This window comes from Mesoplodon densirostris, chromosome 15 (assembly GCF_025265405.1).
Source record: "Mesoplodon densirostris isolate mMesDen1 chromosome 15, mMesDen1 primary haplotype, whole genome shotgun sequence".
Lineage (NCBI taxonomy): Eukaryota > Metazoa > Chordata > Mammalia > Artiodactyla > Ziphiidae > Mesoplodon > Mesoplodon densirostris.
The window spans coordinates 35,870,214-36,158,571 of NC_082675.1; the positions used below are offsets into that span (position 1 = coordinate 35,870,214).

The following is a 288,358-nucleotide window of genomic DNA, read 5'->3' on the forward strand; positions in this document are numbered from 1 at the left end:
AGAGAAGAAGAGTACCCTGGATGCCCTGCTAGGGAACGGGCTTTTTCCTCTAGGCAGTGGATTGCCAATAACTGGTGCCATGGTCAGATCTGCAATTCAGGGTGGAGGGTGCTTAGAACAGCTCAGGAACTGAGAGCAGAGAGACCAACTTGAATATGCCCCCAGTGGATCCTCAGAGATGTGGTGAGGGTGGGCCTGATGGCTAGAGGATGAGGCCTCATGCTGTGCAGCTGTGGATGCCCTTGAAGGCGGCCAACACGGTAGCTCTGCAGAGGGCTTTGGAGAGTAGAAATGACAAGACGTGGTGGACATGGAAGGGGAGAGGAAGGAAATGAGACTCCTTCCTAGGTTTCTGGCAAAGATGACTACATGGATGATGGTGCAATTAGCCAAGATAGGAGATTCAGGAGGAGCAATTTTGAAGAAACAAACACAATGGACCTGAATTTGGCGTCGACACGGGCCATGCTGGTGGAGGTGTCTAAAGCCTCTGAACACAGGCATGGGGCCCTCTGGGTTCTGGCTGATGCGAGGAGGAGGGAGTTTCCAGAAGGAAATCGTGGTCAATAGCATCTTATTCTAGAGAATGTGAGGGAGGGCCTGAAAGGGTCCACTGCATTTGGCAACCAGAAGTTTGTTGGTGACTCTGGCCTGAGGAACGTCAGGAGTGGAGGAGAAATGAAGGCTGTGAAGAAATGAAAAAGGGGGGCCTCCTCTTTCCAGGGAGCTTGGATGGGGAGCGAAGCTGGCAGAAAAGTTGATGGCCTGGGGACAAGAAAGTCTGCTACTTCTTCTCCTGCTTCTCCTCCACCCCGTGCCCCTCGGTGCTCCCTGGTGGGAGACGCCTGCGCCTGCTAACGCTGAGGGTTGAGCCCACAGTTGGGGGAAGGGACAACTGGCGGGTGAGGTTCCTCCCACGGAGCGGAAGGGGGTGGGGTCACTACAGGTGAAGCACGAGCTTCCTTCCTCCTACATTCCAGTGGACTCAGTGGGAATCCGGGGCTCCCCACACACTTCTTAGGTGTCAGGGGAAGGAAGTGAAGACCTATCTTGCAACAGGTATTTCATGAGTCTCTGTTTTGCTTAGGGGGTGGTGTAAAGCAGGTAGACACCAGAGAATGAGGAAATCGTAGACACCTGAACCAATCATTCAGATGAGGGATCAAATCTCAGGTGGGTTTGGAGGAAGGGAGGATGTCTAAGGCTTCCTGAATGATGAAAGGAAGGAAGGAAGCCTGCCAGAATAGTTCCTTCCCAAGGCAGGAGGTAGTGAAAATAGCCTGAAAGAAACAGGAAAAATCCAAGTGGGAAAAATGGAAAGAAAGAAAGAAAAAAAGAGCAAACAGCAACAGCACGCTCCGGGGCCCAGACGCTAAGCTAAATTAGGCACTTTACATGTAATGGTGTGCAGGCCTCAAGACAATCCCATGGGAAAGTCATTACTGTTTCCATTCTATTGACATAGAAACTGAGGATCCAGCAATTTTTCTTGCTTTAATTCCACTTCTCCAGAGCAGAGTGATACGCTCTGAATTATGAAGGGGAAAGTCCAGTCCTTGTCTTGGAGAATTTTTTTCTGCTCGTGAAGCCAGGTGAAAGGCACCGAAGAGGAAAATTCTACTAGTGACCTTGGGCCGAGGAAACCACCTTCGTTTCCCCTGGGCCTTGGTTAAGGATGGGGCAAAGCTTGGCTGAATGCTTGAGAAAGGCAGAAGGAACTTGGATGAGGAAGTGGTTGCCCGGGTTCCTTCTGCAGAACCAGCCCAGGGGCCCCTATGACAAGGCGCTGGTCCCCCGGTCGCAGCACAACCCAGTCACACCACAGCCCATCTCTGGGAAGAGACTGTGCTGCGGCTGGCTCGGCACGCAGGAGCTTTATATAAATGCCTATTTTTCAGTATCCTCAAAGGTATCATCCACAGGACGCGTATTGAGAAATTAAATGGCATTTGGAAGGAACACATGTACTTCCATCCATAACTTTCAATAGCGGCAAAGGCAGCAAAGAGATCAAAACCAGTGCGCAACAATAATATACAGCCCTGGCAATCCATTTCTTTAAATAGTATATTTTTAAAAGGGGATGCGTAGTAGGATTTGGGGTGGGGGTGGGGGGGAAGTAAGCAAAGAAGCAGATGCGCTACTGGTGATCAAAAGTGGATTATAAAACATGCCGTGAACATTTTTTGCACTTTAATATTTATTCTTTTTCGGTAATTGGGCTCTAAGTTCCACGTGACCCGCCGCAGGGTTGCCATGGGGACCAGAAGAAACTTGATTGCGGAAAAGTAACGTTAGGGTTGCCTCAAGCCCGCGAAAGGCCGGAGCCTTCCCGGGAGCGCGGGAGATGGGCAGCGCGGCGGCGCGCAAGGCGGCTGAGCAGGAGGGAGTCCGCCGGGCGGCGCGCGGCCGGGAGCGGGCGGCGGAGCGCGGCGTCACGTGGCGGGGAGGGGCCTACGCACCGCCCGCTGCCGCCGCCGCCGCCGCCGCCGCCGCCGCCGCCGCCGCCGCGCCGCGCCGCGTCCCATTCATGAGGGCCGCCCGGCTCGACTGCAGCCCAGGCGGCTCCCGAGGCAGCGGCGGCGGCGGGCGCCCGGGCCCCGCGCGCGCCCCCGGCCGGCCCCGCCTCCTCGGTCGCCCGCGAGCGCGCCCAGCCGGGTCGGTCCTCATCGTCGCCGTTCGGCAGCCGCTTGCCCTCGGCCGCCGGGCGCCAGCGCGGGGCGGGAGCAGAGTCGCTGCAGGTAAGCGGGGGTGCCGGGCCGGGGTCCTCGGCGGCGGGGTCTCCAGCGCGGCGCGGGCGCCGGGCCGCCAGGCAGAGGCCGGGACCCTCGGGCGCGCGAGGGCCGAGCCCCCTGCCCGTGCCCCGCCGCCGGCGTCATCTAGAAACACGGACTCGCGGGGCGGGCTGGGGGGCCGCGGCGGGCGGGGAGACTCTGAAAAATTTGGTACCCCCGCCGCGCGAGCGGAGGGTCACTTCGGACCCCTTCCTCCTGGCTCTGCGGCGCGGAAGCTGGAGCTGCGGCCCCGGAGACGCTGCGGCCCCGGAGACGCTCGGCCCAGCGGGTCCCGGCGAGAGAAGCGCCGCCGGAGGCCGCCTTTCCATCCAGACCCCGGGCCTGGGGGAGGGGGCGCGGCACGTGATACGCATCGCGGCGGGGGCCCGGGAAGTTGCAGTTATTTCTCTGCGGCCGTTCGTTTGCCCGGCGTCTCCGCCTCAGGGCTGTAGACCGGATCCCCAGTGTGAGTAGTTTTTCTCCTCCCAAACCCCCTTTCCTCCGCACATCTTAATCTGTGTCGAACATGTTAAGGTACAGTTGATGCTGAGGGCTGCTCTCTCAACTTCTAACCCCGCGGGTCATCGTTTCTCCCCCCGGCCAGACAAACTGAGACTGTTCTCATTGAAAACTACGGATGTCGTTTACAAGGCACACTTATGAAAAACAGGACCAGAAAGATCATCCTTCCTTTCAGAAAGTGTTGGAACTCTGAATATTTGGAAATGTTCGCTAGGCTAATTTAAAATGCACGTTTGGGGATTATTTTTCCATACCTTTTTTTTTTTCTTCCTTTTCCCTAACTGAAAAAGTGTCTCTTGCCTTGGTGTCACGCCAGGCCTTGTTGAAGATGATTGGTAAGCGCTACTGGTTATTAAAACTTGGCCTGGCTAGTTTGTAATGCTTTGAACAACACAAAGTCAGTTTTGAAATATATTTTGAACAATTTACAAGTTAGTTAGTGACCCCCTAATGGCTTACATGTTGATGGTTTGATACTGATTGTTCTCAGCTGTTTCAGATTGAAAAGTGCGGCAGGTGTAGCAGAGGTGGGAGCGGCGGGGGAAGGATTCGAGTAATGTAGCCCTCGGCGTCTGGTCCCCTAGTGCAGCATCCTCTTCTCCTGAAGGGCAGTTACCCTCAGGCCATACTCGGCTGCAGTATGAGAAGCAAGCCCAAGGCCACGTGTGGAAGAGCATTGGACGGTGTGGGTGGCTGCTTCCCTCCACTTACGTGTGGTGGTGATGTATCAGATTGCAGTATCTCCAGGCCCACGTGTGGGTGGTGATGGCTGTAGAATGCTAGAAATGAGACGGTAGGTTCTAATGTTTGATGGCATGGTTGAGAACCAACAGAGAAGCTTTGTTTTGGAGGAACAAGAAATGGGAGCATTGGAGAGCCATCCAAAACTATAGTGAAGCCACTGGTAAGCAAATAATAGGGTCAGCTGGGCCTCCGTGTCCTTTATTGTTACATTCTTATAGCCATGAAAGGTACTCATCACCTGGATTGTCATGTTTTGGTTACTTACTGTGTTGTCTCCTGCGCTAGACCGAGTCCTTGAAGGCCAGACTCGTAGCTGCCGGCACCCAGCGCAGAGCCAGCTTTTAGAAGAGACCCCTGCGGAGGTCTGTAGAATGAAGGTAGGAAGCAGCAGGCAGTGTGACCTGAGAGCCAGTTCACTCAGCTGTCCTGAATTGTGAACTTTGGATGAATAATCCTGGCAGTGCCACTCACTAGAGGTGGTAAAAGGTTAAATTAAGCTGACGAGCATTACAGTGAACATTTTGCAATGTTTAGTTTAAATATTAATATCGAGTTTAAATATAGCTTGGTTCTCTGTGTCAACAGCTATTTCTCCTGGGTGTGCGTCTTCATATACGCATTTCATCATATGTGACAGCTCGGGGACACCGGGCTGGAAGCTTTGTCTTGTTAGGAGGTAGAATGAGCTGCCTCCCGTGGGTGCTTAGCAACCTGTCCGGAAGTTTCCCTTTAAGTCTGAGTTAAGTCTGCCCACCTTTAATTTAAATCCTTTCCTTTTTGATGGGACCCCAGCGGCTGTCACTGCGTGTGTGCACATTGAGTTTCTCATCAATCGCTGGGCAGTGGTTTGGGACCTTTATTTTGAAAGCCTGTTTTGATCTGTCTTATTCCCTTCATTTAGAAGTAAGTTTTCTTTCTGGCTGAGCCCCAGAGTTCTCTGACCTCTCATTTGCCTTCTTTATGATGAGACAGCTCACAGGTTGGCAAGCAGAGCCATCAGTTGGCAGAATCCTATATAAATGATGTCTTGCTAAAACTTTGAGGATAGTTCCCACAGGCTGGAGCAGTAAGCTTTATGGCTATATTTTGGTAATATGGTATTTGAATAAGAAGTCGTCTTGGTGACTTTGCTGGCTATTAGCTCTGATTTTTGGAATCCACCTTCCCTGCCTTGGGCTTGATTCTTTCTTTTAGTAACACACTGTTACTACCACTAAACACTTTACATGTGTGGGGTCCTGTAGTCTAGGATAATAATGGAGAAGTTGCTCACCCCCAGGGCCCAGATGAAGTCACTTGGTACCTCTGTGAGTCCGTGGCAGCCTGTGTGGTGTGGCCGCGGCAGCCTCTGCGGTGCTCCTCTCAGCTGCCCTGACTGACAACTGGAAGCTGGGCCCAGGTGGTCTGGCCCTGCTTTGGAACCCTGGGACTGGAGGATTCTGCCCTAAGTTTCCATTCCATCAAGAGGTAAGGAGAAGGAAAAAAGAATCCACTAGGAGATAAACGGTGCTGCGATGCAAGATAAAGCCCTTAGTGTGACTTTGGGATTAGAATGATGATATAGCACACATTTTTTCTTACTTGATTCACTGAGTATAGCTTAGAATCTTTTTCCTCTAAAGGCTTTGAATGCTAAGTTTCGGTGCCGCTGTTTGTCAGTTAGATTGGTGTTAAAATCGCTACAAAGAAATGAGGAAGGAAAGAGCCATAGTTCATTCCCCCTTGTAAAGCGTGGCGCTGCAGTTGCAGCATCAGATCCTTTTCCTGCCTTCATCGCATGTCTGTACAAGGAGGGTGTGGCCAAAAGGCAAGGGGTTTACGTGTTGTTAGGAGTGGGACCTTTTAAAATTATTTTTAGATTATTTAGGTCAAATGTATAATTTGAGAGACTACATAAATGTATGGGGGGGACTAGAAGGTGATCTTTTAAAAAGCCGTTTGGAATGTGCTGCCTGTTTTTGTAATCTCAGAATTTAGAACTTTATTATGCGGTGTTTGTGTCTATCTGCAGTGTCATATATTCTAAACATGAACTATCCAAGTAAGGCTTTCCTACTTCTTTGGAGGAGAAACATTGGCTTACAGAAAAGCACTCCTTGTAGAGTCTGGGTAGCTGGTGGATTGCCTTTATCTGACTTTTTGGCATATTTGGACAGTTTCTTTACTTCTGTAGTTAACTTTATGAACAGTAACTGCGTTTGTTGCCTTTATCTCATTTCATATCCTTATTTACTTTTTGTACCAATTCCCTTCATTTTATTGTTTAGTTATAGGCAAATTTGTCTGAACTGTCTCAACTTATTTTTTTCAACCAGGCAGAGTATAAGTAAAATTCAAAGTGGTTTACAAATTCTAAGTTGTTTTCAACTTCAAGCATCTTTTTCATCTTTCCTGTTCACGAATCTGCAATGGTCTGTTCTCGCCTATTTTAGCAAATCTAAGTTTGTGCTCTCAGTTCAGTTTTTTCCCAACCGTCTCCACCTGTGTATTCAATCCTCAAGACTCACTTCGCTTGATCAGCTGCAGGAGGCAAACCCTTCACAGTGTTGGTATGGTTGCTGTTTTGCTTGTTCTGTGCTACATTGTGTTTGCTCTCAAGTCATCTGTGGCTTTCCTCTAGCCTTAACCAGGATTAGAGGAAATAACGACTGTCTCCTTAATTTTCAGACACTCCCTGCGGCCAGTTTGCCTCCTTCGCTCTGTAAATGTTGAACTGAGGGCGGGAGTAGGAGAGAGAGATAGTGTTGGGTGGAATAAGAAGCCAGCCTTAAAGGTTTGTCAGATTCTAGTAGAGAAAGGACAGCTTGAGGAGGTGGAGGAACATTTAAACATGGGCACTGTTGGGGGACAGTTGTGGGGACTGGATCTGTAGATTTAAAAGTTGCTGTGAAGGGGAAAGAGGGGAAGGGTTGGGCCCTCACAGGTCAATGAGCAGGAGGAATCGAGGGAGCCCGAGCGGCTGTGCAGACCTGGTACTTGCAGGGCATTGGGGGCTTTGAAGTTCTGATATGCTTTCTCCTATTGCTTTGATTTTTTTTTTTTTTTTTTTTTTTTTTTTTGTGGTACGCGGGCTTCTCACTGCTGTGGCCTCTCCTGTTGCGGAGCACAGGCTCCGGATGCGCAGGCTCAGCGGCCATGGTGCACGGACCCAGCCGCTCCGCGGCATGGGATCTTCCCAAACCAGGGCACGAACTCGTGTCCCCTGCATCGGCAGGCAGACTCTCAATCACTGCGCCACCAGGGAAGCCCTTGCTTTGATTTTTAACTTTTTGGTCATTTGTTAGTTTAGTTGTTGTATGTTTTACGTAACATTATAGGGAGTGTAAAGGAACATGGATTTGAAAAGTTTAAGAAACATGATTAAAGTCCCTAATACTTCAAAGAGAAGAGGTACCATTATCTAGGTTTAAAAATTATTTGGTTTTGGTGGTTATAATTAAGTTGTTATAGACAAAGAGGAGAAGCTGAGGATGGGGAAAGCATCCTTCAGAAACTCTAAGGCTGGAACTAGCGACTTTCCTGCAAGAAGGAAGATAGGTGTATGGTACCAAGTCACACCTTCAGTGACTGATTGAATTTCTGCATTTACCTATTTCTGAAATATAATGGAAGGGAGAGTTTATCCCATCTGTTTTTAATTCTATAGTAAGGTGTTTTCTTTTTTATAGAAAAAGTATCATAATTATAAACAAAAAAGTTCATTGGTTAATCTGGCATTGAAATCTACCTAAAAGCCTTTTTTCTACCTCTGAATAAACAAACAGGAGTTGTACAGTGGCCAGGATGGTTCTCCTCTGTTCAGTTCATGATGATGTGACATTTCTGGCTCCCGGCAAGATAGGCGTGTCCTGCTGTACTAGAGACGTGCTGTTTCATCCGTTCTACAAGAGAGGCCCTTGAAAGGTAGGAGCTATTCAATATAAAATCATCTGTTAATTTTAGTGTGGGATTTTGTGTTGTTATCAGCTGTGAGACAACAGAACCATCAGACAGTTCATGTGAATTAAGAAATCGGAGTTGCTGCTCCCTGATGTGATATGGTACTTCCCCCAAAGATTGAGTCGTAGGTCTGTGATCCTTGTAAAGTGATGCGTCTTTTTTCTGAACCAGCGTAAGTCAAGGAATGCTTGGGCTTACAGCAGACCCGTAGGGAATATACTTTTTGTTTCCTTTAAGATTCTGTGTGAATATACTTTTTGCTTCTTTAGGATTCTACGTGTAATTATTTTTTTCTTTGTAAAACATTCCAAAGCATCTGCCTACATATTATATTTCTTTAAAATTTCAACAGTTTTTTGGATGAATTTCGAATAACGTTAATAGTCATAACATCTCTACAGAAACAGAAACAGACCTTATTCAGGGAAGTATCACTTAAGAGAGAAAGCTTTCTGTTTTACAATTTAAAATGTGTATTAAACAAATACCTTTTGAGAAAGGACTCATCTTTTGTTGTAGGGTTTTCTAACTGGCTCAACCAATTAAAAACTCTTGCCTAAGTAATGTTATTTGAAAAGTAAGAATTTGGAATTTGGGGGTCTTTAAAAGATAGCTACTGAGACTCTTCGTCTGTAAAATGGTGCTGATGCCTACTTTTTAGGAACACTAAATTTCTAGGAGGTGTTTAATGTTTGTGAAAGGTTGTCATTACTGTTGCAGTTACATGATTGAACACTTTCTTTGGGTGAGGCCTTGTGGTTTACACAAATTATCTCAAGAGCCACAATGACCCTGCAAGATGGAGATAGTAGTCCCATTTTCTAGGTGATGCTGGTGGGGCTGAAACAGCTTTGCTGAAGGCTCGCAGCTTTGCGGTGGCATTGCCCTGGCTCCATCACCACCAGGCTGCCCAAGGACCGTAAGAATTCTGCGTCTGCTTGACGTCAATTTTAGGGTTTTGTTTTGACTTGATCAGGTAGAACTGGAGAACTTATTCTTAATGTCAGCATCTATAAATTGCCAGAAAGGTAGCACCTGCTGTATAGGAGGCTTGGGTTTCTCTGAATCATTTATATGTGCAAAACCAACTGTGCCAGGGCGAGAAAAGCCAGCGAAGAGAACAGTGGAGGTGATGCCGCCCCCCACCCCGGGCGGCTCTGGAACGAGTTGGATGATGTGAAGCTGATTTCCCTCTGCCCGCTTCCACAGCGTGATCACATCGCTATGATGAGTCAGGACAGAGTGTTTAACACGGGGCCCCTAAACGCTGGCTAATTATTGCTCTCAGCTGAGCCTGAGAGGAAGGTGGTTCTGTTCAGTGTTGAGAAGGAGAACTGGGCTCAGCGACATAGTTTGTCAGAATCCAAACCCACCCCTTCTTTTTTTTATTTTTTATTTTTTATTTTTTTGTGGTACGCGGGCCCCTCACCGCTGTGGCCTCTCCCGTTGCGGAGCACAGGCTCCCGACGCGCAGGCCCAGCGGCCATGGCTCACGGGCCCAGCCGCTCCGCGGCATGTGGGATCCTCCCAGACCGGGTCATGAACCCGCGTCCCCCGCATCGGCAGGCAGACCCCCAACTACTGCGCCACCAGGGAAGCCTCAAACCCACCCCTTCTTGAAGAATCTTCCCAGGTACCTTTTGACTGCTGATTTGAGGAGCATCCTCTGTGACCCCTGGTTACCTGGGACTGGACCACGCGTAGCAGCACCGAGGTCCAACATTCCAGAGTTGGACGGAGCTTCCAGCTTCCTCCTCCATATAGGAGCCTCGTTCCCCCTCCACCCACCCATGGGCGCAGCTGGCTGAAACCCCTAATGTTGTTGAGTACCTGAGTTTGAGTTTTTGTGAACTGGTGCTCTCATCACTGTATCATTTGACTCACTTGCCAACTACATCTGCAGAAAGATTCTAATGGAGGTTTTGTTTTGTTTTGTTTTGTTGGCTGCGGTGGATCGTCATTGCTGCACTTGAGCTTTCTCTAGTTGCAGCAACTGGGGGCTACTCTTCGTTGCGGGCTTCTCTCATTGCAGTGGCTTCTCGTTGCGGAGCATGGGCTCTAGGTGCACAGGCTTCGGTAGCTGTGGCACGCAGGCTTAGTAGTTGTGGCACATGGGCTCTAGAGCGCAGGCTCCGTAGTTGTGGCACACGGGCTTAGTTGCTCTGCAGCGTGTGGGATCTTCCCGGACCAGGGATCGAACCTTTGGCCCCACATTGACAGGCAGATTCTTAACCACTGCGCCACCAGGGAAGTCCTCTCATGGAGCTTTAATGGTGTTTTATTTACTGTGAATAAATTAATGGCTTGGGATTTATCAGTTCTTCAGTGCAGGGGAACTTCCCTTTAAACAGAAATACATTCATAGACCCTTCAGGAATTTCCAAGTCCTTGAACACACTTTTGGTGTTCAGTTTACTCGGTTGTCTCGTGTGTAACGTGGAGACCACAGTACCTTCTGCTGGGCTGATTCTGAGGATTAGAGGAGGTTGTGTGTTAAACCAGAGCCTCAAGCCACCCCGAGGAACAGAGGCAGGGTGGCAGGCTGGGAGCTCTAACTGGACACGGGACCCCAGTGTCTAGAGGCTCAGGGCAAAGGGCAGAAAGGCGAGTAGAACAGCCGCCTTGCCCTGAAGTAGCTTGTATTCTTGTAGGGGTATGCTGTTATCCTTGCCATAGAATGGAAAAGGGCTTTTGTGTTAGGACATTTTGCTGCTCCAAGCTGCGGGGAGGGATTGAGAAAGGAGTACTGTACATGGGGTTTGAAAGGGAGCAAAGGAAGCATCTGGGAGAGAGCTTCTGTGCTTACATTTTTAGCATGAGACTATGATGTTCAGTTGAAAGATGTTTATGTCTCAAAAATATTGCTTTCTGTGCTTGAAATTTCTTCCTTGACCCAGAACGTTTACCTTTATAGTGTCAAAATAGGAAATATATTTTCGTAATTTAGCAGTTTTGTATGCGTCTTAGGCCCTATGTATGTTTACAAATTTAAGCCTTGTGATTTTTGCTGTCATTTTATCTCTGGCTGTATAAGTTTTGTTGTCCAGGCCTGCAGGTAGAGCCTTATTTTTGTAGTATCTAGAAAACAGAGCTGTCTTATATATCTGGTATATATAGTGCAGGTGAATACTTAACTAAAACTTAACTAAAAGAAAAAAAATTCTCTTGCTGACTAGTTTATAACGTTTCTAAGTAGTTGACATTTTTCTGCAAGCTCTAATCATTTTCATAAAAATTTCCTTAGATTATAAAGCCACATAAAATTTTATTCTCTACTAGTTGAAAAATACTAATATACCTGTATTGGTATGGTAGCTGATCTTTTTCTCATCTGCTGAATGTCATCCTTTTAAATGTTGGCTAAATCTTTTGCTGATATCCTTGCCATAGAATGGAAAAGTGCTTTTGTGTTAGGACATTTCCCTGCTCCAAGTGAATCAACTAGATAACTTGATAGGAACTTTGCTGTATTTATTTATTTAATAAATTTATTTGTTATTTATTTATTTATTTTTGGCTGCGCTGGGTCTTCATTGCTGCATGCGGGCTTTCTCTAGTTGGGGCGAGCTGGGGCTCCGCTTGGTTGCGGGGCGCAGGCTTCTCATTGCGGTGGCTTCTCTTGTGGAGCACAGGCTCTAGGCACGTGGGCTTCAGTAGTTGTGGCATATGGGCTCAGTAGTTGTGGCTCGCAGGCTCTAGAGTGCAGGCTCAGTAGTTGTGGTGCATGAGCTTAGTTGCTCCGTGGCATATGGGATCTTCCCGGACCAGGGCTCAAACCCGTGTCCCCTGCCTTGGCAGGTGGATTGTTTACTACTGTGCCACCAGGGAAGTCCGAACTTTGCTATATTTAAATTTCCTGGTTCATTTGTTTTGTCTTGTTAATGAGAGATACCTAAATCTCAAATGGACCACAGGGGCTGACGTTGAGAGTTGGAAAAGAGCTTTTCCTAATTAAAAGCAGAACAAAACAAAGCCCCGCAGTGCTCATATTTGCTTGGTGTTTAATTTTCTTTTCTTTAGTAGTTTTCATTCCTGTGAATAAGATTCATTTTATAAGGCTGCATCACATAATAATTCTTTTCATCTTAAAACATTTTTAAGTTTTTTTTTTTTAACGTATAGTTTAAAAATTCAAATGGGACTTCGAGGTATGCAGTGAAAAGCACCAGAGTCTCTTCCTCAGGGCTGTTGACTGCTTCTTAGAAGCAGCTCCTTCAGCTCTTTTACCTGTTTCTTGTGGGACTTGATTCCATGCTTGTTAGTTGTTGTGTTGGCTTGTGTGTCAGGCCCCCGATTTCCGATTTCCGACAGAGCTCCAGACCCCTCGCCTGGTCTCCATGACCCTCGCCTGCCTTGGGTCCCTGTGTCGGGTCCATTTCCCACTTCTTCTCCCTCGGCCTCCTGGTCCCGCTGGGCGTGGAGGAAGGCTTCACCGGAGGGCGAGTCCATAAGGTTTACGCATCTGGAAATGTGTTCTAGCCTCGTCCTTCATCGGGAGGCTGGCTGTAGAATGCTAGAGCGGAAATACTTCCCCTTTAGAATTTTGAATTGTTACTGTTGAGAAGTCCCAAACTTTTAAATGCCCGTGTCTCCCCCTTCCCGCCCCTCTTCCTGTCCTCTCCCCTCTCCGGGTGCTCTCGCCTGCTCTTTCTCCTCGGAAAGCCTCCAGGGAGCTGCTTGCTTCATGATCCCCAGCCCTGGTGGCGGCCGCGCTGGGCTGGGTGTGATGGGGCCCCGGGGCCCCGCCCTGGTGGCTTGCGAGCGGGTCTGTCCCCTGGTCTCGGTGGGTCAGAGGCCGGGATGACACCCAGGGTAGTGGGCCCCCCTCGGCCTGTGTGGCTTCAGCCCCCGCAGAGCTCCCTGAACCCACGCATCCTCTGCCCGAGCCCCGCGTGGTGTCTCTGAACCTTTCCCTCCGGGACACCGCGGGGCCTTGGACACCGTCCGCGGCTCCTCCCTTTGTGACCACCTTCTGTGGAGCCCAGCAGGGCGGCTGCCGCTTCTCCGCTGTGCTGGGCCCCATGGGAACGTTCAATTTGGAAAATTGTGGCTTTGACTTGGAAATTTTCTTATAGTTGTCATGGTTTTTGACATCTCTCCACCGAGGAGGGCTTTTGAGCACTTCCTGTCTAGTCCTCCTTTTTTTCTCCATCCGTCTTTCATCTTTCAAAAACTTGACCTCTTCCATTTCGTCTAAACTTTCTCCTTGTACTTAACAGTTACTGCTGTTACATTTTTTTCCTGTTGTGTTGGTGAGTGGATTCGTTTGCTAGGGCCACCGTCACAAAGTGCCACAAACGGATGGATTAAATAACAGAAATGTGTTGTCTCAAAGTTCTGGAGGCAGCAAATCTGAGATCGAGGTGTCAGTGGGGGCTGGTTCCTTGAGGGCCGCTCTCGGTTAGCTGGCGACACTGGGCATTCCTTGTAGGTGGCAGCACCTTGAGCACTATCTCTTGTTCTCGCTGCGTTCTCCCCGTGTGTGTGTGTCTGTTTGTCTTTGTCCAGATATCCCCTTTTTATAAGGGAGCCAGTTATTGGTTTAGGGCCCACCCTAATGACCTCAATTTAACTCAGTTACCTCTGTAAGGATCCTATTTCCGAATAAGGTCGCCTGCTGAGGCATTGAGGGTGAGAACGTCACCTTACTCTGGGGGCACAGTTCAGCTCCTACCAGTGAGTTTCAAGAGGGAATGAAGATAAAGTGTGTAACATCCTCTGTGTCAACATAATGTCTAGTTATTATAACATTTTAAAAGATGATTTTAGTCCCATCCGTCTTTACCAAAGATCAGAAAGCAACTCTGAGGAAGCAATTTTTAGATTACAACTGGAGATTTTTGTTCAGACTATGTGACTGCTAAAATTTCCACTGGTTTCCTGAATGTTCTATAACGTAGTATCTGAGTCACCTCATTTTCTAGTCTGGCTTTGTTTCTAAAGTAATTTGCAGGTTGGCAAAATGCCTAAAGAAAGAAGAACACCAGTGTCCTGTGAGAAAGTGAATCCTGAGTCTGTCCCGGCGTAGTTAGGTGAACAATATCAGCCGGGTCCTGATGCTCTGGCTCCCGTGTTAACTGTGCTCTATTTCTTCTTCAGATGTGGCTTTTACTTGAAGTCACCCCTCCTGCCCTTCCTCCCACACACTCTTTGACTTCTTTCATGATAGTTATCCCAGTCTAGAATTGTGTTTTTCACTTGTTGCCTCTCTCTCTCCTTAGCATTAGAATCTAAGTGCTGGGAGGGGAGGTACCTTGTCAGCCAAGTTCATGGCTTGATCCCAGCTCAGAATCGAACAGCGAACAGCACATCAAAGTAGATGCTGCTTTTGAACAGATCGATGTGTGAAACAGGCTTTATTTTCCAACATTACAAATGTTGCCTCACTGACTCGCTGTTGCTCTTGGAAATCCTTCTCTCTCATCTTGCAGGAGCTCGTGTGCAGGCCAGCTCGTGAGCCCCCGCCGGCGCAGCCTCACCTGGTGTCTGTTTGCAGAGCTGTGTGACACTAGGGCACCACGCAGTGATGTGCGTGTCGGGCGGTGCTGGCAGCAGCGGCGCAGCTGCTCCCGCATCCTTTATCCACTCAGGTGTCCACCCAGAGCCCCGAGAGGGGTGTCCCCCTCCTAACACGTCTGAAAACTACCGGGGCCCCGGGAGGCACTGTGCACGGTCCAGCATGAAGTTGGAGCTGTGTGTGTTTTCATTGTCATTGCTGGAAGACTCGCCCAGGTCCACAGCCTCGCCCAGGTCCCCGGGCCCCTCTGCAGCCGCGGTCTGGGATGCCCGGAGCTGGGTGGCCACACGGGAAGGAGTTCACGTCCCTGCGTCCCGGCCTTGTGGTTGCCACGTGCTCTCTAACTGAGACAGGTAGTCCCAGGCAGTTCCAGAAAGAAGAATAGAAAGCGGTGAATTTGTGCTTCCTGATCTAGAAGACTTCCCTCTGAGAAACTGGGGGCTGCATTCCTGAGAGTTAAATGCAAGGGAGCCTAGAGTTTGGCTGTGCAATGCTCCCTTGCACAATTTGGAAATCTGTGTGACAGGAGCTGAGGAATTCTCCTGGTCACTTTTATGACATCAGTTAAGTAAGCTGATGGCTTGGTGCTTGTTTTTTTCTTGTTTGTTTAATTAGTGTGCTGCTAGTAATGAGGGAAGACTCTCCTCTCCACTACTGGAGTCGTTAGAAGGTGACTGATGCAGTGAGAGCGGTTGGTCTAATTGTTTATGTGGCAGAAGTCACCTTTTAACTAGAATTGTGGCACCATGACCCCTGATCCCATTACAGCTCACTAACACCAAGTGAGAGCTGTTCTGGCACAAGGGCTTCGCACTTGCCCTCGGATGGTGTCTAGAAGGCGAGGGCTGAGCTTTGACCTCACTAATACTCCCTTGAATTTGAGTTAGGTTTAGAGAAGTACAAGCCTCCAAAATCGAAGTGTGCTTATTCATAAAGTATTGAATTTGGCATCTCTTACGCAGAGGTTTACAATCAGCCTTGGGGTTCCTGGCAAATGTCGAGAACCTGGTGCCGGTGGCAAGGTCTCTGTAAAACCAAATGGTGGGGAGGGGGGAATGGAGTGTGGTTCTGTTGTTCTGGGGGGGATGCGTGATACTTGCTGAATAGATACATGCATAGGTACAGACTGTCCTGGGATGTGAGCAAATCGTCATTTCTTTCCTGCAGCCTCACGCTGCCTGCTGAGGTGGGAGTGATGGATGGTGATAATTGATGGACATCATTCATGATGAAAAATACTGCTGTTTAAATTACAAGTGCTTATGTTATTAATAAGTCTGAAGTTTACCCCTAAGATCTCATTACCTCAAGTTCTTCAGTTTTGCACTCCATTACAAATGGGTAACAAGGAATCTGTTCATACTCCTATAAAAAAAATGTCTCTCTGAAGGAATATGACTAAAAACGTATGCAATCAAATTGTACTTTGCCCACTTCAGTGGCAATATATGCATTTCAGTGACACTGTTAGGATGAAAAACATTTTGAACACTCCTTCCTTTTTAAATTGCTTCAGTCTTGAAATATATCCTTTTATGCTCAATGGTGGAAGATCTTTACCCTTCGAGGTAGGTTAGGTTTTTGGAAATAGCCAGAAGTCATTCAGAGCAACGTCTGGTGGATCAGGCATGTCAGAGAAATGAGTGCTACTTACTTTTGTAATGTTTAAGAGTTGTGACTGCATAGTAATGATGCTGGTTTTTATCCTGTGTAGCACCTAAATTTAATTTAAAGGTAGTTCTTTCAGAAAAAAAGAAGAGTACTAATAATATGCTGGACGGTGGTACAAAAATGGGATTGGTTTATTGTGTAGCCTCAGCAGTGATTAAAGGACAGCATTCACGTTAAGTAGAGTTAGGTAGCGTGGGGAAGATGCCTTCCTTGTCTCTTAGGGAGAGCAGTCTGCTTTGGACACAGGGTGGGGGAGTAGCTGGATCTAGTAGTTTTTACCTGAAGACCCTTCCCTATACCTCTAGGACTCTTCTCATCCATGTCAGTCCTAATTTGGCACTTTGGGGCTGGAATATGAATTAGACTCATACTATTTGCACAAATAGGCTGAAGGGTAGACCTCAATTGGATGGGCCTTAGGGAACGGGGAAATGGTTTGGGAAGCTAAAACAAAGAGATAAAAAGAGCTGTTGATCGAAGTGGGAATCAGGTCATAAGTCATTTGTTTACTTTCCTGTGTCCCTCACTAAGTAGTGGGCTCCTTGATGGCAGGGATCCTAGTCTGTCACCCGTTAGGCACCTACGTGGCATAGGTCTCAAAGCTTTTCAATACAAATCTTCCTCGGCTTACGATGGGGTTACATCCTGATGAACCCATCCTAATTTGGAAAAATCCTAAATTGAAAATGCATTTAATACACCTCACCTACCAAACATCATAGCTTAGCCTCGCCTACCTTAAACATGCTCAGAACACTTCAGTAGCCTACAGTTGGGCAGGCTCATCTAACAAAGCCTGTTTTATAATGAAGTGTTGACTCTCTCGTGTGACTGATTGAATACTGCACTGAAAGTGGAAAACAGTGGTTGTCTGGGTGCAGAATGGCTGTAAGTGCATCGGTTATTTGCCCTCGGGATCGCGTGGCTGACGGGAGCTGGGGCTGCCTCTGCTCAGCATCACGAGAGGGGATCGTAGGGCAGGCTTATCACTAGCCGGGAAAGGATCAAAATTCAAAATGTGAAGGAGGGTTTCTACTGAATGCGTGTTGCTTTCACACCATTATAAAGTAAAAATTCACAGGCCAAACCACTGTAAGCTGGGGGCCGTCTGTACATTGTTTTCTAATGAAAGAAGGAAGAGATCTAATATCTGTGAAGTACCTAGTAGTTTCCAGGAGCTACTGCTACTGAACCAAACTTGGGTCCACTCGCCCACACGCAGTAAAGCCAGCAGTAAAGCCAGTCTACTGACACTGGGTCGTGGTGAAGGCAAGTGCAGCGTTTATTTCAGGGCGCCAAGCAGGGAGTCCAGGGCAGCTTGTGCTCAAAACACCCGAACTCCCCATAGCTTTCAGCAAAGTATCTTTAAAGGCAAGATGAGGGAGGGGCGTCCCAGCTCGTGCACAAAATTCTCTGATTGGCTGATGTTGAGGTAACTTGGTTGATGGTAAGGTAACAGGGTGGTGTCACATTATCAATCCTTAGGTGCCGGTAGGTCTCATGGTCATCAAGTAGTTAATTTCTTCCATTTGGTGGGGATTTTAGCGTCTGTAAAAACAACTCAGGAAATGTGCATCAGATACCATTCTCTAGGTACTTTGGAGGGGAGCTGCAGTGGAGGACGTGGGGAGGGGTCTGTCCCGGGAAGGCCCCGTAGGGTCCTGCTTGGTTACACCACCTCCTTGAACTGTGGAATCAGTCCTCTCTGGCCACCGCTGTGACCCTGGGGAGGGGTCGGCTCTGGAGGGGTCGTATGAGGCTCAGGTCAGACTGAAGCTTAGGACAGTTACGTGTCAGGGTACCTGGTAAGTGGTGGAACGATAATTTAAAACTCAGTCTGTCTAAATTCGGAGCCCAAGCTGTGTGTGTGCCTGCCTGGCCCACCTCTAACTAGAACCAGTGTATAAATACAGGGCCACACGCTATCTAGATAAACCCGTGGTTCACAGCTGGAAGAATTTTGCTCCCAGGGGACACTCAGAAACAGTGGAGGCATTTTTGATTGTCACAGCTGGGGAAACTGCCACTGACATTGAGTGAGGAGGTAAGGGGTGCTGCACCCTCCACACACTGGAAAGGTTTTTCTACATCCTCAACACTTTTCTATTTGGTTTTTAAAAAAATAGCCATCAGTGAGTATGAAGTGGTACTTCATTGTGGTTTTGATCTGCATTTCTTTGATGGTTAATGATGTAGAGCAATCTTTTCATGTACTTATTGGCCATTTGTGTATTTTCTTCAGAGAGATACTTACTCAAGCCTTTTGCGCATATTTTAATTAGGTTGCCTTTTGTTGTTGAGTTGTAAAAGTTCTTTACATATTCTGGACATGAAACTCTTATTAGATATATGATTTGCAGATCCTTTCTCCCATTCTATAGGTTGTTTTTTCACTTTCTTGATAAGGTCCTTTGATGAAGGGAATAAGTTTTAGGGAGTTCCCTGGTAGCTTAGTGGTTAGGATTCTGGGCTTTTACTGCCGTGGCCTGGGTTCAATCCCTGGTCAGGGAACTGAGATCCTGCAAGCCGCATGGTGTGGCCAAAAAAAAAGGAAAAAAAGTTTTAAATTTTGATGCAATCCAGTTTATCTTTCATTACTCATGTTTTTGATGTTATATCTAAGAATCATTAAGTTTCATGGTTTTCCCTCTTATTTAGGACTTTGATCCATTTTGAGTTAATTATTCTGTATACAGTGTCTTATACACTGGGTCTTTTGTATGTGTGAATTAAACACCAACAGTATGGTTAATTGGAAAGGCTCAGGAGTCAGAGTTGTCTCTGAACCATATGTGGAAGAGACTGTTCTTTCCCCATTGAATGGACTTGGCAGCCTTGTCAAAAAACAACTGGCCATATATATTTGGGTTTATTTCTAGACTCTGGAATCTGTTCCATTGGTGTATATGTCTATCTTTAGTCAGTACCACATTGTTTTGATTACCATAGCTTTATAATAAGTTTTGGAATCAGGAACTTTGTTCTTTTTCAAGGTTGTTTTGGCCCCTTGCAGTTGCATACCAATTTGAGGATTGGGGCTTCCCTGGTGGCGCAGTGGTTGAGAGTCCGCCTGCTGATGCAGGGGACACGGGTTCGTGCCCCGGTCCAGGAAGATCCCACATGCCGTGGAGCGGCTGGGCCCGTGAGCCATGGCCGCTGAGCCTGCACCTCCAGAGCCTGTGCTCCGCAATGGGAGAGGCCACAACAGTGAGAGGCCCGCGTACCACAAAAAAAAAAAAAAAAATTGAGGATTGACTTTCTGTATCTAAAAAAAAAAAATCTGTGGGGATTTTGATAGGGATTGCATCGAATCTGTAGATTGCTTTGGGTAGTATTGACATCTCAACAATATTAAGTCTTTGTATCCATAAACACAAGATATCTCTATTTATTTTAGTCATTTTAAATTTAGCAATGTTTTGTAATTTTAAATATGTAAATGTTCAGCTCTTCGGCTAATTTCATTTCTAGATATTTTATTCTTTTAGATTTATTGTATTTGAGATTTTAAAATTTTTATTTATTTATTTATTTTTGGCTGCGTTGGGTCTTCGTTACTGTGCGCAGACTTGCTCTAGTTGTGGTGAGTGGGGGCTACTCTTTGCTGTGGTGCACGGGCTTCTCGTGGCGGTGGCTTCTCTTGCTGTGGAGCACGGACCCTAGGAGCGTGGGCTTCAGTTGAGGCATGCAGGCTCAGTTGTTGTGGCTCGTGGGCTTAGTTGCTCCACAGCATGTGGGATCTTCCTGGACCAGGGATTGAACCCATGTCCCCTGCATTGGCAGGCGGATTCTTAACCACTGTGCCACCAGGGAAGTCCCTGTATTTGAGACTTTAAAAATATCTAGCACATCAAATTTGAGTTCCAAATTAAGTATTATGTCCTAGAAGTTACTATGGAGACATCTTGAGGTTTGAAACTAAGTGGATTAGAGTTTGAACCTGGATTTAGCACTTTAAAAAATTAGCTGGTGGGGCTTCCCTGGTGGTGCAGTGGTTGGGAATCCTCCTGCCAATTCAGGGGACACAGGTTCAAGCCCTGGTCCTGGATGATCCCATGTGCTGCGGAGCAACTAAGCCCGTGAGCCTCAACTACTGAGCCCACGTGCCACAACTACTGAACCCCGTGTGCCTAGAGCCCATGCTCCACAACAAGAGAAGCCACTACAATGAGAAGCCCGCACACCACAACAGAGTAGCCCCTGCTCGCCTCAACTAGAGAAAGCCTGCGCACAGCAACAAAGACCCAACACAGCCAAAATAAATAAATAGATTTTTTAAAAAACTAAGTTTTAACCAACTTAGTTGGTTACTATTAGTTGGTAACCTGGGATATAGTACATAATTCCTCTGAGCCTCTATTTTTTCATTTGTAAGATATAGGGATAAAGCAAATCTTTCACAGAAGTTGTATAGATCATAGATAATGCGTGCAAAGGACTAACTCTGGAGTGTGACTCAGTTAGACACTAGATAAATAATGCTGGGTTGCCAATATTGTGTTTCCTTGTATGGTTTCAGTGTAAATACTGGTTTACTATACAGTTTCTCATGAACATTTAGCTTTTATTACCTTTGCTTATTTCTTTTCAAGTCCAGAAGTTTTATGATTAAAGTATACATTAAAAACTTGAGTAAAATTAATTTGCTGCGAAGGCTAGTGATTTTTACACAAAGTATATACCCTGTTTCTCAGAGAGCCTTATGAAGTATGTTAAGTCTGGAAGAAAAATATATTGTAATAAAATGTCACATTCATTTTTTGTTTCAGCAGTGCAGCGTACTTAGAAGAGGGGGAACCTTTCTTCTAATGTTGCTGCTTTCAAATGCCTCTGTGCTTTCTTGGATCCTGTGTGTGCCCAGACATTGCAGGGTTTAATGTTAGCCATATTACTAGCATTTAACCTCTCTGTAGCAAAGGTGACTTAAGGCTTTACCTTCAACGAAGGGTGCAACTACTCCTGCCATCTTGGAATTGCATTCTTCTGTACGTGTGTAATATAACTGTATACATCTGGGTGCCAGTACTACAAGTTTTACTTTTTTTTTTTTTTTTTTTTTTTTTTTGCGGTATGCGGGCCTCTCACTGTTGTGGCCTCCCCCGTTGCGGAGCACAGGCTCCGGACGCGCAGGCTCCGGACGCGCAGGCTCAGCGGCCATGGCTCACGGGCCCAGCCGCTCCGCGGCATATGGGATCCTCCCAGACCGGGGCACGAACCCGTATCCCCTGCATCGGCAGGCGGACTCTCAACCACTTGCGCCACCAGGGAGGCCCAAGTTTTACTTTTTAAAATACATCTTAGAGGAGCTTTTGTTGTTGTTGTTGCACTTTGTGGCATGCGGGATCTTAGTTTCCCAGCCAGGGATCAAACCTGCGCCCCCTGCAGTGGAAGCACAGAGTCTTAACTGCTGGACTGGCAGGGAAGTCCAGGGGAACTTTATGTTGAAGTAGGCAGATTCAGCCTCTGAAAGGCAGTAATCTAACAATTCTGATTTTTTGTTTTAATTTAAATTTCACTAGTTAAGTAAAATCTGGTAACACTTAAATGTAGCACTAGAATCTTCCAATTGTAAAAGTAAATTCCTTAAGTTATTCTAGTAGCAACGTGGTTTAGTCATGTTTGCTGTTCATTTCCCAAAGAACACAGTGACCTGTGTACAAGAATTTGAGATGCTGAATATTCTCATGGGGAGGAAAGGGTGATGGGAATGCAGTCAGGTTGAGAAACATGAAAGTTGGAAAAAGAAACAGAAACTGGGAGAGCAGGCTGACCACAGAAACCAAGCAGGGTTTCCAGGCTCCATTTAAGGCTACAGACCATCTGTCCTGTGGGGTGGCTCTTAGCCGCACTCATGATGTTTCTTTATTAAAATGATAGTCCCAACTGCTTGGGTGGTATTTTGTTTAAGCCTGCTAACATGATAGCAAGCAAGTTGTGAATTAAACAACAACATGGTTAAAAGCAGAGGCTCTGGAGTCAAGCAGGCCTTGGTATACATCCTGGCTTCTCCATGTAAGATGTGAACAGGTTCTTGATGTTGCTGGTAGTTTGTCCTTTGTATAGTTGTCTGTTGAAATCCTAGTATACTATTATTATTTGTATGAATTTTATATATGATAGAATTTTTACATTCTCCCCAAGAAACTGCATATCTAAGAGATTATTGCTGAGTTCCTGGCTTCTGAGTACTTACTCAGCATTACCGTAGCAATTTGTTTATCCAGATGGAAGACGGCAGGAAGGAGAGTACCAGCTAATTACCAGTATTTTTAAAATAGAGAAAAGTGCAAGCAATTTTTTGGAGATGAAATCACAGCAGCAAAATAATTAAAACCACCATCACCAGTTTTTCAAATGGTCCAGAAAATCTTCAGTGAAAAATGTGTGCAGAACCAGCTATAGAAGTGGAAATGCCTCTTAAGAGTCGAGGGATGTGAGTGTGACTGAGACGGGTCCCTACAGGATGCTGAGCTCACAATTTGTGACATTTTCTCCTGTTCTTCTCTGGATTGTGTTAATAATCATCTGTCCTTGATTACTTTATTTGTTTGTTGTAATTTCCTTTGGAGAGCTGTGAGCCATCTCCTGTGGACCCAGAGTGGGGAACCCCAGCCCTGTGTCTCCTGACATTACCTGTACTTGGTGTCACTCCTGTTGTGATGCGCTGCGTGCTTCTGCTAGGTGTGAGTTCATAGCAGAGAATTTGTTGCTAAAAGATTAAAGCACCACACTTTTAAAATTATATACTGTTTTTTGAATTTGATAATAAAACGACTTACGTTTCAACAGGATTTCTAGAGTATGAGCAAAATGGGGTGACACAGCCCTCATATGAAAATTGCTTATTTTCTTAGAGTGTTGACCCTGAGTGTCACCCTGGGTACAGGACCATTGCAAACTGCTATTCAGAGGGTGAGATGAGAGAAGAAATAGACAAACATTTAAACGGAAACAGTTGTGATTAACATGACACAGACCCCCCCCCCACCAAGTGAGGCTGCTGCCCTGGGGGTTCTGAGCACGGTAGAGGGTTTCCCACTTGGCTTTATTGTATTGGAAGTGTTGTCCAGAATGTGGGACACAAGTCAAGCCATGACTCTTCTGATCCTTAACTGGGCTGTTTAAGCTTTGCTCTTAATGATCCCACACTTGACTGCTGTGGACAACCCAGTACTGTCTCTCTGGTCTCAAAATATGGGGTGAAAGTTTGACCTAAAATATTAGAGTCAGAGAAATAGAGCTCAGAGATTGTTTCGTCCCAGACTCCTTAAACTGGGATGAGTACACTGAGGATATTTTAGGCCATTTGTACAGTAAACATGGTACATTAACCCTGGAACTTGGTAGAAGAAAACTTTGACCAGTTAGCTTTTTTTTTTTTTGCTTCATATTTTTAAAAAAATGGATGTTTCAAAGTAGAATGCAAAACGTGTTGAATTTTAAAGGTAAAATTAAGTCTTCAAGAAGATTATTGTTGGGAAAGTCATTTTAAGCCAGGCCTTCTGACCTCAGGAGACTCTTCCTGTTTTTTCTCCTCTGTTCCTAGAATGACCTGTTTGTGTTTGATCATTCATTGATTCACAGCTCAAATGAAATTGTCACTAACTATGCTGTTAGAGTTTTGGGGGTTGTATGAGGACATAATGAAATACTGGAACTTGAGTAGATGGGATAGACATTCTCCAATAAGCGGCTAATCTACAGAAGTTTGGAAAACCTCAGAGTGGTATCAAGAAAAATTTCTCTTAGTTTTGAAGAAAGCATATCTGTCCCTTTTGGGTTGTTTTCATGGGCAAACATTAATTACAAGTAATTCCAGATATGGAAAGAAAAATTTTATATGCATTAGTGTAGGCTCTGGTCCTTTTCTGTGTGGGTCTCTGCCTTGAGTGGCCTTGAAAATGCAACAATGCACCTGAGTTAATTCCTTCACTGTAGAATAATTATGGTGGAGATTATGAATTCTTTGTAACTGAGGCTTTAAAAAATATTTTCATCATAATTTTTTACTAAGGAAAACTTCTTAGCTTTCTCACCTCTTCATTGGTAATTCAGTAGAAATATGTTGCTATTCCACATTATGACCACTGGGGGGAGTAGATTATGTATCAATATTTTCATGTTTTGCAGTAAAAACAGTATAACTTGTGGCATAAAGGTATTTCTGTTTAACCAATTAGCCCAATTTCAATTAGCAAATTTCATGTTAGGAAATTATAAATTCTTACATTTTGTTAAGAAGCCCTTTATACCTAGTCTCATACATTTATGGGATTAGTGGTGGAAAAAAATAAAGAAGATAAATGTTTTGCAAGCATCATCAGCTGTGGAATCGGAACAAGATTCTGACTCTCCTTGCCAGCATTTAAGTTTTGTGTCCCTGAGCTAGCTTTCAACAATTTTTTTTTTTTTTTGCGGTTCGCAGGCCTCTCACTGTTGTGGCCTCTCCCATTGCGGAGCACAGGCTCCGGACACGCAGGCTCAGTGGCCATGGCTCATGGGCCTAGCCGCTCCACGGCATGTGGGATCTTCCCGGACTGGGACACGAACGTGTGTCCCCTGCTTCGGCAGGCGGACTCTCAACCACTGTGCCACCAGGGAAGCCCTCAACAAATCTTTTTCTTGAAAGATTTAAGTCTTGGAAAAAAGGCTTCCAACTTCCACCTGCCTTTTTTTTTTTAAGATTATTGAAGATGTTATTCCATTATGAAAATATTGTTATTAAATTCTATAAGTATTTACTGAAATTTACTGTGTGTCAAGTACCATGCGATATGTAATTTATGTTACAGAAAAGAAGCCAGGCATGGGTCCTTCCCTCATGAAGCTTGCACTATACCAGACATTGTCTAGATGCAGCAGTTTTCAATAATAAGCTCTTATTACACATGTTTTTCATTTGGTCTAATTTTTATGTAATTTTCTATGGGTAGAGATTGATGAAAAGGTATGCATTCCATATTTTTAATGTGCACAACTGTTTTATATCTTTGTATAAATAAATCCCTCAAGCTGTATTTATATAAGCAAAATAAAATGGGAAATTGTGGCAGCTCATGGTAAAAAAAAAAGATTATTGAAGATGCTATGCAAAAATAAAAAGTTTTTCTTGATGCACAACCATTTATTCTTAGCCTGTAGAGAAAAAGTCTTGACAATACAGTAGCATTTTTCTTTGAAAAAAAATCATGAGGATGATGAAGAATTGCTGGTTGTGATCTTTAAATTTTATTGACCAAGTCTGAAAAGTGCCACCACCAAGTTAGGGAAGCGGCAGGGCCCAGCCTGGGGGCAGGCGGTGCCCAGACGCAGCAGGAGGTGCGCGCCCTGGTGCAGAATCGCTGTTGGGAGGGTGAGCTCACCCTCTGTCTGGGTCCGTGGTCCATGCTCCTTGCCGTCAGAGCATCTGAGAGTCATGGATCCAAAGCACATGGTGAGACAGCACGCAGGCTCGCCGGAAGCCCAGGTGGCTGGCCTGGAGCCTGCACATTGTGTAAGAGGCGGTGAGGTCAAGGTCGCCCGACAGCCTCTGCCCTCCTGGCTCAGGCCTCGCTCCCTCTCTCCTGTCGGACCCCTTCCCCCAGCACTTCCGCTGGGGGCCTCAACCTGGCAGCATGTGCCCACTGAGCGGGTGGCCTTGGGATAATTGCCTGACCTCTCTGGGCCTCAGTTTCCTCACATTTAAAATGGATCAGGTTTTTCGCATTTTTCTTTTCCCTGTGTCTTCGCTCTCTACCCACCCTCCTACTTAGTTTCCCCTTGCCTGTCGTTCCACTGGCATATTTTCTTGTTTCTTCCAACTTCTATTTCCTCTGCTTTTCCCTCTTCCCCGTCTTCCTTGTAGCTTCTCTGGAACCCCCTTTCTCCATCTCTCCTCACTTCGCCTTCTCCCTGACTTCCCACTTCTCCATTCTTTCCCACGGCCAGCACCCCAGTGTGGGTTTTTATTACCATCTGATGCTGAGGATCTGGGACTGCAGGGGGACATGGAGGAAGGAAGAGGTTTAAAATTTTATACACTGTGTAATAGACCAAAAAAATCACTTCCCTTGTGAAAGGGGGAATTTGTGTACATGACATGTATTGACTTGGATCACAAGCGCCCGTGGGCCCTTCACGTTAATGTGTGGGTAGAAGGCAGTATAATGCTTTGAATGCAGGATACATTTTCCCATTTCTAATTTTGGTGAAATTTGTTTTAAATTTTGCCATTTAACATTTTTATTATGTGTATCTTGGTGGTATATTGCTCTAGTAAACATTACCAACAACCCCTTGGTCAAATATTTGGAAGTTTTGTCTTTTGTGATGTATGGACACAGAGGAAAAGTTTAATAATGTGAACATTATTAAATATCTGAGGATCAGTTAGTATATTGATGAATTTAACTACTTCTGTGGAATGATGAAAACTCCTGTCACCCTCAGCTCTTCATTAATGGAACTCTGGCTGAATGTTCCTTTACGCCCTTGTTCTCAAGATTGTCAGGACTGTAAAGTCGTGCTCCAGTAGAAATATAATGGGAGCCACATTGTCATTAAAAATTTCTAGTAACATTAAAAAAAATTAAAACAGGTAAAATTAATTTTAAGAATATATCATATTTAAATCAGTATATTCAAAGTATTTTCATTTCAACAAGTAACCTTATATATATATATAATTACGAAATTATTTCACGTTCTGCTTTCATTCTGTGTGTTTTATGCTCAGAGCACATTATCATTTGGCACTAGCCACATTGCACACGTAGCCATGTGGATAATGGCTATTTTTAACAGACAGCACAGTCCTAGACATTGGCTTGCAAAAAATAGTGTATTTTAATTTAAAAATTGACGTTTTGGGCTTCCCTGGTGGTGCAGTGGTTGAGAGTCCGCCTGCCGATGCAGGGGACACGGGTTCGTGCCCCGGTCTGGGAAGATCCCACGTGCCGCGGAGCGGCTGGGCCCGTGAGCTATGGCCGCTGAGCCTGCGCGTCCGGAGCCTGTGCTCCGCAACGGGAGAGGCCAGAACAGTGAGAGGCCCGCGTACCGTGGAAAAAAAAAAAAAAAAAAAGAAAAGAAAATTGACGTTTTGTCTCTGTGTTAGTGTGTTTTAGGTTTTTAGAAAAATTCACTTGAAGTTTCTGTATGTTGACTTACTAACAGCTGGAAAGAAAATACCAGGATGTTTGAATTTTAGTGTTGTATTGTCATACTCTTGAAGTTAAATTGTTTGTTATTATATTATGTAATGTTACTGTTACAACATTCATATAACTAATGCTATGTTAGCATACAGTAACAAATTGTTATTATAATTTGTTCATTATTTACAGTGCTGAGCAGGTTAGCTCCCATTCAGAATTGTGAAAATATGTTGGGTCATGGCAATATGACAAAGCAAAACATTTCAGTGATTTGAGTTCTATAAAGCCTATGTCACCTGGCTGTCTTTGGGAAGCTCACTGATGCTTAGAAAGTATATGTAAACTGTGTTCCCTTACATGATTAATTTATTGAAGATTACTTCTTCGTATGTGTAGTTGTTTTGATTTCTAAAAAATGAGGATGTAATTGATTTAGGGAATCATTAACTCAATTCGTGTCCCATGTGATGGAAGCACAGTGAGGCTCCTGTGCTTGGGCAGGACTTGGTACCTATCAGTGTAAACATGCAGCACAGCCCATCCCATGCCCCTGCTTATCTGCTTCAGAGGGACAGGGTTGAGGCTTTCAGCAAATCTTACTGGTAAAGTCATGCATGTATTGCTTTTTTTTTTTTTTTTTAAGAGCCATTTCCTTTCCGTTTTAACCATATTACTGTGTCTGCAAACAGTTTGCCCAGCAGAACAGCTTTCTGTTTTGATAACTTAGAAGTGTGCCTTCATCTCTGAAAAAAAGACATATTGATGAACTAGTTCAGGTTTAAGATGTTTTCCTTGGAAGATGATAGTGAAGATGGGGAGGAGAAGGTTGCTGAAGGTGTTTACGGTGGAAGGGCCCCTGCTGGCATCTTGGTGAGTTACATCCACCAGCTCCCACCTCCCCGCTTTCTCCGCCTGGGATATGCTGTGAGGAGGGGGCGGGAAGACCGCCGGGGAGGTCGGCTGATGCCTTTTCATTGGAAAACGTAGCGTCAGAATGAATTTTATTAACTTTTAAATGTTGTATTCAACAGAAATCTTTGGCTACCTGCTCTCCCTCCTTCACTCTACACCATCTTTCTACCCTTTTCTATTTATTATTTAACAATAACTTTCTGCCTAGAAAAAAAATGAAGTTGCTGCTTTAAACTGAGAATTTTTTTGAAACTAGGTTTCCCAGGAAATGTATCTCGTTTCACATTCTCTTTGCATCTAAGTGTAGTAGTTGAGGAATAAAAACCATTGAAAAGGTTTATGGGTATTTTTTCCCGTCTTTCAGATTTTTTGCCTGCCTTCATCCAGTTCCCCATCCCCCAGCCTGCCTCTGGTGGCCCTAAATCTGATCTCTCTCTCTGAGTTTGTTGGTTTGTTTTATGATTTTTGTTGTCCTAGCCAAATATTTGTGAAAACTAAACTAATATTTTGAAACTGGCATCCTATTCTGATATGTGATGGGAAGAGTAGCAGCAGTCTTTTTTCTCCTGTGGTGGCAAACAGAATTTCTCACCTTGAAATATGTGGGGGAAAATGCAGATTGTCTGAGTTTTTTAATCTAGAGTTTCCTCTCTTACGAGACATAAAATAAAATAGGTCACGTGAAAGTGTACATTTTAGAAGTCTGCATTAAGGAAACAATCAGGTGAATTAAGGACAATATAATTTAACTTTACCTATGGAAGCCTTTTCTGTAAAAATGATTTGAAGCAAATACAATGAGGTGAAGGTAGTTTTCAGAAAATGAGGGGTGTATATTTTTATGAAAACAAGTGTAAAATAAACAAGACAAAAATTATACAGTTTCTAAAATCTGTGGCTCATAATCAGGTTGATTTTAGTTTTAAAGTTGTGCAAATTTTTGTCACCTTTAAAAATGTTACACATCTGTGTGCTTTTTGCTTTTGGACCTGTTGGCAAAAATGTACTCGCTGGGGATCTCGGGAACTGGGAGAACTAGACATCGTTTGACTAGGAATGGAAGTCAGGGGCTATGGAGAGATGTCATTTACTTTTGAAATTTCATTTTAATAGTACAGAGTATATGTATATACGGATTCCTGCACATTTGTTGTAAAGGTCAGAAGGGAGAATGGTGAACACAGCTGGCTATGAAATAGTTTAAAAATTCATTTAGTGAGTAGCACTAGCGCACACAAACCGCTCATCACAGGAAGAAGTTTGCTTCCTGCTGCTGGTGTCTTCTAGAGCGAGGGCAACGGGTGTTTGGGCTGCATTTTATGACATTTCTTTTTGTGTTAACATTAGAACAGTGAAGTTCCATGAGTCGCCTCCCAGCTCCAAGAGAAACTTGGGTTTTCTGAATGGCTGGTGTTCAGGACACGGGATTTGCTATCTGCTTAATGAGCTGTGCTGATTGTGTAGGAGACTTTGTAACCTGGGTGTGGGCGGTGAGGGGGAATCTCAGGGTCCAGGCCCTCAGTGACCTCGACGCTCCTTGCTGGTCGTATGCTGTTTGCGCACACCTCCTGTTGGAACGTGAAAGTCTCCATCATAAAGGAGATGATTTTATGTGTTTGGAATGTAAATGTAAAAATCTCATAATTTAAAAAAACATGAGGAAACTTCTGGGCTTTGTTAGAAATGGGGAATTTTTTTTAAAAATCGTATTTCTATAATTTTTAAACAAAAGAATATAATTCCTTTATTTGGCAAGGAAAAGGCCAAGTTATTTCATATTCAAATAACCTTGAAGTTAGAAAATAATCTGCTGGCCTTATTTTCCCCCACTTATTTTAAATTACTTGGCATTTTTTGAATTAAGGCAGAATGTACTACAGGAGTTCTTAGCCAAAGTTGTAATCCTAAGAAATGCTCCTAGAATCGAGTCTTTCTGTGGGTTAGAGCTGGAAGGGGCCCTGGAGGGCATCTGGCTGTTCTTACTAGAGGTGAGAACCCCTGCACGGGGGTTAGGAGGACCTGTTCAGGCCGTCCTCGCTCCTCTGTGCTGTTTATCAAAGGGCCTGCTCGAGTCTAAAAGGCTCCCCTTTTTCAGAGAGAACTTTGTATGTTTATATTATTTACTGTGAGATACAGTAACATAAACAGAGGTGGAAGACAGCAAGTCACCCTGTAGGCGGGGCAAGTGCCTTATGCTTAGTTGGGTGCAGAAGTGGCTGCCCCCAGCTTGGTGCATCTGATATCACCCCCTGCTTCACGGAATCCTGGAACCACACTGGTGAAGGGGTCTAAAACCGAATGCTTTCCTCTAGGTGGACAGTGGTCACAACACTAATTAAGTATTTAGTTGCACAGAATTTCATTTCCTCACAGAAATGTGGTGATGTTACTAGTCAGGCAGTTTGGGGGAGCATATTCTCCAAGAATCTTCGTTTTTACAACTTGATTGCCTGTTAATACTGATATCTCAGATGAGCTCAGGAATTTGGGGGAGGGTAGCTTAGAGGCTGTGGCCAGAAGTATGTACAGGCTGTTTGAAAGTTAGTTATTATCCATTTTTGTATTTATGCTCCATCTGTTTTTAGGAGAGAGTTAGTGGTGGCCCACAGTTAAAGCACATGCTGCTCTGCACTGCTGTGTGGTGCGTGACTGAACCACCAGCTTAAAACAAAATTCTCTTCGTTCAGCAAATATTTATCGTGCCACACTGAATCCACTAGGTGCTCACAGATCTTTTTTTTTTCTTTTCTTTTAAAATAAATTTATTTATTTCTTTTTGGCTGTGTTGGGTCTTCGTTGCTGTGTGCAGGCTTTCTCTAGCTGCGGCAAGCAGGGGCTACTCTTCCTTGAGCGGGCTTCTCATTGTGGTTGTTTCTCTTGTTGTGGAGCATGGGCTCTAGGCATGCATGCTTCAGTCGTTGTGGCACATGGGCTCAGTAGTTGTGGCTTGCAGGCTCTAGAGCACAGGCTCAGTAGTTCTGGCGCACGGGCTTAGTTGCTTCACGGCGTGTGGGATCTTCCCAGACCAGGGCTTGAACCTGTGTCCCCTGCATTGGCAGGCAGGTTCTTAACCATTGCGCCACCAGGGAAGCTCTCACAGATCTTTTTGTTTGCAGTTACTAATATGTCTGAATTATTTGCTGCTCTGAGTTTGTGAGTAGCACAGCTGGACAGATTTCCACCAGATGGCCCTGTGACGAGCACGTCATTTAGTTTGCGTGGATGCTCGGTCTTGGGAGCCCGGCCGTTGGCCCCGTGGACCTGGGTGAGCCCAGGACTGCAGGTCTGGTCCGGGGCCGCTTTGTGCGTAGGATTGGAATTCCATCCCGTGTCTCTAGCTGTCTCGACCAGGTGTTGGTGCAGTCTAGAAGGATTGGACACAACTCCCTGAAAGGATCTGAATAAAATCGTTAACCTCGGGACTTCTCTGGTGGCGCAGTGGCTAAGAATCCGCCTGCCAATGCAGGGGAGACAGGTTCGAGCCCTCGCCCTAGAAGATCCCACATGCTGAGGAGCAAGTAAGCCCGTGCGCCACAACTACTGAACCTGTGCTCTAGAGCCCGCAAGCCACAACTACTGAACCTGTGCGCCTAGAGCCCGTGCTCCGCAACAAGAGAAGCCACCACAATGAGAAGCCTGAGCACCACAATGAAGAGTAGCCCCTGCTCGCTGCAACTAGAGAAAGCCCGCGCACGGCAGTGAAGACCCAATGCAGCCAAAAATAAAATAAACAAATAAATAAATTTATATATTAAAAAACCCAGTTAACCTCTCTTAGCAAAACTCTTATCGTTATATATAATTTGTGTTTTATATTCATATCTTAGGTGTTAAATATTCAAAACCAACCCAGTTCTTCTGAAGAAAAGATTAGACACCATTTCTAGAATCATTCTTGCATAGGTACTGTACATTGTCTCATTGAAAGTAGGGAAAATGTTTATTTGATACTTTTGCTGTTTTGCTGCTTGTTCTAAAAAATATATGTATCTTTTGTATTTGTCTCTTCTTTGAAGCCTGTTGCATAACCTAGAATCATCTTTGCTTAATTTAAGACATTTAGGAAGGGTATTTTTCAATGGGTGGAAATAACAATATGCTGATCTTATTTTGTTGGATATCGTTTCAACTCTGCGATGAAATCATGTCAGAACTGTGTGTGCCCTTGGTGTAGCATCTTGGCCTCAGCCCGGATCTGTGTGGAAAAGACCTTTGTCAGAAATGTGCCTGAAGCCGGTTCCGGGAAGGCTGGAGGGGAGCTATGTTATCTCTAGAGTGTCAGTCACTTGCTGAGATGCGGCTGAACTCCACTTGACCTGCACGTAGAGAGGCTCCATTCAGTCAGGTCAAGGGGCAGTAGCTGAGATTGTAAAAGCCTTTGGTCATCTTTGTTTTACGTTCTAACAAAGCATGAAGTCATTAACCGTAACCATAATAGACAGACACTGAGTCAGAACATTGCAATTACGTTGGAAACGTCATTCCTTCGAGGGAAGCGGGCAGGACAGGCACACCCCTGGGTTCTGTCCCTCCCTGAACGCTGACCCACTTGCCTGCGGTCCTCAGACACAGCTTGACAAGCTGCCATTTGGGGTCACTTGTCCCTGTCACTTGGGGTGGTCTGGCCATCGGGATTCCTCAGGCCTCCTCGGTGATTCCTGAGTTGGAGGGTCACCAGAACCCCTGCTGAGCTTTAAGTGTAAAATATAGATTTCCCAGACAGACAGAGTCAGAATTGAGGAGGCAGTGGAGCCCGGGAATTGTTTTGTCTTTAAAACTGCAGACTTTGTTCAGATTTTTCCTGCTAAAGGCCTTTTCTGTTTGAGGATCCAGCCTGGATTTGCGTTTAGTTGGTCACGTCTGTCATCTTCCAGTCACTGACCGCCCTCAGTCTTCCCTTTTGTGACATTAACTGCTGAGGTGAGTGCTGGTCAGTTACTCTGTGGAGCTCCCCTCAGCTGGAGTTTGTCTGTGGCGTCTCCTCATCAGATGGAGGTGGTGTGTTTGTGGCAGGAACAGCACAGCGGTGATGTGCTCTTGTCCGTGAATCATGAGGGGTCCCTGGTGTTGGTTCTCTTGTTACTGTGGAGTTTCCCTACTTAGCATTAAGGCGGCATCTGCCAGATTTCTCTCCTGTGAAGTTACTTTTTCCTTTGGTAATGAGTTTATATCTTGGGGAAGATACTTTGAGAATATACAAATACCTTGTTTCTCTTCCAACTTTCATCCTCTGTTTTTAGCATCCTGTGTCTGCCCCAGGTACTGTAGGGTCCTGAGAGTGGTCTTTATCTCCCTCATCCTTTATTCATTGGAATTCATCTTTAAGAGAAATCTGTCCCTTCTCTCTACTTATTTTTTGATTTATAGCAGTGTGGCCTCAAGAATATTCTGTAGGTTATAATCTTTCATTATTTTGTTGCTCAGGTTGTTCTGGACACTCTTTCACATTGGCTTCTGTGTTCCTTTAAAATGCCCCTAATCCTTTGATTTTGAGCACAGGATTCCTACTTTCTGGCACCATGAGATGTTCCAGCCCTGGGACCTTTTACTGGAGGATGGTATTTATTTGTTTATCTTTTAAATTTTTTTGGCCATGCCATGTGGCATGCGAGATCTTAGTTCCCCGACCAGGGACCGAACCCAGGCCCCCTACAGTGAGTGGAAGCACGGAGTCTTAACCACTGGACCGCCAGGGAAGTCCCTGGAGGATAGTATTTAGAAACTAGGATCTGGGCTCTAGGTGTGCATGCTGCTTCTAGTGTCCTTGATTCTCGATCGTGACAGAGGGAGTAGGGATATTAAACACGTGTTCTAGCCCAGGTGTAAGCACGTCTGTACTTGCCCATCCGTCCATGGAGACTTCTGATGCCTGTCCAACACCACGGGGTTCATGTTAGCCTTCCTTCTAGGAAATTGTATTTTTAGAAGCTTCCCAGGTGTTGGGATTACTCAGACTTGGGGATACGTATCTGGACCCAAAGGCTCTTGTGGCTTTGAGTACTCACTACTGATGGACGGTCTCCTTCTCGGTGAGTCATCATTTTCCATTCTGGCTTAGTCGTCACTTCTTCTGACACTGAAAAGATTTATTTATTTGTTTATTTTTAAATTTTTATTTATTTTTATATTTGGCTGTTTTGGGTCTTCGTTGCTGTGCGCAGATTTTCTCTGGTTGCGTCCAGCGGGGGCTACTCTGTTGCGGTGCGCAGGCTTCTCGTTGCGGTGGCTTCTCTTGTTGTGGAGCACAGGCTGTAGGCGCGTGGCTTCAGTAGTTGAAGCACACAGGCTCAGTAGTTGTGGCTCTCGGGCTCTAGAGTGCAGGCTCAGTAGTTGTGGCACATGGGCTTAGTTGCTCCACGGCATGTGGAATCTTCCTGGAACAGGGCTTTTTTTTGCGGTAGGGCCTCTCACTGCTGCGGCCCCTCCCGTTACGGAGCACAGGCTCCAGACGCGCAGGCTCAGCGGCCATGGCTCACGGGCCCAGCCGCTCCGCGGCATGTGGGATCTTCCTGGACCAGGGCACGAACCTGTGTCCGGCAGACTCTCAACCACTGCACCACCAGGGAAGCCCTGGCAGGCAGATTCTTAACCGCTGTGCCACCAGGGAAGTCCTGAAAAGAATTTTTATGTCACTCTTAGCCCTTGTAACTAAGGGGTCTCAGCCTCCTAGGAGTAAAAGTCCCCAGGTCTTTGTAGTGGAGTAGAAACCCATCCGGTTTCATGGCTAGCATTCTAACAAAACTTTTTCAGAGAAACTGAGCACACCTGAGGGAATGTCTAGTGGTTTGAATGCAGAGGAAGGCCGTGTGTATATTAATAAACACACAGTCCATGCAAACAAGTGACACACCAGTTGTCCTCAATTTCACTAAAACCAAATTTATCTTATCCTTGCTTTTCTTTTTGATAAGGCAGTATGCATTTTTTTTTTCTAAAGTGTAGCTTGCTTTCTAAAGCAGGTATTTTCTCTTATCAGACATTAAGAGGATAAACCCTTCAGCCTTGGTTGTTGAGGTTGTTTGGTTTGTGAACTTTAGGCCTCCATGTGCTTGTTAGGTTAGCAGCTGTGGAGTTAAGTTAAAGTAGTTGCAGTGAGTGGCCTTCAGATCCTACTGGATCGTTCATCTGGCTTGTTTCTACCTGAACTTAACCAGGTACCATGTGATGCAAGTGGAGAGCCTTTCAACCCAGGGAATTAGCACATTGGGACAAGTTGAAAATTTGAACTTAATTTATCTGTGATATTAACTAAGGTTCTTTGAGGACATGAGAGGGAGATGGATTAAGTTTAACATGTCTTTCTGTAGACCTGCAAACTCCAAGAATATGTCCGTTTGTTCCCATCTCACAGCTGTAATTTCAATTGCAAAAGAGTCCTGATGTCAATTCCTGACTTCTAGGTCAGTGATTAAATGGAAAGAACGTCAAATAAAGTCATATGTTTCAAAGGAAAGTGTATGCTACCAATGTCTGGACTAAAGTGATAGTTATCACTGAAAATACTACATATGGTTTATATAGAAACTTGCTAAGATTTTGTGCCTTTCATGTGTGAAAGTGAGCCAGTCAGATTTCCTGTTTTATTTTCAGTTGCTTATAGTTATCAGTGATCACCACCAAAATAGGTTAGCCACAAGTTCTTATCCAAGAAAGTTTAGGATGAGAACATGTTCCTTAAAACATACATTTATGACCATAATGTAATCACATCTTGAAGGCTACTCCTAATGAAAAGCTTTAACATTTTTCATGTGTGGTAGCATGCAGCAGAATCGTGGCCTTCTAAAAGCACTTATGAAATTCTTCCTCATTCGTAGCCCTGAAAATTACAAAAACTTGTTATTGGTGTGTTTAGGAGCTTGTGGCCCCAGGATACAGAAAGAGCCTGGGCGTTTGAGGCAGACATATCTGAGCTTTTGTTTGTGCTTGTCACTGTGTAACCGTCTGCCTCCTGGTATGTTGCCTGTTTTCTCTGAGCCCCAGTTTTCTTGCTTGTTCAATGCATCTAAGCTAACATTACCTCACCTAACCGGGAGGATTCAGTGAGATGAGGTGTGTACAATGGCGTTTACCCCATCACTGCCCCACGGAAGAGTACTGAATTGTAGCTTAGGTTACCTGTGGTTTCTCAAGGCTGCACATAGTTTCAAATGTTAGGACGTGAGTAAATGAAGTCTGAATTGTCACCAGTATAAGTGGACCTATTTTAAGAAACTCGTATATATGAAAATCCAAGCTCATAAAACAGTTAAATTATTACCATTTTGTACAGTGATTTAAGGAGGGATTTATCTTAATAGCAAACTCCTCTGAGTGCACTGAAGACATCTTTAAAACAATACTACTAAGTATTTACCCAAATGAAGTGAAATTATGTTCACACCAAAGCCTGTACACAGGTATTTTTAGTAGCTTCATTTGTAGTCTCCCCAAACTGGAAACAACCCAGGTGTCTATCAACTGGTGGATGGATAAACAAACTTTGGGACATCCATACAGTGGGATACTACTTAACAACACCAAGGAACAAATTGCTGATACCTGCAAGGATATTGGTTAATCTCAAATGCATGATGCTAAGTGAAAGAAGCCATATTCCAAAGGGTACGTACTCTGGCTCCATTGATAAGGCATTCTGGAAAAGGCAAGACTATCGGGACAGAGAACAGGTCAGTGGTTGGCTTGGGGTGAGGAAAAAGGATAGACTACAAAAGGGCATAGGGGCATTTGGGGCGGCAGTCTAGTTCTGTGTCTTGATTATCTTGATTATGGTGATTGTTACGTGGTTGCATGGTTAAAACTATGAAAGGGTTAATTTTACTCCATGTAAAATACACCTCATTTTTAAAAATCTGTCTTGAATAGTTCAAGGTACAGCTATTTGAAATCTTAAAATTGCATTTCGTAGCAGAGTTGGCCTGAACATTGAGCTAGTTTTTATGTGCTGATAGGTATAACCATTACACAAAGGTTGACTAATGTCTTTCATGATTAATTATAAACAGGGTCTTAAACTCAGTACAATTTCTTAATGATTTTACTTCCACGTTTCTCTCTAGTCTCTGGTGAGGTTAAACGTTCCCTGTAACATTCTGATCTGTCACCTCAGGTACAGGTAGATTAGAACTGGGCATATTTTACACCATGACAAGAAGAGATAAGAACTAAATTGCCAAAAGCCTCGTTACCCTGCAGTTTGGGAACTGAAGGGAAAAGCAGTGAAGAGTAATGCAGGGATGAGAACCATTGAGTTTCATAGAGCTGACTCCGGGTTTGGAGCAGATTTGGTCATGGGAGTGATGTGAGGGTTGAGGAAAGTCCTTGGGGCCGCCTCCTCGTGTGCTGCTTGCCACACATTTTATTATGTGTAGTGACATCTAAAGGTAGGCGTCAGATTGAGCATTTAGCTCCCCTTGCTCTGTTACAATTCTGTTGAAGAAAATGAATGTCCAGGTACATTGCTGAGCTTTAGGAAAATGAAACTATTGTGACCAGCCATTTACTGTGAAGGCTGTGCCTTGTGGTGTTGGGCGTTTTCCTGTAAGTAGACTGGCTGGTTAGAAAATGATGACCTAAGTGTGTCCTGTGTCATCTGTTTTTCGTGACCGTCTTGCCCCGGCCCCTGACTTCCCCGCAGGCCCCGGCTCATCCACCACAGCCGCTGCGGGCTGCTCGGTGCCCTGCGCAGCAACCTGCACGGATGTCCTTTGTTCTCACAGGGATATTTTTAGATTTACCCATTGGAGGCTGGCGTCATTCTTAACTGTCACCCACGTAGACCAGATTTATGCAGGGGTTTTTTGTGAGATTTTCAGGAGCATCTGGAGAAAAGCATTAAGTTCTGAATATCTGAGCATTGATTTCGGAACGTCGGGTTGGCCTCCACTGTTGGCATTTAAAAAATATATATACGTATGTTACATACATATACATTTAAAAATACATACACACAGTCTCTTCACCTGCCTCTGATTTCCCTCGTTAGGTTACAGTGCAGCACGTAGTGTGTGTTCCTCCTTCTTGCTGTTCTGTTCACCAGACCTCGCGTTCATCGCTCCATCCATTCCTTGATCCAAAAATGCTCCTTAAGGACTTCCTCCTGCAAGGCACCGTGCCAGGCTCTGGGGCGACGGTGAAGCGGCGACACTTCTCCTTCCTTGGTCAGAACCGAGGGTCCGGAGGTGGGATGGACAGAGACCACGTGGGCCATGCTGTGCGGGGAGGGCGGGCGCCCTGGGCCCACCCAGCCCTGCGCCGCCTCCTGCTTTCTTCCTGACCGTCCTTGCCCATCTCTTTCTGACCTTCTTTTCCATTGTGCTCTGGGTGTTCACAGTCTATTGTGGACAGGCTTTATTTGTTCCCATCTCCTTCTCATCCAGGAAGCCTGAAACATCCTTGCTCCTCGAATAAAATATTAGATCGACAGCCAAAGTAGTTGATGGATGGAGAAGAAAACTGGTGTTGGATTTTGAAGGGTTGTCTTGAAAGTTATTGGACGGAGGAGGACTGTGGTGGAGGGTGGGGAATTGATGGTTTTTGAAGATGAAATAGGTGACACTTAGGTTCTTCCTTTAGTTGTATCTGTCGAAAAGCTGGAGCAAATAGTTGATAAAACTTAGGCCTCCCCTCAGGGAGAGGCCTAGAACATACATTGTTGTGGTGGCAAAGTGTCTTCCCTGTGTTGAACATTACTCAGCCCGAGATAATCGTTCATCTGCTTTGTAAATAGTGTGGTGAGCTCATAGAGAAGTGAGCAGATGTCCAGATGCCAGCTCAGGAAGAGTTCCAGAACTTCCGTCTTCCCAGCACCCAAGGCTTTAAGCCTTTGCAGAGTCCTTTTTACAAGAGTGATTTTGGAAGCAGCAAGAATAGGCATGGAATTTTATCAGAGGGGCTCTTTCACATGGAGCTCTGCTTCCCTAATCTGGCTCATCTTCATAATCAATTATTAAACTTTTTTTTCTTTTTTCTTTTTTGCGGTACACAGGCCTCTCACTGTTGTGGCCTCTCCCGTTGCGGAGCACAGGCTCTGGACACGCAGGCCCAGCGGCCATGGCTCACGGGCCCAGCCGCTGCACGGCATGTGGGATCTTCCTGGACCGGGGCACGAACCCACGTCCCCTGCATCGGCAGGCGGACTCTCAACCACTGCGCCACCAGGGAAGCCCTAAACTTTTTTAAAATTCAAGAAAATTTGCGTTTTTAAAAACTCTTCAGGATGATTTTCATGTACGAAAATTTTTGAACCAGTATAGTAAGTAAAATTCTTGAAGTTCCACCTTACTGGGAAGTTCCCCACCACATCTGCCCTTCTTGCTTCCCTAAGTTGATTTCTTCACTCACTTAAACAGTATTTGCTGCATCCCAGCTAGGTGCCAGATGTGTTTCCAGCTCCGCCTAGAACTTGTGGCTTGATCCTGACCGTGCTCCCCCTTCCCTCACATCCGCCCTGGGCCAGTCACAGGTCCCGCTGCCTCAGTCCCCTCTGTGCCTCTTCTGCTCTTGCAGCTGTGCTGTGTCTTGCTGGAATTGGTTGTGAGAGCTTCCGAGGTGGTCTCTGCCTCTAGCCTCCTCTTCCCCAGTTCGTCCTCCCCACCCCCTTGCCGATCGTGCCACTGCCTGCTCCGGGCTGGTTGCCCTGATGCCCTGAGGGTGAGTCCAAGGCCTTGCATCATCTCACCCTTGCCTCAGGCTCCACACACCCTCCCCAGTCCCTGTCCTCCAGGAACCTCCTTTGGCCTGATAAACCCTGCCATTTTCGCCCCTAGAACAAATATAAACATGTTCTGCTTCCTGAAGCCTTTCTTGACTCTCCCATGCAGGTTTTTTTCTCCCTTTGTCTAGTCTTCCTAGGTCACCAAAATAGCGTGATCACAAGGTATTATGTAAATTAAGACAGTATTTATGCCTCTTTCTCTTGTTAGACCCAGGACTTGAGGGAAAGAGGGCAGAGTTTTATATCATAAGGACTTAACTGTGGTGCCTGGCAAGAAGCAGGTACTCAGTTTTGCTTGACTCTTACGCAAATCATCCCAGACACAGCCTGGGATGATGGCTGTTTTGACAGGTGGATTACACATCCTCTGTTGTGTTTTCCTTGAAGGAGTCGCGCAGTCCTGCGTGATTGTTTCTAAATTCAGTCAGCAGTATTCCTTTGAGGGGCCTTTCCTGGATAAGGCTTTCACAGCCCTCCTTTTCCATCCCGACAGGAAGGCCATATGGAGAACTCGGTGTGTGCAGGCAGTTTGCCGGGGGACCCTGGGTGTTGGTCTGTGGACTCGCGCACGGGGCCTTGTGGTCTGGGGATGGCGGAGCCCCCTGCTCTGCGGGGCCCTGACCCCATGCTCTGGACAGGACACTGGGGTCAGTGCATGTGGGTTCACGGCCAGCGGCGTTTCTCATGGACCTGGGGCTCCAGAAGGTCTGAGGGGCTCACGGACCATCTGTTTGTGGGGCCCTGAGCCTGAGGGCCTCTCCTTGTTGGGGGCGAGGGACATTCCTGGTGCTGCTATTTCCTGTTCTGATTTTATAAAGCAAGAATTAAAGGCAGCTACTATAAAATAAGAAAAATTAAACACATTGGCATTCTGCTCTGATGGCCAAAGAGACAAAACAAAACCGAGAGGTGTTGCCTGTCCCCAGGGCGTCTCCTGGGCCGTGGGAGTTGTCTTGACTGAGTTAAGCCCCCGGGGGACAGGCAAGTCCCCTGGGCCCCTGCCCTCCCGGGGTGCAGCCAGGAGAAGCACCTTCCAGGGAAGTGACTGCAGATCTCGCCCCGGGTGGGGGTGTGTGTGGGGGGAGGCAGGCATGTGAAAGGAGACTCCCTTTGAAGGTCAAGTGAGGTATGTTTGAGAAAGTTTTTGAAAGATAAGTGCTACTCAAATGCAGAATGTAAGCTTGGTTGCCTGGAGCATAGGTGAGAGCCAGATGGTGCGAGGTCACGGTGTGCTAGTGTTTGTTTCTTGAAGTTTCTAGAAGGTTCTGTTCCCTCATTCGTCATGTCTGTGAGCAGACAGTTGGAATGTTGAGGGCAAGTTCTTTGATAAAAGCTGTTCTTCTCTGTCCCTCGTGATCTCTCAGGACGTCCACTTGGCGGGGGTCCAGCAGCGGGCTGGTGGCCAACCCTGCAGGGAGGCAGGAGGGTGGGTGTGGCTTTTTTAGACCCTGTAATCACTTCACATTTGTGTGGCCAGGTAGCATTATGTGAAAATAATGATCCTGTTGCTGAAAGCAGCAAGATATCGGGGGACTTCATCAAGGCTTTTATCATCATTGCTTAGAACATTTCTGTCACTTAGAGATGCAGTTAAGGACATAGGCTCCAGTACCAGGCCTGAGTTTGAATATTGGCTTTACCACTAAGTGCAGCGACCTTGGCCAATTCTGAGCCTCCCTTCCCTCCTGTAAATGGGAATTTTTTTTTTTTTTTTTTTGGCGTTACGCGGGCCTCTCACTGTTGTGGCCTCTCCCATTGAGGAGCACAGGCTCCGGATGCGCAGGCTCAGCGGCCATGGCTCACAGGCCCAGCCACTCCGCGGCATGTGGGATCTTCCCGGACCGGGGCATGAACCCGTGTCCCCTGCATCGGCAGGCGGACTCTCAACCACTGCGCCACCAGGGAAGCCCTGTAAATGGGAATATTGATACCAAAGTTCCTGGGTGGTTCTGAAGATTACATGAGATAATGTACAGGTTAACACAGCACTTGACATGTGATGGACGTGTAACAGCTGTAGTTGTGTTTGTTAGTGGTAGTAACTAGTAGTACCCAGCATTAAGAAGGTAAACTTAAAACTTACGAAACAGACTTTGATTATATATAAGCGTGGTTAACAATGTATCCATTTTTGTATTGATAACAATTTAGAAATTTAATATTTTAATACTTAACAATTTAATATTTTAGTAGCTACCTATGTCTCTGTGGTTACTCTTCCCTAATAAAAGTGATTTTTGATTGAACATATCACCTTTAAATAGTTTGGGGGCAGTTTTTATCGGAGCGGGGTTTGTATTTGAACCCACTTACTGATGCATTCCATTTACAAATCTCTACTGCATAACATGATGATTGACTTTAGTTTCTCTGATGCTCAGGAAAAGCTGCTAAGCAAATCTTTAAACCTTTGGTAAATAATTGAATCTTGAAAGCTGCCCATCTATTCCAGATACTAGTGTATGTTTACTTTAAAATGTTTGATAAGAAAAGTCTGATAGTGGGCACCACTGAATTTCATGCATGAACGACTGTTTGGTCTATTGAATTTTGTGTGTGAAGGGCCATTTGGCCTCTATTAAGTATTTTAGTCGGTTACTGTCTACTGATTCTTTCCGTTGTCAGTTTAGTGATCTGTAAGTGCCTCCCTGTCTTGGGAGCTCCCAACATGTTAGCCGGCTCATGTGCATTGTGTTCTCAGCATGTGGCTTACATGCTGATGCCCCAGACACACACTGTGCACTGAGTGGATTGGGCATTGGTCAGGCCTGTCTGTGCCATAGTGTCTAGTTTGGGATCTTCCATTTAAAGGAGGTCAGTTCTCTAGTTTGTCATAAAAGTGAAAGTAAACCCAGTCATTTCAGCTATTTTAAGGACTAAGAACGCTTGGCTCAGAATAGATGACACCCAGTTGGGCTGTACAGTAAACTCTTTGGTGTGTGGTGGTGTCCTTTAGAAGAAGGTGGTGCATATGCAGTGGGATTTCTAGCGGACATAGTAACCAGGGCTGTCTGTCTGGTATTGGGATAAGCCTCCTCATGAAAGGGGTGAGTCCCTGTCTACTGGAAGTACCCCAGAATTGAAAAGCGGTATAGCATATGATGCTTAAGAAGATACTTGTCTTCGGCAGATCAGGCTGCTATAACAAAATACCACAGACTGGGTGGTTTAAACAACAAGGATTTATTTCTCACGGTTTTGGAGGCGGGGAAGACCAAGATCAAGGTACTGGCCAATTCAGTTCCCAGTGAGGGCCCCCTCTCCCTGGCTTGCAGACAGCCGCCTTCTCACTGTGTCCCCACGTGGTGAGGACCATGCTCTTGTCTCCCCCTCTCTTTCTTTTTTTTCTTTTTTTTTTTTTTTTTTTTGGCGGTACGCGGGCCTCTCACTGTTGTGGCCTCTCCCGTTGCAGAGCACAGGCTCCGGATGTGCAGGCTCACCGGCCATGGCTCACGGGCCCAGCCGCTGCACGGCATGTGGGATCCTCCCGGACCGGGGCACGAACCCGTGTCCCCTGCATCGGCAGGCGGACTCTCAACCACTGCGCCACCAGGGAAGCCCCTCCCTCTCTCTTTATTAAGGGCATTGATCTCATCATGCGGCCACACCCTCATAATCTTGTCTAAGCCTAACTACCTCCCAAGCCTCCCACCTCCAAATACTGTCACACTGGCGGTTAGGGCTTCAACATAGGAATTGCGGGGGTGGGGGGTGCACACTCAGTCCATAACAATACTTAACCTTTCCAAGCCTCAGTTTCATTATCTTAAACATATACCTGTAACCACCTATAAAGTGGTCCTGAGATGATAATGCATGTATAAGCTTGAGAATTTGGTACATAGTGAGGTCTCAAAAAATTGTGATGATTCTAACTTTACCGTATTTCAGAGATGTGATAAAAGCGTTTTTGGTATTTGTTGAAAGACAGGACTGGATAAATTTTTCCAGTTCTGAGAATCAGTAAGTGCATTTTAATATGTGCCTTTGTGCCTTTGAGCCTGGGGACAGCGATGCGGCTCTGTGGGCATCCTTCAGGCACATGTCTCTCCTTCTGTGTGTGCATCTTTATGTTAGTTGCTGTCTTTGTCTTGTCTCTGGATTTTCATGTGTCTTCTGTCACTCTGTTCTTGAATTCATTTCCCCCTCTTTTTTTTTTTCCCTCATCATTCACTCATCATAAAACGTGATGAATAGTTTACGATGTATATTATTTTGCTGTATTTTTAAATCTTTATTTCAAAAGCCAGTGTCTTTAGTGGGGGTGTCCCCCACATATGAGTGGGTTACTTCATCCTCTGTCTTTTCTGCCCCTGTTCAGAGTCCCGCTTCCCTAGGTGTTGACGGGGACAGACTGGTGTCAGGGGCCTGACTTTTTTCTCACTGGGCTCTATCGTGGCTCCTGCTGGGCTGGGCGTGTAGAAGTAAAGAGTTAGGTGCAAGATTTGGCTTAAAGAGGAAGCTGTTTACCCAGCTCTTTCCCCAGTCTGGATGGGGTGGCCCTCGTCCCCCCTGTGGAGGCACCAGGCCTCCCTTTACTTTGTTTTCCCAGCCTTCGTGATATGAACAGCGTTGTTTTATATCTGCTGAGAGAAAACCAGTGATTTGACAGCCTGTGTTTTTCTACATTTAGCAACTGGCATTTACACAATAGACTTTCTTGTATACTGGCATATCCTTTGACCATGGTAATTAAAATCATCTCGAATAGATGTAGTTACACTTAATTATGGATTCTGTTCTCTAGTTGATGTAAGCTTATGACACATTTAGTTTATAAGACTGTTGTTTATGGCTGAATGTAGATTCTTAAGTTATCACTTTTCAGTTTCTTTTAAGAAAAGGCCTATATAATTTGTTAGGAATTTTTTTTTAGATTTGTAACAAAACTCATTTTTAAATTGCTGCCATCATCAGTCAAGCATAATACAAAGATTGACTACGTGGGTGCTCTTTGCCATGGCAGGCAAAAAGGGTGTTGTGAACACATGTTACTTACAGAATATGAAAATTCCGATGGACTGTTCTAGGTTGCTGAAAAATACTAAAAGAGAGTAAAAGATGAACTACTTAGCACTAAATTTCATTTCACTTCTGTTTTTGGAGACATTCTTAACATATAAAAATTGTACACCGTGACCCCAAAAATAAGGAACAAAAAGATGTTTATTCCCTTTTCCTCTAAGTTAGTTGTAGTGTTCTTTTATAAAACAAAATTTAATTTTCTGCATCATTAGCCATTAGGTAAATGCAAATTAAAACCAGTATCACTACATACCTGTCATCATGGCTATAATAAAAAATAGTGACAATGCCAAGTGCTGGCAGGGATGCAGAGACACTACATCTCAGACATTGCTGGTCGGAGTGGAGAATGGTACAGCAACTCTGGCGGCAGTGTCTTTAAAAACTAAGCATGTGATTCCCATTCAGCCCAGCAGTCACATTCCTGGGCATTTTACCCTAGTCAACTGAAAACTTATTTTCACACAAAAACCTGTACATGAATGCTTATAGCAGTTTTCTTTGTGATAGCCAAAAAATCTGAAATAGCTCAACTGTTCCTCACAAGTGAATAGTTAAACTATGGTATATCCACACCATGAAATACTAGGCATCAATAAAGGCAAACAAACTGTTGATACATGCACCTGGATGAATCTCCATAGAAATATGAGTGGGAAAAGGCAGTCCCAATAGGTTGGATACTGTGTGATTCCATTTATATAACTTCCTTAAAAATGGCAAAAATCTCAGAAATGAAGAACAGATTAGTGGTTGCCGGGGATTAAGGGGGAAGGGCAGACAGAAGGCAAGTAGGTGTGTGTGACTATAAAAGGCCAATAGGACAGATCTTTGTGACGATGGAAATGTTCTGAATCTTAACTGCATCAGTGTTGATACCCAATTGGGATACTGCACTAGAATTTTACCAGATGTTACCATTGGGGGAAACTGGGTAAAGTATACATGGGATCTCTTCGTATTATTAGTTACAACTACATGTATGTGAATCCACAATGATCACAATACAAGATTAATTTTTAGAATATGAGATGTAATATGAATATTCTGATAAAACACTACCGCACGTTTCTTTTTTATTCTCTTTCGTTGAGGGTTCGTTTGACCATTCATTCCATGAATATTTAAGAAATCATTATTGAGCGCTTGATACGTGCTTAATTTGGCCTTACCATAGAGTTCAAATCAATTATTGTAGACCTGAAATCATACCAACTTGTAACTGTTTTAGAATTTACCTCATAAGGGACGCCTGCCGCTGTATTCTGCTGTTTATTGGTACGTTTTGCAGCTGGTTTACATCCTCAAAGCCAGCTCCTTCTGTAGGTGCATTTTGGAGCCCTGGTAGCCTTAGCTTTAAACTATTCACAGCGTTTTCCAGGGTGAAGTTATTGTGGTTCTGCTCCATGGCATTAAACTGATGGGCCTTGATTACTGTGTACAGGAGCAGGAAATCCGGGCACTGCCCGTGGGTGCTGGCTCTCCTGTGAAGAGCGGTGGGTTTTTCTGCAGCAGGGGTGCTGGCAGGCCCCTGGGTTGTCCCGTGGATGGCGTTCTTCTAGTTCAGCTTTGGACTTACCTGACAGCATAGAATGTACTCTCTGGGGACTTTTCTGAGCATGTAACTTTGAACTCCAGGCAGCCCAAAGACTTTTGATCTGGGTTTAGAAGGGCAGCCGTGCTTATGGTGAATACCCTGCAGAATAGGCTGTCGGGTCTCTGGTTGGGTGGAAGTCGGCTTCCGGATGAGCAGAGCTGTGGGAGGTCTCTGGTTCCATCTGCATCCCTCCTGTCCTCAGGAGAGCCAGTGTCTAATGAGTGAACTGTGGTCGTATGGATAACTGGGAATAAAATTTGACAGCCTTAGGACTAAAGTGTGGCTATTTTTTCCTAACGAATGAAGAGTTGGGGGCACAGCCCCCCATCCTGTGGCCAGATGAAGCGGGTGGTGGCCCTGCGCCCCGGTCGGGTACCCTTGCCGCCTTTTTGACCCTTTCTGGAGGACCCTTTACAGTCTGGTGATCCTGATTTGAATAGTGCATTGTAGTTAAGGTCCAAGATTAAAACCTTTTTCTCTGCTTTGAACTTTGTGGGACATGAATATATGTTCTAGTGAGTTGTGTTGAAGCACTGAAGGGATTTTCCTTCAAAGTACTGTTATAAATTGGTTAGACCCAGCCTAGCTCGCCAGTTTGTTTGTTTAATCTAGCGTGTCTCTGAACCATAGTCGATTAATTCCGTAGAAAACCCAGCTCTCACTTACCTTCCAACAGGAACAGCGTGATTTCAGGTTCCTATTGGGGGTGATCTTCAGTCACTTCTCTGCTGAGCTGCTTGGTCGGAGTGGATGCACTTTCCCCAGGTCCCCAGTTGTCTTGGGCAAGAGGGCCGTGTGGCAGTCGGGGCTCTTTGGGGTCTCTGTGGGTTCTGAACTTTGAGGGGAACGCCTAGTGGCAGCAGGCTCGATCCACGATGCTGGAAGGGGAAAGGGGACTTCTGCATGCCCTGCTGGGCTGCCCGTCAGCAGCAAGGCGGACGGACGTTGTGGGCCTGCCCACGCGTGGAAGTGTGTAGCGGCCGCATTAGCCTGGGTCGCGGGGCAGCGTCTGCAGGGCTAACCATAGTCTAGAGTACGTACGAGCCGTGTAGTTCTAGGCCCTGCGGTTCTTTCTCTGTCGCTGTCATTAGACCCACAAACTCAGCGTTAACATCTCATCCGCTTTTTTTCTTGTCTTTTATAGTCTCAAACCATGAATTACGTGGGGCAGCTGGCCGGGCAGGTGATTGTCACTGTGAAGGAGCTCTACAAGGGCATTAACCAGGCCACACTGTCCGGCTGCATCGATGTCGTGGTGGTGCGGCAGCAGGACGGCTCCTACCAGTGCTCGCCCTTCCACGTGCGCTTCGGGAAGCTGGGCGTCCTGCGGTCCAAAGAGAAAGTGGTGAGTGTGGGCGCGTCCTGTCCTCCAGGAGGAGGAGACGCTGGGGGGCAGAGTAAATGAGCTCTTGGGACCTCTGTGTGTTTCTGTTTTGAAAACCTATATGCTTTTGAAGACAGCGGTATGGGAAGTCCCTCTTTTGTACTGTTTTTGAAGTTGCTTCTAAATTCAAAAGGCCCTACTACAGGAAGTCTAGGGGGAAAAAGAGGTGAACATCATCTTAATAATCCTATGTGTTGCAACTCAGAAAATCAAAACAGAAACTAGAATTATAAATGGGGAAATCAGGTGTATTTAGAAAAAGTTCCTTTACCTTTTACAGCACTTTAAAATATTTAATGTAATACCTTCAGACCAGTTGTGAATGGAATAGATAGGCATGCTCAAGAGTACATGTGTTTAAATGAAATACATTAATGCCAAATTTGTGCATTTATTTTGACAAAGCTGTAAAATCTTACTTGTAATCTAAAGTTTATTGTAAATACCAGGACTTTTCCGCAAATCTGACTGAAATGAAAATCCACAGGCTTTTATTTATTTTAGGGAAGATTCTTTCAGAAAGAAGGTATTTGTGTTGGTTTTCCTTTTTCTTTTTTTTTTTTTACATCCTCTGTCCTCAGGTTATGGAGCACTTGGAAAGTCTGTTAGTATATCTGATCTGATATCAATCATGTTAGAAAAAGCTGAGCTAACAGTAAACGTCACAGGTACATAGAAGTATTTTTCTTTCTACTCCTGTCCCACAGTATCTACTTAAACAGCATAAGGAGATTTTGTCAGGATTTTCCATCCAGCGCAATGAAAGAATCCACACCATTTTGTAGCACAAAAAGTATGTGTTAGAGGACCATTGTCCTAAGTTGAAAACATCTGTTTTCAGATTTCGGCTAATAACATAGCTGATCCTTTTTTTTTTTGGCTGCATTGGGTCTTTGTTGCTGTGCGCGTGCTTTCTCTAGTTGCAGCGAGCGGGGGCTACTCTTTGTTGCACTGTGCAGGCTTCTCACTGCGGTGGCTTCTCTTGTTGCAGAGCACAGGCTCTAGGTGCATGGGCTTCAGTAGTTGTGGCATGCAGGTTTCAGTAGTTGTGGCGCGCAGGCTCTAGAGCGCAGCCTCAGTAGTTCTGGCGCACGGGCTTAGTTGCTCCGCCGCATGTGGGATCTTCCCAGACCAGGGCTCGAACCTGTGTCCCCTGCATTGGCAGGCGGATTCTTAACCACTGGGCCACCAGGGAAGTCCCTGATCTTATTCTTTACAATAGAAATTTCCCTCTATTTTAATTGAACTTATGTTATTTTGAAAGTGACTGGAGAGCCATGTTTCAGGGTGGCAGGGCTTGTGTGGTCTGGCCTCTGTTCAGGTCACTTTGGAAACCAAAAGCAGTGGTGATGTACTGAGTGACTTGGAAACTTTCCATTGCAAAACAGTGTTCAGCCACAGTTTAGCTTCTCCAGAATTTTTTCTTTCTTCTGGTAACACTAACCTGTAGTACTTTAGACTGTATCTGCTTTGGAAGCATCAGCAACAAACTGTTTATGCACTGAAATGTCCCATTAATTGTGCCAGGATCTATTTGTAAAATGGCTTACAAGCCTTCCCCACCCCACCCCCGCCCCTTTCCCATCTATGATCTGGGTTTTTGATCAGCAGATTGGATAAGTCTTCTGGCCTTCAAACTGGAACCCGCAGGCTGATGTATATAAGCATTTGTGCATCTGTAAATGGGACTGGGCAGATAAGAGCTCTCTTTCTGCATGCTGTATGCTTCTAATTAAGAAAGTAGACAGTTTCTGTATGAGGCTCCGCAAATCATTGTGCTCAATATCTTGTCAAACCCTTAACTTTTAGTAGAAGTCTGTCCAGTGAGACCCAGGAAAAGAGAAAAGTTCTTTCCCTTGGTAGCCCAGAGACCCAAAGGATATATTTGGGAGGAAATGTGGCTATTTGAACCAAAGCATAGCATTCCTGTGACAGTAAAACCAAAGCCATGTCTGCCCTGAGACACTCTGGCAATTTGGATGAACTATTTGTGTTATTTTAGGTCATTCTGGATTAGGGAAAGCTATCCATTGATGTTAGTATGCGGGCCTCTCACTGTTGTGGCCTCTACCGTTGTGGAGCACAGGCTCCGGGCGCACAGGCTCAGCGGCCATGGCTCACGGGCTCAGCCGCTCCACGGCATGTGGGATCCTCCCGGACCAGGGCACGAACCCGTGTTCCCTGCGTCGGCAGGGGGACTCTCAACCACTGCGCCACCAGGGAAGCCCCATTGATTTTAAATTAAGAACCCAGTTTTCAAATATGGGGACACCTATGAAGTGGACTTGAAATCATAACCACCTTAAAACCTCTGGTTAGAAAGATGCAATATAATAATTTTCCCACTGCCATTGCTATGTTCTTGTTTGATAGAACACAATACTCCCTGTATATTTCATAACTGAGGAGTTGAATTTCAGAAGGTAAACCTGCACTTGATATTTTTAAATATTAATTTTGTTGATTTAACACAACTGATGATTTAATTATTTATCAAAGTTAAATAACCCAGTGTATTAGGACAGTTTCCATTGTGGATGACGAAAATCCACCTCACACTAGCTTAGGCAAAAAAGGAATTAAATTGGCTTGTGTAAGTAAAGTACGCGAGTATTTGAATGAGTCAGGGCTTTACTTAGAGCCTCTGAAGGTGCTGGCAGGACTGTCTCCCCTCACCTCTCAGCTCTGCTTCCTTTTGTGTCTGTCTGTCTGTCTGTCTCATGCAAGATGGCTGCCAGTATCTTCAGGCTGACTTCCACTGACTTCCCAGAGGGGAGACAGCGTCTCCTGCCTACGCAAGGACCAGTGTTAGCCGCCCTGTCAGCCTGGGGCCGCATGTCTCAGGAACTAGTCACTGTAGGTGGGGGTGGAATATACTGACTGGCCTGGCTTGGGCAGCAGCCCCACTGCCACTGTCTGCAGCTGCACCGGAAATAGATGGTCTGGAATAGAGGAGACTAGATCCCCAAAGGAAACCGAGACATTCTTACCCAAAGGATGGCCTGCCAAGACAAGTGTCTGCTACAGCCGGCATTTCTCAAAATCAGTTCTGTTTCAACATCTGTCACATATGTTGAGCAAAATTAAGGCACAGTGTAGGAAGTATGACAATATGGAAATGAGTGTTTTAGAAACCAGTTTACTAGAAGTAGTAACATCAGAATGAGTGTCCTCTTTACAATAGTCACCTCGGGAAGCATTTATTCCAACTTGGTGCCATCCCAGAATAGTTTTAGTATTTTTCCTTTGTGACCTAAAGAACTCATGGCATACATATTCCTTTAAGTATGCTCCATATTGGCACAATTTGATATTAGGTTTAATTTTTGGAGAGAACCAAACTCCATTTAGAGCAAATCAAGAGACTAAAGTAGTCGTATTAAGAAATGTTGTATTTGATCCCTAAAAATACGGGCTATAACTATAAACCAAAGGGTTAACTTTTCTAAAATAGTTTTAAAACAGACTTTGAATTTGCGTCCTGAAGAAGCATCATTCCGTTTTCCCAGCTACATTAGATAAATGGGTAACCTGCAAAGGTGAAAATTTTGAAGGACGTTATTAATTTGAATCTTATTTTTTATTAAAGATAAAATAACTTTAAATATTTCATTTGTACTGTTTAACTTTAAAATTTTATATAACAGCAAATCAACGAACATGGTTATTTAAAGTATTTTATACGTCTAACTTCTAGTTGAATAAATTGAATTAAGTCATCCTGAGAAACTTGAAATCTGGCATTACAGAGTGAATTTAGTTTTTCCCTATCTTCTTGCCTATAGTCCAGAAAAAAATTTTTTTTCATTACTTTTTCTGTTCTCACATAACTTTTTCAGTTAGAAACATTCTTCCTATGATTGTGGAAGAAGCTGCTATTATTACAGCTGCTTTAGAAACAGATGACGCGAGGTGCTTATGTGACTTCAACTAGTTTATTATGAAGAAAAAACTTAAACACTTATCTGAAAGCATGTTTTTCTTTAGCCCAGGAATTTGTTGCAGTACTTTGTTTTAGAAGAGTTAAAAGTTCATGCCACATGCAACTTTTTTAGCAGTAAATGTTCCCAGTAATAGAAAGCACTAAGAAGGCTGGCTGGGATATGAGTTAGGGTTAGTGTTTGTCCTATGGAAACTGCTTCATGCGGCCCTTTCTTTTAAAAAGTAGAAGAAAAATGAGTTTTTTATAAAATAATCTTTTTATTAATATTTCTGAAATTACATAGGGATTTTTTAGTATAGGATTTAAAACTTATTTTGTATTCAATTCTTAGTTGCCTGTTTTTCTGATTTCCTTTTATAGTGTTATCCTTTTTTTTTACAGCTTTATTTTATAATTAACACACAATAAACTGCACATATTCAAAGGATATATTTGGTAAGTTTAAACATATGTGTGCACCCATGAAACCGTCACCACCATCAAGATACGGAGTGTTTCGTTGTCCTGTCTTCTTAGTCTCCTCCACTCTGTGACAGTTCCTCAGTCTTTGTTTTTTATGATTTTCACATTTTTTTAGCTTATATTAATTTTAGATGTACAGACAAGTTGCACAGGCAGTTTTAAAAGTTTCCATATACCCTTCACCCAGCCTCTTCCCCTAATGTTCACGTTTCACGAAACCATAGTTACAATGATCAGAACCAGGAAGTTAACATCAGTATAAACTATTAGCAAAAGACCTTACTACGATTTCACCAGTTTTTCCACTACTGTCTTCTGTTTCGGGATCCCATGTTGCTCTCACCCTGTGTTCTCTAACATATGACCTTGACTTCTGAAGAGTGCAGAACAGTTACAGTGTAGATTGTCCCTCAGTGTGAATTTGTCTGATGTTTTCTCCCTTTGGTGAGAATAACACCGCGCGGTGGGTGAGCCCTTCCTGGTGCCTCAGCTGAGGAGCCCCGCCCTGCTGCTGTCTCCTTACTGGTGACGTTATTTAACTCTGATCACTTGCCGACTGGTGTCTGCAGGTTTCTTGGCTGTGAGTTTACCTGTGGGAAGAAGCTTTGAGACTGTGCGCATACCCTGTTTCTTGTCGTGCTTCCACCATGAATTTTAGCTTACACGGTGGACTTTGCGGCGGCTATTGCTGTGGTGTTTCCCAAATGGTGACTTTCTATTTCCACTCTTCCTGCTCCATTTATTGATTGTAATTGTACTTTGTCGAAGAGCTTTTCTTCTCTTATTTACTTAATTATTCAGTTATTTAATTAGATCAGTATGAACTCATGGATATTAATTTTACCCTGTGGGTTATAGTCATTATTTCTGTAGTTGCTAAGGTTGTCCCAGATTTGGCTGTTGGACGCTCCTTCAAGTTGAGTCCTTTCGAAACGCTCCCATCATTTTTTGAGCACTTCCTTACTCTCTGGCACCATAAGAGATTCCAGGAGACTCTACTTTCCCTGCCTCGGCCCCAGAATTATTTTTATTTCTCCAAGGAGCCTTGGTTCCTGTTACTGGAGAATAGAATCTGGAAACAAAGACGTGGTCACTGGGTGTGCTCATTAGCCTGGAGTATAATTGCTTGTAGGCCCTCTCAGCCAGCAGAGCTAGAAGGTCCATGCATGTATACACATACATGTGCCCACACCTGCATCTACGTCCGTCTGTGAAAATCGGGAGTTCACAGTGATTCCTCCCTCCCCAGCCGATTGCCACAGGGTTCTTCCTCGTCTCCATATTTGTAGCTTCTTTCTCTGACGGTGAGAAACTTGCTTCTCATTATCCACAGTATATTTACATATTTGTTCAGTACTAGAATACACATGAAGTAGTTTCAGAATTGCTGACCCATGTCTGTGATTAAAAAAAAATTACTAACTACAGTACAATATTTGTTTATAGCTCTTTTTGTCTTCAGACTTAGAATTTTGTAGTCAACATACTGTTTTTCAAAGTTACTTAGTTTTCTTCTTCTTCCCTTCAATGTGGTTATGTTATTCATACGTAGAATTTTTAAAACAAGCATTGACAACATATGTCAACTAATATTTTTTAATATGGTGTTACTTATCCCATCGTTCCGTGGCTCCTGGGAAGATGGAGCTGCCTTCCATGACTGGACGTGAACCAGGGCTCAGTCTCTGGTCAGAAGCGGTCGTTGGTCTTCCTTGGGACACACCCAGCAGACTCTACAGTTGTTCCCACCATGAGGGCCATGCAGAGCTAAGGACACTGAGGTTATGGACTGTTCTACTTCTGTCTATATTATGCCTTTGTGTGTTCATCTTTATATCCCCTGAACAGTCTAAGACCAGAGTTTACAAGTTATCCATAAGAGTTTTGCAAGTTGGTATTTATTTTTGTAAAATATTTAAGAGTATTTATTCACAGCTTACAGATAAGCAATTACATTATTTTTAAGTGATATAGTAGTACCTGATATATGTATGTGTGTGTGTGTATATATATATATATGTATATATGTGTGTGTGTGTATATATATAAAAACAAACATTCCTCACTTTGCATAGTAGTATAGACCATAAAAATGGGCAAGCTGAAACCCTGCAAAAGGAAGCTTAGTCGATGAGGGAAATGAGGATTCTTCCACGACCTCTGTAAGCTTTGGTCAAAACTTTTAAAAACTCCTACTATCAGTTATAAATGTATAAGAAAATGAAAAATAGTAAAATAGTGTTTGGTGCACTGCAATTTAAAACATTAGAAACAATGAGAACTAAATTTCTTTGTAAAAAGCTTGTCAGGAGTAGTTTGAACAGGGCTTACCTTCCTGATGTAACACGCTGTGGAACAGGCATCTTTTCTTTGTCTTGGTAAATTGTCCTACTCCTTTCTAAGTCTACATCAGCTTCTAGCTTTTCATCCTTTGAAATTCCCATGTCATGAAGCATCTCTGGGAGTTGCTTCAACCTGCAGGTTTCTGCCTATGTCCCTTCCTGTGGGTCTTCATCCTTTTGTCTCAGCCATGTTCCTCCTTTCTGGTACAAACTCACCTCCAGGTTCCTCTGGCAGCTCATCCTGAGTCTCCTGTTCGCAAGGTCGGCTCTTTCTTCTATAACTGCTGACGTTCAGTTTGATTTTACTTCCAGCACTAGTACTGTTTGTTTGTTTACTGCTCTCTGATCTTGGCCAGTTGCCTCTTTCAATTATCCATTTTATAAAATGTCAACTGGCTTTATCACTGGGAGACCAGGAGGCAACACAACCCTATGCTTTGCCGCCTGTGCCTGAGCTGAGTAACAGATGTGCTGGGACTAGTCACCAACAGACTTTGAAAAAGTGACGTGATGAGTTACTGATCATGATGGGCATCTGTTACGTACGTGCAGTCGCGTTTCTGTGTCCATGGGTTCTGCATCCAAGGATTCACCCAACCTCGGATCAAAAATATTTGGAAAAATTTTTTTCCAGGAAATTCCCAAAGCAAAACTTGAATTTGCTGCACGCTGGCAAGTATTTACATAACATTTATGTTGTATTAGGTATTGTAAGTAATCTAGAGATGATTTAAAGTACACAGGAGGATGTGTGGAGGTTATACGCAAATGCTACACCCTTTTATATGTAAGGGACTTGGGCATGAGTGGATGTGAGTATCTGAGGAGGGTCCTGGAGCCAACCCCCTGCGGACACCGCAGGACGGCTGTGGTGACCTGTGGATGGAAGAGCTGGTGGTAAAACGTGTGCCTCTCCTGCAGTTATGCAGTCAACATACTGTGGTAACTGAGATTTGTGCTGATCTGAGCCTCGCACAGTGAGGCCTGGCTGTGCTGTAACCTCCAAACGGGCTCAAGTGTGTGTTGACGATGACATTTCCCCTATTTTATGACATGAGAAATTAAATATATTTTTTAAATTTGCCATGAAAGTAGGTGATGAAATGTTTTCTTTCAGTCTGGTGGTGTAAGGGTGGGACGTGGGGCAGGAGGTGGGGGTCTCTCTGGGGCCGTCACCCTGGGAGCCTCAGTACTAAGTTTGGCCTGAGAGCCCAGAATCTAGGCTTAGTGGAGCTTGAATGACAGACTCTTAATGACAAGTCACACTTTGTTTCTCCTCTTAGATTGACATAGAAATCAATGGCGATGCAGTGGATCTTCACATGAAATTGGGTGACAATGGGGAGGCTTTCTTTGTGGAGGAGACCGAAGAGGAATATGTAAGTTCTGGTGGGTCACATCCACTTCACACGTTGTGTTCAGGTCCACGGTGCACATCTCAGAACAGAACGTTTTAGTTTTCATGGTGAGTTGTGTGGACCATTGTTGCTGGTTAGACAAGCTTTAGTTTTAGGTTGAAGAACTCGGCTGTCAGAAAGGAGCTGGAGGGGCAGGAAGTTTCCCCGCACGAGTTCCAGGCTGCAGGGTGTGCTGAAGGCCTTGGCACTTACCCCTCCTGTGAGCTTCCAGTGACTTTATTAGGTGGTATCTGTACAGTTTACACCTTGACCTGAATACACTCAGTTTCACCTGAATAATCACGGCGTATCTCTTCAGGCCATGTCTGCGTGTGTACATGTGTAACCTTTAAATTTGGGAAACATGTTTTGACGTTTTCGTTGGGGACATTACATCCCAAACCTTGAAGAGTCAGGTGCATTAGTTTATTACAGTCTCAAGAGATTTAAATTAATTGGCCTCTGCCCTTTATGAATGATTATTGTACATTTGGCCTCTTTCAGCAAGAGAGCACGATTTGCCCCACTCCCCTCACGTATCCACTGATGTGAATGCTCCTGAGCTGTTCTTGATTGATTTAAAGTGGATCGTTTTAAAACTTCTTACAAGGGGACTTCCCTGGGGGCACAGTGGTTGAGAATCCGCCTGCCAGTGCAGGGGACACGGGTTCGATCCCTGGTCCGGGAAGGTCCCACATGCTGCGGAGCAACTAAGCCCGTGCGCCGCAACTACCAAGCCTGCGCTCTAGAGCCCGCAAGCCACAACTACTGAGCCTGCGTGCCGCAACTACTGAAGCCCGCGTGCCTAGAGCCCGTGCTCCTCAACAAGAGAAGCCGCCGCATTGAGGAGCCTGCGCACCGCAACTAGAGAAACCCCATGTGCAGCAACAAAGACCCAACGCAGCCAAAACTAAATAAATAAAACAAATAAATTTTTTAAAAATAAAAAACAAAAACAAAAACAACTTCTTAGAAGGCATCATTAATCTTCCATCATAAAGAATAAAATCTCAGATAGCAAAATCAATAAGCTTCAAGTTGTTAAGGGCACGGAGCTACTTTTTTGGTTTTGAAGATGAACTGCCAGTTTAATGTCATAAATTCACAAAGAAAAGATAAACAATAGCAGAATGAGATTGTTTACCAGTTTTTACTTTAGCCTGGAAGCCAGCTGCGTCAGAACTGTTCTGTAAACAGCAAAGAAACAGTGTTTATGAAGGGGAACCTACCAGACCAATATTCTTCCTAGTTTCATAATTATTTGTTTTTATATTACATTATTTGCATTTACTTGGCCTAGAGAAAAATTTTCCTCATCAGAGACAGAGGCAAAAGGCAGAATGAAACAGTAAGCGAGTTATCATAAGAATAAAACATTTTTGATGTAACCTGTCACACTGATTAGGCTCTGAATAAATCAGCAGATGCAGTCGGTGAGAGGACTAGGTTCCTGAGAGTCTGTTGCCTGCTTCTCACATCAGTTCTCATGATTCCGTTTAAAACTATGCTTAGCAAGGTCAACCTGGAGAGTGTCAGCTTTCCAGCCTTTTTTTTCCTATTCCATGTATGACCAAATTGACCAGATTTTCTTTAGTATAAGGTGCTTTTCTTTAAAAATTAAAAAATTTAATTCATTCAACAACCCTGGAATTACTGCTCTCTGCTACAGAGTATGAAGAAAAGTCCCTCTCTCCAGGGGCTCACAGTTTAAAGGGGGATAAGCATTACCCAAACCCACCTGACTTCCAGTTACTGACCTTTTGTTTCTCTCACTGTCATCATTTAACTGTATGTCATCAGCATCCCTGCCAAGTCAGAAGCTATAGGTGGAACTTTGTCCTTTTACTAGCTGCACGGTAGTCCCTAGTGTGGATGTACCACAACACCGTTCCTTGAACTGTGCTCGCACTGATGGACATCGAGCTCATCCACCCCTGCAGCAAGTGCATTGGCTGAGCTTCCACGTGCTCCGTGCTGACTCAGCACGTCGATTCCTCCACTGTGTTCAGCGACATGGACCCACATGAGCTGACGCTAAGCCCTGCAGGGGGGTGGAGACCTATCTAGGTAGGGTGGGCAGTGCCTGAGCTCAGTGTGACATTCTTACCTTCGGGAACTAGGTAGGTATTCTTTCTACCACTGAAATTTAGATCCACCAAAAATGGTGGTGGTTTTGATGCACTGTACTGTTTGTCACCGACAACTTTTCTTTCTCCGTTTTCTCTTTAAGGAAGAGTTTCCTGCTTACCTCGCCACCTCACCAATCCCTACTGAAGATCAGTTCTTTACAGATATTGACCCCCCTTTGGTGAAACCAGGTGGAAGTGAAAGACCATCTCAGAGTTCGGACGTCTCCCACGTTCTGGAAACAGAGACAGTTTTCACCCCCAGTTCTGTGAAAAAGAAAAAACGAAGGAGGAAGAAATGCAAACAGGACAGTAAGAAGGAGGAGCAGGCCGCTTCCCCTGCTGCAGAAGACGCCGTGGGTGTGGAGCTGAGCTCAGATGACGACAAGGTGGCCCAGTCGGCAAGGTAGGTTAGGGTGGGGGTGGGGGGTCTCCTTGCACATGTGCCGTAGACAGAGCTCGGCTGCAGCAGGTGCTGGTGCTTCTCCCCTGGGTCTACAGTCTGAGGTTTGGACTTGTTTTTCCCCTGTTGGCAGTTTATCGCGGAATAAGTGGGAGAGGCATTTTCTTTTTTCCTTTCTGCAACTCTACAAAATGTGCTATCAGACACCTTGCTGTGGCACTAAAATATCTCTTGAAGCCGACTGGCAGTGTGTCTCATTTTACCCAGTAAGTTTCCAAAAGCCAAGGAAATCATACGTCACATAGAAGATCTGAACCTAGTGCCTGGCGGGCAGATGGGACACCGGGGGTGTTTCCCTACCCTGCGGTTGGTGCTCTGTGTCTGTCTGTTCCTGAGTTCAAGGTGGTGGTTTTGAGTTTATCATCAACATGCTAGTAAGTTGAGGAGGAAGGAGGGTTTTGTTTTTGTTTTGAAGTGAGAAATCTTGATCACTGCTTATTTACCAGCTCAGTAGAAGAACTCAAAATAGATGCCAGTTTTCAAGTCAGTGCTATCTGGGGTTTAAAAGGTAACAGTTTGGGGTAAACTATGTACTTTTTCATTCAGTACTCGACTTTCATAAGACTCTCTTCCCCCGTCGCGCTGGGTGGCGGCCCCGGCGCCGGATGGACCATGGGTGTGGCAGCAGGGTGGTTCTTTCCCTTGGTGACTGCTGGACAAGTGATCCTGAATGTCCACACCCTGATTGAATTAGGGTGTAGGGAGGGTGGCCTTATGAGGTCGACGCTGTCACTGTATGCTCTCACCTTGGCTGCTGGAAGGAGAGATCGTGCCCCCCTTGCTGGGAAAGTTACTGCTGTTCAGGTTCTCTTCATCATGGAGAAGAGGGGAGGTAACCAAATGTATACCAAGCATAAACTCTACCTTGACGTCTAAGTGTTTTATTTACCAAGCTTTGATTTTAAATAGTCAAGTCAAGAAAAGAGCTTACTAATACATTATTGTTATAATTATGCTGTTAGTGAATAAGGTAGTAGAATAATCCCTTTTTGGCAAAACTGTTAACTTGTTTTCTAAAATTTTTAAATCTGGATTGTAAATCCCAGAACAGATTCCTACATTTAATAATAACCTTTCATACGTGAAATTGTTTCCGAACTCATCAGCTGTCACATGGTGATTCACTCCCCCCGCAAGGAACGTACGAGACCTGGGTTTCCGTTCTGGTCGAAGGCAGAATTCTTGTTAGAACCAGACAACAGAAGGCCATAGTGGGACAGTACTTTAGACTCTGCAGAGCAGTGTAAACCATTTGTACATACAAAACTTTAAAGTCTGCAGTAACAAATTTGTGTGCCTTTTTTTTTTTTCCAGTATCAAAACACTAAGTGGGAAGAGCTTCATTTTAAAAGTTCTGAACTCTACTTTTATATCACTGATTCCCAAAAGAATTTTAAACTAATGAAAAAAAGTTCCACAGTTTCTTATATATGTTTTTTTCTTATTCATTCATTCATTCATTCATTCGTTTATGGCCTCATTGGGTCTTTGTTGCCGCGCTCGGGCTTTCTCCAGTTGCAGCGAGCAGGGGCTACTCTTCGTTGTGGTACGCAAGCTTCTCATTGTGGTGGCTTCTCGTTGCAGAGCACGGTCTGTAGACGCCCGGGCTTCAGTAATTGTGGCTCGCGGGCTCTAGAGCACAGGTTCAGCAGCGTGTGGGCTTAGTTGCTCCACGGCATGTGGGATCCTCACGGACCAGGGCTCGAACCCGTGTGCCCTGCATTGGCTGGCAGATTCTTAACCACTGCGCCACCAGGGAAGTCCCACAATTTCTGAAAAAGACACTCTTCCCATCCTTTTCTTCCTGCTTTCAATTTTTTTTTTTTTTTTTTTTTTTCTGTACGCGGGCCTCTCACTGTTGTGGCCTCCCCCATTGCGGAGCACAGGCTCCGGACGCACAGGCCCAGCGGCCATGGCTCACGGGGCCCAGCCTCTCCGCGGCATGTGGGATCTTCCCAGACCGGGGCACGAACCCGTATCCCCTGCATCGGCAGGCGGACTCTCAACCACTGCGCCACCAGGGAAGCCCCCTGCTTTCAATTTTTTAAGGTTTCTTTCTTCTTTGCTTCCCTAGGAGTACGAACTAAGAGACCCTTTCAGATCTTCCATTCCTTGATTTCAGTGCTATTAAGAAGAGTGTAGGGACTCCCCTGGCAGTCCAGTGGTTAGGACTCCACGCGTCCACTGCAGGGGGCAGGGTTGGGTCCCTGGTTGGGGAACTGACACCCCACATGCTGTGCGGCACAACCCCCCCAAAAGAAAACAGAACAAAACGGTGGAACTACAAGGAGAATGTAAGCAGTTCCTTTAAAAGTTTTGGCTTATTTATAATGTGTAGGTAGGCAGGAAATATGTTCTTTTGAGAAAAACTTGAAATACACGCACCTGGAAATTTTATTTGGGATAGCACTATAATACTCCCTTAAGCACCTTAATTCCTGGAAATATTTTTGCTAACTAAAATTCTTCCAGGATCTACCAGAAAAGACGCTGAAGTAACGTTTTGCCTCTATAAAGGGTTGTTGACACATGTCCTTTGTTATAATAGAGCAATGTTTAGAACTCCTAAACAACCCGCAGCTTCAATTTAGGAAGGTGAAACATTTCTAAAACGTGCAGTCACGTGCTAAATGCACAAGTCATTGTTCTAAAGGAATTTTGTAACTGAATGCACTGCAGGAGTATTAGTGCATGCCTTCCTCTTCCAGATTGTACGAAAGGCTGTATCAACCCAATCTGTAGGAGTGCTGGTCTGGTCGGCAGTGACAAACGCAAGACAAAATGTAATGGTCGTGCAGGTGTCGGCCTGAAATTCACGCTGAGCTGATAAGGGAGAGGACGGGGCCATTACACGTCTGATTGTGGTCACTCTGGCCTTCGTTTCTTAGTCTGTGAAATCCGAGGACTGAACTGCATGGCTTGCCAGGCCCCTTCCCGCTCAGCATCCAGATTCTAAAATCAGAAATTTGGAGGAAGATATTCAGGGTCAAAAGTATTAACAGCATGTTAAATAGCACATTAAAGAATCTGAGAGAAAAAGACTAGGAAATCAACTGCGTTTGCAGTTACGAGATCCACAGATTATGGGGATTTGGGGAACTTGTAGCTTTTAAATACCTTCCCCTCCTCAGCCCCTACCAGGTAGGAAAGAAATTTTGTTTTCAGAGAGGTTACCTAAACTTGGTTTTATTTCTATTTTGATAAGTAGCATTCTACTTAAACTCCTTACTTCTCAAGAATTTCATTGCTAATAGAATTAAGGTTAATTTAGCCTCATTGACGGAGGCAGCAGAAAGATGAACTCACTCTTGGAAGCAGGTTGGTGGTGTGCAGCCAGAGGAAACCGCTTTGTGGGGGCTGGAGAGGTCTGACCCGCACAGGGCTTTGTGGGAGCTGTGCCTGATGAGTCTCCGCTCCTGAATGTGGGCTTTTGGCTTGAGTATAGCGTGGAAGCCTTGTCCGTCATTCCAGAGGATGGATGGATGGATGTACAAGTGTATATGTATTAAACAGTGCACCTAGGCACTTGCAGCCTTTGGGAAGGAGGAGGCTTTCCATGTGGGATGATGCTATATCACAGTCCTGAGTGCAAATATATAAAACACTCAGCTGCTGGAAATGCAGTAACCGCAATGGAGGGTTACAACTATGCCGTCTACTTCTAATCTCTACTTCTAATCCACCAGAGCAGACACACTTACAGAGTTAGATCTGGGGGCTGAGTGGCAGGGGCCTGGGACCACCTGTTCCCCTCCCCATCGTTCTAATCCAGGAGACACGTTGCCCAGCTCTCTTCTGCCCTGTCGTGAGGTATCTTTTGTGGGAAGTGTCCTGTATCCTAAAGCAAACTTGGATCATTAGTCACAGTGAAATTGATTGATCTGGCACGGAGGGTGAGGGTCAGCTCGGTGTTAACGGTGAACTTTGGTCACGGTAGTTAGCAGCCGCTTTATCTCTTACGTACTTGCTGCCAGCTATGTAGACTAAAACTTATCTAGTCCTGATGTAAACCACGTAAATAATTCAGGCTACTGATTTTGACTTTGTCTTGGTTTTTGTCCCTGTTCTTTAAAAACTGAGGTATAACTTACATACAATAATATTCATGGATCTAAGTGTGCAGTTCAGTGAATTTTGGTAGTTGTGTACATCATGTAATTTCTGACTTTTGAATGAGAAAAATAATCGTTTTACAAAATGAAGCTGAGCTTGGAGTCGCGGTGCTGGGGCGTCTGTGAAGGCTGAAGTGCTCTTGACACACTTCCCATGAACTTCAGCTGACCCTCCGCCAACCACCCTGACCCAGCCTTAGACCATCTGCTCGGCCGCGGATCCTCTGCTGTTCACCATTAATGTAGCTGTTTGTCCTGTATTTCAACGTAAATAGAGTCAGTGTTCATACTATTTCACCACGTTCTAATCTATACTCTCCCTTATTACATCCTCATGTCACATACCTCAAGTGACCCTGTCGTGCTTGGCCTTGCTGGCTGCCTGTCCTCAGCCACGTGTGCCGTTTTGAACGTGCTTGGCAGGTTTTCAGTGAATCACAGGACTGAAAGGAACCTCAACATCAGCAACCTTTTCTATCACTCTGATGGGTCTAAGCTAATGGGGTCTATTTTTGTCCGGATCCGCCCAGAGAAGACCATGTCCTGCCTTCCTGGGCTTGTAAATTCTTAAATGGTGCCTGGTCTCTCTCTCTCTCTCTCTTTTCCAATATTTTATTAAATCCAGTTTGCTTTGCTGTATTCTTGTTGGCTTACCTTTTATACTGTGGTGAAATACGTTCCAAAAACAAAATATGTTTAATAAAAAATTTTCTACGGCTACGTTGCTCTTTTCAAACCACTTTCAAATGTATGAATAGTAGTGGGCCAAGCTGTACTGTGCTTTCAGATTTGGCAAATAAGGACTGTTCGTAGCATCCAATTTTCCCTTTTTGCTTCTATACCATTTGAATTTCCTCTTTTAAGATATGGAGTATTTTTACCTGGATTTCAGCCTTTTTCAAGTATATGTGTATCTTTTCCCTTCAATGAGGAGGTATGCCAGAGCTTAATCCTTCTGAGAGAAAGAAGATTAGGGTTAGGTAAACCTTAAATTAGGAAATGCAGCTACTTGGAAAAATAGTTACGTGTCAGAGTTAGTGTTAAATCAGAGCATGTTAAATTAAGGAGTAAAGAGAGAAAAGAGATAATACAAATTAATAAAATGGTTTCTATCCCTATTTTTAGTCTAGCAGATTAAGTGATAGATCGTCTCATCATTTCACATCTAATATCTGTCCTGGCAGAACATTGAATTTTCTGTAAGAAGCTCTTAAATATGTTTTATATAGTGTTTTACACTTTTCAGAGGTTTTTTTCTACTTTTCTGTATACTTTTCAGGGCTTTCACCACGACACACCACATAAATCTCACATCGACTCTTATCAAATAGACAGGACAAGAGAAAAATTTCCAACTTAAAGATGAAAAACTGGGGCCCACAGTGCTTCTGAGGGGTGTTTTCAAGGTTATATGGCAAGTTAATTTTGCAAATTCAAGAAAAACAAAGGGTAAATTAATTAAAACCTTACTAGCATTAGTTAAGTCTCCTACAGTTCCAAGGTCTGTGAATGAATTTTAAAAGCATTTATCATACTTCCGTGTCATCTTCCTCGCATCCCTACATCACGTAGATTCTAAGAGAAAGTTCTCAAGTAATGCTTGGGCCCAACCAAGAAGAAAATAAGTTCTGGGTTTTTAAGAGTTTTTAGGGTATTTTTGAATTTTTGAGCCATAGCTTTTGTCTTCAGTTGTTTGCTTGCTTACATTTTTGTAATATGCAGGAGAGTGTAGTGGAAAAGAACAAGGGCTTGCTTGTTTTTAATCCAACTACTTAGGAGCTTTTTTACTTTGGGCAAATTACTAAACTCCCATAGATCCTTGATTACCTAATACCTAAAATAAGACTTTACTACTTCAGATTTGTAAGAATTGGACACAATATATGTAAAGCCTTAGTTTTCTTCTTGTAGGCTCTGAATCAAATACCCCTAACAGATGTAAAAAGGAGTTTTTAATCCCATCTTCTTTTCTGTTCCTCCTGTTTACCCCATGTTTAAATGGTGATTGCAGTGGTGTCTGGTGTGTAGCAACAGTGAACCCTCTTCTTCATATTTTCCTTTTAAGAGAGCTAGTCATTCATCATTTGACTTTCTTCATTTGTATAATTTAGAACAGTGTGTCAGTTAGAATTGGGGATATTTTAAAGCTGACATAGATATCATTGTTTTGTCTGTCTCTCCCCCCGCCCCACTTCACAGAGGATCTTCAAATGCTTCCTTAAAGGAAGAAGAATATAAGGAGCCTCTGCTTTTCCATTCTGGAGACCACTACCCCTTATCTGATGGAGACTGGTCCCCCGTAGATAAGTAAGTATTTTTGAAATTTCTCCATTTCTTAAAGGAAGGATATACTGATAGCTTTTCTGTTATTCGACTTGATGATATTTCCACGTCTCTCATACAGAAGAGGAACTGAATGTGTGCTTTTAACACAAATATAGACCTTTCCCCTCAATAATTATTTTGTTCCTAAACTTGATCTGACTTATTCTCAGAGTTAGCCAGCGTAGGCCTGTATCATCAGCATAGAATTTGAGCCTCTACAATTCTTTCTCGTGTCAACTACTAACTGTAACTGTGGTTAATAATGTGAAGAAACGTGCAGTCACACTTTGTGTTCAAATCCAGTTTCTCTCTGTATTATGTTAACCCATCTTTCCATGCATTTTCTCTGCTATATATTACCTTTCTCATTGATTTCTTGGAGAATCAAGTGGGATAATGCATATTATTGAGGACCCGGCAAGTCCACGATAAATGCTAGTTGGCATTGTTTTTATTATTATGAAAGAGCTCAAGTGGAAAAGTAGCCTTTATATCTGCGGGTGAAATTGATATATGCAAACTTACATTTCTTTTCATCTGTTGAGCTTGGCAAGAATGAGGTTCCTGACTTATTAGAGTCATCACATTTCTTTGTCCTGTGTTTGCAGCCCCTACTCCCCGGCGGCGTGTCCTAAGAGCGACTCAGAGCTGGAGGTGAAACCTGCTGGGAGCCTGCTCAGATCCGAGTCCCACATGGAGTGGACGTGGGGAGGGTTCCCAGAGTCCACCAAGGTAGAGGGTTCGCCGGCCTGCGGAGTTGAGGACAAGGTCACAGGAATAGAAGTGGTGGTGGTGCCCTCGTGTGGTCACATAGCGAGGCCGAGTTAACATCTCTGATAACGTTTGTGCTATATTTATAGCGGAAGGAATCCAGCATTATTTTGTGTGTTCCTATTTCATAAATAATGTTGATTATTAACATTTTAATCAGGAAAAAATTTTAAGTTCCTAAAGGAAACTAAAATTTCCACTGAAATTTTAAAATAGGAAATTGATTACAAAAGCTTTTTTGCCAGCTCAGGGTGGAAGAAGAAAGAATTGGAAAGATGCATTTCCTGAGAGGAAGAAAAAAAATGTTTAGACCCTCTAGTTTTTTTTAAATACACATTTTGCTTATTTATGTGATCGCATTGAGATTTGACTGCCCACAGTAACAAACTGCCCACAACGTTTGTTACATTGTTAACAAACACCTTTGACAGTGGTTTAATTTCTAAACAATTCACCTGTTTCAGGTCAGCAAAAGAGAGAGATCTAGGACAGCTATGATTACTCCATCAGAAAATACCCATTTTCGGGTAATTCCCAGCGAGGACAACCTCCTAAGTGAAGTTGAGAAGGATGCTTCTATGGGGGAGACGGTCTGTACCATCGTGAAGCCCAAGCCCCGGGCCCCAGGGAAGCAGAGGAGTGGAGCAGCCTTGGCATCAGGGCCTCAGGAGCCCCCCCAGGGGTCCGATGCCCACCAGCCTCCTCCCCCGTCCTTCGCCGAGGCACCCTCAGAAGCTAAACCAGCCGCTAAAGTCGACTCACCCTCAAAGAAAAGAGGTAATTGGTGGTTTGATTTGGCCTCGGCTGCCCTAAATCTAGGTGGTAAATTTCTCCGGGGTTTCTGGTAGTACTCGGGGGCTGCCGTTGTGTCTGTGCTCCTGACTGGGACCTGCCACACTCAGGGGGGTCACGTGCCCCTGGAGGCAACTCTGACCTCCTCCCTCTCCTGGCCGTAGCTGCTCAGGCCCCTGAGAAGCGTTTATTGAAAAACTTATGAAAGCGTTAAAATCAGTTAATGACTAAAGTTAACCCCTTCAATGACTAGGTGTGTCAATGACGTGAAGTAGAATCCTAAACAGTTATGTTTAACAGAAAAAATTAGACTAGAGAAATGCTTACACCTGAAACATCTGGTTAGTTGAGGCCAAACTAAGTACTTTTGTTGCAATAATATGGGCCCTAAATAAGTGCACACCAATTACTAGTGTGTGTTCTCTTCTTTTGATTGTTGATTGGAATCCTCTAACAGTTAGAAGGCAGGGTGCAGCTCCTGGCTCAGCAGCTCTCACTTTTGGAAAGTAGTTGACATCCATCAGAACATTCTTACGGTTGAAAAATATAAAGTTATCCATTGATACTGGATACAGTATATCTGAACACTGGCTTTGGGCCTATTTTTAGGGAAGTAAAACCTTCCTTAAAAATACTCAATTGTCACATAGAGCCAAATACCTACTTCACTTTTCAAAAAATGCCAGCACCATAAGTTAGATGATCACAAACTGACTTAATAGCCACTACAGGTATGGGCCTTCAGGGTCACTCAGAAACAGTTCCTTTAAAATAAAAGAATATGACTGTCAGGGGTGTTTGTGGCCACATGTGCTCACCCGGCTGGTGAGGAACTCGGTACCTGCTTCTTCCTAGCTCAGCCCATCTTCTCAAATCACGTGTGCTACTCTAAGAACTGCTAAGGGGGCATCCTGTGTTCCGGTTTTAGTCCAGGGAATAATGACTCCTGTTCTTGGCACTCAAGGCAGGAACTGACTGGAGATAGAACACTGAGTGGTGTTTCCACCATGGATTTGGCCTCATTCTTTATTCCCTCCAACTTTTTTTTTTTAAAGAGTTTTATTAGCAACTAATCAAGATGCTTTTTTTTTCCCCCCCGGTACGCGGGCCTGTCACTGCTGTGGCCTCTCCCATTGCGGAGCACAGGCCCCGGATGCGCAGGCCCAGCGGCCATGGCTCATGGGCCCAGCTGCTCCGCGGCATGTGGAATCCTCCTGGACCGGCGCACAGACCCGCGTCCCCTGCGTCGGCAGGCGGACTCTCAACCACTGCGCCACCAGGGAAGCCCAGTGTTTGGTTTTTGTGTTTAATCTTTTTTTGTTTAGAACAGCTCGTGTGCTTGTGCGCACACGAGTGCACACACCCGCCACTACCACTCTTTCCCCCTCTGTACCCATGATACTGACCTTTTGAGGAGCCCAGGCTATTGTCTTGTGTACTTACTTTCTCACAGTCTGGATGTATCTGATTGTTTTTTCAAGGTGACATTCCCGTATTTCCTTAAACTGGAACTTAAGTCTTCTAACATTAAAAAAAAAAAAAGTAAAAATAAACAAGTGAAACTAAGTTTACTAATGTATTCTATCTAAAGCAGTAAATTCAAACTACTATAGTTTTAACAACTAATTAATGTAGAAGTTATGGATATATTTTACATTTTTTATAGTAAGCCTTGGAAAGCTGGTGTGTGTTTTTCTTTTTTTTTTTTTAACATCATTGTTCTTTGGATATATACAAATTAAAACCAGAATGACCAAAATAAAAATAGTAGCGCCATCAAATGTTGGTGAGGAAGCAGAGGCATTGGATCATAATTTTGGGAAAATATACCAGACAAGTGAAAATTACGTTCACACAAAAACCTGTACGGTAATTTTAATAGCAGATTTATACTTAATAGTCTCAAACTAGAAACAACCCAGATGTCCTTTGAATGGTGAATGGTTAAGCAACCTGTAATAAGTACTTCATACCATGAAATACTAAGGGAAAAAAAGGAACAAACTAGTGATAATACGCAAGAACTTGGATGAATCTGAGGAAATTATGATGAGTAAAGAAAGCAAGCAAGCCAATGTCAAAAAGTTACATGTTGTATGATGTTATTTATATAACATGCTTGAAGTTACCAAGTTAGAGAAGGGAAGAACAGATTAGCGGCCGCCGGGGGTTAGCAGTGGGGTGGGGGAGGGAACAAGAGAGAAGTGGGTAGAGCTGTAAACGGTCGCAGCAGGATCTGTGTGGTGACAGTATTTTATATTGACTGTGATGGTAGACGCCTGAAGCGCACGTGTTGAAATAGCATAGAACTAAAGATAAACACGCACACACTTCTCATGTTTTACAGACCTCACTCAGATTAGGTCAGGTCACGTGCACAGCAGCCACGTGTGGCAGTGATGAGTGGGCAGCACAGCTCTAGAGGCGTGATTGGATTTGGGTTAAATGTTCTTTATGTTTTGAATTAAAGATGCTCCCTACTGCATCTCATCATGCCCCACTATGAGATGCTAACCGTGATCCTGTGTCGAAGGGCATTGACTGCCAGGTTTGCCCATGGTGAGGGGTCCTGCCCTCCGCAGGCACCGAGCAAGCACCCTGTTCCCCGCAAGCCTCCCCTCATGGCGTTAGAATGATGGCCTCTTTCTCGATGCTGGTGGTCACATCAGGTTCGGGTTCGGTCTCCTTTGTTCGTGCTGTAAATATAATAAACGTTAACCTTCAAGTGTAAACGATTTAGGGCCCAGGATTATTCACGTGAGAGCAGGTGAAAGAATGCGTGACTCAGCGCGTGTTTATTGGGCGGCTGTCAGGAGCGCGACCCTGACGCCCTCTTCCATTCGCATGGATGATGAGAACCCACACAGGGAAAGAGGTTAGTTGACACCTTTAAAAATACAACGTAATTCCAATCATGGTCTGTTTTATTACTTGCAAACCTTTGTTTTCTTGCAGAGTTGTAAATGAAGAATAACCAAGTTCTCATCTCCAATTTTTTTTTCCTTTAAATGAAAACAGGTGTCCACAAGAGAAGCCAACACCAGGGACCTGATGATATTTACCTGGATGACTTAAAGGCACTAGAACCTGAGGTTGCAGCTCTCTATTTCCCCAAAAGGTAGTGGATTTTATATTGAAGAGTGGGCAGCTCTGAAATATTCTCGATGTTTCTAGAGCAAAGCATTCTGTCTGAGAAAAAGGAGCAAGGGGATGGTATCCTTTAGCTAAGTTGGATGATTGCTTCAGATTTTGGAAAATTCAGAAATTGTGCATGTGTTGTTTTGACTATAGTGATTTGAAATTAATAATTTACCTATTTATGAAAAAATTTTCAATACAGTAAGAAGGTAAGGTGCACTAGTGAAGCCTACCTAAGGGCCTAACAGTGGACCTGACTTCAGTTTAGCACCTCCTGTTCATTAGCATTTGTTTCCTTTACTATGTGTTTTAAAGGTAGAATATCTTTGTTTAGAGCTACTTTACAAAGGAGGCCTTCACTCTTCAGTGAGTCTCCGCTTGCAGTCCTGGGTCTGGTGGGGCCCCTTTCCAGGGCCTGTGCACCCCTGGAGCTCAGCTCTCAGCACGCCCTGGCACCCCCTCCCCCTTCTTCTCCATGACTCTCACCTTGGAATAACACTGAGATCTCAGCAGGGATAGACTTGCATTGTTTTCCCAAGGTCACTTCCATTCTTGGGGAAATTCCATGATAATTATCTATGATTATAAAAAACAATTTACTTTTCTCGAGAGAAGTATGGCTTGAATATGCTGAGCCATAGTCACACATAATTAAAGATTTTTAGGTAAATTATTGAAAAGCATGTCTTAAGTTTTTATTTAAAATAGAAAGATGGGATTGAAAAGAGGATACTTAAATTTTTACAGATATTTTTGGAAGGTCCTTAAAACTCCTTCCTAGCTTTCTGCCCTACATTTGTCTCCAAGTATCCACTTCTTTTGAAGTAATAGCTGGGCTTTTAAGGCGAGAGAACTGAAAACTGGTCCTTTTTTTTTTCCAATAAGAAAGTTAAAATGTAAACTGTCTTAAAATTATCTCTTTGTTTCCAATCTCCCAGTCCTTAATCATTTATTTACACTGGGATTCCTAAGGCAGATTTCTTAGTTTCCCTTTTAAAAACTGGGGAAGCGTGACTACTGCAGTGGCCTCCCTGTGCTGTTATAACTTCACCGTCTGGGACTGTTGCCATTCACCAAGCAGGCCTCTTACCTCAGAAGCTGGTTGTTTCTTGAGACATTCATAAACATTTAGAGACAGTGAGATTATTGAAATGCTCGTAAGCATTTGTTGTATCATCGTGACCATTGCCGTCTTGACTGAATAGCCAGTATTTGTAATTAGAGCTCAACTTTACCCTAAATCACATCAGTCTCATGGGTTTGGTGGCCTGTTGAGTCAGGTGGGTCCTCTGTATTTAAGTGGTGGCGTCGGTGAGGGTCACACCAGCTGCTCTGACTGATAAAAACTCAAGACCTTGGTGGCTTGGCCACAGCAGTTTATTTCTTGCTCACGTGATGCTGTTCTAGTGCTGGTGTTTGGTGGGAGGCCTTGCACACGGGCTCAGGAGCGCAAGCTCCTTCCATCCTGAGACTCCACCATGCCCTCCGGGGCCTCAGTGGGGAGAGGAGAGGATCACACGGGGCAGTTTGTTCAGGGGCCCAGCTTGGGGACAACGCAGCACACGCCTTCTGTCCACTTGGACAGCTCAGTCATCTGATCAGGTGGCCACATGTGACTGCAGGGGGACCTAGCCATGTGCCTAGGAGGTTGAAGACAAGGGTGTTTGTGTTTTACCCCAGGGGTCGGCCTGCACTGGGACCCCAGCATAACAGCAGGTTTTGCTGCTTTAAGTGGCTTTGGCTTTTTCACCATTTCCAGTGAGGAACACATTCTGTTGATCCGATTGATCTCAATATTGTGATATGTGTGTACATTGCTCTTAGGAGAGAGAATTCCCAAAAACCTGATATCCCAAAACCTAAGGTTTTCTTCAGAGGCTCCAATACAGAACATGATCGTGTTCGAAACTGCTTTTCTATTTATGACATGTCTGTACGTTGCTGCCACCTACTGTTCAAATTTCAGATTTTTTCCTGACGATCATATAACTTCACTGGACAGCGTACATTCATATACTGGCTATTTTTTAAAAAAAAAAAAGTAAAAGAATTTGAAAATTCTAGAACAGTATTTCAATGTGACATTGAAATAGAGCAGTAAACATTCATGACTAAGAGACTGACGGCGTCATTGCCTTGGGTTTTTTTCTCTCAAACTTATGCTCCATTACAGAAAGTTTCCTTTAGGATCAGCTTCTAAGACCTAGCTTTTGTGCCTTATTTAGAAAAGTGAAAATATTGAATACCCTCGACTTTGGTTCTGGCGCTCACTAGTGTAAGAACAGCTTATTTCTAGTTTCTCAGTACATTTCTTTCTTGAGGTGTGTCTAGGCTCCTGAGAATTTTCACTTGGTTAATTTCTGTGTTGTATTTTGTGAAGTAACATGATTTAGAAAAGCCTTGTTTGTAAAAGTAATACAACCTTGGACTACGGCATTTTCTACAGGATATATATAGCACTGCAGCCTTTCTAGGAAGTTAAGATCAAAAGGTGTTCAAACATCAGATTTTTCTTAATTACTGTCATTTTCATCATACAGATGTAAATAAATGCTTATAACTCTTATGCCCCTTTAAGTCAAAACGTCCATCTTTGAAAAGTTTGCATTATTGTGAATGACGGTAGTGGTGTTTGTGACGTGTTCACTGTATTCAGTTAATTCCTCAGCAGTGCTGTTAGGTTATTTCAGTGTCATCTGTGATAGGATTCTCAACACTCCCTAAGGAAAGCCGCGTCCGATGGCCGGTCAGCCGGCTTCTGTTCACAGCGCCCAGGGAGCCCTGTGGTTGGGAAGCTGGGAACACGGGCAGCTGTGTTAAGGCCATGCTTTCCTCCCGCAGCGAGTCGGAGCCCGGCTCCAGGCAGTGGCCCGAGTCCGACACGCTCTCTGGCTCCCAGTCCCCACAGTCTGTGGGCAGCGCGGCCGCCGACAGCGGCACCGAGTGCCTCTCGGACTCTGCCATGGACTTGCCCGACGTCACCCTGTCCCTCTGCGGGGGCCTCAGTGAGAACGGAGAGATTTCTAAAGGTAGGCCAGCAGCCACTCCTGCCCCGCTGAGAAAGCAGCCTCGAGCCGTTGTGGGAATCCAGCTCGCGGGGTCTTGTGCAGGTAACCAGGGTCCGCCTTTGCTGTCGGACTCTTGGCCCTTCACTTAGGTACCTCGTGTTGGGGTACAGGTAAGTGGGTGGGAGAGGGCACATGTCTGGGGCCAAGGTCTCGGGCGGCCCGCCTGCTGGGCGACCGGGGTCAGCGCAGCTCTGGCCACCTTCTCTTCTGTAAGGTTGTTGGAAGAATAGTTGTGGGACTGGGGCCTGGCTGCCCCGAGCCTGAGACAGGAGAGGAGGGCCTGAGGCTGCCAAAATTGATTGTCTTCTGAGTAGATGGATGTTTCTGGCTAAAGGTAGAAGGGGTTACTTTCTGTCTCATCTTGAGAGTTGGCGCAGGAGAGTAAAGGTGCTCAAGACAAGACAAGGGAGCTGCTTAGCGGGGCCAGTTCAGACGACTCTGCTGTGGCTTGAGCAGCCGTGTGTACGTCTGTCCCAAGTTATTTGGCCTTTCTGGTTTTCCCTCCTTTTGTAAACTGAACTCTTCTTAATGTTTTCTCAGTTTGGCTAGTGGCCCTTGATTGACTTTCCTCTAAGGAAAGATTTTCTTTTTACAACTAACATCACCCTTCATCTTCTGCATGTGGCAGGCCAGGCACTCTGAGCTTCACGTCTGTGCTTCCCTGAATCTTCTTCTTAGCATCACAGGGTGATCACTGTGCCTCTTTTCCGCCTCTTAATTCTATTTGTTTGTTTTACTTTTTGCTAGAAATTAAGAGCGTGTTATTATGGCCAGTGGTTCCTTCTAGGGACAAAGTTAAATAGGTCACATTTTAATTATAATCCTCATAAGCCTTCACTTTAAAAAATATAGGTGGAGGAGGGGATATACAATTTATGTAAACTATAAAATTTATACTTAAAAAGAATATTGTTCACTTAGGTAGAGTTTGTCATTGGGGGAGGCAGAAACGGCAAGTAAAAGTAATAAATACACAGATTGCCAGGAGGAACAACCCCAGGGAGAATTGTCTCTGTTGGCCTGCATTAGAGTGCAGGGTTGCGATCAGCATACAGAAATTCATGCACAGTTCTCGTTTATTCTGCAAGAGCTTGGGATTTATTTCTTGACGAGACCCTACGCCAAATTCTGGTGTGTGTTTGGTTTTTATCCTCCAAGCACTGTAAAATGTTTTGATTGTTTTTTCTAACGTAGCTTGTACTTGTGCACTTAATGCTGTGAGACCCCTACGAGTATTCCCCAGGTATGCAGTCTCTCCTGCTTAGAAGAATGAAGCTCACAGTTTTCACTGGTTATGGAGTGGAGTGTGTGCGCATCTGTGCCTTCGTATCTTCCTCCCTCTCGCCACATCTGTAATCTATTTTCCTAGGAGTCCTGGTTTATCCCTTTCTCCCATTTTTCTTTGTTTGGTTGGTTGGTTTTTGGTTTTGTTTTTTCCCATCTGTGGGAGGAGTGGTAGCAGAGGGGGAGTAGAAAAGAAGTGTTCTTTCTTGTCCTGGGGAAAAAAAAACCTCAAGTGTCTGACATTTGCTTTTGATGCATATAGAAAAAAAAGTTAGTTGGTGGGTTTTTTGTTTGTTTGTTTTAAAGGACTTTTTTTAATCTTATAGTCCCTTCAATGTAGGTAGTATTGTGATAATCTCATATCGGTATTTATTTATGTAATCTCTAACCAAATGGATAATTATTGTTTTACACTGCAGAGAAATTTATGGAGCATATCATTACTTACCATGAATTTGCAGAAAACCCTGGACTTATAGACAATCCCAACCTTGTAATACGGATATATAACCGGTAAGTACTCTTGCTTTTGTAATTATTAAATACTCTTGCAGGTTTTTTTCCCCAAGTGCTGTTTTTAACCATTACAGTCTTTCTCGCTATAAAATATGACATTTCATATAAACGAGCTAATGGGCAGTTGAGTGACTTTGAAGTGAAGGTAAAGCCTCAGCTTTATTTTCAAATGAGGTGTTGAAATGCTACTGTTTTATATTGGGTGGACCAAAAAGTGCCTTCAGTTTTTTAAGTAAAATTAAAGGCACATTTTTCATTTTCACCAAGAACTTTATTGAACAACGTATTCACCCTTTTGTTCCACTACCTTCTGCCATTTTTCAGGCAACTTCGTAATTCCATCTTCCCAAAACTTTTTATCTTTTTTGAGCAAAGAACTCTTCCAGGTGCCTTTTGCAGTCTTCCAGGGAATTGAAATTTTCTTCCATTAAGAGGATTTTGTAAAGACCTAAATAAATGGAAATCAGAAGGTGCAATGTCTTGTGAATATGGCAGATGAATCAGAACTTCCCAGCCAAGCTGTAACAGTTTTTGCCGGTCATCAAAGAAACATGCGGTCTTGTGTTACCCTGATGGAAGATTACACGTTTTCTGTTGACTAATTCTGGTCGCTTTTCGTCAAGTGCCGCTTTCAGTTGGTCTAATTGGGAGACGTACTTGTTGGAATTAATCATTTGGTTTTCCGGAAGGAGCTCATAATAGAGGACTCCCTTCCAACCCCACCACATATACAACATCACCTTCTTTGGATGAAGACTGGCCTTTGGTGTGGTTGGTGGTGGTTCATTTCGCTTGCCCCACGCTCTCTTCCATTCCACATTGTTGTACAGTATCCACTTTTCATCGCCCATCACAATTTGCTTTAAAAACGGAGCGTTTTCATTACATTTCAATAGAGAATCACATGCAGAAATATGGTCAAGAAGGTTTTTTTCCCTTAACTTATGTGGAACCCAAACATCAAAGCGATTCACATAACCAGGCTGGTGCAGATGATTTTCATACTCGTATTTTGAGTATGTCAGCTGTCTCCCATGTGATATAACGTTGATTGTTCTCAATTATGGTTTTGGTTTGATCACTGTCAACTTCAGCTGGTCTACCCTGACTGTGGAGCATCATCCAGTGAAAGTCTCCAGCACGAAACTTCACAAACCACTTTTGAAACGTTCAATCAGTCACAACACCTTCTCCATACACTGCACAAATCTTTTTGTGCATTTCAGTTGCATTTTTACCTTTCTTGAAATCATAAAGCATAGTATGCTGACAACATTGCCTTTTTCTTCCATCTTCAGTGTTAAAATGGCTACACAAAAATTCACCAATTTATGGGCTTCCCTGGTGGCGCAGTGGTTGAGTCCACCTGCCGATGCAGGGGACACGGGTTCGTGCTCCGGTCCGGGAAGATCCCACATGCCACGGAGTGGCTGGGCCCGTGAGCCATGGCCGCTGAGCCTGCGCGTCTGGAGCCTGTGCTCCGCAACGGGAGAGGCCACAGCAGTGAGAGGCCTGCGTACTGCCAAAAAAACCCCACCAATTTTGATGCCTTTCTTTCTTTTAAATTTATTTATTTATTTATTTTTGGTTGCATTGGGTCTTCGTTGCTGCGCGCGGGCTTTCTCTAGTTGCGGCGAGTGGGGGCTACTCTTCGTTGTAGTGTGTGGGCTTCTCATTGCGGTGGCTTCTCATTGCGAAGCATGGGCTCTAGGTGCGCGGGCTTCAGTAGTTGTGGCTCACGAGCTCTAGAGCGCAGGCTCAGTAGTTGTGGCGCATGGACTTAGTTGCTCTGCAGCATGTGGGATCTTCCTGGACCAGGGATCGAACCCGTGTCCCCTGCATTGGCAGGCGGGTGCTTAACCACTGCGCCACCAGGGAAGCCCCATAAGTCTTTTTTTAAATGCATGCTGATGTGACACCTGTCACAATACAATCTAACAAAATTGTTTCAAATGAAGTTAAAGACAACTGAGTGCTACTAGAGCCATCCTGCGGAAAAAACCGAGCAAACCTTTTGGCCTACCCAGTACATTGTGCTGCTTCTCTGCTCAGAGAAGTTTGGCTTGAAGCAAAGATTACTTATGTGGCAAGCAACTGAGCTGATCATCTTTTCATTGAAGAGAATAAGGCATTTTATGTGGTATTTCTCCCTCCCACCCTCTCCTCTCTTGTGTGATGGTCTTGCACGGTTTTACTCTCACAGTTACTACAACTGGGCGTTGGCGGCTCCCATGATCCTCAGCCTGCAGGTCTTCCAGAAGAGCTTACCTAAGGTGAGATCCTCCACTGTTTGTTGCCCCCTCGGAGGTATCTACAGCATGTAGTGCTTCGAAAAATCCGGATGTGCATATTTCTAAACTGGGTACTGTTCAGTTTTATTTAATATTCTAAAATTAATATTGTCACTCAAATTATCTCATACCCCAAAGTGTAGGAAATTAGCTGGGCTGCCATATCTTTGCCATTTTTACTAGATATTTATACCGGTTTCTGATGGTATATGAAGGTTGAGAGGTTTTACTAATTGTTAGTTAAATATAGAAGAAATGAAAACATTTCCTCCCATTAATATGGAAAGAAGCAGCAAGAAGAGGGTATGTGGCCACCAGAAGCGTGGCATCGGTGTGATTCATTCAGCTTGTGGTTAAAAAGTCTGTTATGTAGAACACGAAGCTTTGCTTTGAATCTGTCCACCAAGATGACATCATCAGCCTAGCTCTGGTCCTCATAACTCATGAGAACCACATTTCCCAAGGGTAGAGAAATGAGAGCAGGCTGCCTGCCAGCCCCTAAGAGGGCTGCTCCTACGTAGCCAGACCACCCAATCTCATACCACAGGACTGCCACAAAAGAGGACACTGTCCATCTTTCAGAGGAGTCTGGGAGGTGTGGAAAGCGTTGCTCACCATCCTACACGTTAATGGTTGAAAGGAGTCGAGTGCCTTGTGACTGACAGATGGCTTGACTCACCTGTGTTGATTGTTTTCAGGCCACAGTTGAGTCCTGGGTCAAAGATAAGATGCCAAAGAAATCTGGTCGCTGGTGGTTTTGGCGTAAGAGAGAGAGCATAACCAAACAGGTAACTGAGCTGGAGGTAATCCTTTCCATGGGCTGAAAAGAAGTGAATCTTTGGTTTATTCAAAAAAAACCTTTTTGCCAAGCACAAGTCAAGTTGGGCCACATAATGCTCTTTTAATAATAGTAGTCACTGTGTTTGAACAGTTAACGTGTGCAGGTCTCATGCTAGGTGCTTCACATGCATTACCTCTCACCTTTACTACAGCCCAGCAGTGTAGGTGTTTGGATTCCTGTTTTACATGTGAGGAAGCTGGAGCACAAGGAGGTGATGTAGCTTGACCGAGGGCACGTAACTGGTGAGGGCTGGAGCTGGGCTGTGACCTTAAGTCTGCCCCAAGAGCTGATGCCGTTTCCACCGTGCTGTGTCACCGGGTGGAAGCCAGAGCTTGCCACCTTCCCCCACTGGAGAGAGGGGCATCAGTCCCCTCTGTTCTGCAGGTCCAGCATCCCTGCCGTGGACCTAGTCGTATTATACTGTGTGACTGAGCTGGTGCTCTCTCAACAATTCCTGCCCCTGACTTTGTGGCGGCAGCTCTTTGCACAAACAGCATATGACTTCTCTCTCAGGTTTCTGTCCTTTTGGCTCAAGCTAGAGGAAGTTTGTTTCTTAAGCGTTTTTAAGTTGCGCATTCAGAAAGCGGTTTTGCTCGTTCCTGGAGCGCTGCTGATGGACCTCTGCTGTCCGTAGGGGAGAGCTGCACACTGTCACTGTTATCTTGCCGTTCCAGCTGCCAGAGGCCAAGGAAGGGAAATCGGAGGTGCCGCCGCCCATCGACCAGCCGTCGAGTGCGAAGGAGCCGGCCAGTGGCAGGTGGGGGCCCCCGGTCTCTCCAGACTCCCCCGCCTTGGCCATTGCATTCAAGCTGATGTTGGCCGTTTTGTTTAATTCTTAGTCAGAAATGTCTTTGTCCTGTGGACGTTCGTGACAGTCAGTGGCTTCCTTCTGCAGATGATAACTTCTGCTTTTCTTTTAAAAATATCATCAGCTTCAGGGCTTCCCTGGCGGTCCAGTGTTAGGACTCAGCACTGTCACTGCTGGGGCCCCGGGTTCAGTCCCTGGTCAGGGAACCAAGATCCCGCAAGCCATGACGTGTAGCATGGCTGTGTGTGTGTGTGTGTACACACTGTATCATCAGCTTACAGTAAATATACTCCTCACTGCTTCCTGAATACCTTGCTCCTGTCCTGGAGCCGTGGACTCGGATGCCCTGAAATGCAGGCCTTTGGGAAGCAGATCTTGTGGACTTGTGAGATGTGCTGTCCCTGGTGCCCTGCTGCCTGGCTGTCAGGCACAGCAGGGGAGACGTAACAGGATCTGAGTTGGGCGTGGGTCCCTTTCTTTCTTGGAAGGAGTGGAGCCGCCTTGGACATGTGGATTGGCTGCCCCGAGGGGAGGCGCCACGACATACCCCATTCTTGTTTCTCACACCGTTTCTTGCTCCATCAGGTTCTTTTCTCTTCCCATTCTCTAAACACTTGGGTTTATCTGTCTTCTTGCTCTTTACCTTCTTCTTTTGAAAGGACTGTATAAAATCTTGTTCGTTTCTTAAATCACTAAGAAAGATTCTAAAGATTTGTATCTTTAGAAACATACATATCCTTTTCAACAAGAATCAGCGGGCCTAGTAGCATTCACTGGTTGGAGCAGAAAATGGCCAGTCACAGTGGGAGAGTAACCGCCGGCCAGTTGTAGAGGGAGGAGGAATACGCAGGTGTGGGCCCTGGCTCTGGGGGACGGCTCCTCCTGGAATGGGTTTGGGACCTCCTTCTCTTCTCGATCCTGAATGAAAAGCTGTCGTCTGTAAAACGCTCCGCTGCCTCTTCAGTAACGGGGTTGTGTTGAACAGGCCGGCTGAGGAAGACTCATCGAGTGACGAGGGGTCCCAGGAGCTGGAAGAAGCCATCCAAGTGGACCCCATCCCTGCGGAGCCGCCGAGCCACAGCAGCACCACCTCCTATAAGAAGTCTCTTCGTCTGTCCTCAGACCAGATCGTGAGTTGCATGTGGTCTGGGTGGATCCCGGTCACGTGAGCTCAGTAACTGTCTAACTCGACGGGTCTCCTCTCCTGTCCACCTGGCCCCAAGCCTTACACACGCGGCCCAGCGTGTGGTGGTGGAAATGCTCACCTGCGTCCAGGAGAGCAGCGTCCCTCACACCGGGACCACCTGAGGACCTGCAGCACGCTTCTTCCTCCTCCACCCCCGGGCCTCCCACCTCCGTGTCTGGGAGTGAACCAGGGCATCTGTGTTCTCAGCCTGTTTCCAGGATGAATCTTACACGTCTGGCCCGGCACTAGGCCACACACTGTCTTTTAGGAGCCACACCATAGGGAAATGACATTTTCTTACTTAGATGCAGTTTCCCCCTTCCTGTTTATTTCCCACTCCCTGACTTCCACCCATTTTCAATATGAAATTGTCCTGCTGTGCTCCAGGGCAGTCCCGGGTATAGAGGAGAAAAGGTTGGCGGGGGGGCGGGGCGGGTTGTGATCAGAAAAGTGCCTGGCACCTAACACATGGTTCAGGCAGTGGCTCGTGTGAGCCACGGGCGCAGCCCTGGGCCGTCCTCCCTGAGCTGGGGTCCCAAAACGCTGCTGCTGGTTTGGGGAATGTTCAGATTCTGTTCCAAAACTGTGTTTTCCACTGATTTTCTTTGCTTTTTTTTTTTTTTTTTTAACAGTTACTATGTCTTGTGTATTTCTGTCCATTCTTTCTGTGTTCACACACACACACACACACACACTTACATATTTAAGAGGCTGGGATCCTTTTTCACGTAACGTTTTGTCATAAGCAATTTCTCTGACCACATATTCCTGGAAAGTGTGACTTAATTGTTGCATGTAATTCCATCAAAGTGATGTTCTATTAATTTTCAAATCTCTGATTTTGTTTACTCTTATACTTTTTATAAAAGGCAAAACTGAAGCTCCAAGACGGCCCAAATGATGTCGTGTTTAGCATTACAACCCAGTATCAAGGCACCTGCCGCTGTGCGGGGACCATTTACCTGTGGGACTGGAACGACAAGGTCATCATTTCTGACATCGACGGGACGATAACCAAGTAAGCAGGAGCCTTGGGGTGACAGGGAAGGGCGCCCAGCTCAGTGTGTGGTGGGGGGGTGGGTCCCTCACCTGGGCAACCAGCCACCATCAGGAGAGTTTTTAAACTATACACACTGAGACGTCCTGAGTGCGGTCCCCACAGAGTCGTCTTATGGAGGGAGGAAATAGGTGGGACCATACAGACGTAACGTCAAAAATAACACTTGGGGAATTCCCTGGAGGCCCAGTGGTTATGAGTGCGGTGGCCCAGGTTCAGTCCCTGGTTGGGGAACTGAGATCCCGCAAGCCGTGCAGCGCAGCCAAAAAAAAAAATACTAATGATAACTTCGGGGAGGGTTTAGTTACTTGGTCTCCAAATTCTGGTATGGGGGGAAGAAGAAGCTGTTGAGATTAGGGAGGAGAAAAACAGGATGTGTGGTGGTCCGTTCCCTCATGTCTAATCGCCCTTCTGGAAGCTCCTGGCGGGGTCCGTGTCTCCTGTGCACAGGCCAAGGAAACCGCCTTTGGGGATTGTCCCTCCACCCCTCCCCCATCCAGCAGCTGCTGGCAGCTCGTATTTAACTAAACAGGTGAACACTTGGCTTTACATGCTTGATTCCTGATACCTTTTTCTGTTTCTGCCCTCTTAGGTCTGATGCTTTAGGACAGATCCTTCCACAGCTGGGTAAAGACTGGACTCATCAGGGTATCGCAAAGCTCTACCATGCCATCAATGAGTAGGTATCCCGATCCACGTGTCTGGTGAGCTAGAATTTTGCTTGAACTATAGAAAAAGAGTGTTCATCAGCCAGTCCACAGAAATCTTGTTCATGATCCAGCTATTCCCGCTCTCCTTTCCCACCCCTTCCTAGAGCCTCACGCAGGGGAAAGTGTGAGCCGCCGTCTGTGGGACAGGAGCTCTGTGCCTGGCATGGTATGCATTGTTATGCATGTTAACCTCGTCATCTTGTTTTCACAGGGCTGTGGGCTGTAGGCACTGCCTGTGTCTATAATCATAGCTGTACTTGGGGGTTTTAGCTGTAATTTAACAAGAGAGCCAATTTTCAGTTTTGGTTTTTTGAGTATTTTTAATTGTATTTCTTTAAGTAGGTAATACACGCATGCATGGGGTAATCAGTTTATCATGGGGTCCTCTCTGTCAGAGTACTTTTTTTGTGCTTTTTGTGAGAAAATAGTGCCGTGGCCTTTGTGGGCTCCCAATACCTATGAGTTAAGTTGATCTGCAGAATTACAGTGTCTTAAGCACAAGTTGAAAATGTCACAATATGAAAATTATGAGTATGTCAGTTACCCAGGTAAAGTTTTGCTCCTTGTTTTATAGAATGATTTGCATTCTGGAAATCGCCTATATAAGTAAAATCCTTTGTATCTTTCATCTATAGCAGATTGTTTAAAGATAACCTCAAATTTTTGTCTGTTTTGTAATTTGGCTTCCGTGGACCAGATGCTGAAGCTATATCATTACTTGTAAATTTAGCGTAATCCCTAGTTGCATGTACCTCCATTTTCCCCCCATGGTGTTTTTGATGGAATGGTGAGATCTTTATAATCCTAACAATTTTTCTATTAAATTTAAGAATTTGATTTTCATAGTAAATGAGAGGAACTTTATTTGGACCTTTAAAAAGAAAAACGCATTTTCCCGCCTTTAGGCAAAGCACACGGGCTAAACAGGACGCGTTCTCTTTCAGGAATGGCTACAAGTTCCTATACTGCTCCGCCCGCGCCATCGGCATGGCCGACATGACCCGCGGCTACTTGCACTGGGTCAACGACAAGGGCACAATCCTGCCCCGCGGCCCCCTGATGCTGTCCCCCAGCAGCCTGTTCTCCGCCTTCCACAGGTGCCTCTGTGTGCGTATGCGTGCGTGTGCGTGCACCTGCGCGCACACGGGGGCCTGACGAGACTGTATCTGTTGCAGAGCTTCTGCATCTTGGTTCCGTATTGTTCTAACTCACACATAGCTCACCTGGTCTGTGTTGGACACAGTTGAGAAGTCAGGTTGGCAAAGGAGGAGAAAGATACTGGTTATGAAGGATTAAAAAAATTGGGTGGTTGTGAGCACTATAAAATCTTTTTAGGACCACATACCAAGGAAAACTACCATTTTGGATTTGGTGATTATATTTGTATTTTCTTCTCCTAGGGAAGTAATAGAAAAGAAACCAGAGAAGTTCAAAATTGAGTGTCTAAATGATATCAAGAATCTCTTTGCCCCGTCTAAGCAGCCCTTCTATGCGGCCTTTGGAAACCGTCCAAATGTAAGTGTGTCTTCTGGGCTACACATTCGGATGTGGTGTGTGAAACTCAGAGCAGTGTACTTTTAGGGTATAGCCCTGTGTTAATTCTCAGACCAGTTGTATAGGCACAATGAATGTCTGTTCTGCTGAGTAGGCTTTCACTTTATCTGTTGTAAATTTTCTCCAGCGGTTGGGAAGGGCCTGTCGGTGGAGATGTGCCCCAGAATGTAGGTGTGTGACAAAGGGCACGCCCTCTGTCTCTGTGGCTTCAATTCCATTTCCTCAAGCAGTTCCGACTCGTGTTCTGAGTGATTCTAAGCCGAGTCTTGGATTCGCCCCAGAACCAGGTCTCGAGGGCCCCCCTTGATTACCACTTCCCCTCTCCTGCTCCGGGGCCCGTGGTGTCTCCGAGGCGCCCAAGTTTTCTGGCTTCCCGAGCGCCCTCTGCGGTGGCTCCGCTCTTTGTGTTTGTCTAAAGCTTGGCTCCAGTGGCAAAGCTACGCCACGCCAGCTCCACGTGATTGCCGTACACAGTCTCCTGTCGAGGCGATTTTCTGGTTCACAGGAACCGCAGGACCATCTCCTCATTTCTTCTCTCTGTAATCACCCTGCCCCATGTTTTCTGCTGCAGGATGTCTACGCTTACACACAAGTTGGAGTTCCAGACTGCAGGATCTTCACCGTGAACCCCAAGGGTGAGCTGATACAAGAAAGGACCAAAGGAAACAAGTCATCGTAAGTGCATTCCCACTTCTCAGCCTGGAGCCCTTGCAGCCAGGGGCCAAGAATCAGAACTGCACCTGCCTTTGGAGGCTTTCCCCTCTGCCGGGGTGTCTTCTCCTCTGCCGTAGCTGTTGGGGGGGTTGCTGAGGGGCCTAGACTTTGAAGAGGGCAGCGGTGCCCTGAGAAGGAGGCCTGTCTGGGATCCTTCCCATCTGTGGAATCTGAGTAACTGGCTGCACAACCTAGAGTCTGTGCTCTCAGATCAACTGATGAATAACAGTTGCTGTGCTTTCTCCCCACTTCCTTCTGCCAGGTATCACAGACTGAGCGAGCTCGTGGAACACGTGTTCCCGCTTCTCAACAAGGAACAGAATTCCGCCTTTCCGTGCCCGGAGTTCAGCTCCTTCTGCTACTGGCGAGACCCGATCCCTGAGGTGGACCTGGACGACCTGGCCTGAGGCCGCACCTCCAGCGGGAGGCCCTCCGTCACTCGCCTCGCAGCAAGGGAAGGTGACCAGCCCTTCTGCTGGACAGAGGACATGGGGTCCCCTCCCGGTCACAGGTGTGGGACAAGATGTGCTGACAGTCGGGCACCAGCAGGGATGGGAAAGCTGCTGGGGCTGGAACCGCCTTCCCCCTTCCCCCTCCCGGGCCCTGAGGGGCTGCTGTTTGGTGCCCGGCCGGAGCCCCGAGGGGAGCTCGGGCCTGAGGCCGGAGGGCTGGGCTCCTATCACTGGCCTGTCCTCCCACACGCCCTGTGTTGTATGCTGGGTGCTCCTTTAATTGCTTGATTTAAAAAGAAGAAAAAAGCTAAGAGTGGACCAAAACGTTGCACAAAGTAAAGTGTTCTAATTTCCACTGGGCAGTTGAGAGTGTTTCTCTCTCAAAAGGAGGGCTTTCTTCAGGGGATCAGGGTCCAGTTGGTGATGTTGGTCCAAACTGCCTGTGCACATTTCTTCTGTGGCTCCTCCCTCCCTGCTCCACGGAAACGGGACGCTTGCTTGGGCCCCCAGGGTGACAAACGTGGGCTTCGGGGGAACATAAGGTTCTTCTATCATTGCCTTCTCACCTGTGGCTATTCCACGGTGGGGACCCGAACTGAGGTGTCGTGTCTCGGACTGGCAGGAAGGAGCAGGTCTTGCAAGACGTATGTGATGCCCGTAAGAGCCGTCCTAGCAGCAGGAGTTGGTTAAACAGCAAGGAACAGCTCTGTTCTCAGGGAGGCCTTGGAAATGCAGATGGGCACTTGTGACGGGTCCTGGGAAGGGTCCTTTCTCCGTCCCCCTGCCTGCAGCCCAGTGTCCCAGCCTGGTTGTGATGAGCTGTTGTCGGACCCGAGCAGGCCGTCCCAGGGAAGGGGGGTTCTGTCCACAAGCCTCTGCAGAGCTGTGAGCACGAGCCTGCAGAGGTGAGGCTGGGTGTGGACAGTCCCCTTGGTGGTAAAATCGAGAGAACTGTTAAGACAGGAGCTCTCCTGGGACCAGCAGGGCCCACACACAGCCGTGCGTTGGGTGAGAGAGCAGTGGGCAGGTTCCAGAGCGGAGGGCGGGCGCCTAATGGGAGCGATGCAGAGCAGTGCAGGCATGGCCCCCAGCCCCCACGGTTTCCTTTCCCACCTGTGCTTTCCCTGTGCTGGTCTGGCAGGGGCGCCCTTCCTTGTAGTTTGCTCCACTGAAATAATAGCTGATCTAGAGCTGGGGAAATGGGGGCGGTTATTTTCCAGATTGGAGAGTTGAGAGTCCCTGACTCAGCTGAGCCGCGTTTCCCAGTGCCGCTGGGTGCAGGGACGATGGCGCAGTCCCCGGAACGCAGCTCTCAGTGGCAGAGGCTGGCGGAGCCACACGCTTCCTCCGGTGCAGACCGTCCCACCGTAACTAGCTCGAGGCCTCATCATTTAAAGCATTCATTTGTGTACAGCAGGTCAGGGAAAGTAGGTTGTGCTTGTATGAAGTTCTGCCCAGTTAGTGAAATCAGTTCCTCGTACGGTGGCCCTGCAGTTCTTCATCTCATAGGTGCCATCGGCCATCGGCCTGTCGCCCCACGTTTGCTTTAGGCAGTTACCCTGAGCTTCGTAGGGCTTTGCTGTGTGCGGTACGGAAATCTTGATAACACACCTTCTGTAGTCCTTTGTTGGCTGTCCTTTAAAGAGTTTCTGACTAGACACTTCCTTTTTCTCGATGAGCTCTTCTCTCTGGATACAGGGGCATCTTAGAGGGTCGAACCTGGGAACCCAGGTCTCCCGGCCCTGCACTGAGGGTGGCTGACCCCTCTGCCCGGGGGCCATCGGCACTAGACTTGGACATTTTGTCACCGCAGATTGATCCAGTGAGTACATATGCTAATTAACCTGAGTCATTTTCTTTAAAGGAGTCCCTCTTGCTGAAAGTAGATGATTACTATTACTATAGTGTTAAGAAAGTATTAAGTTTGTGCTGAAAACCCATTGCCATTTGGTACAAATGACATGTGTTCTTTCTGTGAAAGAGAGATGCCCTCGAGTGTGTTTGTACACAGACCCTTCTGATGGGAGCTAATGAAGGAGCAGCAGCCTCTCGCTGCTTTCGGGGACGGGCAACATCACAGCGGGGGTGGGCCGAGGTGGACTGGGCTCTTCTAATCGCTCTCTCCGCTGCTTCACTGGTGAAATGGCTGTGGCCCCTTTCCCTCTTTCCAGTCCAACCTGACTTGAATATCTGCCTTGGTGTCCGCGTGCTGAAGCTTGTATGGCTCTAGTGTTGACATCTGTATCTCTGCAGGGCATACGAAGTGCACGCGTGGGCCCAGAGCATGCAGACTTGGCCCACGTGTCAGTATCGTGTTTGCTGTGCTTTAAAACATCTGCATAGTTTTCAACTGGAAAAAGAAAAAACTTACTAGTGTGATGTCATGAAATGAAAGCTGTTGACAATCTAGGAACAAGAGCCAGCTAACCAGCCGGAAAGTACTCGTGCCTTTGGCCGCACATGGCCCTTCTGGAGTGTGTCCTTGAAGCTGCAGGCAAGACCTGAAGAAATGGGCAGAGAGTAAACTCTCATGTTTTGCAAGTTGGTGAAAACAGACTCCCAGGGAATTTTATCATCTTTTCAAGTATCATCATAGTTACTCTGGGAAGCCTTGTTTTCCTCTGTTTTAGAGAATGCTGGGTTTAATGAAACTGGTTAAAGATTGAGTTTTTGTTTAAAGTAAGTGCTCTTTCCAGGTGAAAACTACTTTTTTGGTTTGTTTTAAAGGTAAGAAAAGGAAGGGAAAACTTTACTCTTTTAATTTAATCATTACGTTCAGCCTGTGATGACATATTTGATTATTAGGCACAGCAGTGCCACTAACAAGTTTTTTAAGTTGTCAGAAATTAATTGTAAACATCAGTTCAGTACTTAGTTTATGGCGAAGACAACTGTCTTAAGATAAATGGCTCATTTTGGTGCAGTGTTTGATGTTCAAAACAAAATGTTAAAACAATAAACAAACGTAAACTGAATGCATCTGACTCTCTCCTTCAGAGGATGTTAAATCCTCTTCTCTAAACTCTTGCCAGAAATTGAGAATTTCCATAAATTAGCATTTTGATCTTTGCTGACACTTAAATTTGTGTATAGAAAGGACTTCGTTTTTGGTGCTTGTTTTTATAAAACCTGACTCCAGAGTGAGGCTACACCCACAGGAACTAACCTCTCTTGCTTTGTAGGTTCTGCCAGGCAGTGATCCATTCATACATATGTGATTTCTAGGGGAGTCTCCCTGGCACCCTCAGGCTGCTTCCCCCACCCCTCAGCCCTTCAGGGGTCCCCTGAGCGCCTTGCATTAAACCCTTCCTCTGGGTGAATACTACTTAGCCGTCCTGATGTTTTCATCAGCTGTTAGGAGAGTCAGTGGTCTTGGATCAAAAACCACATCCCCCATGTTATGTTATTTGAGTATCTTTATCCCCCAGACGGCTCGAGAGTGCGCCTCCGCCTCCACGTGGGGAAGCTGCCACTTTCTGCTTGTTGGCCTCGAGAAGCAACAGAGTGGGCTGGGCGAGAGGTGGGGGGGTGGGGAGGGAGCCGCGGCTCTGTGGGGTGTGCTCTGCGAGAGAAGGGAAGAGCTCAGACAGGGAGGTTGATGATCAGGAACTGGAACTGGCTGCCAGCGCTTGGGCAGGAGCGTGCCGAGAGCCCGTCTCCACCGTGGCCCCGCTGCACCACCGGACTCTACGCTGTCCTTCCCTGATGATGGGATGGGACAGGGACAGCGCGCGTGGATGTTTAGGAAGTGGGTGTGGATGCGTGTAAAGCCACGTTTCACATGTCTCTGATCACGAATACGTCTTTTAAACTGCAAATTGTGAGAAATAACTCAAGGTGATAGGGTCACTGAGAAAGGTTAATGCACTAACACAGCAGTGACGTCAAATGAAGTTTGCACTGATTTGCGGTCTTCACCACTGGTCATCTTTCGTTGTTTTTCACCATTTAGGTGTGAGGCCACTTGCTGATGTTAGATGTGGGGGCAGAATGGCCCAGTCCTGTCTCTGCTGCTCTCGGGGGGGGGGGGGGGGGCGCCCTGACCTTCTTCTCAGCAACCCCTTGTTTCAGAAGTTGTAACCTTGTGCCTGATCGGAGTCCAGGAGCCTGGTCCACACATCTCACTCCCAGGCTCACAGCGCCGGGCCACTGACATCTGGAGGAGCTGCCCGAGCCTCCCAGCCTGAGCCCAGCCCAGCTTGCTTCTCTCTGTACAAGAGGACATCCGTTCCCTTCTACAGACGCTGACTCCTGTGAACCACGGTCCAGCTTTCATCCCATTGAAGTCAACGCAGGACCTGCTACCGTCGTGGATAGAGAGCGGAACTTCTCCGCTGTCAATATATGAGTCAGGATGCACCGGCAGAGGGGGTGTTCCCCTTGCTGCTCTGAGCACCGACCGTGGAGTGGAGGAGGGTTATTCTCTACCTTCTGTCGGCTCCCTGCCTTTCTGGCTATTGAGCGTTTGTCCCCTTTGGCACCAGGTAAGGTCTTTAAAGGGGGTGTGAGGTGGAGAGGGCATGTGCTCACTGGGTTTTCCTGAAAATGCTCCACTGCAGTGGGGTTTTTCCCATGAGTCATTTCTAGGAAGTCACTGCTAGCCAATTCCCCAGCTGTAGAAATGGGGCAGGTGTGCTGGCCCACCCCCATGCCCTGGACAGAGAGGCCCCACCTTCCGTTCTTGGCCCCTTCACCCTAGCTGGTGGAGGGGGTGAGGGAGAAGGCTGGCCTCTCTGTCCACTGGCCGCCCTGGGCTCTCATTTGCAAGCAGTCCTAGAAAAAGCATTCTTACAGCATAAGAGTACCTTGGTGGCTTGATGTCAGCCAAGGAAACCTGTTTCTATTGTCCACATCTTTCCCTGGGGCTCTGGGGGACTTGCCTCCCCCCAGTGGCACTTGGTTGGCCAACAGGTTTTACCAACCTGATTAGCAAAGACCACGCGGAGCTAAGGGTTTGGTGTGGCTGCCGGTAGAGGAGGGAGGGGCCTGGGCTTCCCGGGAACAGAGCGTGCTGTCCACGGGAGGAGGAGTCCTGCTCTCCTCAGATGACCTCGGTGTTCAGCGTGGTCGGTTTTGTGTTGGGCCTCTTGTTGCCTGGGAGCTCAGGAGTCCTTACAGCTGCATCTGCTGTGAGCTGGGCAGCTGCGGGTTCAGTGTGAATGTCCAGCACCCCCTGGAGGAGCCCCCTTTTCAGCTGTCGGGCTCACATGGGGACTCTGACCTCCAAGCACATCTAGTCTGTCTGTCTTTACAAGCCAAGAACCACCCCCAAGTGCACAGCGTGGATGCTGAGGGATAACAGTTGCATGGTTGAGATGAATTTACTCAAGCTTACCTTCTGCAGCCATTAAAGTCATTTACTGTAGTTTGCTTTTCAGCAGCAACTCTCAATCCAGAAGGCACCAGACTGAACTGGAAGTGTTTTACATCTTTATTGACACTCCCTGTCTTTGCACTTAAGTCGTACATGTCATTCAAGGAGCCCAACAAGCCACGTGACAGTCTCTCCTGTGTCCCTCTCAGCCAGGCAAACCCGGGGGCGGGGGGTGGCGAGCCAAACCTGGGACAGCCCACTGTCCACCCTAGGTCTGTGGTGGCACGTGCCACTTCAGTGTTTGAACTCTTCTCCCGCGTGCAGGGTGAGGGAGGACAGAGCAGCTGGCGACGGCTCCCCACGGGCGCCGGTACTGCCTCCCCTCAGCGGCTCGTCCTTCTCCAGCAGCAGAGGGCGTCATCCCACCGGGCAGCACTTGGAGCCTCCGCGGTCAGCACCCTGTAGGCCCAGCACAGGCCCCTCGGAGAGAGCTCAGGCCACGACAGGGCCACAGGTGGGAGCTGGGAGACGCAGGGGGAGGAGCCGGCGGGCAGGCAGGGACGCTTCCGACTCTCAGGCGCCATGGCCACATTAGCCCGTGGTTTACTCGCTGCCTTGGCAGCCAGGCGTGGCCTTTACCTGGGGGAGGTGGTGGGGCGTCTGCAGGGAACTGGACCAGTGCTCCAGTTACACACACACACACGCTGAATACATTAAAGCTGCCGAGTTCTCACAACTCCTTCCCCTTCCCTTGCCCGGCCACCTCAGAGGTGGGACAGGAAAGGATATAAGAAAACCCCACTAAACGTGGAGTACATTTCGTCAAAGTCTGTGTGAGCCAACCTGCCCCCGGTCACCACGATGTTGACGCCGTCCCCTGCCTTCAAGTGCACGATAAGGTGGAACGCCCCCGGGCCCCCACAAGTGTGCACAGCCCCCTGGGGCCGGTGGTATTCCAGGAATTCTCTCTTGTAGCCGGCGGTGTGCAGCTGTGCCACGCTGGCGTTGGCGACCGAAAGGACGGCTTCCACATACGTGTCCCTCTCGGGGGTGAGCGTGGCCGTGATCAGGTAGCGCCCGTCGTACGGAGCTGTGAAGACCCCTGGGAGGAGGAAAGCAGACACCGGTGTTCACGTGACACCATCACAGCCTTTTGCGACAAGCTGACAGTTAACCCGGATGAAGGCAGACCAGCCTCTGCGTTTGCCCTGGGTGGCCTGGGTTTGGGCTCAAAGTCCTGCTCAGCCTCCCCACGGGAGGTAGGCGCACTCAGGGGCGCAGCCCCTCTGCATACTAAATTCACCCAACGACAGTGACAGTCCCCTTGGCTCACTCTGCTCTCGGCACTGACCTGGTCCTCGCTGCAGACCCAGCAGCAGCCTGAGGGAAAACTGGCCCTTTACTGTGCATACTGGCCTGTTCCCCCTCACCCAGGTTTTATCGGTAGGAAACGGCCACGCCGATCCTGGCTGCCTCTGGGGAGTTTTCTCTGTCACTGAAAGCACCTCGAGGCCAACTTAGAATCGACCTTACGGGCACAATATCCACAAAACGCCTTAGCTGCCTTCTGCGGGGGCAGGACCAAAAAATCCCCACAAGGTCGGTCATTAACGCAGGAAGAAGAGAGCCAGGGATGCAGCCACAGCCAGCCTTCCTCCGGTGGAAGAGCCAGGCTCCCTTCTGCACCAGTACCCAGGTGGCATCCACGCGCAGCCAGAAGCGAGCTGGTATTTAGACACACGCTCTGGGGCTGGGGAGGCAGGGGAAGGGCTGGTCGGAGTGGGGGGGATAAGGATCGCAGATGTTGCCCATTTGCAAAGCAGCAGCACATGGGCCCACAGCCAGACCCAGTGCTGGCAGGAGTGGCCACTGCCCAAGGGCTCTGGGGAGGGGGCCAGACATGGGCCACTGGCCACGGGCTGAGAGCTGAGAAGGAATCTAAGGGGCCTGAGTCTTCAACCTGCCCTGAAACGTGCCAGGCCGCCCAGCTCCCTTGCCCAGCTCTCATCAGTAATTTAGAGCCTGGGGACAGACAGGCCCCAGCACTCTGGGCACGTGGCCGGCGTCTGCTCAGAGTCACGCAGAACTCCCTTTACTGAAGACCTGCTGGAGAGAGCATGGTTCTGGGCATCCTGGGAACAGGAGAGAAATGTAGGTCACGGTCCCTGTGTGCTGAGAGCACCTGGCCTGTCGGCGTGGACAAGCTGTCCCCATAGCCAGGGGCTGCGTGGAGTGGGGGCCCCGGGGGAAGCCCGACTTGAGCACAAAGCGAAGCAGCCTTCTCACACCCCCGCCTCCAAGCCCGTTAAAAACAGAGTGTGATGCCGAGCTTCGTGCCCATGGGCCTGGAGGCCAGGAGCCCTGTTTTTCCACGCTCTGCAGTTCATTCACTCTGATGCTGGCTAAAACCCAAGGCCCGTGGTCCTGAGACCCGGGGCCAGGGCGGCAACTCACATCTCTGCCCGCAGAGAGCCGATTCCCTCCCAGGGGCCACGCAGAGCCCTGGCCACAGCGTGCACGCGACACCCCGGTCCGGTGGTGCCCGTGGGTGGGGGGGCAGCGGCAGACCAGGGGGTCCTGGCTGTCCTCCCGCAGGCGAGATGCCCGCGGCCCCGAGGACAGCAGCCCAGGCACCGGGGTGGCCTCCCGTCCCCGCTGTTCTTGGGGGCTGGGGACCACATGGACCGAACCCCCGGCAGGGCGAGCGGTTCTGCCCCAGGGCAGGCGCCCCGCGCTGCTGCTGCTGACCCACTTGGGACTCAGAAACCAGGAATCCTGCAGGCGGCGGCGTGGGCGCACCTGTCGTGGCAGCCAGGAGGGACCTTCCTCACAGCCTCCCGGCTAGGAGACCCCTCCCGAGCGGCCGTGTGTGCGGGAAGACTCACCGGTGCTGGGGTCGTACACGTCCCCGTCGTTCACCAGCACTTTGTTAAAGAGGACGACACCCGCATCGCTGGGGAAAGGCTTCCGGGTGAGCCCCGCGGAGAAGGACACCAGAGACGGCGCCGGGACCCCTGGGCAGAGAGAGGATGCGCCAGCAGTCAGGCCCCGAGCCAAGGCCTGCGCGCCGTCCCGAGGGGCAGCCTGGGCCTTGCATTTCGCCTCAAAGTGGGCACACCCCCTCCTCACACCCTGGGCCCGACAGTGCCGTTGTCAAAGAGGGGCAGGCAGTTGCTGAGAGTGTGCATGCGTGGACTGCGTTGGACGCTGCGTGAGATGGGAGGCTTCGCGCATGTGTGGGCCTTGTGCATGAGGTCTGGGGTGGGGGCACTGAGGCCCCACAAGGTGCTTCTGTGTGAGCGCTCCTGTGATGAGAGCGGTGAGGCTGCGCGTGCACACGTGAGGTGGGGGCTTTGCACATGCGTGATGCTATGCGGCGGGGGCGGGGGTAGGGTGGGGGCAGTGCTTGCACACGCGTTTGTGTTCGTGTGCACGCGAGCAAGTGAGCCGGGGAGAGCTGCACCCGTGCTAATGGCCCAGAAGGCGGAGACAGGACCCGCAGTTGTGGGGGGAACGGGGGCTGCCCAGGACCGCCCGCCTCGGCTTCCCGTCCTGGCTAACGTACCTGGGGAGGCTACAGGCGGTGACTTGGGGTACCCTGAAAAATAAAACGCAGATGCAGTGTCAAAGCCCTAACAGCGCACCTCATTTGCCTGAGTCCCTCCTTTTCTGCCTGTTCCTCACACTGTGTAAGTAGACATTAAGAGCACCCACTCCCAGCTGCCTGCACAGAGAAGACAGCCCTGAGGACGAACTGGCTGGGGGAATAGGAAGAAGATGGACTGGAGCCTTGGGGCCCCAGCCAGCGAGCAGGCTACAGACTGACATGTCCACTCCCACGCTTGCCCTCCAGGAGCAGGGACTGTTCACTAGCTGTTCCCCCAGGTAGACTGGATGCAGTGTTTGTCGTATGGATGCGTGGAAGGAAGGACAGACGTACAAATGCACAAATTGCCCAAAAGAATACGTGGAACTAACAGAAGGAAAACTGTCATCTTAGAAAAGGCACCACACCTGCCTAAGAGAGAGCTGGGGTCACTGGAGCTTGGGGTGGCTGAGAAGGAACGGCAGTGACCCCACCTACCCAGCAGCCACGGTGCTTCATTCAGGCAGGCTGTCCTTGCCCGTGGCTGAGTGCCTCCAACTGTCAGCTTGGTTTAACTCTGAGGCGACTGGTTGGTACTATCCTGTGACAGCTGATGTGACCTACCCCAAGCAGCATCACGTGTTTATATGTCATAGCCCAGAGCCTCAGTTTCCTCATCTATCAGTAGAATATCAACTTCACAGTACTGTAGGGAAAGCTATAGATCCAGCACCTAGTTCAGTCCCTGGCATGCAGTGGGACACCCGTCCCATAAATGCTCGCTCCCTTTTCCTTCTCCCTCTTGCCTTTACCTGACTTCACCTCCTCCACCACCACGGTGCTGACCTTCCAACTCACATGAAGCACTTAACTGGCCAAGCACTGACCTAGGCTTTTCTCCATTCTCACAATAACTCTCTGAAGTCCTATTATTATCCTCCCTTTGCCATTGACAGAGCTAAGCCTTGCAATGACATAGCTAGGGTTGGAGCCAGAACCTTCCAGCCTACCCACTTTGATGTGTGCTCATCTTTGTGGCTACGCAAGCTCCCAGTATCCTCTTGGTTTCTCCGGTACACTTCCTGCTAGGGAGATCAAGGAGCTGCCTGAGTGGTCCAGGTATTACAGCCCATGGCACAAATCTATTTCTAAGTATGATGTACTATCCCCAGGGTGCCACAGAACCTTTGGAGAGCCAAGTTTTGGACCTTGTACCCTAAAGGCTGCACCCATGACCCGCAGAGACCCTGTAGCAGCCCCCTGGGGCTCAGGCTGCCCCCTCTGTGCATCCTCACCTTCTGTAGCTCAGATGGCCCAGCAGCGAGGGACACTTACCTGGTGCTCCCGCGTAGCCTTCGGCCCTGGGGATGGGCCCCTGCCCGGTCTGGCCGTCCACGCCCCGGGGCAGTCCTCGCCCCGACATGCCCATCCTGCCCGGGGGCCCGGCCTCTCCAGTCTCCATGATGACCCCGGTGGAGCCAGGCAAGAAGGGCAGCCCCGTCCAGCCGGGCCGCAGCAGTGGGGGCAGTGGCCGCGGGCGTCTCTTGGGCAGGACAGGCTGCTGTCCAGGGTCCTTGGGCGGCGGGGGAGCACTGGACGATGGCGGAGGGGTCAGCACCGGAGCAGATGGCTTGGTGGGGGCCTCTGCCGGGTGCGGGGCCTTCCCTTGGGGCAGAGGCTGTGGTGCTGCTGAGGGCTCCTCCGCTGAGCATTTGGAAAGTGGAAAGAAATACACAGGGTTCAAAACCTCAGACTTGACTGCTCGACCACAGGCCCCTCTGTGAGACTCCGTGGGCATGGCTCCCTGGAAGGTGTGTGCTTCGGGGGCTGGCCTGTGGCCTCCGCGGGGTCCCTGGGCTGGGCCCACCAGCAAACACAAGAGCAGCCACCACAGAGTGGGGACAGCCTGCCTGGACCCCCTGCCCAGGGGAGGGGGATCTTCACCCTCTTTCTTCATGATGGTCGCACTCTCCAAAACAGCACCCGACACTCCCTGATTTCACTACATGGTGATACCACAGGGGTGTCTGCCTGCCTGCTGCCACCCACAGCCTTGCGTTCTCTCGAACAAGCTAGTCTCACGGTCACAGTGGACAGCCTCACAAGCCGAGGGCCTGCTGGGTGCAGCCATCACGGGACCCAGGCAGGTGTCAGGGAGCTCGGGCTGCCTCTGCAGCAGGCACAGCTCCCAAAGGAGCGGCAGTGCCCCCCACCTCTCACCACAGCCTTAAGATCACCAACTGAGGGAATTTCCACTGCAGAAAAGTCCTGATTCACATTTCCCTGCCCTCTTGGGACGGCGCTATGACACAAGCGGGAAGCTGCCACCCTTTCCTCCTATGAATACATTCCTGGAATTAACCTTCCAGGAAGCCCTTCCTGAAGGCCTGTAAGACATCTAAAAATAACCAAGACTGGTCACAATACCATCCTCAAAAGCCAAACCCCACCTACCTCCTCAATCTGTATTATGTCTGCAATGGCCCAGCTTCCAAGGCTACAAAATTATGACCAAGCAAAATCAGTAACTGCATTGTGCCCCACTGCCTAGTTTTCTTTTAAAACTCACAAAGGTAATTAGGGCAGATCGAACCCATGCTCCCCCTCCACTCACAGGTTGCTAGCCCACCTCCAGCCCCAAAGGGAGACTGTTTCTCAAATAGCCTTTCCCACCCAGTACTCCATGAGAGGGTTAAAAGGAAAATGATTTGAATGAAGTGATCACTTTCTAATTTCCCCCATGGGTGGTACAGAACTAATACCATTCTAGATGCACTGAAGATTAGTTAATTCACACCATACAGCGGCAAGGCATCAGGCCTTAACTCTCTTCAGGACTCGTGGGGAGAGTTGAGCTGGGCATAGAAACTGGGGCAGGGCAATTCCCGACACGGGGACACCACCAGCCACAGTGAAGGACAAGAGCGAGAGAGGAAACCAACGACCAAAAAGGAACTTGCAAGAGAGAATACAAGAAAATAAACACGTAATAAGGCGTGCTCCTCACTAGCGAGGATGCCCACAGGCTTCTCCAAGTGTGTAACTTTAGCTTCTGCCCTAAATAAACTGCTTCATTGCATGCTCTCCCACACGTACTGTGCTTCTAATGAATGCTGTGCCTGCTTTAAACAAAAACAAACAAAAGTAATAATCTCAGAAACAGAAGACACTGCATCCAACGTATAAGAATAGATTGGTATTAAGAGAGGCCTAACCAGAGAATAAAGATGAGTCTTTGCTGATTAAAAATATACTTGCCGAAATAAGAAAATTCAATGAAACAGTTGGTAGATAAAATAAAGGTGCTCTTTCAGAAGGTAGACCAGGAAGAGAAAATAATGGACAGTAGGAGAGAAACCATAGGAAAATTAGACTCTTTCCAACCCAGAAGTCTTTCCCGAAAAGAAAGATCAGAAAAACGGGTGTAGGGATGATGAGGTAGTGAGGAGAAACTCAAATACACAATTTCTCAGAACTAAGAAAGATCCCAGCACAATTATTGAATGAAAGACCCAAACCAAAGCATATTCACAACACTGAGGATAAAGAGAAGACCACACAAACTGTCAGGGGAAAACTAAAAAGTGACCTCAAATCAGAAGGGGATCATCAGGCTTCTCAACAACAGTACTGGAAACCAGAAGACAAAAGAGCACCTTCAAATTTTGAGGGAATATCATTGCTAACCTTGAATTCTATACCCAGCTAAAATATCTGCCAGTTGTGAAACTAGAATAAAGACATTTCCAGGCATGCACTATTTAAAGACAAGCAAACAAGCAAAACTGTCGAGCACCCTTTCTTAGAAAGCTATTGGAAAATGTACTCCACTGAAACAAGGGAGTAAACCATGAAAGAAAGAAATGCAGAGTAAAGAAAAGGGTCTAAGACAGGAGAGAGGTTCAAGAAATTTCTAGGATGGTAGTGAAGTAAGTTTCAGACTGAAAGCCTTAGAGCAAGTCCAGAGAATAAGCAGTCCAGACTGGGTCAGGAAGAGAGAACTCCCGGAGAGAGGTCACTGATGCAAAAAATGGAACTGACTGATGATCTGATAATTTTTATGGTATTGAGAGGGTATCAGAGAGTGAGAAGAATCCAAAAGAGATATGTAAAATCTAGCAAATAATAATGCAGCACTACTACTAATTCAGAGGAAAGCAAAACGAAAAGCAACATGATCATATTTGGCCATTACTGAGCTGTTTAGCTCCTCAAAGCATGAATACCGACTTGATTTTTGTGGCATAACTCCACTGGGAGCTGGGAGGAGGGGAAGCAGGGGGAGACCTGAGAGAGCCTAATCCATAGGCTAATGTCTACAGCTGATAAGTAATATATATAATGTCAAATAATACCCATATAGAGAGATCTAAAGCTAATAAATTGATGGCAAACATCAGGGGGAGAAAACACCTGAAAGAGTGGCACGTGGCCACCTCTGGGGTGAGAAGGGTAACAGGGAAAAGGGGGCAGGAAAGCTGGTTTTCATTATAAACTTCTCAGAACTATTTCATTTTTATAAGACATAATTATGGAAGACACCCAGGGCCTGTCTCTAAACTCTTTTCCCTCCAGCCCAAGCTCAGGTCCTTCCTTGTCTGTCTCCCCTCCCTCCTCACGCTGTTTCCAGGCTCACAAGCTGGCCTCCCTCCCAGGGGTGCAGGCTCCTGCCCTAGCCCCACCTCCCTTCTCTGCTGGAGATGCTCCTCCAGCATCCCTCCTCTCTCCTCCGTCTCTTTCCTTCCACCCCACCAGCTCCTTCCCTTCAGCCCACGTTTATGTGTCTCCACCCAAAATTTAAAAACAAGTACTTTTCCTCAGTCCTACAACCCTCAATGAATTACAGTTGACAAAGCACCTAAAAATAGCCAAGTAAAGCCCCTCAACCGGGTCCTTATTTTTGTACCTATCCCCCCCAAACCCTTCAAAGCAGCCCTTTTTCTCTGAAGCACCCCCCCCCGTCTGTCACTTGCCCCATCACCTAGTCCAGGTGCTCTTGCTTATCACACACACCCCGATCTGGGCTAAGTCCAGCTGATTCTAATTTTGAATCGTCCTTTGGGTCCTTCCTCCACACCTTTCTCAGAATACTCTCAGAACGCATCCTAGTCATCTTCCCGGCTCAGAAATCTCCGGTTGTCCTCCACTGCTCATAAAATCCAACAGAATCTCCTCTGTCGTCCGTGTCCCCAGCCCCTGTCCCATCGCCTCCTGCCACCTTCAGTACCCCCACTGGGGCCCGGCTCTCATCTGAGCATTCCTGCCTTTGTGCTTTGCTGTTCGCACTCCCTAAAATGCCTCTTCAGGTGCCCTCACCGAAACACACCTCTCCCTGCAGTCCCGGTTCAGATACCCCCTCCTCGTGAAGCCGTCATGAATCTGCCCAGTAGGGCCTGAACATCCTGCCTCCGAACCATGAACCATTTTGGCCTCTCAGGGGTCTTTTCGGTTTTTTACATCTCTCCTTTCTTGCTGGATGATGAGCACTTGAAGACACATTTTAATGATCTTTTATCCCCAGGGCCTGGCACGTGACATTGAGACATCTAAGTATTTGGTGACTGAAGGAAGGCTGGAAGTACAGCAGGTACCATGGGCTGCACCCTCACTCCTGCCAACCATTAAATTAGGTGCCCTAATTTTGCCAACGATAATCATTCTGGGGTCCTATAAGGGCAATGCCAGTACCTAGAGTCAGTGATGGTTCTCTTTTACGTTCATCACTCCCTCAACACCCAGGCTTGTCATAGCAAGTGGAAGGTAGAGGGAAACAAATGAACAACCTGCTTGGGCCAAATATCCTCCACCAATCTCCATGGGGAGTCCATCCAGCACGCTGCTCAGGACAGGCGGCTCCAAAACACCACTCACATCACAGCAAAGACGGTCATGAGAAAGCGGCCCTGGCTGGATCCAGACTGCTCCCCAGCCCTGGCCTCCAGCACAGGCTCAGCCCAGTGCATCACGTGGTATTTCTAATGCACACATTTATTACATGGTTGTAACAAAGACAGGACAGCATCTTGCTCATTCTGGGAAGATAACTCTGGCAGTCAACGTCTTTCCAAAGCAAACATGTGTTTCTAATCCAGAGAGTGACCATTTGTACTGAGTTCCTCCTAAGAGCCAAGTGTTGCTGCCCATGTTTCACGTGCGAGGAATGATCAGCCATACGTGTGCTTGCTTTTGTTCCAGAACTTGCCCCAAGGCGTTGGTCCTGACGCCACAGTGTGGCCTTGTGCCACTGTGTGTGGGATGGGCAGGGCCACAGCCTTACCAAGGATGGACCTGACACCGTGTAGGAAAGGCCACTCCCTCTCCATTAAAGTTCTTATTAAAAGCCAATTTCAACTTTGCTAAGACAAAGACCTGCCTAAGGAAATCCGCAAGAATCCACGAGACCGACATGCCTTCCTCCGCTCTCAGGAGCCTGGGTGGTCTGGCTCCTCCTGCAGCCGCCAGAGAACCCTGCAGAGTGGCAGCTAAATCGCCCAAGTTCCAGCCCCGTGGCTGTGCCTGGCAACTTGGTGGTATCTTGTCACAGAGCAGGGATGCGGGGACAGACACGGGCCTTGGATGTCAGAGTCTTGTTGGTGGCGTGGCTGAGGGAAAACCACAAAAACCTCCCGAGTTAAAAGCTCAGCCATCCTTGGGCTAAACTGGCAAAGCCTCCTGACAAGCAGGCGGAATCGGTGCCAATCAGATGAAGTGATGGGTGCAGGGGCGCGTCCCTGACTGTAAAACACTGTGCAAATGTTAAGGGCAATTCCCAGTTGGGGGGAAGCTAAGCTGCCTGGCATCCCAAGGGTGTGTCTGCTGACCAAACCCTGCAACTCCAGGGGACTATTTTAAAGATGTCAATCAAGTCTTCTGACTTCATATTTTCTTTCATTCATTCATTCATTCATTCATTTGCCACGCCGCACAGTTTGCAGGACCTTAGTTCCTCGACCAGGGACTGAACCTGTGCCCTCAGCAGTGACAGTGTGGAGTCCTAACCACTGGACTTCCAGGGAATTCCCAAGACTTCTGACTTTAAAAAAAACCCATCCACATGCTGACATACAGCAGGCTAAGTAGACGGAGGGCCACACTGCCTGGCAAAGCTCAGTTCTTGGGAAGCGCCTGAGAAACGCGAGGCTCAGCAGGAGGTTCTGCGGGACCGGGGTGCTCTCACTGACCGGCACAGGGCGGGCACGAGGCAGGGGCTTCCGAGGAGACGCTTGCTGCTCTCCCTGCAGAAAGGCTGAGGGAAGACAGGCCGTGGAGGCATGTGAAGGACTCTCAGGACTGGGGAGACAACCCACAGAAACCCTGCACTGCTCCCCTGACAGCAGAGGAAGGGAAACCACGCGTTCGCAGGAACGGTCCTACTCTGAGCAAATGGCAGTCGAAATGCTGCTTTGGGCTTTGGTTGGAACGGAGAGGAAAAGCATTCAAGCTCATCCAAGGGGCGCTGTGGTTCCATCACAGAAGGGCCCGGACTGACTCTTCCTCTAGAGGACAGAGCCCACTGGCCCAGCCGAGAAAGGAGTCCAGATGTGATCACACGGAAGCCCGTGGAATAAGCCTCAACAGGGGAAACAGGGGGAAACAGGTCGACATTTCTGAAAAGTACAACCTAGAGAACACTGACACAGAGACGGCTCCGGCCGCTCCTGTTGACACCGGGGGCAGCTCATTTGGGACGGAGAGTCATTCGATGTCACTGAATCCCAGAGAGGCCGACCCAAGCATCAGCATCACTGGGGGATTTTTTTTTTTTTTTTGGTAGAAATTCACAAGCTGATTCTAAGTTGTATATGGAAATGCAGAGAGAGGATCTACCTGATTTTCAGACTCACTATAAAGCGGTAGTAGTCAAGGCCTAAGGAGACACATCAACAGCGAAGAGCGGAGTCCCTCAGTGGACGCGCACGCCACGGTGGAGCCTGCGTGGGTGGCGCTCGGTCAAGTCCGGGATCTCATCCTCTCTCCTCACCGCCCTCCCGCCCCCGCTTCTCTTCTTTCTGGGCACAGCAGCCCCGGTGCCGCCTCTGAGGGGGCCTGCCTTCCACTTCTGGGACCAGAGCTAGGGGGTTCTTTGTTTTAATTACAAATTTAAGTACAAATTCCTGGATCTGACCTCATCCCTGCTGAGCAGGAATCTCCCGAGTGAGCCCGGAGTCCTTATTTTTGTAAAGCTCGCAGAGGATTCTGCACGCAGCTGTGGGAGAGCCCTCCCGGAGCATGGCAGTTCTAAAGTTAAGATGGAGAAAAGCAGCTGCAATTTTCACCAACTAAAGAGCTTTACAACAACCAGATGCTCACAGGGCAAAAGGGCAGGTATCGTCTGGAGTTGGTGTGGTCTGAGTGTGGGCAGTTTGTTTAGCCTTTATGTATGTATAAAACTCTGACTTACTCCATCATAGTATCTTGGACCTACACTGGCCCCAAACTCAGCCAATTTCAAGTTGAGGGCCCAAACTGTCATAACACTGGCATCAGGCCACACTTCCCCTGGCCATGCTTTACGGTTAAATGCTTATTTGAAAAATCTGTGTTTCTTCATTCTTACAGTGCAGCTTAGGCTAAGCAAGTGGATAAAGATGGGATTCTTAAATCTGTAATACCCCTGAATGAAACGTTATTAATATAATTCAAAGCTAAAAATAGAACTACCATATGATCCAGCAATCCCACTCCTGGGCATCTATCTGGAGAAAACCATCATCTGAAAGGATACATGCACCCCAATGTTCACTGCAGCACTATTTACAATAGCCAAGACATGGAAGCAACCTAAATGTTCATCGACAGAGGAATGGATAAAGATGACAATGGAATACTATTCAGCCATAAAAAAGAATGAAATAATGCCATTTGCAATAACATGGATGGACCTAGAGATTATCATACTAAGTGAAGTAAGTCAAAGACAAATATCATATGCTATCACTCATATGTGGAATCAAATTTTGTAAAAATGAAACAAATGAACTTATTTACAAAACAGAATCAGACTTACAGATATCGAAAACAAACTTGTGTTTACCAAAGGGGAAATGTCAGGGGGAGAGGGATAAATCAGGAGCTTGGGATGAACACACACACACTACTAGATACGACAGATAACCAACAAGGACCTACTGTATAGCACAGGGAACTCTACTCAGTATTCTGGGATCACCTATATGAGAAAAGAATCTAAAAAAAAGAATGAATATATGTATGTGTATAACTGAATCACTTTGCTGTACACCTGAAACTAACACAACATTGTAAATCAACTCCACTCCAACAAAACTAAAATTTAAAAGAAGAGAGAAAAAAAGTATTTATGAGAAATCGCCCTAAGACATTTGCAGAAGAGGTGGCAGATTAGAAAGAGGAAGCAGTGCCGCCGTCACTGGAGTGTGCTGAAACAGTGTCGCGCCGGCCGGCAGGCACGGCCCTTCCTGGAGCCGTGGCGCAGGGCTGGAGCCGTGGTGCAGGGGAGGAGCGCTTCCCTGACGCGCGGACTATTCCTCCGCTCCATCTCGGCTCGGGTGGGAGCCCCAGGTTTCTCAGCAACGGGAACTCCCCTTATGTCCCAACTGGGAGGGGAACAGCAGAAACGTCACAGTCTGGTCCCGGGCCCGGCAGAAAGCAGACTCTGGCTTTCAGCCATGCTGGGAGCAGACCCTGGAGCTGCCAGTGACAGAGCGACCCCTACCTGACAATTTCAGTCAACTTGGGGACAAGTTGCAGCTAAAGGAAAGGGACGGTGCTGGGGAGATGGTGTGAAGAACCAACACTGAAAACAGGAGCCAGTGTGACGGGGCATAGAAGGCCAAAGCCCAGGGCCACATCCACAGAAGAACAAAGGATTTCCCCATCTCCTTGCCCTTCAGAAGCTAATTTATTTGAACATGAATCCTGAATGCTAGGAAGGGGAGATTTCTAGGCTTTTTACACTTTCTACCTGACTCCCAGTTTAGAAAAGAAGAAAAGGAAAGGGAAAGAAGGGAAAGAACAAAACCCTCTGGCTTTCTAGAAACATTTGACAGAGCAGCCAGGAGCCCCACACCCAGGGCTCCCATCCCACGTCTGCGGTGTGGACAAGCCTGCTCGCACTCCTCTGTGGCTGCAGGCCCGGGGCCTGGTAGGAAGAGGAAGAGAGAAGTTCACCCAGGAGCAGCATGAACACCCACCATAGGGGACGGAGGGTCGACATCACAGCTGGTATTTAGTGAGGGATTACCAGGTGCCAGGCACTATTTAATACTCCACTAGTTAGGAATATTAATCCTCATACTAACTTTTTGAAGTATTATTATCATGATTCTCTCCAGTTAACAGGTATAGAAAGTGAGACATCAAGTAGATAAATAACTTGCCCAAAGTCACAGAGAGTGTGTAGAGTAGCTGGGATTGCAAACCTGGGAAATAATAATCACTTCCTGGCTCTAAATTCTCCAAGAGTTTCTCATGATACTTAAAATCCAAATCCGTTATCACAGCCTATAAAATCCCACCTCATCTGATTCCTACTCCCTGACCTCACTGCCTATGACTTTCCCCCTTGCTCACAGACCTGATCAAACTGGCATTCTGAGCCCTCAATCAGGACAAACACATTCCTGCCTCAGGGCCTTTGAACATGCTTTTCCCTCTGCCGGGAACACAGATCTCTGCAGGGCTCGCTCCCTCGTCTTATTTATGTCTCTGCTCAAATGTCATCTCCACTGAGCAACCCTCCTCGACCTCTGATCTAAAATACCAACTCCCCCGTCCTCTATCACCTTCTCTGTTGGGTCTTTCCCCACACACTGATCACCAGCTGAAATCAGATCTTCATTTGCTGGGCTGTGCATTACGTGTCTTACGCACTAGAGTGTAAGGTCCTTCAGGGCTGAAACGCCAGCCCTAGGACATGACTCAGTAAGTATCTGTTGAATGAGTGACTATATAAATGAAGGGGTGGGGCATATGGGGCCCAGGAGAGGGGTGTCACACCCACGTCACAGATCAGTTAAGGTGAGACAGTCATGAAAATACAGTGGTTCTTCACCTTTTAGAAGTTAGCCAGTGCTGGGCTTCCCTGGTGGTGCAGTGATTAAGAATCTGCCTGCCAGTGCAGGGGACACGAGTTCGAGCCCTGGTGTGGGAAGATCCCACATGCCACAGAGCAACTAAGCCCGTGTGCCACAACTACTGAGCCTGTGCTCTAGAGTCCGTGAGCCACAACTACTGAGCCCACATGCTGCAACTACTGGCAACTACTGAAGCCTGCGCGCCTAGAGCCCGTGCTCGGCAAACAAGAGAAGCCACCACAATGAGAAGCCCATGCCCCGCAATGAAGAGTAGCCCCTGCTTGCCGCAACTAGAGAAAGCTGCACACAGCAACGAAGAAACAAAGCAGCCAAAACTAAATTAATTAATTAATTAACCAAAAAAAAAAAAAAGGAAGTTAGGCAGTGCTCTGAGTCCTATATGACAGACATGGACCTTCCGTCCAAAAAAGTAACCAAACATTTTTGTTTGGTATATAATCTCAAGAATCAGAGGGATAAATTGGGAGATTGGGATTGACATATACACACTACTCTATATAAAATAAAATAGATAAGTAATAAGAACCTACTGTGTAGCACAGGGAATTCTATTCAATACTCTGTAATGACCTGTATGGAAAAGAATCTAAAAAAGAGTGGATATGTATAACGGATTCACTTTGCTGCACAGCAGTAACTAACACAACATTGTAAATCAACTCGACTCCAATAAAAATCAATTTTAAAAAAATCTCAAGAATCTCTTTTAAACCCCAGGGAAGAACATCTGCACCAACGATGCAGGGAGTGGCAGGTAACAAAGAGGCTCGGATCTATCTGAGCGTCCGCTGAAGCCCATTCTGCTCCCCCAGCTGCCTCGTGGGTAGTTCCGCCCCCTCCGGGTGCTTCTAAAGAAAAGAATGGGGTCTGTGAACAGGGCAGTAGACACAGCAGAGTGTGAGTCCCTGGCCCAGCAATGTGGCTTCTTGTGGCTACATCCTGCTTTCTCAGCTCTGGACCTTGGCTCGCAGTGGGAGAGATGACGACTATCACTAATATTCCCTCTGTCCCGACGTCCACCAGCCGCATCACCTTGCCTTGACCAATGGAATGTGGCAGAAGGGACACCATGCCAGCTCGGGGCCTCGCCTGGAAGAGGCTTCGGCTTTCACCATGTGATAAGTCTGACTATCCGAGACCACCTGCTGTGAGGAGGCCCAAGTCAGCCACACGAAGAGACAGAGGATGGCCGTGTGGAGGGACCCCTGAGGCACCGGACACATGACCCATCTGCCTGGACCTCCCAGCCTAGCCGGGCCCACCAGCCCCCTGACTGCAGCTGAGTGAGTGACTCACGCTGACACCAAATGGAGCAGAACTGCCAAGCCAGTTTCCTGCCCTGCAGAAAAATGGAAAATGATACAGCTTTGTTGCTTTAAGCCACCAAGATTTGGGGTAGGCTGTCACACAGCAGTAAATAACGGGCCCATTCACACAACTCCTCAGCAGGTATGTCCTCCCATCCTGCTTTGCTGAACCCTACCCACCCCTCAGTATGAGCTCCAGTAACGCCTGCTTCCAGAAGCTTCTCTCATCACTCCACCTCACCCTTCACCCCACCAGCCTCTGAACTCTCAACCTCCTCATCCTTGGAGGCTCCCTCCTCCGAGAAGCCCTCCCTGACTCCCACAGTGGCCATGTGCCTGTGCCCGTGACCATCTCTGTCTGCCTGTTTCCCCTAAGAATGTCACTGTCACACACACTGTCACACATCCACATACTCCACAGACATAGCTCATTACTCCCACAAAGTACGGGTTCGGTAGGATCCAATGAACTAAAAGGATAAACCCTGACACCACTCACTGGGCCTTGACACACCACCTCATTCATCCTCTCTGCAGACCGGTGCATGTCGGTACCCCCGTGACTGAAAACGCCTGGAGGGTGAGGGTCATGCTACTCACCTCTGCACCCCTCACAGAGCCCTGCACATAGTAGGTGCTCAATAAATGTACTGTTGACTCTTTCTCCGTTGCAGTGCACGGGCTTCTCATTGCGGTGGCTTCTCTTGTTGCAGAGCATGGGCTCTAGGCGCGCGGGCTTCAGTAGTTGTGGCTCTCAGGCTCTAGAGCACAGGCTCAGTAGTTGTGGCGCAGCATTTGGGATCTTCCCAGACTGGGGCTTGAACCCGTGTCCCCTGCACTGGCAGGCGGATTCTTAACCACTGCGCCACCGGGGAAGCCCCTGTACTGTTGACTCTTAACTGGTCCATGGGACCTGAACTCCAGATTCACCCACAGACCTCTCATGCTCAGGTTCTCCTAGACCTGGATGCACTGCAAGGATGGATAGACTCTGCCTGTTTGTCTCTTTTCAATCAATGAAATTCTCAGAAATCCATGCTTCCTACACTCACAACAATGAGTTCATTCCAAAAGGATCATCTTTTGGAAGCCACATTCTCTTTAAAGGCACTCACCCCCGACCCCTGCTTTCACAGCCAAGCGTGAAGGAGTTAACACAGCTTCCCACGCTGCCTGGGAACTGCAAATCAACTGGAAATATCTGGTTCAATCTGTTGTTATAAAGCACAGTCCAGACAGAACTGTCACCATGAGGGACAATCATTCTATGAATACACACATAGTCCTGTGTGGCCTTTACCCAACATTCCAGAGATAGGGGAGGTGCGTGGGCCTGGGGGGAGGGGAGGGGGAGGGTTATAAATATCCGGACTGCCTGGATACTTCCTTATCTACAAACTCCTTATCTCTGGAAAGGTTCAAAGCACTTCCCACCCACCACCTGGGACCCTCCTGCCTCCTGGGGGCCAGGCCCGGGCTCTCCCCGGCCAGGCCAGGCCTCCTCTTCTTCTCCGGCTCCAGCCTCCCCTTCTCAGGCTATAAGTCTCAGCTGGGACCCGATCCTAAAATTCTACCAGCACACACCAGGCCAGGAACTTGCATCAACAGTTAAGGGCCTTCGTCACCTGGAGCTGAGCAAGGTGGAAAGGTGATAAAGGCCAACAAAGAAGACAGCACTGGTCAGGAAGTGGGGTCCTTTCGGGCACATGGCTGGCCCTCCCCAAGTCCTCCTGGACCCAGTAAGTGTGCGTTCATCTCTGGGAGACATAGGGGAGATGTGTGCAGGCCTGGAGGACAGCGCCGGGGGTCCTCACCCCACCTCCACCACTTCCCAGCTGTGCGACCTTGGAACACATCCCTGAGGGGACTAGGTCAGTGCGGACTCAAATAAAAAGCGCTCAATCAATGTGAGCTCCCCGCTCATCCCTCCCGCATCCATTAGAAAAGGCTGGCTCAGTACTGAGGCTACTGAATCCAGGTACAAGGGATGCTCTATCCTTCAGGAATGATGTGCTGAACCCCCAAATAACAGAAATTAACTTGAATATATCCCTCAATACTATTAAGGGGCCATTCATTCATTCAACTCATTCATTCATTCAACAAACATTTGTCGAGTGTGTCATGTGTAGCCAGCATTGCCCTAAGCGCAACTTATGAGAGTCCTTGTTCTGGACACTACGGGGCTTTAAACAGTTTCTGCCCCTAAAGTGCTTTTGTCCACGGTCCTGTCTCTGTCTTTGGAAAGGAATACAACGCATTCTACCTGCCATCATGTAGGCCCTAGATTTTAGGGAACAAGAGGATGCTCAAAGAGGAAGCTCTGTCATGATAATGACAGAGATTATAATGACACCAGCAAACAAAAGTGACGCTCACACAGAGGTGAATGGACACACACCCGGGAGACTCCCTGAGTAGAAAACAAGACAACGTATCCACTGCCCCAAGCTGTTATGCCACAATCTGACCCCAACTCTAAGCTCACAGACATGATAGTATAGATCAACCTTCTACCACCTACCTGTGGGGAAGGACCAGTTTTCCTTTTGTGTTTTCAATTTGTTGTCAGCTGATAATTTGCAAAATGCACAGATAGTGTGCTTGAATGCTACGGTGATGTCAAATTATGTTAAAAGTTTCTAAATACTTTCTCTCACTGTTGGTATTTGCCTTAATTTTACCCAGCACCAAACGATTCACAAACTGGCCCCCATCTATGAAGCACACTTTGGTTAGCAGTGATGTAGTTAATTCCATAAACCATCCAAAATCTAGCATAATACGTGTTGCAAACAATTACAAGAAATGGAATTGTAAAGGTCCACTTACTTGCCGATGGTTGAAATCTGATCAGATCTTGCAAGTCAGTAGAAATCTGGAAAACATGGCTATAGAACTGCTGGACTGAATTCTTCAGGCCAGAGATGTCTCTGGAATGTGCCTGGAGCGTCCCGTTCATCTGCCTGACACAACTCCAGAGGCTGCTGACATGCTTGTTGAGCCCTTCCTTGATTTTCTGAAGACTTCCTGAGATGGAGTCCAGTTTGCTGCAGGTTTTCTCCATATGAGACACCCTGTCCTCCACCACGGAGACCCCCCTCTGGACCCCGTGTGTCTTCTCCTTGCAAGTGTCCAGCTCGGCGAGGACCTGGCCCTGCAGCCGCTGCCACCTCTCCTCCAGCTGGTTGCAGCAATGCACCGAGGCAGCCGGGGAAGACGGGAGGGGCTCACCCCCCTTAGAAGACCCACGTCCTGCAGCCTTTTTACCTTCTCTACCACTGCTCAGCTCATTATGAAGATGACTCACGTGGTCTTCTGTGTGGTTTAGTTGAGAATAAAGAAAACTAAAATCCTGTTGAAGTCTCTGGATGCTACGCTCGGTTTCTTGAAACCTCCTATGCATTGTGTCATTTAGAGATTTCAAAAGGCTCAAAGTGTCACCTGCTGAAGGGTGGTCTCCGTTTCGCAAAGTATCTTCTCTCCCACGAGGCTCTCCCTGGAAGTTCTGTAGGCACATATCCTCCACCACTTGCACTTTGTCCTTCAGGTGGTTTAACTCCACCATGACCTGTCCGTTCCCAGCCCCCGACCCACCAGGCGGGGCTGACGCTGGGGGAGCAAGTTCTGCCTCCGAGCCATTGGCCATCGCCAGGAGAGCGCCCCCGAGCCGCTCCTCCAGAGACTGTATTTTCTGATCAAGAAGCTGCTTCAAGTCATCTACCTCCCCACTGATGGTCCCCCGGAGGGTTTCTTCAATGTAAAAGCAGTGTTCCTCCGCGTTCTTTTCTGTCACGTTGATCCTTGCATCCAGTTCATTCCATCTGGCATCAAAGTCCACATCTGGCTCTGGAACTATGAGGCGGTCAAACTCATTGTCTAGTCGTCCATTCAGCATTCTGGTCGCTTCAGCAACTCTTTCAATTTTCTGGTCTAACACCTTGATCTGTTGCCCAAAGTCACCATTCTCGGCACCGTCACAGCAATTTGCCCTGGTTGGAAGGTCTTGGACCCGGGCTCGAAGGTCACTGATTTCTTTTCTCAGGTTGGCTTCCTTCTCTCCTATGAGCTCCATCACTCCCAGGTAGCTGCTCCCATAGTCATCACAGTGCTGCTGGAGGCCAATGAGCTTATACTCACACGAGTTCTTCAGATCCGCCAGCTTCCTGTCCATTCCCTCCATGAGCTCCTCTCTCAGGGCATCAATCTGACTGTCGACATACGCTTGGTAGAGCTCGTTGGTCGTCATGGTGACCGTAGGGCCCTGGGCCGCCTCCTGGAGCTGTCTGAGCTGCCCTGCGTAGCCCTTCACCTTCCCATCCAGCTCTTCCAGCTTGCTGCTCTTGGTCTTCAGAGCATCCCTGACTTCAGCCAATTCAGACTTGATGTCCTTCATGCCAGATTCCTTATTGTCGAGGACACCAGGAAGCTGGACTGTTCCTGGTTCTCCATCAACAGCACTGTCAGGCGCCGGCTGGGGGTGCAGGTTACTGAGCCACGATGCCAGCATTTTGCTGGCATCATCCTGAATGGAGTGTTTGAGGTTTTCATTCACTCCAGCAATGGAAGACTGGAGATCAAGAACCGTCCTTGTGAGTCGGAGAACCTTCTCCTCAAGCACCTGGATTTTCTTTTCCTGAAGTTCTAGGGGCCCCTGTTTTGGACCTACGGTCCGATTTAGTTCTGCTGCAGGAGTTGGTGACAAAGTCTTCTCAGGCTCTGAGACTCGGCTTGGTTCATTGTCTGTTACAAAGAAAGAGTTGGACGTGACTTAACATTCTCTACCTTTACCCAGTTTCTGCAAAGACAATAAACCGGGTATTCATGGGATTCACTTACAGCTCCCTTCTCACTGCAGGTAATTATTGTGCTAGAGTAGAAAAGACTATGGGCTTTAAGTAAAATAGACCTCCAGGGGCATTCTGGCTCTGCTGTTTACAGTCTGCCCTCGAGCAGGTTAACTCACTTCTGTGAACTATAATCCCCTCATCTATGAAGCAGAGGTACTATCTTCCCTCTTGGGTTGTTAAGAGGATATTTACATGGCACATAATAGATACTCAATGGCCTCTTTCACCCTGAAGGGAAATATTCTTTATTTGCGTTATCATATGAACACACATCATTCCCACATTAGTAACTGCACCCACACCCCGGGGGTTGACTGCATTCTGTAAAACCACAAGAACCCACTTGAGATCCACCCATTAGCAGTTGGGTGGTATGATATCACACGAGCAACAAGTTATCCTCCAAGCAACCCCTAAATGTTTACTTACTTTTAATAGCATCCCTGCGCTAAAAGACGCTCACGGACATAGTTCAGTGCTGTCATGCAGCTGGGGAAACTAACAGCAAATGAGGGATAAAGCAACAGAGTCTACTGGCATCTCCCAACAACAGAGCTACATGGCCCTAAGCAGTGAGAGTCACTAAGTCAAAGAATACAAACATTGAATTTTTTGGGGGCCAAGCCCGGCGTGGCTTGCTGGATCCTAGTTCTGGGACCAGGGATCCAACCTGTGCCCCGTGCAGTGGAAGCACAGAGCCCTAACCACTGGACCGCCAAGGAATTCCTCAAACATTCAATTTTTGATAATCCTACTTTAAGAAATGTACCCTTCAAGGAAACAGTCCAAAAGAAAAAAATTATTATAAAATAATTGTGATGAGTCATAAAATGAAAATAAACTAACGTACAGAGAGAGAGATAAATTAAACAAAAAGCAGGTTATCAGAATCTGAGGCACTGGACTTCCCTGGTAGTGCAGTGGTTAAGAATCTGTCTGCCAATGCAGGGAACACAGGTTCGAGCCCTGGTCCGGGAAGATCCCACATGCCATGGAGCAACTAAACCCGTGTACCACAACTACTGAGCCTGTGCTCCAGAGCCTGCGAGCCAAAACTGCCGAGCCCGTGTGCCACAACTACTGAATCTCACATGCCTAGAGCCCGTGCTCTGCAACAAGAGAAGCTACCGCAATGAGAAGCCCACACACTGCAACAAAGAGTAGCCCCCGCTCACCACAACTAGAGAAAGCCCGCACGCAGCAACGAAGACCCAACGCAGCCAAAACTAAATAAATAAATTTATTTTTTAAAAAAAATCTGAGGCACTAGGAGAATAAGCAGCAAACCATGCCCTTGAACACAGAATACAAGGAATACTAGAATACCATCGACAAGCCTACAGACGATATCGTGTAAAGTGGAAAAAGTCACACACAACATAGATTACAATGAAATAAAATGTATTAATGTAAACTGACAAACACTGGAAGTAAATTTAGAATGTTGTTGATATTTGAGCTTAATGTTTATTGTTTTTTCCTCCTCTAAACTTTTGCAGATGATCATATCAACAGTTATTATTCATTAAAATCAACATAGTGTTAAAACCAAGACTGGAATTCAGGTGTCTAAATTCCCAAGGAGAAAACTAGAAAGAACACCTTGTTTTCCATACTGAAAAATGTATTCTATCTCAGGACACCAGAAATAAAATTCATTGAATCACGTACAAATGAAATGCTGTTCTGAGCAAAGGAAATTTTTTCAAAGGGCCGGAGAAGCGTGGGAGGATCAGGATGTAAGCAGATGTTTTTTTCATATACTGCTGGTGACTATAAGAATTGCTACAACTTTTTGGAAGGATAATTTGGCAAATGCTTCAAAATACTTAGAATCCTTTTGACTCTGCAATTACACTTCTAGAAATTTATTCTAGTAAATAATAAGGATGAATCAAAAAATTTAACAGGAAAAAATACTCATTCAAATACTATCTATAATAATGAAAAATTGCAGTCTAAGTGACCAACGGTACAGGATTATGTCCAAACAATCACACTCTATGAAGCCATGAGATGATATTGTAGTATATTTAATGACATGGATGTTTTTTCATGAAGTTAAAAAATAAGTTCCAAAAACAGTACGTTCATTATAATGATAGTGGATTGAGGATTAAGCACTTCCTTTCTTTCTCTTCTGAAATCCCACTAAAATGGCAAAAAACAAAACAAGCAAAACAAACCCCAACCAAGTCACATATAAAAAATTGGGAATCAGAATGGTTTGGGGCATTTTCACAGTGCATTGGAAACCAGAAGAAAAAAAATTTTAATTGAAGTACAGTTGATTTACAATGTTGTGTTAGTTTCAGGTGTACAGCAAAGTGATTCAGATATATATATATATATATATATATATATATATATATATATGCACACACACATATATATATACACACATATATATATACATATATATATACACACACACATATATATATACACATATATATATACACACATATATATATATACACACATATATATATATATACACATATATATATATGTGTATATATATTCTTTTTTCAGGTTCTTTTCCCACATAGTTTATTAAAAAATATTGAATATAGTTCCATGTGCTATACAGTAGGTCCTTGTTGTTTTATCTATTTTATATATAGTAGTGTGTATATATGAATCCCAAATTCCCAATTTATCCCTCCACCGCAGTTTTCCTCTTTGGTAACCATAAGTTTGTTTTCTATGTCTGTGAGTCTCTTTCTGTTTTTCAAATAAGTTCATTTGTATCCTTTTTTTTAGATTTCACGTATAAGTGATATCATATGATATTTGTCTCTGTCTGACTTACTTCACTTAGTATGATTATCTATAGATCCATCCATGTTGCTGCAAATGGCATTATTTCATTCTTTTTATGGCTGAGTAATATTCCATTGTATATATACACGCCACATCTTCTTTATCCATTCACCTGTCAATGGACACTTAGGTTGCTTCCATGTCTTGGCTATTGTAAATAGTGCTGCAATGCACATTGGGGTGCATGTATCTTTTCAAATTATAGTTTTATCTGGATATATGCCCAAAAGTGTGACTGCTGGATCATATGGTAGCTCTATTTTTAGTTTTTTAAGGAACCTCCATATTGTTCTCCATAGTGGCCGCACCAATTTACATTCCCACCAACAGTGTAGGAGCGTTCCTTTTTGGAAACTAGAAGAAAATTGAGTGATGCTTTCAAAATTCTAAAGGAAAATTATTTCCAACCTAGAATTCTGAAGCTGGAGTAAAAATGTTTTCAGAATATCAAAAAGTTTACCTCCCATGCAATCCTCTCATGAAACTACTAGAAGATGTGCTCTACCAAAACAAGGGAATAAACTGAGAAAGAGCAAGCAGGGGGTACAGGAAGGAGGGAATGGATGGGAGAGAAGTCAGTTAAGGTCACAGGGTGGCAGCTGTGAACAAGGACAAGCAGATGACCAGTCCAGGTGGGGCAGGTGAGAAGGCTCTAGGAGAGATTTCTTCAAGGGGATGAAACTGATGTGTCTGAACATAACGAGGGGACATGTAGATAACTAGTGGAGAGTCTGGTTTGAAATAGGGATAAAAATATAGAAAACCAAGCAAAGGAAAACATACTTATTAACTCTAGAGAAATCCAAAAACACTGTAGGAAAGGCAGCATATTCATAGTACACTACAGAGCTCAGCTGTAAACATTATATAACTACTACAATGTAACCAATAAATACTGAACAGATAAAAACACAGTAAAACTGAATGGAAAGGATGGCAGTATAGGAGCCCCATGTTAGATGAAAGGGACTTATATCCTCACCTTCCATAATGAGAAGTCAAGGGGTGTGGAGGTAAATTCCAAAAGACCATCTAAAGAGTTTAAAGTAGTGCTCACTTCAGCAGCACATTTACTAAAATTGGAACGATACAAAGAAGATTAGCATGGTCCCTGCACAAGGATGACAGGTAAATTTGTGAAGCATTCCATATTTTTAAGCAACCTAAGTGTCCATCGATAGATGAATGGATAAAGAAGATGTGGTACATATACACAGTGGGATATTGCTCAGCCATAAAAAAGAATGAAACAATGCCATTTGCAACAATATGGGTGGATCTGAAGGGTTTTATGCTTAGAGAAATAAAAGTCAGACAAAGAAAGACAAATACTCTGTGTTATCATTTATATGTGGAATCTAAAAAATAAAACAAATAGATGTATATAACAAAACAGAAACAAACTCACAGATACAGAGAATAAACTGGTAGTTACCAGTGGGGAGAAGGAAGGGGGGAGGGGCAAGACAGAGGGAGAGGATTAAGAGGTACAAACTATGTAAAAAATAAATAAGAAACAAGGACAACACTGGGAAATATAGCCATTATTTTGCAATAACTTTAAATGAAGTATAATCTATAAAAATATTGAATCACTATGTTGTATACCTGTAATTAATATAGTACTGTAAATCTATACTTCAATTTTTTTTAATTTTTAAAGAGTTTAATAATAAAGAGTTTAAAGTAATTACCCCTGAGAAGGGAAAGTGGGAGAGAAAGGGAATCAGTGCTTTTCCTAATAGTCCTTATAAAGCTACTGAAGTCATTAAACTACATGTATGTTTAAACTTTTATAAAATAAAAAGTAAAACTAAACAAAACAAATAAACTGTCCACTATGATCCAACATGCCCCCTCACTACTTGTCTAGTGTCTGCCTTCCATGAAGTCAGGGACTGTGTCTGCCTTGATTTTCTCTTTTCCTAAGAACCTAGTATAGAGCCTACAGATATAGAAGCTCAATAAATATTTGTGGGATGAATGAATGAATTTTTCCTTAACAAAATGTATGCACACAAGTAGAAAAGAGAATAGTGTTCTATAGTAAAATGTTAACAGTATTTGTCATTTGGTGGTGAGATTATGTGTACTTAAATATTTTTCCTATAAACATTCTGTAATAGATATGCAGTACTTTTATAATAAAAATTATTTTAAAATCTGTTTTACGGACAATATTGGGAAACACCACTAGTTTCAAAACCGAAAACACAGGACTCTTCCCTGGTGGCACAGTGGTCAAGAATCCACCTGCCAATGCAGGGGACACAGGCTCAAGCCCTGGTCCGGGAAGATCCCACATGCCGCGAAGCAACTAAGCCCGTGCACCACAGCTATTGAGCCTGCGCTCTAGAGCCCATGAGCCACAACTACTGAGCCTGTGGGCCGCAGCTACTGAAGCCCATGCGCATAGAGCCCATGCTCCACAACAAGAGAAGCTACCACAGTGAGAAGCCCGCGCCCCGCGACGAAGAGTAGCCCCCGCTCGCCACAACTAGAGAAAGCCCATGCACAGCAACGAAGACCCAATGCAGACAAAAAAATACCCCAAAACAAACGGAAAACACCTCATGGGAAAATATAATCATTTAAAGACGACTTAAACATTTAACTTATAAGAAAATCTAGGTTTTTCTCACTGAACTTTAAAAAAGAAGAAAGATAAAGTGATGTAGAATAAAATGTCAACATCTTTTTATCCATAAAAGTCAGTTTCTTAAATGTTACACTTAAAAGCCAAGGTGAAAATTATCATTGCTTTCTAAGCTCTTCATTGAGTTTGTGCTACTTCACTTAAAAAAAAAAAAAATCAGGGCTTCTCTGGTGGCGCAGTGGTTGAGAGTCCGCTTGCCGATGCAGGGGACATGGGTTCGTGCCCCGGTCCGGGAAGATCCCACATGCCGTGGAGCAGCTGGGCCCGTGAGCCATGGCCGCTAAGCCTGCGTGTCCAGAGCCTGTGCTCCGCAACGGGAGAGGCCACAACAGTGAGAGGCCCGCGTACCACAAAAAAAAAAAAAAAAAAAAATCAAAATCAAATTTAAGAACAGCCTCATTGGACACTTCTAACTTGGGGCTTAGCTTTGCAAATATCTCACCCCAAACAGAATAAGAATGATTCTATTTACCCTTTTTTTTTGAAAAAGAAACAATTTTAGTTTCTTCAAATTCAGGTTTATGGGAGCTTGTACATGAAAAGTAAAGTAAAAACAACCCAAGCATCATTACCTTGTTACACTTGACTCTCTTCTGTCTGTGCCTCAGGCGACACAAGCCTGAGACCAGCAGCATCTCCCGCTCTAAGACCTTGGCTTTCACAACCAGTTGGCCCTAACAAAGCAATTTACTTTTTAAAAGTTTGTCTTCCGATCACTACTGCTTCTGCAAATAAATTTGTGTGCCATGTGTCTACTGCAGGCATATATGCGTGTTTTGGGAAGACCTTGGAAAGCTCCACACTGTAACTCATAAATCCTGTAGTTTGAAGGAGCAGTGGCGGCCTGCAAAGCAGAGCCCAAGTCAGAAGTTACCTGTGGCTTTCTTCACACTGTTTCTCGGCCGAGCGGGTGTGGGGCGGGGAGTCTTCACGGGGTCTCTGGGACCTTCTTGGCAGTCTCCTCCCCTGAAGCCAGGGCAGCACCTCCATTCCAACTGTGTCACCGTCTTGTACCTGGTGACATATCTGGGTCTGACATTCACACGATAACTGCCGAAGAAAAAGGTGGCATCTCTCTTTACTGGCCGCTGTTGCAAACACCCCCGGCCCCCCTGGCTGAACCCGAATGAAGACGCTCCAGCTCTCCAGGCTGACCCAGCGGGGATCACTGGTCTCCTCTAGTCCAGCCCTGCCCCCTCCTTCCTCCAGCTCTTGCATCCACCTGCCCCCAGCTCCCCTCCCACTAAAGGCTGGAGAAACAAACTCAGAAAAACTTGGCCCATGAATCTCATTGGATGTGGACATTGTTCACAAACTGGGCTTTTATTTCACCGACAAACTTATACAATTCGCTGCTTTGTGGAGGTTTTTCCAAGGTAAGTCAGGGCCATTTGGCTTGTGTTTTAGAAAAACACCCCGGGTGCCCTCGCCTCCCATGGCCCCCTGTGTATTCATCTCGGCACCCTCTTTCCCAACACCAGCAAAGGGAGCAGCGAGCCTCTGGAGACCCACCTCACGCTATTTGTGTTCAGATCTTTTTAAAAAGATGCCCCGGTCCACACGGCTAATGACAGAAATAAGGAAGCAGAATTGGAACCATTCAAAAATCCCATTTACGGTGCACTTGTGTATCACATAGAGACCCTGGCAACAAGCTGGAAAGTCCTTTAGAGCCAGGGCTGGACCTCAGCCCAGAACAGACAGCGACAATCCAGAGCCCCTGGGCGCTCAGAGGGACCAACCAGGAGCTCACCCCCCACCCCCAGGGGCCCTCCCTGCTCACAGCACAGAGGCAAGCTGGCTCCTGGGTCACCCCGGCTTCTCTTTCTGACTGGGAACGACAGCTCTCTTGAACCTCGTCACTTTCTCTTCATTTCCAACACCAGCACGAGCAGCTAGCCCCCTTTTGGGACCGATTCCCAGAAAGAAACAGGCTTTGCATCACGTCCTCAGGGTTGCTGTGTGCTGCTCAGGGGGGCATCGGGGGGCCTGGTGCCAGCCTAGTGACTCCATCAGGCCCCAGCCTTGTGGCAGGTAGAGTTCAAAGCTACATTCCTGAGAAAATTACAAATGGCTAAATGTAATGGACTTCTGGCATCTTCCCTGAGGGTCCAAACCATGACACCCAAAACCTCACATGCCAGGAACTACCTCACGTGCCAGGACAGGCAAGGCAACCCTTCGGAATTCCAGGAGGGCCTGCCGACAGCACTGCCCCAGCGGGAGTGTCCCAACACTTCACTGACCCGTCTCACCTGGCCTTGTAGGGCAGTGGTTCTCAACCTTGGCCGTGTGTTAGAATTACCAGGGACCTGTGAAAAACTACCCTTGCCTGGGTCCCACCCTCAGAGGCTCTGATTTAATCGGTCTGCAGTGCGGCCTGGGTGTGCGGATTTTGAGACGCTTGGGTGGGAGGCTTTTTAAGGAAAACTGATGAGAAAGCCCAATAAGTAAAACATAAGAGAAGGGCTGCTCAAGGGGTCAGGGGCAAAGCAGGTGCAAGACCTCCCCTCCCAGTTCTTCATTCTCTCATTCCCGCCACGTCCCCCATCAAGGCCCCACTATATACATTATTCCTTTTTCAAAAATGAGAAAACAGAAGCTCGTAGAGGTTAAGTGACTTCTCCCAGTTCCAATGATCAGGAAGGGCCAGGACTGGACTTTAATGCCGTGTGCTCACCTGGACCCCACAGGGCCCTCCAAGCACACAGAAGCAGCCAGTCTCGCTGGCAACTGCCTTCAATTTGAAGCAACCGCACCCACCCAGACATGTTCCAAAAGGGCCCACAAGCTGGGTAAGAAGGCAGCCTGAGCATTTAATTCAGTCCAGGTCCACACTAGCCCTCAGTCCCCGAGCACCCCACCTACCAAAAGCATCCTCTGTGTGGTCCCAGAAACTACAGGAAAAGACAGAAAAATTCCACTTCATTGTTTTGCAGGCTCAAGCACAGCATAATGCTGGAAAAATGTGTAATCTCAGAAAAACTTGGTTCCTCTGAGCATTTAGGATTGAATGTGAAAATGTGTCTGCTCTGGGGTTTTCTCCATGTGCCGGGAGATGACAGCCCTCATTAAACCTTTCTGGCCGTGGCTGAGCCAGGCCGAGGGGCCCAAACCCCGCGCTTCGATGCCGAGGGACATGGAACGACCCCCCACCCCACCCGGGGGACTTAGCCCCTCACTGCCCAGCCAAGCGCAAGAAAGTTCTTGCTTTTCCAACACACTTCATTCTTTTCGCTGAAGGCAGTGATGATTTCGGAGCTAGCGCATAACTTAGGAAAGCTCCCTGGAGCACCCTCCTTCCTCTCCGTCCCACCCCCACCCCTACCCCTCACTCCCACCCCTCACCCCCACCCCTCACCCCCACCTCTCATCCTCCACCCCTCACCCTCCACCCCTACTCTTCACCCCCACCCGTCTCACCCCACCCCTACCCCTCACCCCTACCCCTCAATCCCACCCCTCACCCTCACCTCTCACCCTCCACCCCTCATCCTCCACCCCTACTCCTCACCCCCACCCCTGTCTCACCCCCACCTCTACCCCTCACCCCTACCCTTCACCTCCACCCCTCACCCCTACTGCTCTAGTTTCCGGTTTCAGTGGACTTCAGGTTGACCGCATCTCCAGCCAAGTTTCCAGCCTTGCGTGTGAAAGCAGTGACAGCTGGAAGCCACTGGGGGCCACCTGAGCTCACGGCCACATCTCTGCACAAGAACACGATCCCTGAGGCACCGGCAGGTCCCCAGGACTCATTTCAGGGGGGCTGTGATGGGGGGAGGCAGGGGTGTCCAGCCCCACAGCCCTACTGGGATATCCCGGCAGAAACCGGGCTGCTGCTTCCACGGGGGCAGCCAGGGGGCCCCCCAGAGGATGGGGAGGCACCAGGTAGGACTCCCAGGCCTGCCCCCATGCCCTGGATCCGCAGGACAGTATCCTGGCCAGGGGGCCTTAAAAAAATGCCTAGGCCTTTACCCTCAACATTCTAATTTCATTGGTCTGGGGTGGGGGGACGCAGGTGTCTGTACCTTTCAAAAACTCCCCACGTAATCGCCAAGCGCAGCCAGAGTTGAGAAGTGCGCCCCAGACCCAGGCACCCAGGGGGCCAACAACCAGGCAGCAGCCCAAGTGTCACCCCAGGGCCCCTGGGCAGTGGGTGTTTGGAAGATGCTCCGTGGACATTTACTAAATTAGCCAACTGCACCCAGCTGGGGGCGGCCAAGGAAGGGCCCGCAGCCAACGGGACAGAGTCACTGCCCGGTGGGGCTGGAGCCTGGGGGCTGACTGGGCTACAGCCTTGGTCCCCATCCCAGCCTCGGGTCAGGTCTGTAACAGCATCCTTTCCAGGGGGAGCCCCGATCAGCTGCCTTAGGCACTCCTGGGGGCGGGCAGTGAGCTGCCCCACAGCCCTGTCCACTCTCCCCAACTCTCCCCTCCCCAACTCTCCCCTCAAGCCCTTTTGGGGGGTGAGACAAGGGCTCACCATTTTTACAAGTTCAGTCACCACGTCAAGGCACCAGATGGGCCCAAGAGATGCTAATGAGAAGGAAGTTGGAAGAAAAGGACTGGAAGAGTTGAATCAGAGCTCAGGGACCACATGACGAAGTGTCCCTGTTAAAACAGAATGGGACAAAGTGTGCATCCATTTGACGTCACCCCCACCAAGGCTCCTTCCCACTGGTGGGAGGTGAGACCTCGCCTCACCTGCTTCCATTCACACTTGTATTTGCTCATCCAGAGTTCATCCTCCCCGCCAACCGCGGGGCCCTTGAGGGCACGAACGCCTGTTGGCTCTGTTCTCTACAACACCCCCACATTTCAACACAGTGTCTGTCCTATTGTGCTTAATAAATAACTGAGTATTAATCGTTAATCAGTAACTGATTGATCAAACAATTAATTAATGACACTAGGCCTACTTTTGACAAGGTTTGGGGGAGTCCAGTGTCCATAATAACAACCCCAGAGCGACCCTCAGGTCTAACCCAGCTGAACCCAGGAGGTTCAGTCCTCGCAGAGCCCAGTCGAGCCCCAGGGTCCACAGTCATGTGAACAGGACAAGAATCAAACACCAGAAGGTGAGCCAGCGCTGGGCTTTCCAAGAAGACAGCCATTAACCGGGGGGCGGTTGTTTAAATGTAAACTGATTAAAATTAAATAAAATTGAACATCTACTTCCTCAGTCACACTATCCACATTTCATGAGCTTTATAGCCATAGTGACTACGATATTAAATAAACAAAGTGAATATCTCCAACATCACAGAAAGTTCTGTCGGACAGGACTGGGCAAGAGTGTCACAAGATTGTCAGAGGAACAGCAACGGGCTCACGTCTATCTGTTCATCTGATTTCTCCTCCCATCTCCCCAGCACTGCAAGTAGAACATTGCTCTGAAACAACCACACATCACTGGCACAGGACCATCTAGACAGTGGTTCCACAAGGTAAGGATCTTTCCCCTGCATTTAGTGTTTACCTGTATTTTATTTTAACACTCTGCACAAACTGAAAACCCAGAGGCCCCCTGGGGGCACTCATTTGACTGGGATTTCTCCCGAGAATGGACTTTATAGTAAACTCCTCTCCCTCCTCCAGTCACTGGCTTGCCCCCCAAAACCTGGAGTCAACTCTTGTTGCTTCATTCCGTGTGTGTAGCTCCGCCCAGTATCAATCAGAATGGGACAGAGGATGGAAAAGAGGCGCTTCCCCTCCCTGGTAGGGAGCACCCAGGCCCCGGGAAATAACCACCTCTCCAGGGACAAGGAAAATCCACACGAAAAGGTGAGAAATCATCTCCCAGAGTTTCGAATGCGCACCCAGGGCAGACTTGGGTGTCTGGCATTCAGCTACTGCTCCAAGTTTTCCATAGGGCAGTTCACTCCAGCCACAGCAATTCCATTTTTTAAAAACTGTGGTACAGTAATGTAAGTATGTAAATACACATTACATAAAATGTACCATCTTAACCATTTTTAACAGTGCAGTTCAGTAGCCCTAAGTACATTCACAGTGTTGTGCAAACATCACCACCACCCATCTCCATAACTTTTTCATCACCCCAAACTGAAACTTCGCACCCATATTAAACACTAACTCCCCATTCCCCGTCCCAGCCCCTGGGAACCAGCATTCTACTTCCGTCTCTATGAATTTGACTACTCTAGGGACCTCATACAGGTAGAATCATACAGTATTTGTCCTTTTGTGACTGGCTTATGTCACTTAGCATAATGTCCTTGTAGGCGAGGAAGACACTTTTCCTGTACCCTCTTAGATTTGTTCCTGGAGTCTGTGCATTAAACTGACAAAAGACAGATTAACAGGAGAAAAAGACATACAAACGTTACTGATATGAATATTTTCATGTGCATGGGGGCTTCAGGAAAGAAGTGAAAACTCAAAGCAGCAGTTAGACTCAGAGGCTTATGTACCATTTTAACAAAGGATGATAAAATGTGGAGAAGGAATCAGACAACGGAAAGGGAGTTTGGGCTTCTAGGGGCAATAAGTTGTGGGAATGTGGGTAGGACACTAATGGGTGATAACGGCTATTTTTGTAAGGTTTGTTTACACAGACTCCTCTCTGCGCTGGCTCTCTGTCTCTGGTGATTAGGGTCACTCCCCTCATCCCAGTATAGGAGAGGCAGGAAACTCACACCCTGCTTTTGGGAATAAATGGGAAGGGCAGAAAGGTCTTGTCTCTGAGGTTTCTCAATGGCCTTCAGCTCAAAATAATCACTATGGAAAAGTGGCACGTTTTGAGGTGGTCTGTCCTGACCCCCTTCATCTCAGGCTCATCCATATTATAGCATGCATCAAGACTTCCTTTTTAAGGGGACTTCCCTGGTGGCTCAGTGCTTAAGAATCCGCCTGCCAATGCAGGGGACATGGGTTTGAGTCCTGGTCCAGGAAGATCCCACATGCCGCGGAGCAACTAGGCCCGTGCACCACAACTACTGAGCCTGCGCTCTAGAGCCCATGAGCCACAACTACTGAGCCCACGTGCCACAACTACTGAAGCCTGTGCATCTAGAGCCCATGCTCCACAACAAGAGAAGCCACTGCAATGAGAAGCCCACGCACCACAACGAAGATTAGCCTCTGCTCGCAACAACTAGAGAAAGCCCCCATGCAGCAATGAAGACCCAACACAGCCAAAAATAAATGAATAAATTTATTTTAACAAATTTCCTTTTTTACGCAGAAATTCACTTTTACAAAGTTTGGTCTCAGTGCTCTAATTTAGAAATTGCTAAGACAGTGGACTGACTTTCTAGGAACTGCTTGTGACAAATGGATTTGCTTTCTCTTTTGTTGTCGTTCTACCAATCAATGAATATATAAGTGAACTTTTTATTAAAGTAACACTTTGCCAAAAGTAAATACAGCAGTGGCTATAAAATTTGAAACAGAAGGGATTTCAGAACTACATGAAGGAAAAGTGGTTCTGCACTAGCAGAAGAGACACTTCCATCTGAATCCACTGTGTCTACTGACGATCAAAAAATTGGCCATTTGAGGGGCTTCCCTGGTGGCGCAGTTGTTAAGAATCCACCTGCCAATGCAGGGAACACAGGTTCAAGCCCTGGTCCGGGAAGATCACATGTACCACGGCGCAACTAAGCCCGTGAGCCCCAACTACTGAGCCTGTGCTCTAGAGCCCGCGAGCCACAACTACTGAGCCCATGGGACACAACTACTGAGCCTGCGTACTGCAACTACTGAAGCCCGTGCGCCTAGAGCCTGTGCTCCACAACAAGAGAAGCCACTGCAATGAGAAGCCCGCACACTGCAACGAAGAGTAGCCCCTGCTCGCTGCAACTAGAGAAAGCCCGCGTGCAGCAACGAAGACCCAACGCAGCCAAAAATAAATAAATAAATTTGGAAGAAAGAAATTGGCCATTTGAAACCATGTGCAATACAATCTGAGGAGGTGACTCTGGTCCCCAAGGCTAACTGTCCACATTCTGAAAAAGTCTCCCCCCACAAAAGAGTGAAGAAACCAGATAGCCTTCTTCCAGGTTAAAGCACATCACACACACAAATCACAGTTCTCATCTTATCTTTTTCTGCTACATTGCACATTTTTAATTAGATCCCTGCCTGGAGAAATTAATAATGTGGAAGGAAAGAAATGCTCAATATTTTGCTTGACTCCTTAGGACAAACCATTTAGGTTTTAAAAGTCAGAAGGCTTGGGCAAATATATTTCTGAAATACAAAATGCATCTAATGAATCTCGAAGTCATATTGATGTGCCCTAATTAAAATCAGATTACAATACAGCTTTATTCATTTCTTCTTTTTTTTTTTTTCTTTTGGCTGTGCTGGGTCTTCATTGCTGCGTGCGGGCTTTCTCTAGTTGTGGTGAGTGGAGGCTACTCTTCGTTGTGGAGCACAGGCTCTAGGTACGTGGGCTTCACTAGTTGCAGCACGTGGGCTCAATAGTTGTGGCACACAGACTCAGTAGTTGTGGCTTGCGGGCTCTAGAGCACAGGCTCAGAAGTTGTGGCGCATGGGCTTAATTGCCCCACAGCATGTGGGATCTTCCCGGACCAAGGATCGAACCTATGCCTGACAATGCAGCGGATTCTTTACCACTGGACCACCAGGGAAGTCCCTGCTTTGTACATTTCTTAAATTACAGGCCCTAGACCAAGGCAATGTGCTCAAAATGAAAGTGTATGTATAGCAGATTGTCTGTTTCCCAGTACAAAGGAGATACTTGCTGGAGAAACCACAATTGTAAGCTGTTTCTTTTTCCATTTCTTCTTGAATTAATTTCCTTCCATACTTAGAGTGGCAAGTTAGATTCCAAACCCTAAAATCCTCTTTACTTCTTAGCCATTTTCTCTGATCATACAGCATAATGAGTAGAATAAGTTTTCCCCACGACGGATCACCCTCCTTAACCCTGAGGACAGAAAAAATTCTACAGTCCTGAAAGAAAGGTGATTGAAGGAAAGCCCAGCGGCTCAACTGAGAGGCTGTCCCAGCTCGGCTGCAACAGACAGTGAAGTGTCATTTTCAGATTTACCATAAGAGCGGCCGGTACCTTCCTTCGGAGCAAACTTGCATTGCTAAAAATGACATCATCTCCAAGCGCGGGGCGCGCCCAGCAGCATGAAATACAGTTTACGCGTGTGTGCCATGGAGCCCGCATGCTTAGTTTTAACTTCCTCACTTGGGGAAATACATGACAGAGCTCAAGTCTGCAGTGGGGGAAGGGCGAGCGAGCGCGGAGGCCTCCAGGGCCCGAGCACCACCCCGGCTTTCTGGCGGCTGAATAATCCAACACTAAGGAAGGCCCACGTTCCCCTAACAATTCTTTTGGGGAAGGGCCATCACCGCTGCAGGCTGCTTTCCCCAACTCCATTGTACAGGATTCCATTTCTCGAACTCACATCCCATCTCCTCATTCCCGCAGTCAGGATCACAGAGCACCCTCCGCCCCAGTCGCGCCCGGATGCGCTCATTCCCCATGTTCCCACGGTGTGGCCCGGAAAACAGCTGCGGCCTCAGCCTTTGGCGTGATGCTCACCCCAAGGGTGACTTTCTGTGGTTCGGGAATCCAAATCCTTCGTCTCAGAGCCACTGAATAACTCTTTTGATCATTTCCTCTTTTATTTAAGAGGAAAAATGATTTCCTCAAATTCTCCTACAGAAGTCACAATAATTTCGAAAGCCCTTTTCCTGTGTGTCCCCTGCCTCGGTTTGCAACATTCCTCCCCCATCAGGCTCCAGTCACTCTGTGCTTTCTCTTCTCTCTCAACTTCCATATCCGCCAGCCACCCTTCAGCTTGCAGCTGCCCACCCGGCATTCTCAGTACAAGCGGCCCTCCGGATCGGCAGTTCCGCATCTGCAGGTTCAACCCACAGCAGATTGAAAATATTCATGCAAAAAAAAAAAAAAAAATTCTGGAAAGTTCCAAAAAGCAAAACGAATTTGTCATGCACCCAGCCACTATGTATTTATATAGCATTTACATTTTATTGGGTATTATAAGTTATCCAGAGGTGATTTAAAGTATACAGGAGGATGTGCATAAGTTATATGCAAATATTATGCCATTTTATTTAAGGGACTTGAGCATACGTGGATTTTGGTATCCGTGGGAGGTCCTGGAACCAATCCCCTATGGAGCCCAAGGGACGACTGTACTGCTTTTCCAAACAAAAAGGGATAGGAGTTTCTCTGCAGATATAAGTACAACATTTTCTTCCTTTGGGCCAATTCATTCTCATTAAAAAAAAAAAAAATCTGGGAATTGAAAACACAGGAACACATATTTCTTTTCTAATTTATATCACACTGGGGGAAAAAGGACCAAAATGTTATAACCTAGTTTCATATTTCTCATTGTCCAGGCGAACCCCGTATTACTTTATGTCTTTTAAATCCACACTTAACAAAGTAGAGACATTACATTCGCCTGCTCTCTGCTTAGAGGGAGCATGGTTTTTCTTTGAAAGATGCTACCACAACCCAGCCCACCTCCAGGCCTGAAGGTGTAGACAAGGAGAGGGGGAGGGGCAAGATAAAAAGAAGAATTTTGCTTCTTTGCTTTTGAATAGAAAGGGGTGATGGAGGCCGTGGAGGAGAAAGAAGCGAGGAGGAACTTTTCTCTAAGGAGACTTGGGGTGGCGAACGGATTTTTAAGGTTGGTAACACCTGCCATGTCCGTTAAGCCATTTGTGTTGCTACAGCATTCACTGAGCCCTCGTGCTCATGCTGGTTTGTGGAACTGGATTTTTCTTAAGAACTTGAGGGTGCGGTGTTCCATACCTCGGCCAGACCCATGTGGTTCCGAGAAAACCACCCCCCCCCCCCCCGGAACCCAGGTACTCAGGGACTGCAGAACAATAGAGCGTGGGAAATGTCCCAACCTAGAGGGAAGCTTCCAGCCATCACAGTTCTTGTAAACTGAGGGGGAGTGAGACAAATATACAGACTTGGAGGTGAAGAGGAGCTGTGGCTTGCTTCCCATCTCTTTGAAATCATTTTTTAAAGAAAAATTACATAGATTGCATTATCTTGTTTTGTTTATTTAAATAAAACCACTAAGATCTGTGGTTTGCATAGTAGCTCTCATCCTCCTCATAAGCTGGGGCCTAAGCTGTCCCATTACCCAAAATCTTCACTACAATTTACTTCAATGAGTCTTTGCAAATAAAATATACAAGCAAACGTGGTATTTTCAAAGAAGTCTCAAAAATAATCTTTAAAAGAATTCCCTATATTTTCAGTATTTTACTTTCTCAAAATGCACTTTTTATTGGAGTATAATTGCTTTACAATGGTGTGTTAGTTTCTGCTGTATAACAAAGTGAATCAGCTATACATATACATATATCCCCATATCTCCTCCCTCTTGCGTCTCCCTCCCACCCTTCCCTAACCCACCCCTCTAGGTGGTCACAAAGCACCGAGCTGATCTCCCTGTGCTATGCGGCTGCGTCCCACTAGCTATCTATTTTACATTTGGTAGTGTATATAAGTCCATGCCACTCTCTCACTTCATCCCAGCTTACCCTTCCCCCTTCCCCGTGTCCTCAAGTCCATTCTCTACGTCTGCGTCTTTATTCCTGTCCTGCCCCTAGGTTCTTCAGAACCATGTTTTTTTTTTTTTTTTTTTTTTTTTTTTTTAGATTCCATATATATGTGTTAGCATACGGTATTTGTTTATCTCTTTCTGACTTACTTCACTCTATATGACAGTCTCTAGGTCCATCCATCTCACTATAAATAACTCAATTTTGTTTCTTTTTATGGCTGAGTAATATTCCATTGTATATATGTGCCACATCTTCTTTATCCATTCATCTGTCTATGGACACTTAGGTTGCTTCCATGTCCTGGCTGTTGTAAATAGAGCTGCAACGAACATGGTGGTACATGACTCTTTTTGAATTATGGCTTTCTCAGGGTATATGCCCAGTAGTGGGATTGCTGGGTCGTATGGTAGTTCTATTTTTCAAAATGCACTTCTATCTTTGGTCACTGTATCCTCCCAATTACACCAAGCCATTTCTTAGAGCTGTGTAACATGAACCCTCCCCAAATCAAAGCTATATCATTCTTCACCCAGAGAGTCAATGTACGCTTACACCTTGGTAAAAAAGCTTTCCAAGGTCACAATGAGATGACCAGTTCAGGAATCTAAACGACAATGTACATCATTACTTTGCTTGATTTAACTGGAGTCTATCATATCACAAACCCTCATTTAACTGCAAGCCACTGTATTTTCATTCATCATGAACAACCATTTCAAAGACTATACGTATGTCACAATTTCCATTTTAGAAACACAGCCACGGACAGTTGTTCAAACTTATGGTCTCCAGGTCTGAAACCTGAAAACCAAACTCAGCACATATGAGTCTTAACAATGGGAGGAAAAACAAGCTAAACCTTTCTCTCTCAAGAATGAATGCTAATGCAAACTATGGGCTCTGGGTGATGATGTGTCAGTGTAGGTTCATCAGCTGTAAGAAATGCACTGCACTGGTGGGGATGTCGATGGTGTGGGAAGCTGTGCATGTGTGGGGACAGGGGTTTATGAGAAATCTCTGTACCTTCCCCTTGGTTTGCTGTGAACCTTAAACTACTCCAAAAAATATAGTCTTAATAAAAAAAAATTCACATGCTTTCTCTTTCATCCACTCATTCAGTAAACAACCTTTGGGTGCCCACCAGGACCACACTATGGCTTTCCTTGGGCCACCAGTATCTACTATGGAAGAATCATACTTGGCTGGAGCCCATATACTCCTATTATCCATAACAGTCACTGTTCTAGTGCCAACTCAGCCAAAGACCAGTTACATCAGACAGGACATATATAATTATTTTTATCATAAGGCAAAAATTTGCAATAAGACTAAAACTATGGGCTGCTTCTGTAAGAATAGACCCAGTTGCCCACATGCAGGATTAGAGTTGATTCCTGATCATCAAAGGTGGTGAATAATGAGGCCGTGATCGTTCTGTGGATAAAGGCAATACTGCCATAACCTCCAAACAACAGTCCATGAACGAATTCACCTTCTTTCACAAGGTATGGTCCTTTTTATCCACACTGTTGACAACGGACTAACAGATGCTCAGAGACCCTAAATCTCAGCAGTGTTACTGTGCGTGAAGCACGGTGAAATGGTCACCTGGCCGTTCCAACTCGGTCACTGCTCACCCCTCCATGGCCAGACCCACTTCTCCCACCACATCTGCCTCAGCACTGCCCACCAGGGACCCCGGCCAGGCTCCCAACAGGGCCCCTCCTGCCGTCCCCCAGACCCATCCATCCTCTCCCCTCTCAGACCCATTTTGCACAAATTGCCAGATTAACATTTGGAAGCTCTGCTGGTGTCCCTGATCTAAAACCTTCCATGACTCCCCTTTGCCTAAATGATAAAGCCCAAACTCCCAACCCTGGGTTATGGCTTGAATTCTCTGTCACCCCCAAAATATGTTGGAGTCCGAATCCCAGTACCTGGGAATGTGGCCTTATTTGGAGGTAGGGTCTTATAGGGGTAAGCAAGTTACCATGAGAGCATCTGTGTGGGCCCTAGCCCTCATAAATAAGGGGAATTTGGACAGAGACATACAGGGAGACAATGACCATCTACAAGCCAAGGGGAGAGGCTGGGAACAGATGCCCCTGCACAGCCTTCAGAGGGACCAGCCCTGCGGACACTGAGACTTACTCCTCCCTTCACCCCCTCCTCCAGGCCCTGGCTAACATTCTCTCTTGGCCTCTGCTGGTATCCTCTCCCATATGCATATATTTTCAACTGGAACCTACCTTCAAAGCCCTGCTAGGATGTCACCACCTACAAACAAGTTCTCAGATTCTTCCTGGCTGGAAACAGTTTCCTCCACCTCTGAACATCCTCAGCTGTTTGTGCTTCTCTCATTGAAATTCTCTTGCCTACCTTTTACTTTGTAATTATTTCTGTTTATGTCTCATTTCACCTACTGGACATGAACTTCTGGAGGGCAAGAGAGAGGTCAGGTTCCTTGCTGTGTCCCCATGGGGCCTAGTCCTGGGCCAGACAGAGGCCATGACCAAAAATATTTGTTTAATGAAACCAAGGAACCAAGACTCTTCAAATAATAAGTCTACTTTAACCCTACTGAGCTTTGTGCCAATTCGAAATGGTGTATGCTAATTACGCAGCCTCAATCCAACATTTCCCGGGGCGAAAATGTGCAATGTGTTTTTCTTACTCCATTATGTTTTATCCAGCATTCTACATCTGTTATGTATTTACCATCTCAATGGGTCTTCGGAAAAATCAGAGCAGTAACCTTACTATCAGTATAAATGAGTTTCCACACTGTATTTCACCAGGAGTCCCCAGCTATAAAACAACTGTATACAAATGGTGGTGGACACATACAAAGGAACCCTACTGAACAATACAAAGTAATCAGCTATCGTTCCATAGTACAACATGGATGTACCTTAACATAACCATGCTGAATGAAAAAACCTAACGTGATACTACAGACTGTATGACTCGACATAAATCTCTAGAAAATGCAAACTCATCTGCGGTGACGGAAAACAGATCATCAGTTACCTGAGGAGGGAATGTGTGTGGGCAGCTGGAGGAAAGGATTACAAAGGGGTGTGAGGACAATCTTGGGGGTGATGGAGATGCTCCATATCCTGGTGTGATGTTGGTTTCACAGGTACAGACACATGTTAAATTATACAACTTTAAATATGTACAGTTCATGTAAATTATAACTCCATAAAGCTGTTTTATATATATATATGTACATTTTGTATATAATATACGTATTTAATATATAAACATATATTTTATATATAACATACACCTTATATATATATTTTTATGCATTCAGGTACTTTAAAATCTCATCAGGGACTTCCCTGGTGGCACAGTGGTTAAGAATCCGCCTGCCAACGCAGGAGGCACAGGTTCGAGCCCTGGTCAGGGAAGATCCCACATGCTGCGGAGCAAGTAAGCCCATGAGCCACAGCTACTGAGCCTGCGCTCTAAAGCCCGCGAGCCACAACTACTGAGCCCATGTGCCACAACTACTGAAGCCCACGTACCTAGAGCTTGTGCTCCCAACAAGAGAAGCCACCGCAATGCGAAGCCTGCACACCACAAAGAAGAGTAGCCCCCGCTCGCTGCAACCAGAAGAAAGCCTGCGCGCACAGCAACGAAGACCCAACGCAGCCAAAAATAAAATAAAATAAATTAAAAAAGAAAAAAATCTCATCAGAATTGCAAAAGCAAAGTGCTAGATAGTCTTGACTATCTGATTATATATCTCAGTGAAGCGAAAACCCAAACCAGCATTATTAAGTCTTTTTCAGAGTTTCAAAATGAGGATTTAACTAAAGTTTTGTTGTTTTGGGGTTTTTTTTAATGTATCAGATTACTGTTCAGACACACAACCAATTGTTTTATCTACTGGGAACTCAGGCCTAATATCTATTTTTGTACTTTTGAAGGTATGGACCAATGATTAAGGAAAATAAAACAGAATTTTCCTTTTTATAGCCACCTTCAAATTGCCATTTTGTATAAAATAACACAAAATGTCAAAGATGTAGATGAACATTTTAGACATATGACAAAGAGTGGCTCCTCACCGGGATGGTTATTTCCCACTGTCGATTCTGCTAAGGAGGGCTTAGAGGGCGCCGTGCAAATCGGTTCAGGAAACAAGCCATGAATGGTATTTCTGCCTTCCCTCTCTCCTGCACCGTCAGTGAGCAGGGAATCTGGGTTACATCTTGCTAGTTGTTTTCTGCAGTGATGCAACAGAACGACTCCCAGATACCTTGAGAGTGGCCAGAAGATGATGCAACATGTTGGGATGAGAACAGACACATCGTTTATCATGACGGAGCCAGGGCCCTGACGCTGCACTGTGGTCCTGGAAAGCTGCTGCCCGAGCAGACAGCAGCTGGGGAATCTCCAAGGTGGGCCACCTGATGTATAAACCAGGCCTGAGCACCATCAGGGGCACGGCCGGCCTAGAGATTCTGTAATGTTCAAAATATCCAGACAGGCTCGCGAGGCCTCCCTGCGCAAGGCTGTCATCCCCCCAGCATGTGAGAGCTCTTGGGGTTGAAACCAACAAGAGCCAGAGAATCACTTTATTGGTGAAAAGATCTCTAGTGAAGGGCTGGATTGTGAAACTTGTCCCTGCCCTGAGCTCTGTTGCAATCACCACCACAGCTTTCGGACTCCGCTTTCAAGATACACGGAAAAGCTTCAGTTAGCAGAACACAAGTTGCATTTTCACCACCATGGTTTAGAAAAAAAAAAAAAAAATCTAGGTCCTTCTCTCACGATCCTTTAACAGCATCCGGGCTGGGCACATGCAGGGAAGCAGCTTTCAGCAAGAGGGAAATCTCTAGTACCTCATAGTGGACTGTGAGCAAATCTCAGAAAAGATAATCTAGTAAGCCCACACGTTCGGCAGACCCTAACAATCACAAACATGGAGAAAGATGGGAGAAGTCAGGGAAAAGCTGAGAAGTCTCACGGCAAATTCCCTTTCGTCGGAAGATCAGCTTGAGAAGACTTCATCTAAACTACTTGTCTCAAATTTCTTTGAACCAAATGCTCAGCAAAATACACTGTCCTGAAAGGCTGATGCTGCAAAGAATAATTTTTAGGCGTATTCCTTCATCTTCTAATATTTTTTTAGGTGGAAAAAAAAAAAGGGCAGCTGGGTCCTGACACACCCAGAAAAGTTTGCTTCCACGGCATTTTCAAACCAGGAATTTGGTAAGTTTGAACCCTCCCTACTTTTTTTCAGCACCCATCGCCACTTTAAAACAGGAAGGAAAGAAAAAACTTATTGGTGAGCTTCGTTTTCATCATTTCATTATTTTTTCTTCAGTGTGAACTGCTGTCATACTGAAAACTACTCTGGTCCTCTCTTGATCCTCGCAGGAAAATCGTTCATCAGGCAAAGTCACGCTCATGTCGTTTTATCAAGTGGGTCATTGTTATTTTTAAGTCCAGAAAACTGCTTCATCAAGCACAGAAGCAGTTAATTCTGAGTAGTGAAACAGTCATGTAACCAACAATAAATCAGAACATTTGGGTGACAGTCTGGAAGTAATCTGAACGCTGGCAGGCAGTTTTCGGCTTTAAAAAACAGTATGTAAAACACTGGGTAACTGTCATACACAGTACCTGCCTCATTATTCACATTCAGTAAACATGAATAACATCTTAATGTTCCCAGCACAAGGAAGAGGAGTTTTTCCAAGAGCAAAGAATTAAAACAGCGTGTTCTTGGCTGGATGCAAGATGGCTGGGCCTCAGCAAAGGCATCCTTGAACACCCAGCTGACCTCGCTCTACGGCCCCGCCATGGACACCCAAACACCTGCAGAACCAGGAACCAAGGTTCCCATGGCAACCAGAGCACTTATTTAAATCGACTGTAACCACTTGCGTGCTTTCCCCAAAGAAACTCTACGACTGGCTCTGCTTCCAAAACAACCTCTGAGTTTAACTTCACATTGAAAAGTCGATTTCAATCACTTCCTTTTCTTAATTATTATCTTAGCTCACTGAATGTATTTATTTCATTCTTAAGCACCTCAGCTGTTCTCTAACTTGGCGGGAAAGTCAAAGCCTTCAAAGAGGAGACCACCCGAGAAGCAACAAATGGAAACAGTGAGAACAAGGACTGTTCGTTAGACATGGCTGGTGAGCGTACCTTACAGCTCTGTCGCCTCCCCCGTAATGTAGAGATGAGGAAAACGCACCTCAGAGAGGCTGAGTGACTAACCTGAAGTCACACAGCTCAGCGGTGGTAGAGGTCAGGCCAGAAGCCGCATTTTCTATCTCCTCTTCCAGAACACATTGGCCACACCAGCCAGCCTCGAGGGACTACCTCAGGGGGACACCTGCCCCCTGACCTTCCCCCGCCATCTCCCCTTTTCTCGCTGTCTCAGAACTTTAATTCAGTGACCAAGTGCCAAAGTGGTGGAATCACAGATCGTTGGAGGAAGACCAGTTAATGGGAATAACATGAGGTTTCACAAAAACAAACTCCTTTCCTTAAGGCCATAAGCGTTATGTGAATTCTATTCATTCTTTTCCAAGATAAGAAAGCTAGAAAGTATAGCCCATAAGCATAAAGTTCTCTTTCGAAGACCTCAATCTCTGCCCTATCTAATCTCCTGGCTGAGCTTGTGATGAGAATAAAATAAAATAATGAACATGAAAATGTTCTGGAAACACCAAAGGGCTATACAAACACAGCATCTTATCTACTGGGACCCTAGGAAGAGGAAAAGAGCAAACAAAGCAAAAGAGCAAAGCAACTTGAAAGGAAGGCCTGAGAAGCCCAGGGAAGCAGAAAAGGCTGGTGAGGACAGGGACCCGAAGAGGGGGATGCAGCAGGGCCCTGAGCAGCTCTAGGCACCTCTGTGCAGGTGCTCCTTCCCCAGGGCTTGATCTGGGGTCCCTCGGTACCAAGGAGCAAGGCTCGTCACAGCCAACAAATCGCAAGATGTTGGCTAAAAAACAGAAGGAAGAAACACTCTCTCAAAGCTATACACACAAAAGGCACATTTTGAATGGAAAGGAATTCTATTTCTGGAGACATAAAAAACGTAGAATTGGCTCTAGAAGAGGTAAGCCCTCATTTTCCGCCCCCAGTCTCAAGTGGTTTTCTCTTTTTAAGCTTTTCCTGGCTGAGATTGCTCCCTAATAGAAAACGTTTCTTCCAAATGAATGACCATCTGCTCCCCCTAGAATCTAAGGATTAGAGGAGTTTTGGAAACTCGGCACTCAGAACTCACACCTGCTGCAAATTCACAAATTCTCCCTCTGTGTTATCATAGCAGCACAGGCTCCTCGAGTGGGCCTCACCCAGCTCCCCTGCCTGACTGATGAGTTGTTTTTTTTTTTTTTAAGAGCTATTAGGAAAAATTTCACCAAGATTCTACACACCCAAGAAAGGGGGTGGGGGCCGGGCTGGGTGGATGCCGATACACCCCAGTGAGTTTGCAGTATCAGAGGGAAGTGAATACAGGGGAATAACCCTGCCTTACATTTGGGGTCCTCCGTGTTCTTACCAGCAAGGCAGCTGCTCTGCACACTGGACGCCCCCGAACGCCTCAAATACTAACGGCAGTCAGCTGGACCAAGCTGAGTGGGAGGTTTGGACCTATCTGGAATTACAGCCATGAGGCATGAATGATGCATGAAAGGAACAATGCCTAGTCCAGGAAGGAGAAGAAAGACAGTGCTGTTTTCCACCAGCGGTGCACACAAGCATGGCCAGCCCACGTGGAGGGGGTTCTAAGGGAGCTCAGGCCCTCCCCTCCCCCTCCCATCACACCAGGGCTGTCAGTGCCACAGCATCACACATGGTCACTCGCACACGTGTGTGTGCACACGCACACGCACACACACACACACCCTCGGGCCGCTCCTCACAGGGTGTGGGTTTAGACAGCAAGGGGGTGCAGGGGTGTGGTGTGGGAAGAGCCTAAGGCTTAGAAATAACAGACCTGGATTTGGGTCCAGGCTCTGCTACTTCCTGACTACATGCCCTCCTGTAAAATTGGGATAATGCCCCAGGGTTGCTGTAAAGATGGAAGCTAATGAACATAAAGGGGCTCATCACGTTCCAAGGATGTGCTCTGGGGAGAGATTCTCACCAAGTCAGCCCTGGACACTGTATCAATCCTCCCAAGAACATCAACCTGCCCAATTCCCACCCCACAGAAAGAATTCTAAGTCGCCCACATCCCCATGTCTCCCAAAACATGTCCCTAAAACCAGCCCATGACCAAGACAGACCCTCTCCATGCTCAGGTGCCGCTGCAGAGACCCCAGACTTGGATATGGATCCTCAGGGACCATCCCAAGTGCTACGTGGTGGGTGTGTGTGTGGGGCAGTGTGACAGTGACAGTCTACCAAACGGGTGGAACTGCCAGAGGTTTTTTTTTTTTTTTTTACAATGAATCAGAAAAATTCTTCAATGCAATGAAATTTTGAAAGATTTATGCCTTTCTTAACATGGAAGTGTAAAGTGAAACAATGATCTCAGAGGGAGAAAACATCCTTAGACCCATCTTAAGAATTAGGAGTAAATGGTAAATCATGACCCAACTTTATGCTACTTTAGAGTCTACAGCAGCTGCCCCTCCTCCTCAGCGGATAATTATCACCAGATAATTCCCCTTATCTCCTCTTCAGGTCCAATCAGCCACCCTTAGGAATTAGCTGAGGGAAGACAAAGCGGTGTCTGTTGACACAATCCTGTGCCTTGGGGATCCAGACCGCTCCTCACATCTGGTGCACAAGAGACACAGACCGACAGAGAGAGCCCTAATTTTAAATTCCTAGTGACAGAAAAGTCTTCATAAGAATTAAGAATTCTCTGCACACAAGAATGGTATCACTACCTCACAAGCATCAGGACACGAGCTTTGAATGGTTTTTCCGGAAGCATACTTTTACCTCCATCTCCCGGTGACAAGTTTCAAGGTGGTGGCTCAGCCGGGGGGCACAGGTGTGGCTCCCCCAATGTCTCAAGCTCCACCACTCCAGCCTCCCTAGTAGCATCCTTTAAACGACCAGCCTAACAACCCAAACAAAGAAAGCAAATCGGCCAGTGTTTTCATAACATAAGAAACTGCACAGCATGGTGGACAGTATGAAAAATGATGTGGTCCACTGCATCCTCACAAATGACCCCCGGGAAAGAGAGTAAAGCACACGGGCGTGAACACACGTGCACATGCTTGCACACAGACCAACGATGCTCACTCACTTTTATATGGGAATTGCCTTCCATGAAAGAAGGTGGAAATGTTCCTAGTAGTTGGGTAGTGTGCTAGCGACAGAAGGCACACACTCAAACACACACACATACACCCTCTCTCTCTCTCTCTCTCTGTCTGTCTCTATTGTTACAGGGACAGAGGCCGGTCCACAAAGGCCAGGGTTGGAGGCAGCTCAGCCACTTACCTGTCACGCGACCACAGGAAAGTCAGGGAACTTCTTGCCTTGTTTATTCATTGGTAAAATGGGGACAGTGGTATTCATCTTGAAGGGATGTTGCAAGAATTAAACTAACATATGGAATGAACAGCCCTAACACAGTGCCTGACACACAGAAGGTTCTTTACGGCTTCAGGAAAGTGATTACTCAAAATGTCCACAAATCACACAGAAACTCTCTCTGCTCCCAGTTTCACATGACGACACCCAAATTCACAGTCTGGAATCTAAGTCTCTCCATATATGAAAACGGAGCATCGTCTAAACCTTCTGGGAGCGTACCCGTGCTAGGTCCCCACAGCCCATGGCGGCTGAGCGCCCAGCGCCTCGCCAGGCTCGGAAGTTCTCTCGTCGCAGGACTTCCCCATCGAACCCCTCGTTTCCCTGCCGATTTCCCCTCAGTCTCAGAGCATATTCAGTCTCTCCCTTTGGCTTTTTCACTTGTGTCCTAAAACATGCCGAGTTTTCTAATTCTTCACCTGCTCAACTTCCTTTTTCCACCAAAACCTTTGCAACACATTTGATTCCTGGTAACGGGGTTTCCTCACGACCCCCGTCCTGAATCTCACACAAGTTACAAGGCCTCTACCCCCCGCTGACCTGAAATTGTCTCCTTCTGCTTGAGCAAATCTTCCTGCTGACTAAAAGCCCTGGCCTTTCTGGACCCCTCAGCCTTCTGGGCTTCTCCTCCCGGGGTCTCTAAGATGGCGCTCCCTCCTCTGAAGTCTTGGCTTTGCTCCCTCTCCTCTCCGGGCTTCTCTTCCTCCGTCCCCTCCACCGCCCCTAACAAGTCAGCTCTGCTCCGACTCCGTGAAGTCCTCACGGGCTCCTACCTGCTCCTTCCAGACACTCGACTGTCACCAGCGGCTAAACTTCACTCCTCACTCAAGCATCTTGCCAGCCTCCACGCCTGCACGTCCCACACCCGGAAAGGATCCCTCAGTAACTCCAGGCTGAGTTTCCCAAGAACCTTCACTTCCACAGGTCTCAGGTTCTAAGGATCAAATAATGAAAACCTGACAACACCTGTGAATTGAGAGGAGTTACTCAGGCTCCTGGACTCATCAGAAACACCTGGGAAATTCCGTGTTCAATGCCCCTTCCAACCAGAGACACAGGCAGTGTGATAGCACTGCGCCCTCTGCCAGGTTACACAACTCAATGTGACAGGCAGCAGTTCAATTTCGACCTCATGCTCTGCTTACAGCAAGTGGGGAATCTCTTCTAAGTTTCTGCTTGTTTTGTTGGGAAGGGGGGTTGTTTGTTTGTTTTTGCTTAACAGGAATTATCCCTTCCCCGTTTCAGTTCTCACCCCAGCCCATGTGCAATGATCCAGGGACCACTACCACCTCATAGGCCTGAAGGCTCATCTACTGCCTTCTGGAATAAGGTTTCCTGCAGCACAAGTTCCAGTCTGTCCCTCTGCTTTGCCAAAGACAGATCCGCCTACTGGCTATTCTTTGCTGGAAAGACAACTGTGCTCTAAGACAAACAGTTTATTCTTAGGGGAAAACAATTAATTTCAACCATCACATGCGTTCCCCAACAGCCAGTGATTCACATCAGCTCATCCTCTGATATCTGGCTTACACAAAAACACAAAGACTTGCCAGATGACAACTGAATGAACGTGATGTATGTAACAAAATCTGTACTCTGTTGCTTCGCTTCCTCTTTTTTTTTTTTTTTTTTTTAAGACAGTGAAACCTTTATAAGGAAAAAGATTAATTCTTCCCCTGGTCTTTAAGGACCATTCTCTCCTGACAACCACTTAGCTGAATCCCCCAAATCTAACTTGAAAAAACAACAATCGCACACTTTCAAGCAAGTTGTTCCTGGGGACTTTAGAAATCTACAACACCTACAACTGAAGAGGTCAGTTTTATGGGGACATTTGGACAAAACTCGCCTGGTCTAGAACACTGGCTAGAGCAAACCTTTCAGCTAATCCTACATGTAAGTTTTTAGCAGTATACATTTTGGAATCTTCTCTGTGCCCCAGAACACACAATATGGATCTAATTAGGTCCAGCTGCCTTACGTTACTAATAAAATTGAAAGAAAAAGAGAGAGAGAAGTGGGGGTCGGTGGCTTTGTTTGTCCCCTTCTATGCCTGGCGATCGCCAGGCCAGAGCATCCTCAACGCTGACTCCAGGCAACACACGTTCCTTAAATACCCCAGCGAGCCTGGTACCCTGCTCAGCGCTCAAACTTTTCAGCTGCTGAGTTTTCACCCGCTGGAAGAGATTTACTGAGCGGCTGGAGCCCCGCGCTCTGACCCCACCCCCGCGGCCCCGGCGCGCCCCGCCCGCCCCTCGGCTCCCGGGACTTACACGAGCGCGGACGGACAGGGCATCTGGTTCCAGGCACAGTTGTACTGAGCCTGAATAAAACTCTCACTTCCTTCCAGCACCGAGCAGCTCACGTTCTTGTTCACGATGTAGGCGCACCAGTTCCTGGGGTGGAGAGAGTGGGAGAAGGGCACGGTATAAACCGGGAGAACAATGAGGCTGGGGGAGAGGGGACAAGCCGACCCGGCGGCTGACCGCGCGAGGGTCGGGGAGCCCGTCGTCCCCGCGGAGGCGGGAGCACGACCAGCAGATATTCGGACGGTGCGCGGGTGCGCCTTTGGAGAGAGTGCACTTTTATCCCACAAAAGACAGACGGGAAGAGCCCCCACGGTCCCAGGGGCCCCAGTAATTCCCGGGGGGAGTTTCCTGATCGCCCTGCTCTGCGGGACACTCTCTGCGCCCCACGGCCCCGGAGGCAGCACAGCTGGAGGCGAGGGAAAGGTTGCCCGGGACGCCCCGCGCCGGCCACGGAGCGCGCGGCCACCGCGGAAGAGGCGCCGCCCCGGCGGCCCGAGGGGGAACCCCGGCTGCGGCTCCTCGCCTCGGCAGGGCAGCTTCGGGGCCGGCGGCCGGTCGGGGACGGGCAGGCGGGGGCCCACGGCTGTGGGCCGTCCTGGGGCAAGGAGAGGCCGCGCACTTACTTGTTCCTGGCGCTGGGCCGCGCGGGGTGCCTGGGCTGAGGGCCGGCGTGGCACAGCCCTGCGCCGCCCAGGGCCAGCAGCGCCAGCGCCCAAGGCCAGGGCGCGCGGGGCCGGGGCCGTGTCCGCTGCCACATTCTGTGCGCGGCGGGCGCGACCCGCCGGCCGGATCCGGAGCGCGGGTCGGGCGAGCGCCGGGAGGCTGCGGGCTGCCCGGGCACGGCCGAAGGCAGGAGGCTCGGGCGCTGCGCGGCGCCCCCACCCGCGCTCCGCGGCCGCCCCCTGCGGCTTCTCGCTCCCACTTCTCCTTTTCCGCCCCGTGCGCCCGCGCTTCTCCCCCTCAGTGACGCACAGGTCCCCCCGGGTGCCGCCCTCTTTATTTCACTTCCCTCTCCGGAACGTGACTCTCGCTCCACCACGTCTGTCTCCAGTCCTCTTGCTTCTCGGCAGGGGGTTGGGGGGGTGAAAGGGCTGTAGGGTTTGGGAGAAGGGTCTCTGTTACAGAATTTCCAATTACTCATTCCTTTGGTCTCATCCCAGGAGCGGGGCAACTCCGCCTCCCACCTTCCAGCAGGCGCGCCCGGCCCCTCGGGAAGGGCCGCCGTCAGCGAGTCTGGCGGTCCACACGTCGGGCCTGGGTGCCGGCTTCCCAGGGAGAAGGAGGAACATCTTTATCAGTCCTTTATCAGACTCGGATTTCCTCCTCTGGCAAGACGCGGCCATTCCTCCGCATTTGAACTTAAGAGTTTAGGGGAAATGAACGCGGGTCCCCTTCTCTTTCTTTCCCTTACGCATCCATTAGATAGTTTCTAAGTCAACGTGCGGGGCAGCAGGGGACACTGGAAGCGACAGCCCCACAACTTCCCAGCAGATTCTGAAGCACAGCATCAGGCTCTAGTATACAGATCATCTCTCGCAGCCTCTGCTTCTGATGTCCTATTCTGAACTTTCTTTTTCTATCAATATTAAAGACATTTACTCCACAACAATCGCCTTTGCTTCTAAACAATTCAGACACTGCTAGACATTTGTCTTTTCACTTGCTTGCATATTTTCTGCCTATTTTTTTTTGGGGGGGGCAGTTTTCAATCCTGTTATTTAATATGATTATATAATGAGCCATAATTATAATTTACCATAGATCTTAAATTTTCCTTTAAAAATACTACTTAATGGCTATATAATATTCCATTTTATTTCTGCCTATTTTTGAGTTACACTAATCTCTACCAATTTCTTTTGGGGATGAAGCAACTCTGCAGAAGAATGTTACATAAAATCCCCACCGGAGTTTTGTGTTCTTGGGGTGAGGAGAGAAATATATATTGATATTTGAGTTAAATTATTGCATCTAATGAACCGGAGTGGGGTTATTTGTAGACTGCATAGATTAACTGCAATATCTGTGAGTTGACGGGACACTGTTGGCTGTGAATTGTGATGTGTACCGTAACACTTTGCTATGTTCCCTACTGTAACTAGATGAAATTAGTGGTCCATTTTACTTGATATGCTTTGATGATGTTGTAGGGCCTTTTGATTTGCAAATAGAAGAAAATTCCCTAAGTAGAAACTTCACAAGAGCCAAGCAGAAAAATATACCATGTAAGGACATAGTCTGTCCATGAACTCTCTAAATGGAAGATCATGCAAATAATGGACTGATGTCAACCCTGAGGGGGAAGTAACAGAAAGGGATAAAAAGCTGTCTTGCGTAACCCGATCTCTATCTTTCTGTGTGGCTTCCCTATGCTTCCCATCCTAACACTATTTTTGTCCATGAAGTGTCATAGGGAAGAAGCGGAGCACAGAAATGAAGGAGAGGGACAGAAGGGAAAAAAATGGAGGAAACACACAAGTTGTGTATGTCTACAGCTGACAGCTAACAAACCACAACTGCTCTTAAATACTGGTAATTCTCAGACTTGAGAGTGAGTCAGACTGATCAAATCACATCTAGTTTTCTCATTGACTTAAAGTTACACCGGGAAGCTGTCTTCCAGTCCAAGAGTTGGAGGACAACTTTTTATTGAGATGACCACGACACCAAATTTAATCAGCTATAAATGGCATTTATCAGTAAATAAATGTTATTCTGAGCATCTGTTACATGCGAGGCACCTTGCAAAAATAGTAAGTCATGGGTGAGTGAACACGGATGGGGGCTCTGTGTTTACAGAGCTCCCAGGCCTTCCTGTGCAACGAACCATGTGATGTTTCTGATGTGTAGTCAGATAAGTTAGACAATATTTGTCCCATGCGTCTCTCTAGACACATCTCCACGGGTACCCACTGTGGGGCTGCTCTGGGAAGATGGAAGACTTGAAGCCAAGATCTCAAAAGACCCTTTTCTTTTTCTCTTCTCTAGCCAAAGGAAGGGACCCTTCAGACTCAGGAAACAGAGAGCCTTCCAGAAGAAGCAAAGCAGGAGAGACTTCCTGAGGAGAGAGTGGAAGCACCTCAAGAAACAGTCCAACTGGGCAGATCATCTGGTCCCAGTCATAAGCAATAAAGTGGAAATGATTGGCAGAATGCTGCAAGTGTGAATTCTTTATAAGCCGCCAACTTCCTCAAATAAGCACTTGAAAGCTGTCAGTTTCCTGTAACAATCCAAAGTAATTTCTTCCTCTTTTAAAACAAACGTGCCCCATAGTGATTTATATTCTTGACTGTGTCACCAACTTACTGAACTGAACTTGGGTCTGCTCGCCCAATGAGCAGCAAAGCCAATCTACTGACACCGGGTTGTGGTGAAGGAAAGTACAGCATTTATTGCAAGGCACCAAGCAAGGAAAACAGGCAGCTCATGCTCAAAAGACCCGAACTCTCCTTTGGCTTTCAGGGAAGGGTTTTAAAGGCAACATCTGGGGTGAGGGTCACAGGATGTGTGATCAGCTCGTGGACTTTCTTTTGATTCGTTGGTGGGGAGGTAACAGAGTGATGTGGCAGGAAGCTTAAGCATCAGTCCTCTGGTTCCACGTGCTTATGGTCAGCATCCTCCACCTGGGTTGGGGGATGGGGGTCTTAGTTCCTGCAGAACAACTCAAAAATATGTGTCAGATTGTTGTGTACATCCCTTGAGGAGGAACTAGGACTCTGTTTTATTGCTCAACTATTGTTTAAGCTACCATTACGTTTCTTGCTTGACTGCTGTTCCTTTGTTTCTGAATTCCCTCACTTCTCTAATTAGTAACTGCTTGAGTCTGCTCTTTGGAACACAGGCAAGGCCTGAGAGACTAAAGCCTTTTTCTCTACAAAGAAGAAACAGTGAACACAGAGGGGCTTTTGTACCCAGGGAGGAATCACAGGGTCCTGCTAGGTTTCAATCTCCACTTTTCTTTCTTTTTTTAAAAAAATAAATTTATTTATTTTATTATTTTTGACTGTGTTGGGTCTTCGTTGCTGGGCGTGGGCTTTCTCTAGTTGTGGCGAGTGGGGGCTACTCTCCGTTGCGGTGCACGGGCTTCTCATTGTGGTGGCTTCTCTTGTTGCAGAGCACGGGCTCTAGGCACATGGGCTTCAGTAGTTGTGGCACGCGGGCTCAGTAATTGTGGCTTGTGGGCTCTAGAGCGCAGGCTCAGTAGTTGTGGCACACGGGCTTAGTTGCTCCGCGGCATGTGGGATCTTGCCGGACCAGGGCTCGAACCTGTGTCCCCTGCATTGGCAGGCGGATTCTTAACCACTGTCCCACCAAGGAAGCCCTCCACTTTTCTTGGTATGTCTCAGTCCTGAAGGGAACAGGGACTGGACAAGAAAGGGAATAAGGTTTTGTTTATTTATTTATTTTTGGCTGCAAGTGGGCTTTCTCTAGTTGCGGTGAGCGGGGGCTACTCTTCGTTGTGGTGCGCGGGTTTCTCATTGCAGTGGCTTCTCTTGTTGTGGAGCATGGGCTCTAGGCACGCAGGCTTCAGTAGTTGTGGCACACGGGCTCAGTAGTTTTGGTTCGCAGGCTCTAGAGCGCAGGCTCAGTAGCTGTGGTACACGGGCTTAGTTGCTCCGTGGCATGTGGGATCCTCCCAGACCAGAGCTCGAACCTGTGTCCCCTGCATTGGCAGGTGGATTCCTAACCACTGCACCACCAGGGAAGTCCCAAGAAAGGGAATAAGGTTTTGGACAGAGAGGATAATCATAAACTCAGTAGGGGAACTCGGATTTAGGGGGACTCAGTCCCACTAACTAAAGCAAAAATGCAAAGTAGAACTGTTTCATAAAATCCATTCCTTCACTATTGGTCATGACAAAAGAGCTCATCAGGTTCTGTACTTGGGAGGTACTTCTCGTGAAGCAGTGAGCCTGCTGGACCCCTACCACACCCAGACTCCCTTCAGTTGCCTGGAGGAGGAGAGTGGGTGATCATTACAGAGGCAGCAGGCAGGTTCATTGCCTCCACCCCACCACCAGTCATCTGGGCACAAGACATTTGATCAAGATGAACCGATCTGCATCTAGGATGTGGTCAAGAGTCATACGACTTGGCCTGGGTGTCCCAACCTACTCATTCCTCATCTTTTGTTTTCTAGAACTCAAAAAAATGTCTCCCCTGATTTCTAGCTGTAATTTTAGGCATCTTAACTTCTTTGTGCTGTTTACTAATGATGAAAAATGAAAGTCCTTGAAGATTAGATATCTTGCATAAATTTTGATTGCAAAGCATTTCTAACCTAATACACCCTAAGAAAATGTCTTACACATTCTTAAGTTAGTGATAAGATGTCCTTCATCTTTGTTTGCTTGTTTTTGTTTTTTTAAGTGCGGTTGGGTAGGGAAGGAGAGACAGAAATGTCTCCAAGGAAAATGAACTGGCTGCACCACGTAGCTTGGTCTCTGCTTTGGAATGCCAAGATTTGGTTGATACAATTTTGTGTAGCTCCATTCGCCACAGGCACAGCATTTGACAAGGCACCTTTGGAAGGAAGTCAGTGAGTCCCCAGACTTCAAAATTTACAAACAAGAGCTACTTTCCCATCTTGTCAAAGGCTTTGCTCAAATAGACCCAAACTGAACAAAGAACAGTTGCTCTCTTCATTTTTTCCTAACTGTATATTTGCAAATATCCCATCAGCTAAAGATTCAAAATCTCTTTATCTTCTGAACCCAAGATTGATCTTATTTATCAATTGATTGATTTGATAGCAGTGTGAAGGATTATGGCCATTACGTTAATCATCTTTCTTGAGAGATGCCAGGAGCACACCTCCCTTTATTGGTCAGGGGTGTGTGCCTTAATACATGCTAAACTATCATCTGAGACCTTCAAAACTGTGAAAAGTTGAAATTATGCCTGAAATCACACATGAAAAAAAATGTTTAGGAGCTCATGCAATGGACTTAGCATACTGTTCAAAACTGGGAACCCTCACCTCCTGAGTAGAATGACGAGGACAAATCAAAGCCTCCCAATCCCCCATTTCCTCTTCTGGAAAGGGGATGCCTCATGTAGCTGTTGGGAGGGTGCATTGTGTTACCACATGTACACTGTTTAGCACAGTGCCTGGCACAGGGTAAGTGGAGGATAAATTTTCACAATCGTTATTGTTACCACTTTGGTACTGCAACAAATTTGCAGTCAGGTCCAGGAGCTTTGTCGTCTTTTTGTTGTGTCCACTGATGTGGGAAGCTGACCATCTACTGCAGTTCTTCTTTCCAAATAAGAAATATATATCAAGAGGGCACGTGCACAACTCAATCAGAATGACTCTAAGTGTGATCGTCAGGAACAGAACACTGGGTTCTTGACTTCTAGCTCAGTTTTCTTTCTACTGCTCTCCAAGAGAAAACGTATAGCTCAGCTGATTGTTTAGGAGATTTCACCCTCTACTTTGCAAAGGAATTTATTTTAGGACAATTCAATGAAATCTTTGGATTAATAACTCTAAAAAATAAACTCAGATCATCAGGCAATTTGATAATAAGTTTATTCTTCTTCCTCAAAAAGATGAAATTAGTAACTAATTCCATTTCCTTTAATTTTTTTCAGATGTTGCTTAGATCTAAAAATGCTTCCTATAGCTAACTGTGGGCCATATACTGCATTTGAGAATTCAGTGCTGTCACACTGATGGTGTGGTTTTGAACACATTTCTTTCCTCATAAGAAATATGGCAAAAATAGGCTCTTAGAATTTTGTTTGTTTCCAAGAAAATTATAATAGCTTAGGCAATAATGCTTTCATATATATGAGTCACATCAAACTATGTTGTATAGTTCATCATTTATTTATGGAATGAGAGTCTGGAAACAACAGAGTATTTTAAATAGGCAGAATGTGTTTGATGATTGTAAAATAAATAGTTAAATTTTAGGACAATCTTGGTCCATACTCATTAGAATAGTATTCATGAGCAAATGAACTCTTTCTAGTATTTCAGGTTGTGCAGTTCTAAACCATGTTTCAAGTATTTAAGTATAGTCAGCTCTCATTATTTGGTGTCGGATGTTCTATTAAGTTGCTGCAAACACTGAATTCATGAATACTGAACAATTGCTTGCAGAGGAAATACAGGAGTAAGAAGCCTCTGGTCAAAATGTTTTTGTCAACCAATCAATACATAACCTTCTTTTCTGTGTGTTTCTATTTAAAGACACCTTGTTTGATATTTATTATTGATTCATTGACAGTGAACTCACAGCCAACTGCACTGTAACTTGTGCCTGAACTAAGCTTATCTCAAACACATGTTTTCTTCATAAGGCACATCACAACCTTCGTGTGCTAAGGAACACAAGACAGCGCTTCAGCACTGCGCTTGGGGGTCATTTTAAACAATGAAATCACCAACAAAAAGCACAAAAATGCAAAAAGCATAGAATTCAATTTTCCATGAAAAGGACACTTCTTTACAGTATGAGACCTAAAACAAGAAGGCGGAGCACTGCCTTGCTGGACCTCAGCTGGAAATGTGCACAGTTGGGCAAGTCAACTTTTTTGCCACTCTGCTCAGGTCCACCAATGGCCACGAAAGTGCTGTAAGTATTGCTTTTGTAGTTAAAAATAAATTCCGTGAAGAGGCAACTTCACAAAATATAGAATCTGTGAATAATAAAGATTGACTGTATTTCAACTTAAGTCTGGGAACAGTAAGAAAATATTACATCGGGGGGGAAAAGGCAAAGTTCTTGGAATTTTGTGACCATCAAAAGATTTGTTTCATCAGTAAGCATATTGAGGAAGTTCTGCATATGGAACACTGCCAGGCAATATGTGAGCCAGAGAAAAAAAGATTTAGTTCTTTACCATCTTAATTGGCTGGAAAGCAAAACACACATGTATGAAATGACCTAACACGTACAAAGTTACATTCAGTAAATAAAATATTGCAAAGTAAAAACAGTGTACCTAGGTTATGATAAAGAAACAGAGCTTGAGGAAATCAGAAAAGTTCAGTATTAATTAGGAAAGACCGGGGAGAAATGTGGGTTTGAGTTGAGTATTTCATTTTTTTGTTTTGTTTTGCTCTGCTTTAAATCAGCTACAATATCAAAACCGAATGTGATTTGCAAGAGAGGAAGGAGCAATTAATGTGACCTTGTACACTGTATGTGTTTAGTAAATAAAGACAGGGACCAGGTTGTAGATTAGCTAAGCCAAAGCGTGTGGCCTTAGAAGTAGCCAGGAGGTTGCAGCAACATGAATGGACCTAGAGAGCATCAAACTAAGTGAAGTCAGTCAGACAGAGAAAGACAAATATGATGTCACTTATATGTGGAATGTAAAAAGAAATGATACAAATGAATTTACTTACAAAACAGAAACAGACTCACAGAGATAGAAAACAAACTTATGGTTACCAAAGGGGAAAGGGAGGAGAGGGATAAACTGGGAACTTGAGATTAACAGATACACACTACTATACATAAAATAGATAAACAAGGACCTACTGTAGAGCACAGGGAAGTATATTCAATATCTTATAATAACCTATAATGGAGAAGACTCTGAAAAAGAATATATATTTTTTATTTATATATATGTATAACTAAATCACTTTGCTGTACACTCGAAACATTGTAAATCAACTATATTTCAATTTAAACAATTTAATTAAGTAAAAAAAAAAAAAGTAGCCAGGAGATAGGTGAGGTGGGGAGGCCAGTTGGGATTGAGGGGTAATGAACACGAGGAAAAGGTGAGGACGTGTCACTGTTAAAAAGCACAATATAGGTTGGTGGAAAAAACAAACAAACCTCTAGTTCTTTTTTCCCCTCATCTAAAGAGAGGTAGGGTGACCAGATGTCCCTGATTTGCCCGAGCCAGTCCCAGGTTACTCCTGTCGTGGATCAGTTGACACTGTTAATTATCCTTAGTGTCTCCTTTCATCTTCAAAAGTGCCTGGGTTTGGAAAATAAATTATATGGTCACTCTAAGGACCTAAAATGAACTGAAAATCACAACTCTGTTTAACACCAACATAGTGTTTATAAAAGCTGAATAAAACATTAGTAAATATCAATGCAAATGACAAAATCAGAAAATAGGAATGAATTGGACTGCTGTAAGTCATAACTTTACTCAGGGCAAGTGTTTCTGTTCTGTTATTGCCTCATGCATTTTATTTATTTATTTATTTATTTATTGGCTGCTTTCGGTCTTCGTTGCTGTGCATGGGCTTTCTCTAGTTGCGGTGAGCAGGGGCTACTCTTCCTGGCGGTGTGCGGGCTTCTCATTGTGGTGGCTTCTCTTTGTTGCGAGGCACAGGCTCTAGGCACGCGGGCTTCAGTAGTTGTGGCTCGCGGGCTCTAGAGCACAGGCTCTGTAGTTGTGGCGCACGGGCTTAGTTGCTCCATGGCACGTAGGATCTTCCTGGGCCGGGGCTCAAACCCATGTCCCCTGCATTGGCAGGTGGAATCTTAACCACTGCGCCACCAGGGAAGTCCCTGCCTCATGCATTTTGGTGACGTATTATACTTTAGTTGATTAGGCACTGGAGACTTGGTTTGTTTAGTTGGTTGTTGATGAAGCTGGTTATTATTATTATTATTTTTTGTGGTACGCAGGCCTCTCACTGTTGTGGCCTCTCCCGTTGCGGAGCACAGGCTCCGGACGCGCAGGCTCAGCGGCCATGGCTCACGGGCCCAGCCGCTCCGCGGCATGCGGGATCCTCCCGGACTGGGGCACGAACGCCTGTCCCCTGCATCGGCAGACAGACTCTCAACCACTGCGCCATCAGGGAAGCCCATGAAGCTGGTTATTTGCATGAACTTTCCTTGGCTCTGTCTTCTCAGACGTAATCGCTTTAAAACTCATCCCCAAGAGCTACGGAAGAAGAACACAGTGCTGTGGCTACATTCTGCGTAAATGCTCCGGCCCAGCCACAGCTCCTTTAAATAGTGCAGAGCAGGGAGGACCCTACTCAAGGGCGGCTCACAACTTAAACCCGCTGACATCTTTGAACACTTATTGGTTGAAGAGACTAAAACAACATAAATAATCAGCCATGAGCAGGTAAAATTTGCTAATGTCTTTTGACTAACGGTAACTACAATGTGAGACCAGAGTTTCACATTCAGAGAATGTTGAGGGGTCAAGGAAGAAACTGCCTTTGTTTTTTATTGCATTCTCACATGTTTTTCCCCATCTTTTAAAAATATCAAAACAAAATACGGGACTTCCCTGCTGGTCCAGTGGTTAAGACTCCGCGCTCCCAATACAGGGAGCCTGGGTTTGATCCCTGGTCGGGGAACTAGATCCAGCATGCCGCAAATAAAGATTCCGCACTCTGCAACAAGATCCTGCATGCAGCAACAAAGACGCTGCATGCCACAACTAACAGCCAGCGCAGCCAAACAAACAAACAAATAATAACATCTAATTAAAAAAAAAAACTTTATTCCCTGAGTATTCTGAGGTTATGCTTTCCAAAGTGCTGTTTGGGGGCAAAGTGGTGCCAGGATTCCTGGGAGAAATAGGAAGGACATTAGAAAACAGGCACCAGAATTCAGTTCCTATGTTTTTCAACCCGGAGAGAATCTTCACTTTCCTGCTGGGGATTCCAATTTCATAAAGGTTTTTAAAAAATAAATATTTGTAGATTGTCGTTTTCTAATGTAAATTTTATCAAAGGATAGCATTCTTGCCAACAAGTACATAAAATGTGATAACTGAATTTTTCACAAAGCGAAGGCAGCCACATAAGCAGCACCCAGATCCTGAAGCAAAACATGCCTTCAGGGCCCCTCACAGTCCCTGCAATCATTAACCCTTCCTTCCCCAAAGTCACATCAATTCTGACCTCCAACACCATCACTTAAAGATTTGTTGAAGAAAAACTATTGATTTGTCTTATTCTGTCCATAATAACTGGCACAGTGCCTGGCACATAATACTTGTTTAATAACTTGTTTAATACTTGTTGAATGAATGAAAGAAAGCAAACAGTGTCTAACTTTTATAAGACAGTGGATTAAATTAACATACATAATATACTAGGGGGAAAGGGGCATTACATTGGGTGAGAACTGGGATCTGGGGATGCTAACTTGGACAAAAGTTGAAAACTCAAACTTTGAACAGAAGAGTACATTTTAGTTTTATCTTTTAATAAATGTAAACAATTTGAATAAATCTAATCCTCTGCAATTTTCCTTGGGCTTTAATCAACTCCGCTCACATCACATCCACTGTAACTGGTGAGGCCAACCTCCGGAGATCTTGTTTCTCTTTCTCACTTGTAAATGGACCCACGCAGCCAAGAAATGACTATTTTCAGCCCTTCTCCACCCCACTCTGAGGCCCAGTCAGTCAGAAAACAAAATAACAGTCACCCTCTTCCTCAGCCAAAGCATGTGATCTCTGGCCAGAGCCCTTCCCGCCCTAATGAATGAGGTAATGAGGGGCCAAATAAGGTTTCATATGTATGTCACCTCAGAATTACAGTTTATCTTCACTGTGCTTTTAAAAAGCTGGAATTAAGAACCTAGCGCTGCCAAATCACAGCTTAGAGAGATCTGTCAACTCTAGAGATAACAAATAAAAGGAAAATCCATTTCAAGCTTTGAACTGCTGCTCCTAAATGATTCCCAGGGAAACACAAATAAATTGTCTTCAGAGGACAGATTCATTATGAAAAACCTCATTAAGTTGGGGTTTTAAACATTTCTTTAAGATACTTCCAACCTTTAAAGGAAGCAAGTCTGGAAATGGAAACTATTTTGCTTAGAGGATGAAACCCTCCAATTTACACCACCCCCCCGCCCCTGAAATAAGTCATGCTTTATCATAGATGAACCTTCAAAGGCAAGGTGCAGAGATAAAGGCCAGACTGGAGAAACACACAAATCCACCAAATCCATTTAGTCTACATTAAAACTAGCCTTCAATATCAGGAGTGTTCGATCCAGAAACAAATCTAATTTGCCTGAGGAGGAAGAGCAGGTCTTTTCCCTTTTTTACTTTTTTTCTACTTATTTTGATTGGAGGCCCGTAAGCAAGTATAATCTTTGCATAAACTGTTCTCTGTGTGGAATTTTCTCCACGCCTGGAGAACTTCACCTATGAGACCCTGTCAGTCATTCGTTCTCTGAAGCTTTCCAGGTGCCTCCGAGCCCTCTCACATGTTGCAACATATAACTGATAAAGAATTGATAGAGGAATTGATTTAACAAATGAACAAATCAACAAGAAAAAGAATCCAGGGTCTTCCCTGGTGGTGCAATGGTTGAGAATCCACCTGCAACTGCAGGGGACACAGGTTCGAGCCCTGGTCTGGGAAGATCCCACGTGCCATGGAGCAACTGAGCCCGTGCGCCACAACTACTGAACCTGTGCTCTAGAGTCCACGAGCCACAACTACTGAAGCCCGTGCGCCTAAGAGCCCGAGATTCGCAACAAGAGAAGCCACTGCAATGAGAAGCCCATGCACCACAAGGAAGAGTAGCCCCCGCTCACGGCAACTAGAGAAAGTCCACGGGCAGCAATGAAGACCCCAAAACAAAGACCCAATGCAGCCAAAAATAAATAAATAAATTTAAAAAAATAATAAATAAGTTCCCTCTGAGGAAGTGACATTTAAAAAAAAAGAAAAAGAAAAAGAATCTAATAGAAAAATGGGCAATCTGCCCTTCACAGAAGAGGAAACTCAAACGGCCAATGAAAAATATGTTCAGCCTCATTAATAATCATGGATGTGCAGAGTAATACCTAATTAATTAATTAATATCAAATGCAAATAGATACCACGATGTACTACCAGATTAAAATTTAAAAGGCTGACAATACCAAGTGTTAGCATGAATGCGGAGAGAAACTCTCCCTCACTGCTAATGGGAGTGTAAACTGGTACAACTGCTTTGGAAAACAGTTCTGGTGCTTCCCTTGTAGCGCAGTGGTTAAGAATCCTCCTGCCAATGCAGGGGACATGGGTTCGAGCCCTGGTCTGGGAAGATGCCACATGCTGCGGAGCAACTAAGCCCGTGCACCACAACTACTGAGCCTGCTCTCTACAGCCTGTGAGCCACAACTACTGAAGCCCACATGCCACAGCTACTGAAGCCTGCGCGCCTAGAGGCCGTGCTCCACAACAAGAAAAGCCATCGCAATGAGAAGCCTGAGCACACAATGAAGAGTAGCCCCCACTTGCTGCAACTAGAGAAAGTCCATGTGCAGCAACAAAGACCCAATGCAGCCAAAAATCAATCAACCAATTAAAAAAAAACAGTTATGCCTACTTTTTACATTTGAACAGTCACATACCCTAAAACCCATCAACTGCACCCCTAGATGCATAACCTAGAGATGGATGAAATAATTGGGGCTGCCAAGGGGAGAGCCTCAACGCTATTCTTTTCATCTCAACAAGCCCAGAGTAAGCAGCAAACCCTATGCCATAGTGATGGTTCTATCTCTGTGCACAATTACTATTGTTCTTTTCAATGAATTAAAAGTTTCACAGTGCTGTGATTAGAAATAATGGAATATGTTTAGCACAGTTTCTAGGAATTTGTCTATTTCATCTAGGTTATCCAACTTTTTCACATACAATTGTTCATAGCAGTCTCTTATAACCCCTTTTATTTCTCTAGAATCATTAGTAAAGTCCTTTCATTTCTGATATTAGTAATTTGTGTCTTTCTTTTTTCTGTAGTCCATCTAGCTAAAGATTGTCAATTTTGAACCAATTTTTGATATCATTAATTTTCACTTTTTTTATACTCTATTTTACTTATCTCTACTCTGGTCTTTATCATTTCCTTCCTTCTACTAGCTTTGGGTTTCATTTGTTCTTTTTCTAGATCTTCAAGTTGTAAAGCAAGAGCGTTGATTTCAATCTTCTTGTTTTTTAATATGAGCATTTATAGCTATAAATTTCCCCCCTCAGCAGTGCTTTCATTGTGTTCCATGTTTCGGTATGTTTTCATTTTCATTAGTCTCTAAGTATTTTCTGATTTTCCTTGTGAGTTTTTCCTTGATTCATTGGTTGTTTAAAAAGGTGTTGTTCGGGCTTCCCTGGTGGCGCAGTGATTAAGAGTCCGCCTTGGGCCTCCCTGGTGGCGCAAGTGGTTGAGAGTCCGCCTGCCGATGCTAGGGGATACGGGTTCGTGCCCCGGTCTGGGAGGATCCCATATGCCGCGGAGCGGCTGGGCCCGTGAGCCATGGCCGCTGAGCCTGCGCGTCCGGAGCCTGCGCGTCCGGAGCCTGTGCTCCGCAACGGGGGAGGCCACAACAGTGAGAGGCCCGCATACCGCAAAAAAAAAAAAAAAAAAAAAAGAGTCCGCCTGCCGATGCAGGGGACACGGGTTCGTGCCCCGGTCTGGGAAGATCCCACATGCCGCGGAGCGGCTGGGCCCGTGAGCCGTGGCCGCTGAGCCTGCGCTCCGCAACGGGAGAGGCCACAACAGTGCGAGGCCCGCGTACCGCAAAAAAAAAAAAAAAAAGTGTTGTTCAATTTACACAGATTTATGAATTTTTAGTCTTCTATTTCATTTATTTTTAAAATTGAATTATAATTCACATACTATACAACTGACCCATTTAAAGTTTACAATGCAGTGGGTTTAGTACATTTACAAACTTGCAACCATTACCACAGTCATTTTTGGAAACTTTTTTTTTTTTTTTTTTTTTTTTTTTTTTTGCGGTATGCGGGCCTTTCACTGTTGTGGCCTCTCCCATTGCGGAGCACAGGCTCCGGACGCACAGGCTCAGGGGCCATGGCTCATGGGCCTAGTCGCTCCACGGCATGTGGGATCTTCCCGGACCGGAGCACGAACCCGTGTCCCCTGCATCAGCAGGCGGACTCTCAACCACTGCACCACCAGGGAAGCCCTGGAACCTTTTTATCATCTCATGTAGAAACCCTATATTCCTTAGCTATCACCTCTGGTAGTAGTTTCCTAGGGTTGCCATTATAAAGTACCAAAAACCAGGTGGCTTGAAACAACATAAACTGTCCCAGTTTTGGAGGCTACAAGTCTGAAATAAAGGTTTTGGCAGTGCCGTGCTCTAAGAATCTTCTGTCTTAGTCTCCTTAGGCTGCTATAAGAGAATACCACAGACTGGGGGCTCATAAATGAATTTATTTCTCACAGTTCTGTAAGCTGGGAAGTCCAAGATCAAGGTGCGGGCAGATTTGGCATCTGGTGAGAACCTGCTTCTTGGTTCACAGAAGGCCATCTTTTTGTTATGTCCTCACATGGTAGAAGGGGTAAGGGATCGCTCTGATGTCCCTTTTATAAAGGCACTAATCCCATTCATGAGGGCTCAACCCTCATGACCTAATCACCGTCCAAAAGTCCCACCTCCAAACACCCTCACATTTGTGAATAGGTTTCAACATGTGAATTTGAGAAAGACACAAACATTCAGTCTGTAACACCTTCGTCGTCTCTTCTAGCTTCTAGTTCTTTGGTTTGTAGATGCATCCTTCTCATCACATGGCCATCTTTTGCCCACGTGTCTCCACACGATCTTCTCTGTTAGTGTCTGTGTCCAAAGTTTCCCTTTTCATAAGAACATGTTACACTGGGTTAGAGCCCACCTTAATGATCTCATTTTCACTTGGTTACCTCTGTAAAGACCCTATTTCCAAACAAGACCAAATTCTGAGGTACTAGGGTTTGAACTTCAGGATCTTTGGGGGACATACAATTCAATCCATAAGGTTAACTCTGTATCCTTTGGCTATCAGAACCCTACTCCTAGACACCCCCCACCCCACCACTAAGCAACCACTAATCTTTGTTTCTATAGATTTTCCTAAATTTTCATAGGAGTGGAATCATACAGTGTGTGGTCTTTTGTGACTGGCTTCTTTCATTTAACGTTTTTGTAGTTCATCCACGTTGTAACACGTATAGGTACTTTCTTCATTTTTATGGCCAAATAGTATTTCACTGTGTGGATGTTAAAAATTTTGTTAATTCCTTGATGGACACCTTTTAGTTATTATGAGTAATGCTGTTATAACATTCACGTACAAGTTTCTCTGTGGGCAAATGATTTCATTGCTCTTGGGCATATACCAGGAATGGAATTACTGGGTCATGTGGTAATACTATGACTAATCATATGAGAAACCACCTGATTCAGATTGTTCTCCAAAGTGACTGGATCGTTTTACATTCCCACCAGCAATGCATGAGGCTTCTAATTTCTATACCTTCTTGACAAAATTTGCTGTTATCTGACTTTTTGATTATAGCCATCCTAGTGGATGTGAAGTGGTGTCTCATAGTGGTTTTGATTTCTGTTTCCCTGATGAATAATGAGGTTGCACATCTTTTCATGTGCTTGTTAGGCATTTGTGTATCTTCTTTGGAGAAATGTCTATTCATATCCTTTGCCATTTTTAAATTGGGTCATTTATATTTTTATTATTCAGTTATAAGGGTTCTTTATATATTCTAGGTATGCCCCTTATCAGTTATATGATTTGTAAATATTTTCTCCCATTCTGCTGTGTTGTCATTTCATGTTGATAGTATGCTTTGAAGCAAAATTGTCTAATCTTGATGAAATCCAATTTATCTCATTTCCTTTTGTTGCTTTTGATTTTGGTGTCATATGTAAGAATTCTTTGCCAAATCCAAGGTCATGGAGATTTACCTCTATGTTTTCTTCTAGGAGTTTAAAATTTTTGCTCTTCTGTTTAGGTCTTTGATACTTTTTGAGGTAATTTTTGTACATGGTGTGACGTGGGATCCAACTTAATTTTTGCTTGTGACTGTCCAGTTGTCTCAGCACCATTTGTCAAAAAGACGATTGTTTTCTCTTTGGTTGATTCTTGACACCCTTGCTGAAAATCAGTTGACCATAGAAGCATAGGTTTATTTCTGAACTCTCTTTGGATAACTGTTGTTTTCTAGAAAATTGTGAAACTGAAAAATACATCTGCCTACTTCATTGTTGCACATTTTCTCTTAGCCTCTGCTCATTTTTCTTCATTCTTTTTTTCTCTGTTCAACCTGCATAATCTCTATCAATCTATCTTCAAGTTCACTAATTCTTTCTTCTGCCAGTTTAAATCTACTGTTGAGTCACTCGAGTGAATTGCTTATTTCAGTTATTATACTTTTCAACTTCAGAATTTCCATATAGTTAACATTTTTCTTTTTATTGATATACTTGATAAGACATTGTCATTGCACATTTAATTCCTTAATCAAGTTTTCCTTTAGTTCTGTGGACATATTGATAATGGCTAATTCAAAATATTTTTCTGTTATATCTGACAACTAGTAGCTCTCATAGGCAGTTTCTGCTGCCTTCATTATTTCCAGTGTAGGAGTCATACTTCCCAATTTCTTTGCATCTCCTAATTTTTTTGTTGGAAATGGCACATTTTAGATAACATATTGTAGCAACTTTGGGTACTGGTTCACCATCCTCTAGGGCTTATTTCCTTACTTAGTGACTGGTTGGATTATTTTAGTGAAATCTGTGCTCCACCCCATCCCCCAGTGTTAAGTTGGATGCTCCTCTTCAGTGAGACACAGCTCTAGGTGTGCCCCACAGTCACTCTGGGAGAACAGTGGTGGTGTTAGGGCTCTCTTCTCTTTCCTCGACCCTACAACCAGCTGTCAAACTCCATTAATAGCTGGTTGACTGCTCTATTATTTATATCAATGCCCAGAGCAAAAATTCCTGCACAAACTAATTTAATCAAAGTATGGCTTTTTTGATGGGGATGGAAGTTTCTGAGGTGTTTGATATTTGTTCTAACCCAAGGTGGGCTTCTTCCAGGTGTCTTATTGCTCCGTTCTCTCCTGAAAACTAGCCAGCCTATAGACTATATCTTCATTAGTTCCATGGACCTCTTCCCAATTCCCTATACAACCTCCACTATTTTTGAGAATGCTCTTAGGTTTAGATTTCTCTCTGTTGTGAACGAAGCCAGTTCCTTTGCGAAGTGATTAGGAGCTATTTGTTTGACATGTTTATCTCCCCTCCTCCCTCCCAAACAAAATCTCAGAGCCAGGGCTCTGGCTGGGAATGATGGCAAACTTCTGAGTAACACCTGTGCCCTAGGAGCTAAACGTGGTAGAGGCGGCAGTAGCCCAAGATCCTCTTGGCTTGCTTCTCCTGGGGTGGAACCACCACCTCATGAGCTAGAGGAAGAGCTATCAAGGCTCCACTATTCTCAGCATGCCAGGTCCAAGGCAGAGCCTCCATCCCACAAGTGGGGCCAGGGAGGAAGGAGACAGCCCACACTTCTTGACCACACTGACCTGGGACTTAGCTTTCAGCAAAACGCAGTTGTGGGCATGGTAAGAAACCACTGAAGTCTTGCTCCTCCTGGAAAGAAAGCCCTCTAGCTGGGAGATGGAGGGTCAATGGAGCATAGGGTTCTTGGCTGCAGCAGTCTGGACTGGGGTCTCCGCCTTGCTGAGCTGAGAGGTCGGAGGGGGACAATGAGGTTTGCTTTAAAATGCCACAGATCCTAAACTTTCTTACAGAATTTTCAGAGATTTCCTTGAATAGATATTTCTTCATTTACTGTTTGTCCTTAGGACCATTCCAAGAGGTTTTAAATGGCTGCTTTTAATACTTCTCACCAGCTACTGGGGAGCAGGGTCAGCAGAGCTCCTCAGGCTGTCTTAGCAAAAGTTGATCTCCCTCCACAATTTTTTTAAAACAAACATCATCATGGAATTTATTTTCTTTTTTGACCACACTGTGCAGCATGCAGGATCTTAGTTCCCTGCAGGGATTGAACCCCCGTGCCCCCTGCAGTGGAAGCACCAAGTCCTAACCACTGACTGCCAAGGAATTCCACTTTTTAAAAATTTAATTTTTGGCTGCATTGGGTCTTCATTGCTGCATGCAGGCTTTCTCTAGTTGTGGTGAGTGGGGGCTACTCTTCACTGCGGTGCGTGGGCTTCTCATTGCGGTGGCTTCTCTTGTTGCAGTGAACGAACTCCAGGCTCGAGGGCTCAGTACTTGTGACTTGCAGGGTCTAGAGCGCAGGCTCAGTAGCTGTGGTGCACGGGCTCAGTTGCTCCGCGGCATGTGGGATCTTCCTGGACCAGGGCTCGAACCCGTGTCCCCTGCATTGGCAGGCGGATTCTCAACCACCGGGCGACCAGGGAACCCCTCCCCCCCCGCCCCCCACTTAATTCTTAAAGCATAGCTTTGATTAGGACTGCTGGAAAACTTGTAGTTACTTGTACTGATTCAGTATTTCCTTAAAAGCCCAAAGCTTTAGAGGTCTGCTCCCAAATTAGATCTAATTTTATTTCCCATTGCACTCGAGTCAGACTGAGCTCCTTCCAAAGACATGCTCTTTTGTCTCATTGTCTTCGCTTATAGTGTCCTTTCAGCTCCTCCCTCCTTGCCCAAACTGCAGCATATATAAATCCTACATACCCATCAAGGCCCAGTTTCAGTGTCACATGCTCCGTCATCTCTCTGCAATTCACTTACCTCTAGTCAGATTTAGTGATCATATTGTCTGTCCATGTAATTGCCTAACAAAGGGAAGAAAGTGATATCCATTGGAAACTCACCAAATGCCAGACCCTATACTAATCATTCAACTAACTGTTTCATTTGATTATTAATCAATCTTACAAAATAGGTACAATTATCATTTTAAAGATGAGAAAAACTGAGATACAGACAGGTTAAATAATTTGTCCTAGTCATAAAGCAGGTAAGTGTTAAAGCCTAGATTAGCATAGGCAGAGCTTACACAATGCTTCTTTAGCTTGGGGATCAAACACGTATGAAAAGAATATATATAAATGTTTTACTCGGCATATAGAAGCTATTATCTCCTTTCACAGGTCAGATACACTGGTTTGCAAAAAGCACATATATGTATTTGCTAAATTAATGAATTTATGAATGTTCCAAAAAAAACCATTCTGTATTTCAAACAACTAAGGCCAACTACTTTATAATTTTACATTTTGAAACATCCCAATAATCATACTTATAAATGTCTTATGAAACTGGCACTCCATCCTAACCAATAGGATAATCTATATTCTATTATAAAAACATCAGGCAATCAGCACATGAACATTTAACACAAATGTAGCCAAAGCTCAATATATTATTACTTTTAAACACATATGACTGGTTTTTTAAAAATGATTTTTGACTTTTCATTAACATTTGATACAGGGATCACGGTTGAACTGTCAGCAGTCCTTTTTTTCCTTTTTTTTTTTTGGCTGCACCCCACAGCTTGCAGAATCTCAGTTCCCCGACCAGGGATTAAACCCAGGCCACAGCTGTGAAAGCCCAGAATCCTAACCACTAGGCCACCAGGGAAGTCCCAGCAATTCTTCATACAAGAGATTCACTCTGCAAAACTAATGAAGAAGAGAAGTATGCAATATGCTTAACAAATCAAGACATAATTCTAGTCTATGAAAACATGGAAGTAAATTTTTCCACTAAATTTGGTAGTCATTTATCAATATATCATAGCACTAGTGAAATCAGAAGAAATACAAAGTAAAAGATTTCTCTTTTAAATATCATCCTATAATTTCTAGCCCAACATAACAAATGGTCTTGTATAAAGCATAAAAGTGAATTCCAATTATGTTTAATTATACCTAATAAAAAATTCAATTCTTCACCAGTGGACTATCAAATAAATAGGTCAAGGTACATAATTTTTTATTTCCACTAAAATGAAAACATAGAAAAATGAAATGCTATGTTCCATTTCCACCAAGAATTTAACAAGAGGTTAAGAACAACTGAGGAGAAACACAAGTGGAAAAGATGTAAGCAAATTCTATTAGTAAGATTTAAATATGGTACTACATAAAGATATAAATATTTTCTAGTCCATGTTATTTGTTTTATTGGAGTGTGGTCTAAAGAATCAGAACACTAGGAATTTATATTATCAGACATTATTTTACTTTGAAATTAGGCTTCCTAACATTAAAAAAATATAACTAATGTCTCTTTATTGCTTGTCACTTGGGATAGTGATTCTTTTTTTTTTGCAGTACGCGGGCCTCTCACTGTTGTGGCCCCTCCCGTTGTGGAGCACAGGCTCCAGACGCGCAGGCTCAGCGGCCATGGCTCACGGGCCCAGCCGCTCCGCGGCATGTGGGATCCTCCCGGACCGGGGCACGAACCTGCGTCCCCTGCATCGGCAGGAGGACTCTCAACCACTGTGCCACCAGGGAAGCCCGGGATAGTGATTCTTTAACACTAATTTGATCTCTCTCCAAAATACTTAAATAGTATTTTCAGATACTCAAGTTATTGATGAATTCATAAATGAAATAACTGCTTGCATAAGGTGAGATGTGGAGAAACTTTACCTTATATTTAAGATAATTAATATTTTAAGGCCAAGTGTTCTACCATGAATTTTAATGCTGCTAACATATCCCTAAATATATACCTGCTAAAAAGAAGCAACCTCTTTTTGAAGTCAAAAGAGGTATTATGTGTTCAAAAAAAAATGAGAAATATGAAATTAACATGTATAAAAGTAAATTTATAAATATAATTACATAACCATGAAGAGATGATACCATGAAAATGTTTAGCAGATATAACTGAAAAGACATTATGACAGTAGAAAAATGATAGAAATTAAAAAGTTTTTACTAAAGAGTATTATGTGGAAGTTACATACTAAAAATACTAATCCTACTCATTTCATAATGACTGTAAGAAACCAAGTCATAACCTCAAGAAGTTAAAAACTCAGAAGGTGAAACTTACCTTTCTGTCACTAATATTTAACAGTTAATAAGTAGTAGTTTTACTTACAAGAAATCCAATCTTTCTTTTAGTTAATTCTTATTACTGCCATTTTGTTTCTTTCTTCAACAAAACAGTTAAATGACTTCCAATTATAAAGAGAGGTTAAATATCATAATATTTTACCAAGGTAACTTTTATGGAGCTTTAAATTTTAAAAAAGGAAAACGCACCTATTCAACAGGGAAGAAACAATCTTCTTTATTAACCTCACTGTATAGTCAGAAAGGATTAAAAAACACACAAATTTCCTGGGCCACAAAACTGTACCAAAAGTATTTCCTTATAAAATAACTTCACAATCCAATAGTCCTGGACTGACACAAAGACATATATTGACGTACATTAGCATGAATTAATACACAATTCAAATGTTTTTGCAGCAACTTTCTAGTAGACCCTTATTCCCTTAACGAGGGAGTGTACAACTTCTCTAACCCCTTAAAAATAGTAATAAAAAATTACAAAATAACGTAAACATAGAATTAAGGCTGAGACTATATAATCTAGTATTAATAAAGTCAAACAATACTTATAAAATTGCTGCTGCTGCATATTATATATATATACACATATATATACAGGGTAAGTCTTTAGAAATTTAAAATGCTACTGCTGTCACAAGTCCACCCATCACTTTAATGTTTTTCCATATATCTTAACATTTGAATTCCCAGATACCTGTGCTTGTCTACATTTATTCTGAATTCTTAAAAGTTTCCTTGCATATTTACAATTAAATACCTAACCTCTAGAACTTTCCTTAAACACAACAGACATAACAGTTATGTTAAATAAATTCACACAAAAGTAATAAAAAGGTTTGCTTTCAAGAAATAGTTGTAGCATATTTATGATAAACATACTGAAAAATAGTACATACACTTTTCTTCAGGATTAATAAATGCTATGTGTCAGTTTTGCAGTCACTACCATAGTTGCATATCTCTGACACACCTGCAAGATAATGACAACCAAAGGGCATGATGACTGGAAGAATTCCAGTAAACCCATATTGTTCGGTGAGATTCACAAAACTGAATGGTTGTTTCCAGCGCCATCTGGCTAGACATGGAAATACACGTCTAGATACTTGTTATCATCCCCAGAAGTGTTCGTCTGTAAGTCACCCTCTTGGTCTTCTGAAACAGAGCTGCAGAAGGCAGGGCATTCTTAGTGAGACCATAGGCCCCCTCTTCTGTCACCTCTCACACATCTGTTTTGGTCATAATCCTGATCAAAATGGAAAAAACACAGTAAATTTTATGTACCGAAGTTTTCCTTTCCTGTAACTCCCTCATCAGACCTGGATTGTTAAGTATCCAGTGGAACTATGTTCTACTAATTATAATAATTCTTGGTATAAACAGACAATTAAATCCTTGTATATAACCACTTCTTTCACATGTATGCAACAAACAAATAAAAGCTTAACATAAAAACAGTAGTTAACATATACAGAGGAAGGGGTAAGTAATTTGTAACACAGTTCTCTGGAATGGTTTATCCCAGACCCAAATTCTGCAGATTTTTGCCTATTTTCCCCTTTCCTAAAATGAAATGACCATTTAAAAAATTAACAAGAGTTACAATGCTCATTAGAGAAAAGTCACAAAGACAAGCAAAAGGAAAAACACTTAAAAATACCCACAATTCCATTCACGTAGAGATGAACAGAACGAACATTTTAGTATATATTTATGCAGATATTTCCTTATTCAGATATACTTTATTTTTTATTTTTTTTGCGGTACGCGGCCCTCTCACTGTTGTGGCCTCTCCCGTTGCGGAGCACAGGCTCCGGACGCGCAGGCTCAGCGGCCATGGATCACGGGCCCAGCCACTCCGCGGCATGTGGGATCTTCCCGGACTAGGGCACGAACCAGTGTCCCCTGCATCGGCAGGCGGACTCTCAACCACTGCGCCACCAGGGAAGCCCTATACTTTATTTTTTAATAATAGTTCCCTGAACTGCCATCTCCAAATAGAAGACACACAATTTTGATAAAGAGCTATTTTGTAATCTTTATTAGTAGAAAATCAATTAGAAAACTGAAGCCTCTACTGAAGAAAATGAGTCTATTGCATAGTATATATTGCTAAGTATATTTTGTTGACTCTAAAATACACATTTTTTCCACATTTAATATCTCTGAAATCTACCTTATAATGTCATGAGTTAATTTGCAGTGTTTTAACGTTTCATGAAAAATGGTGTTTCTAATAATTACTGACATCCTACAGTTGATGAAATATGGTATATAATCCCTATAAAAGCTAACAATAAATATATAAATAGGTAATAGCCACATATTAATATAAATAATAACATATAAACACACACACATTATGTTACTATTTCCTACTACTGAATTTGTTTCCAATTGTATGGATGAAATATATCACTATTTCAGTACTGTTAAAGATACTTTAATTTCAAGTGCTCTAACATTTTTGATATGGTGTGATTTATGGAGAACAGGCAGAGACTGGGGCAGAGGCTGGGGATGAGGAAATTACTAATTAAACGGTGACTTAAATTTTAAACTGAAATTTAAAGTGATTTTAAATTTCCCAAAGGTAAGCAGGATGCAAAAGGGAAGCCATAGGCTAGAATACACCAAATTTGCAACTTAAATCTTCTCACCTGCCACCACAAAGCTAGACGTTTGTTTTCTGTGTGCCCAAGGCTGTACTGACAATATGGTCTCTCTCTATGAAAACATTTACACTCCTTCTTTTCTTGATATTCTACAGTTTTGCTATGAATTATCTTGGTATATCTTTTGTCAGTCATTGTGCTGGGCGTTCAATGGACCCTTTCATCCCTGGGAATTCTCTTCCACATGATTTTTCTTCTCCATTTTCTTCTTTCTAGGATTCCTGATAGTCTCAGTTGGTTCTCTACATCTCCTCTCCGTTCTCTTCACATATTTTCCTTATTTTTCTGGGAAGTTTCCTTTACTTTAGTCCTTTGAATTTTTTTCCCCCTCCTCGCCTGGCTTCTTCCACCCATAGTCCTTTGAATTTTTAAATTTCAGCAACAGTATCTGTAATGTGTAATCTTGTCCTGGCTGTTTTCTTCTCCTAATACCCTCTTAGTTTCATGAATATAAATCCTTCTGCAATCTAATCAGGAATTATGTACAGTTTTTTAAAAAGAGTTTGGTTGAATCATCTTCCAGGGTTGGTTTTGCTATTTATCTTGGATTTCCCCTCACATGTTGTTGACTCCCCTCATATGTGTGATGTCTCTTGGTTGTACGATTACATTTAAGAAAGAGGACTGTGCTGCTGGCCTGGATTTCTTCTGCTGTTATAAAAATAGAACTGTTTTCCCATTAAGGCTCCTTTCTGAGTGGGAATTTTATGGGATAGTGGGAGCAGGGGCGTGGACAAACAGGCTTTGCTTTAAGGGTGTGGCTGGAGAGCCAACTAGTAGGTTGCTAGTCCCTAGATGCTGGCAATAGACAAGCCTCTAGGGTGCCACCAAGTACACCAGAAGCCAATATACCAACATTTAACTAACTAATTACCATCGTTATCTAACTTCCTGGTGGGAGCTTTAATACCTGGAACAAGGGAACAAAGCTCTCAAAGTTTGGGGTTGAAAATTTGGCATGTTCTAGGCTAGGTTTCCTCTCCTTTTCCATTCTGCTCCCATCCTTCCTGTTTTGGGCTGGACTTCCCTGACTGAGTCCAGGGTTCCAGCAGGCACTGTGTCCCACTGTCTCTCAACTATTCCCAGTACCTTCTCCTTTACTATATTCCAGCCTTGTTTCTATCCTGTAATTCCCAGAAAACCTCAATCAAATGTGAAGGCAGAAGGAAGACCGTTTCAGACATGCAAGGGCTCCAGTTTCTTTCTACACACTTTTCATAAGGAAGTTATGAGAGAAAGGAAGACAAGGAATCCAAGAAACAAGGAATTCAACCCGAGAGAGCAGCCAAGGAGGACCCAGAAGGCCTACATGGTTACTAGTTACTAAAGCAGGTGGAAGAATACATGATCAAGTTACATACTGAAGGAAAAAAGAAAATTAGAAACTCCACAGAAGTTAACAACATCCAAGAAACAGTCTAAATAAGAACCGGATTAAAATTTAACATGATTTTAAGAACTGATACAATACAGAAGATTTATTTGACTTTCATGCTTGGAACACTGACTGGCGGCCTAAGTAAGTGTCATGACGTTAGAACCTTACAGAGAGGGAAATGTAATCCTAGTACACACTTTGCCTACACTAAATATTTACATAGCCATAATAATACATGTTGTTTATCACCTTCTACCTTTGAAAAAAGCATGGAGGACTGGGTTGATGGTTACAGGAGAGAATATAACTAAATAATCACGAGAAAGGGTAAGTTCTAAAATAATTCAGAACAATTTAGTCCAAAAGTCATGAGGTGGGCCAGGCAAGACAGACCTCCACACCAACGTGTTGGGTGGGCTGTGCTGTCTGAAAGCTGATAAAACAAGACCAACATAATGTATACAAAAAATGGAGGCAACAACAGAATAACCAGAACAGTTAAAACAAAGGTTGCCTCTGGGAAATGGGACAGGGTAAGGATACACAGGAGCAAGATTTCATCATCATAAGCTCTTTCAATACCTGTGCTGTCCAATCTGGTAGCCACTAGCCTCGTGTGGCTCCAGAGCACTTGCAATGTAGCTAGTCCTAATAGAGATTTGCTGTCTTCTGAATTTTGAAGACTTTGTATGAAAAAAAGAATTTTAAATATCTCATTAATAATTTACTATTTGCAGTATGTTGCAATGATAGTATTTTGTACACTGTGTTCAATAAAATATACTATTAAAATTAATCTCGCTGTTTCTTTTAAAATGGCTCCTAGAAAATTTTAAATTACATGTGTGGTTCACATTTTACAGTACAACACTAAATCTATACACCAATTCATTTATATACATGTATTACTTTAATGAAAATGATACTATTACTAACAACTTAAATATAAACTGAAACTAAAAAAGAAACTAGCCCATACCATCTCTGAATTGCTACAAAATCTTCACTAATAAGATCCAAATTAATGACATCATTTGTAGTTCTGTAGAACTGTAAGGTCCTAGGCTAATTCAGTGCTGAGGCTGCAGGGTAGCCTCAAGAATATGTACTTTAAAACTGCCTGACAGGAATTTCCTCACTTGGTCTTTTAAAAAACTGGAAAAATGTTTCCCATCTTCCATAAAACACTTCTTTAAAAATTATGGCAAACCTACAGAAAAGCAGAAGAAATAATATAATAACATTTTGCCCACTCTTATTTTGATATGCTGTCACTTTTTTTTTCATCCTGTAGTGTTTTAGAGTATATCCCAGACATCATGTTATTCAACTGGTAAATACCTCAGTACACATTTCTAACTGTATATTTATCTTATAAACTCTATGATGCTATTATACACAAAATTCACAATTCCTTAATATATCTAATATTCAGATGATTTAAAAATTTCTCCAAATTTTTCCAAAATTGCATTTTAAAGATTCAAATCCATATCCAAACAAGGTCTACAATTTGCATTTGATTGTTATAACTTTCAGTTACTTTTATTCTATAACAAACAGTTCATCCTTCTCCCTATGCTTCTTTTATGTCATTAATTTATTAACAAAACCAGTCATTTGTCCTGTACAATGTTATATTCTTGACATTCTAGATTTGGCTAATTGCTTCCTGATGGCATCATTTAACTTGTTCCTAAATTTCCCTTATTTCCTGTACACTTGGAGTTAAATTGAAGGCCCTTCTCAAATTCGTGAGAGATTTAAGCTTTAATACCTTAAGGTATCTATTGTATGCAATGAATTAACCTCCTTCCTGTGCATCTAGAATGTTAGATGAACTATCCTGGGGAAAAGTCACCCAGTTTTCTGCAGTGCTTATTTCCTGCACAGAACCCCAGCTGAGAAAGGCTGACTGGAAGCTTCATTAGATTCAGGTTATTTCTCTACTGAATCACATAATAGCAAATATCCTGCTTTTTAATCAGTGGGTTCAGGAATGTCCATCTGATCTTTCCATTATTATCATTACTATTATTTTTTTTCAGGCAAGGCTTTATTGGGGCCCCTCCTACAGCAGGGGGGCCATTATTATTAAGTTTCCCCCTCAACTTTTTACCTAATCATTTGGGTATCCATTGATTATTATTTCCTAAATCTATTATTTTATTAGGAGTGGCCAAAATGTGATGTTTTAATTCTATCATGCTTCTTATACTTTATTCTTATATAAAGAACTTTATAAAGAAGACCTTCTATAAAAAACTTTCTCCAATTATTTGGTTACCCTGAAAGTTCACGTAAGAAAGAATGAACATGTCTTTTCTATATGAATATATCAATGAGTTGGTGTCATGATCTCACAATTTTTTTTGCAAGATATTATTTTGGGGAGGGGAATACTATGGCTTCAGTTTACCTCTCCAACCACGTCTTGGGACTTTCTCCCTCTTACCCACTATATTTTAGACTCACAAGCATCTTTTCAGTTCCTCAAATATGCCAGGCTTGTTATTTTCTCAGAGCTTTCATACCTATTCTCCCTCTGACTGAAACCAGTCCCTACATGGATGGATTCTCATCCTTCAGTTCTCTGTTAAAATGCATCCATCCCAGCAACCAACATCGTTTTCCCATTATTCTACATTACTTCATCCTTTGTTCTTTTTTTTTTTTTAATTTATTTTTGGCTGTGTTGGGGTCTTTGTTGCTGTGCGCGGGCTTTCTCTAATTGCGATCAGCAGGGGCTACTCTTCGTTGCGGTGTGCGGGCTTCTCATTGAGGCTGCTTCTCTTGTTGCGGAGCACAGGCTCTAGGCATGTGGGCTTCAGTAGTTGTGGCACGCAGGCTCAGTAGCTGTGGCGCACGGGCCTAGTTGATCCGCTGCATGTGGGATCTTCCCGGACTAGGGCTTGAACCCGTGTCCCCTGCACTGGCAGGTGGATTCTTAACCACTGCACCACCAGGGAAGTCCTATCCTTTGTTCTTTTGTAAAACTTAACATTATTCTATATTTTTATATATAGAAAAAGGATTACTTTTTTGAATTCTTCTTCTGCACAGGATTGCAGACCTCCCATGGGGGCAAGAACCATGTCACTTTTATTTACCTAGCAACATACAGCACAAAATAATCAAATGGTTACTGAATAAATGTAGAATATGTAGATGGACAGGGCATAGAATACCAATTCTAAATACCACGGTCTCAAAGGAACTCCTCAAAGGTCAATACGAGAAACTTATTCAGGCAGAGTCTATATTTGAACCTTTTGAAATAATGTATAATAAATCCCAGTACTATGGTATCTTTCTGTGGGATGGCCTTACTAGCATCTATTCTGAAACAGACAATTTTCTTCACTGAGTTAGGATGCAGATGGCTTTGGTGGCTTCTTGGTGAGCTATATAAATGGTATCTGATTTTCCAAACCACATATCATAAGCAACTTTTATATGAGTAATGTACAAATGATTCTGCATATTCTATATTCTATACTTAAGTTGCTGATCCTATGAAGCAGAATGCAGTGTATTAGAAAGTTTCCAAATTATTTGCAAAAATCATTTAGAAAACTGGAGCATCCTAGGAGAAAATAATGATTACATCTTATCTTCATTATCCATCATCACTCAGTTCAGTTAAAAAGAAACAAAATTAATTCTGGTTCAAGGTGGGTAAAATACCCTCATGCTATATTTAAAGTATAAAGAGCCAAAACCTTGACAAACTAAGCAATCGTAACTTTCGGGTCATAGTAGACTCACCTATTTTGTCTTGTAACTTCTCTTCTCATTCTCTTAGGAGGAACTGGACATTCTGTCATTGGATGACGCAGTGAGTCATTACACTTACGTGTGGGAGTCATACCTGTAAAGACAGAAAATGTAGAAAATTATCCTTTAAAAGATTGGAATTATTATAAGCAATAAAAGTGAATGTCTTAATTTATAGAAGAGTAATTAATAAATAATACTGAGAATGATTCTTACTACTCTTGCTGACCGAACAGCTTACAAACATTTGTCAGTTAACTTGGAGGTCAAGAGTGTCTGTAATTTAAGTTCTGGATCATTCGCATGCTTTTTTCTTGTAGCTGAACTCTCTCTAATCATGAACACTACCTTCATGCAGAGAAAGATGTTAAAAGAAAGTACAATACCTAGTTTTTGCTCTATCAGTTTGAGATTCTTCTCTTGTTCATCAAGTTCCTGTTTTTTCTTCTTCATATCTGGAGTGTGAAGGTATTCCAACTGCCCGTTAAGGTCCTTGTTCACACTGCCCAACCTGCACACAGCAGTGCGGTACTGCTGAAGAAGATCTGCAAAGAAACCAAAGACATTCGATTAAAAGTACTGATATCATATCAAAGCAGTGTTTTAGAAAAGAAGAATCAGTAACACTGAGTGTTGTTATAGTAACATGTGGGAACTACTTTTAACGTTCGGTGTAAACAAATAAAATAAAAAAGCACAGTTTAGACCCCAGCACAAGACTGGTGCTTGCTAAATATTAATTTTCTTCAGCTGCTTGACTTTAATAAATTTCTGTGTCAGGAAAGTTTTCTATATAAAAGCACTCTGAATTAAATCACTCTCTCAGTCAGTGTTTACATCCTGTTTGATACTCAGTTTTCAATCTAACGCCACAGAAATTTGTGAGAAGGGGAAGAATGCACTAAATATAGCATTATTAGAAAATCCCTGCTTCCCAGTACTGATGAACATAGTGGCAGGGCAGGAATAAAGATGCAGACGTAGAGAACGTACTTGAGGGCACGGGGGGGAGGGGAAGCTGGGATGAAGTGAGAGAGTAGCTGACATATATACACTACCAAATGTAAAATGGATGGCTAGTAGGAAGCTGCTACATAGCACAAGGAGATAAACTTGATGCTTTGTGACTATCTAGAGGGATGGGATAGGGAGAGTGGGAGGGAGGCTCAAGAGGGAGAGGATATGGGGATATATGTATACATATAGCTGATTCACTTTGTTGTACAGCAGAAACTAACATTGTAACAACACTGTAAAGCATTTATATTCCAATAAAGATGTGAAAGAAAAAAAAAGAAAATCACTGCTTCCAACAGACATGATCATTACCTTAAACACGGCTTTCAAAAACACTCTTGGATACTTAATTTTCAGAAAGCTTAACTTGCATTACTTTGTTAAAAAACTTATTACATTGGTCAAGTTTGAGACTATTTATTGCCTGTTTGTATGATTTATTAGACACCAAAAATAGAATACATTGACTATACTTTAGTCCAGGGGTCAGCAAACTATGTAGTCTATGGGCCAAGAATGGGTTTATACAGTTTTAAATGATTACATTCTAAATGGTTATATAAATATGTTTATAACACCCTCAATTTTGCCTCCTGGCTCACAGAACCTAAAATATTTACTATCTGACCCTTTGAGACTCTAGTCACACAAAGATTATCAATATTCATGGGAATGGGCATACAAACACCCAAATGTTTAATAAACATATACAGTGGGTTTACATATAAAACTGTGGAAGAAATTATTTGAGTCAGGGTACACGAGATATGAGATATTCTATACTTTAAGGGTCAATAACAGTATTTTTAAAAAACTATCAAGCATTCTGGGAATGAGTGAACAAACACACACCTGTGAACACTTATGAGAATATTCATATATTTAAATATGAATTCCATACGTGTAACTGAGTGATGACAAGTTCCTTATGTTTCTTAACTCTTTATGATTTATTGGGAACTCAAAGGTAACTAAAAATGTCTGGTTTTCTGGTTTGATAGTATTTCTAATTTCATGTTAAAGTTATGTTTTCTATATGCATAAAATTATATTTATTTTGTATGTGAATGAATTACAAAATTATGTGCAGATCCATATGTCAGGGATGCTGCCTAATTCAGAAGATGATACACAAAAATTTCAAGTCGCTAACAGTTGAAATCCTACTTCTTAACATAAGTTAGTTATGAGGTTCTTTTATCTTTTAAATACTCAAGAAAAAGTATGTTCAAAAGCTTTAACAGAACATTAAGTCAACTTTTTATTTATAAACTGAAAGATGGATTATTAAATACTTCCTATTACATGGAGCACTAATATTAAGTTCATATTTTATGCATAAGGTGGACAGAAGCAACTTAATTTAATATGCCTTAGCAATTCCCAATTTTTTGTATATGAAATGTAGTTTCTATTTACCATAGTGTCTATAAAAGTCTTTTCTAAGTCATTTAATAAAATTTTGCCAAAGAGAAAAACTAAAAATTCATATTTAATTCTGTTTATAAATGATTTTAGAACTCTAACATTATATGTTGTCTGAAAATTTGCATTATCTAGGAAAAAAATTAATGATGCTTTACTGTGAAAACAGCAAACTTTAAAATAAAAAATTAGGGACTTCCCTGGTGGTCCAGTGGGTAAGAATCCGCGCTCCCAATACAGGGGGCCGGGGTGCAATCCCTGGTCAGGGAACTAGATCCCACATGCATGCCACAACTACGAGTTCACATGCCACAACAAAGACCCTGTGTGCCGCAACTAAAACACGGCACAACCTAAATAAATACATAAATATTAAAAAAAAAAAGTTAGTGTAGCTTAAAATTAAAATAAAATAAAATTAAAAATTAGTTCATGTAAAGGGACAAAAGCTCAAATTACAGTGTGTTTATTTCTCTATGCTATGTATTAAGAAAGATATATAGATTATTTCAATGTATCCAGGGGTAGACTCTTTGGGAACAAATCAGAGCAGAAGTTCTTGTAAATTTTGTCACTTAATTTTTAGGTGACACATTGTTCACTGAGGCAGATCTGGAAAAATATATAGAAAAGGATAACAGAGAAGTAAATTATCTCAATTATGTAATTCAGGAAAAAACACATTTTTCTTTCTACTCTTTTGTGTCACCGTGTAAATGAACACATACACTGTCCTGAACTTGGCAAAGTTATCCTTTTTTTTTTTTAAAACATCTTTATTGGAGTATAATTGCCTTACATATCTAACATTATGAGGTTGAAATTCCTCATCTGTAACATGAGAACAGCAGTAAATGAAATAATTCAAGTGACAATCTTAACAATGTATGTGGGACATAATAAGCCCTCAAATAGTAACTATTATTATTCTCTTGAAAATTGCTTATTCATGTTATCCACCCATTTTTCTATTAGTCTTTGTCTTCTTTCTTGATTTTTAAAGGTTGCTTTTAATAATAAGACTATAACACCTTTGTCTACCATATATGCAATTTTCCCCAGTTTGTCATTTGCCCTTCCATTTTCTTCAAGGTGCTTTAAAATTTTTATGTAAACTTTAAAAAAATTAACTATAAAATGTTTCCTCACATGTGCCAGTACTTGTCTGTCAAAAAGCCCTTCTCTCCAAGGTGGGTGTTTCTATTTTAGATAGGCTGATCAGGGAAGTCCCTGAAGGTGTGACATTAAAGTATAGAACTGGAAGGAAAAGAATCAAGCCATGAACATATCTGGGGCAAAACCATTGTAGATAAGGGAACATTAAAATAAAAGTGTTCCTTTCAAGATTAAACTTTATTTCTTTTCAACTGTGCTAAGAACTTCCTGAACACAGCTGAAGAATGATGGTACTATAAGTTTTCTTTGCCTGTGCAATTTGGGAAATAGGTTTGTTATTAGTTTCATAAGATGCCCTGAGTGATCTCCATATTTATCTATACTCTGCAACAAATTTTATTTGAAATTCACTTATGAAAAACCTATACGATGGAGTTAACTTTTTGAACACTTCTTCAGGCAATGGTCTGTATAAGTTTTCTTCCTTATTTAAATCAATTTTGTTCATTTGCAATTTTCTAGAATTTAGTCCACTTTATTTGGATATGCTAAATGTATTTATAATTTTATGAAAACCTAAGAAATCTCTATATCTGAATGCATCCTTTGAGTCATTACTCCTATTGTATTTATTTTTGCCCAAAGACTGTCTTTACAAACTATATATTCAATACAAGGGTTTTCTATTTTGCAATCCATTTGGTTGTACTTGTTTCTTTTTCTTTTTCTTTTTTTTTTGGGTAGGAGTTTTTTATTAATTTATTTTTATTTATTATTTTTTTTGCTGTGTTGGGTCTTCGTTTCTGTGCGAGGGCTTTCTCTAGTTGTGGCAAGTGGGGGCCCCTCTTCATCGCGGTGTGCGGGCCTCTCACTATCGCGGCCTCTCTTGTTGCGGAGCACAGGCTCCAGACGCACAGGCTCAGTAGTTGTGGCTCACGGGCCTAGTTGCTCCGCGGCATGTGGGATCCTCCCAGACCAGGGCTCAAACCCGTGTCCCCTGCATTAGCAGGCAGATTCTCAACCACTGCGCCACCAGGGAAGCCCTGTACTTGTTTCTTGAGATGTATTTTTTCCCATTTGAGTTGAATGGTTAATTTGTTTTTCTCATTTAATAAGAAAAGTGTTAAGCCTGTAGGTTTACATCTGATCTCAGCTGTCTTCATGCCTCCTGTGTATAATGTGTAATATTCTCATTCTTTTTAATATTTAAACTTTTTTTTGACAAAATAGTTGTTTCTAAATATCCACTATTTGAGCTTACTTTGGGAGGAAAGAAATAAGTTTTTTAGTTCTGTTACTATCCTAAGTAAATTTTGCTTTTTGTAATTTGTAGTCTCATTGTAGTTGAGTAGCAATTTGATCAACTGAATTTATGGCCTTTTTTTGTGACATATTACCTTCTTACCTAAGAAGGTACTGGTATTACAACTTATTAGGTAGAAAATTCCTTGTTTTTTTACTAACGACCTGTCATGGATTAATGGTTTCTCCTAACAATATTTCTGCCTGTATAATCAACAGTTTTAAGAAATTTGATTATATAATTTATTGCATCAAGTTAATTAACTTTTGGACCTCTAGTATGGAATATATCTGTTATCAAAATGAATCTATCTTTGTCCTTTTAGTGTCATTGCCTTGAAGTTAACTTTGACACTAATACTGTTACTTGTGATTTCGTCTATTCAATGTTTACATTTCATCTTTGTTAATTCTTTAATTTTACACTGTATTGGTGTAGAAGGGTTTCTTATAAAAGATATAAAGCAGTGTCATGGAGAGATTAGCCTTCAGGTACAGCTGGCTCTGGGTTTGAGTTCTGTTCTATGGCTTACGGACCATGTGGCTTCTCATGTCATTTAAATTTCCACACTTCTCTTTACTCACTTTATTTAACTTTACTTCCTGGCACATGTTAAGCACTCAATAAATGGCAGCTATTTTTAATATATCCTAGTACTAGATTTTTAAAATCTGAATGTCTTTAAATGAAAGAACTTCATGTATTTACATGTTATTCAAGGTCTTATTTCTAATCATCTTATTTTACAACATGTAAATACTCATCTTTTTCTTCTGTTTTATGCTCTATATTTATTTGCTCTTACTTCATTATCTCATATCAAATGCTATAATGCAAAACACGGTCTAAGCAAAATTAGAAGACACTTTTTTTTTTTTTTTTTGCGGTATGTGGGCCTCTCACTGTTGTGGCCTCTCTCGTTGCGGAGCACAGGCTCCGGATGCGCAGGCTCAGCGGCCATGGCTCATGGGCCCAGCCGCTCCGCGGCATGTGGGATCTTCCTGGACCGGGGCACGAACCCGTGTCCCCTGCACCGGCAGGCGGACTCTCAACCACTGTGCCACCAGGGAAGCCCGACACTCTGCTTCTAATTGTGCTAGTAAGCAGGCAATTTTTGTGGTGGTAGTCTAGTTCAAAATTGCTTTTTCTCTGCAAACAATCCCATGATACACAAGGAAGAGTTTCCTCAAAGCTCTGTTCTATCTGATCCTTACTATGGCTGGCTGATTCCAGAGGGAACTTCTATCTCCTAGGAGTTGCGGGCTCTGAGTCATGTTAAGAGATGCCCTTCTAGGTGAAGATGCAAGGAGCTCAGGCTGCTGAATGTCCCAGAGCCATCCTTGTTTTTGTCTTGGCTGTTTCCAATCTCCTTTGAATGTGTGATTTCCTCCACTTTCTTTCCAATACATTCCTGTTTCACTTAAAAGTGGTCAGGCCTGGGCTTCCCTGGTGGCACAGTGGTTGAGAGTCCGTCTGGCAATGCAGGGGACACCGGTTCGTGCCCCAGTCTGGGAAGATCCCACATGCTGTGGAGTGGCTGGGCCCATGGCCCATGGCTGCTAAGCCCGTGCATCTGGAGCCTGTGTTCTGCAGCGGGAGAGGCCACAACAGTGAGGGGCCCACATACCACAAAAAAACACAAAAACAAACCAAAAAAAGTACCTTATACATATCCAGTAATCTTAAATTGTCTCATTTGATTTTTCAAACCGTTTGTCTAATATTTGAGTGCTTATTGTTGAATCATTAGTCTGTATGTGGAGTGTATCTTTGAAGATATTTATCAAGAAGAAAAAGTAACTGTTATATTTTTTAAGTCCGTGCATTATCTGTTAACTTTACATGTTTGACAAACCAATAGGGCACAGAAATCTTTAATTATAATCTTTTCATCCCAAAGATCTATAGATAAGGCCTTACTGTTAAACTGACAGTCAGATGCCCAGGTAAACTGGAAATTCTGTCAAAAATACCTGTGCATTTTTGAAGTTCCACAGGTAATTCCTTTTAGTTTGGGATCCACTGCCATAAACTGTAGTGCTGGAGTGGTAAGGGTTGAGGGTTTGTATGCTGATTCACTGCCTCTAACTAAATTGTTTTCTCTTATTTCTTAAAAGTTTGTTTAGATGTTCACTTATTTTCTATAGAGAAGACTTTTTCATGCATTCACTGCCATCATTAACAGAAGTATGAAACTCTGTATTGTTTATAATTTAAACTTTCTGTATATTATGATGTTTTGACATCTTAAAAAGCCTTTCTGGCTGGCAAGAATTGCCTTGCCTGGGACAAGCCAATTCTTAGAGATAGCTAAGGGTCTAGCATACCTTTTATACACAAACTAACCAATCCAGAGCCAAGCTTCCCCTATCTGGCACCTGCACCCCAAGGAGTAACATTCCTCTGCCTTAATCATCTCAGAGCCAGGTACCAGGCAACTAGCTAGAAACCACGCCTAGAGCCCAAAGACCACTGCAATTATTCAAGCAGGTCAACCCTAAACTGTTGACCTTGTCATCCCTTTGCTGCAGAGACCCCAGTAAAGGCTGTGGCTGAAGTACTCTCCTTGTTCCTGTCTTCTGCCTCCTGACCACCCTGGTGTTCTTCCATATGGCCCCTGTATGGCAGGCTGTGCCTCCTGTCCCTAGAACCTGTGAGTATAATAAACTTTGTTTTCCTGAGCCTCTCTTGTGTCTCCTCTTGCAGCTGCACCTGACTATCTCATAAAAGAAAATATGAGATATCCTACCATCTTTCTCAATTACTATTTTAAACATTGCTGGGGGCTGAAGTAATAACGCCAAACTGGATACTACCCAAATTCTTCAACAGCAGAATAATAAAGAAATAAACTGTGGTATATGTACACAGTGGGATACTATCCTGCAATTAAAATGAACTACAACTACATACACAGTGTTGAACAAAGCCAGACACACAAAAAAGCATGGATTGCATAATTCCATCTACATAAAGTACAAAAATGGGAAAAACTAATCTATGATCTTTTAAGTCAAGAAAGTTGTTATCCTTTGGAGAGGGGGTCGGGCTGTGACTCGAAGAGCCCTGAGAAGCCTTTTGTGGGGCTGATAATGTTCTATTTCTTAATACAGAAGCAGTGTTCATTTTGTGAAAAACCTGTATATTTATGAAATGTGCATTTTTCTCTATGTATATTACACTTAAAAAAATTAACAACAAAATGTGGTATATACACACAATAGAATATTATTCAGTCTTAAAAAGAAATTCTGACACATATTACAACACTGAAGCGCCCAGAGGACATTATACTAAGTGACATAAGCCAGTCACAGAAGGGCTAAGACTCTGATTCCACATACATGAGGCGCCTACAGGAGTCAATTCACGGAGACAGAAACCTGGGCAGTTGCCAGGGGCAGGAAAAGACTTCTGAAGATTGGCGGCAGAGGAGTGTGAATGTACTTAACACTAGTGAACTGTACATGTAAAAATAATTAAGATGATAAACTTTGTTATATGTATTTTATTACAATTTACTACATATTTTTAAAGTTAACAACAAACTACTTTTTGCTGGAAAAGTAGATATCCAAGTGTATCAGAAGTATATAAAATTAAGAGCAAACAGGCTCTTAGATGATGGCCTGCAGGGGACCCTCCTGTAAAGTATAAGCACTTCAGAGCACAGACGTACAGACAATTATATTGGTCAACTAGAAACAAGGGGACACAGCCTGCAGAAGGGAAAATGGGGGAGGGAGGTCACATGTCACACACACTAAAAAAGATATATCTAGATAGTTACCAACTTTGATATAAAAAGAAGTATTATGATTTGATGACATACTGGTTTCCTCAACAAGGGAATCTTTTACTTCAAGATAAGAATGAAAATATGAAGGAAAACCTACTTCCTATATACGTATTTCAAAACTATTTGGTGTAAGAAAGCTGAAAGTACTGGACAAAAACATCTTATTCATATCTGTTACTGGTTACCTTTTGATGTTAGAGTCTCGATAAACAAGGTCCAAATAAAGGGTTAAAATCAAATGAGAAATTATTAAGTACTTATTTAACCTACCTATTTGTTCCCCTAAGATCAGGCACTGTTTTGGTACTGGAGCTCCAAAGACCATTCCCCGAAGTTTATCCATTGGAGGAGCTTTATTCTGAAGGCCCCCAAACTTTCCATTACTTCGAATGCGATCTCCATCTCTGGTCAGCAGTGTAGGACAGTGTGTAATTTTAACAACCTATTGTAAGTAAATGGATATTAATTAGCGAGTCTATAAAACTTATTTCAACTGCTCTAAGAGAAATCACTTAAGGGTTCTGAGATAAGAAATGACATGATCATGGCAGTATTTTCACAAAATTAATTACCTAGTGATGTGTAAGATGACTGGGGGAAAAAACAGAGGCAGGGAGATGAATTAGACTACCTCTCAAGTGTTAGCCTAAACTAGAATAGTGACAACACAAATGGAAAAAAGTGAAATTGATGACCTGATTGATGGCTTGATTGATAAGAGGAAGGAAGAGAGAGGGTCAAGCCAGAGACCTGTGTGCTTCTGAAACCCAAGGCAGTACCCAGCCTGTATCACTAGCTCAGTTTCCTTCTGTTAGACATAAGTTTTCCAGATGACCAAAGGCTAGCAAAAAGGATATTATATTAGACCGAAGAGAATACAAACTCAAAAGCAAAGGGACAAATCTTCAGAGGACAATACTATGAGTTCAGTTGCAGGAGGAAAAAGAGCTAGTGTGTTGAGAATTGGGGGAACTAGAATTATATAGTAAAACCTAAGTCATGGAAAGGGAAGTAGAAAGTGTTAGTCAAGAACTAAATTCTTCAGAAAAGTCAGAGAATAAAAGAAAAACACCAGATTTAGTATTTTATTATCTTCAAGAATATTCTTTCAAATAAAGGTCTAGGATATACAAAAATAAAACGTTCAACTTCACTGGTAACCAGAAGTGGAAGTGAAATAACCTGAAGTAGAATTCAAATGAGATATTTTCACTACTCAAAAATGTTAAAATACATACACACACACACCACAGGATGTTGGAGAAAGGGTCTTCTTGTACTAATCTGCTCTGGGACAGTCTTTCTCAAAGCAAATGTGACAAGTGTTTAAAAGCTTAACAGTTAGGGACTTCCCTGGTGGCACAGTGCTTAAGAATCCGCCTGCCAATGCAGGGGACACGGGTTCGTGCCCTGGCCTGGGAAGATCCCACATGCCTTGGAGCAACTAAGTCTGTGCGCCACAACTACTGAGCCTGCACTCTAGAACCCGAGAGCCACAACTACTGAAGCCTGCGCGCCTAGAGCCCGTGCTCCCCAGCAAAGAGAAGCCACATCAATGAGAAGCTCATGCACCACAACAAAGAGCACCCCGTTCGCCACAACTAAAGAAAGCCCACGCACAGCAATGAAGACCCAACGCAGCCAAAAATAAATAAAATAAATATATATATTAAAAAAAAGCTTAACATTTTGCATGACCCAGCAATTCCACTTCTAAGAATATTCTGAAAAAAATCATCACAGATGTGAACAATGTGCACTGAAAACATTGTTTTAATAATGAAAAATATGAAATTTGCACGTTTCAATAAGTTACACAAATAAATTATGGCACATCCACATAATGAAACAGAATGCATACATTAAAAAAATGACTAAAGAAGAATAATTTAATAACATGTAAAAACACCTAATCCAATCTAATACTGTGGATTAAGTAGTTTCTGAATTATAAAAGATTAAATAAAATATAATTTTTAAAAATGAAAAGCAATAGGACATGTAATAGAAAATCATGACTAGTATTTACTCTTTTACTATAATTCCAAGGTAATTTACAGGTATTTTGCCATCAAACTGGATACTTTTATAAAATTTAAATGCAACAGAATGTCTATTTCAAGAAAATCTGTGGTGAATTCTTTGGTGAAATGAATCTTTTAGTAAAACAAACTATCACACCTTACTTTCTTAGTTTTGGTTTGGATTTGTATATTTCCTAAAAGTGAACATTAAAAATACAGACTAAATTAATGTACTATTACCATATTATTATTATTAAATTATATAATATATAGTAAATTAAATTATTCTTATTAAATTATCAAATTTCAGGCAATGTTTTTACAGATTTATTAGTACCATCTTAAATAACAAACACACTCAAATTTCTTGTCTATTTTCTTGTTAACACACTCACTGACAGTATGAGTTACAGGCCTCTGGCAGAAGGGACAGTTTTTCAATTCTCAAATGGCATGGAAGAAAGGGGAAACGACAAGTTGCTATCTAATGGGTACAGAGTTTCAGTTTTACAAAAAGAGAGTTCTGCAGATTGGTTGTACAACAATGTGAATGTAATTAACACTACTGAACGGTACACTTAAAAATGGTTTAGATGGTACATTTTGTTATATGTATTTTACTATAATTTACCATTAAAAGAAACTTCAGTCCTCACTAGGCACTATATTAGGACAAAAAAGATCATGACAGCTTTTACAAATTCAGTGAGTGAACAACAGTGCTACAGTTCTGGGCAATACTTATTCACAACTGCTGTAAGGATTAGCAAGGGATGGAATCAACAAGGGGTTGAAGTAGTATAAATGGCATGAAGAATTTAGGAAGAGAAAATGATAACAAAGACTACTGAAACCTAACAAAATCACCAAGAGATGTCATAACAGCCTTTTCTTAGAAGAGCTTTAAAACAATATTTAATAGGTGGAGTGACCTCATTAAAAACTTTGGAAGCAAAGAAATCAGTATGTGCTGTTCCAGGTGTCCCCAACCCCCAAGCAGCACAGCAGAAGGTGAACAGTGGGCAAGTGAGCGAAGCTTCCTCTGCCGCTCCCCATCACTCGCATTACCGCCTGCACCATCCCCTCCCTCCCAACCCATCCTTGGAAAAACTGTCTTCCACAAAACCGGTCCCTGATGCCAAAAAGGTTGGGGACTGCTGTGCTATACCAATTATGAGGAACAAATGCTGTCTCCGCTTTTGTCACATATGCTGTTACTTAAAAAAATTTTTTTTTGGATGTGGACCATTTTTAAAGTCTTTCTTGAATTTGCTACAGTATTGCTTCTGTTTTTGGTGGGGTTTTTTTGGCCACGAGGCATGTAGGATATTAGCTCCCGGACCAGGGACTGAACCCACACCCCTGCACTGGAAGATGAAATTTTTTTTTTGGCTACATCAGGCAGGTCTTAGTTGTGGCACGTGGGCTTCTCTCTAGCTGTGGTGCACGGGTTTCTCTCTGGTTGTGGCGTGCGGGTTTTCTCACTCTAGTTGTGGCACACAGGGCCCAGAGCGTGTGGGCTCCGTAGTTTGCAGCACGCAGGCTCTCCAGTTGAGGTGTGCGGGCTTAGCTGCCCCGCAGCATGTGGGATCTTAGTTCCCCGACCAGGGATCGAACAAGCTTCCTCTACATTGGAAGGCATATTCTTTACCACTGGACCAGGCAGTCCCTGAAAGGTGAAATCTTAACCAATGGACTGCCAGGGAAGTCCCTCTTACTTTTTTTTGAAGCTATGGATTGGTGTCTTTCATCAGTTCTTAAAAGTTTTCAGCCATTAGTTCTTCAGGTATTACCTGTGATCCTTTTATCCTCCTCTTCTTGGCACTCTGTTTAGACTTTTAAAAAAGATTTTCTCATTCTATCCTTAGTGACTACTCAGCCTCTTTCTCTTACATTCCTTCTCTCTCGGCTGCAGTCTGGATAATTTTTCTGACCTATCTTCCAATTCACTAAATTCTCTATTAAGCTGTTAAGTCTGCCCAGTATTTAATTTTTATTATATTTTTTATTTTTAGATGCTCTATTTGACTTTTTCAAGTCTACTTGCTCTTATCTTCTTTTCAACACTTTCATTTCTTAAAATATATTAATACATATTTCAATAAATATTTAATATTTCTTAAATATTAATATTTATATATTTAAAATATACCTTAAATATTTGCTCTTATGTTCAATATGAAAATTATTTCAGTTTTAAGATAAAGGTGAATTCTTTTAGAATTTGTGTTTGCTCTGATCAGATATCTAAGGACGCTATCAGGCCAGCACCAGATGAAATCAAACTTTTACCTTGAAGTTTTTCAGACCATTCAAGTATTATGAATGCAGGTTGCAAACATACACGACAGCCGATTTGCTTATTAACGCATTCTCTAGGAAAATAGTTCTTTTTCTTTTCCACTTAGTGCTGAAGTTCAAGAAGGGCAATTTTCTTACAGTCTCTAGAAGCACTTGGAGTTGAGATGGAGGGGGCAAGTTTATTTGTTTTGTTCAGTCTTATACTAAGGGGTTTAGCCCTTTGGGGGGGGTTCCAGTTTATTGGGAAAGAGGTCTTTGATCAGATTCCCTACTTTGGTATGTCTTACCCTCTGAGCCTTTCAAGGGAGTGCAAATTGATGCTCAAGTTCCATTAGTTTGACAAATGTTCTTAAAGCAAAATCTGGCTTCACTGTTATGTTTATCTCTCTGGGTTCCCACCTTCACTTAGAATTCTTACTTTCTTGCCAGTTCATACAGTAAGATATGTATCTTAATGATATATAGCCAGAACTAGCTTTTTGAAATGGCCTTTTAGTTTACCTCTGCTAGAATTTCCTTTGGCTACCCTAGCTGTCTAGTCCACCTCTGCATAACCCTCAGTGCCTAGTTAGTGCTGTGCCTAGTGATATGCTGGAGCCAGCATTTACTGGTCATGAGAACCGGGTCTCCTGAACGCCTCATTCAATGACCACACGTAGGCAGCTGGAAGTCAGCTATGATGAGTATTCACACTATGGAGGCTGGCAAAAGCTACAAATCAGGGTCCCACCACCCCACTCTCCAGAGCTAGTTGTTCAACATTTACTAGCACCCCACTGTGTCTCATACACACTAAGTATCCAAATAACGGACTGAACTAACTAGAATCTTCCTATTATTACCCAACTTGTTAATTCTATGCTCACTAGTAAGCTTCTCATCTTCTCCTAATAGATTCCATGTTGTCATAACACTTAATGGGTATGCTTTCTAGCCGATAATTCAGGACATACAAGCATGCTAATCACCACCTGAATACAGCAGCTCCTCCACCCACAACTGTTTTCTGGTATAGTAGAGTAGAGCCATTATTAGGTTCATAAGGAACCATTCGTGAAGATGCCACATACTTTTACACAATTAGTTGTTTAATTTTCAATAATCTCACTAATTTAGCTCTCCTAAATTCAAGACACTTTTTATTTCTTCTTAACTGGGCCCAAAGAAAAACTGTTCTGACTAGTTCTATTTCTGCCATAAATTAGGACTATGACTTGATAGAGAACCATTATTTGTTTTGAACTTAAGGTTTCTCATCTAGAAAGTGAGAGTATATGATTTTTAAGGTATCCATGACTTTAGAATATACTATTTATTGGTACTGGATCATATTTTAAACTGACCTCTGTTTTCTCTTAAGTAACTCACTTTCAGCTATAATAATTTGCAAGCCTATAGTGATAACATACATGTTTATCACCTATTTCCAAGTCCCTAACACCATATTAAATGTAATACTTCTTCTGTATCAAAGAATTCAAAGACCTGGATTTCAGATCCAAAGAGACCATTCCTCTACTGAAATTTTATTCTATTTCTTATTTTCTTATTTTATTCAATCTTTACATCAGCCATTTGAAAGGTGTTTCTTCACAGTAGATTGCCTTTCTTTTCTCATTAAGTAAAACTTAGAATATAGAAGGGATAATCTTTCTTAATATATACAACAGTATACAATATATTCTCCCATCTTGTTTAAATTACATAAGCTTGTTTTTAAAAGGGCATCATCCTATATATTATCATTTGGCAACTTTCCAACAAAACAATATATTTTGTACGTCTTCCTTGTTAGGACATATCAATCTGCTTTATGTCTTTTTAACAGCTACATATTACTCTATTGTATAAATTACTGTAGTAGAGTTGTGCAATCCCAACTGATGGACTTCACACTGCTTCCAAAGTGTCTTAAAAATTCTTAAATATTCTAATGAATATTATTTTTTTAAACATGTTTATTGGAATATAATTGCTTTACATCTAATGAATACTCTTGTACATATCTTTATATACTTGTGGGAGCATGTCTGTAAGATAAATTATTTTAATATGTTGTGATGGTACAAAGATGGCGGCAACTTCTTTGACCCCTCCCATGGAGAGGAAAGAGTCTATTTCAAACTCCCCACTCCCCAATGTGGGTCTGGGCTGGCCAGATTCTGAACCGAATGCACTTCCCGACGTTGGGACTTAAGAGACCTGCAACTTCTGCCATCACTGCTCTAACTTCCCTTCTTAGGTCCCAGATGCCATTTGAAAAAGCCCCAGCAACCACAAGGAGAGGTCTGCATAGAGAGATCTAAGTCTGCCAGCCTACCAAGTGCCTAACCAGTAGCCAGTATCAACTAGCCAGTATAGGTGGGAGATAAACTAAGTAGGAACTAATTCATTTTCAAAAATAATTTCAAGGAAATATTTCCAAGCCAGAACTTGCTAGGTTGGACTGTTTTTCCTCCCCAGCCTGTTCAGCTAACAAAATGTTCTTGAAAAAGAAATGGAAAGCCTCAGGGCTAAGATCAAATCCAGGGTACAGCCAGTAAAATGTAGCCTCAAAGTCAAAAATCAAGTGAAGGATGCCCCTATGTTAAGACCTCAGAAAGATTTAAGGCACTACTTTCCAGATCCTCTTAGCTAGAAAAAGGTTTCTAAAAGCCTTAATGGCATTATCTCACACACCCGTGAGTGGGGGTGAGAACAATGACCCCAGCAGACAGCACCAGCTGAGCCTCTAGCCAACTCCAGCTGAATCCCAGATGGCTACCAGCATCAACTGCCAGCTACGTGAGTGAGGCATTTTGGAGCTTTCACCATCTCAGTGCAACTAGCTAACACTACTGGGAGAAACCCACAGAGAAATGAGTACTATATATGTTGTTACTGTTTAAAGCCACTAACTTCTGAAGTGTTTGTTATGTAGCAATAGATAACGGAAACATTTATATTGCCAAACTGCTCTCCAAAAGTATTACGGGTTGAACTGTGTCCCTCAAAATTCCTATGTTGATGTCCTAACCCCCAGTTCCTCAAAAATGAGACCTTATTTGAAGACAGAGGTAATCAAGTTAAAATGAGGTCATAACAGTGGGCTCAAAACCAATGAGTAGTTTCCTTATACAAAAGGGAAATTTGGATACAGATATGCATAGCTGTGAACAGCCACAGGGAGAAGATGACCATCTACAAACCAAGGAGAAAGGCATGGAACAGACCCTCCCCTCATAAGCCCTGGAAAGAACTGACCCTCTCACACCTTGAATTTCGGTTTTAAGCCTGCAGAACTGTGAGACAATACATTTCTACTGTTAAGCTACCCAGTCTGTGGTGCTTTGTTACAGCAGCCCTAACAACTAATAAACAAGGGCTATGTCAAATTACATTTCCAACAACATTATCTGAGTGTACTCTTTTTCAATACCACCATCAATAACAGCTATTGATTTTGAGTCTTAGGACAATTTCATAAACATCTCATTTTAATTTGCACTTTGGCAAATTCATTCCTATATTTTGCCCAATTTTATGCTGCTTATCAATCTGTAGGATTTAAATTGGTTTTGACAAGGTTACTTAGTCATTTGCACAAGTATCCTAAAATAAAATTATTTCTATACAGAGCTATATATTAAAATTTTAAAGTACACATTAAAATTGGAGCTACAAATTAAAAAAAATTCAAATACATACCTCTTTTCTATAATGATTAGCAGCATCCAAATTATCCAAAATAATGGTGTCTCCTAACAGCATACCAAATACTAAAAAATTCAGTTAACAAATTATTAAAATTATGACATCTTTTTTGGTTATATTAAAATATTAACACACACTTCTGGTGGTGACCATGCTGTTGTGTACTCAGAAATTGAAATATAATGATTGTGCACATGAAACTTACTTTTTAAAAAACTGAGATATTTAAAAAAATCTTAACATAATTACAAACTTTTATTAGAAATAATGCTAATAACATAAGAATTTTATTCAATATTTTCCTCTAACAGGAAAAATGAGAGAAGTAAATATTAATAAAACTATCACATATAAACTAAATAAGAACACAATTTTCCATAGTCAGTAATTTATGTATCTGGATCACAAATGTAACATCTGTATAAAAAAAGCCATCATAATTTCCTTTACCTGTTTCACAATGTTCTACGTTATCTGGAAATGTTAACAAATCTCGGGCAAAGATGGGATCTCCAATGGGTTTAAAATATAATTTTCCATTTCGGTAATGAGGCAGAGGTCTGAATTAAAAAAAAATTTAAACAAAACATGTAACTTTTAATCAAAAAAAATATATATACTATGAAAAACATATGAATATACTGATTATCTTTGTGATCATTTAATCATCTCCCTATGCACAAGCAATAATCCTAAATTATTAACCGTTATGCCTTTAGAAATGAAAACAATATTTACCATATAAAAATATCTTACTGTACTGCTATTGTAAATTAGTTTGTAAAATCAATATAAACTAACCTTTGCTTAGTTTGACAAGGAAAGGAGAGAAGCAGCCTCTCAAGCTGGCCCTAAACAAGGATGCCAATGATATGACTGTCTCATGTGGAGAGTGGCCCTAGAATAGACGGGGGGAAGGGGCAAAGCCCAAGACTGAGCATACGAGAGGGAAACAGCCCAGTACTCTGGCTGCCTGTCCTCTGACACACTGTACAGAATGAGCAACGCAAGTCCAGGGATAACAATGAGATTCAAGAGATGGAGGCGGACTGGGGTGTCAGGGCTTTCCCCTTCCACATACGGTAGCTTTTCCCAAATCTTGTAGGTAGGGGATAGAGGTTGGGGTGGCTTTAAGAGCTAGTTAACTCAATCCCAATAACAGGCACAATACCAGAAAGAGAGAATAACTAGCTTTTAGAACAAGCATTAGCCTTAAATACCAGATTCATGCTTTCCCTAAACCAAGAATTCTTAACTTGGTCCTCAGGGATTATGAAAAAAAAGAGAGGATCTCCTGGAGATAAAATTACTTTTACAAAAATTATTACCCTTATAAACACAGTCATTATGATTTGACAGGATTTCCCATGTTGTTTAAAATGGGTGCTGACTGGTAGCAGAATAGGAGATTTTAGAAGCAGACAGATTTGAGTTCAAATTCCAGCTGTTTCCTGAATCTATTTTTAGATTACAAAGTGAAATAAAATGTTAGTATAATGACACAGTAAGCTCTTAATATTAGTTTCCATTCTCCTTCAAGTACCCATACCTACCCAACTGTACACCTTGCAAACTTTGTTTAAGAATCTGAGAAAATTATTGGTCAATACTCTGTTATACATTTTAATTTTTTCGTTTTGTTACTAGCATTTCTTTTAGTCTTTTAAGGTAGATTTTTAAAAATAGCCAAAAATTAGAGAACACATAAAATATTTTAAATTTTAGATTAAAAATGCCTAATTGGTTTGCACGGTTATTTCCTAAAAACGTATTTTGAAAAGTAAATGGGAAAACACTTAAAGAAACCAGATTTATATTAAAACAAAGATGTAACATCCTTAAAAAAAAAAAAAGTGTAACATTCTAAGTAGATGGTCTCTTATATTTCAACTTTGCTAATAGCAGTTCCAATAGAGAAACCTTCTCTACCTAAATGATGCCTGCTTATTTTCATAGGACATAAATAGGACAAAAGACATGTATCTATACTCTTACTCCAAATAAAGGTGTTCCATATTCTGTTAAGGATAATGACATCTTACCATCCTTCCTGTTGCAAAGGCCAAAAATTCACTTTGGTTTTGTGTGTTTGTGTGCTTGTATGTGTATCTCTCATACATACAAATAATTTAATTGGCAAATTAAACTTGGCCAGCATATATGATCAAATACACTGCAATACTGATCTTAACGAAGATCATATTTGTGATGAAGGCAAAAATAATGCAGATACTTTGAGTCACTTCTCTGTTTTTTAAGCATCTTTTAGAGAAATTTTAAAATTCGGCGATTTGATAAAAAATAGAAAAGAAATTTCTGAAAAAATTCATTACTTTCACTTTTTTCTAACCTTTTCCAATCTGGAAGAGTCTTCTTATAAATAGAATCAAGGGGCAACACCTGCTGACGACCTTGGGTTTCGTCATAGATACGACGTGCAGCATCAGTGGTCAGGGTGACCACACAGTCCATGTCACTTGCCAGATGCCAAGAAATAACCATTGCAGCTCTATCATCTTCAATTTGTGCCAGGTGTGCAATCTATAACCCATTTTAAAAATCAAGTTAAAAAGTTTTAAATATATATAAATTTGACATTAAATATTTTAAAAGCCCAAGTCTAAAGCAAAAACACTTTTTTTGAAACACTCACATAAATTAACAAAAAAAATCTCAAACTGTAAAAGCTTACTGGCTTAAACATATTAAACTGTCTCTTCTGCTATTAAATTTTAAAAAACTCTTCCACAGGGCTTCCCTGGCGGCGCAGTGGTTGAGAGTCCACCTGCCGATGCAGGGGACATGGGTTCGTGCCCTGGTCTGAGAAGATCCCACATGCCATGGAGTGGCTAGGCCCGTGAGCCATGGCCGCTGAGCCTGCGTGTCTGGAGCCTGTGCTCCGCAATGGGAGAGGCCACAACAGTGAGAGGCCCGCGTACCGCAAAACACAAAAACAAAACAAAACAAAACAAACTGTTCCACAGATTAAACTACAGTAAATTTTGCAAATAACCAAATAAAAATATTTGGAATATTATCAGCTAGGTGATGTACTTTTTCCCCCACATTTAATATCTCTACTATTGGGGTGTGTCAACTGATAAAGTAATCATAAAATACACTTAAACCTAAATATAGTTATATACTATACCCTTCTAAGTAGATCTTTTACTCAGATGACTTCTCAGAAAACAAATCTAAACATCACAGATAAGAATCATTTCTTCTGCTTATATAAACACTTTAGAGCTTAGAATTAACAGTCACTCTCCTATTTACAAATACAGTTGACCCTTGAACAACGTGGAGGATAGGGCCACTGACCCTCCAAGCAGTCGAAAATCTGCATATAACTTCACAGTCGGTCCTCCATACCCACAGTTTCACATCCGAGGATTCAACCGTTAGGCAGCACTGTAGTCGGTATTCAGTTAAAAAAAAAAAAAACTGTGTATAAGTGGACCCTCACAGTTCAAACCCATGTTGTTTAAGGGTCAACTGTATAGCAGTCCATCAGTATCCATAGGGGACTGGTTCCAGGAACCCCCTCAGATACTAAAATCTGTGGATAGTTAAACCCTTTATATAAAATGTCATAGTATCTGCATATACCATCTTGTACACTTTAAATAATTTCTAAATTACTTGTAATACCTAATACAATGTAAACGTTATGTAGTTGCCAGCATATGACAAACTCAAGTTTTAGTTTTTGAAACTTTCTGGAGTTTTTCCCCAAATATTTTCCATCTGCAGTTGGTTGAATCTGATGATGCAGAACTTGTGGATACAGAGAACCCACTGTATTTTAGTCACAAGCTTGCTCAAAGTCCAACAAGGTTGAAATGTTGTGGCAGATTTCAAAACCTCATTTATTGCACTGATATGGTCACATCTACCCTTTATTCTTACCTGATCTGGTAGCAAAAGCCTGTCCTAGCAATGAGAACATCACAATGTCTACTCTTGTACAGTAGTCCCCCCTTATCTGTGGTTCCTCTTTCCCCAGTTTCAGTTACCCACAGTCAATGGCAGTCTGAAAATATTAAATGAAAATTTCAGAAATAAGCAATTCATAGGTTTTAAACTGCACACCATCTCAGTAGTGTGATGAAATCCCACTCTGTCCTGCCTGGGATCCCCAAATATCGATATCGTCATAGCTCCATGAGCTAGGATCACCCAAAGCAGATAGAAAACAAGATAATAAAATGTAATGCCTCTTAAAAGGCTTAAACACAAACCTTTCCCAAAACATCTCCACTGCCTTTAGTATAGTTTGGAAGAGTACATGATCTTCTGGGTTTTTTCTTTAGTTCTTCCTGTTCTGATACCTTTTTCTTCAAAAGTGCTTCAATTTGTGGCATCTGTAATTTAAAAAGAAAAATGAGCTGCAAGGCCAATTACAGTTACTCGTGTACCAGGCAGAGAAAAGAGCAGAGAAAAACCAACAATTTAGACAACTCGAGAACATAAAGTTACAACTCAAGAACATAAAAGTTACTAAGTAGCCATTCCTTTCTTATAAGAATATGATCATAGTAATGTAAAGAGTCAACCTCACTGATTCTTTTTCTTCTTAGTTAAGAAATATATAACGTATAATAGGACTTACGAGTTATACACATAAAGAATGTAAGCTTTAAAAAAATCTATTGTTTTTTGTTACTTTCCCTCATTTTCTTTGCCACAACATATACTGATTATCACTTAGGCTTCTTCAATGCAAGTTCTCAAGTTGGTGTATTATTAATTTAATTTACTGGTGTCATTAGATTAGAAACACAAACTGCAATTTCTTTGAAAAGAGCACTCCATCATTGTTAGCCCATTTTAATGTCTAGTAAGTGGCTAGATTATAATCCATATATGGCTTAGTACCCTAAAACAACAGTGTACATAACATTCCTAATAAAATATGAATGGTAAAAAAAAAAAATTATAGGTTAGAATTTAATTAAAAAGAAAAAACTTTCACATATACTTGGAAACTGTACCTGTTGTGTTGTAGGAATGTCAATATTGTGTGTTTTTAGTTCATTTCGCAACTGGGCCTCTTTTAATTTTGCTTCTTCAACTTGGCCTAAAATTAAAAACAAACAAAAACTATCAATTTGTGATAGCCCCCAAAATACAGTTTTTGAAGAACGTTTTCAATCCCTTGTTTTTTTCCTTTTAATGACTGATGCTAAAATGAAAAATGAAGAGTATTATAGAAATTTTAAATTAAAATCTAAAATTAAAGTTCATTTCTAATACACATAAATAAAAAACAAAATTAATGAAGCTAAGGGAGGTATTATGATATGTTGCAAACCACAAGTAATCCTGGAAAAGCTATTTAATTCTAATCCACATGACTATACATAATTTATACATAATTGCATAAGGTTATTTTAAGAAACAAATAGGACTTCTTAAAAACAAATTTTCAGTGCTACCAATTGTGTATTATTTCATTACTCTACTTAGTTCCTATTATCCTCTAAATATCCTTGACCTGTGAAAAAATCCGACAAATAGAGCACAACTCAGCAAATGCCTTGTCTTAAACAGTATACAGTAACATTATTAAAAATTGTAGCAAATATTCCGTGTATTTATTAAAAAATAAATTACATATTTCTCTGATTTTTTTGCTGCAGATATTTTAAAATTGAACTACACACAGTCACATGGCTCAAACTAAAACTTAAATTACATATCACTCTTCAGTGATACTGTCATCCAATGTCTTTTGCCAAATGCTAGAGCTAGATATAAACCTTATTACTGTTATGTCAAAACCTTTAAATTTCTATAGATTCAGATTTCTAGTAAAAGTTTCAAATTTTTGTAGGTAAACAAGATATATATTTATTTAAAATGCAGGAATACTTCATCTTAAGAAGATCGAATGATGAGTAATATAAACCATCACTACCACCTTTCTGCCATGTCCTGCAGTTTACTTCTAAGTTCAGGAAATTAGACAATGTTTGTGTCTCATGGCCTCAACCTTCTACCTCACCATTCCCCAAAGCATCATTTGAACACAAAATGACTTACACTTCATCTCATCAAGAAGCTGTTTGCTGGCATCAAATAAACTTCTATACATTATAATAGACTTAGATAATTGGTCCTTTTCTTTTGTAAGTGCTGCCATTTGTTGCTGCTTCTTAACATCTAAGAAAAAATATTCAGATAATTTACTTCAATTTTTAAATTGTGACTTTTCCAAAATGTCATAACATGATTAGATAACTAGTAAGCACCATGTTAATGGAGAGCAAAACGAGGTTATATAAAGTACCACAAACTTAAGAGTTTATCCTCTATTTTCCTAGAAACTTACCATTGTAAAACATAAATGGTAGGATATATGATTCTAATGTTCTTGATAAGCCTGGCAGCCGAGGCTCAAACACAATAAAATACTCAGTGCTATCCCTTCCAGGACTATTTTCTGCCAGAACTAGACTCTGTATAAAGAAAAAAGCAGTAAGGAAAAACGAGATTTAAAAAGGTATTTGTAAATGTATAAATGTTATATATCTCATTGTACTCTGTTTTCAAGTAAGTGGTAAATTTTAAAGGCAAAAGGCAAAATTGACTGACCTGTGAGATTCATTAAGCATTCATTAAAACATCAGCAGCACCATCCAAGACATAGAACTCTTTACCTTTTGTTATTGGTTTGAAAGTCAAATTATCTTATCAATAAATAGCTTATGCAAAAATTATATACAATGGAAAACTATAAGAAAAAGTATCTTTCCAGGCCAGAAATATCAATGGCCACTTATATCCTGACTAGAAGTATCTTCCTGATTCCAACCTTTAAGTTCAAGCAGCGTAAAACAGCTGACGGTATGAAAGTTATAAAAATAATCACAAAAAAATGCACAAAGCCCAATGCTGAGTTTAAGTTACAGCTGTTACCATGGAAGTAGACCCAACCAGTCCCAGGTGACCAAACAAAAGGTCCTGAAAAGCTCTGAAGATTTGTTTTTTGTCTTTTTTAATGTATTTGTCTTCATTAATGAGCACACACACACACACACATACACACACACACAAACTTCTGATATACTTTGAGACCATAACATATAACTAGTAAATAATGCAATATAAATATTTATATCCAAAATAACTTTTTCAGTCTTACAAGGAAACAATAGGTACTAGTTGTTTTGTTTTTTTAGACCACAATAAAATTCAGATGTAAAATTTTAAAAAATCTAAATTGATAGAACACTGTAAAACAATCCATGAAATAATAAAATTATAAGTCCATCATTAAACCAATCCCCAATCCCGCCACTTAGTTTCTGAAAGCTGTTTTCAATGTATTTACCTGAATATAAACACAAAAATAAAACTGTTTGCACTTTAAAAATAACATATACTTTACACTGTAGCAATTTGCTTTCAGCACTCATTTTGATCTGTCAATCAATTCAAGTGAATGTTTAAATACCAATTTTTTACATTTATGCATAATATAGATACAATATGCTATAATATCCTTTCACTGGGTGATGAACATTTCATTTAAAATTTTTTAGCTATTATTTATAATACAGCAAAGAAAGTAGCTTTCAGTACTTCTTGGTGTGTTCTCTAGAATAGAGAAATATAATGACTTTTTCCCCCATAAATTTATCTATCTATCTATCTACGGCTGTGTTGGTTCTTCATTGTTGTATGCGGGGTTTCTCTAGTTGAGGTGAGTGGGGACTACTCTTCTTTGCGGTGCGTGGGCCTCTCATCGCGGTGGCTTCTCTTGTTGCAGAGCATGGGCTCTAGGTGTGCGGGCTTCAGTAGTTGTGGCACATGTGCTCAGTAGTTGTGGCTCCCGGGGCTCTAGAGCGCAGGCTCAGTAGTTGTGGCGCACGGGCTTAGTTGCTCGGCAGCATGTGGGATCTTCCCAGACCAGGGATCGAACCTGTGTCCCCTGCATTGGCAGGTGGATTCTTAACCACTGAACCACCAGGGAAGTCCCTATAGTGACTTATTAAAAGTTTATTTTAATAAGTAGTATCAAATTTCCCTTCAAAAAGGCTACATCAATTTATCCTCTCACCATCAGTGTATAAGAATATCCAGTTCCCCTGATGCTTGGCCAACACTTACTATTAATCAAATACTTCTTTCTTCTAAAACGATGTATTAAAAACAACCAGTCATTATTGTTTTAACTAGCATTTCCCTGATTAGTACTGAGGTCATGCTTCCTGTTTATTAGTCATTTATACCTTCTCTTCCATTAACTGCCTGCTTCTGTTCTTTGGTCATTTATTTTTCTACTAGATTGCCTTTTTTCTCACTGATTTGCAGGAAGTTCTTTAGGATGTTTTAAAAATATGTTCAATATACTGTATTAGTATATTGTTACACCAATATATTATTAATCCTCTATTTATATATATAGTTAAATATAAAATCTTTTCCTTTATGTCCTGTTTAAGGAGGCCTTTCCTATCTCAAAGTTTTATAGTTTGTAATCTGTGATGTACAGTTTACCAAGATACATGGAATAACAGAACTGAAGAGAACTGAGGAGTCCAAAACTGCATCCATACACAAATGGCAATTTGGAATATGAGAAAAGGATAAATATATAGCAGAATAAAACTTAGACATCTCTTTCAGAAATTCCCAGATCAAGTAGGCAAATAATATAAAGAATTTGAATAACACAATTAACAAACTTGAATAATTATAAATTTAGATTAAAACTTTAAAGAAAGCAGTACAAGTTCTTTTTAAGCAAACGGAACATTTACAAATGATTGTGTTTTATACCAGTGTTTCCTAAACGTCCCTAATGATAAGAATCACCTGCACAAATCAGATTCCTAAGCCCTGCCCCAGACCTACTAAATTAATGTATGGGTCAGGAGCCAAGTAGGACCTGTGAGATTTCTGCTTATTCAGTGTGATATTAGGAACCTCTAGTGGAAATTCATATTCATGACATGAAGCTGAGATTCCATATGCAGCTGTGGGGGAATAGCTTAAGTCACCGTCTTAGCCTCAGAAATGTGTACAGCAGGGTAACTAATTTCAAATGCCTGTGGCGGGGCCAAGGAAATAGGACAGAGGTAACCAGGATATAGGTAGTGGGCTACGCGTGTTCTTCCAATACAAACCAACTCTGCATGTTCAACATGTCTTCCCCACCCTTCTTTGTTTTTCAACCTGTGGTTTTCATTACCTAATTTTTGTTAGGGTACAAGAAAATGTCACTTTACCCTCCACTATGATAAAAATAAGAGAACAAGTGTAAATATAAGTAGCAACTGACACTTGTTCTCAATGTCAAGAGATGAAAAGAAGTAACATGGATGCAGCTGACCGGAAAATCCTGCTGCTTTAAGAGATCTTGGCCCCGAACTGCCAAGTCTTTAGAATTCTCCGAATAAATCAGGAATGTCTCTTCGTGAAAACTCCAGAATTTTAAAAATGTTGAGAACTAATTAAAATGGAAATGCTGTAATGTTCGGTTACTGCCAGACCAACCAACAAGTTGAACTGTAGGCCAGGTACAAGCTGGCAGTTTCCCCAATTGTAAGCCTAATATTGCTAAAACAATGTGATTTTAGCACTGGATTAGATAAAAAGATAAACACCGGCAACAACAAAAAAATACAGAAAAGGTGAAATTTCATATTTATTGGTACAGGAAGAATTATTCAATAAATGATACCCAAAAATTTAGTTAATGAATTTGAAAAAAAGATAAAAATAAAATCAAGACCAATAAAAAAATTAAAGGCCTAAGAATACAAGAGCTATCACTGTGAATACAACTATTCCTCCTGCCCTGATATAAACAAAGCTAAAATCTAAAAGACAAACTCAGGAAAAAGCTACTTATACACAAAAGAGCATTAACATCTTTAATATAAAATTAAGAAGAAAATAATGAATCTCCCAGAAGAAAAACAGTTAAGGAATTTAAAGCAATTATACTCCAATAAAAATGTTAAAAAAAAAAAAAAGAGTTAAGGGCCAATCCTACAAAGGTCAAAACCATGAAAAACGTTCAAACCTTCCTAGTAACAAAGAAAATATTTAACAATAGGAAGAGTGGTTGAATTTTAAAAACCATTCTATTCAGGGTTGGTAATATGAGAATGTACACGTATTTCTGGTGGGAATATAAACTGAAAGGCAATTGGCAATAACTACCAAAAGGCTAAAAATGTACACTCCCTATCTCCAATTCTATTTCTAGCAATTTCTTAAGGAAACAGATTTGTGCAAAGGATATACATAGAAGAAAGCTGATGGAAGCACTGTTGATAAAACTTTGCAAAGAAACTAAATTTTCACTTAGGATTGATCAGATAAATTATTATCAATACAATGATGTAGGTTTATACTTGCTGATACTGGTAAAGAAATGTATCAAGGATGTGTTAAATAAGAAAAGAAGATTTTCATGAAAGCAGAGTTCTATTATATTAATGAAATTTTACACCCTCCTCCATGTCTATATAAATCATACTCACACAGGACATCCATGAAGTGTCAGTGTATACACAGAAAAGTGTGGAAGGTTATACACTGAATTGCTAATCATCAATATCTCTGAAGGGTGATAATATAGTGATTATTTTTGATGTTCTTGCACTGTGTATTTTTTATAGAAGTAAAGCTATTTCCATTTTGGAAAAAAAATGAATAACAAAGGTAAGCTGGTTTTACTAAACTTTCCCAGATACATGTACATTTTACCTGGGCTATGTTTGATTCTATTTTTATCCACAGAATGGTAGCTTTTCAATGAAACATGAATATCAAACTGTCACTGAAGTTAAAATCACTCCAGTTACAGAAAACAGTCATCCACAGGGGAAAAGAGGGTCTTTCTAATAGTAACAATGATCATGGGTTCACTGTGTAATAGCTTAGAGCAAAATCTCAAAATATTTTAGCTGACTTTCCAACTTAGTGCTATAATTAGGACATCTTCATAGCTATACATACAAAATAACAGGTGTTGTAATACTGTGGTTTAAAATATTAAATATAGAAACCTTATCTACCGGAAGACAAAAATATTACCGTGATTTCAGCTGAACCTTTCACAAAGGGAAATTCAAGTGTTCTAACTTTCCCAATAAAGAGTGGGGTGTCATCTTCCTCATTAGAACCTTTGATGGTAGCCATTACAGTGCCAACCAAATCAATTCCAGTATGATTGTTGTAGTCATCCTTAAAGCAAATAACAAAAAGTAACTAATTAGAAGAAGTAGAAAAAGATTAAACCCAGAGAAGGGCATGGACAAATCAGAAATATGACCTATTTATAAAGCCCCAAATATTAAATCATCCTGATCCTTCTTACTCCAAACACAAAATTCAGTTTCAGAGTAAGTGCTCCACAGGCAGGAAATAAGCCCAGAAACCATGGAAGAACCATCTAATACAATGGCTTCCATCTAATACAGTGGCTCCCAACTCTATTAAAAGGACTCCCATTTAAAAATTAGTTATGTACTATACCTTCAGCATCTATATATGACCTAGGGAAGACCAGTTTAAGAACAACTCATGTGTCTAAAACAAGAAAACACACTGAAGGAGTTAAGTACTCTATCAGCCAAACTTTTCATAAAAATGAAGTGCCACTAGTGTGTCTTACATGTTTTTGTTAATATTCTTAGCAGCACTACTGCTGCTTACCCTCTGGGTAACTGGAAGCTTTGAGGAGCTCATTATGATCAGCCATGAGAGCAGATCTCTTCAAAATAAATACTTTAACTACTTCCCGCCCCTCAGTGAAACGGACATTGAAGAATCAACTTACTTCACACATTCATAAATGCATATATAAGATAGTGGATTAAAGATATATTAGGAAAGGTAGGCAGATTTCTGCATTTTTGAATATACTTAGTATATCTGGATTTTATGTATAATGTTAAACATTCTCTCTTTGTATTCAAGTATAAAGATATTGATAGGTATTGCATTTATCTTCACCAAGTTTTCCTATAAACTTAAACTGAATAATCCAGATATGATTCTATAACAACTATCTTGTACCCTAAAACTAGGAATAATTTTTCTTGTTACCTTGTGTAATTTGGAAGTAAATAAACATTACCGTGATACGAAGATATAAATCTTTGACCAAGGTCCTACTGGCAACTGAGCGAACATTTGAAACAGCTGGTGTAGCTGGCTGAATTTCAGGAACTAACTTAACAGGTTGATTAGGTAGAACATCCACTATAATCTAACAAAAGAAGCACTCTGATTAACAATACATTAATGGTTTAGTATTAAAGATGAAGAGAAGAAATAGAGAGCATATACTAAATGAAATGAAATATTACCTTCTAAAACGTATTTCCATTAAATTCTTAAAACTAATCAACTTGTAAAAATTGAGGATAAAAGGCATATCAGATTAATTTTTGAATGTTTACCATCTAAAAACAAATTTAGAAACACTTAAAAATATATGTAATTAAAAAAAATTTAGTGCAGTAGCAATAATGAAGATAATGTATGTTAAACTACCTTGAACTTCATTATCTAGAATCTTAGTACCTGAAATGTTATTAACTGAAACATTTTCATGTACAATTGATAGGAGCAACCTTACCATGATATAGATTAAAATGTTTACTAACTGAGTCCTCGATATAAAGAGGGATGGAAAAGTAACTTCTGCATCCGGTCAAATTTAATCAACATAATTTAAGTATGTACTATGCTAAAATTCCTGAAGATGGCATTATTTATACCTTTCAACCAATAATTAACTCACTTGTAAACAAAACAACACACTCCTCAACCAAGCAAGAAAATGTGACACTAACTAAAGCTAACTGCCATGCATAAGAAGAATAAACAAACCTGCTCACTGTTAAGGATATTTGCTTTATCCATCATAAAACCAAACTGGATACAGTATGTCCCCACTTTGTTAGGAACTGCTTTATCCCTAAGTTAAAAAGAAAGAGACAAGATCACTGAAACCTTTTAAATAAAAGGGGAAGAAATTCAAAACATTAACATTTCTTTTCCTTCCACAAAAAGTAAATGAGTAAGAGGAGAGTTACTATTACTACATTCACCTTCATTCACCAAATATTTCCTGCAATATCAGGCTTAATTCCAGATCCCTCTTACCTGGACATTCCATCCCAAAACATCTAGAACACAAACTCTGTGTTCAAAAATGAACACAGTGGCAAAAAATGAAAAAACAGGAATACAAAGTTGACAAAGTAAACACAAAAAATGCTGAATTATATATCGAGTGAATTTTGCTTTATTTCTACACAAATTTCCTACTCAGTTTTATATTGTGAATTTATAGATTTTCCAGCTGATCTTTTTATGTTGCTTTGTTTTCCATTTATATATTCTAAATATATAACTATATATATATATATAGAATATATTTATTGTGATTTAATTATCAATAAAGAACTCAGTACCTAGTAAGAGGTAGACTTGCTAGACTATTTTGGTCACAAACACAATGCATATATAAACGACAGTCTACGGTATACCTTGTCTGATACGTGCAATGTGGTTCATGACCTCTAAGTTGGCTCTGCCATGTCATTCATATTCTCAAAATATTGGCATAATGTAGTAAACAAAGGCTGTGAACACACATCTGAATTGAAATTCTGCCTATAACATACACACAACCTTGGAGAAAATTATGTAACCTTTCTCTAGGTTGTGTTTTCTCTGAGGATAATTCCTAATAGAGTTCCAGTAAGAATGAAACAAGACTTCTGCTCCCAAATGGCAGACCAACACTTCCGGATGAAGGTAACCATATTAAAAAAGACATCTGCTTGAAAATGTTTGAGAGATAATAAGCAAAAGTGAAAAAAATGACTCAGCAGGATACAAGATAGCATGGAGACCCTGGGAAGTGAGTTTCATATTTAAGGTTGCTTGACTCCTGGGAGAATATCTTAGGAGTAGAAGTGGACCTAAAGCAGACAGGCTCCCAAGGGAAAAGCAACTGAGCTTAGAATTATCTCAATCTCTGAAAACGGACCAAAATGATAATAGACTGCTACTGTCTATCCCAGACAACAGACAGAAGCAAATGTAAACTCCATCTGGAGAAAGAGAACATCTTAGACTTCAAATTATTTCTATAAATATGCATAAATAAAAAGTATGGTAAAAAAAAAAAAAACCCAAATAAATCGGTACATGAAGAGGCAAGAGAATCAGAATGAAAGCCAAAAGAAACAAGAGACAATCAAAACAGACCAAAACGAACTCCAGACAGATTTCAATAAACTCTGATTACTGCTCAAGGTAATAAAAGACAAGACTGAAAATTCCAACCGAGAACTGGACCTTTAAAAAAAAACTAAAAATACCAAACAGAAATTAATAATTCAAAGATGAATTTAATAGCAATTAGATACCACTGAACAGAGAGAGATTAGTTAATTGAAGGTAGCTGAAAGTATCTAGAATGAAGAAAGACAAAAATATGGCAAATAGAGAAAAGAGGGTAAGAGAGAATACTATAAGGACTAAGCGCATGTAAATAAGAGTGTAAGGAGGAGAAGAGGAAAAGAATGAGGCAGAAGCAGTATTTGATGAAATAATGGCTGACAATTTAAAAAAACTGAACAAAGACCACAAAATCAAAGGCTATGAAAACCAAACAGGATAAATTTCAAAAAATCCAAACATAGGCACATCACAGTAAAACTGCTGAAAACAAAATTCAAAGCAACCAAAAAGGAGGGTAAATGGTGACTTTTCAAAGTAACAACAGTTAAAACTGATCGTTAACTTCTCAACAGAAATGATGGGACAGTGAAAGATGGCTTGGAAGTACTGCAAGAAAGAAATGGCCAACCTAGAAAATCATGTCCAGAAAAATATTTTTCAAGCATGAAGATGGAATATATTTTTAGGTAAAAATTAGATAATCTGTCACCAGCAGCTGTGCACTTGAAAATATTAAAGGAACTTCCTCAGATGAAAAATGATCCCAGGTGGAAGCCCTGAGTTGAAGATTAACAGAAAGGATAAATGAATTAAAGTCTAAATGAACACTGACTATATAAAATAATAATGCCATGAAAGACTTAATATACACAACAACAAAGGCATGTTAAGTTGGGAGAGAGAAAATGGAACTTAAGTGTTCTAAGATTCATGCACTGACCAAAAAGAGGGTACAAAATGTAAATTGCCATTTAGACATTGATATGTCAACTATGCATGTTGTAATCCCTAAATTAATTAATTTTAAAAATAAACAGAATCACTTAGAAAATAGTAAAAAAATGCAAAACTACCAAGTTAATGAGGAATAGAAAATGAAAATAAAAACAATAAATTTTTTTAAAAAAAGAAAGTAACAAAGAATAGTTGGATCAATAAAAAACAGTAAGATATAGACTCAAAAAGCAAGCATTGGATCATTCTCAATTGTGAAAAACTGAAACTATTTCCAATAAGATCAGGAACAAGACAAGGTTGCCCACTCTCACCACTATTATTCAACATAGTTTTGGAAGTTTTACCCACAGCAATCAGAGAAGAAAAAGAAATAAAAGGAATCCATATCGGAAAAGAAGAAGTAAAACTGTCACTATCTGCAGATGACATGACACTATACATAGAGAATCCTAAAGATGCTACCAGAGAACTACTAGAGCTAATCAATGAATTGGGTAAAGTAGCAGGATACAAAATTAATGCACAGAAATCTCTTGCATTCCTACACACTAATGATGAAAAATCTGAAAGAGAAATTAAGGAAATGATCTAGCTTAAGGAACTAAAAAGGGTTGTTTATAGATGTTGATTTCAATGTTATTTATAATAATGAAAATGGAAATAATCTAATTAGCCCAAAATATGTGAATAGTTAAGTAAATTATGATGTATTTTCAAAATAAAATAATCTCTCTATTAAAAAAAAAAAAAGCAAGCATTGGACTTCCCTGGTGGTGTAGTGGTTAAGAATCCGCCTGCCAATGAAGGGGACATGGGTTCGATCCCTGGTCTGGGAAGATCCCACGTGCCACGAAGCAACTAAGCCTGTGTGCCACAACTACTGAGCCTGTGCGCTAGAGCCCATGAGCCACAACTACTGAGCCCATGTGCCACAACTACTGAAGCCCACGCGCCTAGAGCCCATACTCCACAACAAGAGAAGCCACCGCAATGAGAAGCCCGCACCCCGTGACAAAGAGTAGCCCCTGCAAGCCGCAACTAGAGAAAGCCTGCACATGGCAATGAAGACCCCCCAAAATAAATTAACTAATTTTTTAAAAAGGCAAGCTTTTTTTCTTTTTTTGCGGTACACGGGCCTCTCACTGTTGTGGCCTCTCCCGTTGCGGAGCACAGGCTCCAGATGCGCAGGCTCAGCGGCCATGGCCCACGGGCCTAGCTGCTCCGCGGCATGTGGGATCTTCCCGGACCGGGGCAAGAACCCGTGTTCCCTGCATCGGCAGGCGGACTCTCAACCACTGCGCCACCAGGGAAGCCCCAAGGCAAGCATTTTTGAAATACATAATAGCTAAACTTTTCAATTAAAAATTATTATCATTATTATTATTTTTTGGCTGCATTGGGTCTTTGTTGCTGCACGCAGGCTTTATCAATAAAGAGAGAGAAAACTTAAAAGGAAACCAAAAACAAATTCTGCAGCTGAAAAGCACAGTAACTGAAGTGAAAATTTCACTACAGGTATTCAAAGGCAGATTTGAGAAGGTAGAAGAAATAGCAAACTTGAAGATAAGACAGTGGAAATGAGAGTCTGAGGAACAGAAAGAAAAATGATTGAAGGAAAGTGAACAGAGCCTAAGGGACCTGAGATGCTATCAAGTGGACCAACATACACATTGTGGGAGTTCAAGGAGAAAAGAGGGAAAAGGGGGCAGAGATCATGTTTGAAGAATGGCTGAAAACTTCCCTAGGTTGATGAAAGACATGAATATAAGTATAAAGATGCTCAAGGAATTCCAAGTAAGATAAACTCAGAGACCCACACCAAGACACATTATTACAAACTTTCAAAGGACAAAGAAAAAGAAAATATTAAGAGCAGCGAGAGAAGAGCAAATCATTACATACAAGGGATCCTCAATAAGATTATGAGATTTCTCATCAGTAAGTTTGGAAGCCAGAAGGCAGTGGGCCCATGTTTTCAAAGTGCTAAAAGAAAGAAACTGTCAACGAAGAATCCTACATCTAGCAACTGTTCCTCAAAAGTGAGGGAGAAATTAAGACATTCTCAGATAGGAATTCCCTGCAGTCCAGTGGTTAGGACTCTGCACCTCCACTGCAGGGGGCACGGGTTCAATCCCTGGTCAGGGAACTAATAAGATCCTGCATGCTACACAGTGCAGTGACATTCTCAGATAAACAAAAGCTAAGGGAGTTCATTACCACTACACCTGGCCTGGAAGAAATATTCATGGGAGTCCTACAAGGTAAAATGAAAGAACAAGACACAGTAACTTGAAGCCACATGGAAAAATAAATACCTCAACAAAGGTAAATACACAGGTAATTGTAAATGCTGTTATTATTGTAACAATGATTTATATCTATACTTGTACATTTTGCTTTCTATATGGCTTAATAAACTATACACTTAAAGAAATAAAACAAAGCAATTATTAGTCTAAAAGGAAAGAAACATTTCTAATAAATAAAAGAAACCTTAGACACCATCTCTCAAAAACCATTTTCAGATTTCAAAGTACAGGTCCAGACTAAAGAAGCAACACTCAAAGTCACATAGTTAAACAATAAAAACCTAGTTCAGCTTTTTTACTTCATAAGATCTTAAGTTTAGAATTACAGAAATGTTGTATAGAATAAAATATAAAGTGCTCTGACGACAGAATTCTTCTGATGTTTTTGATAGTTTTGAAAACAAATATATCTATCACAACAATCTTTCCCCAAACCGTTTCACAAAGTTTGCAAACAAAATATTTTCTCAAAAAACTTCCTGACCAAAAAATTAAGAAAGTAACATTTTCTATTCAATCATAAATTATTTCTCCCTAGCTCAGCAGGCAAATGTTGCCAAGGCTGATTAACTTCATAACAAAATATGCACTAAAATATGAAACAATTTGAGAAATACCTGAAGTAGAAGCAGCCATCTTCCTTGTCATTATCCTTTATTTTATTACAACTAAATATTTCTGCCTAGAAGGAAAAGTAGGAAAGAAGGGGGAGATGGAGAAACATTAAACATAGTGTATTTACAATAAAAATTTATTTTTCCTTTCACCAAGTGTGAACCCAGATCACATCTGGATTGATAAATACACACAAACACACCCCTACATGTATATATCTTTACCATGCATGTATGACACAAAAGTGAGATTAGTTACGATGGAAAGATATACCATTAATTATTAAAGGGCACAAAACAGATCTTAAAGGTGGTGACATAATTTTAAGGTAAAAGCAGCTTGATGGGACTGATGGTATAAATTCAGGAAGCTAGTTTCCTAAACAGATGACTAAACTGAACCATAAATCCTGAAAGATGTCATTAAATCAGGACCCCTGATATAGCTTGGTTTAGTTTCCAATTTGAGATTTATTTTAGATTGGCACTGTCTGGTATGGTAGCCAATAACTACATGTGACTACTGAGCACTTGAATTGTGACTGGTCCAAATAGAGGTGTTGTAAGCATAAAATACACACCAAATTTCAAAGACTTGGAAAGATACAAGAATGTAAAATATCATTATTAAATTTTAAAGTATTGAGTTCATGGTGAAATGGTAACTTTTTGTATATTAGTTTAAAACTATATTAAAATTAATTTTATTTCTTTTTATTTTTTAATGTGGCTACTAGCAGAATTCAGAATTTGAGTATCACGTGTGGCTGGTATTATATTTCTATTCGACTATGAGGCTTCGGACTCTCAAACTGTTCTCTCCACTCTACCCCCTTCTTTAATTTACTCTGTAGTCTATCAATCACATCTCCTTTTCTCACTTTCTGTATTATCTCTTAGTGGTATTTAGTTTTTTGCCTTGTGCTACTGTTCTTTAGACTTAATTCTGAAACATACTCTGAAGCATCTTTTAAAAATCCTAAGTGATGGAATGGGTTACTTTCTAGTTCTCCAGGATATACACACTGCATTTTTATATTAAATTACATTTAATTTTATGTTAAATGTAAGAGCTACTTTTAATTTCTAAAATGCTTTCTATGACTCACATTTGCTGGTGGTCGGTTCCCACTGTTTGACAGTTTCCACATTTTCATGGAAATACGTGCTGGATTAATATTTTTAATGATACTGTCATCTTCAGAAATAACAGTAATCATAAAATCTGTAATGATGAACATTAAAAAATTATTTTCTTTCTAGTTCAATTAGTGGATTTGGCTAAATAACTGTATGTCTTAAAGCATACATCTTGTTTAAGTGTTAATAATAAAATTCTAATGAAGAAATAAAACAATTCTTTAATTAGTCTTCCCCAACAATTTGTCTACAGAACTTAATCATAACAGGTAACTCTCCAGTGCTCAATCTCCCACAAAAATCTAATAAATACATCTTTGCTATTAATAATCCTTTGTCTTATTTTCACAGTCTGCCAAGCAAGACCAAAAAGGTTAGACTGTGTTATTTGTAGCACAAGGAACTATATTCAATATCCTGTGATACTATTGGGCATATACCCTGAGAAAACCATAATTCAAAAAGAGACAGGTACCACAATGTTCATTGCAGCACTATTTACAATAGCCAGGACATGGAAGCAACCCAAGTGTCCACTGACAGATGAACGGATAAAGAAGATGTGGCATATATACAATGGAATATTACTCAGCCATAAAAAGAAACGGAATTGAGTTATTTGTAGTGAGGTAGATGGACCTAGAGTCTGTCATACAGAGTGAAGTAAGTCAGAAAGAGAAAAACAAATACTGTATGCTAACACATATATATGGAATCTTAAAAAAAAAAAAAAGGTTCTGATGAACCTAGGGGAAGGACAGGCATAAAGACGCAGACACAGAGAATGGACTTGAGGACACGGGGAAGGGGAAGGGTAAGCTGGGATGAAGTGAGAGAGTAGCACTGACATATATACAGTACCAAATGTAAAATGGACAGCTAGTGGGAAGCAGCTGCATACCACCAAGAGGTCAGCTCTGTGCTTTGTGACCACCTAGAGGGGTGGGATAGGGAGGGTGGGAGGGAGGCACAAGAGGGAAGGGATACGGGGATATATGTATACGTATAGCTGATTCACTTTGTTTTCCAGCAGAAACTAATACAACATTGTAAAGCAATTATACTCCAATAAAGACATTAAAAAAATATATCCTGTGATAAACCATCATGGAAAAGAACATGAAAAAGAATGTATTTATATGTATAACCGAGTCACTCTGCTGTACAGCAGTAATTATCACAACATTGTAATTCAACTATACTTCTATAAAAAATAAATTAAAAAAAAGGTTAGACTACAGATATTCAGCAATCTAGAATAGGCCAAATGGTTACAAACCTATATGCTTTATGTAGTCTGAGAATACAATGTTTACTTTCTTTTATGATTTTCAATAGCATACAGTAGCTAAACTATTATTACTTGTAATAGTCCCTTATATTTATCACCTGTAATATTCACTTGTCACCTATTACAGTTTTTTTTTTTTTTTTTTTTTTTTGGCAGTACGCGGGCCTCCCACCACGGTGGCCTCTCCCGCTGCGGAGCACAGGCTCCGGACGTGCAGGCTCAGCGGCCATGGCTCACGGGCCTAGCCACTCTGCGGCATGTGGGATCTTCCCGGACCGGGGCACAAACCCGCATCCCCTGCATCGGCAGGCGGACTCCCAACCACTGCGCCACCAGGGAAGCCCCACCTATTACAGTTTTTAATCACAGGAAATAGGTCTTATCTCCCTTAACAGATTTCAAAGGCTATAATTATTTAAAATTATTGTTAATATTTCAATCTTAAATATTTCTGGTCTGCTTCTTTCACTGCTTGTAACTATGAACAGGACTTCATCCTCTCAAGAAAACCAAAGTCTTCAAGAAAATTACCTATACAAAGCAAATACGATTTCCTATTGACTTGGCTCCTCCCATATTACACTGAAATCATTTGCTTACTTGATTATCTCCTACATTAGACTGAACTCATTGAAAACTGTCATGTTCATTACTGGAATTAGGAGTCTAGCATAGTGGATGGACATAGCAGGTGTTCAGTAAATGTTTGTTGTTCTGAAGTATCTTTAATTGTAAATTATGATGTGATGCATTTCCATCCAAATTAAGCTGAACAGTCCTGGTTCTGTCTGGTTTAACAGTGCAACAAATTTAGAACATACCCCCACAGTTTTGCCATTTAGCAGTTCATACTTTTGCAGAATCTCACAATTCAGCAAATGAACAAACACAAACTGATTATCTTAAGCTATCAGTTTATATATGAACTTTTAGTTCATTCTTGACCGTTAAAGGAATGTAGGATATAGGGGAGAGGGAAGACATAGCTAAGTCAAGTGTACTTTCTTATTTGAAAGGCCACAACATGCTTGCTTTTTTATCATGCTGAACACCCAGGATAAATAATTTATTCCACTAATGTAAGAGGTAAATTAATACTACAAATTTATTTTAAAACTGTGAATTACTCACCAGTGAAAATACCCCCTGCTAAAAAGGAAGCATCTTTGTCATATTTAACATTGAGACGAATGGGTTTTTCAGGGTCTGGAAGAATCATTAACTTAATTGTGGGTCCTTCTATGGTATTCTTGTTATAAATGGCTTTAACCTGCATAATATGTTCTCCTCTAAAAAGAAAAAAGGGGAAGGAGGTTCAAACTTCATTAGTTGTAACTAAAAATTCTGAGACAATTTATACAAAGTTTAACTCATTTAGGAAACCTCTCTTCTCCTGTTCCATTCCAACTCCTGACTATCACTAAATAGAAGGCTAGTTATTACTCTTAACTTAATCAAGTAATAACAAAAATCAACCTCTATAATACCAATAACTATCAAACTTTCAGTTCTTACCTAGGGGCATAAACACTGAACACTCCCAAATTAGCCCTGCCCCTTTCATCGGTTTTATGCTGTTGGTTTGAAGGAGTGAGCTAAAAACAAAACAAAACGGTTAATTAGAAAATTTTAGGAATCAAATTCTTTTCCTCTATTACTATTTAAAAAGCTAAATTTGCACAGTCTAAAATCTAAAGTTGTCTAATTTGAACTAGTTGAAATGATATAATACGTAATCACATAATCCAAAGGATAATAATCACTCATACTCAATTAAACTAGAATTTTGTGTATTTCAATTATTAAGTTGCAGAATTCAATGTTCAGTTTCAATAACGCTGATATATCAAGTGAAGTTTGGTCACACAAACACTGAAGGTATATTCCAAAACTGGGGGGTTGTGAGAGTCAGCGCAGGAAAAATAAACATAAATACACATACATAATTTCAAGTCAAGGCATAATACCATGTCCATCATTAGTTACTTCATCTTTCTCTTAATATTTACTCAGATGTGCTTCTTAAATCTTTGTTGAAATACTACTTTTGCATTGATAACCAAGCTTTTACTTTTAAGTGATTAAGAATCAGTGGCCACATTTCCTAATCATTGGTTAGAAGAGTCTTTCAGTCTTTTGCAGATGCTTCTCTAAAAAACTAGGATCATACTCTTATTACCAGTAGAAAATAATCACTATTTAACTCTCTTGGAAGCAAACATTAAGAACAAAAGTAAATGTGAAGACTGTAGAAGCAGGAAAATCAGACTCTCTCCTAAATCCTAATACCCAATTTCTGTTTAATGGAACCTGAAGATTAGGTAATTATGGTACATGCAGACCAAAAAAAAAAAAAAAGCAATAGTTGGTGAGACAAAAGTGAGAAAGAGTAATTGAACTGCTAGAATAAAACCCTATATTTGTACCTGTTTCATTTACCCTCCAATCCATCTTCTCTCAAACTTATCTTTCTCAAAGTCTTTCTTCCATCTGGGTCCTAAATCTGTTGCTAAGCCAGAGAAGTAAGCCTTCTATTTCAGGCTATATAGCAGCAATAGTGTAGTCTTTTTCTGACAGGCTAAGACCTCTGACCCTTTCCACTTTACTCTGAAAATAAGTTCATGTGGATCACAAGTCATTCTTGGCACTTTAATCTCCTGTATAGCTTTTATTTATTTATTTTCATTTATTGTCTTTTGGCCACGCACATGGCATGCAAGATCTTAGTTCCCCGACAAGGGATTGAACCTGTGCCCCCTGCAGTGGAAGCACATAGTCCCAACCACTGGACTGCCAGGGAATTCCCTCCTGTATAGCTTTTAAGATAAACTTGTTGAGTCCTACAAAATCCCCACTGGGATTCTTAATGAACTAATGGATTAATTTCAAGTGAACTGTGTATTTACATAATACCAACTTTTTGCATCCACTAAAATTATAAAATTTGTGGAGGGATACTCAAGCCTGGCTAAAGATAACTCCAAGAACTCGCTTCTGTGTTGCCTGGCAACAACCTGGCTGGGACAAATGAATTCCCTTCAACCAACAGGAGAGACTTGTGAAAATATAACTTTGCAAGGGACTGGCAGCTCCTTTCCTTCCCCCTTGCAGGAGGGCATAAACTTTGTGCCAGGCATCCAAAGTCCCCCCTACATCCTGGTTACCCCAATACTAATGTAAACACTTGGTACCTAATCTTGGACTTCCCAGTATCCAAGCACTATGTCTGTGCCCAAACATTACGAGGCCATGTTCATGTTTGCCGAATTCCCTAGAACACAAGCCAGTATAGGTCCAACAGCTATGCCCAGGCCCTGGTAGCTCTCCAAAAGGTAGGTGGAGTACAGCTACTCGCATGACTCTTTTCCCTCACCCTTAGGGCTTGTAAGTTTCCCCAAGAATACCTGTTTCATAACCCATACTGCAGGTCATTGTATCTGCCATCATTCACCTGACGTCAGCATTATCTATTCTTAATCTGAAATCCAAATATTATTAATATTGTATAATAAACACTCAGACATAACTGCAGAATATTGCCCCTTGTTACACTGTTTGCAAGATATAAACTGTACTTCCTCAAACTAACTATTAAAAATTTTAGGTTAACTTAAACTAAGCAATAATGAAGATTATATAAGACTATTTAAAAAAAAACAAAAAAAGAAATGTGACACCTAAAGACATGATCCTGAGGATGAAAGCCAGAATTTTAAGTAAGTGAAAATATTTAAGAATGTTTAAAACTTACCTTTAAATTGTTAGCTTTTATAAGATTTATTTTAACCTGTGGCACAAGTGCTGGATTATCCCACTGATCACAAAGTTGAACAATGAGAGGATTCTGTAGTTCTCTTCCGTTAATCACTGGAATGGACTAGAACAGATATAATAATTTTAAGAAGCACTAAAACATATAGGCCAAACAATATGATTACTATTTAAGTGAAACAATCACTTAATATATATGTTTTATTTACAAATAGTTCCTTTCATCAATTAAAATAAACTTCTGAAAGTCAATCATGTTGTCACAAATGATCCTCTTCTTAGAGAAATGATTGAAAATTTGATAAACGGGAAAATATCATTTGACATTACTGGCTTCTAGAGCCAGTCAAGAATTCTAAAATTTACATATTAGAAGGACTTCCTTGGAAACAGAAGCTTATCTTAGGTTCTCATCTTTAGCACTGTCATCTACAGTTTAACTCCTCCATCAATTGTCAGCACTCTACCAGTCTACACGAAGCAATAATGCACAGCTTTCCAACTCTTGGTTAAACAGGACTAGTCACAGATAACCTACACCGTCTTGTTAGCTTAAGATGTTTCTTGCTTTTCCATTATTTCACGTAAGGCCTGTGTAACTCTGCAAATTTGTGTGCCAACATATGAATACTGGATATATCAAAAGAAAACATATTGTCAAGCAAGAAACCTGTGAAAGTCCAATCCTCTGTGTCAGATTTTAAAAGTTAAAAAAAAAAAAGAAGATAGTAAAGATATAACTTGCGAAAAAGGAAAGCTGATTTATCATCTCTCTCCTACTAATAATGTTCCCTCCGCTTCCTCCACCCCTCACCTTACTTGAGGAAGTTGTTTACCAAATTACGTTAGGAGGTTGCTAAAAGTGGGAGAAAAATTAATAATGTGTTAGGGCTAGAACTTTTTTTTTAAAAGATACCCTTGAAGCTGGTTCAGTTTAAATGCTTGACTACCAAAAGATATTCATGGCTAGACTGTATTTTACCTGCAAAAATTTATAAAAAGCTTGAATATATAAAAAGTGCTGATGTTTCCAAATGTAAACACTACAGGGTCTTTATTCCTAATTACATAATTGTCTATCCATCAAATAGTAACTACTTTTAAAGACTATCTTTCAGTAAATGACTTGTAGCAAAAGCTTTTAGTTGAACATTTTTCTGGGTAGTAGTGGGGAAAGCAAATATCCAAAATCAAATGTTCATGAATACAAATCTGCCCTTTTCCACTTTGCCACTTTTTAATACTGTCGTGTAATGTAATATTTCAGAACTTGTTTCCTATTTATAAAGAATGATAATACATCATAATGTTGCTGAAGATTAAATGAGAGAATATATGTGTATATTTAATATATTTTTTCTGTTTATCATGCTTAGGTGTTAAATCAGTTCCCCTTTTCTATTAAAGATCCTATAGGGGGACGGTAGGTCAAAAATTAAATTAGGAAATTCTAGGAAAACCACATATTCAATGACTACGTTTTCAAGCTCACCTACATATAATGTATCTCTTAACAGAATGAGAAATTCGTTTTAGGTTTCATTTTTAAAACTGTTGGATTTCAATGGTATCTGCAAATAAATCTTGTAATAAGTTTTTGAGTTAACAAGCTGTCATTATTTTTTATATTCCCCTCCTACAAAATCATATAAAAACATGAACATGTAAAGATTTTTTCCACCTCAAATGTATACAATTATTCCATGGTACAGTCAACAAATCCTTTATTGACATCATTAGGCACAAAGAATGTATTGATTTATGCAATATATGTGCTTCCAGATAAAAAATAAGTACACTCGCCTTTCAGTGAAATCCTTCAGTCAACACAGTATTACAAAAAAAATTGTTTTTAAAGGACATTCATATACTAGTTTATCTGTTTTTTTAAACTCACAAATCAAAAAAGGGCAATCTCAAACTAGGGCGCAGTGTATGTAAGCTTTTCTTAGATGATCAGTTCCTTTACAGGATAATTTCATTTACTACCACGGTCATGTGAGATCATTTCCCATTAGAAAAAAATAAGCTTTCATACCAACAGATAAGGCTCTGCCACACCATAACTGAACACCAGAATGTGAACATTTTAAAATTAGAATTCTAAAAATTGAATGAAAACTGAAAGGTAACAGATTTGACAGACATTTGCAAAATTAGTATTTAAGTATTAGTAATTAGTATTTAATTCAAAAAGAGTCATGTACCACAATGTTCGTTCCAGCTCTATTTACAATAGCCAGAACATGGAAGCAACCTAAGTGTCCATCGACAGATGAATGGATAAAGATGTGGCACATATATACAATGGAATATTACTCAGCCATAAAAGGAAACGAAACTTAGTTATTTGTAGTGAGGTGGATGGACCTAGAGTCCGTCATACAGAATGAAGTAAGTCAGAAAGAGAAAAACAAATACCGTATGCTAATTCATATACATGGAATCTAAAAAAAAGGTTCCGAAGAAGCTAGGGGCAGGACAGGAATAAAGAAGCAGACGTAGAGAGTGGACCTGAGGACATGGGGAGGGGGAAGAGTAAGCTGGGATGAAGTGAGAGAGTGGCATGGACTTATACATACTACCAAATGTAAAACAGATAGCTAGTGGGAAGCAGCCACACAGCACACGGAGATCAGCTCAGTGCTTTGTGACCACCTAAGGGGTGGGATAGGGAGGGTGGGAGGGAGACGCAAGAGGGAGGAGATACGGGGATATATATATACGTATAGCTGATTCACTTTGTTATAAAGCAGAAACTAACACACTATGGTAAAGCAATTATAGTCCAATAAAGATGTTAAAAAAAAAGATTTAACTATTTGCATAGGAAGGCAAACTGAAGTTTTTATGGATATAATGAATGACTTGATATCTGGTATGCTTTTAAAAATTCCAGCAAAAACATTTTTTTAATAAGTCAGTGAGAGAGAACAATGAAATAAAATTGGGCAAAAATCAGTAACTGTTGAAACTGGGGGTTTATTATACTTCTTTTACTTTTATGCATATTTAAAATTTTCTATTATAATAAAGTACTTATAATTTGAAGTATTACACTTTTTTAAACAAATGAGGGCATAGTGATGAATTAAATAATGAAGTATTAAAATTCATATTACTTTGTCCTTTTGTTACTGTTATTACTTCAACAACAAAATGTAAACATTTTGAAGCAATAAGTCATGTGATATTAAATTCTGTCAATCAAAGCAGGAAGGTACTTACCTCCTTTAACTCTGGCCAGTCTACAAGGAGAAGTTTGGCTGGTGGCCCAGAAATTAGCTGCACTCGAATAAAGTCAGAAAACTCACGCCAAGTAAAACAAAGATCCTTATTTCCAGGGGGACCTGGAATAAATTTGATGCCTCTCACGCTTATACTTTGTGTATTTTCCTAAGAAACAGGGAGATAATGTTTGGTTTCCAGAAAAATGAAAGAAAATGTTGTCACCACCCACGTGCATACAGATGTGTTTCTGGTATAACATCAGCAAGTAACTTACACATATGCCAATACTGGAGTTCCTTGAATTTCATCTCCTTGAGAGGAGAAACTGAAATTCTTTTTTGTGAGGGAGAAATCTAGAAGGTTCAAGCTATGTCCTTTTTCCTGATATTTTCCTAATTTCCCTCTTATTTACAGTTGCATTGTCTCCTTTCTATTCCCCAAATAGCCATGTACATGCTTGTCCAACACCCTTTGCACTCGCTCCTTCCCTGTGATTGCAACTTTTTTTTTACCTACATGGCTTTTCTTCAGGTTTTTGCTCACAGAATACCTTAACCAGAGGGGTTTTCTGTGACTACCCTATATGATGGTACCCTATTCCCACAGCCCACTTTAATTTTCTTCCTGTCACTCATTTCCTACCTGTTATATGCTCTCCCATTACAAGGTAATCTCTGAGAAGGCAGGGGCTTTGACTTGTCACAACCCCATCGCTGGTACTTAGAATGCCTAACATCTGTCAATGGGAATCAATGACACTAGCCTATAATCTTTGCCAAGTGACTGAAGTAGATAAACTGATTCCATACTGGCATGAGCACTGTAGTATTCGCATTTTAATAGTGACCCTTAATGATTTCATCATCTTAAATTTCCATTAAGTACAAATATATTCCAGCAGATTTAAAAAATCAGTTAAAATGTCATGTTTTATGATCTGAAACAACTGTTTGTAGAACATTTTCTGTAAAAAGACATTGCAAAACAATAAAAATTAATCTCCCCCCAAAGCCCACTGAGTGCAGGGGAGTTTTTTCATTATTTGGAAAACAAATTAAGCATTCATTAGTACAACATATTGAGAAGTTCAAAATATGTGAAGTCTATAGAATCCCACATTTATTAGTGAAACACCAAATGCCCTTTTTTTTTTTTTTTTTTTTTTTTTTGCGGTACGCGGGCCTCTCACTGTTGTGGCCTCTCCCGTTGTGGAGCACAGGCTCCGGACGCGCAGGCTCAGTGGCCATGGCTCACGGGCCTAGCCGCTCCACGGCATGTGGGATCTTCCCGGACTGGGGCACGAACCTGTGTCCCCTGCATTGGCAGGCAAACTCTCAACCACTGTGCAACCGGGGAAGCCCCCAAATGCCCTTTTGAAGAGGTGATGTCTTAAGTAATCTTGAATGTTATTCTGGTTTTACCTCCTATCTTAAAAATAAAATTTGCATGCACATTAACAAATTGTAGATGAGTATAAACAGAATTAAACACAAAATTCTGAAAGGCACTCTCTACGGTCTAATGTTGATATTATCAACGGAATGTACTTCAGAAGAGCAGTACATTTTATGAGGATGTGGAGATGATTTTAAGAAACAATGGCATATTAAAACCAGTTTTTTATTTTATTTTTATTTATTTTTTTTGCGGTATGCGGGTCTCTCACTGCTGTGGCCTCTCCCATTGCGGAACACAGGCTCCGGACGCTCAGGCTCAGTGGCCATGGCTCAGGGGCCCAGCCGCTCCGCGGCATGTGGGATCTTCCTGGATCGGGACACAAACCCGTGTCCCCTGCATCGGCAGGCGGACTCTCAACCACTGTGCCACCAGGGAAGCCCCAAACCTGATCTTTCACAGTAAACAAAAGACCATTAAAAGTTCCTCAGCAGTGCTAAGATATAGTGAAAGTGGTGTTCTGAAAACTAGAAAATAATAGCCCAGCAGATTAGTGGAAACAGAAATTCTAGGTGGGAGGGGCAACAAGGAGGCTATTATGATCATTCTGTCGGGTAAAAGGTATAATGGAGGCTCCAAAAGGAAGAACAGTTTTAAAAACAATTAAATGCCCTAAATGGATTCAACTTTACTTGGGCCTTAGAATTCCTTCTTTTTGACCTACTTGAGCCTGGTAGGTTCCTTGAAGGCTCAACTCCAACATCTTTTCTCGAAAACTGCCTTTAATCTCTCCAAGAAGAATACATTGTGTTTCCTTGCTTGTTTTAAACTGAAATAATTCCACCAGGGTTCTTATTTTTCAAGCTAATCTCAATTAACTGCACAGCTGCAAACTTTCACCACTAGTTTTCTCCCAGGCATTCTATTTAATGCAAGGACTGAGCACCAAGAAATTTTACTCAAATAGCTACATGAAAAACTATCTTTATATTCATATCAAAATATTTAAGGATGAAATGATATGATGTATGGAATTTGCTTCAAAGTGATAGATAAGGAGGAAGTGATGAATGCTGAAGCTGACTGATGGGATCATGGGAATTACTTATACTATTTATTCTATCTTTGCATATGTTCAAAATTTTTCATTATAAAACTTATTTTAATGCCTTTTATAATTTCTCATTGTAAACACTGAAATCAAGTCTCTCTTATTTTTGTTTTCCCCCCAACTTTTTGTTATATATAAACTGAACAGAATAAGCCAACTGTTATGGAAAACAGCCATACCTGAAAAGTAGTTTGCAAATGTGAGCTATCAAGTCCAACCCCAGCAATTCCCAAGGCAGATAGAGAACTTGGTGAAAATGCTTGAATCTGATTTCCATATTGATCTGTAACTATTATAACTATAAAAGGGGGAGGAAGTTTAATTTTAAAGCATCAATAAAATATACAAATATCCATAAACACACTTATATACTTAATTAAAATTATACTTAGAAACTCATTCTAACTTTGTTCTTGTGTATTTTTTTGGTAAAAAGTAATTATAATCACTTCTTTAATAATCACTATAAACATAATAAGAATACACATAAGTACACTTATATTTACATATTTAACATGATGCTGAGGTTAATCAAGTTTTTTACCATGAACATTTGAAGAAAATAATTTAGTATTATGTAATATCCTAGATATAAGAAAAATACAGGATACATATGAACCCACTAATATATTTACTTTTCACTCTTAACATTAACTATTATCATTTCTAACAAAAGTCAACATTCTTTTCAACAAACTATTTTTGCCAAACTGATTTCACAGTTAGGTCAGCATACGCAAAGACAAGGAAAATGCTTCAATCTTTCCAACAATGGAATTTAAACCATAGACTGTATATAAATCCCAAGTTTTCCTTTCAGATTATGTATGCCAAAACATGAACGTAAGGAAATATTATAGAAGTGTTTTAAAGAAAGAAAGCAGGCCATACTAACCTATTTCTCCTTGAAGCTCTTGGCCCATCTGTACTGTTTTTCCTCCTTTTAATTCACATTTTAGATGTTTAGGTTCATCAGGAAGTGGTCTGCAATTGATTAACAAGTTAAAGGCCTTACTTGCACCATTAATTGTAGAAAAAAATTAGTTTAAATATGCTAAAGAGTAATAAATACAACACTCGTTTTCTAAAACTTAAATAAAGTAACACCCCTCTAAATACCTCCATTTATATAATGTAACTATTAACCCAAAAGGAAACAGAGAACATATAGCTTGCAAAGAGAGTAGAGAATACTGACAAAAAAAAACAACAACAAAAAAAACACATGTGTTAGATCACAGTTATCTACGCTGGATTAAAAGGAACTTATGCCATGAGAGCACTGAGAAAGAAAACAGATGGGTCTGTAAAAATGACTCATCAAGAGATCTGTCTCTGGCTGAAGAGTTGTACATCTTACAATTTTATCTCAAACGTGGAGCTATTCTAAGTGCTGGAATAGTATGGAAATGTGTAGAGGAATTAAAGTGAAAAACGTTATTAAAAAAGAGGCAGCCGAGGAACTGACAGGCCAGGGTGAGGACAGGTTTTCAATATAGTTACTTAAATCTTCCCCTTTTCTATCAGGTGGACTCAGCTTTGAAAATCATCACTAACCAATGAAAACATTCTTCCTTCTGAACAACACACTGATCACACTGTATCTTTTGGACTTTTCATGTCTGTCATTCTGCATGAGTTTTCACTGTTGCTTGTCCTAGGAGGGCTTTCCTTTATCAAAAGTTCTAGTTCTGACAGATACTAGAGGGTCAGTTAAGCAGAAGCTTGTAACGATATTAAGAATTAATCACTATTTTCAGTGAAGCTTTATTCCGAAGACAACCTATTTCCAAAAAATTGTGAAAATTTCTATATTAAAGAACAACTTTGGCATGTGTGCTTTGGAGAAAAGCACTTTTGTCGCCATATGCTGAATTTTGAAATACCTCAAAATATAATATGCCCACAAACCTTACTGTAAATGCACTTTCCAAAGACACATGATCATCTTGGAATGAAACCTGGCAATAGCGCATATCTTTTACAGATGTTGGTACTTGTACATCAGGAAGCAGACCCTGTAGTAAGTGCTCTTTGTTAATCTCAGGAGTCCAATTAACCTAGAAGAAAAATTATATATTTAAGAATAATATAAAGCTTAATCTAATGCCGTCCAACTGCCACTTATCTTACCAAAGACTCTTAAAATTATAACCCATCCTCCCCACCTCTAAGGAAAGAGAAAAGCCCCTTATGACCAGAAATGATGGTCGTTCATATATTACTATAATAAAAAAGTATCTTCTTCATTGTCTTTCCTGATAATGTTGCCACCATATCTTTCAATGCAATAAAATAAATATTCCTAAGTCATTTCTTTAGCTTTTGCCTCAAGATTATCACTGTGGTCATTATAGTTTTAAAAAAACCATGTTGATCAAATCATGTGATCAGTTCTGAGAAGTAACAGTCAATCTTTTTTTTTGAAAAGAATCTTATTAATACAGGTTTTAAATGAGATCTAAGTGGACCTGATTCAGCAAGGTGAGAAAACAAGTTAAATCCACTAATGTAATTACCATCCTGGCCACATCTTGATCTTAATCCACTCTGGAATGTTTTCAGCTCTAATTTTAACTTTACATCTCTTAAATTCCATATTTTGTTATCTGATCCATTTTTTTAAGTTGATTACCCTAAGCTATCCTTTTAAACTTCCAATCCTTTCTATTTAAGAATTTTTACCTCAACTTTATGCTTTTAGCCTTCTATAGTTGTGATTCTTAAATCATTGATATTCTAATATTTTAATCCTAGTTTATGCTCTTCTTTCTTAGTTACCTTTTTTTTAAAAAAAAATAAACTTATTTGTTTATTTTTGGCTGCATTGGGTCTTCATTGCTGCGCGCGGGCTTTTCTCTAGTTGTGGCGAGCGGGGGCTACTCTTCGTTGTGGTGCACAGGCTTCTTGTTGTGGTGGCTTCTCTTGTTGCGGAGCATGGGCGTTATGCGCGCGGGCTTCAGTAGTTGTCAATCGCGGGCTCTAGTGCGCAGGCTCAGCAGTTGTGGCACACAGGCTTAGCTGCTCTGCGGCATATGGGATCTTCCAGGACCAAGGCTCGAACCCATGTCCCCTGCACTGGCAGGCGGATTCTTAACGACTGCACCACCAGGGAAGTCCTCTTAGTTACCTTTTTATCTTTTTAAACCGTCTTTTTATTCTTTATCATACCTTTTCTTCCTTTTTTTAAAATAATGGAAGCAGCAAGCAGGAGTTACACAAAAAGGCTTTCTTCTCTCACCCTAGTTGTGCTCTCTCTTCAATGAATTCCTAGGTCAGTTTGGGTTGACTTTCCTCAATACTGACGAATTCTCTAAAGACTACAAAACCACTTTAAGCATATACATTTAATACAAGTATTTAATATCCTTTATTATCAATAAAAGTGCATGTTTTAAAATCTTTGGAACCCAAGAAATATATAACTACTAGAATTGAGGCAAAATGTGTCAAAAGCTGGCCATGAGCTTAGAGAATGGCAAAAAGAAGGTTATATACAGAAAAAGGCTCTGAAGTCAATGTTTCTCCTTACCTCTTAACATGAAAGTAAACTGTGGAAACATTACGAGAAAGCAAGGAATCAGTTCAGAACCTAGGTTGCTGGTACCACTTTTAAACTACTTGCCTTCAAATCTGCTGACACAGATAAAAATGGCTTGCCTCCCTTCCAAGCAGGATAAGGATTATTTATCTCGAAATCCTCCCTTCCCTCGTTATGGAGAGGTTAATAAACTGGCTGGAGCAAGGGTTATTCCAAATAATATTTTAAAAATAATGTCAGCTGAATCCTGGTAAACAATTCTTTTAAAATATCAGATCCTATATTTGGAGACTCAGGATGGCTACAGAATACAGCAGTGCAAAAGAGCAGAATTCCCTGGTGGTCCAGTGGTTAGGACTCCACACTTTCACTGCCGAGTGCCTAGGTTCAATCCCTGGTCGAGGAACTAAGATCCCACGAGACACATGGCATGGCCAAAAATAACTAACTAAATAAAATTAATTAATTAATTAATTTAAAAAATCTTAACCATTTTGATTTGGTTCTCTGTTAAGTGAGCTGTTAACGTTTCAACATATAGATTTACCCTATCAAGATACAAATGATACATTTAGATAGCAGGTCTATATGAGGACCATCTGAAGCTACTGAGAACTGACAAAAGCATTGTCTAAGGATCACACTTTCAGAGATTGCTATACCAATTTCAAATGGCCAAATCAGGAGTCTGTAGTTAACAATACTGTTTTACCATTTTCCTTTAACAGACTTTATATTTAGTGTCTTCAGAATAGCTACAAAAACACTGCTTTGCTTGGGGACTTCCCTGGTGGCACAGTAGTTAAGAATCTAGCTGCCAATGCAGGGGACACAGGTTTGATCCCTGGTCCAGGAAGATCCCAAATGACACAGAGAAACTAAGCCCGTGCACCACAACTACTGAGCCTGCGCTCTAGAGCCTGCAAGCCACGACTACTGAAGCCCGTGCTCTGCAATGTAGACAAGCCACCACAATGAGAAGCCCGTGCACCACAACAAAGAGTAGCCCCCGCTCACCGCAACCAGAGAAAGCCCGTGTGCAGCAGCGAAGACCCAACACAGCCATAAATAAATAAATAAATAAATAAATAAATAAAATTAAAAAAACAAAAAAAACAAAAAAACAAGACAAACACTGCTTTGGTCAAGTGGTGATCTTGATTGTGAGTATAGAAATACAGTTCATCAGGACTGGAATTTTGTTTAGGTGTCAAAATCATTTTTCTAAGCATGAATTTGTCACACATGAATCATTCAACATTTCAATCTAGTGCATGAAAAAATATCTTATTTAGCCCGGGATTTTATATAACAGTACTATTTTTCTTTGATAAGCTTCTTCTTAGAGGATAGCCTATAAAACCTGTGCAGTGTCTTCCAAGCAAAAAAGTGAACAGAATTCTTGCAAATAAACAATCTGTTTGAGATACTTACTTTAATTTTCTCTGCTAAAGCTGATGTTATATGGATTTCTCTTTCTCCTTCATCATACATTTGAAAAATAAGGTTATGCATAATATCTCCTGCTATCCAATTAACCTCATCCTGATGTTTGATCTGGATTGCCTTTTGTCCTTCTACACTGAGTATCTGTAATCTTGCAACATGGCTACTGGGAAGCAACTTAATAGTCTTCTCCACAGGTGCCACATCTTTACAACTCTAGGAAGAGAGGAAAACACAAATATATACTGAATGACATCTGTACTGAAAACACAGTTTTTGGCTTTAATGGTGAATCTTCCATATTGCTTAAGAATTTATTTCCAATATTATGAGAGATCATCTTATATACTGTTAACATTCATAGATTTTCTCATTAAGAGGATTCTACAGTATTAATAATTCCATATTTTATACCATCAAGTTATAAATAATGACAGTGGCCACATTCTTAAAACCAAAAACTAGCATATTTGGACTTAAAAGAACTTCCTTCCCTTTTATTTGTAAATTTACTTAAAAGTGTTGCAAACCTGTGAAATTTTAATCATATGACACAGATTTGGTGACCAGCATTTATTAATAAAAATAAAGGTGTAACAAATTAAAAATTTTCCATAAATTAAAGATAAATATTGCCATAAAATATATTATTTAATGAGCTTCTAGAGCTTTTTCAATTCATTTTACATTGGAGTGAGTGGACAGAGTTGCTTGTAGCTAGATGAGGACTCTAGATGCCCCTAAAGGTTGAGCTGGCATATTTATAATTTGTTATGGGCATATCAGCATTCCAAAGATCAGTAAAGATGAGCTGGCATCATTTTACTATAGCCCATTCACATGAACAATGACATATTCAAAATTCCTACCTCACAGAGTATCAGGCAAATAATCCATCCCTTATTATAAGCACATCTTATTTGCCTGGCTCAAACTTAAGAGTCACTGTTTTTGGATAATATGTTCTAACTGCAGGTTACAAGATATACCTTGGTCTTTGTCTTAACTGACCAGGACTCTTGGTGTTCTGCCTGTTGCTGCTCTGCAGTATTTACATAATTATATGTAAATGCTCTCCTGCTCTCAAGCCCAGATTTCTCCCTAACTCCAAGTCTTTTTCCTGAATCTCCTGATCTTTTGCAAGATGGTATGTTCAAAAATATGTTGCCCACATTATTGAAAAAAGGAAATGTATAACAAATATTTGAAGATCATCAAATATAACCAGCTTCAAAAGAAAGGAATTAGAGTAAAGTCGAATCATTTCATTCTACTGTAAAAAAAATAAAAGCTTTTACTCTTTTGAGGCTCAAGATACGTTAGCTGATATATACTTAGTAGGAAAAACATTGGTTAATCAACTGATCAGGTAATTTATCATCTACTAACCATAACAATTATGAAGAAATCACATTTAGGTATACTACTTGTATAAGTATTTGTTATCCCAGTTAGCAATCTTAGGAAACCAAATGCTTATATCAACTGCGTGTCCTTCTCTAGGCTGGCTTCACCTTCAGCCATGATGTATATCCAATAACCAGTATCCTACTGGCACATTAACACAGCAATCTCTTTATAGGAAAACACTAATGAAAAATCATGTATTTATTTTGTTAATTATACAAACATATTAAATGTTCATATATCCTTCAGTGGTGGTTCCATAGGGACATTTACCAAACTTTCTAATAAACAAGTGTAAACTGTAAGAAATAAGAAAATAAAATAAAAGTGGTAATTGTCACATTTTAATATAGGAAAAAATCAATTTTAGGAACATGTAATCAATAATAGCTATAGATATTATAAACGGTTTGATCAAGAAAATTACTAATATTTGATACAAAATGTTATTTACTATATACCATTTCATTTTTGCCTTTTCTTCCCTCTGGCTAAAAGAATCACAAATATCTCATTTTAAAAAGTCAAACAACTTTACATAAAATATTATAAAGCTGTTAAAGAATATTTGTATAAACACTCAATATAATACCAATGAATAACAGTAACAACTTACAGGTATTTCAATTTTTGCTTTAAGCGTCTGGTCTTTTTTGATATTCTGAACTTGAATTGCTGGTCCTGACAAAATACTGGTTCCAGAACTACTGCAATCCACAACATAGAGTGGAAGGTTTGGAGCACCTGAAAACTATTGGAAGCATACAAAATAATTTAAGACCCCAATCAAATGTAACTTATTATTCAATAACTGTTATTTAAATTTTCAAGCAATTTACTACAGCTACTATTTCCGGCTATAAATTAGAAAACTGTAAATATAATTCACTAATATACTAGACAATTTCTGAATGAAAAGAGTAAGTTTCTACAATTCTAGGTAAAATTTGTTGATTTTGGAAGAAAAACCAACTTCCTCAACCATTATTCTTTCTTTTTTTAACTCCACCTATTTGGGTTTTCCTTTCCTTTTTGTGCTCTTTTACTCATATTCATTTATCCATCCATTCCCATTCCTAAAGGATATTTCCATCTTCCTACTCATAAATTAAACACTTCATCCGAAATGAGGAGGATGGACTAAGGAAGGAGAGGGGAGGAATCTGCAGTCCAATACTTGGCACAGCTGGCATCATTACTGGCTTAGGGATGCTGAAAACTATTGACAGTGAGATAGCCCACAAATTTCTCCATGGAATAATCATTACACAATCTATACATAGATAGATATAATATAAGGCTTACTATGAAGGAGCCAAAAGATATAGTGATTTCCATTTAGTACCACAGGACTCAAAATCTACATATTCTTGTAACAGCTTACCTTACAATGAACAATCAATTTTGGTTGTGCTGTTATATTGTCTGATTCATCCAAAACTTCTACCTGAAATGGGAAAGCTGTTCCATTTTCTATAACTAAAATTTCAGAATCAGGTTTCACTTTCAATCGATGAGGGGGACCTACCAGAAAATTATATAATAAAATAGAGATTCAAGTTTCTAAAACTGAAATGTTAAAACATCAAAAGAAACAGCTTTTAACATTTCAAGTTTTAATATCTTTTAAATAATGCCAAGAGAGAAAAAAGAAATATCCATGTTTAATCATTTCTATCCCCCAAATGCATATATTCTATGCATCACGAGAGTGATCTCAATTATATTAAAATGTTTGATGTCTAGACTTAGTTTTATGTAACAAGCTAAGACACGGTGATAACTCATGTTAGAAATCACCCAAACATGTGAAATACTAAAAAGATCCTGGAAAAAAGTATTCAAGAATAAAAATAAAAGTTTATTAAACTACTTTTTAATTTACTACTTTTAACTTTACACAATGAGACTGATTTCTCAGGCACAATACATACCTGTCTCAGGTAATTTTGTTCAATGGATCAGTTCATATAATGACATAACCAGATAACTTACTTGTTAGACTGACCACAACACTTTGATATCCTAAGCAAGCTGCACCACAAGTTTCCTCTAAACTAATAAAAGAGGGTTTATACTTCTGCAGCAAGATGACCTGATGTACCCTATAAACACTGATATTTTAAAATACAATTTATGCTAAATACTGGGAACACAAGTTTACAAAGAACAGTTATATCAGTTAATATTTGTGTTTTTACCATATGCCAACTCTGTTCTCAGAATCCTTACAATGATCTTGATCAAGAAGGTAATATTATTATCCCCATTTTATGGATGAGGAAACTGGGACCCAGAGAGATTAAGTATTCTGTCCAGGTCACATGGCTACTAAATGGCAGACTCAGGTTAGATCCTAATTTTGTAATTTGAAACCTCTTGACCATTATCACTACACAGTCCCACTTCCTACTTTACCACCTTCACTCTCAAATTCTAAAAAAATATTAGAACTATCTGGTTAATAAGAATTTCCTTTGAGTAGATTTGAGTAATCCATACGTTTTAGCTAACCTCTTAAAATAAAAGCATTGTAAGTAAGTATTAACACGTAACAATTTTTTTCTTATACTTCTACCAATGGGCCAATCTTTACTTCTGAATCAAATCATGTCTCAGGGAAAGCTCAAACTACACGAATTTGTGAAAGGAAATAGCTATTGTTTCTTTTCATTAAAACCAGTACAAAAGGTCATATATGGACAAAGATATGATCACAGTATTGTTAATATCACAGCTAAAACTTTCATAACAAGTCCTGTTCTAGGTGTTGTACAGCATATGCACTTCTCACTCTGCATAGTACTGTGTTAATGAGAACTCAGGCATATTGGAAGTGTATCCTCCACTCAGTTACCACCGAAACCATGCAAAGTAAGGGCTGCCCATATTAACTCATTTAATCCTCACAAAAACCCTGTGAATTACGTATTATCTCATTTTACACATGAGAAAACTGAGGCACAGAACAAGTGTACCTCACTGGTAAGTGTCAGAGCTTAGATTTAAACGCAGAAGGGCCGATGCCAGAATATACTCTTTGAACCTCCACAAGAGACTGATTCTCAAATTAGCTGGCTTTTTCTACCCTAACTTTACTGCAACTTTATTTTCGAGTTGATAAATCATTATTCAAATTAACAACATAAAAGCATAAGAAACTTTTCTTCTTAAAATATTAAATATTTAGTTATATCTGAAAAAGTAAAGGACAGATCCAGTTCTAACGTAAGTCTAATTAGTATATCCTTAAGAACAGTTCCCCAATATAGTTTCAATATTCACATTTTTCTCCGAAGATTATTTTTAGAACTTCACTCAAGTCTTTCTAAACGTTTTCCTGTCTTTTATTTTTAACTGGTCATTTCTGTTAGCACTATGTTTGTCATTCAAATGTATTTTCAAGATTTGTACCATAACCAAACCAAAAAACACTTCACCTTTATAAGTGTCATTATATTTTATCATAAGAATATTATTTAAAAGGTAAATATTAGGAATATTTCTTAAAGTAATATTACCTGGCAGTAATCTAATTTTCAGAATCTGTGAGTCTTCTTTTAAACCCGGAAGAATAACCTTCAGATTAAAATTCTGTTGAAAAAATTATTTTAATTAAATTCAAGTCCTAAATAAATACTTAAGTAATTTACTACCTCAATTCTGATTTACTTTTTGCTTTTCATTTTCATACCATTATAGAAATCTACTCAACAAATTTATATTGACTAAAATTATCATATATATGTATGAAAGAGATGCAGGTGAAAAAACTGATTTATATTGCTTCTTTATAGATAATACTATCTTTGAATTCAAAAGGCATAACATAACCTCTGAATAATTATCAGAATTAGGATGGGCACTATAAAAAATGTGGCAAGTAGTGAAATGGAAAGAACCCAATATCTAGACATATCTAAATACAATGCAGTGTTCTAGATTAGATCCTGGAATAGAAAAATAATAGTGGAAAAACTGGGGAAATGCTAAAGCCCAGAGTTTTGTTAATAGTATTATATCAACGTTAACTTCTTAGTTTGGATAAATATATAATAGTTGTATAAGATGTTAGTAGAGGAAGCTGGGTGAAGAGTATATGTGAACTCTCTATACCATCTCTGAAACTCTTCTGTAAAACATAATTATTTCAAAATAAGAAGGTTTTTAAAATCTAGAAATATTTTTAGCAAGTTTATCTTACTAAAGTCAAATTTTCCATGCATTTCAAGTTATTTTTCCAGAAAAAGCTTAATTCAGAAAGATGTACAGAACTTGCTCTTTAATATGATTTGGTTATATAATGCAGTATAGTACACAGTACTTAAACTCACATGCTCTATTTTAAAAATTATTTTGATAGGGAAACTTTTTAAAATATATATTGAAGGTAATGATACAATGGAAAAGAAGTAACATAATACTTGAGTTACTAGCTACAGTGTTCATATTAGTCATATTAATCTATTAGCTACTTTATATACTTAACTGAAAAATTACCTCATTGGAGTTCGTCTTTACTAACTCTAACCTTATTCCTCCCAAAACACTTCCCTTATCCAAATACCAAACCCAATACTTTTACAGAAGTGAACTAAAGTTTCTCATATTTTTGTTCCTATTCTAAGAAAAACATTGAAAAATGGAAAAACTTTCAGAGAAAAAAGAAGCAACATAGTACTAGATAACTGTTGTAAATGGCTTTGAATGCAAAAAGACTGGAATGAAAATGAAGACAGTTGAAAATATTTAATTCATAAACATTTAACAAACAACAGCAGCAAATATGCTGGGCTTCTCAGAGATGTAAATGGTAATGGTATGTCGGGTGACATGATCCTGATTAATTCCTAAGAACTTGACATTACTGTCATCTTGTCACAAAAATAGGTTATTCAATTTTAAATTTCCAGTTTCATTTTTACCATATAAGAAATAACATGCATTATAACATTTATGTACAATGCTTACCTTGCCTTGACAAGAGTTTACAGGGCCCTTAGCTGTAACACCTCGAATGACACAATTTGGTCCATTGGTTATTTCTTCATAATGTAAAGATAAACCACTGGAAAAAATAAATTATTTTTAAACTTTCCCTCCATTACCTACAAAGAAGCTGCAAATATTCTTTTATCTTTTCTTTCTTTTTTTTTCTAGCTGTGCCACATGGCTTGCAGGATCTTAGTTCCCTGACCAGGGATTAAACCCGGGCCCTCAGCAGTGAGAGCATGAAGTCCTAACTGCTGGACCGCCAGGGAATTCCCGCTGCAAATGTGTTTGTCTTCTCATATGACATTCTTATTTTTAATTCGTTTTTCTAATAAAATTGTATTTTTTTAAAAGAGAGAAATAAATGAACAGAAGCAAATTCCCATGAGATTTTTACAAAGAAAAATGGTCCAACAAGTATTAATAAGTGATACCATTCGTGCAGTGAGTAAAGATACAAGGTAGGAAACAATCAAATGCTAGACCATGTATACAGGCCAAAGAAAATGAAACATCCAAATCGGTCAGGCTTAAGGATGTCTTCAGACTTTGCCCTGGATTCTTTCAAATCCTTCACCCACAGGGATTTTAGAGACTTTCTGGCACCTATTATTAAACTAAATGGCAATTTTAGATAAAGTCCAAATAATTAAGTACAGCCTTGTGCTAATGTAACCTTGCTAGAATGTATACTGAGACCCTCTAATCTACTACCATGAGCAATGTGATTCCTAAACCACCTTTGACCACCTGTAGATCCTTACAGTGTCAACATTTTACTCTGTAAGGAGTAAGGTGATAAAAAAAGGAGGAAAGATATACCATGATGGAGAAAAGACCTAATTTTTCTGAAGAATGAAATTAAATATTTAGATATTATCTGAATAAGTTGTAAAAATTAAATAACATGGCTTGTTTGAAAAAAGCTGTAAAGAGGCATGTAAGGTAAAATAAACTCCCTGAGAAAGATGGACATTAACCACAGACATCTACTTTCATTATCTCTTAAAGCCTCACTAATATAAGAACGAAGGGATTCCTTTTATTTACTTTTAAAGGCAAAGATATGGGAGGTATGGAAGAAGAGACAAGGACAATAGAACTTATCTGCTAGAAAAAAGGACAGACAAGTGGCAAATGACCTAGTATCGTCCCAAGAAAACTGAACTGTGAAACAGCAATGGAAGAAGCTCAAAACCAATATATACCACAGAATTCCACGGTACCATTAAGGAACTGGTGTTACTAGGTACCCCTAGAAGCAGGGCCAAAAAAGAAAGCCCCCACCCCAAAAAGGGGGGAGTTGATTACAATTTCGATCCTCAGATCTCCCCTCTCCACCTCTGGCAGATGACTGGAAAATTATTCTCTGAAAAGGTTTAAGCAGAGAATCTGTGAACCTGGGCACAAAAAGTAAGTTGCAGGAAAGGGTAAAATACTAAAAAGAATACAAGGGTAATCCTGAACGGACTGCATATGGATACTGAGACCTTTTCATTCCCATTCCTACCCTAGTCTTGCTCCTGGACTGGCTAGGAACCTGGACAGCCAAATTATTCCCCTCCAGGCAAGAGACTAAAGATTGTTCTTTGAGCAAACTACCCAGCCCAAGAAAAAGACCTCAAGATACAACAGGATTTCCCCCAACAAAATGTTACAGACAGATCATCCTGTAGTGGAGTTCACACTCAACAGCCTCTCCCAAACTCTCAGGATCTCCTATGTGCATTTTAGTTCTCCATCAGATATAAAAGGAGATGACCAAAGATTAACCAGATATATGAAGAAAGAGATCAAAATCCAACTAAGAAAAAGCAACTAACTTAGAGACAATAAAGACTATCAGTGTAGGTAACTTTTTAAAAAAACTACCATTTATTTATCAGCAAAAAACAAAAAAAATGTATTACATTCATAAAACAAGAACAGAATCTACAAAAGAACATTCGGAGAACCAGGAAGAACACTTGGAAATTAAAAATATAGCAAAAGGACAAACTCAATGGAAAGATATAAACATAAAATTGAGAAAGTCTGTCCAAAAGTAAAACAAAAACACAGAAAGATTAAGAAAAATGGAAAAATTAGGAAAATCAGAGAACCAGTCCCAAAGGTACATCATCAAATAAATAAGGATCCCCCCCTCAAAAAGAGAAAACCGTGATGATGGAAGGTAGAAAATGAAGTACTTCAAATAATGAAGAGACCTATACAAAGATGTACCATTATAAAATTTTGCCCTGTTGAGAATTAAAAGTGGGTCCTATAAGCTTCCAGACAGAATACGTAGGAAACATAAAAAGGAAAATTAATCAGAACAAGTTTAAATTTATCAGCAACAGTAGAAGCTAAAAGGCAAAAATGGAGCAATGTTTTCATAATTTCGATGGGAAGTAGTGTCCAACTTTCAATTCAATCAATCAAGTAGAATAGAGACATTTTCAGAGCAATAATTTTATCTTACATGTAAATCCTTTCTTAGGAAACTAGGGAATAATGTACTCCAGCAGAAGGTGAAGGACAAGGGATTCTTTCAAAATTGGAGACCCAGGGAAGGTTAAATGCTAAATAAAATAAGCTACTTAACAATCTCACAAATTCAGGAATGTTTCCTCAAGGACCTGAGAGCCAACTCTACGAAATTTAATCATCAATGAAGGTAAACTCCTATCTCCCAGTTTCCTGGGTCTAACTTCTGATCAATTGACTCCAAATTGCAAACTCTACTCCCAGTCATAAAGATACTTAGCATTTTTTCTTGAAAACATGAATGTGATAGATTATATTCACTTACCCATGTAACAGAGTAAGATTTCGTTCCTTGCAATCTCTATCAGATTGTGATGAGAATCACATTCTAGTTTACTAATTATTCAATCATAAAATTGTTTTCTTTCTCTTCTACCTTTGTGAAGAAGTTTTCTAGCTTTACAGTAGGTTTTGTTTTTACTGTATTTTCCCAACACGAAAGACAAAGGGAATTTCCAGGATGAAGGTGAAGGAAGATCACAGAAGGACAAATGTAACAAGTGTAAGAACAACTGATCCAGACCAGAGCACATGGCAAAGTTCCAAGAAAGATGTCTACAAGAGTATGAAACTGAGGGACTTCACTGGAGGTTAAGAATCTGCCTGCCAATGCAGGGGACATGGGTTAGAGCCCTGGTCTGGGAAGATCCCACATGTCACGGAGCAACTAAGCCCGTGAGCCACAACTACTGAGCCTGCGTACCACAACTACTGAAGCCCGCGCGCCTAGAGCCCATACTCCACAACAAGAGAAGCCACCACAGTAAGAAGCCCACGCACCGCAACGAAGAGTAGCCTCCACCCGCCACAACTAGAGAAAGCCCACGTGTAGCAATGAAGACCCAATGCAGCCAAAAATAAATAAACAGAGAAAAAAATATGAAACTGATAGGTTATCTAGGTACCAAGCATCTTGAGAAGAGACCAGACAAGTGGCAGACAGTTACTTAGCAAAGAAAAAAAGAACAACAGTTGTGCAATGAAGTAAGTAATTAGCACTTACATAATTATAATAAAGCAAGCACTAAATACTGATCAAGCCAGAATACAACTTTATTGAAGAATGTGGGAATAGGAAGGTTTATTTGTAATGTAAGTGGCAACAGGAGAGTGTGTCCTCATCTTCCATAAGTCAAGAGATAATGCTTAAAACTGAAGAATCAAGAAGTAACAATATGAAAGTTACTTAGATATGTGGCAATAGGTACCAAAACATTCAAGTAAGAAAGCTGAAAGTGGTTCTGAGAAGTGGATTGTGGGTGGGGTGGAGAGGGCAGAGGAACTACTCTTTTTTTTAATTTATATAAGCCTCATCTAACTATTTGATTCCTTAGGCTATATGTGTGAATGATTTTTTGTTTAATTAACACTGAGAAAAAAACAAACAAATAAACAAATTTACTGAAGGTAAATTCACATAGCCGGGCCACCAAGATTTTTTTTTAAGCCCCAAATCTTAATTACCAGTATGTATGTGTGACAGAGACTTTGTGTGTAAGAATGTCCTATCAAGGATAAGAAGGAAGTTATAATTGAAAACAGGGGTCAACTAATGCACGAATATTTTCCATTTGTGACTAGACATTACTTTTAGTGTTTTTTATTAAGCACATAGATGCTTAAGTATTCAACTCTTCCATTATGGTTTAATATTCAAATGAATATAATATGTCAAAATCACTTTTTGCACAAGAACCACTTTTTGCAACTTAAGAGAACATTTAGAAAAACTCATTTTCAATATTTTTTGTAACCCTGTTTTGTTTTTCAGGAACTTAACCATGGTATAACTCTGGACACTAGTCTGTGAGCTTCTAGAAGGCAAATGCTATGCTCTTATTCACTTCTATATCTCCAGCTGGCAAATGCCTGGAATACAGTACACAGTCAAACGATTAAAAGAGTAAATGATTACACCAACAGGGGAAAAAAGTACACGGCGATAGCAAAAGAAAGCATACACTAAAACGTGGGCCCAGGGACTTCCCCGGCAGTCTAGTGGTTAAGACTGTGCTCCCGCTGCAGAGAGCACGGGGTTCAATCCCCAGTTAAGGTATGATCCTGCATGTCTTGCAGTGCAGCCAAAAAAAAAAAAGTGTCTCCAAAAAGACAAATTTGGCAGAAATTTGAAAAACAAGAATTCTTCCTAGGCACCTCAAAAAAAGGTAATGGAAAGCAATGAACATCCTCAATTGTATAACTGGACACATTGTTTTTCAGGGCTATTTTTTAATATAAGCCAATCATATTACTCTGTAGGGCTATTAAGTAAAGGCAAATTCTAAGGAAGGACCAAATTTCCATGGAAAGTGTAAACTTTATTGCTATGGTTTTAAAAGCAAACCAAAATAAATTTTATTAGCAGGTTAAAAACCTACCAGTAGGTAACCACTAAGTTTAAATGGCCATAATTTCTAAGCAAACAACAAAATAAACATGGTATGGTTTATAGAATTGCCAGGAGAAGTCATATCATACTTGCAAAAAGAAATGGACTAAGACAGAACTATATCGGTCTCACCTAAACAACTGTAACAGAAAATTCAGTCAAAACAAACTTTATTGAGGTAATGTATGTATGACACTACAGCCACAGAGAATAGATTGGGACTAAACAAATCCCCCAGATATCATAAAATATCCACTAAGCATTTTAAATAATAAATCTGAAGTTAACTGAACATAAATAATTTAAGCTAAAAAAAGAAAAAAGTGAATACTTAGCAAATATGAAAAGTCAGATTACCTTGCTTCAAAAACTGGCTGAATATCAGTTGATAGTTGACTAGTATGACCAAATTCATCCTGAAACTCCACAGGGATATTGAATGGGACTCCAACACGAAAAGGAGGATCCAAAAGACCAAATGAAAATTTCTCTGGTTTACCCTCTTAATAAAAAAAAATAAACATGAAAAGAAAATTCATCAGTCAGAAGATTCATTGTAGGTAGAAACATCCATTATATATATGGAAGATTAGACTACAATAAAGATGGCACTTTAAATCTGTGCAAAGTTTATATAAATTATATCTATAATCCACCTGTGAAAATAATAAAGTTAGAACTTTATCTCACACCATGTATAAAAGTCTAGAGATAGAGATAAATGTGTTTTTAAACTATGAAATTTTCGAATATAATAAAGGAATATGTCTATGATTTTATCGTAGGAAAAACTAAGGCAAAACACAATACTCAATAGCTATACAACGATGTATTTGATAAAGTTTAAAATATTTTATTAGATACAAAGTTAACAGAGAAGCTCTATATGAGAAAATACTTGCAACGTATGCAATAAAGGATTAAAATCCACAATACATTAAAACTTCCTATAAAGATAACAGTTTCAAGTCATCCCCTGGGAAATTATTAGAAATGCAAATTCGAGGGCTCACATCATCCTACTGAGTCAGAAACTCCAGGAGTGAGGCGCACCAGTCTGCATTTTAATAAGCCCAGCAGGTGGTTCAGGTAAAACTTAAATTTGAGAACTACAGCTTTACACTATTAAAATAGGCATAGTAGGCAATTCCCTGGTGGCACACTGGTTAAGAACCTGCCTGCCAATGCAGGGGACATGGGTTTGATCCCTGGTCTGGGAAGATCCCACATGCCGCAGAGCAACTAAGCCCGTGTGCCACAACTACTGAGCCTGCGCTCTAGAGCCTGTGAGCCGTGACTGCTGAGTCCAAGTGCCACAACTACTGAAGCCGGCACGCCTAGAGCCCGTGCTCCACAAGAAGAGAAGCAACTGCAATAAGAAGCCCGTGCACCACAATGAAGAGGAGCCCTCGGCTCCCTGCAACTAGAGAAAGCCCATGCGCAGCAGCAGCAAAGACCCAGCACAGCCAAAAGTAAATAAAATAAATTTTAAAAAATTAAAAATAAAATGAAATAGGCATAGTAAAGGAACAAACTGTCACAGATGACAATGTCCAATAAAGGCTAGAAGAGGTACACAACCTAATAATTAGATAATTTAACCACCAACTAGGCTAAATATTACAATATAGGTTAGCCAAGAATGAGCATAGGGAAACAGGAACCCTCAGTCTGTTGATGAGGGTATAAAACCTTTTGGGAGGGCAACTTGACAGTAAATATGTATAAAATGTTAAAGCACACACATTGCAGCTTGGCAATTCTATTTCTTGGTATCCACTCTAGAGATCCTCAAGCACTTGTACACAAAGCACCATAAATTTTTTCCGTATAGAAATGTGATTTGTAACAGCCAAAAACTTGGAAACACATGCAACGTTCATCAAAGAAAACTGCTAAACTACAGCATGTCCATACTGTAGAATGTTCCACAGGTGTATTTAAAGAACATGATAGATCTGTATGTACAAAAAGGAACACTCCCCAAGGTGGTTGTCTGACTAGAGAAGGCAAGATAATCACAGGCACTTAAATCAGCTCTCTAAAACCCCATAAAGATGTGGCACTACAGAGATTTTTTTTAAAGAGGCCTAAACCTACAAAAACAATGAAGAAAAAAGACAACAGTAACAGAATCTGAAAGCTGGAGAATGGGCAAGTATATGGGCAAGTATAACTGACTTAGCAGAAAGACTCAAGAAATCAAATCCTCAATCATCAACAAAGCAAGCAGGGAGCCAATTTAATTCATACTCAGAAGTCTCAAGAATGGCTCTATCAAGTAGGAGTGAAACTGAAATAAAAAAGGAAGACTCGTTCAAGTTTGTTTGAGAAACAGCTCCTCAGATCCCCACCCCTCAACACACAGAGCCAGTCAACTGCCTTCCTCATCTTCAGCAACATCTGGAAGGTTTCTTCTCCAGGGAAGGTTAAGAGTAGGTCCAAGGAGTAAGGGACACAGCACTACTGAAAGCATTACAGTTTACTGAAAATAGGAAAATCAAGTGAAAGATCAATCCTGAATATGAGCAATCCCACTACTGGGCATATACCCTGAGAAAACCATAATTCAAAAAGAGTCACGTACCACAATGTTCACTGCAGCTCTATTTACAGTAGCCAGGACATGGAAGCAACCTAAGTGTCCATCGACAGATGAATGGATAAAGAAGATGTGCACATATATACAATGGAATATTACTCAGCCATAAAAAGAAATGAAATTGAGTTATTTGTAGTGAGGTGGATGGACCCAGAGTCTGTCATACAGAGTGAAGTAAGTCAGAAAGAGAAAAACAAATACCGTATGCTAACACATATATATGGAATCTTAAAAAAAAAAAAGGTTCTGAAGAAGCTAGAGGCAGGACAGGAATAAAGACACAGACACAGAGAATGGACTTGAGTACATGGGGAGGGGGAAGGTTAAGCTGGGACAAAGTGAGAGAGTGGCATGGACATATATACACTACCAAATGTAAAATAGATAGCTAGTGGGAAGCAGGGGCATAGCACAGGGAGATCAGCTTGGTGCTTTGTGTCCACTTAGACAGGTGGGATAGGGAGGGTGGGAGGGAGACACAAGAGGGAGGAGATATAAGGATATATGTACATGTACAGCTGATTCACTTTGTTATACAGCAGAAACTAACACACCACTGTAAAACAATTATACTCCAATAAACATGTTAAAAAAAATATTGAATATGAAACCTCTAACAGTCTTCCCCAGCTTGGCTCCCCAAATGCTGGCACCCAGGTGTTTACACTCCACTCTGGGGAATCTGAACAGCCAAAGAGAAAAAAACCTAAAATTCTCTTATCATAATCTCCCCAAATGATATAAACACTCTCGAATGTTCTATTCTTTTTTTTTCCGGTACGCGGGCCTCTCACTGCTGTGGCCTCTCCCGTTGCAGAGCATAGGCTCTGGACGCGCAGGCTCAATGGCTCACGGGCCCAGCCGCTCCGCGGCATGTGGGTTCTTCCTGGACCGGGGCACGAACCCGTGTCCCCTGCATCGGCAGGCGGACTCTCAACCATTGTGCCACCAGGGAAGTCCGAATGTTCTATTCTTAACTGTGTGCAAATAACTAGTAATGTAAGAGGGTATCTAATTGGAAGGACCCAGAGCAGACGTGAAAAAAAAGCAACATGGAGGAAACAAGCTATGAATAAAGTTTGAAAGAGTCAAGAAAAAATGCCACTATTATTAATAGCCTCAGAGAATTAATAAAGATACTGAATCCATGAAGTCGGAGAAAATACTTTGAAAAGGGAATAACCAGAGAATATTTCAGAAACTAAAAAAATTATAGCAGAAAGGAAAAATTCAATAGAAAGCGTTGAACATCATGTTAAAGAAGTCTCTTGGGCTTCCCCGGTGGCGCAGTGGTTGAGAGTCTGCCTGCTGATGCAGGGGACACGTGTTCGTGCCCCGGTCCGGGAGGATCCCGCATGCCACGGAGCGGCTGGGCCCATGAGCCATGGCCGCTGAGCCTGCGCGTCCGGAGCCTGTGCTCCGCAATGGGAGAGGCCACGACAGTGAGAGGCCCGCGTACCGCAAAAAAAAAAAAAAAGAAGTCTCTTGTAAAGTACAGAAATAAAACCAAGAGATGTAAAGCAGAAAAAACAGTATTAGTACACCAGTCAAGAGGTCCAACGTCTTAACACTAGATGTTGTACAAAGAAAAAACAGAGTAGGAAATCAAAGGAACTCAAGAAAAATCCCTAGAATTTAAAATTTCAGAAATTGGGACCCCCCCCCCCGACAAAAAAAATTATCCAAACTTCTGGGGATTGCGGAAGAGGGAGGATAGGGGCGGTTGGACTGGTAGTGGAGGGTGTTTAACATGCAAAAGTTAGGAATCAGAATAACTTTAGACTCTACCAGTAACAAGGGAAGCTGGAAAACAATGATGTTTTCAAAAGTTTATAAGGAATATGATTATCAAGCAGAATTATAAAGCCATTCTAAGACCAAGATGGTTATACAATTGGTCAAACATCTTTTATTAAATTACCTGTTTTCTTCTTGATTTAAAATGCCACCTTTAGCATACAGAGTTACATATTGGTGTTTTGCTTACCTTTGACAGAAAATTTAATTGCTTTAGATGGTAGTGGTCTTCCTGCATAAGTGTCTGCATTACTTTCATTCAGTACAACTTGTAATTTCAATGTATAATTCCCCAACTTTTGAATATTTTCTGGACAAATTAAGAAGAAATTAAAATTCAAGTAAATGTAGTAGTGATATAATTTTTAACATTCAGAATAATAATAACTCACCCATTTTTTTAAACCAGTAAGGCCATTTTCCTCCATGTTGACTAATATGTGAAATGATTTCTTTATTTCCACTTGGAGCTTAATAAAAGAAAAAATTTTATATTTTGAGAAATTAAATATAGAACATGAATAAGAAATGTCACACTGGCATCAAATGTCTACCTGCTATACATTTTTTATGGTAGTTTTGAAACCTCAAAAAATCTAAAGCTATCCTATTCAAGTCAATAGCATAATGAAAATTTACTCATTCAGCTGATTAAAATTCCTTTATTTCAATTCTTAAAAATGTATCTGTAAATAAGCTTAACCTGCACAAACAAAAGAATATAGAGATAATTTTCTTTTGATATTGAAAATCATTTCTTTAAAAGTTTTCTTCAAGAGGAAAATAGCATACTTTATTTACATAGAGTAATCTCTAAGACTTAAGTGCTCTATTAAGAGAAAACAGCAAGACCTAAAGTAGAAGAAAGAAAACAAATAGAAGGATTATATTACTTCTCTGAAATATTCCTTGCTATTTATTTTTGACTTTGGAATTACCTGACTTAAAATATTCTCAAAATAGAATTAAAATAAAGCAATTCATAAGCAAAACCAAAATGTAGGTAGGCTATATAACCATATTAAAAATTTTTTTAGAATTATTTCAACTGACTTCAACTTTAGAATATATAAAAACTTTAAGGACAAATAGCGCTTCAAAGAAGTCAAATTTAATCTAATAGTACTATTAGTAATTTTATAAGTATCACTATTTTGAAACTATATTATAGGATAAAGCAGTAAGTAACTGTTAATGTTGTTAAGAATCAAGATTTTCAACATAAAAGAAATGAAATAAAAGGATAAAATCAAAGTGGTTAAATAAAAACTCAGAATATCGATATGAATTCATTTTTTTTCTTTTCCAAAAATATTCATGTTTAGCTATCAATCGAAAAAGCTTAGAAACAATTTCGCCCAGTGGCCATGAGCAATCCTAACACTCAGGCCTCTAAATGCCATTCCCCACTGAAAGGAGCTGGGACAAAGTTAGAAAGTGGCATGTACATATATACACTACCAAATGTAAAACCGATAGCTAGTGGGAAGCAGCCGCACAGCACAGGGAGATCAGCTCGGTGCTTTGTGACCACTTAAGAGGGGTGGGATAAGGAGGGTGGGAGGGAGATGCAAGGGGGAGGAGATATGGGGATATATGTATATGTATAGCTGATTTACTTTGTTATAAAGCAGAAACTAACACACTACTGTAAAGCAATTATACTCCAATAAAGATGTTAAAAAAAAGAGTAATGGGTGAATCGAGGTTTAGGGTAAACATGTACAAGAAGATTCTAGGATTTCTTGAGCCAGAAAGGAAGAAAGCTCAAATCAAAGACAAAAAGGGTCTTATCAAGAGGACAGAGGGGCAAACATGAAGGCACATCAAAATCAAAGAAGCATGTCAAATCTATAAAACCCCATACATTCACAAAAACACATTTATGAAAATCAAAAAAAGTCTCTGAGCACCACAGTACTGTACCAATTCCTGACTGGTAATTTGCAATTAAAGAAAAAGGATTAAGCCTTTATACTGCCTTTCCTATAAAAGCTGTGTTTCAGAGTAAACCAATGACCCTAATTGAAATTAATTACTAACAAATAAACTAGGAAGGACAATAAACTGGGATAATAAATTAGGAAGAAATAAAAGAATGGGAGGATCACCATTTTGCATACCAAATAACTAAGCAAAAATCATTAATGGATGAAACCATTACATCATGGATGAAAGGAGAACTTTATAATCATATTAGCCAAGTGAATTCAATAATCCATTTTAGCAGCATTAAAAGTAGGACAATTAATTACAGTCATCAAATGCCTCCTTATGTAATACCCTAAGAAACACAGATTCACTATGGAGTATGGATTCTTGCTTTAGGGGGGAAAAAATGGTGAACCTAAATCTGTTTAAGCTTTTGGGGTAATTTCCAGTCTTCAGGAAATAGAACAAACAATGGAACAAGTTAAATGACATTCCAAAGAAACAAATATGTGAAACACTCTACAGTAAAGTGTACATTTAAAAAATAATTGAAATGGTAAATCTATTATATATACTTTAACAAAAAAAATCTTCTAATTAAAAAAATATATATATACAGGCAGACCTTAGAGATATTGCAGGTCTGGCTTCAGACCACCACAACAAAACAAGTATCGCAATAAAGCAAATCACATAAATTTTTTCATTTCCCAGTGCATATAAAAGTTGTTTATACTATACTGCAGTCTACTGAGTGTGCAAGAGCATTATTTCTTTAAAAAAATAAAATGTTCATATCTCAATTAAAAAGTACTTTATTGCTAAAAAATGCTAACCTTCACCTGAGCCTTCAGCAAGTCGTAGTAATAACATCAAATATCACTAATCACAGATCACCGTAACAAATATAATAATGAAAAAGTTTGAAATGTTGCCAGAATGACCAAAGTGTGACACAGAGACATTAAGTGAGCAAATACCATTGGGAAAATGGCATTAATAGACTTGCTCAACACAGAGTTTCCATAAACCTTCAATCTGTAAAAAATGCAGTATCTGCAAATGGCAATAAAGCAAAGCACAATTAAACAAGGTATGCCTGTGTGTATTTTTGTTTTTGTTTTTAAATAAGACAGAGGCAGGAGGGGTCAGAGTCACAGAGAGGCTGGAAGATGCTACACTGCTGGCTTTGAAGGTGGAAGAAGGGGCCACAAGCCAAGGAATGTGGGTGGCTTCTAGAAGTGGAAAAGGCGAGCCTTCCCTAGAACCTCCAGAAGGAACACTATCCTGCTGACACTTTGATTTTAGCACAGTGAAGTACACCTGGGACGGACCTAGAGAACTGTAAGATAATAAACATATGTTGTTTTAAGCCATCAAAAAAAGTTGGAGAAATATAGAGTGTCACAGAGGCCAAAAATAAGAGTACTGCAGTAAAATTAGTCAAACTGTTCAATGCTGCCAAGGCTAATAAGACATTTATACAATGAAAGTATACATTACCATTGACTAGTTTATAAATGTTGGAAATAAACGCATAGTGAATAAAACATCTTTAAAATCCATGGATCAGACATGCAATATATAGTGACAGAACAGATTATTGAAAATATAAATTGAAAATACTTTCAGGCAGTCAAGACAAAAACAAGAGACAAAGAAAACCGTAATTCAAAGAGTCATGTGGGCTTCCCTGGTGGCGCAGTGGTTGAGAGTCCGCCTGCCGATGCAGGGGACACGGGTTCGTGCCCCGGTCCGGGAAGATCCCACATGCCGCGGAGCAGCTGGGCCCGTGAGCCATGGCCGCTGAGCCTGTGCGTCCGGAGCCTGTGCCCCGTAATGGGAGAGGCCACAACAGTGAGAGGCCCGCGTACCGCAAAAAAAAAAAAAAAGTCATGTACCACAATGTTCATTGCAGCTGTATTTACAATAGCCAGGACATGGAAGCAACCTAAGTGTCCATAGACAGATGAATGGATAAAGAAGATGTGGCACATATATAAAATGGAATATTACTCAGCCATAAAAAGAAACGAAATTGAGTTATTTGTAGTGAGGTGGATGGACCCAGAGTCTGTCATACAGAGTGAAGTAATAAGTCAGAAAGAGAAAAACAAATACCATATGCTAACACATATATATGGAATCTTAAAAAAAAAAAGGTTCTGAAGAAGCTAGGGGCAGGACAGGAATAAAGACACAGATGTAGAGAATGGACTTGAGTACACGGGGAGGGGGAAGGGTAAGCTGGGACAAAGTGAGAGAGTGGCATGGACATATATACACTACCAAATGTAAAACAGATAGCCACTGGGAAGCAGCCACATAGCACAGGGAGATCAGCTCGGTGCTTTGTGACCACCTAGAGGGGTGGGATAGGGAGGGTGGGAGGGAGGGAGGCACAAAAGGGAAGAGATATGGGAACATATATATATGTATAGCTGATTCACTTTGTTATAAAGCAGAAACTAACACACCATTGTAAAGCAATTATATGCCAACAAAGATGTTAAAAAAAAACAAAAAACAACAGACAAGAAAGTTAACTAACAAGGTGATTCAAGTTAGGAAAATACAAGATGAGCAATAATATGTAGTTCTTTTCCTTTACCAAAGAGTGGGCCAGGATTCTCATCTGAAACAAGTACTTCCAGCCCATAGGTTCAGAGACACAGTATTTTTGATATAGAAGGGATCTTGAGGATTATCCAATCTAAATTCCTATTCAGTACAAACTACTACATGTATGCACATCGTATCTTTATTTTAGCCCATAGCTACCTACATAGGAAAATTCAGAATAAAATGTTAAAAAAAACCCTCAGAAAACAATTGATTTTTTTTAATATGAATTATTCACACTTTTGAAACTCCTAACTTTAAACAAATGCACTATCTATCAGATTGCTAGCTCATAATTACACAAAGATATTAAAACATATGTTATATATTTAAGAACAACAATAAAGATCCAAATTAGTTTGTATACTTACAGTGTAGTATAACTTTGAGCTCGACCAGGAGTTTCTTTGACCCTCCATGACTTGTTCCTGGAAGCTTTTGCATTGCTTCCCCCTTTTTATTCAATATTTCAATTCTTAATGCACCTATCAGTCCAAAATTAAAAATAAGAATGTCTGAGTTACACCCAAAGAATCTGATGAATCTGCTAGGTCTTCACACAGCACTTTAATTTTTCATGGTCTTTTACTATGAAATGTAAGAAAAGCATTTTTCAGTATTTAAAAACAAACAAACAAAAAACAAACACACACAAAAAACCCAAAAACATACCAATGGGGGTTCCAGCGGGCCTAATCTCATTTGGCAATAATTCATCTCCTTCAGGCCAAGTTACTGACAATCTATCAGGGAGCCTATTAGGAAACCAGCATATTAATGATTCATGAACTGTGTTAATTATGGTCTTATTTTTAAAAATAAAAGTTACTAGAAATTTTAATATTTATTTCTATTTTTTTTGACAGGTTAAATCTGAAATCCTGTATGATTAATACTGTAAACATTTCCTTCTCCTCAACCACTGTTGTGGCTACAGAGTAAGACAAAATCTCCTGGTGTTAACAGCCAGGAACTGTGCTTTTTTTTGAGATTTTTCTATTCGTTTATAGTACAAGCTACCTTTGGGAGACAGGATAAACTCTACAAATAAAAGAATTACCAGTGAGATTCAGTAGGAATCAAAATGACAGCATCATTAGCTATACAAGAGCCACAAACCGTTTTGTTTTTTGATTTCCTTTTACTGCTTTTGTACTAATCTTTACCTCTCAGCAGTTACTACCATTTTCCTCTAGATGTAGGCCAAAGTTTTTTTTTTTTTCTTTAACAAACTTAAATCATAGTGCTGATAACAGTGATACTGTAGATATAAGATTTCCTCATTCTCCTATGAAATACAGGATTCTGTTTTTATAACAGAGAGCTCTCAGGTTTTTTTTTAACAGCAAGAAGTTTGTCACAATACACACATCTAAGACTACAAGTGCCCAAATAGAAGATCGTAACGACACACTCAATAACTGCTAAAAGGACAACTCCTCTTGATTTTTCTTGTTATTTTTTACCATGCATCTTGGAATGTAAATTACCTTGCCATTTCATCTTCTACATATTTTTTCACAGCTTTCTCAGCAACTGTCCTATCCAGCTTTGCAATTGGCACAGTTTTTATTTCATCATACAGTGCCTGAGGTTCCTGAATAAATAAAATTTATACCAACATTTCAAAAAAACTACTTAAATTTAGCTGCAACAAGAACATTTCTTCCAAAGAAACATATTTTTACCCTAATTAAGTATATAAATCATATTAGCTATTATTACATTATACCACAGTGTTTACTTCCATTTTTCATGTAAACTCCTTAGGCCTAATTAAATAGGCCTTAGGCCATTCAAATTTTAACAAGAGCATAGTATAAGGATAAAACCAGCTCTAGTTTTGAAGTTTTTCATTCTTGAGATAGAAGTCTGGCTCCAATGTTTATGTTTGTGGGCCTTGGATGAAATGTGCACTTTACAAAATTACTGTGTTAACTAGCAATAATATATGTAACATTTATTAAACACCGGGCACACAGATGTTAAGTTCTATAGATTATTAAAAACATCAAATATGAAACATAAAAATTCATGCTACCACTACTTTAACCAATGGAAAAGCCAAAGACAAGGCAAAATAGAATACCGTATCTTTATTTTAACAATTAAGCAAAAGAAAGTAGTACCAAGAGACTTTGAAGAAATATTTTTTGTTATTTGGGGGTCTTACCATTGCAATTTGAACCTCTCCTCCTGTAGCATATACTTCTCCATCATGATCACCATAAAGAAAAAATTTTACAATGCTTCCATAAAAGAGAGGAAGTGTCTTGATTGTCTTGACCTAATATTTAGTTTTAAAACAAGGATTTAGTATTAATATTTACTTTTAGAAAAACAGGTTTAACAATACTTAACAGAACTACTTTATGCAAGGGGAAAACTCAGCATCTATCATTAGAAAAATTAACAAAAAAAGCATTCTAATATTCTAATAAAGTTATATTTGTGAAGTTCTCCACTTATTTGTAACATATCTTTGAAAAGACACAGTGGCTTCTTCATACAAAAATGTCACAGCTATGCATGTGTCTAAAATGCCCAAAGCCTTCCAAAGTCAATTATTATTAATGCAAATTATCTCAAACCCCCATAAATGTTGCTTGCAGACTGTGAACGGTGACTTACAAAGTTATCATTTCTTTCAAATAAATTAGTTCAAAACTTGCCTATAATGTATTTCTTCCCCTTACTTGGCTTGAAAAATCTAAGGGTAATTTCCATTAGTCCAATTCAAAACTTCCCAACTACAAGGACAACAAAAATTTACACTCAACCTACCTTCCAGCCTCATTTCATTTCTGAATTATTTCTCCTCACACACACAATAGGTTGCAGCAACCCAACTCTGTTGCTTGCGGTTTCCCTGCATTTACCTGTCTTTGTCTGTGCTCAGATTATCTTCTCTGAGAAAGCGTTTCACTTGACTACCACACAGAATTTGACAAAACTGATCACTCCCTCCTTGTAACTCTTCACAAATACCTTATTCTCCTGGTTTCCTTCTATCTCACTATCTTATCCCTTTCAATTCTCCTTTGTCAGCTCCTCCTCTTTGTTTTCCTAACCTCTAAATGTTGGAAAAGCAAGCTGTAGCTACACATACTACTTCGAGGTGACCGCATCTGATTCCAAAGCTTTCGATATGTGATGATGAGAGTGTCACATTTGTGCATTTATTACCTTCATAATTACCTCTGCAAACCTGAGCCTCTACCTCTTTCAAGTTCCATACAAATGCCACTTCATGCACAAAGAATTGCATGATTTACCCTCTTCTCCCAGGCCAATCCGAAGTCAGAAAATTCTCTCCTCCTAAACTATGAGCACTATTCATTCTCTCTTTTCATAGCACTTACCCCCTTCTTACCTATGATTATTCTGCTTAGGTTATCTCTGTTTTCAGGCTGTAACAGCCTGAAGGACAAAGGACATCCCCTAGATCTCTGCATTCTCCACAATGCAGTCAATAGCACAGTAACTCACAAGCAGCACTCAATAAAAATTTGCTGAAAAATTTCTCCATATCACAATTAAAAAAACAAAACGGAATTCTCCATTTGAGTAAATTTTAGTGCAAGAAACAATAAAAACCTTGTTAATTGAGCCTTTGGCAAAAATCAAGTTTTTTATAAAATGTCCTGTTAAATTACGTAATTAAAATCCACTTGGGGCTTCCCTGGTGGCGCAGTGGTTGAGAGTCCGCCTGCCGATGCGGGGACACGGGTTCATGCCCGTCTGGGAAGATCCCACATGCCGCGGAGCGGCTGGGCCCGTGAGCCATGGCTGCTGAGCCTGCACGTCCGGAGCCTGAGCTCCGCAACGGGAGAGGCCACAACAGTGAGAGGCCCGTGTACCGAAGAAAAAAAAAAAAATCCATTTGGCCTTTTCGTTCTTTTCTGGCTCCTGAGGAGCCAAGAGTAAATATATTATTTTTGGTTGTTGATAAATTCTAATACATCTAATTTAGTTTCAAATTCTACTAAAAATTAAATCTAAAAATAAGTTAAACTTACCAGCTGTCCTGCTTTGTATATTTTTCCATCCCATTCTATTGCTGAATAAGTCGCCCAGGGGCCCTGCTTTTTAGAAGGAAGATCAGGACGTGTAATTATTCCTTTAAAAAGTGTAAATTTTATTTGTTTGTCATACTTTTCATGACAGTCCTTCAGCCATAAAGCAAATTCTCTGTCAATTTTCATTCGCTGCTCCTGTAAAATTTTAAAATGTTCTATGAAATACAGCTACTAGTAAACAAATACAACCACAGACACTTCTCATTCATTTCATTTTTCCTTCCACATACCTGCCCACCCCAGAAAACCTAATAAAAAAACTAAAATATTTTGCTGGATCCTTCTCCCATATGAATTTCGATTTCTATCAAAGACATTACTTAAGAAAGAAAAATCTTTGCTACTTCCTTGGGTTTAAGGTCTCAACGGTCATTATCAACAACGATTTGCTTCCCTGTTTTAAATCCTAGGATATACCAAAAAATGACAAACACTGGCTGCCTAGGATAAGGAGAACTAGCTGATTAGGGGAAAAGGGTAAGTGGAAGCCTTCTTACTGTGAACGATGCACATTCTCAATAGGGCAATAAAAATATCTTTTTATGTGTCAGGCACAGATTTAAATACATATTGTACTTAAACATATATATGGTATATCTATGGTATTAAAATGTCATTGGGGGAGTGATTAGGGGGAGAAAAGGTCAAAAAAGCTCTTTTATATAGTGAAAAAAAGGTTGAGAAACATTTCTATGCAAAACACATCTTTCCTTTTAATTATGTAATATATATCTATATTTATTCAGAAAAATAAATCATAAAATAAAAATTGTTTTCTAATATATAAGAAGAAAATGTGCTATTGCGTATCATTCTTCACCCTGATGGGAGACAGTATAGAGATTTACATTCCAGCATAAGGTGCTATATACTTGTTTAATGCCTATCTTTAGGAGAATGAGTAGGGAAGATAATCTTTACATCACATGCTTTCACAGAAGACTTTGCATAAAGTTATAGAAATTCATTTCCCCCTATATACCTTATTCCACAATATACCATTTCCAAATGAAAATGGGGCAGAACTAAAACTGATTTCAGCTTAAGTTTTTGCAGCTGATAGTCAAAGGGCCAGTATGTTAATCATTAAAAAAAAAAAAACTTTTGGTTTTAAAAAGTTATTTGAATAAGTAGTAACATGTACATGGTAAACACTCAAAAATGGCACGTATCTTCAAGGAAATCTTCCCCCTAATCTGTTCTCAGAACTCCTTCCTGAATCAGCAAATTACTGTTATCTCTTTGTCAACTTGACAAGAATATTAAAATTATTAACTAGGAATGGGACAGTCCGTCTACCAAATTTTTATGCTGTATTTCAATGTACAGCCCTTGTATTCGATAAAATTACATAAGATTCAGTATCTTTTTTATTAAGAGCAAAATGAATTTCAACATGTAGGGATGACTGACTATAAATACTGTGTGTCATGTATTGTGCTTATTGCTTAAGCAATTTTAAGTTCAGAATAAATGCATCCATCTCTTGGCAACTTAACATTAAACTACTGAAAGAGTAGTATCAAGTAAAAGTTTCTGAGGTGCTTAGGTAGAATAAAAGTACACTAGTTCTATCCTACTTTTTAAAAAATTTATCATTCTTTTTCTATTGATTAATGCAGATTTTAATACTGATCAATCTCACAGCACCTTTTAGCCCAAAGTATTTCATAGTTCTACCTCAAGTTTACCCCCAAGATTAGATTAAAATTGCATATTTAGGTTATTAATATATAAACACAGCTTTTGTATTAGATAAAATTGTTCTTATATGCTCTTATCAAATGGACATGGTTCTGTAGCTTCTATTTACTATGTTAAGGTACTGATGAAGATCTGACAAAAGATCTGTAAATGTTACCTGAACAAGATCTAATCAGTTTGAAATTTTTGAGTGAACACATAAATGCTCATGAAAGAAAATTTATACTCCTGATTAAATAAAATGAAAAGTATGAAAATTGTCAGTACAAATCTACACTAGTGGCTTTCGTTGTACTTAAAATAGAACACTTGCAAATATTCAAATTTTGATACTTAAAACCATACCTGTCCATTTAAAATCCTTGTAAAAAGGGTGTTCTTATCTTTCAATTTTAGCTCAAGATCCATAAAGGTCAGTTTATTTGTGCTGACCTGGAATTTGTCATTAGTGAATAATGCACCAGATATCCTATTGTAGCACTCAATCGGTGCAAGCCCTCTCTTCTTAGGAGGAGTACACCAGTCAAAGCTTGAACAGAACAAAACAAAGTATTAGTTAGTAAAAAGATTAGATCACAAAACAATATAATTTCAGTAAAAATCAGAACTTACTCTTCAACAGATGTATATGGTATTAGTCGTCCATTCCAAAAACATTCAAAAATAGGTCTTTTCCCTCTTGCTGCTTTCTCAAGTATGAAACAGTCATCATCATCATCTTCATCTTTTAATTCTAGAACAAAGGAATATTGGAACAAAATATTTATTGCTATAAAGTATATGCAATTTTTACCACTGAGAAATCAACTTCTGTAAGTGAAATGTTAAAGCTACTTCAGAGAAATGGTAACAAAAATTCTTATGATCTTTAACACTGCATTCTATAAAACCTAAAGGTGGCTTTATTCTGTTTGCCCTCAAAAAGGCAGATTTTCAAAGTGGTTCCACATTACCAATAGTGTTTCTCATTACAAAGTCAATAATTACTTACATACTAATCAATCTGTGTTAGGAGTACTATACTAGATACTGAGCCTGCAATCTTTAAAACCTATTTATAAATATGGGAGCTTGAATCCTGTACCTAAACCACAAGCTTCACAACTCTGTCAGAACCAGTTTACTTACATAAAAATCATCTGGAAAATCTACAGTATCTAGCAACAGCAAGTTTGCCTAGCTTGGACAAATTAATAACACTGAATGTAAGTTTACTTTATGATACAGCTAGAATTATAACCTATGTTATAAAGCGCAACTGTCTACATTTTTATGTTTGTTAGTAACACATTTTCATATATTCAGATAAATTAGATTCAAACATTATGATCCTGACATAGTAAAACCTCAGTTATTCTGGCATTAAGTCATTCCCCCCACCCCCAATAAAGCCTTCTTCTCCCAAAAAACCCTCACAAGTCCATCACAAGTAAATATTCCTTTCAATCACACCATTTCACTTGCTCTTAGAGAACCCCTCTGATCTCATTCAACTTACTGGCTATTATTTTAAGACATCATTTGAAGAACTTTATCTTTTTGTCTATAAGCATGCAAAAATTACAAATGGCAAATGCTAGAGACTTCACTGGAGGGAAGGTCACTAAGTAATAATATGTATGAGCACTTACTAAACAAAGTCGGGCACTATTCTGAGGACTTGAAGCAGTTTCTTATTTAACCCTCACAACACGTCTATGAGGCAAGAATTATTACCCCCCCCCATTTCACAGATACTGAGGCAGGCAGTACTTTGTCAAAGTTTACACAAAATGGCAAAGATAGGATTCAAATCAGGAAATCTGGTTCCAAAACCCACAATACTAAGGCTATACTAAAGAATTATTCTGAATGAGAAAATTTAACATTGTTAATCTATGAAAATTCAATGCAATCCCAATAATACCACTAGGATTTTTTTAAAGTGAAAGTACAGTACAAAGTGATTCCGAAGTTTATCCAGAAGAGCAAAAGATTAAGCATTAAGAATTTTCTCAAAAAAGAACAAGAGTGTCTTGCCCTATAGATATCAATATACAGTATAAAGGACAAGAGAGTATCATTACTCATGTATAAAAACACAAAATAGGGACTTCCCTGGTGGCACAGTGGTTAAGAATCCGCCTGCCAATGCAGGGCACACAGGTTCGAGCCCTGGTCCAGGAAGATCCCACATGCCGCGGAGCAACTAAGCCCGTGCGCCACAACTACTGAGCCTCCACTCTAGAGCCTGCAAGCCACAACTACTGAGCCCACACGCCACAACTACTGAAGCCCACGCACCTAGAGCCCGTGCTCCACAACAAGAGAAGCCACCGCAATGAGAAGCCTGCACACCGCAACAAAGAGTAGCCCCCGCTCACAGCAACAAAGACCCAACACAGCCATAAATAAATAAACAAATAAATAAATTTATAATAAATAAATAAAAACACAAACTAGATCAATTCCTTACAGTAAAAAATCCAGATCTATGCACTTATGGGAACTTTATATTATTATGAAAGTGGTATTTAAACTATTACAAAAATCATAACGTTCAATAATTGGTGCTAGGAAACTGGAAACCCACATGGAAAATATTAAGTTAACCCACACACAAAAAAAGATCAGAGATGTGTTAAAGATGTAAACATAAAATGATTAAGAAAAAACCACAGGATCTTTTTCATAATCTTGAGGTATAAGATACCTTTCTATAGCAAGGCAAAAATCAGAAAGCATAAAGAAAAAACTAGTATGACTAAGTAAAGTTTAAAACTACTTTATAAATACCTACAAAGATAACAGGAAAACAACATGGAGAATATATAAAGGATTACTATGCAGTACATAGCTAAAAGTGCAGTTCAGGAAGAGATCTATGATAAAAGAATATATAATCTTTCTTAAAGCCACTGCTTTATTCATCTGGAAATGAATATACACAAAAATTAAGAATTATAAAAATTATAAATACTTAATAACTTAAGATTTGCATGAGGGAAAAAAGTTTCTAAATTTATCTAACCTCAACAGCCCAACTAATAATTATTATTAAGAAAACAAATCACTATCCTAAATCACAACTTCACATTTTGTAGCTAAGATAACGGATTAACATACTTGATGGAAAGCATGGATCATCAGGATATGTTTCTCTATCATATAAAAAAGGGTGATATCGGATAATCCCTTCCACTACACCATCTCCTTCAACATGAGCCTTGAACTCAAAACTATCGGCTGCTGTATTTATATACAACGTCTGCATGTCATCTTGTATTTCCCTTAGGTTGATAATCTTAGGTGTCTTCCCCTTTTCAAACATAGAAATCTAAAATAAAAATAAAACAAAAACAATTAAATTCTATAGTGACTTTACTTTTGTTCTCAGCTATGATCCAACAATAGAACAGGCAAAAACTACTTTTATTTGTACAAGTAATCATCTAGCTTATTGAAATACATATATGTTTTTATTTGGATTAAATAGCTTTAAGTAGCATCTCAAAAAAAATATACTACAAAAAACTGAAAGTAAGCAAAGAAAGAGCAAAGCAGAGCTGAAGGATATATTAAGTGATGAGTACATTTAATTCAAGGTTTCCTGCTAGAGGTAGGAAGTGGGATAAAGATGTACATGAAATTCTTCCTGACGTGTGGGCAAGGATACTGAGAACTCAGTACTCAAATATTCTTTTCTTCTAAATCTTACTTTACCGTTATAAGACTTCTGTGAACAAAAGAGAAACTATTTCTTTTCTTCCCTGCTTTTGAGACATGATATTTAGTAACAGCTCATATCTCTAGAGAAGACAGAGAAAGGAAAAACCATATACTATAGTAAACAAAGGTTCCACAAAAATACATCTAGGAATAATCTCTTTACTTGGATATCAAATTAGGGAAGTGTTTTGGTAAAAGACAAGGACAGAGAAGTTGCCTATTTACTGACTGAGTTTTCTTGTCCAGAGTTACTTGGAACTAGAACAGATACCTAATAATTCACAATACTTTAAGAAAGAATTTTATCTTACTTCAATATCAATGTTGTTGAAAGGTCCAACTTCTTTTGATGTACATTTTTCATTCCCTTTTGGGCCATGAATATAGTAATGATAAATATGCCTAAAACACAGAAGAATAACTTTACACTTTTAATTCACATAAAATTACAGTTCATCTAATCTTCTACCAAAAAAAATTCTATAACTACTATTTGGCAGTACCTACTAGGTGCCAAGCACTATATTAAGCATCTTTACACAGAGTAAACCATTTAATGGTAAAAACAATCCTGAGATTCAGGTATTATTACCCTTCATTTTATATAGAAATTGGAATGCAAGAAACGTATATAATTTAATTTACTTAAGGCCACAGAATTATAGAGTTGGAGGGGGGCTTCAATCCAAGTCTTTTCAACTTCAAGGCCCAAATACTTTAAGTACAGTTTATCAGAAAAACTAAAACTAGAAGTTAAGAGGCTGTAATTCTACTTGTTAAGGATGTTCTACAAAGGACTCAAATATCAGGGAGTATACAGGATTGAGTATCTTTAACTTATGTCCCCAACATGAGAGTATCATTCTGTAACTCTCATCTTTCTTCTCCTATAACACTGAAACAATCTTACGCCAATACTCCTAAAACTAATAAATTCAACATTATCCCATCAAAAACCACCATTTCAGAAATCTTTGTTATTTTATTTTGGCAAATGTTTCAAAAGATTTTATTTGGAGGAGATTTTTCACCTCTCTCCATATCCCGTATCACATGTGTAATTATTCCTCAAGCAGGAATTTAAAATATTCCTTCATATGAATTTTAACTTTTTAAAATTACATTAGTTGTCCTAGTTTAAAACACTACTAAGATAAAAGGAAATCACTGAAAATCATGAGATCTTTCTTCAGACATCTCAAAAGTGTTAACATTATAGTCAACAATAAGTTTACAACCATACATTAAGAAAGAATGCTATAAATAGCTTAGCAAGTGTCTATTTCAAAGAATGGTTAAAGTTATACGTCATTCTTTTTAAAAGCAAGAGTTAAGTTATAATTATGTCATTAATGTACACTGAATTCCTTCAGTTAAGAGAAATAATAAAATAACTAATAAAAGATGTTCTTAGAGAAGAAACATTCCAAAGTCCTATTTAAAACTCTTGTGTTACAGAGCCAATAAACATCAATATTCAAGAAAAAAAGGCATTCCTAAAATCAAATTTATTTCCCCATAAAAAATTTTAATTGTTTATATATATGTATAAAATAGAGAATCTCAAAGTAAGTACAACAGCCCTTTGAAAAAATAAGAAAAGATACTTTCTTTAAAAACATGAATTTTGTATAGTATACCCATTTTTGCAAGACTAATTAATTCAGGCTAATACAAATTACGGAAACAATCCAGTCAAAGGTCTATACTGTGTAACTACAGAGGAAAAAACTTAAGAGCCATTAAATATATATACTTCTGATTTGATCTAATGGAATATATACTCCCTAAAAGTTTTCCTGGAATAGATACACAAAGATTTATTTTCAGCATTACTCATGTCATACAGGCACATACAGATTTTTTTTTAATTTTAATAGACTCAATACATTCATTCAGTAAACTTTTATTGAGCATCTACTATGTAACAGGAAACACTGGGATACAGCAGTGCATAAAAAATGACAGACATTCCAAGGTAGAAGGCAGACAAAAATATAAGTAAATTGTGTGGTATGGAAGATTATAATACATGCTACACAGCAAAAGCACAAAAGGGGGATCTGGGAGTGATGAGCTGAATTGGATGAACTCAAGTTTATTTTAAATGTTATCACAGTTGTCAAAAAGCATGGGCCTCATATTTGTATTTGTAATGACCAATACATTACTGGTGATAGGTACATTATTTACAGAATACAGAACCATTTTAACACTAACATCAGAGTAATGATCCCTGTACTGAAGGGAAGGAAATGGGATAGGAGTAAAGCAGACAGCCAAGAGGCTTCAGTATGTCTGTAATATTTTCCATCTTAAAAAAGATAAGAAGAAACATGTCCTGAATCAAATGTAAATACTTACGCTAACTGTCTTGTCCAAAGAAGGAAATAATTTTTCAAGTACTGTATGTGTTCTGGTTGTACTCCTGTGATAACCACAGCAGTAAAGCTATCTTTTTCCTTCTCCTCTGAGATAAGATGATGTAGAAATCTTTCATCATCATTTGTAATGTGAACAGAATCAGACGGCTATAAGAGTGAACATAAAGTACAACACATTACATGCACCTTAATTGTAATTAACAAATAACATTTACATCAACCTTTAATGTGATTCACTTGGATAATTTCAAATACAGGCTTCAAAAATCTTTTGGAGGAAAATGGCCAATTGCAAATCAGCTGAGTGTATGACAATGCTGTGAGGAGAGGGAAACTTTTACATAGATTGCTAAACTGGCACACATCAAGGAGAATGCTACACCATAATGCTACACGAATTGGAGAATCATAAAGAAAAGGGTAAAGAAAAATAAATACTGAGTTTAAAACTGCACCCCAAAATTGAGAACAGTTACCCTAAGGTTAAGGTAGAATGAGTCCTTGCTTGGGGTACCTACCACTTAACTTGGTCAGGACCAATGCCCAGCCAGCCCTCCAAGTTCAGGAAAACGAGGATGCAGCCTGAACCCAGCTGGCTTAGCCCAAAGGCACTCTGTTTAAAAGGGAGTAAAATCATCCTGGGCCCCAGTCCACTTTCAGAGGGAAGTGGGGAGGGGGGAGTGGGGGAATGTTTGAGGATAAGAATTACAAACTTCTCAGTTTTTACTATGAGTCTGTATGTTAAAAATTGCATGCATATATGTATATTATATAAGCTGTACACATAAAACCTTATAAGGATAAAGATACACACTAAACTATTACGTCTAGGAAACTGGTTTTCTTTTTTTAGTAAGTGTGCATTATTACTTCCTCAAAAAAAATAAAAACCAACGCTCCAATACGATTCCAATGCATCCCTACACACTAAATTACTAATATTATAGCTACAATACATAATACATAAGTAACATTTTATACAGTTTGAGAGTTAGTAGATTAGCTTGGGTTTACTGATGATGCAGGTTCATTATCCAAATATTTGGATAGCACCTTCTAAGCCCTATGACTCAACTTGGGCATGAGGAAAATAGGGTTCAAGATAAAAGAAAGAGAGCATCCTTCCTCCCTACAAATTCCATCTAATAGATGAGAAACAAATGATTATAAAACAATGTGCCATTAGAAAGCTATAAGCCAAGAACTACAGAGTTAAAAAAATAAAAATGGGGTGACATTCATCCAGCAGATGACTTAATAAAAACATCCCAGACCAATGAGAACATGAAGGATTTGAGACTATAAGGGATACAAGGTAGTTTAGAATATATGTTAAACATATGATGAAGGACGCAGCTGGAAAGGCTGAATCAAGCAGTGGAAATGAGTGGAAGAGAGGATAAATGAAAGGAACTATTTTAAAAGAATTAAATGTGGTGAATGATTAACAACAAGGATTACAATTACTACTATACTGTTAATAGATGGAGGAAAGGGGAAGAAAATAAGAAACGCTTATAGGTATTTGATTTCAGATGTACCAAAAGGGAGTTATTTACAGAACCCATGGAGAGGGACATCTAACTGAAACTGGAAATGCGTGTGCTAGATAGCATCAATTGGTATTCAGCTGCCATTTGTACCACCTTATGTTGTCCCCTCCCGGGCTGCAGAGGATGGAAAGAAATCCAAAAACGTCTATTTCTCAGACTCTTAAATTTTTGCTTGTGGATGCAAATTAGGTTTCCTCAATTAGATGTACTAGCCAAAGATTTAGAAGGGAAAAGTGAGGCAAAGGCCATCTCCTGAGGTTTCTTAAAAGTTTTCTGTTACCATGCAAGGTACTGAAAGACCAGTATCCAGGTTCCAGCTTAAGCATCAGCACTGATACAGCACTAGTAATGGCCAGAAATTCTGTGTCCACTGTTGGAGCAATTGTGGCAGCAAGACTTTTCCAACTCCTGGATCAGAGATAAGGTACTGTGTTTCTGAATTCCAGATCCAGCTGTGGTCCTCCAGCTACCCGACTACAGCAGATGTTGCAGCATCCCTAGAAGGTCAGTTTGGAATATCCTGGCATCATTCTACAAGACTCAGCCTAAAGATCATTCCTTCGGCTCTTCCAATAATCATCTAAGCATCTAATTCCCTTTATGAAATCCTTTTCTGTTTAAAACGGCCAGAATGGTTTCTTCCCTTTAAGGAGTCCAGCCTGATTCAATGTTTCAGTCTTAAGAAGAAAGTCTTGACAAGAAATACATATTTGAGAACTGTTGGTATTAAGTGGTATATATAAGAATGAATATATATCTATGGGGGGGGGCGTGTGCGTGCTAGCCCCCACAGATCAAGAACTATCAACCCTACGCACACCGTAGTAACTGATAACAGCTTAGGAATAGAGGAGGAGCCCCCAAAAAGTAGGCTGGAAAGGACAGGTGAGAAAAAGAAAAGGACTAGGGACCTACTGGTACCCATGAAATGTTTGCTGGGATGAACTAAGCACAAAACACAGGAAAAGCTGGAAGAAATGATGACCCAAGAGACCTCAGTACTATCTAAGCTTTATCGTATCTATACAGTTCTGAAAAAAATCACTTAAATTCTCTATTTCTATTTTTCACCAGTTTTAACGCGGCAAATAATATTTCCACCAATATACTTTATAGGGCTTTGTGATTTTAAGATAACATAGAAAAGATAAGACAGAATACTGTTACATAAACAATATATTAAGGTATGTAAATTGTTAAATAAATGCAATAAATTTAAAGAGGAAAAGGTGGAATAAGCAAAATGAAGAAGTTTCTCGGACAGAGTATAATGTTCAGTTATAAAGAAAGTAAAAGTAGCTAATAAACATGAAAAAAATTCAGCCCACTACTGTGAAAGAAAAGGTATTATTTTCACTTATCAAACCACTAACATTCTGCTATCATTCTTCCCTCCCTGCTTTGTTCTTTTGAAAAATAAGGAAATGATCCAACAGGCATTTCCAATATACCTTTGTTGGGAGTGTATTTGATTTGGGTTCAACCTTTCAGAAAAGCAACTTTGTAATATACACCATAAATATTTCTAAGTTCAAATTCCTTATAACGGTTATAAAAATTCTAACAATTTATACGAAGAAAAAACTGCAATTCAGGCAAAATGTTATGCAAAGATACTAATGGCAGTGTCTTTACATTTATAATAAAATCCTTCAAGTAAGCTAAATGCTTAACAGAATAGTCAAATTACTGTACATTTAGCCAAAGATACTATGAAGCTATTAAAAGTGTGTTGTGTACCAAAATACTTTCTAAAATGAAGAAATACTCAAAATATTAATAAATCAGAGCTCAAAGCATAAGTATATGATAAAGTTTAAACTAGAAGAAAGTTCAACTAAATATGTCATAAGTACTTTCTTCTGGTATTTGAGACTATTTTTATTTTCTTTATAAAATTTTTTACAATTTGCTTTATAAGCAGCAAAGAATTTTTAAATCTTACTTTTAAAAAAGGTTTTAAAAAATTTAAAAATTCTAAAATATTTCAAACAGAGAAAAGTTGAATGAGTAATACAACAAATACCATGTGCTCACCACCAAGATTCAAATTTGTGAACACTCTGCTTATTAAAATGAGCATTTGAATGCAAATTTATAACAGAAATAAGTTTCTCATTTACTTATTTCTCTGGAGCTCAGATTTCTTAAAAGTCTATTACCCTATCACTGTTTTCTACTCTGCTTCTATGATTATTATACAACAAATATTTAAAAACTCCAACTCAGTTCAAGGAAAAAAGTTTACAATCTTATGAACAATTTCCAGAAAGCTTACTTGGCTTTATGAGAAAATCTGTTTTCTGAAGACCTCAACCTGAGAAAGCACATAAATGATCACTTTTTCTATCCACATAATTAAAAGAAAAAGAATGAAAATTTAATTTGAAAATTCCATATCTTCAAGTTTTTAAAATGACATTAGTATCTTAGAAAATGAAAAAAATGTTCTTGTCCTATCATCCATCCAAAGTAATGAATCCACAATTACTGAGTTAAAACGTATTGTACCTTTCTGTTTCTAATATATCCGCTATATATTGCCTCTTTATTTTTCTCCTTCTTCTCAAAATCTTCTTTAGAAAGTACAAGTTCATGAACATCCTGGGAATCTGCAGGTTTGCTTATCATCTGTTAAATATTAAAAAGAGTACTTTATAAATTCCCACAATTTAAACTGGATAACACATTTAGAAAGTCAACCTCAAAATATTTTGATCAACTTTCACTTTTAAGAAATATTTTTACTTACTCTGGCTGATTGTCCAACAAAGAAAACAGCCTGCTTGCCCCCAACACCAAAATAGGAAATATCACTATTTAAACTGCGTGGCACTGGTAGTGGTCGAACATATCCTGAATGATCACTAAAATAAAACATTACATTAATGCAATGATGTTAAACAAACTACTCAGGTGCTAAAGGAAATTGTTATAGTAGTTTTATTAAGTGTTAATAAAATGATCCCCGAGCCAGATAACACCCCTATTCAAATGTAAAAGAATTAGAGCCAAAAGCCAAAACATCATCTAGTCCAATGGCTCTCAAAGTTTATTACCCAGACCAGCTGCATCAGCAACACCTGGAAATGCTAAGAAATGCAAATTCTTGGGCCCACCCTGACAAATCAGAAAATCTCAAATATCTGTATAACTCTACAATCTTCCCTTCAAAATTGTTTACTCCTTCAAAACTCATGAAAATATTGTCTCAATACTAATGGGAATTACAGCAAAGAGATTCTTATTTCCATGTATCATGACAAACGAAGAGCTCTGATTGAACCTCCTACTGCAACATAACAACACTCTGGAGAGTAGGCATCCCTGGTCTCTCGAAATATAGGCAAGATCGCTAGGGACACCATTTCCCAATATCAGAAATAAACAGAATTGGGGATGAGGCTGGAACCACTATTACACCAAACGAAAAGGTTAGAGAGCAGATGCGGCATGGCTGGAAAGATTTAGAGAACACAGAGATACGTTCAAAAACACTTACCCATAAGAAACAAAGAAGAAAAGGAATGAAAAACATCAAGGTGGGACTAAAAACATGAACGACTGAAGGATAATATCTCACACAAGTTCAAATGTACTTGGAGAAAGAGAGGAGAGAATAGATAAAAGCTGCAAATATTCTCAAACCACTAAAAGGCATAGATCCACAGATTCAGACTAAAAGAGCCCAAACAGGATACATAAAAAGAAATCTGCATCACAGTGAACACTGAAAACAAAACAGAAGAACTAATAAACAGACTGAGAGAGAAATGGCTTTGCAGGCTTTGACAGCAACAGTATAAGACAGTGGAATATTATCTCCAAAGGGCCAAGAGAAAAGGTCAATGTAGAACTGCGAACTAGGGCTAAATGAAGAATTCACAGACAAAATCCAAGGGAATTTATCATTAAGAGATTTGCTCTAAAGGAATGTTCCTACAAGCACAATCTGACATACAAGGTTATCATAATATGGTAAGTACAAAGGTAATTTTTAAAATATGTGTTAAAAAATTTTAACGTGGTGTTAGAAAAAATGGTGACTATAATTTGTGGGATTTCCGAAGTCAGACTTGAAATACTAGACAACAAAAGTATAACTTTGGGAAGGAAATGATCAGAGATAAAGTGTTCCAAATTTTTTAATATGGGCGAAGGGAGGTGTTTTTTTTAAATTTTGAAGTCTGATGTTAATATGCATTTTTAAATTTCAAAGACAACCAGGAAAACAAACAGATAAATTCTGAAATATTAAAAGAGAAAAAAAGGTAGAACAGCATTTTCAAAAGCAACAACAAAAAGATGCAATGAATTTAAAAACAGAGAAAACAAAACAGAGGAATAATGGGATAAATAAAAATATTTTAATTGGTATAAAAAGTTCTCACCCATATATCAATAATCAAAATAAAGACAACAATGACCAGGTAAAACACTGTAATACCAGACCTACAAAACAAAGCACACAAAAAATAGCCCCCTGACAACATACAAAGCAACCGCCATACACAAACCCATCTCCACACAACAAAGACACAAACATGCCCCCATGCAAAAAAGCATGCATATACACAAACACCCCACACAATACACAAACCACACAACATGCATGCACATTTACAGTGCTCCCCCAACACAAACACACAATGTATACAACACCAACTACAAAAAGAGCATCTTCAAAGAGTCAGAGAAAACAGACACCATACATTCTGAGAAACAAAGATAAGAATGACAATGGATTTTTCATTGTAAACTGTGCAAGTCAGTAGAAATGGAGTAGCATTTTTAATATACTGAAATGTTTAACAAAGTCCACCTAAAATTCTATGCTCAACAAAAATATGTTTAAAGGGGGAAGGAGAGTAAGGAATAGATCCAAACTTTATCAGACATACAAAAGCTGAAAAAATTCACTGAGAGCAAACATGAATTATAAAAACTGTTAAGGGGCCTCCCTGGTGGCGCAAGTGGTTGAGAGTCCACCTGCCGATGCAGGGGATACGGGTTCGTGCCCCGGTCTGGGAGGATCCCATATGCCGCGGAGCGGCTGGGCCCGTGAGCCATGGCCGCTGGGCCTGTGCGTCCGGAGCCTGTGCTCCGCAACGGGAGAGGCCACAGCAGTGAGAGGCCCGCATACCGCAAAAAAAAAAAAAAAAAAAAAAAAAAAAAAAAAACTGTTAAAAGACCTTTAGGAATGAAAATGATACTATGGATTTAAACAAAGGAATGAAGACCACCAGAAATGGTAAATATGTGGGTAAACATAAACTGACTCAGGGACTCAAACTAATACTTGTATATGAATGTTCATAGCAGTATTATTCACAATATACAAAAAAGGCAGAAACAAGACAACCATCCATTAACCTATGAATGGAAAAATGTAGTATAGCTGCATAATTCAGCCATAAAAAGGGGTGAAGTTCTGATAAAATCTACAACATGGATGAACCCTGAAAACATTATGGTAAGTGAAATAAACCAGAAACAAAATAACAAATATTGTATGATTCCTCTTAAATGAAGTACCTAGAATAGGCAAATGCATTGAAACAGAAAGTAGAACTGTGGTTACCAGCAGCTGGAGGTGCGGAGAATACAGAGTTATCTTTTAATGGTTACAAAGTTTCAGTTTGGGAAAGATAAAAATCTTTGAAAATACATAATGGTAATGGTTGTAAAACACTGGGAATATAATTAATGTCACCAAATTATACACTTTAATTTAATGTTATACTTTTTTTTAAACCACATTTTTAAGAAAACAACCGTTAAAAAGAGAAACTCATAGAAACAGTAGAAAAGTGGTTGACAAGGAATGGGGAGTGTGGGAAATAGGTAGAGGTTGGTAAAAGGGTACAAAATTTCATCAATAAGATGAATAAGGTCTGAGGAGCTAATGTATAACATCATTAAGTACAGTCAATAACACTATTGTGTAACTGAAATCTGCTAAGAGAGTAGAACTGTGATAAATTAAAGATGTATACTATGAACCATAGTTGCCAGTAAAACAACAGAACAGAGTAGCAGCTAATAAGTCAATGAAGGAAACAGTGGAAGCACGCACACACACACACACTCTATTTGAAATAAGGCGGAAAAAAGGGAAATGTGGGGAAAAAGGGAAAAATAAACAAGTAACAAAGATGGTAACCAAGCATACTGATAATCACATTAAATGTAATTGGTCTAAACATTCCAATTAAAAGGCAGAGATCATCAATTTTAATACATAACCAAATGCTGCCTAAAAGAAACACTCTTTAAATATAACGAGACAGTATGTTAAAAGGTTGGAAAACGAGTTACCATTTCAATACTTATGAAAACAAAGCTGGAGGAGATATATTAATATCGGACCAAGTTAATATAAGAATATTACCTGGGAATAAAGAACAATGAAACAAATATGCACATAAATAAAATAGACTACCTTTCTCTGCTTGAGTTTTTAAAATTATGTTAGACTGTTGAAATAAAAATAACACGGTCTGATATGGTTCTCAATATATGTAGAGGTAACACTTAAAACTAAATTATAAATGGGAGAGAGTTAAAATACCTAAATAATTTGGTGAGATTTCTGTAATTCACTTTAATTGGCAAAATGTCCATACTAAGAGACTGTAATACAGTATTCCCTGGAGCAGCCATTAATAAATAAATAAATAAATAAAAGATATACTCAAAAACCACTATAAAGAAAACAGTGTAGTAAAATATGTTCAAGTAAACCACAAAAAGGCCAGAAAAGACAAATGCAAAACAAAGGGAACAAACAGAAAAGTTAAAACAGGACATATGAGTCCTAATGTACCAATAATTAAAAATAAGTAAATGTAATAGTACAAATACACTAAATAAAACTGACAAGAGTGAATTAAAAACTGACCAAACCAGGGACTTCACTGGTGGTCCAGTGTTTAAGAATCCACCTTCCAATGCAGGGGACGTGGGTTCGATCCCTGGTCAGGGAACTAGGATCCCACGCACCGCAGGGCAACTAAGCCTGCAAGCCGCAACTACTGAGCCCATGCAGTCTGGAGCCTGCGCGCCACAACTACAGAGCCCATGAACTCTGGAGCGTGCATGCCACAGCTAGAGAGAAACCCATGCACCACAACTACTGAGCCTGTGTGCCACAACGAAGATCCCGTGTGCCACAACTAAAACCTGACACAGCCAAAAAAAATAAAAATAAATAAATATTCTAAAGACTATAGTCAAAAAAATTTTTTTAAATAAATTTAAAAAAATTTTTAAATAAAAAATGACCCAACCATATGCTGTCTACAAGAAACTCATTTTAAATATAATGACATAGGTATTTTAAAAGAAAATGGATAAGAAAAGATATACCATACAAACATAAACAAAAAGCTGGAGTGGCTACAGCATCAAATAAAATACACTTCAGAGCAAGAAATTATCAGGGACAGAAGCATTATGGGAACTTCACTGGTGGCGCAGTGGTTAAGAATCCGCCTGCCAATGCAGGGCACACAGGTTTGAGCCCTGGTCTGGGAAGATCCCACGTGCTACGGAGCAACTAAGCCTGTGAGCCACAACTACTGAGCCTGCTTGCTGCAACTACTGAAGCCCATGCGCCTAGAGCCTGTGTTCCGCAACAAGAGAAGCCATCGCAATGAGAAGCCCACGCACCACAATGAGAACCCCACGCACCGCAACTAGAGAAAGCCCATGCACAGCAACAAAGACCCAACGGAGACAAAAATTAATTAATTAATTAAAAAATTTTTAAAAAGGCATTATGATGAAAGGGTCAGCTCACTGAAAAGTCCTAACAATCTCAATTATGCATACAAAAAATAACACTAGTTAAAAATACACAGAGCAAAAATTCAGAGAACTGAAAAGTTCAGCAAACGTGCAAATAAGTGGAGCTCTTCAATACTCCTCTCTTCATTACTGCTACACAGAAAATCAGCAAGGATAAGAAAGAACTGAAAAATGTTATCAACAGATGGAATCTAATTGAGATTTACAGAACACTCCTCCCAGCAACAGCAAAATACACATTCTTTTCAAGGACACAGAAAATTCACCAAAATACAGATCATATCCTAGGTCATAAAACAAATCTCAACAAATTTAAAAGAACTGAAACCATATAGAGTATGTTCTCTGAATATAATAAAGTCAAACTAGAAATCAACATAAAGACAAGAAAATCTATTGGAAACATTTGGAAATTGAACAATACATTCCAAAAAAGATCCATGGATCAAAAAGCAAATTGCAAGGGAAATAAAAGTTACACTGAACTGAATGAAAGTGAAATTAAAGCATATTAAAACTTGTGGGATACAGCAAAAGTAGTCTTGAGAAGAAAATTTATAACACAAAATATTCATCTTAGAAAAGAAGTAAAAAAAAAAATCTGTAAGATTCCACATCAAGATACTACAAAAAGAGTAAATAAACCCAAAGTAAGAAGGGCATAAATAATAAAGAGCAGATATCAAAGAATTTGAAAACAGGAAAACAGAAAATTTATCAAAGCAAGCACTGGTTCTTTACAAACACTACCAACAACTATATGCCAATAAAATTGAAAATTTAATGAAATGGACTAATTCCTACTAAAATATAACTTACCAAAGCTAAATCAGTTAGAAATAGAAAGCCAAAAGCAATAGTTAAAAATTCCTCCTGCAGGGGCTTCCCTGGTGGTGCAGTGGTTGAGAGTCCGCCTGCCGATGCAGGGGACACGGGTTCGTGCCCTGGTCCGGGAAGATCCCACGTGCCGCGGAGCGGCTGGGCCCGTGAGCCATGGCCGCTGAGCCTGCGCGTCCGGAGCCTGTGCTCCGCAATGGGAGAGGCCACAACAGTAAGAGGCCCGAGTACCGCAAAAGAAAAAAAAAAAAAAAAAAAATTCCTCCTGCAAAAAACATACCACACCCAAATGGTTTCCCAAGAGAGTTTTATCAAACTTTCATAAGTGATTAAGGTATAAATTAATACAATCACTCTGGAAAATAATTCACCATTACCTTGTAAGTTGGAACATTCATTTTTATATCCTACAAATTCCCTCCTAGGCATATACCAGAAACTTACGTAGATTTGGACCAGTAAACATATATAACAGAATGCTACACACATACCCCATATATAAGATAGTACTCCTAACAATTGCTAAAACTTGGGGGAGAAAGCCAAATGCCCACTGACTGGAGACTGGATAAATACAGTGGGATTCCTTTTTGGTATATACTAAAGATAACATGGTTATGAAAATGAATGTACTACAGACCCACACAAATATGCAATCTTAGTAACCTAATATTAAATGAAAATGCAAGTCCCTTGTAGATCAACATATAGTATGATTACACTTTTTCATATTATCAAAAACAAGCAAAATTAGATATATACATTTAAAAAAAGGAAATAGCTAACACATATATATGGAATTTAAAAAAAAAAAAGGTTCTGAAGAACCTAGGGGCAGGACAGGAATAAAGACACAGACGTAGAGAATGGACTTGAGGACATAGGGAGCGGGAAGGGTGAGCTGGGTCGAAGTGAGAGAGTGGCATGGACATATATACACTACCAAATGTAAAATAGATAGCTAGTGGGAAGCAGGGGCATAGCACAGGGAGATCAGCTTGGTGCTTTGTGTCCACTTAGACAGGTGGGATAGGGAGGGTGGGAGGGAGACGCAAGAGGGAGGGGATATGGGGATATATGTATACGTACAGCTGATTCACTTTGTTGTACAGCAGAAACTAACATACAATGTAAAGCAATTATACTCTAATAAAGATGTTTAAAAGAAAAAAGTAAACAAAAACAATTCAAGATACTTGTTAACTTTGGTGGCGGGGATGAGGAGGACACAGATGTAAGTTACAGTATATTCTACTTACTGGATTGGGTGGCAAATTCTGGTTATTCAGCTTGTTAAACTTTTCAATAAATAAACTTTAAAAGGGCATGTCCTGCATTGATACATTGTCATAAACCAAGAATTAATTAAATTCTATGAACAAAATGTCTATTAAGAAAAATAAAGAGTAAATAGGTTCTAAGACTTTAATTACTATGACAATACTTCTAGGAAATATGCTGAAAATACCCTCCCCTAAATATTCTCCTTAAAACACATATGGGGAAGTATATTAAAAGTTTGGGAGGGCAGAACTCAGAGATAAAACAATATATACATACTTAATCTGATTCAAAACTAAGGAATTCTGTTCACTGATTAGGAATGGACACACTTAACGACCAGGCAGTAAGTTTCCTTTTTCAACCTTTTTCCTAAGTTTCCTTTTCCATTCATGAAAGCCTAACCTAAGCAAAAACCCTAATACAGCAAATAAGGCTAAAAATACTAATTTCCAGTAGGTTTTAGATTTGTGTAAATGAGTCCAGAAAATTCCTATATCCACACTCACGGGCTATATAGATCTCCCTTCATGAAGATAAATATAATCTAAGATCTTAAGAAACAATTTTGCATCCCAGAAGGAATCCTCTGGAGAATTTAGAAAGTTGCCTCCCTCAAAATAAGTTTCTATCACAGTCTAAAAAAGTTTCAGAAACTATCTCATTCTTATTCTTCATATAATATGAGGACACTATATCTTTGTGAAACAATAGTATTTATTAGAAAAGAGAAGCAAAATCTGCATGAAAATGTATGATAAAAGGTGTAGAAGGTAAGAAAAAGGAATAGGAGAGACGATCAAATTAGTAAAAAGAAACAATGTAAGTGACTGCCAGGAAATATGGTAGAGAGACTATGTATATATATTTAGATCTCACTATCTCCAATCTATCACAGGGAAAAAAAAAACAGCCACAATGAAGAAAGTGACAAATGGCCATAGGTAACTAACTGAGCTTCTGGAATACACGTGTCTCATCATCTCGATACAGATGTGTCTCATCTGTGAGACACAATGGAAATAACCAAATTAAAGTAGGATGCCTAAATCTACATTCTCTAAATTCAAGTAAGTACAAATATCTACTTGAAAGTTCATCTTAATTACAGAAAAATACTAAAGACATTTGAGCTTTTTCTTTAGGAAAATTAGGGAAAATCTTGTTGGGAGTCCATTTCTACAACCTAAAAGTGGCATGGGAAATGGGCCATGTGGCATGCTATTTTTATTTTCCCAAAAACAGCTGACTGAGTTGAGAGCATGTTAATTGCTGAGCAAGTTTAAAGTGCAGAAAGTAGCACTGATCCAACACACGTCTGAATTATGGCCACCCAGCTGGCCTAACTGATGTCATCCTTCTTTCTTCCACAAAATAATTAAATGAACACATAGTATTACAACAAAGTTCTAGGTATCTAATTTAACTTATGATTGTAACAGTGCCTCAGTCATGAGCAAATTTCCTAGGTCCAGGTAATGTTCTTTATCTTAGGGGTTTGGATTAGACCAGTGTATGCACTTGTCAAAAATCAGTTAATTGAGTGATCACTTCCAGAATGGCAAAGTAAGAACCTATGAAAATCCACTCGTTGATAAACACAAAAACAACACCCCAAAAAATTGTCAAAATCAACTTTTTCAGAACTGCAAAAATTAACTTAAGTCTTGCAACAATCCAAGGAGTGTTTACTTAAGACACATTGATGAGTTTTGGTAAAAACTGCAAGCTCTGTTACGTTTTAACATACCCTCTCCCATTCCCCTCTCACCAGCTCCACAGAAGCCTTGAAAACCAACAGCCCTGCAATCATGTTGAAAACTAACAGCTTAGGAGTCACTGGGATGTGTTTGGAGTTCCCCAAAAGCTCCTTCCCCGTAGAATTGCCATTATTGGATCTGACAGTTCCATAGAAACTTCCATTTGCAGGGTTTGTCTTTATTTGACCTAACTCAGAACTTGCTCACTGTGAAAAGCATTTTCCTTGGGTCATTTGTCAAAAACAATCAGTGGCAGATGTTTACCATCAAAGCTGACTAAGGTAATGAAAACACTGGGAGAAAACAAGAATCTGGGCAAAAACTTAGAAAAAAAAGCTGGGGAATGAGAGGTCCATAGTGGTTTTTAAAAGCTCCAACACAGTCATGAGTATCAAGGTCACACTCATGTGCAGGATTGTATACATACTCAAGAAAGAACTGAGAAGGCTCTAATCTCTTATTTCTGGTTGACTTTGAGGTTTGGTGCAACTAAGAGTTAAAGGCTAAGGCAGAGCTGTAAACTTCCTGCTGGAACAATAAAAACAGCCCAGTGGGGCTTCCCTGGTGGCGCAGTGGTTGACAGTCCGCCTGCCGATGCAGGGGACATGGGTTCGTGCCCCAGTCCGGGAAGATCCCACATGCCGTGGAGCGGCTAGGCCCGTGAGTCATGGCCGCTGAGCCTGCACGTCTGGAGCCTGTACTCTGCAACGGGAGAGGCCATAACAGTGAGAGGCCCGCGTAACCCCCCCGCAAAAACAGCCCAGTATGCACACAGAACCCCTTGGCAAAAGCTGTAAGACTTAGTGGTTCCAGACATTCAAGGAAATGTCTGATCACTAGTTGACCACAAAATTAACTGAGCAGAGACTTAAGGGGCAACACAAGATGAAGAATACAGGTTTTACAGAATTAGTTTAGGGAAGTCACTACACAAACAACAAAAAGACAAAAGCAACAGTAAGCCCTGGGGAGAGAGATAAATCTGATTTCCAGATTTGCCACACTATATAATTTAAAATGTCCTATTCTAGGGACTTCCCTGGTGGTCCAGTTAAGATTCTGTGCTTCCAATGCAAGGGGCACAGGTTTGATCCCACATGCCAGGCGTGGACAAAAAATAAATAAATAAAATAAAATGTCCTGTTCTAAACAAAAAAACTATGTGCCACACCAAGAAATATTAAAGTCTGGCCTACACACAGGGAAAATAGCACTCAGCAGAAACTGTTCCAGAGAAAGCCCAGGGATTAAGTAGACTTACCAGACAAAGATTTAAGTCAGCTTTTCTATAACGAATGCTGAAGAGGGTGTGGAGGAAAGGGAACCCTGCTATACTGTTGGTAGGAACGTAAGTTGGTGCAGCCACTATGGAAAACAGTACGGAGGTTCCTCAAAAAACTAAAACTAGAGTTGCCATATGATCTAGCCATCCTACTCCTGGACATATATGTGGATAAAAATATAATTCAAAAAGATACATGCACCCCTATATTCACAGCAGCACTACTCACAATAGCCAAGATGTGGAAACAACCTAAATGTCCATCAACAGATGAACAGATGATGAAGATGTATACACACACACACACACACACACACACACACACACACACACACACACACACGCAATGGAATACTACTCAGCCATAAAAAGGAATGACATAATGCCATTTGCAGAAACATGGATGGAACTAGAGATTATCATACTAATTGAAGTCAGAAAGAGACAATTACCATATGATATCACTTATATGTGGAATCTAAAATATGACACAAATGAACTCATCAACAAAACAGAAACAGACTCACAGACATAGAGAACAGACTTGTGACTGCCAAGGGTGGGGGTGGGAGAGGGATGGAGTGAGAGTTTGGGGTTAGCAGGTGCAAACTAGTATATATAGGACAGATAAACAACAAGGTCTTACAGTATAGCACAGGGAGCTATATTCAATATTCTGTGATAAACCATAATGGAAAAGAATTTTTTAAAAAAGGAATGTTATATATATGTATAACTGAATCACTTTGCTATGCAGCAGAAATTAACACATTATAAATCAATATTTCAATTTAAAAATTTTAAAATAAATCAGCTATTTTAAATACATTCAGTGAACTAATAGAAATTATGTCTAATGAAGTAAAGGAAAGTATGAGAACAGTATTTTACCAAACAGAGAATATCAGTAGAAACAGAAACTACAAAGAACCAAACAAATTCTGGAATTGAAAAAGAAAAACAACTGAAATGAAAAATTCAGTTAGGTGGCTCATGAGCAGATATGAATTGGCAGAAGAAATAACCAGTGAACTTTAAGGCAGGTTGATTGAGATTATTCAGCCTGAGAAACAAACTGAAGAAAAAAACCCCATCAATGGAGGGGATAAGATGAGCCACAGAAGGACAGGAGAGGAAGAATATTTGAATAATGGCCAAAAACTTCCCAAATTTGATGAAAACATTAACCTAGACATCCAAGAAGCTCAACAAACACCAAATAGTATGAACTCAAAAACTAGTCATGCCACAAACCATTAAAAGCCAGAGAAAAAAGAGAATCTTGAAAGCAGAAAGAGAGAAGTGACTAGTCACATACAAGAAATACTCAAGATTAACAGGTGATTCCTCATCAGAAACTATGGAGTCAGAAAACAGTAGACTAATGTATTCAAAGTGCTGATAGAAAAAGACTGTCAACCAAGAATTCTTCATTCAGCACAAGTAGCTTTCAAAAGTAAAGGAAAGAGATTAAGACATTCACAGATGAACAAGACCTGAGGGAATCTGTCATCAGCAGATCTGCCGCAAAGTAGCTATTGAAGAAGAGTCCCTTGGACTAAACTGAAGAGACACTAGAAAGTAACTTGAATACAAGAAAAAATAAAGAGTAAAGCAGAGATAACTACATAAATAGAAAAAGACAGTATAAGTGTATTTTTTATAACTCTTCTCCTGATTTAAAAGACAGGTGTATAAAGCACTAACGATAAAACTGTGTTGACAGGGTTATAATGTATAATGATGTCCTTTATATAAAAATAATAATACAAAGGAGCGGGAGGGGAATGGAGCTATATAGGAGCAAAGTGTGTATTACTATTATTATTATTAATTTTTTTTTGCAGTACGTGGGCCCCTCACTGTTGTGGCCTCTCCCGTTGCGGAGCACAGGCTCCGGACGCGCAGACTCAGCGGCCATGGCTCACAAGCCATGTGGGATCTTCCTGGACCAGGGCACGAACCCGTGTCCCCTGCATCGGCAGGCGGACTCTCAACCACTGCGCCACCAGGGAAGCCCTGTGTGTATTATTGACATTAAATTGGTGTTAATCCAAAGTGGACTGTTATATATTAAAATGTTAATTGTAATCCCTAAATAAACAACTGAAGAAGTAGATTAACAACTATTCAAAGTATATTAGTGATTGCAACGAGAGACAAGATTGACTACAAGTGGTTACAGGGTTTCTTCTAGAGTGATGAAAATGTTCTGGAATTACTGGTGATGGCTGCACAACTTTGTGACTATATGAATTACATTACCATAAAAGAAATTTAATGAAGATATACTTAAGACAGATGTGAGCGTTTCAATGTAAATTTTACCTCAAAAAACCCCCCTGAATTCTACATAATGATACCAATACTTAAAGCAGCAGGACAAAGTTTACTGACATCTGTAATTTATTTTGAACTGAATCAAAAAATGAGATGACCTGAAGGTTAGTCGGATAAAAAGATACGTGGTAATGCAACTGTCAGTGGTAGAAACTTAGTATGAGTATCTTGGGTGCTGACTGTAGAATTTCAACTTTTCTGTATATTTGAAAATATTCATAAAATTTTGAGGAAAAGAATAGTGTTCAGTAAACATTCAGATCCAGCTTGTGGACTGTTCTACAACTAGCCTGAACTCTACCAAAAAAAAAATGACAATTTCATGAAAGACACAAATGTGGGGAATTATAGAATAAAAGAGAAAAGAAAGACATGACAAAGGGGAAAAATCTGAATATGGACATTAGATATTTTGAATCACTGAGAAATGTCTTGGGTATAAAGGTATTATGGCTATTTATGAGAACATCGCTGTGAAGGAAATAGATGCTACAGTATTAAGCAGTGAAATATCATAAAGGTTGCAACTTACCTTCAAATGATTTAGGGAGAGAAAGTGTGTGTGCACGCATGTGCACACCCACACATACATGAACAGACAGAAGATAACTAATGTGGCAAAATGTTAACATAAATCTAGGTGAAGGATATATGAGTGCTAATACTGCTCTTTCAACTTATTTGCTGGCTTTTTATTTGAAGTTTTTTCAACTTATTTGTTGGTTTATTTGAAATTTTCAAAATAAAAAAGTGGAGGGAAAGGTAGTACCAAGGTGGGTGAGAGTTATAAAGAATATTGCCAAGTTAGAACTCTCACCTCATCTCCCTCTACCCTCCCCTTCATATGCACTTAACCACACTGGTCTCCTTTCCCTCTTTCAAACGAAACAAGCTGATCACAGTTTCAGGGTCTTTGTATTTGCTGATGTTCCTTCTACTTGGAATACTCTTCACCCAGATTTTCGCTTGGGTGTTTTTTTCTAATCATTCAAGCCTCAATTCAAATGTAACCTCAAAGAGGCTACCCTCTTTTCTAGTCACCTTACCTAAAGGAGATGGCCATCAGGCTCTAACATATTACTCAATATTTTCTTAACAATCAGTAACTGAAGTGCTTATACATTTTTTGGTTTACTTTTGGCTTTTCCTCTACTACAACATAAGCTACAGTCAAGATAGTCAGCTGTTTTGTATTTGTAGGCTGTCCTTCCTTTTCTTCCACAACCTGTCTCCTACGATACCTATCCTTATATCCAATAAAAAACTAAATTGGAAGCAGTAAAACAACTGATAATTTTTTCTATAGGAGTAGAAGCTAGAGGAGTGAGGGGGTTACAACTGATGCTAACAGAAACTGGAGTGGGTTAAGGGACTGATACTGGACTCAAAGACAGTATGAGTACGTAACAGCTATAACAACAGCTTACTGTTTACTGATACAACACCTATAAAAAGCTAGGACCAGAACATGCAACAGGTAGATTTCTACCAAAAATTAAAATTTCCCTAACATTTGAATTAAGTTTAAAAGTCTGGGTTGTGCTAAAATCTAGAGAAATCTTAATAAACTGTAGGCTCTACTTCTTTCTACTCTTCCACTTGATTTAACTAACATTTTTCTGACCTTTTTGCCCCAATCTTCCAGCTGTTCTCCTTTCATTTCTACCTAATATTTCTCTCTTATGCTAAATTCTATCTTTAGACCATGAAAGACGTGATCTTTGCCTTCTTTATGGCTATTTTATAAATCCTTGAAGTGGCATGTATTCAAGAAAATAGTGAAAAAGAATAGTTGCAGAAAAATCTGAAGCCACGAATGAGAAGTAATAACTAAAATGATAGCTTGTATTTATTGACTGCTTATCATTTGCCAGGCTCTAAGGATTTTACATGTACTAACTCACTTGGTTTTCACAAAACCTTATGAGGTATTATCCCCATTTTACAGACATGTAAACTGAGATAAAGAGAAGTAAACTACCTTGACCAGTGTCATACAACTAGTAAGGCTAGAATTCAAATGAGACCAAATGATTCCAGAGCCCTTGTTCTTCACTTATTGCTGCCTCTCACCATGGCATTGTAAGTCTTTACAATTCTGATGAAAATTCTGAGAGTGCTGAAATTTCAGCAGTGAGAAGGCAAAGGTGTTAACTATATTAATTTTACACATTATTGAGATTGGTCCTTAAATTTGGGTGACTTTCCTTGACACAGCAGAGAGAAAAACAGGACACGAACAAATACTAACCACTTAATAAGAATGCCAACTGATTCTTCCCAAATGTGTTTCCCGAAGAACACAATATAGCTGCCATAACTATTGTATTTAGAGCCATGAGGTTGGATGGAATCACCAAGTGAGGAATTAGAAGATAAGGGACCAAGGACTAAGCCCTGAGGCACTGAAACATTAAGAAGATGGGGAGACTTCCCTGGTGGAGCGGTGGTTAAGAATCCGCCTGCCAATGCAGGGGACATGGGTTCGAGCCCTGGTCCAGGAAGATCCCACATGCCACGGAGCAACTAAGCCTGTGTGCCCCAACTACTGACCCTGCGCTCTAGAGCTCACAAGCCAGAACTACTGAGTCCGTGTGCCACAACTACTGAGCCCGCGTGCCACAACTACTGAAGCCCATGCGCCTAGAGCCCATGCTCTGCAGCAAAGCCAAGCCACGACAATGAGAAGCCCACACACCTCAACAAAGAGTAGCTCCCGCTTGCCGCAACTAGAGAAAGCCTGCATGCAGCAACAAAGACCCAGTGCAGTCAAAAATAAATAAAACAAAACAAAACAAAAAAACCCTCCTATATTACCTCAGGAAATACAAAAAGAATCATTCAATGGAAGGGCACAATATGATTTATGCAGTTTTGACTATTTCTAAGTATTGGTCATAAAAACCTAAATAAATATGCTGATAACATCAAAACCACCAATGTATCATGTATAACTAAAGAAATATGAGTTCTTATCCTTATTAAAATACCCAGCTGCCCATAAAAAAAGTGAGTAAGGTTTTCTAACCTTTCAAAGTCACCTTGCCTTGTAAATTTTGACAACCTATACACGGCCCAGTTGTTAAGCTGTTTAGAGGTCATTCCTCTTCCATTATCTATCACTGCAACGGCAGGTTTTCCTTGTGTTTCATCAAAATGCTATGAAATAAAATAAGTTCAAAAAGATAGGAAAAGTCAAATCAATATTAAAAACATGAAAAGTTAATATAAAAAAAGTGATTCATTGGGCTCACTCATACATTGCTGGAGGAAGTATATATTAATACAACTTTCTGAAAGGCACTTCAGCGATATGAATCAAAGGCCTTAGAATTCTTCATGTCCTTTAACCCAGAAATTCCATTTCTCAGAATTTAGCTTGAGAAACTAATCAGAGATATGTACAAAAATCTATAAGGATACTCATCACGCCAGCACTGCTTACAATGGCAAAAATATAGGAAAAAAATCTAAAAGTTCAACAACAGTAGACTGATTACATAATTTATATTATAGTCAATAAACCAAACAGCAGCAGTGGTATATTATATTGCAGAATATTCATGATATGGCAGTGTTTACAATGTACTATTAAGGAAAAATAAAAGATCACAAATAACAAAATGTACACTATGATCACACATACATGTATACATATATGCATAGAAAAAGGGCATGTGAAAAAATTTTAATGACTGAAGAGACATCAGATAATTATTTCTACTTTTAGTTTATCTTTATTTCCTAATTTTTCTCCAATGAACCTGTAGTACTTCTATAAAAGGACACGTTAAATTGCTTTAGAGTATTGTTTCCTTACCAATTTGATCTGTATTCTTCTAACACCAGTGTTACGAGAAGTGGCAGACAACGAATTATCAATTAATTCTGCAAGAGCAAATGCTGGAAGAGAATGAGAAAACGTTATTGCTTAAGTTTTCCCTCCTAAATACTTCATATAAAAGTTCAAAGTAGGGCTTCCCTGGTGGTGCAGTGGTTGAGAATCCGCCTGCCGATGCAGGGGACACGGGTTTGTGCCCTGGTCCAGGAGGATCCCACATACCGTGGAGCAGCTAGGCCCGTGAGCCATGGCCGCTGAGCCTGCGCTCCGCAACTGGAAAGGCCGCAACAGTGAGAGGCCCGTGTACCGCAAAAAAAAAAAAAAAAAAAGTTCAAAGTAGAAGAAACTCTGAAGTACCTTAAGCCATCACTTTTATTTTCCAAAGAGCTAGAATTAAAGTATTACCCTGATCCTAATGACACAAACATAATGAAGGCATCACCAATCACCACCAGCATAAAAAAGCAGTCACCAACCAGTACTTGCATGGCACTACACAGCATGAGTCAGCCAGCCATGATTCCTGGCTTCAAGGAGTTTATAATCTAAAGACAGACATACACACATAAGAGACAAACAGAAGACCATAACCATAAAATCAAATAGTAGTCTGTGGTACGTAATTACATCACGCACAAGTCAAACGTAAGCACATTTTGACATATGAGTACAACTATAAAGCAACTATAAAAGTGTCTAGGGGCTTCCCTGGTGGCGCAGTGGTTGAGAATCTGCCTGCTAATGCAGGGGACACGGGTTCGAGCCCTGGTCTGGGAAGATCCCACATGCCGTGGAGCAGCTGGGCCCGTGAGCCACAACTACTGAGCCTGCGCGTCTGGAGCCTGTGCTCTGCAACAAGAGAGGCCGCGATAGTGAGAGGCCCGCGCATTGCAATGAAGAGTGGCCCCCACTTGCCACAACTAGAGAAAGCCCTTGCACAGAAACGAAGACCCAACACAGCCCTAAATAAATAAATAAATAAATAAATTTAAAACACTAAGCTTAACTGGAAATCTGATAACCCTGTTAAAAAAAAATAAAAAAAATAAAAGTGTCTATTGAGAGCTAATTTAAATACAGATATCTCACAACAGCAACTTGTGAAATGGCAGAATGTATCTGCTTAACTGACACAAAACTGCTCTTAATTTCCTACTACACAACCCGCCTGACCTTCAGTTTATCACTGGCTCGGCATTGTTCCTAACATTCTCCTTTCTCCAGGGTCAGCACCCAAACTATTCCTCACTTTTATTTCCTTAATTAAAAGGGGGAACATACTAAATTAATGTCTCTTCCCTTGAAGCTTAACCCAACTTAAGCATCATTAACCCACAGAGTAGCACTCCAGCAAGCACTTCCACACTCTCAACACTCAGGGGATGTCTATGTTTATAAGCTAGTTAGAAAGAAGTTACCACAAATCTGATATGTATAAAGACCTGGCAAAGGGTATTAACTAGGAAATGGAGAAGTAGGGGCACTGTAGGAAATGCGAGGAAAAAGAGTTAAGAGAAATCTCAAAGAAAGAAATGAGTAGAATTTAGTATATGATTAGATATAAAGGGAGAAAGAAAAAGAAATCCAAGGTGGTTTTGAGTACTTGCTCTAGAAGACTGAATAAATGGTCATATTTTCCATAAAATTTAGAAGGAGAAAAATTTAGAAGGGAGGAAAGAAAAATTCAGTTTTAGATGCGATGCCCTAGCACTATATCAAGCTCAGTGAGTAGAGGTGTTCCACAGAGCTGGAACAGACTATGCTTAATAGAGAGAGTAAAGACAGCCAGAGATAAATGCTTCATTGACACAGAATAGTTTAGGCTTGGGTAAGTTCATTTCAAGTATAAAAAGATCAACATGACTTAAAGAATTATCCACCATACAGTCAACAGTAACCAGAAGTAGCATCAAAGGCTACAGAAAACAGAGGCAGGCAAAGACCCAGGAATTTAATGTGAAGTCACAGAAATCAGAGGAGTTTAAACAGTGATATTCTCTGCCTATTCATATAATGACAGTAGAAATGAAAACCCATATAACCAATCTGGAAGGTACTTAATCTATACCAAAAGTCTTAAAAATGAATGTATCTACTGACTCCCTGATCATACACTTAAAAACTTATCCCCAGAGAAAGAATTAAAGATTCATTCAATATGCAGATATTTAAACCCTTTCACCTAGATTCACATGTTGTTAACATTTTACCACATGGCTCCTATGCATTTTTTAATTTTTATTTTATATTAAAGTATAGTTGATTTACAATGGTGTGTTAGTTTCAGGTGTATAGCAAAGTGATTCAGTTATACATATATATAAATATATATATTCTTTTCTTACATTCTCTTCCATTATAGGTTATTGTAAGATATTGAGTATAGTTCCCCTGTGCTATATAGTACGTCCTTGTTGATTATCTATTTTATATATAGTAGGGTGTGTATTTTAATCCCAAACTTCTAATTTACCCCCCACCAAATGCATTTTTGACTTAGAAGATTTCCAACTTACATGGGTTTATCTGGTATAGAGGCATAGAGGAAACATAGTTTGCAATTTTAAATAGGGTGAACAAGATAAGTTTTGTTGAGAAGGTAATAGATAAACAAGACCTGAATAAGGTGAGGGACTGAGACAGGGGCTATCCAGGCAGAGGGCCCTAAGCTGAGAATAAAGCTGGCAGTGAAGAGGAATGAACAACAAGAAGAGTTGTGGAAACAAAGTCAGAGAGATACAAAGCACAGCTTCTAAGACCATGCATGTAATTGTAAAGACTTCGGCGTTTATCCTTAGTGAAACAATCTGACTTCTCAAACCTTACGTGTACAGGCATGAAAAGAGAGAGACGAGGCCACTGTATAATCTCAGTAATCTATGATGGTGCCTCGGACCTAGTGTTACCAACAGAAGTAAAGAGAAATGCTCATTTTAAGATAAACACTGAAGATAGTGCCAAAATGATTTTCTGAAAGATTGAATGAGACAAAGAAGAATCAATTGGATTTTTGGCTTAAGCAATTATAAAGAACCAAAATTAATTTGGATGGAAAACTATGTGTAGTATATTCCCAACTTAGATATCCTAGCAGAGATGCCACATGGGCAAGTGGACAGACAAAACTGGGATTCAGGAGGTAAGTCTGGCATTATTTTCAATATTTAACTAAAAATGACCATTTCTCACTACCTCCATTTGAGAGTCACTTCCATAACTATGGTATTTAGAGCCATGAGATTGGATGGAATTACCAATTGAGGAATTAGGAGAAGATAAGGGACCAAGGACTAATCCCTGAAGCACTGACACATTAAGAAGATGGGGGGACTTCCCTGGTGGCGCAGTGGTTAAGAATCTGCCTGCCAATGCAGGGGACATGGGTTCAAGTCCTGGTCTGGGAAGATCCTACATGCCGCAGAGCAACTAAGCCCGTGTGCCACAACTACTGAGCCTGCGCTCAAGAGCCTGCGAGCCACAAGCCTGCATGCCTAGAGCCTGTGCTCCGCAATGAAGAGTAGCCCCTGACTGCCACAACTAGAGAAAGCCCACGTGCAGCAACGAAGACCCAACGCAGCCAAAAATAATAAATAAAATGAATAAATTTATTAAAAAAAGAATTAGTCACAAGAACATTCAGTCATTTGTAACAATTAAAAAAAAACTGAAATAACCTGAATGTCTAATAACAACAGTACACTGTTCAAATAAATTACATTATATAAATACTGTGTAACCCCTAAAACAAATATATATTGACATGCATATTAAAGATGTTCATTACATTTTAAATAAAAAGGTAGGTTAAAAAAGTATGCACTGGGAATTCCCTGGTGGTCCAGTGGTTAGGACTCTGTGCTTTCACTGCTGAGGGCCCGGGTTCAATCCATGGTCAGGGAACTAACTAAGATCCCACAAGCCATGCGGCGCGGCCAAAAAAAAAAAAAAGGATGCATCATACAAAACCATTAAAAAGGAAAAAAAAAAAAATCAAACAATATGAAGAGGTCTGAAATGATAAACACCGAAGTGTTGGTGGTAGTTACATCTGGGTGGTAGAGATAGGGATGTTCTTTATGCTCTTTTTGCTTATCTGTGTTTTCTAATTTTCTACCAACTCTAACGCATATACAATGAAAAAAATTTTTAATAAGAAAGTTTACAGGGAGTTCCCTGGTGGCCTAGTGGCTAGGATTCCTGGCTTTCACTGCCAAGGCCCAGGTTCAATTCCTGGTTCCTGGTTGGGGAACTGAGATCCCACAAGCCACAGCACAGCCAAAAAAAAAAAAAAAAGAAAAAGAAAGTTTATAATGAACATCTAAATAGTATTAAACACTTTGGCAGGGTCCAGACAGAAAAGATTCTCTAAATCAACTAGCAAACAATCCAAAGGTAGGATAAAAACTGGCAAGTAGTAAAGGTGGAAGGAAATTATAAAGAAATGATAAAGAACACAAACCACTTACTTGTGCTGTTCAGCTATAAAAAATGTGCAAGGTAAAACAAATATTTTCTCAACTGCGAGAGGTGTGTAGGAGGCCAGGAAGAATAAATCAGGAAAGGAGAGTGTACAGGAGATAGATGTGTAAGTACAAGACCTCTTAGGAGTTGAAAAGAAATTAAAAAAAAAAAAAAAAAGAAAAGGAATGAATTCTCATTCTACATTAGTTTTAAAGGAGAAGTATCTTTATTATGAAGTAAGATGACTTAGGTAGAAAAAGAAGTACACTGTAATGAGGAGACGAAGTAAGGACACTCACAAAAACTGATCACAGTCTGCGAATAAAGTAGAATGAGATCTTTTTTAAAGTGAAGGACTAGGACTCGTGATCAGGGGATAAAGGTCAGTGATAGTTTATCAAGATTAGTATAAATGGAATACTTACGTAAAGGATTTTGTCCTTCACTTGCATAATATTCATACATGCCACTTTTAACCAATGTGTCATAGTGAGGTAGGAAGTCAATTCGTTCTTTTGTAGCTGTTAGTAGTAACTGACTGACTGACTGTAGCAGATACAGAGTGACTCCATCTTTAACGGTTTCATCTGTAATCAAGAGGTAACATCTTAAGTGCTAAGCTAGCAACCGAAACACAGTGAATTTATAATTTTAAATATACAAACTGTTATCTATGAGATGACTTTAAAAATTGTACAGGCAAATCCCCAAACAATGGATCCATCTATAAATTCAGTCGTGTTGTGTTTTGTTAAGAATATCAGTGAAGGGCTTCCCTGGTGGCACAGTGGTTGAGAGTCCGCCTGCCGATGCAGGGGACACGGGTTTGTGCCCCAGTCTGGGAGGATCCCACATGCCGCGGAGCGGCTGGGCCCGTGAGCCATGGCCACTGAGCCTGCACGTCTGGAGCCTGTGCTCCGCAAAGGGAGAGGCCACAACAGTGAGAGGCCCGCTTACCGCAAAAAAAAAAAAAAAAAAAAGAATATCAGTGGAATAGGTTCAAATACTTCCACTCATCTGAAACACTCAATTCTTAAGTTAAGCTGTCACAGAAAATCAGATGAGGAACTATATTAAAGTGGTATCAATATGAATGGAGAAGAATGATTAAATCCAAAAAGGAATCAAGCATGAAAAATTGGCAAGTCTTAGAACATAACTGGGTAAAAAAAGATAATGGAAGAATCCAAGTTGGTCAGAACAATTAGCTTCTTAAGGGCCCAAGTAGAAGATCTGCAGCTAGGTGTTGTGCTGAGCAAGGTCTCATCTTCTGTAGCCATAAATGATGTCAACTCTTTTCCTATAATCTTGCTTGAAAAATATGACCTCTGCACAAACTGGATGCATGTATCCCCAAAACATCACAGTTTTTTGATGCTTATCTATCCCATAAAATAGTCATTGCTCTATGATATACTAGAACATATTAAGTATAAAAGCATAAACATTAACATTGCTTACCAAAATTATCACAGGTAATTTCTTTCCTACTTGTTGTTGTAATAACAAATTTTTCTTCAGGTGAAATGTCAAGTGTCTATCCAAAATAATAGAATAAAATCAATTATTATACAAAGGAAATAAATGCACTATTCAAATTTACAAAAATATGAAAATATTGATAAGGATATTATAATCTTCTAACAGTGCTACATTTATTTGAGAAATATATCTTAATGTTTTAAAATTTTGCCTTTGCATAATTAACCACAAATCTACCTACAAATTACCTAGATTTTTCTGCTATTATATGTCACCTAGGAACACAAGTGATTAATTGAACATTTTGAAAGGGTTTAACATCAGCAGGGCTCTCTTAGACAAAAACCATATAATTTTATGTCAATATATAAGTAAACTTATTTGGAGCAAAGTATTAACATAACACTTATGTTCATATATATTAAATATTTAAATATGCAAAAACAAAAGTACTAGAAGAAAAGAGAGGTTAATATTTTATAACACTGAGGTAAGTATAGCCACACTACACAGGGTATCTGCATAAAGAATCTTTATATCTATTATAACCCCTTCCAAAAGTATAACCTAAAAAAATTAAGGCAACGTAAGTTATGGGGGAAAACTACAACAGGAAACAAAGTGTTAGCATCCTTACTTCTGTTTCAGGTAATGATGAACTAGTTAATCTAGACCAACCTTACACAGGAGATTACTAAAAAAATCTAGACTAATGATATTCAAGTCTTCAATACTGATACTAAAAACCCTATTGGTCACTACTGAAACTAACGGAGGCACTAACTCCTTACTCTGAACACTGACAAATTAGAGGGAAAGAACAAAGCATTTATCCTGCTTTCTTGTACCAGTTAGATTTCAGGGTAACCATATATCTCTAATTGATGAGGCGAAGTTGTTCTTTTGCCTCATCGATTAGAGAGGCAAAGAATTCCTGCTAATAAATACAGGAGGAATGGCAATCAGAATAGCACCATCAATGAATGAACCTTAAATTAAAACTTGTTTAAGGAGGAATCCTGCTGAAACCACCTGAATCCCACTAATTCAATCTTAGCATTTCTAAGAGTGGGTAAAATAGCCTTACATTATGTGCCTCCTGATGTGATGTAATACGAAGTAACAGCACCACCTATGAAGTATTTTTTGCTTCCCTACCCCAAAGAAGCTGAACCTAAATCTTAATTATAAGCCTTTAAAAATAACTTCTAGTTTATAGGATATGTTGAGTTAGAACAAGCTAAATTACACCATCAAGGAGCACAGACAAATCCAGAATGTGGAATACGAGAGACAAACCAACTTGATTTCTTCAACAAGTCAGTGTCAGGAAAAACAAAAGACTGGGGGAAGGTACTTTGCTCAAATGCTCTAAATTTTAGAAGAATTAAGAAACATAAAAAACCAAGTTCAGGGCTTCCCTGGTGGCGCAGTGGTTGAGAGTCCGCCTGCCGATGCAGGAGACACGGGTTCGTGCCCTGGTCCGGGAGGATCCCACATGCCGCGGAGCGGCTGGGCCCGTGAGCCATGGCAGCTGAGCCTGCACGTCCAGAGCCTGTGCTCCGCAAAGGGAGAGGCCACAACAGTGAGAGGCCCGCGTATCGCAAAAAACAAACAAACAAACAAACAAGTTCAACGTAAGGACCCTGTTTTAAACAAACCAACTATAAAAAAACATTTCTGAGATAAACAAATCTGAATATGGACTGAACAATACTATTAAAAATGTTAATTTTGATGGTGTGATAACAGAAGTGCATGTTGAGTATACAGGAGTGAAGTAAACTAAGGTCTGGAATATGCTTCAAAAGGCAAAAAAGAAGCTAGCGTGGTAAATGCTTGGAAACTGTTGAATGTGGATGATTATACGTGGTTTCATTATACTATTATCTCTTTGTATATGTTTGAAACTTTTAATGAGAAGAATTTCTAACTTAAAATATACTATTATAGGGCTTCCCTGGTGGCGCAGTGGTTGAGAATCTGCCTGCCAATGCAGGGGACATGGGTTCCAGCCCTGGTCTGGGAAGATTCCACATGCCGCAGAGCAACTGGGCCCGTGAGCCACAACAACTGAGCCTGCACATCTGGAGCCTGTGCTCCGCAACAAGAGAGGCCGCGATGATGAGAGGCCCGCGCACTGCGATGAAGAGTGGCCCCCACTCGCCGCAACTAGAGAAAGCCCTTGCACAGAAACGAAGACCCAACACAGCCAAAACTAAATAATAAATAAATAAATAAAAGCCATTTCTAAAAAAAAAAAAAAAAGATAGTTAAAAATATATATATAGGGCTTCCCTAGTGGCGCAGTGGTTGGGAGTCCGCCTGCCGATGCAGGGGACGTGGGTTCGTGCCCCAGTCCGGGAGGATCCCGCGTGCCACGGAGCAGCTGGGCCCGTGGGCCACAGCTGCTGGGCCTGTGCATCCGGAGCCTGTGCTCCGCGGCGGGAGAGGCCGCGGCAGTGGGAGGCCCACGTACTGCAAAAAAAAAAAAATATATATATATATATATATATACACACACTATATATATATAGTATATATATATACTAGAGCCCATGCTCCACAACAAGAGAAGCCACTGCAATGAGAAGCCCACACACTGCAACGAAGAGTAGCCCCCACTCGCCACAACTAGAGAAAGCCCGCATGCAACAACAAAGACCCAATGCAGCGCCCCCCCCCCAAAAAAAACAAAAAAAAAACAAAACAAAAAAACTAGAATGAGGTATCCTCTCACACTGGTCAGAATGACCATCATCAAAAAGTCTACAAATATTGATGCTGGAGAGGGTGTGAAGAGAAGGGAACCCTCCTACACTGTTGGTGGGAATGTAAACTGGTACAGCCCCTATGGAGAAGAGTATGGAGGTTCCTTTAAAAATTAAAAAGAGTTACCATAAGATCCAGCAATCCCAATCCCACTCCTGGGAATATACCTGGAAAAGACAAACTCTCTAATTCAAACAGATACACACACCCCAATGGACATTCCAGCACTATTTACCATAGCCAAGACATGGAAGCAACCTAAATGTCCATCAACAGATGAATGGATAAAGAAGATGTGGGGTGTGTGTGTGTGTACACACACACACAAAATGCATAGTACTCAGACATAAAAAAGAATGAAATAATGCTTGTTTGCAGCAACATGGATGGACCTAGAGATTATCATACGAAGTGAAGTAAGTCAGACAGAGAAAGACAAATATCATATATCACTTACATGTGGAATCTAAAAAAAAAGATACAAATGAACTTATTTACAAAACAGAAACAGACTCACAAACATAGGAAACAAACCTGCGGTTACCAAAGGGGAAAGCAGGGCAGGGGAGATAAATTAGGAGTTTGGGATTAACAGATACACGCTACTAGGGAATTCCCTGGCAGTCCAGTGGTTAAGATTCGGCGCTTTCACTGTGGTGGCCCAGGTTCAATCCCTGGTTAGGGAACTACCCGCAAGACGCATAGCCCCCCCCCCAAAAAAACAAACAAACAGATACACACTACTGTATATAAAATAAACAAAAAGAACCTACTGTATAGCACAGGGAACTATATTCAATATCTTGTAATAACCTACAATGGAAAAGAATCTAAAAAAGTGTGTGTGTGTGTATGTATATATCTGAGTCAGTTTGCTCTACACCTGAAACTAACATTGTAAATCAACTATACTTCAATTTTTTAAAAAGTTCTACTAAAAAGACAGCTATATTTTGAAGGATAAAAAAATAAAGTATAGGCCTCCATATAGGGAAGGTGGATCTTACACATTTCGGATAGGCCCGAAAGTCAGTACAACCATATTGAAAAGCAATTTGGTATACTTTAGTAAAATTAAAAATACTCATATCCTATGCAATTCCACCCAAGAGAAATGAAGCTATAGACATAAACTGATGGGGAAAAAATTCTATTTGTTTACAGAAATAAAAATTGTCTCCACAGATCTTAGGCTTTTGTATAATCAAGACAGTCTTTATTTCTCAGTTCTTTACTACTTTATTTCTACAATGTCCTAACTGTTAGATCATGTGGTTACATATCCTGTAGAAAAAAATACATATTTTTATAATTAAATTGAATTTTAAAGATCTATGTACATCTGAAAAGTATTTATATATTTCATAAATCTCTCCATAGCTTTATTATTCAATTAAGATACATAAGCTATCTTTTTTCTGTCTTATCTATAATCCTTTATAAAAATTATTTCTCAAATTCATAACTTCTCTAAATATTTTATAGCTCTGGTATTCAACAAACATAAATTAAATATTTTTACATTATTCATTATGCTTTTATTCAAGATGTCATACTCTTCTCTCTCCAATTTTTGGTCTAAAAATCTATGTTATCAGACGTAAACTAAAGACTTTCGTATATTTGTACTCACCTGGCCTTGAATACAGATACATTTCCTCTGCCTTTCTCTATAGGAAAGCAGGATGACATTCTATTTGGGCAAGAGTGGTGACCGGGCTTTTTCATTTTTATAAGAGCACTTCAATTCCACCTTTTTCTGGATTAATGTTAAAGCATATGGATCTTCCCAAGTACCAGCCCTACATGTCTTTAGGTTAGCTTCAAAGTATCTGTTGCCCAACTTCTCTCAAAAGCCAATTTTAAGAAATATTTATGAAGGGCTAACCAACTTGTAGTCCATAAAATCCTGAATACTTTAAACTTCATCAATGGATTAGGTCACTCAGAAGTTATATAGTTCAATGCATCTCTCTGAACAAAAAACTAGCCTTTAATGATGTGCTTTGGTATTATATCCAATTGCTCTGTCCCTGAACCATACCAAAACCAGGAACACCCACACTGCACTTGGGTGAGAAATCTCTACAAAAGTTTGGGTGGTAATTGCTTAAAGCAGGCTGCAATACCCTAAACAACACATAGCTGTACCTTGCATTAAAAGACAAGATAAGAAGAGCCTCTCCTATCTCTAAGAATGTTGTCCATTTTATCAGGATTTGTGAGGAATCTAGGGAGAAATTTTTCTCAAATCAAAGGTTTGCATCAATAGCAGCTGGAACGTCTTTATTTTATAGACATTGTGGATTCTGTATCAATTACCTTTCCTTCTTTGTTTGGATGCCCAAGAAACTCAAAGTTGATTTCATGGCTCAGCACTGGTATATACTTTAATCAAATGAACTTCCATTTATTAGTTCTCCTCAGGTTACTATTCTACTCTTTCCTACATCTACCTTCTTTTACCTTTTTTCTTTTCATCTTTTGGAATTTTTAACGTAATATACCTTATGTACAAATTTTTTTGAAGGAACAGATTGATTCATTTAACTAACAGCTATAAACCAACTATTAGGTAAGGTTCCTACCCTCAAGAAGCAGAGACTATTTTTTAAGTATGATGGTATAACAAGTGCTATAGAAGGGTGACAAGGAATAGTGGAACCACACAAGAGAAAAAGTAGGCATTTCCTCAAAATTAGGGGTGGAGAGGAGGGTTTGCACATATGGGACTTAATGCCTGGGCATATTAAGAACTAGCCAAATAAGTTATTTTCTAATCTTTGATTCTGCAAGGTCACAAGGGCTCAAGTGAGTCAATAACTGCTTATCACAGGTGTAAGGGCTTCTGCCAAATCCACCTTTTCCTCTTCCTTCCTCTTGATTGCTCCTCTTTTCTACAAAGTGCACTTTCCCCAAATAACAGTTTAGGACCCATAATACTTTCTAGCACTACAAACACTTATTAGTTTGTTTTCAGTTTTAATGAAAAACTTTAATTTAGTGCACTATCTGCCTCTTCGCCTAAAAAGGAAAATGAAGGCTTTAGTGGACATTGTGGATATTGTTTTAAAAAAATACAAGATTTAGAATCAAACAGACCTAGATTCCAATCCCAGTTTCATTGCTCATGAACTGTATAAACTCAGACTTCATTCAGTAACTTATTTCAGTTCTTCAAGTCTGTAATGGGGACAAAGTTATGGGATTAGGTGGCATAATCTAATGATGTTTTAAACTCTCAAAAAAAAAAAAGTTAGCCTTCCTTTTTTTACTAGTTCTTCCCTCCCACTTCTAATCAAATTTAACCTTCTCTGTTCCAGCAGGAAAAAGTGGGAAGGAGAGGAAAAGAATTAGTCAAAGAAAATATTTTCTTTGTTAAAATATTGAAGGAATGGAATGAATATATCTGTTCCCTGTAACACAGAACATCATTTGAGGCTGAGTGGAATAACAAAAAGAACTTGGCTTCTGGGTTTGAATTCTAATTTTTGTACTATCTGTTTGACTTAAGTGAGTCACCATCTCCAAAAGTGAGTTTCCACTTCCGTAATAAGAGGTTAATACACTTCCCCTATATATGTAGCAGACTTACTGACTCTTCTCACATGGGAGAATTATTTCTAGAGGGAGGGTAGATTAGTACAACCTTTCTGAAAAACAATTTAAAAATACGTATCAAGAGCTTTAAAAATATTCCTGACCTTTGATCCAGGAATTTCACTTCTAAGATTCTAAACCAAAGAAAAATAAAGACATAAAAGACTATGCATATAAGGGGAAAGAATTTTAAAAAGAATATATATATATATATATATGTAACTGAATCACTGTGCTGTACACCTGAAACTAACATGACACTGTAAATCAACTATACTTCAATGTTTTTAAAAAAGAAGGAAAAAAAAAGTTTAAACTAAAAAATAAAAAAATAAAATAAATCTCCAAAAAAAGACTATGCATTCAAACATGTTTATCATGGCATTGCTTAAAATTGAAAGTAATGTAAATGTCAACAAAAAAGAGAGATCTGGTTATGTAAACAGTGGTACAAAACAGACCACTTCGATTATGAAGACTTGCATTAAAACAGAAAAATACTGACAATATTAAGTGAAAAAAATGGACTATAGACATGCATTATGGTTATTTAAAAATGGGGGGGTGAGGGGCTTCCCTGGTGGTGCAGTGGTTAGGAATCTGCCTGCCAATGCAGGGGACACGGGTTCGAGCCCTGGTCCGGGAAGATCCCACATGCCGCGGAGCAAGTAAACCCGTGTGCCACAACTACTGAGCCTGAGCACCTAGAGCCCGTGCTCCGCAACGAGAGAGGCCACAGCAATGAGAAGCCCGCGGGCACCGCAATGAAGAGTAGCCCCTGCTTGCCCAGAGAACCAATGCAGCCAAAAATAAATAAATTAAAATAAATAAATTAAAAATGGGGGGTGAGGGTAAGGATACAAAGAAATAACTCCAAGTGCTAACAGTGGTTATAAATTTCACAGTGAGTGAAAGGTTTACTTTTTTCCCTCTGGTTCCTTATATTCTTTAATGTGCTAATAGTTTAAAATCATTTTTATATGTCATGACTTTAAATCATTTACATATAATCAATATAAATATTTTATATAATCAACTACAAAAATAATAAACATGAAGAGTTTCCTTTCCCTGATGAATATAAAACATTCATCCAAAAAAAAGAGCATTCATTCATTCACTTTTCAAAGACATGGGAATCTGCTATATCCATACACAGAATGAACTTTTGAGTTTATAAAATTTTGTCTCCATTCTAATTTGGCCATTTACTATGTGCCAGGCACAATTCCAGACGCTGGGAATACAGAACAAATCAAAGTCCTTCCTCTCAAGTCGTTTTTTCCCCTGAGTCTTGATTTCAATTATTTCAGCAACTAGTATACAGAGTTAATAGCACTAAAAACATCAGCCTGCTCAAGTTAAAACACTGCTTCACACCAAGTCCTTTTTCCTTGGAAGCTAAGTGTTCTCTATCGCTTAAAAAGAGCCCCAAGTGGTTAATGCAGCTCACGACAATACCCCTTCTTTAAAGCTTGAGCACCAGCAACACCTCAGATCTAGAAAAGACTTCCCAGTTTAAAGTAGGACTTTGCCTACATAGTCATTAACTTTTAAAGCAAACTAGTACAGGGAGTATATAGGTCCTGTGGTATTCCGCAGATACCCTCGGACACCATTTGAGTGGTTCAGGAACTCCCAGGGGGCTGGGGCGGGGGGTGCAGGAAACCAGAAGGGCAGCTCCACCTGCGAAGTTCTCTAGGTCAAGTGCTTCCACTACGGAAGGACCCCGCCAGGGCGGGCCTGCAAGCCTTCTTGACAGAACGACCCAGGAAATTACTGCATCACTGAACGAACCTGTGGAAAATCGACTCCAGGAATTTAACAACTTCTATCACAACACTCCTAACAGAGCCATCGGGGAGAACTCCGCTCTCTTCTTTAAAAAACAAAACAGAAGCTCCACCCGAAAGAGAAACAAGTGGCTTTCCCGACTGGAAGAAGAGCTGCACGGCCCCAGAGTGCTAAGGTCGCCCCGGGCCCATGAAACCCGCGGTACCAAAGCCCGGGCGGCGCGACTCCCGGTACAGGGCCGGGGCAGAGGGAGGCCCACCGACCGCCGGCTCCGCACTCCAAGGCCGGCGCCCGGACCGGCCCCAGGCTTCCCCGCCCCCCTCGGGCATGGCGGGCACCCTGGAGGGAGAAGCCGAAGCCGCAGGACCGGGGCCGGGTGACAGGTTTATTGCCCCCGGTGAGCAACTTGGGCTTCTCGTCACCCTCCCAACCTCAACTCTACCCGCGCATCCCTCCTTAGCGTACCTGACACACTGAGGCGCGGAACGCCGCGAAGTCCGAGCGCTCCGTGACCTGCAGCGCCCGGTCCCCGAGCTCCGACTCCTTCTCGCGCCGGTCAAACAAGTACACCGTCCTGTAGCCGTCGCCTCCGCCGCCCTCTCCGGTCTCCACCGAGGGCCCGCCGCCGCCCGCCGCTGCCATATTGGGGAAGAGGAGAGAAAACAGCAGCGCCGGCCTCTGCGGCCGTCGCGCTAAAGGCCGAGGTACGGGCTCCGCGCGGCGCCTTCAGCTCCAGCCCCCGGGTCGGCACAAGGCCTCTACCCCGGCGCACTCAGCT

General features: G+C 41.5%; 3 protein-coding genes and 1 non-coding gene across 8 annotated transcripts in view; 2 read left to right on the forward strand and 2 right to left on the reverse strand.

Moving 5' to 3' along the window:
- The first annotated feature begins 2,629 nt into the window (after positions 1 to 2,629).
- On the forward strand, positions 2,630 to 87,260 carry LPIN2 (lipin 2). 5 transcript variants are annotated; one of them, XM_060118184.1, is made up of 23 exons: positions 2,661 to 2,741; positions 4,326 to 4,417; positions 7,805 to 7,943; positions 47,694 to 47,894; positions 55,964 to 56,059; positions 58,308 to 58,609; positions 64,978 to 65,085; positions 65,712 to 65,835; positions 66,339 to 66,651; positions 69,407 to 69,541; positions 69,685 to 69,784; positions 72,646 to 72,833; positions 74,576 to 74,669; positions 76,876 to 76,945; positions 77,662 to 77,751; positions 78,479 to 78,561; positions 79,598 to 79,742; positions 80,668 to 80,816; positions 81,448 to 81,534; positions 82,510 to 82,662; positions 82,966 to 83,080; positions 83,691 to 83,794; positions 84,096 to 87,260. In XM_060118184.1, the coding sequence occupies exons 4-23, from the start codon at positions 47,703 to 47,705 to the stop codon at positions 84,238 to 84,240; spliced, it is 2,793 nt and encodes a 930-aa protein (XP_059974167.1). In that variant the 5' UTR covers positions 2,661 to 2,741; positions 4,326 to 4,417; positions 7,805 to 7,943; positions 47,694 to 47,702; the 3' UTR covers positions 84,241 to 87,260. The 5 variants fall into 5 exon arrangements, with proteins under 5 accessions (XP_059974171.1, XP_059974168.1, XP_059974167.1 ...); XM_060118185.1 differs by lacking the exon at positions 4,326 to 4,417 and having other exon boundaries at positions 2,656 to 2,741; XM_060118187.1 differs by lacking the exon at positions 69,407 to 69,541.
- Positions 87,261 to 89,786: 2,526 nt separating this feature from the next.
- EMILIN2 (elastin microfibril interfacer 2) lies at positions 89,787 to 140,644 on the reverse strand. The gene is given in 11 exon segments (XM_060118358.1): positions 89,787 to 90,701; positions 92,485 to 92,613; positions 93,165 to 93,197; positions 94,521 to 94,889; positions 108,400 to 110,310; positions 116,774 to 116,949; positions 139,266 to 139,342; positions 139,344 to 139,388; positions 139,925 to 140,087; positions 140,089 to 140,228; positions 140,486 to 140,644. Coding segments are annotated over 11 exon segments (3,540 nt in total). The 3' UTR covers positions 89,787 to 90,363.
- On the forward strand, positions 114,293 to 114,399 carry LOC132503334 (U6 spliceosomal RNA). Its single transcript, XR_009534583.1, has one exon. It is a non-coding gene; the product is annotated as a U6 spliceosomal RNA (small nuclear RNA).
- A 20,628-nt stretch (positions 140,645 to 161,272) lies between the features above and the next one.
- SMCHD1 (structural maintenance of chromosomes flexible hinge domain containing 1) overlaps positions 161,273 to 288,358 on the reverse strand; it is a 127,315-nt gene continuing 229 nt past the window's right edge. The window contains exons 1-48 of the mRNA XM_060118750.1: positions 288,046 to 288,358; positions 279,394 to 279,469; positions 278,358 to 278,519; positions 273,451 to 273,533; positions 272,659 to 272,789; positions 257,074 to 257,188; positions 256,833 to 256,952; positions 252,749 to 252,915; positions 250,696 to 250,786; positions 249,782 to 249,992; positions 247,289 to 247,409; positions 247,022 to 247,205; positions 244,913 to 245,107; positions 243,067 to 243,180; positions 242,384 to 242,490; positions 241,566 to 241,648; positions 241,265 to 241,378; positions 236,732 to 236,809; positions 236,530 to 236,649; positions 232,298 to 232,442; positions 227,002 to 227,098; positions 225,552 to 225,624; positions 223,415 to 223,554; positions 222,647 to 222,781; positions 220,612 to 220,839; positions 217,548 to 217,696; positions 216,532 to 216,620; positions 215,816 to 215,934; positions 213,128 to 213,295; positions 209,880 to 210,005; positions 207,644 to 207,723; positions 207,260 to 207,417; positions 204,807 to 204,922; positions 203,701 to 203,765; positions 198,453 to 198,540; positions 197,695 to 197,826; positions 196,650 to 196,799; positions 191,929 to 192,055; positions 191,640 to 191,759; positions 190,589 to 190,674; positions 189,836 to 189,958; positions 187,942 to 188,132; positions 186,042 to 186,151; positions 185,586 to 185,656; positions 177,844 to 178,015; positions 169,300 to 169,458; positions 168,905 to 169,007; positions 161,273 to 162,329 (exon numbers count right to left, since the gene is read on the reverse strand). The exon at positions 288,046 to 288,358 is cut by the window's right edge and continues 229 nt beyond it. Coding sequence (XP_059974733.1) covers positions 162,305 to 162,329; positions 168,905 to 169,007; positions 169,300 to 169,458; positions 177,844 to 178,015; positions 185,586 to 185,656; positions 186,042 to 186,151; positions 187,942 to 188,132; positions 189,836 to 189,958; positions 190,589 to 190,674; positions 191,640 to 191,759; positions 191,929 to 192,055; positions 196,650 to 196,799; positions 197,695 to 197,826; positions 198,453 to 198,540; positions 203,701 to 203,765; positions 204,807 to 204,922; positions 207,260 to 207,417; positions 207,644 to 207,723; positions 209,880 to 210,005; positions 213,128 to 213,295; positions 215,816 to 215,934; positions 216,532 to 216,620; positions 217,548 to 217,696; positions 220,612 to 220,839; positions 222,647 to 222,781; positions 223,415 to 223,554; positions 225,552 to 225,624; positions 227,002 to 227,098; positions 232,298 to 232,442; positions 236,530 to 236,649; positions 236,732 to 236,809; positions 241,265 to 241,378; positions 241,566 to 241,648; positions 242,384 to 242,490; positions 243,067 to 243,180; positions 244,913 to 245,107; positions 247,022 to 247,205; positions 247,289 to 247,409; positions 249,782 to 249,992; positions 250,696 to 250,786; positions 252,749 to 252,915; positions 256,833 to 256,952; positions 257,074 to 257,188; positions 272,659 to 272,789; positions 273,451 to 273,533; positions 278,358 to 278,519; positions 279,394 to 279,469; positions 288,046 to 288,222 — 5,994 coding nt within the window. The 5' untranslated portion in view covers positions 288,223 to 288,358 and the 3' untranslated portion in view covers positions 161,273 to 162,304. The remainder of the gene's footprint in view (positions 162,330 to 168,904; positions 169,008 to 169,299; positions 169,459 to 177,843; positions 178,016 to 185,585; positions 185,657 to 186,041; positions 186,152 to 187,941; positions 188,133 to 189,835; positions 189,959 to 190,588; positions 190,675 to 191,639; positions 191,760 to 191,928; positions 192,056 to 196,649; positions 196,800 to 197,694; positions 197,827 to 198,452; positions 198,541 to 203,700; positions 203,766 to 204,806; positions 204,923 to 207,259; positions 207,418 to 207,643; positions 207,724 to 209,879; positions 210,006 to 213,127; positions 213,296 to 215,815; positions 215,935 to 216,531; positions 216,621 to 217,547; positions 217,697 to 220,611; positions 220,840 to 222,646; positions 222,782 to 223,414; positions 223,555 to 225,551; positions 225,625 to 227,001; positions 227,099 to 232,297; positions 232,443 to 236,529; positions 236,650 to 236,731; positions 236,810 to 241,264; positions 241,379 to 241,565; positions 241,649 to 242,383; positions 242,491 to 243,066; positions 243,181 to 244,912; positions 245,108 to 247,021; positions 247,206 to 247,288; positions 247,410 to 249,781; positions 249,993 to 250,695; positions 250,787 to 252,748; positions 252,916 to 256,832; positions 256,953 to 257,073; positions 257,189 to 272,658; positions 272,790 to 273,450; positions 273,534 to 278,357; positions 278,520 to 279,393; positions 279,470 to 288,045) is intronic.

Coding starts and splice junctions, on each gene's coding strand:
- LPIN2 (XM_060118188.1), top strand. CDS start 47,703: ATGAATTACGTGGGGCAGCTGGCCGGGCAGGTGATTGTCACTGTGAAG. Junction 56,060..58,307: donor AGGAGACCGAAGAGGAATAT/GTAAGTTCTGGT, acceptor TTTCTCTTTAAG/GAAGAGTTTCCTGCTTACCT. Junction 72,834..74,575: donor GAACGGAGAGATTTCTAAAG/GTAGGCCAGCAG, acceptor TTTACACTGCAG/AGAAATTTATGGAGCATATC.